This window comes from Mauremys reevesii, linkage group 7, assembly GCF_016161935.1.
Source record: "Mauremys reevesii isolate NIE-2019 linkage group 7, ASM1616193v1, whole genome shotgun sequence".
Lineage (NCBI taxonomy): Eukaryota > Metazoa > Chordata > Testudines > Geoemydidae > Mauremys > Mauremys reevesii.
In genome coordinates, this window is record NC_052629.1 from 121,050,066 (window position 1) to 121,338,423 (window position 288,358).

The following is a 288,358-nucleotide window of genomic DNA, read 5'->3' on the forward strand; positions in this document are numbered from 1 at the left end:
ATTTACTTTCTCCACACTAGTCATGATTTTATAGATCTCTATCATATCCCCTTCCTTAGTCGTCTCCTTTCCAAGCTGAAAAGTCCCAGTTTTATTAATCTCTCCTCATACGGAAGCCGTTCCATACCCCATATCATTTTTGTTGCCATTTTCTGAGCCTTTTCCAATTCCAATATATCTTTTTTGAGATGAGGCAACCACATCTGCACGCAGTATTCAAGGTGTGGGCGTACCGTGGATTTATATAGAGTCAATATGGTATTTTCTGTCTTCTTATCTATCCCTTTCTTAATGATTCCTAACGTTCTGTTCACTTTTTTGACTGGTTGCACACTGAGTGGATGTTTTCAGAGAACTCTCCATAATGACTCCAAGATCTTTCTTGAGTGGTAACAGACAATTTAGATCCCATCATTTTACAATATAGTTGGGATGATGTTTTCCAATGTGCATTACTTTGCATTTATCAACATTGAATTTCATCTGCCATTTTGTTGCCCAGTCACCCAGTTTTGTGAGATCCTTTTGTAGCTCTTCGCAGTCTGCCTGGGACTTAACTATCTTGAGCAATTTTGTATCATCTGCAAATTTTGCCACCTCACTGTTTACCCCTTTTTCCAGATCATTTATGAATATGTTGAATAGGACTGGGCCCAGTACAGACCCCTGGAGGACACCACTACTTACCTCTCTTCATTCTGAAAACTGACCATTTGTTTCCTGTCTTTTAACCAGTTACTGATCCAGGAGAGGACCTTCCCTCTTATCCCATGACAGATTACTTTGCTTAAGAGCCTTTGGTGAGTGACCTTCTCAAAGGATTTCTGAAAATCTAAGTACAGTTAGTCCAAAACACAAGTTGATTATGTTATTCATTTAGACCCAAATTCTACACTGGGATTTGCGAATGCAGACCCTGACAGTGCTGTCAACCTGCAATTTTATCATGAGTCATAAAAGCCCCAGCTTCTGGTGTGCTGTGCTTATGGGAGAAACTCAGCTTGTATTTAGAAAAGTAAGTTTCTAACCCTCATGGTTTTGGAGAAAAGCTTGAAAACATGATGAGTGCCCCCAAAAGGCTCAGAAAAGAGAAGGCAAATAGAAATAACCTCTCTCTCTCTATATATATATATTTTAAGCCAATCTCATCATTTTGGGATCCTGACCCATGATTTTTGAATGCTTGGAGCTGGCATCCTGGTGGAGTCCCATTGTGGTTCACAGGCTGCAAGGTTCCTGGATGCTGGGTTGGGACCTGGTACTGTGGAGGAAAAAAAATGGCCATTTAAAAGAAGAATGCTTTAAATTTAAGACAGGTCAGGACAGAAAGTCACAAGTCCCTAGAGAAAGTCTCTCCCTCAGTTCAAGAAACAGGGAGGCACCAAACGAAAGGGGCAAAGCTGGAAGATAAGGATCCCCTGCCCGCTGCAGTTCTTTGTTTTGTTCTGGACAATTAAACAACACAATATTGATGTATTAATGCTTGGAGAGAGAGAGACAAACACACAGAAATTGGACTGCATACATTAAAATTGGGTATTTTTATCTTGTGACACTGACTTACCTACCAGAAATGAATCACGTCTCCAAATATATGTCTGTACAATCCTTGTAAAAATCTTGGAAAATACTCAAAATGAGGATTATAAGGTCAAAACATAGTTGTTAAAATATTATCAACTTTTTGGTTTAGCGCAGGCTTATTTTACACTGTTATAATATCACCATACTCTTCAAATGTACATTGTATGCAATAACTTTATTAGGGTCAAATAGATATCACAATATAGATCCATCCACTGAGTAGCCATAAATTGGTTACAACAATCATATAAGACTATGCTGTTTTATGCTAAGATGCTTTTAACATTACAGCTCATACAATATTATAGACGGATACACTTTTATTTAGAAATGCAGATGATCAGTTTCAGTTATGATGCTGTGTTTCAGGCTTCAAACTGAGTAAGAAAAGAGAGTTTAAGGTGACCCTTTTGGCTACACAGAATCCCATGTACGGTAAGAAGCAAAGTCCAAATCCTCAGTGAAGCGATGCCAATTTACACCCGCTAGGAATCTGGCCTTTATATATTTTAAGATGAGTTTTTTTAGATTTTGCCATCTTCCTAACATTTACTGATAGCACCAAAACCGTTATTCAAAACCAGCATTCACCATAATGATGGACCAGAACTGTCATTTAATGATTTTCAAATAGCATAGATGGAAATATTTCCATCTGGAATAAAGGAATAATTACGCTTTATAATGTTGACTAACAACGGTCTATGTCGTTGCCATGTTTTGTTAAAATTACGCGTGCTACACGTGGCATATTTTTCACATGGTTTTGGTTACTGATATCTGCACCTCTGTTATCCTAATTAAATAAATACCTTTGTAAACATATAACACAGTAACTTGGTCCGTAGTTTTCACAGCTCACATTAAAAGTTTCACAAAACATCAATAGAAATAGTGATTTATAGAATGAATACTTAGCTTAGTTAACGAGAATAAAGATTGGTCAGGTACCGTTTATGCTACTGAATGCTCTTTCAAGGAAAAACATTTTAGTTACAAAGCATTCAGAACTTGGGTAAGCCATATACCCAACTCTGCAAAATATAGAAAATATACATACATTTTCTTAAACATACATTTAACAAAAAAAAAGTAGTGGCAGAAATTGAAAAATTCCATATACAGGGTCCAAAACATTCTGTTGGTGTGAAACTGCTTATTCATGCACTAAGTCACACGGGAATTGGTTAATCAAAATAATAATTTAAAAAATCCTCTGAAAAAAATATACTAAAAACAAATGCTCTAAAGCGTCACAAACAGGCAGTCTTGAAAATTTGGGAACAATGTTACATGCATCGTAATATACTGAATAATCTTTAGAAATCAGAATAAAACACTTCTGTTTTTCACCAAAATGCAGAAGAAAAATTCCATTCTACTTCATTATGTTATGCATATTACATACTACAGACTTGAGGCTACAAAATGCTTCTACCATTTTAGTACACATACAAACTACCATAAAGTTATCTATACAATACATACAACAATACTTACTCCAGTTCACCACCTGTGATGAATACATCATCATCAGTTGTCTAGTGACAAAAATAACAAACTAGCCACCACCATCTGCTTCAATAAGTATCATTAGATCTTTGATTTACATGACATACTCTCATGGAGTATTACTTTATTTAAACTTTCTTTACAAATCTGGTGCCACTGAAATCTAGTGTTGTTACACTGTTTACATATAAGGGATATAAGAATGCAAACTCTGTGAATGCTAAATTTGATTGGCAAATGAGGTGGGCCCACTCTGACTATAGCTCTGTTGCTGGCCATATTCACCCACCTGGCCATAGTTAGCTTGCTGGCCAAAGCCTGCAGGTTGGTTATATCCTCCAGTTGGGCCATAGTTGTCTTGATTATAACCACCTTGGTTATAGCTGCTTGATTGTTTCTCCATGGTGTCTGGAGGGTGCCTCTGGCCTGAGGAATGCCACCCAGTCTCCTTAAAAACAAACCAAATATTTCCTGCCCAGAGAATAAAGTTCAAGAATCCAAAGACCTAAACAAGAACCAAAGCAATTCATCAGTACAAAGGCCTGATTTTTGTGGCCTAATATATATATGTATGTTCAGCTTTATCCAATACACTTCTTTTAATTAAATGAGCCTAGGCTATTTAAAGACAACCCTTCCCAAAAGGCTCAGGAAGCTACATGCTCAGCTGTGAAACAAGGGTTCGTGTCTAGCCCAAAATAGTCAGGGACAGTGGCTGCAAAGCCCATCTTTTTGCCCAAGTAGCTAAACCAGTTGGGGTTTGAAGGGGATGGTTGTTTATAGGGGACGGGAGTTGCCAGAGAAAGCCTTGACTATTTTGTTGTGTTGGCGGTTGAAGGTTTTGCTGTTGTCTTTGTAACATTAATTAGTGTTAGAGGCACTCATGATTTGCTGAAACTTAAACTTTTCATGGGAACAGGCCAGTTTGACAACTTTCAATTCTTTTTTAATTTGTCAAAATGTTTCCCCCCCACCATTTTCTAAATGAACAGTTCTGCTTCTCGCTTTGAAATTCCTTGGCTTAGAAATTCAGAGTAAAAATTAAGTCAAAATTGAAACAAAATTTCAGTTGACCCAACCTGAATATGTTTGGATTATCTGTTCATGAACCTTGAGATTTCAACTTTTCAGCTCGATGTGGAGTGAGAAGAAAATGTCGAAATCTTGAACATTTTTTGTCAGGTCAGGAAGACTGTTTTCCTCCCAGCTCTACTTAAGACAAACACAGAGTGTTTATTTTTCAACACGTGATGGTAGATTCAAGCTGAAAGCAAACATAACCTTTGCTGCACCCAGGAAGTGCAGTGCGAGCGTGCACAATACTAATTCTGGTTTTTGTGTGTCTCATTCTGATGCTGCCGCTGCGACCACCTTTGTTGGGCTGTGGTGTTCCACCTGCAGAGCTCATTGCCGCTGAAGAAAATACATTTGGAGGAGACGGCGATATACAAGTAGAATACCGAATTATAGGTGGGGTGTATGGGAGGGTGCTCTTATGGGCAGTCTGGCTTAGATCCTGCATGGATGGGGATGAGCATCCAGATGGAAAGATAAGCAAAGGTGGAGTGTCAAAGGAAGGGAAATGGCTTGTTGGCGGCTCAGAGTTTAGCTAAGCATTGGAACCTTGGTCTGTAAGATCTTTGGTGCAGGGACCAAAGGCAAAGGCATAAATATTCCGCACATTAAAGAACCATACCTATGGGAGATACATTTGTAAAATCACACTTGTTTTATAGGTGTGTCCTCAATGTTCACTTTGAAAGTGAACTGACTGTTGAATGAAACTACCCGTGAGTCAGTCTATAATTTCTCTCCATGGTAACTATCTCCGTGAGGCAGCATTTTCAGTCAAATCATTGGCAACGTTTTAGGAACTTCCAGAGAAGTTGGTGGACCTACATTGATTTACAGCAGCTGAGGATGTGGCGCAATCGGCATGTTCAGAGAGCTGAAAATAGGTGCACACACTTTCATTGCCTTACAGAAAAAAAAATTAACAGATCTACTTACAACCGAAGTGTTTAAGCTTGACATAACGGGGCTGCGCACAGGCATGCATTTGTTAGACTGCTGTTTGCAAGCCGACATCAGTAATAGCACTTCGTCTGGATCAGTAGCAATCTTTACATCAGACAGTCCCTTTGCCCAAGCAGACGAACCCACCAGCCACAAGAAGGAGAAGACCACTGTCACGATGAAGTCCTGTAAAACCAGATGAGACAAAAGCATTAGATGGATGTGTCTACTGGGCAGCGAAGCATCAGAGGAAATGTATCAAAAAATCAAACTTCATACTATAAGACAGAAAGAGAGCTTTGTATTGCCTGGCAATAATCTGATGGTCTTAAGCCACAGCCAGAATTTTCAAAAGTGCTCAGTGCCCCCCGTTAGGTAGAGACTTTCAAATGAGCACAGATCCGATTTAAGTTTCTAAGTAAGTGGCCAGATTTTCAGAAGAGTCCATCCAGCCTGCTGGATGCTGAACTGTCTTGAAAAATCTGTCCCTCAGTGTCACAAAGCAGGCTGCTGGGAGGTGAGTGAATTTGTAAATCTGGCCCTTATTTAGATGTCTAGGTAGGAGCTGAACTCTTGACTGTCTGGCCATGCAAGCAGTTCCACACATGCTTAATTTTAGCTCAGTTACCATTTGCTGTGTGCTCAGCAGCTCCTTTGCAAAATGCTGTCACTGCACATCAATATTTCAGCTGAGCGCCATCTGAAACTGACTAGGCCTTCACTACCACCAGCAGAAACCAACCAACCAAAAACATTCCAAGGGCTTGGTTCTGCAAGGTACCACACACTATTACCTACTACTTCCTACCAATGTGAAGCCCCGAGAGAACGAACTTCAGGGCTTTATGAGTCTAATGAACAACCGAAACTGCGTTGCCCATTCTCTGTTACAGACATGCCTACACACACCTCTCACTTTTTACAGGAACAAGTGACCAAACTCTATTGCTACTGTGTGGGTCTTGGGAGGAAAAAAAGTGTTATTTTTCAAGCTTTTTATGTCCTGCTAAAACTAAGGAGCCATTCTACTGTCACTCTTCATCCCATCTGTCAGTCTGCAGCAGATGGTTGACGTGTTGCAAGTCTAACGCGCCACTCATTACACGATTGTGTCTTGGTATCCCACCATCTCCCGTGCAGGCTGCTTTCCCTCTCTTGCCCTCACCCCCGTCACACACACTTTAACATATAAGGGAGGTATGATTGGAAGTGAAAGAATGCAGTACAAAGTGCAGTATGGTGGGTTGACATGCAAAGCATAAGTGATATTTTAAATTTAGAGGAGGGTCATCGCCTCAGTCTCCCCCCTCCTTTTGATGCTGGAAGCCACTTAAATCCATAAGCCACCCTTACAAGAAATAAAGAAGAAGTGATTTCTTTACCCTCACAAACAGGATTAAATTTACTGCACCTCAATAGAATGCCAAAAGCTCGCGACTCTCTTTAATGGCAAACCTCCCTGACACACAGGTCTGCAGCAGCTAAATGGCCATGCTACGATGCTTTGATTTACACTGACCTCGCTTCTTGCTACCTAGAGGGATTCTCTTGAAGCTTGTGTTACGGAATTGATGACAAATATATCAACACCCAAGGGCTTCATGGTGGGTAAAAATGCTAGGCCTGAGTGCAATTCATTTAGTCTCAAGGACACCTCCAATGAAAAGATGTTATTCTTTGAAGCCTTAGCAGTAAAAAAACTCCAAATCCTAGCTCCTACGGGTATGGTTTAATGGCAAATATCTTCCTGAAAAATCATACCTGGGGCTGAAACTGCTGAGATAATTGCTACATTGACATTTAGCACAATTCACATTTTATTTACTGAGGTCCACTCTTACAGGGCCTGGCATGTAATCTAATTGCACATCACCATTGCACATCAAATGTCACATGGGTTCCAATCCAAGCCTTTTTTATTAAGCATAATTTGTTTTTCTTAATTCTGCCAGAATTTTAATACCTTGGAAATTAAATCAAGCTGAGGAAGTCAAGACTTTTTTTTTTAATAACACTGGGTAGAAATTTGAGGTGGGTAGAAGCAAATTGAGTGAAACTAACTTGATAATGAAGATTAAGCTTGCTAAGAAAGGAAAGCTTAACAACTGACAAAGCACTTCATGCAGTTGCCTCCAGCCGGAGACTTTTCAGAGCTAATGTAGTGTTCACTATGCATCAGGTGTGTTGGCTAATCCCTTTCCTTTCTCTAGTGTCATTTGGAACAAGAGCGGACAACGCAGTCAGCTGAAATGTGCTGGATTCCTGGGCTTCAGTTTGTCGAATCCTGTGTGATTGTTCTGCAGCTGCCCTGATGCTTTGGCCCTGTTTACAGTTGGGATGGGAATGTATTAACACCAACAGGTTTCAAGCTGGTGCAGGCTAAGCGTGGTTTGGTCAAACGTCACTCTAGAGCAGGGGTACAAATGGCAAGGCAGTCCAAGGTTGTAAAATGAGACCCCGATCTAGGGAGAGGGATACAGAAAAATGCCACTCCAAACTGGGGCACAGAGCATGGGGAGAAAACGTACAGGAGAGCAGGCACAACACGTGTGTCCAGCCAGAAGGGAAATGTCAGAAGGTGGGCCTCTGGGAACCAGGATACTGAGTCAAAACCCTTGCCCCATTCTAAATACCAGAGAAGGTGGATCATGCCAGAAGCCAAACAGTTGTCCACATTGCAGGCCAAAAGAGGGTAATACAATATGTGTTTTAATTGGCACCTTTAGCAGGCCACAGAAGAGAGGCAGGTCCCAGCGTCCCTGAAGACCAGGATGCAAGGTCCCAAGATTCTGAAGCCATGACTAGCTGGGTAGAAGGGAACAACCGTGTGAGTAGAACAAGCTTATGTCTACCAAAGGTTTGTCAGTCTGGGCTGACCTGTGTGGCTTTGGCTAGAATTTGAACCCGCTTTGATTTCAAGTGGGTTTGGGCTTCTGGCTGAATGTTCCCACAGCTCTGGGAGGAGCAGAGCTACAAGATAACAACGTGCTGAAAATAAAAGAGAATTTCAAGCTAAGTTATTCTGGGGTTTAATTCTTAGCATGAGGATTTCTCCTTGGTAGTGAAAGCCTGAGTTTCTGTATTCTAAAACAAATCTTACATTTTGAATGTTTAATATCCCCTGAGCAATTTTTTTCTTTCGAACAAAATCAGCATTTTTAGTAGCTATCCCTCAACAATGTCTACGGATCACTTCAACGTGTATTGTTGCATGGTTACTGCTCACTTCTCACTGCGAAGTTTCTCTCTCAAATCTCAGCTCACACACTCTGCTCTTTTCCTAGAGGTGCCATTGGAAAAGAGGCAAGGGCTGCACGTTCAGGGAAAGCACATATCTAGATTTGAAATATACTGTGCAGATCCAAGAGGGTAATGTTAAGAATTGTATTTAATATTCATAGCAAAATAGTTTGTTGTCTGTTTTTTGAGTTTGGCAAAAAAATTCCTCATTAGAGCACTTTTATGACATTTTATTTTTTTTCCAATGAAATTTTACATGATTTTTCTTTTCTATTATGATTGAGAAACATTTTGTTGGTGTCAAACTCGTGCCGCATTACTGTTTTTCAAATTTCAAGCTGCACTCGTTGTTGTGATGAGTGTTGCCACCTTCCACACTTCAGTGTTGTGGGAGGTCACTAAGTCAGATGGCATCAAGGGATACTTTGATGAACAGTAGCAAAATTTGTACCTATGTATGTTAAGATAGGCACAATCACATGGCAGACTTTAGAACATATGCATAAGAACGGCCATACTGGGTCAGACCAAAGGTCCATCTAGCCCAGTATCCTGTCTACTGACAGAGGCCAATACAAAGTGCCCCAGAGGGAATGAACAGAAGAGGTAATCATCAAGTGATCCATCCGTCTTTGCCCATTCCCAGCTTTTGGCAAACAGAGGCTAGGGACACCATCCCTGCCCATCCCAGCTAATAACCATCAATGGACCTATCCTTCATGAATTTATCTAGTTCTTTTTTGAACCATGTTATAGTCTTGGCCTTCACAACATCCTTTGGCAGAGCACAGCAGGGCTCAGGAAACAATCTCTTCCCCTTCAGCTGCATTAAAAAATGGCAACAAGCATTATAGAGATTCCTCTGGTATTTCTATAAGGTATTTGCTACCACTGGAGGCAAGTTCCTAATTTTTGTAACCCAGCAGTGTGACTGGGTATGGACAACTCTACATTTGGAGAAGGTTCAGGTCCAGATATGTGGCTGTTTTTCCAATCCAATCCTCCCAGTATTTGAAGGGACCCATCAGAACATTTTAGATTAAAAAATGCTACAGTTTTCATGGATATATAATTGTGAATTTTTAATTACGTACCAAATTAATGTTAATGAGCCACAAACCATCAATTCCCCATTTCTTTGTAACATCTCTCAGGTGACTGATTGAACAAAGACATTAAACGCTTGCTCTGCCTCCTTCAAAAGAACAGCCAATCATTTCCAGAATATGCACTTTCCTTCAGCCATACAAAATGCTCCTTGTCTGAAGACAAAGTCATCTCTATATTAGCATGTTCCAGTTTGGGGTGTAAAAGTTCTCCTTTGGTACAATGGGGATATAGTATTAGCCTTCTCCCAGCCTATGTCTTGTGTATTTAGACTAAATTCTTCAAGGCACAGGCAATTTCTTATGAAATAAAAGTGTAGCACATAGCACAAAGGGGCCCTGATCTTGGTATCATGGTTGAGGCCCTCTGGGCACCACTATAATTCAAATGAATGAAAAATAATAATGCCTACCAGCATTTCCCTTTGAGATGCTCCTCTTTACAAAAGATTTCACTCAGCTCTAAATTATAGCGAAACAATTAGAATGGACGTTCCACATTCTCTCTCATTGTTCTTAGATTCTATAAGGAAGCACAATTTCAGCCTCTGCTGAAAGGTTTGCAATGTGCTACGTAACTCGACCAATTTTTCAGACTACTTTTTGAAAAATGTTAACAAACCATTCAGAAAAGAAATGTACAGCCCCCTAATGCATGTGATCACATTCCTCAATGCCAAAAGTCACAGCTATACGTGTCTTCACCTTCCCTTTTGTTAACCTTTAAGAGAAGGAGGTAAGCCTATTTTTTTTTAAATTTCAGGTAGTACATTGGCTACCTGTTTTGCCTCCTGTCGTATAATACTGTTCTGAAAATACTTCCTGGATTGATGAATTCCCCCCACATAAATCTGACCATGCTGGAGAGACATCACTTCTAGATCTGGCATAAGGTTTTGTACAAGATTTAGATGCCTAGTGATAAGCAAAGGCTTGGAGCGGATTTGACAGAGTCTGAAAAATGATTCCCCCCGCCAGTCCGAATTGATGCCTGTCTGTTTATCAGCAAATTCTAGGGATGAGGAAGCCCCTGAACCAGAATATAAAGTTAAAGGAAAAGAAGTCCAGGGAGCTGGCTGTATCCTTATTGCCTTTTCACTGAAGGAGCTTGCTAGCAGGCTGCCATATTCAGGTATGGAAACTCACAAAGTGCTGAGGGATCAGCTAAGAGGAAAATGAAGGATTTCCAGACTCTGCCTTTTGCATGCAAGATGGGCATTTCTCTTGCCCCTGCCCAAAGTAAACCTGCATTTTACTTGTTTTAAGCTATGGCTAACTGAAGCTTGGACAAGAATGTAACATCTTTGAATAGTAAAATAAAATACCGGTAATCCTTCAGGTGTGATGGTTTAGCTTTATGATGATAAATCAGGTTAGTCTGGAGCATTAAGATTGTGACAGATACAGTTGGAACCTTCTTGGTTCAAAGAGACAATGCACATTCTATTCTAATAAAGCATGAAGTAAAACAGTCTTGTGTTTTAAAAAGGAAATCATAGAATCTCAGGGCTGGAAGGGACCTCAGGAGGTCATCTAGTCCAACCCCCTGCTCAACGCAGGAGCAATCCCCAACTAAATCATCCCAGCCAGGGCTTTGTCAAGCCTGACCTTAAAAACCTCTAAGGAAGGAGATTCTGACAAATGTGGATTGAAAATGTCACTTTGAAATGCACAGAATCCTTAAGATTATTGGTAGCTTTCATTTTTCTTTTAATTGTAAAGAGGCAGTCATTGTTCTGTGTATTTGTTCTCTGGATTTTTATGAAAATTCTTATTGTTTTCTAAAATACAGCAGGAGGACAAAATTTAAAAATATGCAGCAGAGGATATCTTGTGAAGAAGAGAAAAATAGACACGATTGTTTTAAATGTACATATTTGTAATTGTTACATACTATATGTAGAATACCAAATAACCTCCTGTTTGTTTTAATTATTCACTGAATTCCAGATGCTAAGGAAAGACTTCATCCTTTTACATGCGTATTTTCAATGAGATGTATCCACTGATCACTTTGCAAGTGAGAAGTCTCTCTTCAATTTTGTAGTCATCAGTATCAGTTTTCTAATGCTCTTATTAATTTGTGTCGTTATTGAACTGATTTGAATATTAAAGTTACATTCAATAGTAATTAAATGTATGTGATTTTTCAAGATGACCTATAAATCTCCCCCAGAAAACAGTAAAAGCAGATGAAGGCACAATGTATTATAGCTGTCACATTACATATTCTAAGTGGGGTACACATGGAGAAGCTTGTAAAGAAAAACAAGACGATGGATGATATGTACTGACTGACGCCGATTATGAATGTTCTCCCAAACAGTTTCCCATTCAGAACATGATGGAAATATCCCATTGCCTGCCCCACATTCCCAAAAGCTTTGTATGGCTTAATTGGATTGGTTACTATCTGCTTGCCAATGACGGAGACTATATAGCTTTTCAGTACGTTATTGAAATAGATGAGGCTGGAATGCATTAAGGTTATCCAGTCTGATTCTGATCTCAGACCAGTGTAAATCAGGAGCGACTCCCCAGGAGATAATGGAGTTACTCCAGTGTAATGTGCTCAGAAACAGGGCCATCGGCCTCAGATTAAATACCTGCCCTGAGTAATGGATGTCTCAGAAAATGACTCTCTTTTTGGTAAACCTCAGAATTAGACTCTATGCCCATTAGAGTCTAGGTCACCTGTGTAATTAATTCCTTTAAAAATATTCCTGTCTGTTGAATACTGATCCATCACTTGAATAGTTTTTCATTTACATTTGTTCCCCTACTTTTTCATTCCTCGAGATGGACCCAGATTTATATTTAGAATGTGCATGTTGTTTAGGATTTTGAAATAAAACAAAGTTCAGCTGCAGAGTCAAATGTGACTGATGCTTAGAATTATTATTAACAGACAGCTCAGTACATACTGTACATACATATTACATAAAAAAAACAACTATGTTAAAAGAACATTATGGTTGCAGAGGGAAGCACCCAAAAGTCGGGAAATGCCAGAATTAAGATTGCTCTTGTCCCCGCTTCCCCGTCTTTTGCTCCCTCTGCTCCTGTCCCCAAGTCCTGGCTCTCCTTCCAATCCCCACTCCCTCCTACAATCAGCTCTCTCTCCCATTCCTCTTTTTCTCCCATCTGCATTTGAGTCAGGTAGCTCCTGCCTTCTCTGCCACACTGCCTGGGTGGGGGCCTGCAGTGAGAGAAAGGAGAGAGGCTCCCTGCTCTCAGTTCCTGTGACGGCTATCACAGAGGCCAGCAGTCAGAGGGAACAATTACAAGGAAAGTCTCGAGCCTGCTCAATGGCTCTGTGAGGATAAGCCCAAGCACCGGGTGGTCAGTATGCAGGAGCAGACGGGGGATGGAGCATACTTAGTGCAGAAGGAATCTATATAAGATTCCAGGACTGTCATTGGGTGTCGCTCTGAAGCCCAGAATGCCTGTTGAGTCAGTGTGAAGAGATGAAAAGCACTGCAAGCTTGGCCGAGAACAATTTTGTCCAGGGTATCACCCGGATTATCATCCCCGGGACTTGCAGTCTGTTACTCTCCCATTTTAAGTTATCAGACATTTTGCCTTTTCAAATTACACGTGTACATGGTACAGCTACAGTAAGGTATGTATCTATTCTATGCCACGAGTCTTAGATCACTCAGAGATAACTCAGCCATTCACACCCTTAATCTACAGCTAATATGCAAGCAACAATTTCATTGGCTGTATGAAGGAAACTGCACAGATGGTGGATTACTTTGTGCCTCTGCCACACCTGTGTGTGACAGCCCAGGTTTTCAGATACTAGCCTTCAGACAATTTAGCTGTCAAGCGCTAACAAGTCTCTACTGAGTAGGTGCAAACAGAGATTTTTCAGAGGTTTATAACTTGGTCCAATGTGGGCATATTTTCAAAGGCGTGACCAAGCACAACCCTGACCCCAGGCAGTGCTAGAATATCTCAATAAAATGGTGATATGGATTTTTTTAACATGGAAAAACAATGTATTTTTCCATAACATCGTTTTCAGAAGGAATTGAACCATTAGCGCTGACACTTTTCAAAAAAGTTCAACCTTAGGCAGATGGAAAATTTCAGCGTGAATGGTTAAAATTTGGTAGAGTAATAAGTAACTGAAAACAGGGTCTTATAATGGAAACTTTACTGATAGGCATCACTACCTGCACTGTCTTTAGCATTATCATCAGACTGGCGGCAGAGGGAACTGAAATCTTTCGTTATTGGAAATATTTAATCACAATAATGTTTGATTTCTTACTGTTCTCTCCTTCTCAAGAAAATATAAGTAATATATATTACTTATATATATATATATATATTAGTAATAAATAAATAATAAATAAATTAGTAATAAATATTGCTTTTTCATACTATTTAAAACCTTTAATTACCAAAATGTATGTTATATGATTTTCTTGTCCCTGCAAGGAATTAAAATGTTGAATTTGTTCTATTGATACTATACTTCACATTAAATTAGGCTCAATGCGATTTGATTCATTGGCAGTGCTCCTGTTGTCTATTTCAGGGTTTCTGTCCTTTTTTTAAATTTCAGGTGACACAGCTTTTCCCCCATTTTTCCTGTAGAATTTATTTTAAAAATCCTGAAAAAAGCAAAAAGCAGCTCCCTGAAGCGTGAAGTTTAAAGGCGGGAGTAATCACAGAATGAACAAATGTTAATTCCAGAGTGAGAGTGAAGTTTAAAAGGGGTGGGGTTTTTTGTTCAAGGTCAGCTTGGGATCAAGGACAAGAACAAAGTGAAAACTGAAATTGTGATCATCTTCTACCTAATGATTCACTGAGAAGCAGGAAAAAATGCACTACAGAAATGGCACTAGGAGTGCCCATCCCCAGTGATTAGAGGAAATAACTGACAATTGGTCTATGTATCTCTAGTGCTGTGAACAGGAGGCCTCTTAGATTGCTTCAGCGCTGCCCAGAACATTCTAGAGTTGTAGAATAACTTTCTTCGGGAGGATCAGCATCTCAGGGATCAAAGATAGGTGTGTTACAGGCTTTTCACTGCCAATATTTCACCGTTACATGGGCTACATGGGCTTGTGCCATACAGGATGCTGGTTTGCACTTCTAATTTTCAGATTGGGAAGTAAACTCAGGTGATATGGGCCCTTGAATGAGGTCTGGCTGCACCTTCTTTTTCTTCCTTTGTAGATGGGGTGAAGGCCTGAAGGTGAAAAGAACGGAGACTGACAGGCCACTTGATTGCCGATGTTTTCTGCTTCTTTGTGCCTCACCGCTACACTAACTCTTTCAGGTAGAGACATTTTAAATTACTGGGTCTCATAATCACTTCTCTTTTCCACTGGGCTTAGTGACTGAGGCATTACTCTCATTTTCTCCCTCTCACTTGGAGAAGTGGTAGATTCTCCACAATTGACGAGGAGACGTGTTTCTGGCTGAAATGGGAGGGGCAGGGCTACTCGGTGTCGATTTGTGCCACCCATGTTATCTCTGCAATAGAGATTGGTCTCTTCAACCTGAAGAGAAGATTAAGTTTGTTTTCTTTGAAGAAACCGCTTCAAGAACTCTCTATTGCCAGCACCCAAATGCTCCCAATGAATCTCACTGCATGTACAAATTATTAATTTTATTATTTATTTATATTATGGCAGTGCCTAGGAGCCCTAGTCTTGGACCAGAGCCCACTGTGCTAGGCGCAGCACAAACACAGAACATAAAGACGGTCTGTGCCCCAAGGAGCTGGACAGATGGATACAGACAGACACGGGAGTACAAGTACTCAATGAGATAATAATTGTCAGAATAAATTGTAATGGTCACTATGCTCCCAACCATGCTGTGTAAATGGATAGGCCAGTTAAAAGTCTCACTGAATGATATTTCAACAGAAAAAAATCTCAGCAAGTTACTAGAAATTTTCTGAAATTTACATGGGTTTTCATTACTAAGACACCCAGCAAGATGTCATGCTACAGTGAAACTTCATAACCATAGTCAGCACCAACAGCTGGTTACATCTTTAAAACACTGTGCAAATAGACGGCTTAATATTTAGAACACCCTTATGAGTAATGTAAATGATCCTTGTTTTACAGACGGAAAAACTGAGAACAACATTAGCCACAGAAGCCTATTAAATGTAACCCCTGGACTCCATTACAATTGGTTAAAGAGAACACAGTGAATTAATACTACGCTGTTACCTGTGACGACTGCACCGTGGATTTTGAATGAATTTTGGAAGCAATATGGCAGTAATATTCTTAACAGTAAAATATCATGTAATAACAAACTACATGGTATTCTGAGATTTTAGTATCATTTTTCCACTCTCCTTATTGTAAGTTATTTTCTGTAGTGATTGCAGTTGGTCAAAAAAAAAACAACTGAATTATTTTCCACAAAACAATTGAAACCAAAATTTTTCATTTTGTTCGGCTTTTTTCCTGTGGAATATTCAGATTTTCTGATTAAGCAACTTGAAATAAAAATTTACTTCATTCAAATTAAATCAAATGGAATCAAAGCAAAAAAATTGTGTATTTCACTTTTTTTAGGGATTTCCCCTCTTTCTCCCTCACCTTTTCCAGTAAATGTTTTTCCCTCCAGTGTGAAAAGGGAAAAAAGGAGACAAAAACCCCAAACCCAAAACATTTTCATTTTTATTTCATTAGATGGGAACTGAACCTATTTTTTTTTATTTTAAATCAATTTGTCATGTTGGAAATTCTGAATGTTGCAAAAAAGTTGAATAGCTCAAAATAGACATTTTTTTAAAGAAAAACTTTTCACCCAGCACTAAAAAGATATTTATGCAACCTTCCCTTTTACTCTAGACATTTCCTTCAATAGGTACATCCCTTCTATATTGGCAATTTATAGTATTTTGCTTTTATTTACCTTGTGTTTTTATTATGCATGTAAAACTACAAGTCATTGTAGAGACAGTTCTGAACCAAATAGACTGGATCGCCCCCCTTCCCCCCTCCCCTTAATGAACTCTGGGGTATTTGAAATCCAGAGCTGAATTTTTTTTTCCCTTAAGCCCTTCTCTAATTGAATTGTTCTCCTCAGCCGTATGTTTCGCAACTCACCCCAGTGTATCCTTTTTCTCCTCTACAATCTTTGGAAGGAAGAATTCAATATGTGAATAAGGAGACAAGACATAAGTGGGTTCCTGTAAACACGTGCACATTCAGAGAACCAATTAAATCCAAGGGTAGCATGAGACTCAAACATGCCGAGATTATCTGAATAAACAGACCACAGGGCATCTCACGATTCATGATGCATTCAAGTGGGAATGGAACCCAGGAAGAAAAGGACCCTAAAAGACTGATTTATAATAAAGTGGCTATTTAATAGCCATTGATTTTTATTCTGACCTTGCAAGAATCAATCTTTGTAGAGAAACAACCACAGCTACAGTGCACTGAAGCAGGAGCTGCACAATGCTGTTACCTCAAATAGTGGGATAAACTAATACCCAGTGTGGAACTGTGCACCCACGGGGAACTCAGCACGGAGGACAGTGTGATGCTGCAGAACCAGCCCCAGAAACATTCCACAAATAATGTGACAAAACCCCATCTCAGGGAGCAAAATATTCCTAGCTGACTACACAGTAGCGTAGGTCCCTGTGGCATTCTCAACAAATCTACAGCAGATAATGATGTGGATGTAGCTGCTAAATCAACAAACAAGCTGTCTTCAGGGTTAAGCTTGGGCTCCAAGGCATCATTTTAGTGGCCTGTTAGGGTCACTCTAAGATCTGTATTGCTCCTAGAGATTTCTCTTCTCCCCCTGCTTTTCCACCTGCCTACTTCTTCCCGGCCTCAGCAATCTCTCCTTCCCAGACCATCCATTCACCACTTTCCCACATTCCACCAGTAGCTTCACCAGTAAGGACCCAATCCTGAAAACACTTACAACACAATTGAAAAGTCTCATTGAAGTCAATGGGCATAATGTACCACACGTACTCACAGGATTGAGACCAAATTATATTTATACGGGCCATGTGGTTTCCATCATCCCTCTTCTCATGGTCCTAACTGATTAAATCAACATTAAGCATGGAAGTATCAGAGTCAAGAGTGGGACACTCATCAATTCTCCAACAAGACAACAAACACAAGCACCAAAAATCCAATAGGAAAAAGACACAAAAGACACTGAAAATTCCCACTTACAATTAAAGGCCCCCTGTTGTTTTCACGATATTTGTTCTGGAAGAAAATGTAAACAACGGTGGCTGCCAAGGAATAGAGGAAGGCAAAGACCGCGATAGTGACGAAGAATTCCGCAGAAGAAGAGAAGTCCCCTATTAGCGAGAGCTTTTCTCGTCGTTTGCCTTCGCAGGTGGGAGCATCAAAATTCACCTGATGCAACCTAAAAAATCCAAGACAGGAGAGGTGAGTTGAAAAGGCCTAGGGATTTGTTACCTACTAGTGACATGGCTACATCTGAGCTGTGTTCTCATTGCTTTAAATGCTGACATATGTAGGTCTCAATCCTATAAACCCTTGTGTGTATGAGCAGTTCCACTGACTGAGTTCAGTGGAGCTTGTCACATGCTTAAGGTTACTCATATGTGCAAGTGTTTGCAGGATTGGGAACGTAATAACCTAAATTAAAGCCTTTAAATCAACTGCATCATAAACAAATATTAGCTTTAAGTAAGACCATTTCAACATTTTTGCACAAACATCTGAGATAATGGTGAAGTCCTGTAGGGAAAAGTAAAAATTACTCTTGTTCATCTAAGCAAAAAACCTCAGATTTTTCACTTTTACAATAATTAAGGAGAGGAAACATTATAAAACCGGGTGACTCTTGATTTCTTGAGAACAATTAATTCAGCACAAAATTGCTTGCAATCTAATCCAGAATGACAGACAAAGACCGTGCAATTTGCTGGTTTAATAAATCATTAAAGCAAGCTCAGGTCTTGCGTAAATTGCATAGTGCCTGGCTTCCAGTAGATCTTTAACTCATGACTGTGTGGTATGTGGCACTTTAACATAAAAGGCTTTCGAAATGTGGTTGCAGCAGAAAATCCGTGTGTGTGTGAGAGAGAGTGCACGAACCAGTCACTGCTGACTCAGCTCTAAATTGCACCAGCATTTCCCATGCAGAGGTTGTCCCCTCTGTTCAACCAACACCAACTTCCCTGAATCATGCTATGGAAAGATGTTTGCAAGCCCAGGAAGAAGCACATTGTGAGCCAACACCGCCCCCTCTCCCGGTTTGATGCACTGGGTTCTGTTAGCCACCACTAGCATGAACAGAGGTTAAGATCGGGACTGTGTGTGGGGGCGTTATTTTTAATATTAAAACTTCCCAACAAATGCCAGTTAAAAGATCGCCCAATGGTTTGGGCAGCCAATCAATCTCTCCTCGCCATTCTGCTCCAATATTATCTGTGTCATAGCTGATCCGGAACGCTGAAAAGTGTCAACTGGCACTCAACTCCGAATACGTATGTAGCTGAAGCATCACCGCCCTGTGGCAAGGACTCGGGTACCAAGTATCTGAAGAGATTCCATTAAGCAGAAAATCCAAGCATCGATGCCTCCATTGGCCTGGAGTGGCGAACTGTGGCCAGTGGGAGCTGTGATCAGCCGAACCTGTGGATGCGGCAGGTAAACAAACCGGCCCGGCCCGCCAGGGGGCTTACCCTGGTGAGCTGCGTGCCAAAGGTTGCCGACCCCTAGTCTAGACAGAGACCTAATCCCGTTAACTCAGTGTTTGATAGTAACTTGGAAATCAAACAGCATTAGAATGCAGGAACAGAGCACCAGGCAGAAGTGGTGCTGCACGATGAGCGGGCACAACCATGTCTGTAGGCTCTAGTCTTTTACATTTATAAATATCAAGAACAAAGGGGGTTCTGGGGTGATAGATATTGGGCAGTTAGAAAAGCAAATCTAATGAACACAATCGAGGAGCAGATTAAGGAGGGCATGACAGAGGTGCAGTTACAATGCTGAGGGACTAGGGAAGGTGGAGGTGACAGAGCTATTGGAGAGGTAGCAGCGATTTCCAAAAGCGGTTATGATCTGAAGCTAAGAAAGGGCTGAGCCTTATGGGAGACATTCCTTAGCACAGAGGGTAATTAATGTGTGGAACTGAGTGCCAAAGGTAACAGCAGTCATGAATATATTTCTAACTAAAGAGAATTAGGCCCTTAGAGGAAAACAAGATATCCACAGTATAAATCTCACAAGGTAGAGTAATGGACATTGGTGGATTGCATGCTTTTTCTTCTTCTAAGCCAAACAGAACCTAACTAAATGCACAGAAGGAACTCTCTCATTGGCCGATGCATAAAGATATTTATTTGCTGCAGACATATTCTTCAATGAGCTCCTGCTGCTATATCCTTGGTATGGCTAAAATAATTCATTTGTCTCCTTAGATTTCAGCATTCTGTAGATGTACAGTAACAGACGCTCTTGTCTCCCATCAGCCAACAAAGTCTGATTAAAACTGAACATATGAGAGAGATACTGAACATATATTCAGACAGTTATCTGACTTGGTTTTAAAGCTTCCTGTCTCTATTATGCATACATTTTTCATCAAGGCTTATTGTCTTCCCATGGAAAAAGAAAATATCTCCTTTGCTTATGTACCGTACCGTACCTATCCAGAAATAAGGACTTGATTCAAAGCCCATTCGAATCAACAGGAAACTTTGCATTGATCTCAGTGGGCTCTGGATGAGTTATTAAGCATGACCATCCTCTGATTCCACAAGCAGGTTAATTACATTTGTTAAAAGTGCTAGGCTGACATTCTTAGAGGGGAAATCCTTTATTTATCCATGGAACAGGGACTGCACAGTTAGCTGCTCTCCAAGCTTCCTTGATGGTATTTTGCCAATGTATCTTAATTCTGATCTATCCGGGGGGAACCACCACTAGGAATAGTTCACTCTCCAATGCCCATTTGGTCCTCAGCCCCTCTGAACCTGACAGCAAAGTTGCCAGTTATTTATCTAAGCTCAGTTTCCTGAATGCTTCTCTAGGAATTTATGGGTCTGAAATACTGCAGGAAATATTGTTATATCTCAAATATGACTCTGAGGCAACTGTGGTGATGTTTTAATGGCAACCACCGTGGGAGTTTGATGCATACATTTACCAGCTGGGCAGAGCGAAGGCTTTGTCCTCTAATGGGGAAGAATGAAGTTATTAAGAGACTGGCTTTGCTCTGAGGATCAGAGCCATCTGGGCAGTTTTTATGCTAACACCTGTTAAACAGACTTGCAAAGACACAAGACCATGACTTGTAAATTTCACTTCAGGCCCAGCATTAGCTTTTTAAGAATGATGGAACTGTGCTTAGTTAAACCATAAAAGCAACGAGGTAGAAAAAGAAAGAATAAAGAGGTAATATTAGGAGCCTGCCCACATTTTATCATTTTAAAATCTGTTTCTAGCCCTTTCTTTTCCTCTTGCAGTCCTGAAATAACATTTTGAGGCAATTAATGTGAGTAGCAAACAGCTGACCAAAGGTAAAGTAACTAAAGGACATGATTCTCATCACACTTAAGGGGCAGTCTGCAAAGTTTTCTCCAATGCATCTCAAGCTGGGTGCCTGATCCTCAGCTGGTGCAAACTGACTTCACATCACTGAAGTCTGACGATCTGGCCCTGAGTCTCTCAAAATGGTTTTCGCAAGCCTGATGGGATATTTGAAAACTAATTGATATAGTTTCTCTTTTCTACCCTCCATTCACCCTTACTGTGTCTTTTGCTCTGACCCATGATAGGCCTGAAGTTTTGGTTTTAAATTTCTAACCCCTGGATCTCTCTGGCAGTACCTTCCTGGCCAAGTGTCTTACAGGGATACTGGATACACTGTGATTACACCGGCCTTCTTTTATTACATTATTTTTACTCATGAGCGTCTATGTTTAGATTTTTCCAGCCCTTAAGGAAGGCTGCAGTAATTGGTGCCACTTGTGGCCACCTCACCTCAGCCCAAACAATCTATGGATCAGCTGTGCAGAAGGGCTCAAAAATAGGCCATGACTCAGCCCTAGCAGGAGGAAGATAGATGATCCTCACATACAGGTGGTTAGGCAGGATTACTACCATTGCAGGATTTGTTCTGGACGTTCAAAATCAAAAAAGAGTCCTACGAAAAATGGAAAGTAGGTCAAATTACAAAGTATGAATATAAACAATTAACACGAGTATGTAGGGACAAAATTAGAAAGGCCAAGGCACAAAACGAGATTAAACTAGGTAAAGACCTAAAGGGTAACAAGAAAACATTCTACAAATACATTAGAAGCAAGAGGAAGACCAAGGACAGGGAAGGCCCGTTACTCAATAAGGGGGGGAACTAATAACAGAAAATGTAGAAATGGCAGAGGTGCTTAATGACGTCTTTGTTTCGGTTTTCACCAAGAAGGTTGGTAGCGAATGGAGTCTAATGTAGTGAATGCCAGTGAAAATGAGGTAGGATCAGAAGAGGCTAAAATAGGGAAAGAACAAGTTAAAAATTACTTGGACAAGTTAGATGTCTTCAAGTCACCAGGGCCTGATGAAATGCATCCTAGAATACTCAAGGAGCTGACTGAGGAGATATCTCTGAGCCATTAGTGATTATCTTTGAAAAGTCATGGAAGACAGGAGAGATTCCAGAAGACTGGAAAAGGGCAAATATAGTGTCAATCTATAAAAAGAGAAATAAGGACAACCCAGGGAATTACAGACCAGTCAGCTTAACTTCTGTTCCTGGAAAGATAATGGAGCAAATAATTAAGCAATCAATTTGCAAAGATCTAGACGATAATAAAGTGATAAGTAACAGTCAGCATGGATTTGTCAAAAACAAATTGTGTCAAACCAACCTGATAGCTTTCTTTGACAGGATAACAAGCCTTGTGGATGGGGGGAAGTGGTAGACGTGGTATATCTTGATTTTAGTAAAGCTTTTGATATTGTCCCACATGACCTTCTCATAAATAAACTAGGGAAATGCAATCTAGATGGAGCTACTATAAGGTGGTTGTATAATTGGCTGGAAAACTGTTCCCAGAGAGTAGTTATCAGTGGTTCACAGTCATGCTGGAAGGGTATAATGAGTGGGATCCTGCAGGGATCAGTTCTGAGTCCAGTTCTGTTCAATATCTTCATAAATGATTTAGATAATGGCATATAGAGTACACTTATAAAATTTGCAAAGCACTTGAAACCTCTCCAAGCTGGAAGGGGTTGCAAGTGCTTTGGAGGATAGGATTAAAATTCAAAATGATCTGGACAAACTGGAGAAATGGTCTGAAGTAAATAGGATGAAATTCAATAAGGACAAATGCAAAGAACTCCATTTAGGAAAGAACAATCAGTTGCACACATACAAAATGGGAAATGACTGCCTAGAAGGAGTACTGCAGAAAGGGACCTGGAGGTCATAGTGGACCACTAGCTAAATATGAGTCAACAATGTAACGCTGTTGCAAAAAAAAAAAGCGAACATCATTCTGGGACGTATTAGCAGGAGTGTTGTAAGGAAGGCACGAGAAGTAATTCTTCTGTTCTGTTCCAGTCTGATTAGGCCTCAGCTGGAGTATTGTGTCCAGTTCTGAGCACCACATTTCAGGAATAATGTGGACAAATTCGAGAGAGTCCAGAGAAGAGCAACAAAGATGATTAAAGGTCTAGAAAACATGACCTATGAGGGGAGATTGAAAAAATTGGGTTTGTTTAATCTGGAAAAGAGAAGACTGAGAGGGGACAGTTTTCAGGTATGTCAAAGATGATTACAAAGAGGAGGGAGAAAAAATGTTTTTCTTAAACTCTGAGGATAGGACAAGAAGCAATGGGCTTAATTTGCAGCAAGGGAGGTTTGGGTTGAACATTAGGAAAAACTTCCTAACTGTCAGAGTGATTAAGCACTGGAATAAATTGCCTAGGGAGGTTGTGGAATCTCCATCATTGGAGATTTTTAAGAGCAGGTTGGACAAACACCTGTCGGGAATGGTCTAGATAATTAGTCCTCCCACGAGTGCAGGACACTGGACTAGATGACCTCTTGAGGTCTGTAGTGAGGCAGACTGTCCCACTCCCTGTGAGAGTGGGCTGCGGCAGGCCAGGGCACCTGAGCAGACAGGGAGCCAATCAGAAAAGGGCTTATTGTGAGCCAATCAGGGCCCAGTTTGGAGATAGCCAATCAGGGCCAGGCTAAGACGTATATAAAGGCTGCCCAGAGCAGGAGCAGTCAGTCTGTCCCAGGCCTTTGAGAGGGGAAGGTCAGTCTCCAAGGGTGGAGACTAGCACCATGGACAGCGCAGTGCTGGCCAGGACTTGCGGAGGCTAGAGAGCTTGAGCCCATAGCCGCCAGGCTGCAGGCCCTGAAGGGAAGGGCCTAGCGGGTGCAAGGGGCCGTAGCGGAAGCGGCCCAGGGAAACAGACAGCGGAAGGGGAGAGAAGGACAGCGAGGCTGCCACCAGAGGGTCCCTGGGCCGGGACCCAGAGTAGTGGGTGGGCCTGTGTCCCCCACTTCACTCCTTGCAGTACACCCAGCCAATGGCCATAGGGAGCGGCCATATTGCTATGCCAAATCCCTGACAAGAAGGGATTGGACTCAGAGGGCAGTTGGATATAGTGGCTGGGGTGTGGGACTGCTGATCACCTACCCCTGGAAGGGGGTGCAGATGGACTAAGGGGCACTGCCAGAGGGCAGTGGCCTCGAAGAGGATGCCGCTGAGCAGGCAGCAACGTGGGTCCAGAGACAGCAACAGAGGGCAGAACGATGGACGAGACACCACCAGGAGGAGGCGCTCCACTGGACAGAGCTAATTCCCGGAGTCACCAGCAGGAGGCGCCAGGTGGTGAGTCCCACCCCGTTACAAGGTCCCTTCCAGTTCTATGATTCTATAATTCTATGTTTGTTAAATTGGGACAGGTCCCAGGTGAAAAATGAAGAATTGGGGTTATCAACTAGGATCACCTTTAATGACATTTTCTTGTGTTAGGCTGGGAGCTCCAAACTCTTCTCTAATGTCCTACCACTGCTGGATGCCTGATTCTGCTTTTCTGGGGATAACATTGCTTGTTAGTGACTCACAAAGACATTTTCTCCATCTCTTCCTTTCGCTTTTGCTGCATCTCTGCCACCCCTTCTGTTTTCTATTCATCCCCCATTGCTTCTGATCTCCGGTCTCCCTACCCAGCCCACCTCTCCCTCTTTTCATTGGTCTTCTCTCTCAGTTCTTCCTCCACTCAACTGCCCCTTTCTGCTTTTAACAACAAGCTCTTGCACCTTACCCTCTCTTGTAACTCATCTCCTAAGTACAAGGAGCAGCTCGCTAGCAGCACCGGCAACATTCAGTGCTACCTGTCCTAGTAAGTCAATGAACCAAGGCCACAAAGTCAAGTTCAACCTGGCATGAATTTTACTTGCAGACATTAGTATAAGCAGCTGTGAACAGCCCTCTATTTTTCTATGACATATTTGTGTTTGTTGACTGCTGGTAAATAGATGTCCAACAGGGAAAACTTCACTGCACATGAATTGTCGCTCATACACCTATAGAATAACACTGGATGGGAAAAGGAGATGCTAAGAGAGGCTATAGGGAAAAAGAATAGCACAGCAACATTCCTCCTCTTCTATTTCTATCCTCTGAGTCCTTAATTTCTGTAATTCATTTTTTCTTTCTGCTCCGGCAGTGCTAGCAAAGTCCAATGAAATACCAACACTCCACATACATCAAACTCAATAAAAGTAGAGATGCTGATAAGACACATCCCCAGTTCTGTCTTGCAAAGTCCCAGCAACCTCCCAATAAATTCCTTCCACCCAATGTTGCAAATTCACGTGAGCAATTGTTTTTAGGCAGAGGATGGGTCTGAACTGAATCCCCGGGTCCAAACGCCCCTAAACATTGGTGAAGTGCCGATTCGTACCTGGACTTAGCATCCAGGCTTCATTTCTGAAAGCCCAGCTCCAACCACTCCAGAAACTTTGAGGCTTGGACCCATCTTTCTTTCCAGCGGATGCTAAGTGTCCTCCCCTGCAGTCCCTATGCAGGAAAATCTCCAGCTGTCTTCAATAGTTTTGCCCAGAGGATCAGGCCCTTAAGTGTTCCATGTGGAGTAAGAACCAGAAAAAACCCAGGTTCAAAGCCTGCCTATGATGAAGCAATGACAAATTTCAGCCTGTTGATCCTGACACCACACTGACCTGGCTCTTTCACTGTTTAATCACTCTGTCACTGTTCAGCGCCACAGTCCATCTTTTATTTCGTTTGAAACTTCATGACAATTTGAGGTTCATCTCTCGTGCACATGGGCTCGTTCTCTCCCTTTCACACAGAGCTCTCCAGCACAGGAGGGACAGGAGGAGACTGCAATTTGAAAGTATTCACGGCCCCGATAACTATTCTTTGCAGTGTCTTGCTCTTTCATTAAAGTCAGCACTGAATAAAATCGGGTATGCTGCACTGCTCATTGAGTTTGTCAGCCCACTGACAGCAATACAGGTACACTGGTTTAAAACTTGTGTGAGATCAGACACTCAGATCCTACATTTTATATCCTTTTTTCCCCTACAGCTTTGCAAACTATGTTGTCATGAGAAATGTGATGACAAGACAGCTATATTGTCAAGCTTGACAATATCATAAAAGGGCCCCTTGAGTTTTTTGAATTCTGCCTTGTGCTGCAATACTAAAGCACTGCTGTCTTTTCAGACACTCACTGTATGTCCCTAGGAAACAAGAGTTTGGAGGTAGGAGCACAGAATAAGGGTTAGTACTGCTGCACATAGTTTGTGGGAAGATCTTTCCATTTGAAGACCTCCTTTCAAGCTGCCTTTGCATTGTGAGGTTTCAAGACACCTTCAGTGGGGAAAGTGGCAGCATCAAAGGGACCCCATTCCTTATCTAATTGCAGGCTGTGTTAAGGTGAGTTGTCCCCTGCTCATGAATGAGCATCTCTTTGGCATTCACTGTTACTGATCTCCTCTTATAACTGATACACACATGGGAGCTGATTCAGGAAACATCCCTGTTCAGCTAAGCATCTAACCATGGGCTTAACTTTGATGTTGAAGGCACTGCAGCATGTGCTTAATGTTAAGCATGTGTTTAGGGTTTTTTTGCTGAATACAGAAGAATCTTAAGTGCTTTCCTGAGTCAGGGCAATGATCTGTTCCTGGTAAAAAGAAAAAAATGTGAACCTTTTTCTGCATGGGAAATTCTGAAGGAGGGGTATTTCTCCATTTCATACTGGAAATGAGCAGAAAAGCAGACACTTCAATACAAACATCTTGATGCCACTATATACTTTGGTAAGTTGTCCTATTTTATTAAAATAACAGCGTACAAACTGGTGAACACAGGACACATGACATCCACACACACAATGTGACACCCTGTCAAAGGGAGTGCCTGCTCTGTAGCGCCTCCTGGTGAGTCAGTGTGGTGCTGCACATACTTCCTGCCTCAGTGTCCCTTCCCAGGAAGCCAATAATTCCAGCTGAGGTACTCCGGATGCTGGATTCAATAATATCCTCCTTGTTTATTACAAAACCGCCTACAAAAAAGGGGTCATAATGAAGAGTCCCAAATAACAAAAGGTACTTCTGGCTTTCAGGGATCCTCCCATGCCAGCTCTCTAAGCTCTGTGCCCAGTCCCTTTTCTCTGCCTTTAAATCTCTCCTCACGCAGAAGCCCAAGCTCTCCTCCCGGAGCGGGGCGGCAATTTATCAGCCTCTGCTAGCCCCACTTAGTGCTCAGGCTCAGAAAGGTTGCTGCCTTCCGCTGCTGGTGTCTGCTCCCTGCTAACACAGGTGCTACAGGAGCCTTCTTACTCCTGTCAGTGTCTGCAGGCATCGGCCCTGCTATGAAGGAGGAGGCAGCATTTATATCGGATCCTCTTCCTAGCTCATTCCTTATTAGCTGAGTGAGAAGAGAGCCCAGCACCAGCCCTGCTGCAAGGCTCCTGAGCCCCGGCCCTGGTGATTCCTTCTGGATGCCAGGTCTTCCCAGACTCCTTTCCTCTCTCCCCATATTTCCTCAGGCTGTGTGTATCAGACCACCCAAACTCCTGAAGACCATGCCATGTGCAGGACTGACCAGTAAGCTGTACTGCTCTTAAGGGGCAGACTACCCCATCACACACCCACATATTGTTCTTGCTCTGCTCCAAAAATCCCCAGGGAAAAACAATATTAAATTTATTTCCTTGCATTTGTGCTTTATTTCCCCCCATTTTTTGTTTCTATCTGCTACACCCATTGTCAATTTTCTTTGCTATTTTAAACAAAAGCAAGTATTAACAGCAATGCGACCAGAACCACCACCAGAAAAAGAGAGTGTGTCCTGGAAACTCATTATTGCAGTAGCACTTCTTGTAGGAACATGTGGTGAAATGTTTCCTTTAGGCTGGTAATCTCTAAAAAGGGGAGGTACTGTTCTGAAATACAAAAGTCATCTCCTGAAATGAATAGAATCCATACAGCTCCCAGTGCCTGGTGAGATAAGAGACCAAAAAAACCACAACACATTTTTAATGGTCTGTGTTTTTCCAGTGAACAAAGGAACAAAGTAAGGAAACTTCTTTTAGATACATTAGGAAATAATTAAGTTCCCAGCAGTTCCTCCTGAGCATGCTGATTTGTTCTGCAGACAATGGACTTCAGCCATTCTTTCTCTGGGAAATTGTGCATATAGAGGAGCAGTGCATCTTACAAAGGTGCTGAATATTAAATCTTTCATCAACTCCATTTGGAGAACATTTACAGGTGTGGGCACATGCTGACTTTACATCTGTTATCCATTCCTCTAATGGACTAAATCATGTTCCCAGAAGCAGTGTCTTATATATACTACTTTGATGAAGGAAAAATATTTAAAGTGTTCCAGGATCCTTAGCTAGAAGGGCAGATCTGTCTGGGAAGGAATGGTTTCCACTCTTCTGAAATCTCCCAGAATTTATTCTTTTCCATAGCCAACATCTTCTGAAGCACCAACATTCCTCATAGCATGGTTCTCCAAAGGGGAGTAGTTCTTAACCAAGCAGGAAAGTGTGTTCCTCTGGTGCTCAGCGTCTCTGCTTATTTAATGATTAAATCCTTAACATCTGAAAGGCTATCCAATAACAGCAACCCAAGAAACAGGTTCTATTATAGCAATCAGGAGAGCAGATGGAGCTGGCTAGTAGCCACTGATAAGAGGTCAGGTCCATCAGCACTGTGATTTCTTTGACTGCGCTGTATTTATTGCGATTATTATCTGGAGTTTTTATTTACCCTGTTGGTTCCTGCAATTAGCCATATTACGCTCAGGGTTCCTCTTTTGTGGAAGAGTAACATTTGAACAACACCGAAGCTGAAAGCTTTTGTTTGCTATGACTGGAATCCCTAGCATACACCTCACTCCCGTTCTAAAGTTTAGCCTTTGAAGAGGGATTCCTTACAATGGGGGAAATCTTTAATTGCAGAACTGAAGCAGTAATAAGAGCTTCCAGAAGGTACTCTTAAATAATGTGGACACTTGCAAATGGAGCTTTACTACAAAGTGTGGAATATTCCATTGTTCCTACCATTCTATGTCCACTTCCCACCAATTCTAACCTTTATCCAGTGACTTCCACTCACACCACTTACTTCTCAGGATCAAGAAGCTGTCGGGTAGGATCTATTTTCAAAGAAAGATGATATCTTAATACTGCATGTGATCTTCTCAAAGTCTTTCAGAGTTAAAGTTCTCTTTGCCCTTTCAGGGTCAAACATCTACAATTTTTACGCTTTCACAAGTGTCCAAGAAATTCTGGGGAGCTGTGTTGTAGGGGACTCATCTTGAGACATCAGGCCTGATTTTCAGAGATGCCCAGCACTCAGCTCCTTTCTTTGACTTACCCCTTCTTCCGTCTCCACCGCAGGTACAATCCAACAGAGGCTCTCCTGTACATTAGTCTAAGGGAGTCTAACTGAGTGTAAGGGAATCTAACTTAGGGTGGCCAGGTGTCTGGTTTTCAAAAAGGTCGAAAGGGTCAAAAGTGGAGTCTGTGGCGCAGTGGAGCTAAGGCATGGTGCCTCCTGTGGCTCTTGCAGTTCTCCCCCCAAGCGCTGGCTCTGCAGCTCCCATTGGCCGGGAAGCACGGCCAATGGGAGCTGTGGGGGTGGTGCCTGAGGATGGGGCAGTGTGCAGAGCTGCCTGGCCGCGCGTCCGCATAGGAGCCGGAGGGAAAACATGCTGCTGCTTCCGGGAGCTTCTTTAGGTAAGCGGTGCCCAATGCCTTTGGTTCTCCCCACACCCCAGCCCCCTATCCCAGCCCTGATCCCCTCCCGCCCTCTGAATCCCTAGATTCCAGCCTGGAGCACCCTCCTGCTCCCCAGACCTCTCATCCCCAGCCCCACCCCAGAGCCTGCACCCGCAGCCAGAGTGTCACCCTCCCCATGCCCCAACCCCCTCCGGCCTCCAACCCCCCCACTCCCAGCCTGGAGCATCCTCCTGTACCCCAAACCCCTCATTCCCAACCCCACCTCAGAGCCCACACCCCCAGACAGAGCCCTCCCCACAACCTCCAGCACCCCAACCCTTTACCCCAGCCCTGATCCCCCTCCCGCATCCCAAATCCCTCATCCTCAGCCCCACACCAGAGCCCGCACTCCTTCCCATACCCCAACCCCCAGCTCCAGCCCGGTGAAAATGAGCAAGTGAGTGAGGGTGGGGAGAGCGAGCGATGAAGTGAGCGGGGGCAGGGCCTCGTAGAAGGGTTGGGGCCTCAGAGGAGGGGCGGGCAAGGGGTGGGGCAAGGGTGTTTGGATTTGTGTGAGTAGAAAGTTGGCAACCCTTATCTAACTTATGCCATGCACACATCACTGCTAAAACTGGCCCAATGCCTCTTGTGAATACAGGACAAAAATAATAATAATAAAGTGTCACTTAAGATCTAGATACACACAAAAAATCAAGTGTCAGTTGCTACAGATTTGGCCCCTTGTATTTTTTTAAACTGATCGCTGTCCAAGAGATGTTCACTTCTAAAATCCGTTCATAACTTCCACTAAGGTCTTCCACAAGCAGCCCTGCTTCAGACATCAGCTTCACTACATGCACATATGCATCACACCCCTGCTGAAATGTTTGTAGGGCCAGGCCCTAACATCGATCCTAAAAATCTCATTCTTCTTACAGCTGGCTTCAGGGATTTAAAAGGGTTCCACTTCTCTAGAATGCTGTCAGAACGCACCTGAGGGTGTAATTCCACAGCAGACATTATATAAAAAAATGTAATATGCCACTAGCAATTTATCTGGAAAAAAGTTTTACTAAAAGTGTATTCTGTGGTGGGTTGTTTCCAGTCAGAATACTGGAAAATATTTTCCTCTCTCACATGTTTTCAGTTTCCTGACTCATTAGGAGGAATTTTTGTTGAAGTTTTAATGAGACAATCTGTTGTTCACATGTTCTGCGCTGTATATGCTGCTGTGAGATAAAATAAAGTCAATGATTAAGCAGTGGGCAGGCTGGGACTGCTGTTTATGACATGTCATAACTATAAAGGGAAGGGTAACAACTCTCCTGTGTACAATACTATAAAATCCCTCCTGGCCAGAGACACCAAAATCCTTTTACCTGTAAAGGGTTAAGGAGCTCAGGTAACCTGGCTGACACCTGACCCAAAGGACCAATAAGGGGACAAGATACTTGCAAATCTTGGTGGCCAGGGGGCTGGTAAGGCTTTTGTTTGTGCTCTTTGTTTTGGGGGTTGTTTGCTCTTGGGACTAAGAGGGACCGGACATCAATCCACGTTCTCCAAATCTTTCTGCACAAGTCTCTCATACTTACAAGTTTGAAATAACAGCCAGGCAAGGCGTGTTAGTTTTATCTTTGTTTTCTCAACTTGTAAATGTTCCTTTGCTAGAGGGAGGTTTATCCCTGTTTTGCTGTAACTTTGAAACTAAGGCTAGAAGGGGTTTCTCTGGGCTCTTTGAATCTGATTACCCTGTAAAGTTATTTCCATCCTGATTTTACAGAGATGATTTTTATCTTTTTAATAAAATCCTTCTTTTAAGAACCTGACTGACTTTTCCATTGTCCAAAGATCCAGGGATTTGGGTCTTTGATCACTTTGTAACAAATTGGTTAGGACATTTCTCAAGCCTACCCAGTAAAAGGGGTGTAAGGCTTGGGGCGATATTTTGGGGGAAGAGGAACTCCAAGTGGTCCTTTCCCTGTTTCTTGTTAAATCACTTGGTGGTGGCAGAGTACCAGGATTTAACCTAAGCTGGTAGAAATAAGCTTAGGGGGCTTTCATGTGGGTCCCCACATCTGTACCCTAGAGTTCAGAGTGGGGAAGGAATCTTGACAAAGGGTCTGGCCCAAAGTGCCACACCAGTTACCTAGGACTCCAGGAGCAGTGCTAGATTCCATAAAAGAATGTGGCCATATTAGCAAAGATCACACATACACTCCCAGTAATCTGTTAACTGTGAATAGCAATATCGATATATTTCACTAAACCACAGGCAAATCAGTTCAAGCCTGAGCCATGGGTAACAGCAGAACAGACCAAAAGAATCTTGTGAAAGCTTTACAAATGGGTCCGTAGACTCGTCTAGATTTGGAACTGGTATTCTGGAGAAGCATGTGAACAAGTATTTTGAAGGAAGATGGAAAAAAGGGAGAATTTGTTCAATTACTCACTACATTGACACTACATAACCTCAGTGGGAATTCAGTCAAATAGCAACCAAAGTAAAGTAGGTAGGAATGTTTTTTGCATTGGCTGCCTATGTTCTGGCATTGAAGTCAGGGCTTGAAATTTTCAAAAATATTCTAGAAAAGAGTAGCATTACAAAGTGTAAAAAAAATCTGCAAGAGAAGTAACTTTGAAAAAAAGTCTTGCTTTCAGAAAAAAGTCTTCATGACAGGCTTAGATAAAAACACCATGACATGCAGAATGCCACAGAGACCCTGCATGAATATATATTAAAATAGAAACGGGGAAAGAGCTGAATACATTAATAAATCCAAGGATTACTTACACTTTAAGAATCAACTACGTGTAAAGCATTAGTGAAGATTCTTCTGGCTCCAAAACAGGGTAAAGAAGCATAAAATACCACGTCTATTAAGAGAAGGAAGCCAGTGTGGAACAACAGTGTCCCAATTCATCAAAAATGCAATTGCTGTGGATGCCACAATAGAGGAGCCTACAATTTAGTGCTGATTTAAGAATCCAAATGTTCCTTCCTTTGCAACAAAACACTACCTGTAGCATGTTGCTACCACTTTCCTTCCCATTCACTTCAGAGCCAGTTATGCGTCAATGGATTCTCCTGAGCATATATGTGTAACACCAACAGACTCCAGTTGTTGCCAGGAGGGATCGAACCTGGGACCTCTGGAGCTTAGTACATGAACCTCTACTGCAGGAGCTAAAAGCCCTATGGCTGGTGGCCCATCCAGGTTACACGTGGGGACTCATCTGGGATTTCAACTGGGAAGTCTCTGAAGCTTGGGACATGCTTCTTCAGCTAGGGGAAGTATGTAACCCACACACCTCCTGGGTGTGGTGTTCTGTCCCATCTAGCGGCACCGAGACCACTTAGAGAGAGAGAGAGATTAATGAGTTTGCTCTACAGCCTTAGTTAACAAGTAGAGGATCATGTATTAAGTGCCAGAGGTCCCAGGTTCGATCCCACCCGCCAATGAGTGGGGTCTGTCAGTGTTACATATGTAAATCAAGTGATACCCTTCATTAGGCTGCTCTTCAAATTTAGTAGCAAGACAGTTACTGATGAGCCTTAGAGCTCTGTAAAGCATAGACAGCCCTGTACTAAGGCTCCAGTTCAGCAAAGCACTCAACCCACACGCTTAGCTTGAAACTACCCTGATGTTCAAGTACCCCTTAGCCTCCCGTAGTTTAAACATCCTCTTTCCTAAAACTCCAACCTTGTCATTGCACTGAGTTTATGGCTGACCTCTTCAGGGAAACTTGACCGTGAAAGCAAAGAGACACATGAGCTTAGTAAGGGTTCCCCAAAACCAATCACTCTGTACTTTACGTAGCATGAGAAATATGCAGATCTAGACCGAACAATTAGCCAGCCATATATATTTGCCTGCCTCAGTTTCCTCATGCTCTGGAGCGTTCTTTGGGCTGAAGTCAGAGTCCTCTTCTGCACATGGCTTCTCCTCCGAATCATGGAGACTCCCCCTCTCCTGGGCAGCCAGTCTTCTCCCTCTGCACCTGGTCCTGCAGTTCAAAAGGACGCTTCTGCTATGACAGTATGCCTCTCTCTTCCTCCTTCCTGGCCAAGCTTCTTGTGTCTGCGAGTCCCTCAGACCCTCTTTGCTCTAAACCCCTTCTCCTTCCAGCTACTTGGTCCAACTGGTTTTTCTAGGCTTCAGCTATTCATTCTCCTGAGCTGCTTCCACCTGAGCCATCAAGGTTTAATGACGCTCCATTTCCCCTGGTCTGGAAGATACTCTCCAGACTTGACAGCAAATGGTGGTTTCCATACACACTGAGGCATTCAATGATATAGCAACTGCACATCCAACAGAATTTATACTTTGTATATAGACAGATTCCCCAAATCATCAGTCAAAAACAAAGGGCCAGTTTCTCAGCTGGTGGAAATCAGTGTAGCATCATTGAAGTCGATGAATGTTCACATTGACTTCAAGAGAGCTATGTTGATTTACATGAGTTGTGAATCTGACCCCCAGGTTGTTGTTTGGCTGTAGCCACACATGGAAAAACATGTCAGCACTTTTAAATGCCCTATTTAAAAAAATAAAACCTTTCCCTCTTTCCAATAACACCATACAAAACCAAAGTATGTGAATCAGAATTAAATGAAAAGAAGCATAAACTAATACTTATGTGTGAAACCAAGATGCTGAAGACTCAAGTTAGCTTTGTATTATTAGGCCACATTAAAACGAAAAGGGAATTGTTAAAATGTCACAATTAGAGCAGCATGCACCCAGAAGGATTCTCCTCCTGAACTTGGCACAGTGGGATGCCACATTATGGTCTTCGTTCACTTCACTTCCAGTTTGTACTACAGCTATTAAAAAAAGGGCCTGGTTAGGCAAATCTGTCCACAGAGGGCCAAAATTAGGATAAAAGGCATTGCTGAGAGCAGGATACGAAGCAGCATGGTGGATGAAGATAATAAAAGCAGTGACCTATTCCTAAGTGCCTATACTAACTGTATCTAATTACTCAATAGAGCTCAAGATCTCCAGCTTTACTGATCTATTATTGAACACAAAGCCTTAAAGGATTGGAAATTAACCCTGTCAATGAGCATAGTTCAGAAGCGATAGGTAAGGAGGTCACACCTTGGTAAGCAGGTTTAAAGGAGACTTTTACAGATTGATAGAGGCTAGAAGGAACCATTATGATCATCTAGTCTGACCTCCAGCATAGTGCAGGCCAGAGAGCTTCACCCCAAGAAGTTCCTACACCCAGCCCAATAACTTGTGCTTCTGCTACAGCATATCTTTTAGAAAGAGATCCCACATTCATTTAAAGACTTCAAGTGACAGAGCATTTACTAGGTCCATTGGTAAGTTGCTCTAATGGTTAATTACCCTCCCTGTTAAAAAAATGTATTTCTAGTCTGAATTTGTCTTGAGGCTTGCCTAGACTACTAGGACAATGTGCTCTGGTATAACACGACACCTACCATAGACCCACTGCGCCGGTCAACTACTGGGGTAAGCCACACCGATGGAAGCCCCACTGTACACTGGCACTGCTCTCCCAGTGCAAGCCCCTCTAATCTCCCTACCCCCAACACCCCTCAAACACAGGGCCTTAGCACAAAAGGCCCGATTCTCCCCTGCCTTGAACAATCACTTCAACCTGTGCAAAGTGAGTGACAAACATCATCGTTCTGATTTGGTATAATGCCTGCACAAAGTACCGGGCAAATGAGAATGAAACCCGAAGGTAGCAGGAAGAGTGTGAGTCAAAGCAGTGGGTGGCCTACTTGAATGTACACTGCTAGTTTTTCTACTGCTACAACTCTCGCTTATGGTCCTTCATCCTGTAAATTACACTAATTAGACATGTAACTTACACATTCTGTCTTTCACCATTACTAATTGACACTGTACTCACTAGAATACCTGCTTATATCATTACTTACAGAAGGGGGTGCCATCATGATACAAAAAGCAACGTTGATCATGTCCAAAGGAGGTAGAGTTACTGCAGCCTTTAAGTTTGCCAACAGACAGAAAAATACATTTTACAAGCAGAGGCGGATATCACCTTAACAGAAATGTGGTCTATTAAATCCCAGTACAGTGGCTAAATCTAATCCCATATGGATCATACAAGCAAGTTAAAGACGTATGGGCTGTATGAATGGACTATAAGGTGGATAGAAAGCTGGCTAGATTGTCGGGCTCAACGGGTAGTGATCAATGGCTTCATGTCTACTTGGCAGCTGGTATCAAGTAGAGTGCCCCCAGGGTCGGTCCTGGGGCTGGTTTTGTTCAATATCTTCATTCATGATCTGGAGGATGGCGTGGACTGCACCCTCAGCAAGTTTGCAGATGACACTAAACTGGGAGGAGTGGTAGATATGCTGGAGGGTAGGAATAGGATACAGAGGGAACCAGACAAATTAGAGGATTGGGCCAAAAGAAACCTGATGAGGTTCATCAAGGACAAGTGCAGAGTCCCGCACTTAGGACAGAAGAATCCCATGGACTGCTACAGACTAGGGACCGAGTGGCTAGGCAGCAGTTCTGCAGAAAAGGACCTAGGGGTTACAGTGGACGAGAAGCTGGATATGAGTCGATAGTGTGCCCTTGTTGCCAAGAAGGCTAATGGAATTTGGAGCTGTATAAGTAGGGGCATTGCCAGCAGATCGAGGGACATGATCATTCCCTCTATTTGACATTAGTGAGGCCTCATCTGGAGTACTGTGTCCAGTTTTGGGCCCCACACTACAAGAAGGATGTGGAAAAATTGGAAAGAGTCCAGTGGAGGGCAACAAAAATGATTAGAGGGCTAGAGCACATGACTTATGAGGAGAGGCTAAGGGAACTGGGATTGTTTAGTCTGCAGAAGAGAAGAATGAGGGGGGATTTGATAGCTGCTTTCAACTACCTGAAAGGGAGTTCCAAAGAGGATGGAGCTAGACTGTTCTCAGTGGTAGCAGATGACAGAACAAGCAGCAATGGTCTTAAATTGCAGTGGGGGAGGTTTACGTTGGATATTAGGAAAAACGTTTTCACTAGAAGGGTGGTGAAGCACTGGAATGGGTTACCTAGGGAGGTGATGGATTCTCCTTCCTTAGGAAGTTTTAAACTCAGGTTTGACAAAGCCCTGGGTGGAATGATTTAGTTGGGAATTGGTCCTGCTTTGAGCAGGGGGTTGGACTAGATGATCTCCTGAGGTCCCTTCCAACCCTGATATTCTATGATTCTAAAGTATTTGACTAATAAATGGAAGATCTATTTTATAGAGCTGTAGGGGGAAATATTACCCTAACCCCTCTTCTTCTTTCACCATTATCCTGCATGCTTCTTGCTGGTACAATTTAGTCACTTAAAAATCAGCTTCCTCTTTTGCTTATTAATAGATCTAAGCAAATAATTGAATTTAAAAAAAAAAAACCAAACCCATTTTGTTAAAAAAAAATTCAAACTGAAACACTGCAATAGTTTGTTTTCAAAATATCAGAATGAAATGTCTAGACATTTCCAAATTCTTTTTCCTGCTGAAATTATTTGCCAAATTCAGCCCAAATGCACAAATCGTTTGAGTGTGCCCCTCAAAATGGGTTTTTTGATGAATTGACTATTTGCCAAAAATTTCCACCCAACTCTATGTATTAAGTGCCATCTCCCTCATCTCTACCCATGACATTACCATTATGGCTAACAGCTCCTTTACACTGCCCCGTTCTCTAAACCCTGCCACTATCCATCCCTTCCCTTCTCCCTGCCCCCAACCCTAATCCCCAAATCTTCACTGCTCAGCAAAGGGGTTGAAGAAACAGCCATTTCTTGCCGCTCCAGTTACCACTACAAACCACTCCCTCTTTGGAGTCATGGTGGGTGCAGCGTTTGGTTTCCTCAGCCTTTTCATCTGAGTCATCTTATTTCTACCCTCAGCCCTAACTACCACTTTAATGTTGAGGAGGCTCAGCTGTACGTCAGGATATACTTTAACCTCTTCAATAACCGTCCACATTCACCCAAACTGCTCATCCTGGACAACCAAACCTGTGGCTTCATCTGAGATACCTTCAGCTAAATGCCTCAAAGGCAGAACTGCTTCTCATCAGCAAGAGGAACATCTTCAAACACTATTAATTAACCCTGAGGCTGTTCTTATTTGGACACCAAATCCCAGTCAGTCCTAGAAGTGGGGGAGTGAAAAGGTGAGACACAGCCACATTTGCACGTCTGCTCTGGGAACATGCTGAGCAGAGCTGGGCCAGACCCCAGGACTGGTCCCAGTGCGTTAATACCATTGTCTTCTGTCATTTAGACCATGCAGCCCTCACCACTTTGCACTTAATTCTAGAGGACATTTTGGGGCATCCTTTGTGTGAAACATGCTATATAAAATAAGAGCGAATTGTTTAGTCAACAGCTAGTTAGATACTGTAGTTACAGGGTTGGCCAGCTTCCCACAATGAAATACCTTGCAAGATCTTGTTAAAGGGGCAGAAAACAAGCCTGGGAGCTCAAAGTGTAAATTCACGGTCATTCAAAGGAAAGGTTCCAGAGAGCGTGACACTGACGGTATCTGTCCTACCACTAACATACCATTCGCATTACACCTGGCTGACCGGCAAACTGACAGAAATGCCCAAGATCTCCAACTGGCTTCCTAGACTGGCATTGTACTCACCCCGGAATATAATTGGGGCTGAAATGTGAAGAAGAAGGGGAAAAAAAAAAAGCAGACTGAAGATAAAATCAGACATTGGTTGCTCTGAAATTTGGCCCAGAACCATCCCCAGTTGAAGTTAGGGATAGTCTGATATGTTTAGTGTACCATGTGCCCTCGCTATTTGCTATACCACACAAGAGTGCTGCTCTCCTGTCTCGTTGCATGCGCCCTCAAAAGCGAAGATGCTGAGTGTAATGAGCAGGTCCCAGGCAGCAAGCTGAAATAATGAGAACAATTTATTCCTTCATATCCTCCCACCCAGGCTACTTCTGTTCACTGGATAACGCCACTCCTTTAAAGACATAACATCTTAATTAACAGAATGTGCAAGCTACCACATGGGTTGTAAGCTCTTTGGGGGCACAGACAGTTTCTCTAGCACAATGAGGTCCTGGTCCATGATTATGACTCCCAGGGGCTTCAATAATACAAATAATAAATTCTGTTCTGCAGGTCCTTCCTAGACTTTTCTCACAGAGCTGTGAGTTATCAGGTGTGACCTGACAGCCCCACAGTATCTGTATAAAGGTTTTGCACTTGTTTCATTCATTTGTCACGGTTCTAAATTGAGACGGACAAGGTGGGTGAGGTAATATCTTTTATTGGACCAATTTCTGTTGGTGAGAGAGACACACTTTTGAGCTTCGCAGAGCTCTTCAAAGAGACCAGCAGAAGTTGCTCCAATCAAATATATTACCTCATCCTCCTTGTTTTTCTCATATCCTGGGACCAACACGGGTACAACAACACTGCAAACATGCTTCTGAAGTGACATTTCTGCAACTGTTCTCTCGGTGGCCATGATCATACACTCAGAAATAATTCTCTGCAAAGAGAGACACCTCTTAATTTTAAAAATAATAATTTAGTAGGTTAAATGCATCAAGGCCTTTATGCAGGTCTTCTAGATGCCCACAGATTAGCAGGACAAATGATCCCCTAAAAATCTGTCAAATTCAAAAGCATCAATAAAAATGCCAGAGTTGGGACAAAACAATGCTTTCTGGTGAATACTGAAAATAAATTCTGAAAAGGTAAGAAAAAAACTTTTATAAAAGGGATTTGATTTGGAAGAAGAGAAACCTAAAAAAAAGGTTCATTTTGGGACAGAAACAGGGTTTTTGAACAGAAGATTGTTTAAAAATGCATTGGTTTAGCTATGGTTTCCCTAATGATAATCTGTGGCTTCTGATCTGGCAATCAGGCCTGGGTTCAATAGAAATACTAGTCCAGACTTTGTGTGCCGACAAGCTTTAACTTTAAGCAAGCAAACAAGCAAACTTTAAAGGCTGCTCAGCAGGGAATTTTTTATTCAAATGAGAGACTCAGAGAGAATGAATGAAAAAGTCCAGTCAGACAGAGCTGTCTGTTCTTTGACTTCGTAAACTGACACAGGATTATTTGGAGAGGCATTGAATATTTCACTGAAAAGATACTGAAGTGGTGAGGACAAACATTAATGCTTGTTTTGTTCACTGTGGTGATGCGCAGAAACAGTAATGGAAAAAACATCATATTCCCCTTTCATCAACTTCCTGGGCCTTCCACAAGAGTCAGGTGACAATCAACATCTCCATCGCTCTAGTAAGTATGCTTATGCTTTAACCTTGACTTCAGTGGGCTACATGGATCAGTGTTCTCTTTGCACTCCCCGTCAGTACCTGGTCCAGCCCAGGGAAGCAAACGATCCAATCAGCAGACTAAAGCTGGTGATGAATCCTGATCACGTGCCATGTGAGGTATGTTGTGCATATGCTAAGGCGACGACTCGTGTTGAAATTTAAGCACGTGCTCTGCTTTTCAACACCTTGCAGGATCGAATCCATATTGCAACCAGCAGGTGCTAAAATAAATTTCTATACACTATTTAACTCGAGGGTGTCTCTGGATTACAAGGGTTGGGCTACTGCAATCCTACAGCGGAAAACAAAGAGGTTTATAGGTCCAGGATCTGACTCAAGGGTTAACAGGCAGTACCTTTAAGTTATCGTATTGAAACATATCCTCCCTCCTCCTTAGGAAGGAGCACCCCCCACTCTCACAATGATGAGTTGCAATACGTTTCATTGCATAACACATTATACTTCTCTCCTGCTTTTCCTTTGTGCCTTCTGATACAGAGTGTTTTTTTCCTGTTTCAAAGTTTTATTTTAAACACTGACTAGGGAAGGGCAAAAGACTCTTCCTCTATCAGAGCAGCTAATACTGGGGGCTGGAGAGAGCTTTTCAAATAAACAGGATTGAAATTAAAAAAGATTTAGCCCACAGAGCAGCAGCTTCCTCAGAAGAGCGGCAGATGGGGTGAGGGTGGGCTCCTGAGAGGAGCAGAGGTGGGTGTCATAACAGAGAGGTAGGAAGGAGAAGCAGTCCTATTTGTTGTGCACACCGGAATGTGGAGTTTTGGTTCAATAGCCAATCATTTTGCATGGAACAGCTGTGCAGTTATTATGCACAATTCTGCACTCTGATTGGCTAATGACCCTTAGCTAGCCAGAGCACAGAGATTTGCATATTATATATTTATTGAGCTATAACCACAGTCATGATTCAGGTCAGTTCCCCATCAGCCACAGTTCTGGAATTTGAATAACTGAGAGATGATAATACTTTTGTGGGTTATTAACTCCTAGCATCCCTGTACTCTGATTGGCTGAGATAATGCCATTTTAGTGCAATACACATTATTGCATAGCATTTTTGCTATGAGAAAAGTTTTATTGAAATCAACAGCTGAGAAAGCCTGATCATTTCAATGCGACTTTGCCACTTACAAGAAAAACAAGTTAATTACATTTTATGTGGACAGTTATGAAGTAACTGTGTTCAGCACAAAGGCAGCAATTCAGAAATACGTTATGTGGGTGACAATTGGTGTAGCAACTTTGAAGGGGCTTCATCTGTACATCGATCAAATGCACTCTAAAACCAGGAACATCAGCAGTAAATATCTGCCTCTCAGGGCTTTTTATTCATATACCAGATTTCAAAGTGACACTCATGAATAGCAAAATGCATTACAAAATGGCAACCTTGGCAGGTTCTTAGCTGCAGAGAACTAGTGTTTCCAGGCACCAGGATAATTAGATAAATCAAAACTGGAATGATAATCAGCTGCTTAGACTAGTAGAAATAATTCTGAGTAGGTGGTTTGTAAATACCAGGGAAGAGGTCCTGGTAGGGATGTCAGAATGATAAGAATCTGTGCTGAAAAGTGTATGTAGTGTTAGTTATTAGTTTATTGTAATACGTAACATGGTGAACAGAAATCAACTGTGTGTGGATAGGATCAATTCATTACATGGCTCTTAACAGCTACAGCATCTGGCAAGGAGTCCAAGAGAAGTAGTCTTCAGTTACTCCATGGGAGGAGGGGGTTTGGCCAGTGAACTGGGGGCAAAAGATAGAGAAGGAGTTGGAAAGAGTCTAGGGAAATAGTGACAAGGTCTGGGAACAAGCAGACTGTATTTGCTGGACATCGGGTCCCTGGGCTGGCACCCAGAGTAGCGGGTTGGCCTGGGTTCCCCTACCAGCTGCTGGGAAAGTGAGAAAGAAGACTGTCTGGATTGGCATGCAGACAGCTGAGCCATGGAAGGGGAGGACTATAATGACCTGGCTGGAGGGTTGAGTCATGAAGAGGAAGCACTGCGAGTCCTGGAGAGCCAGGAGGAACATGGCATGATCAACCATCAGAAGGGGAGCGTCAGACCTGAATGGAGCTAATCCCCAGATGACAAGCCCTGGGTTTGCAGTAGTTCTGCCTGGGTTCCATACTTACTTCTAAACTTCCTATTCACTGGAGGGGAGTGGTTCAGAGGCAGAAAGGGGAGTTATATGCATAACTTCTGGTGCATTTGGGTACCCAACTCTCTTTTGCGTCTCTGAAAATCTTCTGAACCTACTCTAGTGTGAACATGTTGGGAAAATTTTTCAAAAGCATCTAAGTGGCTTAAGAGCCAAAATCTCATCCAAAGGGCCTAAGGGCCAGACTTTAAAAAGGTATTTTGGCCTCTAAGGATGTAGCTAGGCACCTCATAGGTGGTTTTGAACATCCCACTAGGTGTCTATCTGCATATTTAGGCAGCAAAGGCACAGATTTTTAAGGGTATTTAGCCCTTGCTGCACTAAACATTGAAACACCAGCTGATTTAGGAGACAGTCTCATTTTCAAAAGTGATTTAGGCACTTATTCTAAATGCCATAAATTGACAATGGGATTTTGGCTCCTATGTGCCTAAATCCCTGAAGAAAATGAGATTTAGGCTCCTAAGTCAGCTAGGTGTCATCATGCTGAGCGCACCACCCTTAGTGCCTAAATCACTTCTGAAAATCAGACAGGCTCCTAAATCAATTGGGCATTTTGAAGTTGATAAGAGGATAACATTTCGAAACCACTTCAGTACGTTTACAAAACTTGTTATGCTGCTTACTTTGAAATCTCCTCTTTTCGAATGAGAAGCTGGCCAGCAGACGCTTGCAAAGCCAAATCCTGCTTGCCTTTCTTGGGCAAGGAGTCTCAATTTTTGTTTGTTTAAAGCTGTTCACATTTATCCATTAAAAACTCAATGGTCTAAGCCTGGTTGCTGTAACTTCCAAGAAAAAGAGTGAGAAATCCTGCAGTGCCCATAGCAATAGGAAGGAAAGCATCTGCTGAGCCCTCTGCATGTTTCTATCGCTTCGAGTTAAGTTGCAAGGCAGATTTTTAAAAAGACAGCTCTCCCCTATTCAAATGCTCCAGTGCTCCAGTTGACAGCCATGACAGCTACAAGCATAGCCAGAATCTGTGTGGCTCCTCTGATTTCTGATTTTCACCCACACCTCCTTCAGTTTTCAGCCAATGATCAGAAATCAGAAGTCAGCTTGATAAAACTGCTGTGTGACTATAGACTTACAAACAGTGGGAAATTCACTCTGTTTGCACAAAGGCCACATTCTCTGGGGTGTAGGTTAGGGATCCCAAAGTAAGATCTGAATGGGTGGACACCTACTGAGTCCCACAGAAGTTAGTGGCAGGGGCGGCTCTACGAATTCCACCGCCCCAAGCAGGGTGGTGCGCCGTGCTGCTCACGCTGCCGGGCGCCGGTCCCGCGCCTCCGCGGGACCTCCCGCAGACGTGCCGCTGGTCCCGCGTTTACGATGGAGCTTCTGCAGGCGTGCCTGCGGGAGGTCCACACGAGCCGCGGGACCAGCGCACCCGCCGCAGTCATGTTTGCGGGAGGTCCGGTCGTCCCGCGGCTCCATTGGACCTCCCGCAGGCATGACTGCGGAAGGTCCGCCGGACCCGCCTGCCGCCCTCCCGTTAAAATGCCGCCCCAAGCGCGCGCTTGGCGTGCTGCGGTCTGGAGCCGGCCCTGGTTAGTGGTCAGAGTTCTGCCTATGTAGATCAAACCGTAGAATCAGGTTTGCCAGAGAATGGAAGAAAGAGCCTTGAAAATAAGTGAGAGCTCAGAAAGCAGATTGCTTGCCATTGCTTCAAGAGTTGCATTAGCCAGCCTGTACAAAGGCACCTTATCTCATCGCTTGACATGAGCATTAAAGAGAAAGGAGAAAGGAAACACTTGTGAATAACAGGCATAATAGGAAAGACTAATTAAGTGAAACATAACTGACTTCCAGTAGAAGCATGGGGACAGATTTTCAAAATTAGTTGATGAGACTGTGTGTGTATGTTTCTGAGTACCTAATTTATGCATGCAAATACTTGATCTTTGCACACAAGTGTCTTATTTGCAAAAACACTTTGAGTATCTTCAGTATCTGTCCTAAGATTCTCCTTTGATAATATCTCCCTTCTGATGTGGAACTATACACTTCTAAGTCCTATAATTTAAGTAATTCTGTTAGATTTCCTTGCTACAGTGGCATTGCATTGACAAGTTTTAATAATTGGAGATATACCAATCTCCTAGAGCTGGAAAGGACCTTGAGTCCAGCCCCCTGCCTTCACTAGCAGGACCAAGTATTTATGTCCCTGATCCCTAAGTGGCCCCCTCAAGGATTGAACTCACAACCCTGGGTTTAGCAGGCCAATGCTCAAGCCACTGAGCTATCCCTCCCCCCTTGTTGGCCTTCATATTTGTTAGAAATGTACAATTACGCAGTAGTTATTTGCAAATTTGTTGCCATTTCCTAATGAACAATAATACAGTATACCTGGTTGTTTTCTTCCCAAAGCAATACTCTACGTTCCTCGTACAGTGGCAATCGATACTTAATTACCATTTAGTGTTAACAACTTTTAAAATAAAATAATGTTTTATAATAATTTAAATTAAAAGCTCTTTACTACAGACACTTCTATAATAAATGCTGGTGAAATGACCTATTTGAAAGCAAATCACATTATAAATTCACATAACTCAATTTGCAAAGCCCATCTCATGCATACTAAAGAGATGTTAAAGGCTGTGCAGAATAGTAAAATAAAAAAACGTTTATATAAAGGAAATATGATTCTTTAGAGTAATATAAATATACCATAAACTAACAGCAATTCAAGAAATCACCAGCAGTGTGCATAGTTTGGAAGATGTTATATTTCAGTTAGTGCTGAAAAGGCTAACACATTCTTTCTGGTCTATGCATAATGAAATCATAAGCAAAACAGCAAATGATTTCTAGAAGCAATATAACAATTTCAGATAGGGTCATGGTGTACTTCATTTGAGACTGGGCTACACATTCTTCATTGTTCTTTCATCATCTCAAGATCTCTTGAAGAGTATAGTTGTACAGAAATGCAGTACAGGTTCCTAGAGTGGACCTCATTCATATTTTAAAAGTGATGTTGAGGGTGTCATTTTCACTCAAAGTTGTATAGAATTAGAATCCTTAGCAGCAAATGCATTTTTTCAATTTTAAACTTTTTTTTGCCCCACTATGTCTTTCTTCTGCTTAGAGTTTGCAGTGTTATTGTAGCTGTGTTGGTCCCAGGATATGAGAGAGAGAATGTGGGTGAGATTTTATTGGACCAATTTCTGTTGGTGGCAAAGGCAGAGACAAGCTTTCAAGCTACACAAAGCTCTTCTGCAGCTCAGTGGAGCTCAAAACCTTGTCTCTGTCTCTTCTGGTCCAATAAAAAGATTATCTCACCCACCTTCTTCCTCTTATATTTAGGGCAAGATTTTTAAAAATATCTAAGTGATTAGGGAACCTAAATTATATTTTCAAAAGGGATTTAGGGCCAGATTTTAGGTGCCTAAAGATGCCTAATGGGGTTGTCAGAAGTACCCAAGCACCTAACTTCCATTAGAATAACCTGTTCAAGTGCTTTTGAAAATTGCATTTAGGCACCTAAATACCTTTGAAAATCTGGCCCTTTGGAGCTTAAGCCCCACTGATTTTTCAGTGAGTCTTAGGCTCTTAAGTTGCTTTTGAAAATGGGACTTAGGCTTCTATGTCACTTAAGTGCTTCTGAAAATGCTACCCTTATTGTCCAAAACTTTCTGAAAGAGGTGCCCAATCCAAAGCCCATTGTAATCATAGAATACAAGGGTTGGAAAAGACCTCAGGAGGTCATCTAGTTCAACCCCCTGCTCAAAGCAGGACCAACACCAACTAAATCATCCCAGCCAGGGTTTTGTCAAGCCGGGCCTTAAAAACCTCTAAGGAAGGATATTCCACCACCGCCCTAGGTAACCCATTCCAGTGCTTCACCACCCTCCTAGTGAAAGTGTTTCCTAACATCCAGCCTGGACCTCCCCCACTGCAACTTGAAAGTCTCAATGAGAGTCTTCCCACTGTCAACAGTGGGATTCAGATCAGGCCCCAGGTGAGCTGTATCCCTGAATATGAATGGTCAAGAACCAAAATGGATTACCTGAAAGGATAGGCAAAGGCTATGTCAATGCTGAGGTCGCTCTCTGTCTTGTTTGCACAGTCCACGCTGAGCCGCAGGCCTCCAGAATAACCACCGCATGTTGCAAATGCAAAGATTGCAAAAAGCTGTCAAAAACAAATGACATTTTAATTTTATGTCACTGACAAGAACAAATGTATCTATACAGCAGTTTTCTTGACTGAGTCAGAGGTCGCTGCCCAAGTAACTCCCTCAGATTATCAATAATGCAGAGTGGTCAAGAACAGTTACTACTTCGAGCTGGGTTTTAATACAAACAGACTGGTTATTCTGAATAGTAATAGGATGTGAATTCCATAATTAAGAGGCATAATTATAAGCTTCTCTTGCTCTCAGTGCCAAAAATGACAACCAGGCAATTTAGACCTTAGTTTAGACTAGGAACATATGGAGAAAGAATGAAGATTGACCAAGTACAATGGACCATTTGAAATCTTTAAATGTAAGTAAAATCACTGCAAAATGTTATAAGGAGCCAGTATAGGGATTTCGAAGGAGTGACACAAAGGCAGACACATGGTTCATGTAGATATATTGACACAACATGCAAAATATGTTATCACATTATCCTTCATTAGATTTTAATGAGGCCACATATGACTTTGAATAAAAGACTAACACTGTTCATTAGTTTTTGGAATCATTATTGTAATCTTAGACAGATGAGCAGATGCAATAAATCAATGCTAAAGTCAAAGGAAAGCAAAGCAAGTTACAGAATAAATTCAACCATCCAACTAGGCATGGGCAAAAATAAAGGTGGTTCAAATCCAGGCTCAGCTTCATCTTAATTCCCAAAGACGCGTGAATATTGTATAGCGGAGGTGGTAGTGCTATTGTTTTTCTTTTTTGCTCTAATTCTGTTTTAAACACAGAAGGACAAAGCTGGCATTGGTTTTGCAATTGTCCATTTAAGATGCTTTGCAAAAACAAAACTTGACATGGACATGGGTCAGGCACTTGATTCTATTTTTGTAACTTCTATAAAACAAGTATCAGAGGGGTAGCCGTGTTAGTCTGGATCTGTAAAAGCAACAAAGAATCCTGTGGCACCTTATAGACTAACAGACGTTTTGCAGCATGAGCTTTCGTGGGTGAATACCCACTTCTTTGGATGCAAGAAGTGGGTATTCACCCACGAAAGCTCATGCTGCAAAACGTCTGTTAGTCTATAAGGTGCCACAGGATTCTTTGTTGCTTCTATAAAACAAAAATCACACACTGGGCCAAATTTTGCTCTGACTCGCACCAGTATAAATCTGGAGCAATTCCACTCATTTTAATGGAATTACTTCAGAGCTACACTAGTGTCAATGAAAGTGGAATTTGGCTGTCTAGGTTATGTCATGTTCATATTAACAATGAAATAAATGATGGGTCAGTGAGGGAGGAGGAATACAAGCATAGCACACACTTCAAGTAAAGAAGAGCCTGTCCTGAAGCACTGAAGGGACAGATGTGAGCAGCAACAGGAAAAGTAAATTTGAGGCAGAATGAAAGAACAACTGCTGCATTAAAGACGGAGGAAACAGAAAACTAGAGCATACTGTAACCCCAGCCAAGGCACAAGACCCTAATAAGTGCAGTCAATAACAGCTGTACAACGTCACCCCACCAACCACTCCACTTCATGGCACAATCACAGCCAAACTGGGAGATGCATTATCCTCCTCTGTCTTCAGGTTTCCTTAATATACATATATATTTTTGCCAGCTGTTGCCAGGTTACCTGGCCTGTTCCTGAGCATTTGGAACGGAAAAAGCTTTTTGCTGGCACAAGATGATTTGCTGGGGGTGACCCAGAACAAAGCCAGGCCACAGCGTTTGTACGGGCACTTGAGATTGTATGGGAAGGAAGCACTCAACATGAGAGGAACAGCAAGTGGAGAGGAACAAAGCAGAAGACTGCCTAACTGCAGGCTCCAAGTAGAAGCGGGGGAGGAATGGGTACACTATCAGGGCCCGGTCCAAAGGGGGCAGCTAGCCAGAGGGCCACAAGCCCATCCCATGAGAAAAAAAATTGTGGCCAAATTGTGGCCATTTGAGTTTGTTATTTATATAATTGGAGTATGTTTTCATGGAGGACAGGTCCATCAATGGCTATTAGCCAAGGTGGTCAGGGACACAACCCTGTGCTCTGGGTGTCCCTAGCCTCTGACTGCCAGAAGCTGGGAATGGGCGACAGGGGATGGATCACTTGATGATTCCCTGTTCTGTTCATTCCCTCTGGGGCACCTGGCATTGGCTGCTGTTGGAAGACAGGATACTGGGCTAGATGGACCATTGGTCTGATCCAGCATGGCCGTTCTTATGTTCTATCTGTGTGGGATGGGGGCCCGTGTTATGAGTTTGCCCTGAGCCCAGCATAATGGGTCTAGTCTCCCAACAAACCTAGTGTGAAGGCTTACCACTCTTAAAGTGAGAGCTCTCTGGGGCGGAGACTTTGTATTGTTCATTTGCACAGTACAATGGAGCCCTGATTGTAGTCTTTAGGCGCTATCCCAATAGAAATAATAAATAAGGCATGACTCCCCACATGGCAGCAGCTATACAACACACTCCTACTTAAATCCTAGTGGGATTTCAGTCAGCGATGGGTGGGAGCTGAAAGGAAAATCTATAAGGGGCAATGATAATTAAAATCCAGAGAAAGAGTTTAAAGCCAAATCAAAACATAAAACTCCCCAGCTATAGCAGGTGGCCTTCCAGTAAATTTGCAATGACCACTGTTAGAATGGAGTCCCAATAGTGAAGGGGGATGAGACATTCTCTTCATGCCAGTGTGATGGCCGCCATCTTGGCCACCACAACAGGGACTGAACAAGGGGCCTCCAGAACTAAAACCACAAGCTGCACTAGTTTGAGCTAAAGAGCCAGGGCTTCCTAGCTGGGCTTGTAGCAGGCTCCTATCTTCGACGGGCTGTGCACAGAGGGGAACCCGTAACACTCATTCACAGGTATCCCAGTGCTAGCATACACTATGTTCTTCCCTTTCCGCACAGCGTTATCAAGTACTTGTTAAGTGCCAGCAGTGTCCTTGGCCCTGCTGGTACAAGACACAAAGGACAGACAGGCCCTACTCAGAAAGCTTGAAATCAGTGGGAGTTACATGCCTAGGCACTTTTGAAAATCCCACTAAACATCTACCTACATCTTCAGGTGCTGGAATTTAAAAATCTGGCCCTTGGCTCCTCTGTCTCAGTTCCCCATCCGTAAAAGGGGGATAATGGCATTACCCTGCCTTACAGGGCTGATGTGAAGATAAATATATTAGAAAGATTATGGGACGTTCAGACACTAAGCTAATGGGACCATATAAATGCCGTAGATAAGAAGATAATTTTAAAACAATATTATTAATTCACTTCCTTATGGGCAGAGTCTGTAGAAATTTACCTCTGCTATGATGCCTACAGAACCCTGCCAGCTGACTGCAGATAGGCTAGTGATGAACAACTACTGTTTACTGTACAACATTAGCATACGCTGCCATTACCTTGCCATGCCCCCTGCAGTTCTCTTACCCCCTTCTTATCTCCTGATGCAATATTATAAATGTTTTGGGGAAGGAACAGGTTTTTTTTGTTAAAGTCCTGTAAATAGGGTGACCAGATGTCCCGATTTTATAGGGACAGTCCCAATTTGGGGGCCTTTTTCTTATATAGGTTCCTATTACCCCCCACCCCCTGTCCCAATTTTTCACACTTGCTGTCTGGTCACCCTACCTGTAAAGCACCTAGTCTAATGGAGCCCTGATTCTGGCCTCCAGCTGCCACTGTGTTCTGAATAATGAACAACAGTAATAGAAAGGAGTAATACAACATTTATTCAATGTCAGGCTGGCTAAAAACCTAAGCAGGTAAAAGCTGAGATTTGCTGTGTGTTAGCTTGTTAAATATTTATCCCGAAACTATAAATGTTGCTACCATAACTCGAATAATAGGCCTTGAGAGTAAATGAGGCTCAAACATTTCCTTTGTAAATAGGAGTTATTCTGCACTTGGAACTAATTGAATTCCATACAGAATTGCAATGAAAATTGGTATTAATCATTCTGTTTTAATTTGTAAAGGCAAAGTCAGAAAACAATATATTTAAGGAGAATGGGAAATACTGGAGCTGAGCAGCTTTCTGGCCTAATTAATGGAGTTGCAAATGCCACTATTTTGCAGATATGCAGGGGGCCACAAAGATGAATAGGCCATAACAAATAAAGAGGGAGCTAAAGGCATGCAGGAAGAGATAGCCCTGCTATAAATACACAGTAGCATCTCCTCCATTTCCCTGGCAGCTGGGCTGCTCTGTATTTGGGGCACGGTGTTCAAAGAAATGTACACATTGAAGGTACTTCTGTTTTGCTAAAGCTTTCTAAGACAGTATACACCTCTGCCACTGAAACTCCAGGAGCCCCTTTTAATCCAGGGGTGACTTGATGACAGCCTATAAGTATCTACAGGGGGAGCAAATACTTAATAATGGGCTCTTCAGTCTAACAGACAAAAGGTCTAACACAATCCAGTGGCTGGAAGTTCAAGCTAGACATATTCAGACTGGAAATAAGGTGTACGTTTTTAACAGGGAGAGTAATTAACCATTGGAACACTTTACCAAGGTCACTGACCCTTTTAAAAATCACACTTGGATATTTTTCTAAAGGATCTGCTCTAGAAATCGTTTTGAGGAAGTTCTATAGCCTGTGTTCTACAGGAGGTCAGACTAGATGATCACAGTGGTTCCTTCTGGCCTTGGGACCTATGAAACTATCCATCTCTTCATAAAGAATTTGCCACAGCCACAGTTATTAGCACTCAGGAGGGAGCAGTAACTTTCCTTTTCCTCCACGCTCTCTCTCCTCTCCTGTTTTGACATCTTCTCTTCAGTGGGCGAGTCAGTCTAGGCTACCCCTGAATTTGTGCAGCCTCTTTAAATTCCTCATCCAGCCACGGTCCAATGCCACAGCGTAACAACACTACAAGCCCGTTCCCATGCCTGTTTGTCACACCCAGCAGCCTTCTGGGCTTTTTCAGAAGCCTGGGGAAGGATATGGATGTGGGCTCCTGGCTAGAGGTGAAAAGACGGCTGGAAAGGGCTCTGCACGTCTGACTGTACAGAAGGTTCCGCAAAAGCTGGGGCTTGCCCTGGCACTGCCTATTGCTTTGTCTCTTGCTGTGGGAGGGTCATCGATAGCTAACACTGAACGGATAGAAGCTAACAAAAGCACAGCTGGTCTGGTGGCCGCAGCAGGAAATACACAAACAGCACCTTTTGGGAGAAGCTCTACATGTGACATGGCAGAGGGGAAGAACAGAGGCTGTCAACAATGGATATTTCCCCCTGGGTTTCATGGCAAACTTGTAAGCATTGTTTTCTTTTTGTTCAAGCAATGCTTCTTCGGCCAGGCGCCCTTTTTGCTTTCACTGCTTTATGCTGTCAGTTGAGTATATAATGTATTAAATCAAGATTTACGCATCAGGTTTTGCCTGTGCTGTAATTTTGCAGGGATACTGTATTTTATTGTAGGTAGATTTGTGTAAATTGCAGCTGGAAACCCCGCAATGGGAACTTGATGGGCCAGATTTAATAAAAACTCCATCTGGAAAATAATTTGATTGAACCTGGTCCCTCTGAAATTGAAAAGTTTATTGGCAAAAGTCATGTTTCGTTATGCTCCTATTTACTTCCTACCCATAAATCCACACTTACCGATATCCCCATCTGTGCCATGAATCCACACCATATTTCCTTTTAAAATTAAATAAATCTTCTTCCGACCACATAGCTGCCCTGAGCCACTATGGACTAGACTGTGTCCTTAGGCCCAGCCCTGAGCAAGACTCGATGGGAGAGCAGTACTGCTCCAGGAAGAACTGTGACTTGGAGGGTCACATACCAGGCAATCACTGAGTACAAAGGGGGTGGCTTACTGCTCAGTTTGTGCCCACTCTGTCCAGTGGTTGATGCATGGGAGAGATGAGGCAGAGATGAGGCTCCACCCATTTCTGGCAGCTCCCCACCTCCTCCCCAATTGCTGTGTGTGAAGGAGCCGCTAGAATGCTGCACCACACAGGGCCTGGCCCATGGCCACACCGGTGGGGAGGTCATTGCCTTAAGTTTCCCTTTGCAAAGGCAGCACATCTTTGACGCTCAGCAAGGTGGTGGTTAGAACATGCTTTTATGAGCCTCCCCTTTCCTTTGTTTTGTCACCCCCTCACTCCCTCCACAATCTGAGGCCGTCACCTGTGTAAACCTCATTGTAAAAATCTCCAGGTAGTGACTATCTTATGTTATCCCTGGAAAGTGTTATGACACTACTTAAAAGGAATAAATATCTGGTGCCTAGTGAATAGTCTGTAATGCACAATACACTTCCAGAAGTCATTTTACTCCATCTTTTAAAGATCCATTTGTTACTAATTGCTGTGGGGGAAAAGCCACACAACAGACCATTGACTTCTCACAGTCGTATTAGGCCAAGCATAGGAGATGCCAGGGTTCAACAGCTGATTTACTTGGATCAATTGGAAGCACTTAGAGTTTTCTTCTATTCTGAGATCAGACCATATCTTCAACAGGAGGACAATCCAATCTAATTTTGCTCCTGCAATCCACTGCACTCAGGTTTACATAATACTCAGAAATATTATTTGCCAGTGTAATGACAGATATCAGATGGCGATCAGTCTGATTCAGGGACACAAACATTTGTAGTTGCAAATCAGTTAAACTTTCTGAAAGTTCAGAATTTCAAATATTTGGTTCACAGCAAGAGAGAGCAGATATTGAAAATTTAGGTCTGACGTCCTAGGAGTATGTAAGAAAGTTAGCATTTCTCTATCACGTGACCCCCCCCTCCCCAACCTTCACTCATCCTGCCATCCCATGTTTAAAAAAAAAAGGGGGGTGGGGAAATATATTACCCTGCTTTAAAACAATTTTCTTTGAGGTCTGCTGAATTATATGGGCTTTTTTTCCATTGGCCATTAGAAGATGTAAAAATGTCTGATGTGTCTCAAGTTAAAAGGCTTATGTAGAGCACGTGGCAGCTAAAACATCCTATTATGAAGCTAACTGCCATTTAAAAATTGATGAAACATTTATATAAACCACTGGCTTTTTGCACACATATGTTTATGTTATGCAAGAGTCCATGTGATAGCTCTAACTTTGACGGGTCTTATCAGTTGTGTGAGGTACAACATCTAGTGATGGAGCCCTGCCCACATTAAATGTGAAGAGGAAAGCAGGCCTCTGTATACACCCAAATTCCTCCCAAGTGGAAAGGTAAGATTCCAGCTTTATCTGCTAATCTTGCCTTCCTGCTATTCCAAGAAAGCTAAAACTCTCATATTTGACCTTAAGGTTGTTTAGTTTCATCTAGACTAGAGGAATGGCTCCCTGGCATCTTCATTCAGTGCCTTCTTCATTAGACAGCATGTTCCTAGGCCACCCTTCTTTCCCAACGCTTCAGTCGATCACAGCCTGCCTCTCAAAATGTTTCAGGTTGTGGATTCCTACTATGAGGAGCTCTGCTAACATCAGGGGGTCATAGACTACTGCCTGAGAACTCTAATCTGAACTAGATGAGGTCCATATCTAGCTATGCCGAGAGGTACTTACTTCTTCAGAGTTTGAAATTAAATGAAAAACAGAGATTACAAGCAACACAGTAACAGTCATGAGAACCATCAAGTGCTGTTCCCCCCGCACACACACGCTCTGATCACACTGGTACGGCTTTGGCACCACTTTCACCATAACAAGACTGGCCTTTAAAACTTTGACTTTGTGCTAAAGGAGCAAAAATTGAACGAAACACCTTCCAACGCGATTCCCCTTTCTTAAAACTGAAAAGCAAAAGGGGCCACAGGCAATTTTTAATAGCAACATATTAAATATTTGCACTTTTTAATTAGCGATTTTTATCGATTTAAAGTGTTTTACAACAAACACACTTTCTAGCATGATGATCAAATATTTCCTTTCCCCAATTCTCTATAATAAAGAGATTGCAAAATGTTTGGCAAATTTTATACTGCCTAACACCTTCCAATAGAGCTACATGAGAATAAGACAGAAGAGTATATGGCTCAAAAAGTTGCCTTTTGTACATTGGAAACACTTAGCTCTACCGTACGGCTTTCAGAGGACACAGTAACACAGTGTATCTTGATTATGTTATGATTTGTTTAAAGTAAATATAAAGACAATTCAACTGAAGATAGTAACGTGAAGATTCAAAAGCACTGAACAAATATATGGTGAAACATTTAAAGCAGAACTGACATCCCAAAACGTCCCTGTTGATAGATTAAGGAGTGCCTTCTGATCTAAATCTCTGCCTGTTCCTTTTTTTAAACGCTGGCACTTTTCCCATGCCAATCTGAGATGTGCGCTTCCTGGAATCACTTATCCCACAAGCAGGGCAGATGATCAGATTATTGACTTTGGGATTCCTAATTATATAAACTTGACTGGTTGATAAATTAGAGCTAGCTAACATGATCACATTTGTTCAGTGCTGGAAAGGGGATGATTGGTAAGAATTTTCTTCCTCCCCGTTATCCACATAGATTGCTGAGATAATTTTTATCCTAGTGGGAAATAAAGAGTTACAGCAACTGTCGACTAAACGCCTGGATTTAGCATGCCATCTTTAAACAAACAGCAACATTATGGACAAAAATTGTTTTGGTGATAGCATTGGTCTGAGTAACTCTCAATTAATGGGAATTTTCAATATCAGGGGCTTCACAAATCTAAAACAATTGTTTTATTTCATTATTTCATAATGACCCATTTCAGAGTTACAAGGACCCTCCTCTGAAAATGCTGGCGCTGCCCATTGTTAGAGAGAGAATACTGGACTAGATTGTCCAGTTAGCTCATCCCATCTAGCAATTCTTATATTTATATGATCATTCTATTGCGGGAACTGCATTAAAACCACTATAGTAAACCACTCTAGAACATGTGTTAGGTTAGGTTTAAAATAAAAGGCTAAGACTTTCCAAAAGTGAGACACCCATGCATGAAAAAACCAAACATCCAGAAATGGAGGCACGAGAAATCAGTCATTTTTGAGAATCTTGGCCAATAGCTTTAGAACAGAAGCGCTTTCTATAGAGTAACCCAGTCTCCTGTAGACCTAGGACTCTCAGTAAGTCGTTCTCACATACTAACCCAGGGTGGGATAAGCAAGATCATGTTTCATCAGGGTACATTTAAACAGATTCCAATTCTCACACTAACAAGTTAGAATTCACACATGCTGAGGCCCTCTACACTGCCAGGGCATGTTAAAGTGGCCTTAGGAAAAATGAGACTCAAGTACATAATTCCAAGATAATGATTTGGGGCCAGATCCTGAATGCTGAGTGTCCTCAGCTCCCATAAGATCCCAGTCCCAGGTCATTGGGAAGTGAGTGCGCTCAGAATCTCAAAGGAGATGCTCAAGAACTTACAAAAAGTTCCATACTGGGCTGGATTGTCTCCTATATCTGTTAGCTTGGTGTGGGCGCTACTCTAGGGGAACATCTCCCCAACTCAACTCCTTTCGTGCTCCAAGAGCCGACTCCATTGCACGTTCTTCCCTCTCTGCCTGGGGCCCAACCAAGGTTCCCCACCTGTGAGGGGGCAGCTCTGTGGACAACAAGGATCCGAGCAGGGCAGCAAAACCCTGCCAGCCTACTGAATTCAACACAACTTGGTGCTGTACTAACTAGGCTACATCTACTCTTGGAGCTAGGGGTGGGATTCCCTGCTCGCATGGCCATACTTGCACTAAATAGAGGAGTGCAGCTGCGGTAGCTCGCCAAGACTAGCCATGGCAGGTAGAAGCCTGCCTGGATCCCATGGATACATACTCGGAGTGGCTAGCTCGTGCCATGGCTCGTTGCTGTCTCTACTACTGTGGCTATACTATTTTTAGCGAGCTAGCACAAGTATGTCTACATGGGCTGGGACTCACACCCTAGCTTCAAGTGAACATGTAACCCATGTCCTTGGTCCTCTCCCTAGCTGGGGGACCTAGCTAAAGAAGCCATGGCCTCTAGGGGGCAGTGGAGCTGTGCAACAGGGCAGAGGCCCTTCCTTCTAGGTACCCCACAAGGCTGGGAGAACTTGCCAGCTGCAAACCCTGCTGATGGTCATTGTCAAAGGCCCCTTATGTCTAAACAGTGAGTCATGTTTTCATGCCCAAAAAGGAGAGAAAAGTGCCCACTTATTCATCCATGCAGGCTACCTGTATTGCAGGTGGCAGTATAGGGGATAGTATAATTTCTGCAGGGTTATTTCTCTCCCTCCCATATAGTAAAGCCTTGACCCCTCCCTCCCTCAACACACAGGCCAGCACCACTAAGTCAGCACAGATGTCTTAGGGCTGGTGCAGATTACATCCCCATTGAGGCGAGGGACCATTTTGTGATCTTAATGCACCCCCAGTGCATGGAACTACAATACTATCTCTGAGCTAACGATGTGCTGCCCCTTACTGCACATTTTAAAATAAAAAAAATATTTAATTCAGTTCTTAATGGAAGGATTATGGGACTGAAGTTGGGGATGGTCTAAGTGAGGAAAGATGTTACAATAATTTAGCTTTACTATACTTTAATCCCAAGGAGAGAATTTTCTCTTTTCCTTTGAAGAAAATCATCTTTCCTAATCATCTTTCATTGATTATTCTAAAAAAACCATTTAGCTCCCCCACAGAATGATATACTAGTCCTGTCTCATTACATTTTAATAGAATAAAACCCAGCTGTACACTAGAAGATTAGATACGCAGTCTTTGAGGTAAAGAATATTGTTCCTTCAGATGGCCAGACAGAACTCTCTGTACTGCTTTTCCTATTAAGTTCAAAATGTAATATAAGCTAATGAGATATATTTCATCATTCTGTATTTGATGGGCCAGCCATAAAATTGAATGCTAATGCTAAGGTGGCAGTATACACAGAAGAGTTAATATGCAGACAATAAAGGCACACTTAGAACATATCCTAAGAACAGCTTCTTGGTCTTAGTGAAATTAAAAGTTGTCATAAAACAAACCTAGTTAAATTACACAACATGTATAAAACGATAAGCTGTTTCAGTCCTCTCCATAACATACATAAAATGCTCAGGTTACCTGAAGACTTGTACAAGCGACAAGATTTTCTGTGCTCCATTTCCTTCCCTTTCCTGCATTAGTGGCTTTCTACCCAGACACCAAGACACAGTCTTCCAAAAAACCCAAATCTATTGACACCCACTGTAGATACATTTATGAGTACATGAGATAACTACCATATATACAGTGATTCCATTTGGTAACTATGCTGGGATATTCCACAATGTGTTGGAATTGAAGTGTTCAAAGAATGAAGTTTTTTTTCCCCCAGGACATGAAGCACAGTAGAAGTTACAGCTCTTCCCATGCAATCATTACAAGCACATCCTCGTGTACTGTTCTTTTAAAAAAGATGAAAGCAAGGGTTAAACGTTGGCGATTTGCACAGTTAGCTGCTGAATACCTGAGGTCTTGATGCACACCAGGAGTAGGAATGCTCTGGTGGAGCAGTAAAATTATTCTGTAAGCTGAAAACTTTTCCAAGCACTAGTTCTAGACCAGTGACCCAAAAGAAAAATCTGTGTTAGAGCTAAGTCTAAAATATTGCACCTTCTATCCCACCAAACCTGCTGCAACGGGGCTATTTTGGGGTGGTGTTTTAGTGCAACCCCCAAGTAGCAATATTTGTCCATTTGCAGGACTGCTTTTTATCTTAAGATCGCAACTTACAACAAGATACAGTCCCATGCTGCATGTAATCCAAGTTACTTCTAGTGCATAGTGTTTTCTCCTTCTGGGGTGTTCGTAGGGATCTCACATTATGGCAGAATTGTGAAACTCCATGAGTGCTTTGGAATGAAAAGTACGATAGAAGGGTAAAGGATGATTATTGTGGATGGCTAGCACAATGCTAAGGGCTGAATGAAAACCAAATATATCCATGTCCTTTCTTGCATAAATCCAAACCCCTTGCATGGCAGCTGGATGTGACAGTAGTTTGTAAATATCTGAAAGTTGTAAATGCTGGAGAGGCATAAAGCACTGGTCAGGAAGCCACGAGAAAGATGAGGAGTAATGGTATCCAATTGCTCACAAACCTTATCTGGCAATGTAGAATGGAATAAAATATTTTCTTGTTATTATCTTAAGAATGTGACGACATCTACCAAGAACAATTCTGGAAGCTCCATTACTGGGAATGGCAAAAATAGGCTAACTAAGGCACTTGTTAATCTCCAGGAAGGAGAGTCCTAAATAGTGCAGAGTGGAGTTAGACTCACTACATGCCCTATCAGCTTTTTCCCATATCTAGAGCCATGTTTCCAAAACATGGTTGCAGCAGTTGCACCTGCAGGTGCATGCCAGTTCCATCCACCAAACCCTACATTTTTGTGCACAAACTGGCATCTGCACTTGAAGATAGGGAGTTATGCAGGTAGTTCCCAATTTGGGCATCTGATCTGTGTGGCAGAAATGGGGGGTTGAGGGCACAGCCACTCTACCAAGCTTTGGGAATACAGCAACGGTGTGGGTTTCTTTAGTGTTATACAGCTGCGCTTTTGGAAAGTCTGGTAGGCATTTCCAGCCAGATAATGTCCCCAGGGAATGAAACCTAATGGGTGCTGGAATCACTTCATTATCTGTTTTTCTTTGTTCTCTCCATTAGCTTCTTTTCATCTTGCCCAGCATTATCTTGTAGTTTTGTTAAAATTTTATACCAGCAAATATACAGAGCAGAAATGATGGGCAGTGTTACATTAACTAGAAAATGCAACACTACTAATCTCTGATGACTATAAGACATCGCATGGGTGAAAGAAAGAAAAACACTCCCAGAGTCCCAATGGACTAAAAAATTATGATTCCAGGAAAGGCCACTGTCCTTCAATCACAGTGCATTATTTATGATCTAATTATTGCTTATTGGCAACCTTAAATTATACTTCAGCAAAGATGTTTCTGGATGAGTGAGAGGAAATTAACCTCAATATTGTCCTGTCAGACCACCATGGCAGTGCATATTAGAAGCCACTAATATCTTTCTTTTAGCTGTTAGCATTACTGAGTCAGACAGCTTAGTGGCTTGGTGTTTGCTTTTTTTCCATTTTTTCCCCACTTATCAAGAAATTTATCATTTGACATTTTTTCCATTTATCAAGGAAGCTTACGACAATGTATGTAAATTACACATATGGGGTCAAGGAATCTAGAACTAGATTAAAATGCAGTAGATGACCTCAGTGTAAATAGCTTTGTGTTAATAAAATGGTACTGTGGGTACAGCCCCTTTCATCTGAGGATCTCAAAATGCTCTACAATCATTACAACAATTAGGCTTCCAAACAGCCCTGACATACCTGCCAAGATTCATAGATTTCAAGGTGAGAAGGGACTGTTGTGACCATCTAGTGTGATCCCCTGTATCATACAGGCCAGAAAACGTCCCCAAATTCCTAGAACTTATAGAAAAGCATCCAGCCTCGATTTAAAACCAGTGATGGTCAGTGATGGAAAATCCACCCCGATCTTTGGTCAATTGTTCCTACAGTTAATGACTGCCATGGTTAGACATTTACACTGTGTTACCAGTCAGAATTTGCCAAGTGACACTCACCCTCTAGTGACAGCTCAGTTGCCAACTCTGGCAATGTTTTCATGAGTCTTACGATAGCTGCAGGGATGCCTGAGTAAAGGGATGTGTATTAACAGGGTGTGCTGGGACATTGCTGAAAGAGGGCAGAGTTAAGGCTGCCTGTGCAATCTGAACTTTCATTTCCTGGTTTTCAGAAGTTTGAGTTTTATTCTACAGGAGGATGACATACCACCAAAGCAATCTTAACCCTGCATTCATGGAGTGTTTTGCCATCTTGCCACCCCCTAATTATCCCTCCCCTCCCAGGAAGCATTCACATGTCTAATTACCACTCCCCCAAGGACTTCAGGGGGGTGCAGGGGAATTGGGGTTGTGGGATACTCTGCACCTCTCTCATCTGAGCACCCAATCTCTCCCCTATCACCCATCCCAACTACCTTCCTCACCTCACCGCAGTCTGTAATGGTGTGGCACCCACCTCTCGTGAGTGTCCCCTTCTGGTCGGGTGTGTCTGCACTTCTCTCAGTTTATTGTGACCCATTCTAGCAGTTTCTAGGGACTCAGCCTTCCCGCCGAGTCACTCACAGTCTGTACGGAACGTAATTCAAAACAGACCCCTTTCAGGGTATTAGTCCAACAACGTCTTTAAGTGCCCCTTGCCCTGGTAGGTGGCCATGCGGTAAGGGGCTGTGCCCCCAGGGCTTCCTCCCTAGAAACTCTTTGCCAACTCTGGTCTCTTCTGGCTCCAGCTGGGCCTCTTAACATTTCAGATTCCCTTCCGTAGGTTTATCGCTGTCCAATTGTAGGTCACTTCCCCAGTGGCTTATGGGGATACCCAGGCCTGCCCACGACTCTGGGTCCCAGCCCAGGGACCCTAACAATAGCAGTACATGCTGCCGTGTCCCTTTAACTAACGTGCTTTCGGTTCCCTGGGCCACATCCCTGCAGCCCCAGCCTTCACCAGTGCCTCACCATTACCGCAGGGCTCTTCTGTGTTTCGGCCCAGAAGCTAGCCAGGAGCTCTCGCCCACACCCCTGGAACTTGCCAGCACTGAGCTGTCCATGGTGCTGCAGTTCCCTTTGGCCAGCCAGGAGCACCAACGGCACTCCTTTGGCTTCAGCAAGGTACTGAGTCTGGTCTGCCCTGCAGCTCCCTTTTTTAAGGCCCGGCTTAACAACCCCCTGGCCGGGATGATTTAGTTGGGGTTGGTCCTGCTTTGAGCAGGGGGTTGGACTAGATACCTCCTGAGGTCCCTTCCGACCCTGATATTCTATGATTCCTTTTATATTAACCTGCAGCTCTCTGATTGGTTAGCCCCTTGCAGCCTCCCCAACCCCCCAGATTGGCTGCTTCCTGCGCAGTCTCTCTAGGGCACTTCGAGGACTTAGCTTCACTGCTCCTTTCCTGGGATGGGTCTGGCAGGACCCTGAAGCCTCCAGTAGCAGGTCTCTGGGCCTTGTGCACTGCTCATACAGCCCACATCCCTCTCCCTATGTTCCCCCACCCCGTATTACTCCTCTCTTCCCAGGAAGCATTCACATGACTAGTTTCCCCCCCAAAAAATACTTTGATTATATTCCCCCCACCCAAAGAAACTAAAATTGCCGCCCATAACTCATGAATTGTAGCAACCTCAAGTTACTCAGTTCAAAACACCTTTTGTCTTGTCAGGTGGGATTTATGACTAATTTGCCAATAGGTTATGTCTACACATAAGGTGTTACAGCAGCACAGCACTTGAGTGTAGCCTCACTACAGGGACAGGAGGGGTTCTCCCATTGCCAAAGTTAATCCCCCTCCCCAAGAGGCGGCGGCTAGATCAACAGAAGAATTCTTCCATCAGTCTAGTGCTGTCTACACCAGGGATTAGGCTGGCACAACTATGTCACTAAAGGGTGTGGATTTTGGGTGTAGCTATGCTGATGGATGTTTCCAGCAAAGAACAGCCCTTAGATGTTAATGGGAAGGTGAGTTTACAACAGTCAAGAAGTCTGTGATTCATCCAGTCATTTGTACCTCTCTTTTAATAGTATAACAGCTGGTCTACACTAGAAAATTAGATCAACCTAGCTATGATGCTCAGGGGTGTGAAAAATCCACACCCCTGAGAGACACAGCAATACAGATCTAACTCCTGCCAGTGAGACAGCACTAGTTTACCAAAATAATTCTTCTGTCAACCTAGCTACACCCTCTTGGGGAGGTGGATTAACGACAGCGACGGGAGAACCCTTCTCATTGCTTGCAGTAGGCATCTACATTGACGCACTACAATGGCACAGGTTGCAGCCTTTTAGGGTAGACAGGCTCAGGCAGCAAAAGTAAACTTGGTGGGGTGGGGGACTCTAACGCAGAAAACCCTGGGTGAAATGACCCGTCTTTGGATCACAAACACTACCCCACACCTCCATGACATACTCCAAATTTCAAAGCAATCTGATTAACCGTTCAGATTTTAGAGCACTTAAGAGTCAAGCTTTAGTTTAAAGCATATAAAATGGCGGGAATGGAAACTCTCTCACCATTTTTCTGTATTGGCAAATACACAGTGTAAAAAGGTACATTTTATTAAATGTAGTTTTCAGTTTGGGTCCCCCAAAGATTTAGTGAGTGCCATGCACTCCCTTGGGTAAAACTCAGACTCAGACCAACTTGTCCCACAGTTCATCAGTAGTTTGATCTCTAGCTCAATGAGGGAGGGGAAGACAACTAGAAACTTTTTAAAAAATGGTTATATTTCCAGAACCCTTCAGTCAAATGACTCAAAATTTGGGTCACTAGCCCTACCCTGAGCCCTCTGGAGGAACACCAAATTTCAAAGAACTCCAACTAAGAATGTTGATTTTATTAGAGGACTTATAAAGGTTGACCTTAAACAGATGTCGTGATGCAACCTTAACTATAGAAGCACTCCCACACGACTATAATTAGAGCAGTTCTCTAGCAGATGATTATGATCAGCTGAATTCCACCCTAAGGCTGAATAACATGAGATGCACAAAACTGCCCTGACTGTCTGAAACCAGACTGGAAACAGTCAATGAAGTTATTTCAAGTGTCCAAGGGCAGTGAGGGAGTAACAGAATACTCTTCTTGCTCAAACTGATAGCCAAGTTCATTGCTTCTCAAGGACAATGTGCTGCCATCAATGGATATCCCATTGATGTCAACAGATGTTATATGTGCGGAAAAAGGATATGGTTGTAAATGCATAAACACCCTGAAGCAAACCCCAAGTACAAAGCCAAATAAGCAGATGCCATTATTATTTTGAGGACTTCTATTTTCAAATAAGGGTTAAGGATTTCAAACGGCAGGCCCAAGTGCTCCCCCATACAGTGAACACAATGGGTCTAACTCACTGACTCCTTTTCCAGCACCCTAGATCTTTGTGAGAAGGGTCTCATCACTCCCTGACATTCCTTTAGCTCTCTACAGAAGAACACCTCTCAGAACAAAGTGTTCTTCTCGAATCCGAAATACAGCTTGAAAACATGCCTACTGCGCAGACCACCCTCATGAATGGATCTCCCCATGTGGTTGGTTTGAAAGGCGCTCACTGTAAGATTATCGCCACCATGCCCATTATTAAGCCAGAGAGGTTAAATCTAGAGGGGTGCAAAACATCCAGCATGAACCTTGCATTCACTCAAGATCAGCTTGATTCCAAGTGAGACCTCAGCTCAGCAGTGCACCAGGCCTGGGAGCGTCTCAGCAAAGCTGCATACGTCTTTGTTCTGTCTGCAAATATTCTGAGGCTGGCTGCTCATGGGCAGCAACGTGGCAGAGTCCAGAAAGTTGCCTGAGATATGACCATTTCCCTTAACTCTGGAGAGCTGAGCCTGGCCCCAGGTGCTCTGGGGGCTCACTGGAAGCCATGTGACAGTCTCTGTCACAGAAAGGCTGGGTTTAGCTGATCTCTCTGATCCAATTGAAAATAAGGAAGTGAACAGGTTAAAACAGAATGGGTAAATTATCACACAGACAAGAATGGCTGTGTGTGCTGGTGAAGGACGGAGAGAGAGAGGGAAAGGCCAAAGAGTGAAGTGCTGTTTTGTTTTTTGCCTCTGGCAAAATCTCCACAACCAGCTCACTCAAAACAGAAACAATTTTGCAGGGCACAGGCCATGCATAGAAACTCAGCAGCAGACAGCTTGGCATGTGCGTCTACTTGTGGCCTGGTATTATTAACTCCATCAGTTAGTGAACACACGTATACCACAGAGAGCGCTCTGGTGGTGTCCATGCTGCACCACCGTTCCCATGACATAAGGAGCACCTCTCCGTTCTGAGTCTAGAACATGGCCTTTGTCCTGCCCCTCTGGGTCAGCTGAACTGCAGGGTCAATATCCACAACAGCCCTGTGTTGGGTGTGGGGAAGGACAGAACTAAAACCTGCTAATACAACACAGGAGCGTGAAGCCACTCACAACAACATTAACACGCTATAAAGGCTTGGATGTGATCATTCCCCTCTATTCGACATTGGTGAGGCCTCATCTGGAGTACTGTGTCCAGTTTTGAGCGCCACACTACAAGAAGGATTTGGAAAAATTGGAAAGAGTCCAGCGGAGGGCAACAAAAATGATTAGGGGGCTGGAGCACATGACTTACGAGGAGAGGCTGAGGGAACTGGGATTGTTTAGTCTGCAGAAGAGAAGAATGAGGGGGGATATGATAGTTGCAGTGGGGGAGGTTTAGGTTGGATATTAGGAAAAACTTTTTCACTCAGAGAGTGGTGAAGCACTGGAATGGGTTACTTAAGGAGGTGGTGGAATCTCCTTCCTTAGAGGTTTTTAAGGTCAGGCTTGACAAAGCCCTGGCTGGGATGATTTAGTTGGGAATTGGTCCTGCTTTGAGCAGGGGGTTGGACTAGATGACCTCCTGAGGTCCCTTCCAACCCTGATATTCTATGATTCTCCTCTGTATCCACACTGTGCTTAGCACAGAACAACCTCCTATGCCACGGGAACTCCCTGAGGGCCAGCATCGACCTGAGCCGTGCAAAGTGACAATCTGGGACCAAGTCTTTTAAAACCTTCCTCAAGAGTTTGCCCAAAGTGGGCATCAAATTCCCCCGCTCTCTGCAGCATACAGGACCAAAACCAAGAGCAGGTGGCATAGTCCTGGTGAGAGTCCTGCTGCTCCAACACAGAGAGAGTGACTAGCCCCAAGACAGCTGTCTTCAGTGGTGGGTAGAGGGCACAGGATGAGTATGCTTGGAACACCCCTGTATTCCATCTGCTGCACATCGGTCATGACGCAGAGGTGTCTAGCACAGGGGTAGGCAACCTATGGTACACGTGCCAAAGACGGCATGTGAGCTGATTTTCAGTGGCACTCAGACTGCCCAGGTCCTGGCCACCGGTCCAGGGGGCTCTGCATTTTAATTTAATTTTAAATGAAGCCTCCTAAACATTTTAAAAACCTTAGTTACTTTACATACAACAATAGTTTGTTGTATAGTTTACATACATCACAGGCCATTGAATTTCACTCATTTACTCCAATATTGCGCCCAATAACTTGAGTTTTGGCTAAAGCACATCTTCCAGGAAGGCATCTGCTCTTGATTCAAAGAATCCACCAATTCCCTTGGTAGTTTGTTATGATGGTTAGTAACCCTCACTGTTAAAAATTTGTGCCTTATTTCAAATTTACATTTGTCTGTTTTGTTTTGATTTTGCCACCTTTCAATTTCATTGACTGTCCCCTTGTTCTTGGGTGAAGAGAAAGAGTCTTGAGCTACTTCCTTTAAACCATTCATCATTCTGTATACTTTTATCGCGGCCCCTTCGGGGGGCATGGATCAGCGTTCACAGTGCACTCTTTGTCGGTACCTGGCCCGGCCCAGGGAAGCTAATGATCCAACCTGAGGACCAAATTCGGTGATGAATCCTGGTCATGAGCCACCTGAGGCACGTTGTGCATACGCTAAGACGACGACGACTCTCCCTTCGAATGGGAAGCTCCAATGTAAGGGCCTGTGAATCTGCCCAAAACCCACTGTCATGGCCAATTCCAGACCTGTTTAGAATTGAACCTGCAAGGATTCAGTCAGCTCTATTTATAACACGGCTATAAGAATTTACTTCATGCTTAGTCTTGGCGCACAAATTCAAAACAACATTTTCTGGTATAAATAAAAAAATGAAATAGCTTGGCTTATACAAAGCATTCAAAAAATGATGGCTTCCAAAATAAAAAATAGCTCTTTGTAAGCTTTGGGAATCAGAGAATATGTTTCAAGCAAAGAAAATTTTGCAAAATTAAAACTTTTTCCCTCTTGTATATCTCAGCCCCTCCTTCATCTACTCCCCAAAGAGATCTTCATTCTTTTCACTCTTAATATTGCCTTGTAAAGCTCAAAACTGGCCTAATTTTTAAGCAGAATGATACTAAGAATAATGGGGTTCTTAAAAATTGGAAAAGTTCCTTTTATCCCCTGCTTTTGAGGGATTATATATTGCCTGCTTACATCACCCCTATATCCTCCACGGCTTCATCCTCATGACTCTTCTCCTAACTCATCTTCTTGGTCTCTTTCTCTTTCCACAGATTTTTATTCAGGTTTAATATTTAAAGTCGGGGGAGGAAGAAAAATCCTGCAGCTACTGTAGCTTGTGAACATGGGAAATATGGCAAACCTCCCACCCTTACCTGAATTCTCCCTAATTCTATTATAATTTTTACTTTGTTTTGAAATATTTGCAATCTCAAATTATTCTTACTGCTAACGGTCGTGCATTTTCTTTGCTGCTGCCCGATAGGCTTCAACTCTTGCCAGATACAGGAAAGAGAAAGAACTTGTTTAAAACCAATAATGCATCAATGTGGGCTTGTCTGCAATTGAGCATGCTGTAAATTCAGAAAGAGATAAGAGCTAATTACAGTGGTTCTCAAGAAGAGATGATGATAGCCAGTGAGACACTTATTAGCACTTATTATTTGCCTTATGGTACCATCTAGAGGCCCTGATCAGGGACCCATTGTTCTAGGCACTGTACGTACTAAAAGATATTACTATGAAATGGACCCATTAAGTGAAATGTGCAAATACGTGGTTTTTCCTCCATCAGTTCCTGGTTTGTTAATGCCACAACAGAGGGCTGAGTTATCTATCTAATGCGGAGTAGCTAGCCTGATGGTCCCATGGTCAGGAAGCACAGAGAGAGGGTTAAAGCCACCTAGCTGGACTGGGTGCATAAAAGCCAGAACCCCAGGATCTGTGCACAAAATGTATATACTGACAGCACCATTCAACACTCAGGAGAAACTCCCGCTGATGCCAACAAGGATCTTTCCTACGCACCGACTCTACGCAAGAATCATCTCCTTTTTAATTAAAATACATTTTACCCTAATCTTCCAACTCCCTCAGATGAAATCAGTCAGTTAATGAGTTGTTGGTGCCCAGATGTTAAAGGCTTGAGTCTATTGCAGCGCATCAGCTATTTATGCTAAAGTGCTTGGGAAGGTTATTGACAGTTGAGTTCATTTTAAAATTAACTCACCTGATAAATATACCAAGCTTCCAACAGAAACCCTTAAACGATGTCTCAGGCCTTCGACACTGTCAAAAGGCTGGGGAGAAAGGACAGAGCTCGGCAAAACGCACCACAGAGAAAGCAAACTGTGGAGGAGGGTATGTGCACAATCCGCAACCACCCCTCCCCTCCATCTTGTTTTTGCACAGTGCAGTTTGTCCCATGGCTCTCTTGCAAAACTGGGAAGTTGAACACAATGAAAGGGGAACGCGGAAGGGAGAGGACTTTTGTAGCACCCTGCGGTCTCTGCCTACACTCCCACTTATTGATGTCAGGAGGAGTTCAGGAGGGACTTAAGGACTGAATTACACCCCATGGGATGCGCACTGTCCACCTTTGCAAATGAAGCTCAAGTGGGTGTTAGAAACAAAATTGAAACAAAACATGAAAACAACGCACAAAAATAAGCAAGTACTGACCAGTTCTACTAGTCTAGGTAGGTGTGTGTATATATCATATACACAACACAGGGGAGCTCCTGCAGGGCCAATGCTACTCCACCTCACACCAACATATGGGGCAGGAGATATTTGCCACCGTCTTCCCCAGGCTGTCTATAGCGTGCGTGTCGTGTATGGCCGGGGTGAGAATGCACGTGATGGGGTGTTGCCAAATAAACGTTTTATCTGCATGCATCCGTGACAGCCTCATTACTCAGGAGTAATGGAGCCAGGAGTGAATTATGTTCCTACTCCCATACAGGGACCCATGAACCCTTAATTGCACACAATGTTTCTTATTAGTGTTGTGGAAGCAATTAGAGGGCCCAGCCAGAGATCGGGGGCTCTGTTGTGCTGGGTGCCGAACAAACACACAGTGAGAGACAGTTCCCAACCTGAGGTCCCAAACCAAGGCCTTGATCCTGTAATGAGAACTCCATGTGGGTGCAGGGTCCCTTCATGTGGAATCCATGCAGGATTGGGGCCTCTGGGCCCAATCCTCCAAACACTTAAGCACGTAAATAACTTACCCAATATTTCAATGGGACTAACGCACAAGAGTCACATCACTCACCTACCTAAATGTTTCCAGGATAAGGCCCTGTCTGCTGCGTATGCCTCATACTCTAGGCAACAATTATCTGAGGCATTTTAAAGTTAAATGTTTTGCTATTGGTATTGTTTGCATCTCTCCAGGCTCCTTTAGTTACCACACAGCCGGCTGGACAGGGATCAGAGGAACAGAAAAACCTAACTAAACTTTAGAAGCCTCTACAAATTGCCCAAATACTTCCCCTCCTCCCCCATGCAATGGTACCTCTTCACCTATCAGCAAGAGAGAGAAAGTGTGACTCTTACAATCCCAATGGCATAAAATTCACATTTCTATCCTGGATGGACTGAAATATTGAGCTGTTAAGCTGGCCCTGATCTAGGACTGAATCCTGATCTGCACTTCAGCCCAGGGGAATTTTGGGGGAAAGAAAGTAATATTTTTCCTGGCAGCTGCTAAAAACCACTCAGAAGCTTGAAAAATGAGAAGCATTCACAGCAGGGATAGATTAGCGGGAAGCAGACCCAGCCCCCCAACTGTTTGCCAGTAGATAAAGATGAAGCACTGTCAGAGATTACAGTGGCAAGAATGAAATGTGCTGGGCCACACAGATAAATTAAAGGCTGAGCAACAGGTCACTAGAACTGGATATTATGTATCCAAGAGCGCTGAAGGAAGGGAAGAGCAAAGCGGCTGAGCCGTTAGCAAAACTACACAAATCTCATTAAAATCAGGCACTGTGCTGGAAGAATGGATACACACACATATGGTGAGGTATGCACACCCATCATTATACATGTATGTCTATATCGCCATCTCGCTCTCTATAATTCTACAGATCACCAGAGCGTGTGTGAACGAGTACATGATGGCGTGGAGCGCTGTACAGGTTTTAAAGGATGAATTTGGGATGGTAAAGAATGTGGTGACTGACCAAGCCATGAGCGAGCTGTGCAAGCCGTCCGAAAGCGGGCCAATACCACCTCTATCGGACTCCACTCCATTATTCAGGATATGCCACATATCTTATAGAAACACTCGCTTAGCACGGCTTCACAGACTTCAAAAACACTGCGTTGGACCACTTCTTTTGAACCCCTGCCCTTGGAAAGCCAGGTGGCTTAGTAGCCAGACCCCACTACTGCTGTTCGATGTACAGAGATCCTCAGAGTCCAGGGCTCTCAATCGGGTGTGTTTCATGAGCCTTATGTTCAAAGTAAAGGATAAGCTGAGAACCCCCCTGTGATTAGATATTAGACATTTGATCCTAAGCTCTAGATTTCCTTGCTTCTGAGGGCATTCAAAGTGCCGACCATGTCTGATGTTTCACATCACCAAGACTTTTCCCCCCCAATTGCCACCAAATGTCCTCTTTGAATATTGCCTTTTTGGTTCACCTGGCTTTCTGCAGCTTGTGCTTGATTTGTGCTACTGACCCTTCCCTAGCAGAAGAAACAATGATTCTGAAAAAAGTGACTGGCTATTTATTTTGATATACACCATCTTCTACAACCTTAAGAAATGAGTCTTCTTGTACAGAACGAGTACAGTTATGGGAAAATGGGCAGCAGGTATTAACGTACACAGGATTTATAACAGGCTAAATATTCAAAAGTTACTAAGAATGGTATTTATTGGACCATTTTCAAAAGGAATCAAATCCGATTGGATTTGCCCAGCTTTTGCTTGTATTTTTCAGTGTCCTACACACTACATCATTTCTCTTGTTAAATGTAAAGTAATGTGTCCTTACAGCTGCTTTATTCCAAATCAATGTTACACCAATCAATAAGCAAACCCTACAGCTCTGAGTACAAGTGGCACAGTGGCAACCTTAAGAAATGAATATTGATTTCTGCGTATACAGGGGAAGAAGGGATGAGTAACTAATTCATCCTGAAAAACATTTAAATAGCTTCAAAAACAGATTTTGAGACTGCAAAGCATTTATTGCCTAATTGAATTTCCTTTCTGACAGAGCTCACCTAAGACTAATAGACACAGTATCAAACTTTCACTAGAAATACATAACCTCACCTATGTTTTTCTAACATCCCAACAAACTGTGCTTTCATTTCCATTCCCAGAATCCCACCCATGACTGATATCGTGATAGTAATGAGCTTATACCAGAACTAATATTTTGATATTAAAAGCATGTATTTCTTCATACATGTTCTTATGACAGCAATCAGTCTGTAGCTGTATAACAATTATCAGGACTTTTTAAGACTTCTGAGACACTAAGCATCAAATGAAGAATGACTCATATTTAGCTAATTCTAATATGAAAGAGTCATGGGACCAATGTATGAAATAACTTAATGCTACAAATTCAGAAGTTTACCATGCAACCTCATCAATCCAATAATGGTGAACATTTTTTTGCCTTGCTTAGGTACATGGGTATCATCACTGTTTATACTGCACCATCCAAGTGCATGGCACTTTACAGACAAATAAAAAGACAATGTCTTATTTACAGGTGAACAAAGAGGTATCTGAATAAGACAGAAAGCCAAGGAATGAGGTGATCATTGCTCTACACAAGCAAGCTGGAGCAGGGAAAGCAACAGTATACCAACTTGTGTAATGACCTTACACTCTGCAAGAAGGTGGCTGTCTGGCTATTTCCTTACCTCAGTTTTCATTAATACCTTTGTAAAACCAGCAACACCTCCTTGCTAATCAACAATATTTTTCTTACATCTTCATAAAAGTCCAGTCTGGTATTCACATGCTTCAGTTCGATCAGTATTAAACAGTTTCTAATGGTTTAAAAAAATAAAAACCTCAACCACAGCTGCACTATTTTTTAAAGACTCTCTGATTTGAAATGCCAAAAGTAAAATGATCAATCACAATCTCTTCCCTATTACAACCTCACTCCCTCCACATTATAATGAAGTGCAGAATAAGTTTTCCAACATAGTTTTCCCTACTATGAGAAGCAAAATATAAAATGGAAATATCTTCATGTACATGAATTTCAAGAGAAACACAGCTCAGTGGGGGTCAGAATGTGAATGAAAAGAAAGCACACCTGATATAACTTGAGATTTCAAAATCATCCAACCACCCCCCAAAACAGTACAGTTACACACACACATTTATATAACTTACCGGAGCAAATATCACCATACACATTTACAAAAGGATTTATAATCCAACTTCCCTCTCCTGAAATAAAGCAAAGGTTGTCTCATACTAAAAATAAAGGCTCCCAAAAAGCTTCTCAGCAGAGAGAGCACCAGCTCCTTGTCTCTCTTTTTATGAAGCAAATAAGGAGAGCAAGAAAATCAATGCTGAGAGAAAGTGAGAGGATATACCAATCAGGCAGCAGCCTCAACCTTATTTGCAGAGGGATGGCAAAATGGTCATATTATTAGACAATGACTACGCACAGGCTAAGTAAAGAAATCAAATACTTTCCCCTTGGTGAGAAGAAGAATGCTTTGTTGTGGTGTAGTTACCACTATGATGTGCTATAAAATGTAGCTCATTACTCAACATAGTAAATGCAGGATTGCTTTTTTTTTTTTTTATGAACACTCTATAGGAAAGAAGCCTTCTCTCTTCTCTACTGGGTTTGTGCTAAGCCTAAAGATTGATTCAGATCAATGACATTTTAAAAAGAGCACTTGGTAGGAGTCAAGATGCTGTTAATCGGGCAACGCTCATCTTTGGGTATTTACTGTATGGAGACAGATCTGTATTCTGTTGATCTGCACGGATTCTCGTGTACATTAAATTCATAGAGGAGCCCAGCTGTGAAAGTGCTGAGTGCCTCCAATCCCCCTGGGCTTTAATGGGCCTTGAGGTTGTTCAGTACGTTATAGGATTGATAGAACTTATTTTTTCTTGGTGGCTTTTCCTTGGTATAAGAAAAGTAGGAAAAAGTTCTAGTCAATTCATTATCCAAAACCTGAAATATCAATCCTGTACCTGCGCCAACCAGATAAAGGGGGAAAGATAGCAAGATTGTATATTAATTACATCTGACCAACACAGAGACCAGCTCACAGGTTGGATACATGGGATTTTTAGAGCACTTCCGTGGAATTCTCTTGGAAAGAGGAACACGATGTACATCTACACTGCAATAAAATACCTATGACAGAACTGCAGCTGGCTCGAGCTCGGGCTGTGGAGCTAAAAATTGCAGTCTAGATATTTGGGCTTGGGCAGAAGCTCAGGCTCCAAAACCCTGCAATGAGGGTGGGTCCGAGAGCCCAGGCTCCAGCCACGCCCGAACGTCTACACTGCTATTTTTAGCCCTGCCGCCTGAGCCGTGAACCTGAGTCAACTGACCCGGGCTCTGAGACCTGGTGCCACAGGTTTTTTATTGCAATGTAGACGTACCCATAGTTCCCCATGCCTTGCAGCACAGGGCTCGGTCCCTCCATAGCTTCCCATTCTTTGACCTAAACATCAATTCCTCACATTTGTTCCCTCTCCGCAGTTAAACAAGTGGCAAAAAGAAAATCAGCCCGTATCAGCTGAACTTTCCTACACTGAGCATTTTATTTTGTCCCTTGCTGGTTAACCTTGGACAGGCTAAGTATAAAGCACCCCTGTATCTTGTCTTTTTGGGCAAAGGTCTTGGCTCATTGCTTAGTCTGTGGGGGTGATTCTTCAACCGTTCACCTTGTGCATAGTGGGTGTAAAGCGCTCGCAGATCACAACAGTGGCATTTTGCACCAACTCCAATAGTGAACGGCCCTTTTTGTGTGCTTCTCTCCCATCTCGCACATGGGCCTATCACTTCATACCTGAAGTCTTCACTGCAATAAACATATGCTGACACATGCGCCTGTGACTTTACAGAAATACAAGAAAACAGACAGTTTTATTTGAGGACAAGAGATGTGCTGTTATATTTCACACAGAAATGTCAATGTGTGACGACAAGCCTGCAAAGCTAGACTGAAACCCATTTGCTTTCAAAAGCTGGACAGGCGAAAGTTCCAGCACAGGGGAGGCACTGGGCCAGATTCTGTTGTATTCCACCAGTGCAACTCGATTACTGAAGACACTGAGAGCAGAATCTGAGCTACCGTACTTTGGCCGTTGATTTTACATCAGTATAACCCCACTAACTTCTCAGGGTGGGTTTGGATTTACACTGGTAGGAATGAGAAGAGAAGTGGGCCTTCTCTTTATCGGGACATTCTAGAGGACAAAAATGAAGGAAGTTGCCCTAGCTGGATGATTAGATTTAAGATGCTCCAGCCACACACACTCTCACAGGCCAGATCTTAAGTAAACTCCAAACACAGTGGATACCCAAACGTTTGTTGTAAGGTAGGTATTTTGCCTACCACACTCTTCCATGTAAATGTGAGTGATGCTGCACTCTGTGATGTTGCCCTTTCGGCAAGCCTGGCCCATGAAGCGCTTCCAGGGGGAATAGCATAATTGGCTTCCAGGTTGGCCAATTACATTATTATTTATGGGAAATATCGTGTGCAGAGAGTTCTCTTGCAAGAGACTTTACCATGCAGCTTCAGTGCTTGGTGTATTTAAAAGGTAAGTGAAGTATTTGACCAATGCAATGTAGGGTGGCAATTGGTGTCCCAGGCATCCAGATTAAACAGCAATCTCAACTCCTGTGATCTGCAGCACTTTGGAGCACTCAAATTCCACTGCATCTTCAATCAGCACACTGAACAGCTTTCTAATCTGGAGCAACGCATTACATACTGAGTGAATACAGTTTCTGACAAGGACCTAAACATGCAAACACAGAAAGCGCGTTCTTACTTAACTAGACAAGTGATCATTTTAGGACATGAGAATAGTGGGTGTTGGGGAACAGTTCTTTCCTTTCCCCTCCACCCACAGGAGTTTGGGGCTTTATCACTTCTCTGTGTTTCAGAGACGGCAAGGGGGAAAAGAGAGCGGGAAGGAGAAATTATATATGACCCATTTTGTATGAACGTAACCGCATGGAGGCGTAGTGCCAATGCACTGTATCAACTAACGCACGCACACGGGACAATACATAAATGGCATCGTATGGCATTCGAGATGGACTGAAAATGAAGCAGCTTCCCTGCAATATGAACAGCACAGTAACAAAAGTGCAACACAGGGATATTCAATACGATGTGAAAAGTTGACCCAGGAACCCATAAAACTTACCATCCAAAATCCCCACTGTAACTGAACGGGGACTAATCCATGTCCTTCCATTGCTATTTGTAAGGCTCTCTCCACCACTCCGCCTCATACACAGCTGTTCAAGGCTTTTGGAGGCTACCCAGTCTCTTGGGTTCATTGAGCTCCCAGCGGAGATCTCTTGCTTGTGTACATGTTCTTTTCCACCAAGATCATGAACAACTCAGTTCTCTCGCTAGGGTGAAACCTGGTTGCATTTTAAAATGCTTTGGTGCATATTACAGCTTGACTCCTGTTGCTTCATGGAAAGGTGTAAGAAACCTCATAATGGACAGTTATAGAATGAGCTGTTTCTAGAGAAAGGCCTTCCAGCCCCTGCCAGTTAGTGGCTGGCATTGTATTCCTTCTCAATAGCCCACCGAAGATAACCTCAGCTGGAAATAGTGTGAGAATGCTCCTCTTTACATGACTTCTCCAGACAGAGCCGGGAGGGACCGGGGCAATTGCCCCGGGGTCCCGTGCTTTGGGGGAATGCCGGGGGGAGGCCAGGGTGACCCAGGGGGCTAGCCGGGGGCCTGGTGCCGGCAGCAGGGGTCAGGCCTGTGCCCCGCACTCACCGACCCGGGCATTTATTTCTTTTCTTGCCTGCAGCCCACCGGGCTCGGGCTCAGTTTCTGTGGCAGCAGCAGTGAGCGAACCGGCCCTAGCCCGCTCCCGCTCTGCTGGCTCCTGGTGTTGCAGGATCCTAGTGCGCCCCCGCCCCAATCACTAGTGCCAGGACAGGCTGACCCTGCCCCTCCCCTTCCGCCTCAAATGAACCCTTCCCTTTTCCAGCAGGACTCTCCACCAGCACAGGTGAGTGCCAGCCAGCAGTCTCCATTGTCCCTCACCCATCACCCAACACTGGTGTCCCCCCAGTGCCCCACACCTGCCCCTTCTCCCCTCTCCCAGCATTGGGTGGGGTCCTCCAATGCCACCTCCAGGCCAGAGCCAGCCCTTATCACCCCTCTGCCTCAGGGTCCTCCTTGCCTTGCAGTTCTCTAGCCTTGGGGTCCCTCTCCCCACAGTACCAGGACCTGGGGTACCACAACTCTGCTCTCTCCACCACCCACCAGGACTGGGGTCCTTCATCATCTGCTTTTCCACCTTCTCCCCGCCCCAACCCCCAGAGAAAACAGATCTTAGAGCCCCTCCTCCACGCTGGAGGGTCCTGGGGTCCCCCAGCACTAGGGCACATAGAAGCCCTCCAAGAGCCACCCAGTTCCTGAGACATGGGCTCTCAGTGTTGCAAATGTGTAATTATATTTTTTAAAAATCCACTGAGGGTAGCGAGACCATATGCATCTGGGAAGTGAGTTTGCTGCAAGCAAGTCCAGGAAGGAGGATTTCAGAATGTAAGCGACGCGACACTAATCGTGATTGGTGAGTTGTTTTTTTTAAATTATCTGAACTTCATTATAACTATAAAAAAGAACAATACAATACAATACAATACAACATTATAACGATACAGCTGGGCACTATCAATATTTCACCTGCAGCCAGGAGCTGCCCTTGAAGTTAACCGTAACCAGATTTTACCTGTATAAAAAATGTTAAGGGGGGCCCCCAAAGAGGCTGATTTGCCCCAGGCCCCGCACCCCACCGGTACGAACCTGTCTCCAAATAACATTATGTTCAGGACAGATGCCCCAGAAAACACACACACACACACACACACACACACACACACAGTGTTAAGGAGGCATTTTTCTATGGCTTCCTCTTCCCCAATTTTAAGTTAAACTGGACGGGGGCGGGGGTGAACCCATGAAACTCCATTACATTTGAAACTTCAAGCCTGAAAAAGCTCAAACCCATTCTTGTAACATGATCCCAACTCAGGAACAGTTTCCCCTGGGCTGACAGGTTCCCCTGCTCTAGGTTGTTTCACAAGATACAGATCAGTATTAGCACAGGGAAATTCTTGGGGCAGAAAGTTTATTTGGGCTGTAAGCTCCTTATTTAGGCCACAATCCTTCCAGGGAATCTGCTAGCATGAACCCCAGCACCCAAGCAAAGTCTCACTGAAACTCCCACTTCAGGATGGGGAGCCTTGGATGGTAGGTTCCTTGGGTCAGTTACCATAAACCTAAAAATGCTCCTCTTAAACTCACTGGGAGCTTTGTCACTGGAGATAACACCCCTTGCCTTGTTCCTGGCCTGTGCAGTACCTAGCACACTGTAGGTGCTCGGCTATTACTTCAAAATATTACACGATCTCCTTGACTTTCTGGATCCACTGTGTGAAAGTCTGAGATACCATGACTCAAATATATACAAACACTGAGATATTTTCCTCATAGGGTTAAAAGGAGGTTGCAGTCTGCTAAGAGAATGGGCTGATGTCTCAGCCTCAGCCACTAAAATAATGGGATGAAAGAATTAGTTTACTGAGAATCGCTGGTGCAAATAACTTGTGAGCCTACAGAATATTAAAGCAGATTCTCATCATGGTGGGATGCATTTCCATATTTCCATTTTGATTTTTATTTAAATTTTGCAAAGACGTTAAAATTAATTACGTCTGAGATACAACTGGAAATCATTTGCCTTTCTGTTGGAAATGGGATCTTTCTTAAGGAACATTCCCCCATTCATTTCTATATGCAAATATCACAGAGAGTTGATCAATCGCTAGCTTGTTTCAGAAGTTTGCAGTGCTAATGAGAAAACCAATTTCGACATAGTATGGAAGCTGGAGTCTGCGGTGGAGATTCTTGGCATGCCAGATGTAAACACACACACCCTCCCACATCCACTTTAAAAGCATTTGTAAATGAGCATGTTGCATGAGCATTAGGGGGACCGATTCAGTTGACTTGAGTGGAGTTACTCCTGATTTATACAAGTGAAAGAGAAGAGTCAAGCCCTAGATTCAAAACAGCAGTGCAGGGGCAATCTGAGAAGTGGCCATACTTTCGTTATAGATGGTGCTTGGAGAAGTTTTTGGTGACAATCTAGAGCAGGAGTCGGCAAACTTTGAGAAGTGGTGTGCCAAGTCTTCATTAATTTAAGGTTTTGTGTGCCAGTAATTCATTTTACAGAGGCTCGCGGTGGAACCCCAGACCAGCAGCGCTGCCGGCCTGGGGTTCCATTCATCCAGGCAGGCAGCGGGCTGAGCGGGGCTGGTGGCTGGGACCCTGCTGGCAGCAGAGTGCCACTAAAAATCAGCTCGCATGCCGCCTTTGGCACGTGTGCCGCAGGTTGCCGACCCCAATCTAATGGATCACATACAGTTTTACAGAAGCCTTTAGGGTACTTCTATACTGCAAAAAAACCCAAATCCAAACTAAACCTCAGCAGCGAGCCACAGAGCCTGGATCTACAGTTCTGGGCTTGAGCTATGGTGCTAAAGATAGCCAGGTAGATGTTCCAGCTCAGGCTCTGAAGCCCAGTGTAGGGGGGTGGGTGTCAGAGCCCGAGCTGAAACATCAGCAAGGCTATTTTTAGCAGGGTAGCGCGAGCCCCCACAAGCTCAAGTCTGCAGACTCAAGCGCCGAGACTTGTTGCCACACGTTTGGTTTTGTTGGATTTTTTTTTTTAAACCAGCCTAGACGTCCCCTTAGAGTCTGCCACCAAAAATCCTGCCAAAAGGACTTGGTGGTAGAATGAATTGCTCTGAGGGAATGTGAATGCAGCAGTTCATTGTGGATACAAAGAGGACCCGGGTGGGGGGACATTTATTTTGAGATTTGCCCCTTGATCCAGAGCTAGGGGCAGGAAAGTGAATTAAAATCAAAGTGCATCGAAAAGGACCTACTTGAGTTGAACTGGATTTAATGGAAGCAAAGGGGATTAAAATCAAATCTCTCATTTGCACCATCCAAACCATTTACTGTGGCCAAAAAATGGTATATTCCTGCCAACCAATATAAAAAAGTAGGTGAAATGTGTACCTGCATGTACCCTTCCCTATACCTCTGATTCAAAGCGACTCCAGAGTGACTTGCAGATTTAGGATTAAAACACTGATTTAAAATTGAAACCTGAAGCTTAGGAAATGGAAAAGAATATAAATAACTTGTGCTACATTGTCACACTCATGGATACCATTGAAATTGGGAGAGTGCATCTTGATCAGAATATTGGCTGCATGTGTCAAAGATCCCGTCAGGAACCACTCAAAATGAGACCTGGCAGTTGAACTCACAAGTATCCTATTGCAATGTCAAGTACCAAAAAATCATTCATCACACCTGGTTCTTTTGTGTTATTCAGCAAAGAGGGGGGAAATACTTTCAGCCTCAAGCCAGCCATCTTATCACGAGCTTTAAATCTTGATAGCAAGCCTTCTTCCAGTCCCTTCCCTTTATGCTGCTTAGTGCTTTCAAGTTATAAGCCGTTGAAATGGCACACATTTGCTGGCTCATCAAGTTCTGCTCTAAGTTCCAAACTACGCACCTGTTAAAATAATTCATAGTTTTAATACTGCTACTGGTACAAGAGAGAATTTAATGTCGAGACACAAAATATTAAGAGAGAATCCTTAAGTAACAAGGAGAGCAGCCAAAATTCAGGTGTCACTTGGGACAGAAAAATCACAGGAAGAGGAGACGCCTACATAGACTGCATACTCTTCAATGCAAACACCACAAAATTCAGTCTCTGCAAGAAAGCAGCAGTTGTTTGGGGGGGGGTTATAAAGGCAAAGCAGCAGCCCTGGCGCTATTGCAGATATTTCAGGGTCAAGGAATGACCTGGCATTGAGACTTGACTGGACATAAGGTACGAGGCAATGGTGTGGAGCGTGGCACTTTTGTCTCCTACAAGCAAAGGAAGAGCTCCCATTCCTTTCCCTTGCTGAGGGGAGGTACATTCCCCAACTTCTCCCACACCTGCTTGGATGGTGTGCGGAGAACATCTTCATCTGTGGTTAAAGTAGATGGAGACTGGACCTCCGCTTACAGGGAGCGCCGCCAGGATCAGAGAGAGGCTCATTTATGGTCAAGTTCAACGACACCTGTGCCGCCTGCATCTGCTCATGCTGTTCTGTGTAGACTGCAGTCTCCTGAGCCATCAATCAGGTACCTTTCAACAGCACTAAATTCACTGCCCCTCTAAACAGGAAAAAAATCATCCAGTTCCATTAGTGCACTGAATTTAATTGACATGGGATATTTGCAAGGAAGGGAGCTAACTTGCAGCCTACAAATTCTTGAACAGAGGACAGTCATGCCTGACTAACCTAACTGCCTTCTATAAAGAGATAACTGGCTCTGCAGATATAGGGAAAGCAGTGGATGTGTTATTCCTTGACTTTAGCAAAGCTTTTGATACAGTACTCTTGCCAGCAAGTTAAAGAAGTATGGGCTGGATGAATGGACTATAAGGTGGACAGAAAGCTGGCTAGATCGTCGGGCTCAACGGGTAGTGATCAATGGCTCCATGTCTAGTTGGCAGCCGGTATCAAGCGGAGTGCCCCAAGGGTCGGTCCTGGGGCCGGTTTTGTTCAATATGTTCATTAATGACCCGGAGGATGGCGTGGACTGCACCCTCAGCAAGTTTGCAGATTACACTAAACTTGGAGGAGTGGTAGATACGCTGGAGGGTAGGGACAGGATACAGAGACCTAGACAAATTAGAGGATTGGGCCAAAAGAAACCTGATGAAGTTCAACAAGGACAAGTGCAGAGTCCCACACTTAGGACAGAAGAATCCCCTGCACTGCTACAGACTAGGGACCGAATGGCTGGGCAGCAGTTCTGTAGAAAAGGACCTAGGGGTTACAGTGGACGAGAAGCTGGATATGAGTCAACAATGTGCCCTTGTTGCCAAGAAGGCTAACGGCATTTTGGGCTGTATAAGTAGGGACATTGCCAGCAGATCGAGGGATGTGATCATTCCCCTCTATTTGACTTTGGTGAGGCCTCATCTGGAGTACTGTGTCCAGTTTTGGGCCCCCCACTACAAGAAGGATTTGGAAAAATTGGAAAGAGTCCAGCGGAGGGCAACAAAAATGATTAGGAGGCTGGAGCACATGACTTATGAGGAGAGGCTGGGGGAACTGGGATTGTTTAGTCTGCAGAAGAGAAGAGTGAGGGGGATTTGATAGCTGCTTTCAACTACCTGAAAGGGGGTTCCAAAGAGGATGGATCTACACTGTTCTCAGTGGTACCAGATAACAGAACAAGGAGTAATGGTCTCAAGTTGCAGTGGGGGAGGTCTAGGTTGGATATTAGGAAAAACTTTTTCACTAGGAGGGTGGTGAAGCACTGGAACAGGTTACGTAGGGAAGTGGTGGAATCTCCTTCCTTAGAGGTTTTTAAGGTCAGGCTTGACAAAGCTCTGGGTGGGATGATTTAATTGGGGATTGGTCCTGCTTTGAGCAGGGGGTTGGACTAGATGACCTCCTGAGGTCCCTTCCAACCCTGATATTCTATGATTCTATGACAGACTGTAGGGGGGACTTGTGTGCTAACTCCTGGCCAAAAAAAAAAAAAAAGTGTATTTAGGAGGATTTTTAAAGAGTTCCAGAAAATAACATTTAGGAGCATGGCTTAATTCTCCACTTATTTTAATGGATTTGGAATTATTTTTGTGGCACATACCCATCAAAACCTAGCAGGTAATCAGTGTCAGTAGATTTGAAAACCTATCCATGTCAATCTGAACATCCACTGTATTTCTGAAGTTCAAAGCAGTGCCACTGACACCTCATTATTATTGTTTTGCTCCAAAATTTTGCCTGGCCCGTTCCCATAATTAAGTCCCTTTAAGTCTTAAACATTTGGCATTTTAAAAAACAACCTGGAGCCCAAACATGCAGAGGGCGGATGAAAACCATGTGGAATAAAAATTAATCAGATCCATTTCTATTGTATTTTCCTGAAGGTATTTAAAAGTTAAAAATCTAATTACTGTCAACTGTACTTTAAGTTTTCAGTGATGTAGCCAGCAGAAAGCTGTTATTAAAACTACTGGATAATTGCCTCTTGTACTCTGCTTCCCACATGAGCAGCATTATTTTACTCACAGCTAAAATCTCAGAGTATTGGCTTCATAACAGGGCCTGTCAATCAGATTCCACCAGATGATGACAGAAAAAATAAAACTAGCTAGAAGCTGTGTCTCTTCTCCCCTCTGTGTCTCTGATCCCCCATGCTATTGGGGCTCAGTCTTGCCTTTTATACAGCCACTAGCACCCCAGCTCAGCAATGCACTTACGACTGTGCTGAAGTCCTACGGACTCCAACGGGACTTCATTTTAAGCATGGGCTTTGCTGAATCAGGGCTCACGGGGAAAAAAAAAAGGAGGGTGTTATTCCCCCCCTCCCCCCGATTAGAATAGTATCTCACTTACAAAACCATGCTTAGGCATCTGAATCCAAATAACGGGCCTGAAATCAATGGGAACTGTGTGCGCTCAGCATCACTGGAAAACAGGCCACTGATTAGGTGCCTTTGTGGTGCATTAGCTCTTTACACGTCCCAGTCTGAAAGTTGTGGCCCTTGTTTAGAGTCATGCCTGCTTCTTACCTTTGAAGCCAGCCTTTCTCCCACTGCTAAATCTCAGGCCTACAGCTCTCGTCTAGCAGGAGGAGGTTTGGCTGCTGTAAGCCAGGAAGTCTTACCTCCCAGTGGACAATATTATATCTCCTTCACCCCGACCCTGACCCTTCATTTCTTGCATGCCCAAAACTCACTGCAAAACAGGTGTGACATATTGGGCTGGGCTGTGGCTCTCCAGAGAGATACAACAGCATTCTACCTGAGTGCCCCCCATGTGCAGGAGGCTGTTTTTGGAGTCGTTACTCATTGGAAAATAAGAGTCCTCTCTATTCGCTGGGGTGATAGGAGAACACAGAGGGTCAGAGTCTTGTCTTATAACCAAATCTATGTCTTTCATACGATGCTGCTTTTATCTGCTCTGCCTCTCAGCTATGCCATCAGGTAATCAGACTGAGCCAGCGTTCCAACTGCCTGCATACTGCTTCGATTAAGACAACAACCCTGTAGTGGTGTTGCTCTCTGGTGGCACAGAAGGAAATTACTAACAAATCACCAAGGAGGAAGAGAAGGCAGAATCTCCGGCAGATCGGTGTCACCTGCCATGAAAGCACATCGAGTCACCGAGCAGGGCGGAAGGTCAAAGGCCTGAGCTTGAGAAAGACACTGGCGTGGCCAGTGCACACATTGCTTCATGAATCTGGAAGGCTCATAGCAACAGAGGGAGAACTGGGACATGAGGATTGTCTGATTTATCTGTGGCAAAGACAAAGGGCAGACCTGGCCTGGGACACCAGGCATTTATCCAGTCAGGGTCCCAGGTGAGGGGGCCAGTTTATCAACCCTTGCGTGAGATCAGGATGAGCTGGAAGACAGTAGTTCACTGTGTCAAGCCAACACCCCTCAGATGGGGCAAGTACGAATAATGAGCCCCATGCATCCCTGACCTCCAACGTGGGGAGAGGAGAGGCATATCCCCCGACCCACAGCGGAGGTTCAAAGAAAGGAGATCTGCACTCTTCCACTGGCAGGCCAGGAAAGGAGGAACTTCCCCCTCCCGGCCCATCCCTGTTAAAAGGAGCCCTTGTTCTTTGCGTGGGCGATGGATGGTTGAACGAAAAACGGTCACCCAGCCTGGAGCCTGGCTGCTGCTGTTTTGGAGCCCCCTAGTGGCCGGTGCACTGGAGCAACTGCCCTGCAGAGATCCTCCATCTGGAAGATGGCAGCGCTATGCTGTCAAATGAACAGCTTTGAATGACGCGTGGAACCGGAATAGAGGTTAAGTCACTTTGACTTGGCTTACTCTGAGTGCGGCAGGAGTGACAGAGCCCATCCCCGCAAAGAAATGAGGCATCTTGCATCAATTTGCAGGGGCAACATTTAGAAAAAACTTCAGCCAGCTTGTTAAAAAGTTTAAGCCAAAGCCCCTTATGCTGAGTGACCAGCTCTTGAACGGCCGCACCACAACGGGGTACAGGCCTTGGCAGCATTAAAGGAGCAACTGATTCATGAGTGAGACGGCGCTATTCTACAGGACGCTGGGTTAGGCTCCCACCACGCAAAGCGTTTTCCACACACTTAACTGTGTGCACTGTGAGTTGCCTCAGTGCTGCCAACAGGATGACTCTGGGTGTATAAAGTTAAACACGCACTTGTTTGCACACGCACAAGCCTCTGCAGGCTTGGAGCCCTACTCGCTCTTAGCTTCACTCCCATATTGCACACACGCTCTTTCCAGCTCTTTTTCTTTCACTGAGTTATTTCTTCCCCTTCCCAGTCCCCACAACGTCTTATTTTATCCTTTGCTAAAAGAATTCCGCTCTCCATGTCCACCCGATGTCAGGGGGACAGGCAAAGGGCTGCCCTCAGGTACACCCAGGCAATTCACAATGGCTACAACTGGGACTGCACAGGTGAAATTAGCCTCAATACCATGGACACGTACAGTCAGCAAAGCCTTCCCTCCAGCGGCTAAGCGCCCCGTGCACATGCACGTCACTGAAATGAGGCCTGTGACAGGTATGGCAATTTCCTGCTAGATCCTTGAAACACTTAGCGAATTAAATGTAAATCTCTTTGGAGTCCATTGTATTAAACACAAAGGTTCTGTATACTGGGGGCCTGGATTGCATGTCACTTCTCCGGGGGAGGATGGGATGTGAACCCTGGGAAGCGTTAACCACATCAAAGGACTGTGCTGAACAATGGGCCAGACAAGAATGGAGTTTTGGGACAAACAGTGTCACGTAGTTTGCTTGGGGAATCTTTAGGGGGAGGTGAATGCAAATTACCCACCTCTGGTTACGCAAAAACCCAGCTTTGGAAGCTACGCCCTGAGGAGAGGGTCACTGGCCATCGATTACCTATTCCTGGAGTCTGACGATCAAAGACCCAATTGTATAAAGGAAAGACTGAATATTCATGGGCTGCCAGTTCTGACCTAAGACTGTTGTGAACTGGTCACCACAGCAAAAACATTCTGTGGGATTTCAAGGACTGCCTCCTAGCAGAGCCCTGGTGAAGCTGGGGGTGATCTCTGGCAAAGTTATTAGCACAGGTGTAGTTTCTTGTGTGTTATTTTATGTGTTTTCTCGGTAACGCTTTTACCTTAAGAATAAATGTGCTTGCTTCAGAAGGGCTGCATAGTAGCTTGTGGCTGCTGGCACTCACAGCTGTTCACAGCCTTCAGCGAGAAAGCAAAGTACAGGCAGTTCGGCCTGCTGGGGAATAACAGAGTGTGGACAGGGAACTGCGCAGCCGGGAAAGACCCCGGTGTGGAGGGAGAGAGACACAGATCTCACCCCAACAGAGGTGACAGCTGAGAAGCCTGGCGTGGGTGCCCTCGAGGGAGCACAGAGGAGGAATACCAATGCAGTTGCCCTAACCTGTGACATGGCAGCCCCTGGACAGATGCTCCACCAGCTGAACCAAACAAGAGGAGCCCTCTGATTGCGCCGACAGGGCCTGCAGTCTTGTCTCAGCTGGGGCTATATCTCGCCTAGAGACAGCGAGCCCGCCCACCACCTGTCTCTGAGGAAGGGAGTGATACCTCCTGCCTCCCCCCTGCTCAGGACAGCAGGGTAGGAAGCTGCAATCTCTGGTCTAACAGAACGTCACTCGTGGGCCCGGCCCAAAGCTTTCAGCAGCTAGGATTTTATCACAGACCCTAATGGTGCAGGTTAACTAACCCACAAGTTAAGGCCTAAATATGTCCTTACGCAACTGACAAAGATCCCTACCAGGACAGGCGTTTTCAAACTCCACCCCAAGAAAACCCAACATGGTTTAACCCTTGCAGGCTGCGTTAGGATCAGGATCCTTGTCCCCTCCCCACTCCCTATTTCCAGACACCTGCAGCATTTCAAGCACCAACCTCAGAGATGGTTACTTACAGGGCCCTCAGGAAGGACTGGCTGCTGAGCGTCAGGATGGAGCCGAAACACCCAGCAAGTCTGCAGGAAGAGCACCGCAGGCTTCTCTGCCTGTATGGGTTTTCTGTAAAGGTAAGTTTGGGGGTATTTAAACTTCAGCGCTTCATCACGTAACTAACAAAATGAACATTATCGGATGTGCCCATGGATCCTGCTCACCAGGAGTTCAAAGCCTCACACTTACCTTTCCAAACAACTCAGCCATTGAGCAGCCGGGGCAGGCACGGCCATACCACCTGCCCTCGGCACACTGACACCACGAGGGGGGAGGAAGAAGGAGTGTTGCCACTGAGACAAGCAGCAATCACTGGCTGTGAGACATAGGGACGTTCTTTGGACATTTGTTGAGATCCTTTGATTCTCGCCCAGGTGAGAGTGTCGGGTGGGGGGAAAGGAGGAGGAGAGGATTGTTGGGGAGGAAAGGGAAACCTGGAGCAGCCAGGGTACCTAGACGGCAACAAGAGGATGAATGGGAGTGGCTGGGCTGTAAACACTAGGCAACAAAACCCACATAATGCTTGATGATTTGGACCAGCCTTTTCTAAAGGGGTCGCTGATGCTGCATGCTCTGTTTTTGCCCAAGCTAACCCTCAAGCTGGACACACAACCGTGTCTGTGTCTGTGGCCACTTTGGAAAACGCTGGCCTGAAGGTATGAACTGCATACGCCCTGGGGCTGGAAGTGACAGTTCCTGATTCCTCCCACCTCCCACAGGCCATTGTGTCCAGGCAGATGGCAAACTCATCTTCATGTTCTTCTGGGGAGTACCTAGGGTGCTTGTCTGCTATCTAGGTAAGAAATAAAAGTCCCCGGCTACCCCTTGGTGCTCTTCCTGTTGTGGCATCGTGTGTTTCAGGAACTCCCTGGCATTCAGCAGCAGATCCTTACAGAGGGGCCTGAAAAGGGAAAACACAGTATCTGTAACCACCAGAATAAATCAGAGTCATTCTAACCACAAGCGTCAACTCCGTGGGTGCTCTGGGGCTGAAGCACCAACAGAAAAAGAAATCAGCTCCGCCCCCTCCTCCCCAGAGCCTCCCACCTGCTAGTGATCGGCTGTTCAGCGGCGTGCAGGAGGCACTGGGGGGGGGGGAGGGAAGAGGCGAGGGGGTATCTTGGGGGAAGGGGTGGAATGGGGCAGGCCTGGGGTGGGGGGAGGGGTGAGCCCCCCTGGGGAAATTAGAAAGTCGGCACCTCTGATCCTAATCCTTCAAACTTCTTTGTAAGGGCTTGAGCCTGTATGAAAGTTTGGGTTGCTCTGACTTTACCTATGTCAAGAATTAAGTCTTGCAAAGGAAATGGTGAAAATGTAGAGGCCTATTGAGACGAGGTGGGGGAGGTAATATCTTTTATTGGACCAGCTTCTGTCAGTGAGAGAGACAGAAAAGCTCGTCTCCCCAACAGAAGTTAGTCAAATAAAAGATAATACTTCCCCCACCTCATCTCTCTAATGTCCTGGGACCGACATGGCTACAACAACACTGCATGCCACAGCGTAAGATACTGTTTCAGTTGACATGTTTAATGAAAAACAGTTCACGTTAAGATTAAATCTGGTTCGAGCAGGGAGTATGAACATGAAAGCAAACCATTTATCTTGCCACATGCTTTTCATTCAACCTTTCAGAAGCAATAAAAGAAGCCATCTAAGACAGTGGTTCTCAAAGCCGGTCCACCGCTTGTTCAGGGAAAGCCCCTGGTGGGCCAGGCCGGTTTGTTTACCTACCTCGTCGGCAGGTTCAGCCGATCGTGGCTCCCACTGACAGCGGTTTGCTGCTCCAGGCCAATGGAGGCTGCGGGAAGTGGCGTGGGCCGAGGGACATGCTGGCCGCCCTTCCTGCAGCCCCCATTGGCCTGGAGCGGCAAACCATGGCCAGTGGGAGCCACGATCAGCCGAACCTGCGACTGCAGCAGGTAAACAAACCAGCCTGGCCTGCCAGGGGCTTTCCCTGAACAAGCAGTGGCCCTAGTTTGAGAACCACTGATCTAGGAGACTGTCTTTTCTGGATGGAAGGAATTAGGAATTGTATTTGAAGTTGGGCAGGAAACCTTTGCCATTGAGTACTCTAGAGAAAGTGGGTTCTTGCCTGAAGGAGGAAGGGAAGTAGGAGTGAGGTAATGGCTAGGGCATCCAGCAAAAGGCTCGATCTTTCTAGGAAGCAGAAAGATGGGAGAGTGGCATTGAAAAGCCATGAAAGACCTGAGGTGGATGCAGGACCCGGACACAGCAATGAGTTAGATGTCTATTTCAATGCTATGCATGACATCACTGCCCTATATATTTTATCACGAAATGGAATCCTGTACAGTGCTGACATATGAGAAACCTAACGATCTCCTGAAGACAGAACAATGTGACCTCATCAAAAGAAAAGAAAGGATATACCTGGTCACCAACAGCATAAGCTTCTCAAGTAGTATTAACAGTAGGATCAGATGCAGGAGACCTGTATGTCCCCTGTGACTGAAGGGAAATGACGTTTTTTTTAGGTTTGAGAGTTAGCGGTGGTACAAGTTCTTAAGGGAGAACATTTCCTGGAGCGTCTTTTTCCTACAAAGCAGTGAGTTTGTCCAAGTTCAACCATCGTAGATTTTCTATGGAAATCATTTCATTGGTGTTAGACTTGTGTTAGATGTTGGTAGGTAGAATATTCAAGAGTTTCCTATTATTTCATGAAGATAGGCACCCTGAGAAAATTCACAGTACAGCACTGGGATTATAGGGACCACCACATTCCAAAAATCCCTGAGGAAAGATTTTATACTGTGAAAGGACATACAATATATTAGATCTGAGCAAATCATTTACAGTACAATAACGTAATCAACACATTGTTCTTTTCTGCATGTGACTTGCCAGTGATTTTTGTGATTTCTTATGCAAAACTATATTGCAAATAATTCTTGGCCTAGAGATTACTTGGGAATTGTTTACTCAGATTATACGATAACCAACACCTCATACATTTCAACTATGTTTGATTAGACACCCAGGTTGTACGGTCTTGATTCTATTCCCTGACTGTATAAGCGTAACTGTTAGTCCTGGTCTACACTTAAAAATTAGATTGACCTAGCTACATCACTCAGGGTTGTGAAAGATTTCACACCTTGAGTGTCATAGTTAAGTCAACCCAATCCTCAGTGTAGACGTGGCTAGGTCGATGGAAGAATTTTTCTGCTAAGCTAGCTACCATCTCTCGGAGAAATGGAAAAACCCCTTCTGTCAACGTAGGAAGCATCTAACGGTAGTGCTGTAACTGTGCCAGCATAGCATGGCCTCGGAGTCTGGTTTAGGGTGTGAAATATAAAATTCCCTTTCTGCTCATATTATCTCAGACTCACGCAAAATTCTGTTTCATTGCCAGAAATTTTTATGGAATGTGAAAAGCAACACCAAATGCACCTGAAAACAAACAAAGCAAATTCAAAGTGGTTTTGAAAGGAAGGAAAGGCTTGCATGCACCACATCTATCTGTGCCTCACTTTCCCTCTGGTAAACTAGGGATAACAATCCTTATTCTCACCAACTTTTGCCAGTCTATATTTTGAGGCTGGGACTGTCTCCTACTGTGTGTCTGTGCAATGTCCAGCATGATGGGCCCTTGATTTTGGTAGGGGTCTCTTGGTGCTATTGGAATATGGCCAATAATGTTCTTTAATTGAATGTTTGCAAACAGTTTCGCTCAGCTCCTCAAGATACACAGAATCCGCACAGGTTATTTTTTAGGCTGTATAAACTTTGACAAGATTTTGTGTGGTTCACGTTAAAGCCTATGGTTTGCTTTTCTCCCAAACAAAAGGGTTTGTACATACAGCACTAAAGAGCATCTCTTTGTCCTCTCTTCCCTTCTGCTGTCGGAGGAGCAGCCCAGTACTTCTCCTCAGGCTAGAGCAGAATATGTGGTTTGTTCAGAGACTGCTATTTATACTGCCGGGTGGCTTGACCTAGAGGCATCTACTCATAGTGGAGGACTGTTGAGGTCATCAAAGGCGTCCTCTCCATGTCTGTTATCCACTGGTCCAGAGAACTCCCCTAATGAAGTCTCCTGCGTCTTACTCAGGTACATATTATCACTGCAAACAGGATGGACAAAGTGTTTGGTTTTAATTTTTTAAAGAACTGTATTATTAATGTTATTAACCCAACTGATAAAGTTGCCATTGACAAAATATCCAGAACTAGAAAGAAAATTCTGGGTCTGTTAATGCTTGTTTGAATTGAATATTTAGTTAGAGAAGTGTATCTTGAGTGTTAGCTCCAGGAGGGCTCTGCTGGATTCTGTAAGACTTGGAAAATGAAGTGTTCGTTTCCACACGATGTCTGATTTTAAAGTACTGACCTGCTCTGAAGATTGACAATGTAAACTGCCATCCTTTTACTCAGTAGACTGTTCCCTAGGCATCTTCAGAGTCAGTGGAGTTACTTTACTAAGGGCCCAATCTTACAAACACTTAGGTATGTGAATGACTTTACTTGGGCAAGTAGCACTGTTGAAGTCAGTGCAACTGGTCACCTGAGTAAAGTCAGTCATGTACAAGTTTTCAGAATTAGGCCCTAAAATTAAAGTTTTACTCCCACCAGGACTATAGAAGAGAGACCAGCCTGGATCCTTTTCTGCTTTGTGTGCTATGCACAGAACAGTTAATCAAGTACCAAGTGCAGAATCTTTAATGATGTTGTGCATGAGCCAGAAAGACTGAAGCTGGCCTCTTTCAGATCCCCGGCTGAATGTTCGCAGGGCTGGATATTGGAAGGCTGCTTTTCACTTGTTAACCATGCGTGTGAGATCTGGAAGTCATGAAGACACAATGGTCATGGATCCTCCAATGGATCCTCCAATGCTTATCAAAGCTGAACCCATCTCATATTATCGAAAAACCGTGCAGAAATGGACACCCTTCCATGAGACATCGGATGATAACTAAGGAATACAGTAAAGCAGAAAATATTGCACCAACACCAAAGCATTTTCCCCTACTTTCTCCAATATGCAGCTATTCTTGCAGCTACTCAATAATTACATTGAGCCACTTTTGCAGCTCTTTTTAGCCCACTGTAGCTTTGTTTCACTACAATTTCTTTAGTAAACCAGAGTACCTTCCTTTTCCCCTTAAAGCACTTAGCATGTCGTTCACATTACTCTTTGGATGTAAATCGAGCTATTCCCAACAGCTATTCAAAAAGTACATAATCACTACAATTACTGCTGGCATCTAATTAAAATTCAACTTCCTCTCTACAGCAACTACAGCTGGACAACCCATTTATTTCAGGCTAAAACTAATAGTCTCTATTATTTCTCGCCACACTTAGCAGCCCACCTGTGTCCAACTTAGCATAAAAGTTTTAACTTGGCAAGCGACAAAGACACTGATAGGTTTCAGAGGGGGAGCCGTGTTAGTCTGTCTCAGCAAAAACAATGAGGAGTCCTTGTGGCACCTTAGAGACTAACAGATTTATTTGAGCATAAGCTTTTGTGGGCTAAAACCCACTTCATCAGATGCATGAAGTGAAAATACCAGAGCAGGTAGAAATACAAGAAAGGATGGGGGTTGCCTTACCAAGTGTGAGGTCAGTCTAATGAGATAAATCAATTAACAGCAGGATACCAAGGGAGGAAAAATAACTTCTGAAGTGGTAAGAGAGTGGCCCATTACAGACCGTTGGCAAGAAGGTGTGAGTAACAGTAGGGAGAAATTAGTATTGGGGAAAAACCACTCCCATCTTTATTCAGGCCTAATCTGATGGTATCCAGTTCTGCAGCTTCACACTGGAGTCTGTTTTGTTGAAGAATTGCCACTTTTAGGTCTATTATTGTTAAAGACAATGATGCGGAATGAGTCAACCCCCCCCTTACGTGCTAGAAGATTTCCGAAAGAAACGGATTATACAACAAATGTGAGCACTGATTCCAATTTCCACTAATTATACAGCTGCTTGTTAGATTAGTTCCCTTGACCATGCCTCTGAAAAAGTAAACAGATATGCTTACACTGAATTGCCCACTGCCTTCTTCAATATTCACGGCTTGATTCAGCAGACTGCAAAATACGGCTTTCTGGGCTGCAGAGAGTGCTGAGTCCAGGAGAAAAGGTCAGTCAGGCTGGAAGACAACGGGGGGGAAGGACGGTGGGGGGCGCGAACAGAAGAGCACTGTACTGGGAGTTGCAATGCTGCACATAGAGGGAGATCAGAACGTAAATTCGTATAACTGCTTCACATTCTAAACACACTCAGTTCGCACGGCACGATTGCAGCTGGGCAGGAATTCCTATGGCCCAAATGCTGGAATAACTCCCCCGCACGTCTCTCTAAGGGTACGGCTACACTGCAATTAGACACCCACGGCTGGCTCGTGCCAGCTGAGTCTGGCTCGCAGGGGCTGTTTAATTGCAGTGTAGATGCTCGCCTGAGCTCTGGGACCCTCCTATCTCGCAGGGTCCTAGTGCCTGGGCTCCAGTCTGAGCCTGAATGTCTACACCACAATTACACAGCCCCTTAGCCCGAGCCCCGGGAGCCTGGGTCAGCTGGCACAGGCCAGCTGCAGGTTTTTTAACTGCAGTGTAGACGCACCCTAAGAAAAGATACAGACTGAGCCAGGTCTGGCCCCTGCCTTCGTTTTCATTATACTGAGAACTCCCCTAAATCAATGGGCTCCTGGAGGCAGAGGGACTCCACTAATGGCTGCCTCATTTTTAGAGCAAGCTGGAAGTTCTCTTTCACCGAATAATAACGATGCCCAAAGCACTTGTATGGTCAGTAGCATGTCCACAACCCCTCCCCTGGACTGTAGCAGCAGCGGGCAGGTGAGCTGCCTGGGTCTGAGGTCTTTTTCTTCCAACCACATGTAGCTCTTATGGGCAAGGCCTTTTGAACACAGGCTTTGTTTAGAGGATGAGGATTTTGGTCTTTGGGAGATTGGTGCATACTGAGCTGCAAAGATGGAGACATGAACAAGGACATAGACTGTGCCTGGCTGGTACCCGTATGTAAAATGGACCAGCAAACATTCATTTGTTTTCAGCTTACAAGGTATATCCCTTTTACTAGTGGAAAAGATAGCTCAAAGGATCCACCCGATCAGTGAACTGTTGGGTCCTGCCTGTTTTGACTGCATTAATAAACCCGGTTGGAGGTTAGAGGCCTGTAGCATGATTTGGTAGTATTTCAAGGGTCCCAACTACTCTGATAAGTCGCACAATGTTTAACTGGGGTCAGAGAACAGGCATTACTGTGCTTACGTGGATCATCCAGCTGGTGGAAAGGGAGGTAGGAAGAGGTGACAAACTGGGGAGACACATAGGAGCAAAGTGGGAGAAACAAAACCCAATTCCCTTTCCAGCCTCCGGCTAGAATGTGGCAGCTCTGCATGTGGGATCTACTCATGCTGGGCGAGATGCAGGGCTCCATTGACATTGACGAGGCTATGCCAACATCTACCAACTAAAGATCTGTCCTACTCCACTTGCCTATTTTTAACTGCCATCAAGCACAAGAAACCAGGTCTTCCGTCCCACTCCCAGGTCCAACCCCCATAATGCCACTGATTGCCACGAGCTGATGCGCTTCTTTGAATGGAAAAGGCAGAAGGCCAGTCACCACATCTCCTTGCCGTCTGCACTTGGAATGCCCTTGTGTGCTCTGCTGCAGAACATCCTCCCAACAAAGCGCCTGCCTGGATCCAGAGTGCACGTCATGGGGGTGCAGGGAGAGGAGAGCTGTTGCAGAGTCAAAACTAAATGGTTCTGGCTGATGCTTAAGGACAACAGGACTCACACAACACAACAAATAATGAAGTCACTCTCTCCAAGAGCCAAGCAGGTAGCAATACAACTGCAAAGCCACTTCCTACATCAATTAGCACTCAGTTGGATATGGAAACTCACTACTTCTTAGTCTGTCTCACTCCCATTAACTTGGAACCTTACCGCTCTGACTTTCCAGCTCCAAACAGTGGTAGCTACTATTTTATTCACTGGTTTAGGACAGTGCATTCGGGTCACAAGTCTCATGGCGTTTGTTCACGTTCTTCCACAAGCTCTTATTTACACCATGAAGAATTATTTATGGGGATGAACTAGCACAGTAACTGAAAGGCTGATGTAGACTGCTCATTATTTTCACCTCATAAATGACTCCCTGAGGCATTAAAAAATCTTAGAAAAACCAACAAATACTAGGACTTGTGCACACCCCTAGAGTGGTTACTGGAGTAAAAGGAAAGGACTGTACTCAGGGATCTCCAAGGTTAAAACAGCTTTCACTGGCTGGTCTGTTCATTCCAACAAATATACCAGACTTCTCTGGCTACCCAGTACGAAATTGGGATGCTTCTACTGGGATATTTCTACTAAAGACCATGACCATTTACAACAGGTCAGTACACTGGTCCCCTGCTCTAGTCATCGGGGCAAGAGACTGGATATCAGGCCTCTTGGATTCTAGTCCCAGTCCTGCCTCTAACTCTCAGCGAGATCTTGAGTAAATCACCTAACCTCCCTCTGTGTCTCAGTTTCCTCAAACGTAAAAGGGGTGCACAGTGCAGAATGGTTGACAGGTAATGAGCTTTAAGATAACTGGATGACAAAAGCAATTGTAAAGACCCCTGGAACAGCTCAGCAGCAGTTGCTGAATCTGGACCCTTCAGCATAGACCTGAGTTTTGACTTAGCTTCATTAGCTAGTGGCACTAATGACCACAGGGCTGACCAGCCATTAGAGGTTGATGCCACACACATTGTCAGTATGTTAATACTTTACACGATTGGTTATCAATACTGTGAGTGTACAAGAACAAACGCGGAAGGAATTGACACAGTTACACAGCATCTGGGATACTAAACCTGGTTGTTTTTGATAGTCTGGCAGCTTCACTCTGCACAAGCATCACTCATACAAGCAATAAGTCGAGCTGACAACTCCGCCCAATCTTTGCACATGGGGCAGATTGAATGATTAGGACAGCATATGAGATGAAGATGCTTTTCTTCAACATCAAGCCTCTCTCTTTATTTGTAAAAGCTCGAGGCAGCCCTCATCGTAAGACAGAACATAGAGGCTTGCCTCCTGAGCAGGGTGGGACAACGTGAATCCCAGACCCTTCTGTTGCATGCCACCTGCTGGCTCTGGCTACACACTTGATATGAAGTTCTGTTCAAGGTGCTAAGAGCAATCTTCACAGTCCAGGGCCTCTTTTCCCTTCTGTCCCGTCTCCACCCTCATTACCTGATGGGATATGTTGGTCGTCAGAAGCTGGAGCCCAGCTTTTCTGGGTCAGCTGAAGGGCCATCTAAAAAAATTGCAGGTTCCAGCATTTCCTCCTTCTGTTAGAGCCAGAATCCAGTAAGCTGCAGGTTATGCTCCAAGGCTTCTGACTAATCCAACTTTCTTTGACTAGACCCTTTGAGTAGGCAAGTTGCGATGACGAGTGGAATGCACATTTGTCGTGCTGTGTTTTAACAGGGTTGCACCGTGTTTTATCACTACTGTGGCAGGCTTTACATGAGGTAACAATACAATGCAGTGCTTGTTTCTTTAAAGAGAATTAGTTGTAATTAATCTACGGTAAAAATCACAATTTCAAGTGGAGCCCAAGCTCCCTGTGCTTCCCTGGCGCTGCCCGAGTTTGGGAGCTTGTAAACAGGAGAGTCACAGAACTCAAGGCCAGCAGTCGCTGCTCGGACCCGCAAGACTGCAAATACTCAGGGTGCTGGGGATGGACCAGGGTGCATTTAAAAGATTCTGTTACCAGAAAGGATTACGGCGCAAGAGAAATAGCTAGACAGAAACCCTGATGGTATTCTAAAGATAGCACTAGTTTTAGGAGCAAAAACGTTTGCTGGGTCAGATTACAAAGGAGGCTCGTGTGGTTAAGAACCCTTCCTTTCGGTCACCCTTTGTCTGTCCTGTCTACCTAACTTGCAAGCTGTTCAGGGCTGACACTGTTTTTCCTGGTGTGTCTATACACGTAGCACAACAGAGCCACCGTTATTATTCATTTGTAATACCACAGCACGTAAGAGCTCCAGTCATGGAACAGGACCCCGTCTCACTTAGTGCTTCTAGATACTACTGAAATATAAGGAATTAACACAAACTGCCTCGCTCGGCTACATACATACAATAGGAAGCCCTTTACCTTCCATCACGCCCTTTAAGAAGTTGTCCACATTTGTGCAATTCAGCTAGCCAGAGGCGAAGCAGGAGGGTGTGCTGAACGTGGAGGCTCGAGACGGCTAACCGAGCTGGCACTCCACTGCCTGCGCTTGTAGCTAAACATCTCACCAGCTGCAAAAGTTCATTTCCAAATGGACAAATGTGCCATGTAGATTTCTTCACTTCTAAACAGACACTCAGCACCACGGGGGGCTCCCCTCCCGGGGAGTCCATGGAATTCCCATTAGCTACAATGGAAGTCACATGGGCAGATCTGATGGGATAATGGAATCCTTAAATGACTTGGACTGACTGCAGTTTACAAACCTTGCAGGTTTCTGCTTCTGCTGTTTAGTTCCTCATCTGTCATCATGTACAAAAGCTGGGCTCCCGCTGCTAGAGGGCGTGTAACATTTTTATTGCAACTTCGTAACGTGCTTCTTGTTCAGCATCATTCAGCAGTTGGGGGTCAGATCTGCAGCTAACAGAGCTGTGCTAATCTGGCCTCCTCTCCAGCTTCAAATCCTACTCCTAACATTCAAAACTCCCTTATTGTCTTCCCAGTGCAAACAGTGTGCTTTATCTTATCATTAGTTTATTGTGTAAGTCTGGCTAACGATGAGAAGTAGAGGAAAGACAACTTATGTAGAAAAGTAACTGTCCTAGAATCTATCAAACTCTTTCAGAAACAGCACACTGCACTGTGCAATAAACAGTTGGCCCCACATAGCTTGGTCTGATGGTTCTTTGAGACAATCCCTTCTGAAGAGAGAAAAGAAGATGACTCCAAAGCCTAACTCAGGGCACAGCACATTAGTGGTTTGTGCTAGAATGTTTGAGCAGTGGATTTTCCATGCTGGATAAAAGCTTAGTCAACTTTTTTGCAAACAAATCTCATGCAAGTTTTAGGTTTGCAACTAAAATTGTAAATAAACGAGTGAAATTTTTATAAAGTGTGGCACAAGGGCCCACCCTTCCACACTGGTTGGCGGAACTTTAAGTCTGATGTCGCATTTAGTTCCAAATTAATTTTCTTTGGAGAGAATCAGCTACTGCACTGAGATTAGATTCATGTATTTTACCAGCTGGTAGATTACTCTGACTGCTGTAGCAGCTGTCGAGGTTACATGTCACTTGGGGTTGGGCCATGGTAACAGGCCAATGGAGAAAATTCATAAAAAGTTACACGAAGCCAGCAAAGTCATCTGATCATTTAGAAGAGAACTCATTTAATCACTGGAGCTGGTAAATCTCTGTCACTCTCAAAAAAAAAATCAGTGTTAAGAAAACAATGAGTCTCAGATGATGGAGGGGTGTGTGGGTAAGTAATAAATGTAAAAAATTATCCAAATATGTTATCACCTGCCAAAGATTAATTCTAACCAAAGGAGAAATCATAATGCTAGTATTCCATGTGTAACAATTTAACAAAAATAAAGCCTAAACAGGAAAGAATGTAACAAACCAATGAAAACAGCAGCATTAAATACCAAGTTTTCAGCTGGCCCCAAACTGCCCTCCATATTTGAATTCACAACAACCCAGAAGAACAGGCAAACTCTGCTCTTGCATACTTGGATGAACACATCAGGTAGCCATGTGCCTAAATACTTACTTTGCACATGCAAATTCCCATTAGGAATCACAAATGCAAGATTTGTACGGGAAACTTTTGAGCACGGAGTTTAGAAGCTTCAGCTGAACATTTGCATTTTAAAATTGAGATGGACACTTCATTCTTAAAACTACCCTGTCGGCCCAAGTGCTGAAGCATGTTGCAAGGTGGCATGTAATGCAACTTCAAAATCACCAACCGCCTAAATGCCTATGAAGTCTCCAGGCATAACAAGGGTGCTGGTGGGTGAAGTTAAGACTAGCAAGAATGTGGAGTAGTAAAAAAATAAAAAATAATAACTGAATATGCATAAGGTGCAGATCTAGGACATAAGAAGGTGCCATTTTCAGAGTCCTGTTCTCATTCCTGCACTTCCTGATCTTCCAATATACCGTATATCGCTTTATGTTCTGCAAATGAAATGTCCCATTTCCATAGAGAATGAGAAGTTATTTAGTAACCCCAAATATTTAGTTTTCCAACTAATAAATAAAGGTAAATTCACACCTCAAACATCTTTTATAACAGCTAGAATGGCTTGTTGGTTGGTTTTTGCCAGACAATGGACTTTAAACATGGTCTAGTAAAGACCTTTAACATTTCCAACTTCTTAGGCGTCTGCTGTTACACAATATCCTGCAACTGCCTTGTCATGTTCTCATTTATATCTTTTTCCCTATTTTCATTTTTTATTTGGATTTCAGAGAAAGCTAAAATGAGGCATTAGATCAAAGGAAGTGATTTCAATTGGAGAGGATAGGTTTTGCATAGCTCTCCAAAGTTTTACCGTTGCCTGAAGATATTTTACTGTAGGAAAGAACTTTAAGTTTCTAGGCTGTCAGTTTCACTTACAATTGATAATTACAGTTGTAAGAAGGACTTTCAGGTAAGAACCAGAAATGACTTTTCAGCATAAAACTTAGTTGCATCATCTTAGTGTTGTGCATCAGACAATTCAAGGGATTTTGAGGTATGTTTGGAATCAACCATTGCACTTGGAATAGATGACACTTTCAGTATCAACTACTCTGAACTATTGTGTATATCTGTACAAAATAGTTCTTAGCAAAAAGGACAACAGAAAAATCTTGACAATACTTAACATTTCATTGAGTCATGTAGTTCACATTCATTTGGTCTTTTCTTTAAATGCTCTTATTATTGCTTTTAAGTTCAAATCACTGGCTCAGAACATAACTCAATTACACAAGAAATTTATAACACCACAAAGTTTGATAATATATTATAATGGCAGGAGGTTATTGTGATGGAGCGTCTGCCCCACACTGGGCTCTAAGGGGTTAAGAGAAGCTCCTAGGGAGTGTGCACAAGAGGCAGCCAATCAGAGAAGGGCTGAGAGGAGCAGCCAGTCAGGGCCCAGCAGGCCCATATAAGAATAGCTGCAGAGCAAAGCAGCTGGAGTAGCTGCCTGGAGCTGGAGGAGGGAAGCCTAGGCTCCTAGCAGTAGGAAGGAGTGCCAGCACCCTGGACAGAGCAGTGCTGCCAGCAGAGAGAGCTCCTGGCTAGCTGCTAAAACTGGCAGGCTGAAGCCCTGAGGTAAAAGGATGAAGAAGGTGCTGAGGGCCATGGGGCAGTGGCCCAGGGAAATGAACTGAGGAGTCAGAGGGGACACAGCAAATGGCAGCCATCTACAGGGTCCCTATGCTCGGACTTGGAGTAGTGGGTGGGCCCAGGTCCCCACCCTCCTCCCCGCCACTAAGGAAGTGGCCAGACAATGGGCTGCAGTTGCCACTGAGGGAAGTGACTGGACAGCGGACTGTGGGTCCCCCCAAAATGCAGGGAGAACTGAGCATGACACAGACGGAGGGCTGTGTCCTGAAGATGAGGCCACGGTCCTGGGATGCAGAAGTAACAGCAGTGAGATACCACCAGAAGAGGGCGCACTGGCTAGCAGCGCTAATCCCCAGGACAGCTAGCAGGAGGCGCTGCAGTGGTGAGTCCCTCCCTGTCACAGTTATCAAGCAGCAGTTCTAGATGTGCTCACAAGAGATGGGCCCAAGTGAAAAAAAAACTGGATCCATATTTTGTCTCCTGTAGTAGATTCCCTCCCACCACCACCCTCCCACTCCATTATATAACTAGCAGCTGGTAGTGAAATTCTGATACAGTTCCAGATTCCAAAGGTCATCCCCTTCCCAGTTCAGGGGAGTTTGATTCTAGTTTGTTTTCAGCCATCTCTAGCATTAATAGTTGCATTCCAAATAGTAGGTCAAATTGACTCAGATGCAGAGAACTAAAACAAGGCCTACACACCACTTAAGCCCTAGTGACTTAAATGAATCTTGCTAAACAACAAGGGGTGCAAAGGTCTTTTCTGCCTTCTGCACATAAAGGGTGAAATTCAAAAGTACTGACCATAAAAACCAAGTGTCATATTATGTCTTCATTACAACATACAGCAAGTCTTGGGCAATGAGGGAGAATATACCAGCAATTACGAGACATATGGTAAGAACTGACCAATTAGCAATACACATGATACTATAAAATTAGTTGCAGAAGTTTTTCTACTTAAACATAAAATGGAAACAAAAAGGATATTCAGTGAGTAACATTTTCAACACATGTATAAGAGCTTCAGGCTATTTAATATTGCACAGCAAGTTCACACATTAACACTGCACAGGATGGGGAAAACTGGAGCACAAAATACCAGTTCACATAAAAGCCTGTTAAATGAAGAATTCAGATTCCATCCACAGGCAATATAACACCCTTTGTAATTCTTTAGTCAGTTAGCCTTTCAGAATTCTCGGACTCACTTCTTCCAGTTCCTGTTTTGATTTTCTTTGGAGAGCTGTTATCCTGAAAGGGCAAAGTTCAATTGTAACCAATCCGAGTTCGGACTAGCGTAGTGATGCTTCAGCAAGTTCAGCAAAGACTTTAAAAAATAAGATTCTGTTCTTTCATTTTCAGGTATTAGTCTCAAAGCTCAGAAAGGAAAATAGCTTTAAAACTCTTGTATTCAAGGTTCCCCTCTAGAATTCTGTTTTGGATACATTTTCTGTCGGTCATAGGTCAGGAATCTTCACTTCTGCCAGGAAGGCTCTCTAAACCCAACCAAAGGAAGAGGTAATTCTAACACTTGCACTACTATTTTTTCCATAAACAGAATGGCAGAGTCCTCTTTATCTAGCGAGCTTCATCCAGAATCTCACATTCCAACAGCACAAAATCATAGAAATGTAGGATTGGAAGGGACCTCGACAGGTCATCTAGTGCAGTCCCTCAGAGGCTTTCAAACATTTCAACCCTCCTTTTAAAACTGGAATACCTTTTACCTCTAATGACTCTTCCACACTCCCTGTTATGCTGTAACCTGTACGTTCTAACTTGTTTCACCAGCCGCATCACACGTTGCTCAGGGCATCTTCTTGACATGCCATTATGTTAGCTCTCCCCGGCAACACTGCAAACTTTAGCTCAGAGCTTGAACAATTAAATTGTGTGCAACCTATTTTATCAGGGAGGGATTTCAACCATTTCTCTAATAATCAGCTAGGTCTAGTGTTAGGGATGGGGCACGCTGTGGCCATAGAAGGAACAAAATGGTGCTTTCAGCCTGGCCCGAGTTCTTTGATGAGTGGATTTTTTTTAGATCTGCCTCACTCATCTCCAGCAGTTTCTGTTACAGTATTTTATCATCATTTCTTCACTTGGTATTATAAACACAGAACAAAGCAGGATCTTCTCCAAAGACCTGGCCCACCCTGCAGCCTCATCCTTAACCACCTCACTCACTCTATTTCAGGGGTTAAACAGTTTTAAAATTAACATTACAGCTAGAATTTTCCAAAGTGCCTCAGTGACCTAGGAACTTAAGCCTTATTTTCAAAAGTGACCAAAGGGCATAGGAGCTCATGAAAGTCAATGGGAGTTAGGCTCCTACCTGCCACATCACTTTTAATCATGGGAAGGTGGTGTTTTTTCATAACGTTACCAGAAGGGTGAAATAGACCTCAAGTGATGCCTAATCCTTGTGCTGTTTTTGGTGAAAGAAATCCTGTGACTAGAACAGAGATAAAGGAGTCATAAGCCAGTTAAATGGGGGCGGTAATAGGAGTTACACTCTGCTCTGGCCAATGCAGGAAGGGGGGCCAGAAACACTGGTAGCAGGACACCTGCTGGTCTAGACCAATTTCCATATGAGGACCAAGCTGTAGAGACCACTTTGCTGCTCCTCTGAACAGCAGTTAAGCCCATCACCACTCAGTGCTAGCTACGGAGCACAGCATACATGCTGGGTGAGGGGACAGACTTGTCATCCAATCCACAGGCTGTCCCATCTTGGGGATATGCTGTGCAAGAGGACATTAACCAATCTCTAGGCAGTTTTTTGACTTGCGGCAAGATCCTCCCATACGGCGTGAATATGGGGATGACGTTTCCTGCTACCGCCCCTCCTCTTTGGCACGTCAGCACAGGGAGGAGCATGCACTCAGCCTGTCTATAGGATGCTGGTATGTGGACATACAGCTTTGCTGTCGGAGTTGGAGCTTCCGGTTACTACACATTGGGTTTGATCCTGTACTAATGAAGTCAATGGGAGCTTTGCCACTGACTCAGTAGGAGAGTGAGCGTGCACTCAGTCAGCAGAGCATGCAGAAGGTAATACAAGAAGCCTTTTTTTTTTGCAGTTAACTAATCCTTCAAACAAAATGGAGTCTCAGCTCAGCACCCTATGTCAGTTTGCATGTTAAGACCCAATTCTTATAAAGATGCTGGCTGAGCCGAGTTAATGCATCAAAGAAGCGGAAGGCTCTCTTTCAGTAAAAAGCCAAAATAGTCTGTCTTGAGAAAAATCTGTCACAAGAAGTAGGCATTTTTGCAAGCTCTTTTTCTCAATATTTTTCAGGATTTGGTTTCTCCTTGAACTCAACATGCAAGCATTGACTGTATACAGGTTAAGGAGCACTAGAGGTAAGGCCAATTAAAAGGTTTCTGCTTCCACAGAAAACCAAATGGATTCGTCATGACTCAGCCTTCCAGCTCTTTTGTTGATGTAATTATGTAATGAAAATATTTATGAACTCAGCACAGCCTTCAGTATTATTTTAAATGACCAGGGTTGCTACTCAAACAAACAAAGGCATCATGAGTACAATATGTGGCACTTGCAATAGAGCCTCCCTTCACCTTACTCGGATTTGAAAGGCTCACAGAAGCAGACTCACTGAAATGTCGGGGTGTGTGTTTGTTACTCCTTGCCCGGTTCGACAAAGGATTTTGAGATACGGGGGGATAATGTTTGACAATAAAAATACATAGATAAACTTTTCAGAGCTATATCAGACTTATTCAATACATAGATATATATTCATTACTGCTAATTATTTATATCCTGGCAAGGCCGGGGGTCCTAAACCAAGATCAGGGCTCCATTGTGCTAGGTACTGTTGTGACAATCATATTGCCTTGCTGGAGTAGCTCCCACCTGGGCCGCTCTCAAACAGCCTTATAGCAAGCAAGCCACTCTGATGTGTGTCTGTGTGTAGCTGCAGCCTCTCTCCTTTAGGGAATAATATGCCAGTTTATTGCCTTAAACAGAGTTACCCAGACACTTCAACTGAAACACACTGGATTAGATAAAACAATAAAACAAGTTTATTAACTACAATCTATCTTTGTAAGTGAGTACGTACAATGAGGCTTAAGAGTCACAAATGGCTATAAGAAAATAAAGATAAATGTTTATTAGTATTTACTTAAGAAACTCTCTTAGCTGCAAAGCAAACTCACCACATGCTCCAGCAGATTACTGACCAAACTTTCAGGTCAGGACCCCTCCCCCAGAATCCAAGGGCTGGTTCCTTTAGTCTTCTCAGGTGTGGAGAATGAGGTGGGCAGGGAGAGGAGGAGTGGGGACCCCTTGGTTTGTCCCTCTTCTGAAAAACATTTCCGTCTGAGACTCAGGAGCCGGTCTCTGTAGAAGGATATTCCCTGCTGGGGTTTTTTTCTCCTCACCTGTTTGAACTTCCTTTGTTTTCCTCCCTGCTTGATGACTTTATTTATTGCTTAAATGCAAATTAAGGCAAGCACACATTCCGTCCTTCATTTAGGACTCACCTGACTTCTGCCTGAGCAGGGCAGTGGGGTTTGGAACATGTGTTAAACACATCATAGAGGGAAATCTTATCACTTCACATACAATGCTGCCACACATTACCAGGACAATACTGAAAAAAGCAAAGGATGATTTTTCAAATGATACAAGGCATCTTCTGCAGTGTAGTCATTGCCATATCGGTCCCAGGATATTAGAGAGACCTGGTGAGTGAGGAAATATTGGACCAACTTCTGACCAATAAAAGATATTATCACTTACCTGTAGTCTCAAGGTGTACATTGTTCAAAGATCATTACAATAGCCTGCAGGATGTGAACACAGGAGTGTATTTCCTCACAACTGTAGAGAAAGTCCCTGCCCTAAAGAGCTTACAATCTAAACAGACAAGACAAAGGGTAGAAGAAGAGGAGGAGGATTTATCACCCTCCGTTTTACAGATGGGGAACTGAGGCAAGGAGAGAAGTAGTTACTTGCGCAAGAATTGTACCCAGATGTCCCGAATGCAAGCTCAGTACCTTCACTGCAAAACCATCCTTCCTCTCAAGAGAGGGAGCCGCCGAAGGATAACAGCTCCAGCAAAGGGATTCTGAAGAGAAAATTAAACCCAGCAAGTTTTAAAACTGCTTTCAAATATTTGTGGTATCCACTAATGCATTTTGATGTGAATCTTGCCAGATTTGTTGCCATGCATATTTCATTTTAATAAAGATAAACAAACATCACCTCCTTTCAAGGTCTGCAGAGGTGTGAAGAGTGGTATGGACTTCAACTTCTCAGTAGCTTTGTGCAAACTACAATACCAAATGGCAATTTCATACAGTCTCCCTGAATAGAAAACCAGAATGACGGTTTGGGAACTTTTCAGCAAACTCCTTTGAACAACAAATACATTTTTTGCATTCAAGGATTACAGAGAAATTGGCAGCACGGCTATTACAGATCAAGTTACAGCAATGTCTCACATTTGTGCTATGAAAGCTGAGCGTTCCTTTTCTGTATCATCTGCAAACTCCTATACCAAAGAACTATAGTAACTGTTGCAGTTGTGTTGTTAAGTAGTTATGGTTTTAACTGAAAGTTAAAATGTACTATACATGCACATGATGTATTGTTAATTATGTCCAGGCTTGGCAGAATTTCATTTTTTTAAAATATAATTTCAATGGATATCAGTTTATTTTTAAGCATTTTTTCCTATTTTTATTAATTTAAATTTTCCCAGTTGACCAAAGTCATGGTGGGGCACTTAGACCATAGGAGGCAGACAATCTTGTAATGACAGTAGATGCTGAGATTCAAGAAGTTAAAACTTTATAACCGTTAACACAAATTGTCAGCATCACATGTCAAAATATACAAAGTAAATGTCTTTACATCAAACTCCAATACGTTCAAACAGCATTTTTCTTACTTTGCCTACTAGTAAATTTTGATTATCAGTGGAAATATTTATGTTGATTTGTTTGTGTACAGTGAAATCAAACATTTACTGATCTAATCTTTCCAAGCCTAATGACATCTGTGCACACTATGCAGAAATGTTTAAAACCTTCTATATGTCGAGAACTTCTAATCTGGTCCCATCAGGGTTGTGTTGAAGTGTCAGGTCTGGGGTATGGTAGGATAGGAAAACAACCAGATCCACTCAGGTTTGGATCATCTCTCCTCCTGTCTTTGGGGCCGGCACTAAGACTGTATGCCCTGCTCCTGCCAGCTGCTGCCACCTCTGTGCTGCATGCACACACACCGAGGTGAGTTGCAACACCTGTACTTTGTAGCACACACCGCACAGCAGGGGGCGGCAGATAGCAGGAACAGGGTATGCAGCCACTGCAATGCCAACCATATGGGCAGGAGGAGGCAGTGCTGACTCTGGTCGGGGCTGGGTTGGAAAACAACTGGATCCTCTCAAGCTTGGGTCTGGGTGGGTCAGGTCTAATAAATAGGCCAAGCAGACCTCTATTTTAAGTGAAGATCCTACATGCTTTATAATGATATTAAAATAAACTAAATGGAAACAAATGTTCTCAGTCTTGGCCTACAAGCAAATCTCATGACTCACAAGAAAGCAGAGAAAGCTACTGAGGATCTGATGGACAGAATCAAGCAACTCCTTGGTTGGCCTTATACTTCTCCAAATGAAGGTCAAGAAAATAACACAGAAACCAGAAATCTTTCATTAATTATAAGTCAGGTTGTAAGGAAATACATCACGTACATTGGATTTTTAAAAAATCAAAATTAAAACTACCCCGCTTTTGACAAGAGTACCTACAATAGCTAACAAGACCACGTGTGTACATACATCGTAAAATGCCAGAAACTAAGTGGCAACATTATTGTAGTTTATAATTCTCTGAAGCTCAGTTGTCACTTGAATATTCATAAGTGAATTTTCCAAGCATCAAGTGGGAAATTGCAAGTGTCCTGTTAATGTCAGCTGGATTTCGGGGTAGAACTCCCCAAGGTGCCACTTTGATAACCCACCAGTCAAACGCTGTTAGTACAACAAAACACATTTGATGTGTCTCTTATCAGAAAAACACTCAAAACACAATTTTCGTAGCCTCTAAAACCATTTTATGTTAAGTCAGGAGTTAATAGCTGCCCATATGGCACACAAAATTTTTGATTAAGAAAATGTTGAGACACCTGCATGTACTGCATCTGAAAGGCATCTATGACCTCTGCTGGAATGTGGGAAAACTGCAACTTTAAAATGAAAAAAATATTTCGCCACAATCAATTAAAACACACAGCAGTTACTTTTGAAAGTCATTCCGTCTAGGTTTTTTTCAAATAGTTACAGTGCCAGTGAATGTGAAGTGAAGGTAGATTATCATTTGTGTTATTATAGTGTGAAGGAGCCCAGTCATAGACCAGGATCCTATTGTGCTAGGCACTGCACAAACAAATAACAAAAAGGTCCCGAAGAGCTTACAACTTAAGTATGAGACAAAAGATGGATACTGACAGATGGGGGAGTACAAGGAAACAAGGAATGAGAATGGTAGGCAGTGGACGCTGCACACCAGCAACACATCGCTCCTGGAGTTCTTTTGTAGGCTTCACAGCAAAGGAGCCAAACTAAACACCAACAAACAAAATTCACAACATTACATTCAACATGTGATGTGCTTAGGTGTAAGGGACAAGAATGATATTCCAGCCAGAGAAGTTAAAATAAATTTAGGTAGGGCTGGATGAGAGTTTTCCATCAAATGTCCTTTTATAGAAGCATCGATTTGAGATTTTGCTGGAATGAACTTTCTGCAGAATTTTTTTTAAACACAAAAAACTGAAAATGCTCAAAACAAAATGGTTTGGGCAAAACCCAAACTAGTTTGACTGCGGTGCCTCATGCTTCCATTTTCCTCAAGGGGAGAGAGAGCGCTTTGGCTAGACCATATCTCCTGCATTGTGCCACTCCCTCTCTCTACGAGGTCCACAGAGAATGACAGCTGGAGACATCCCAGGTACTACTCCCAGGATGCACTGCAGCAGCACTTCAGAATCAAAATATTTAGGATTTTGGCCAAAAGAATTGCTTATTTGAATAAGAAATCCACATTTTAAAGACAGCTGTACCCCAAGCTACAGTTCAGTTTGAGACACTTTCTTTAGCGCTGGCTTTAACCCACTGGGAATCCAGCATAAGAACAAAGTAACTCAGAGCACTTGGTAAAAGACCACAGGCACTGACTTCATCTGTTCCCAGGGGATGCTCGACCCCAACTCTGCCCCAGGCCTCACCCCCAACCCCACCCCGCTCCTTCCCCCAACCCCCGACCCTGCCTCTTCCCACCCCCATTCCTCCCAAGGCCCCGCCCCCACTCCACCCCTTCCCCAAGCCCCACCCCACCCTGCATCTTCCCACCCCCTCCACCCAGCACCTCCTGCACACTGTGGAACAGCTGATAATGACAGGTGGGAGAAACTGGGAGGGAGGGGGAGGAGCTGATCAGCAGGGCCTGCCAGTGGGTGGGAGGCACTAGGGTGGAGAGGCAGATGCTGAACTGTGGGGCTGCCATGGGTGCTGAGCACCCACCATTTTTTCCATGGGTGTTCCAGCCCTGGAGCACTCACTGAGTCAGCACCTATGCTAGAGACCCTTCTGGCTTTCAGCAAACCGCGGGAGTGATGAGCCCAAGTGCTAAGGTGGACGTCACTGCAGCAGCTTCTCCTTTGTTTGTGTAGCTGCATCCCAGATCAGCCATGTGCTAGCAGGGAACCTGGACTTTCCTGGTAACCCCTTACACACTGGGACTCAAGCAGTACCTTTACACCTGGTCACACAGCACCCATCAGTTCCACACCATGTACTTCTGTAGAGCCCAGGGTCATGTCAGCTGGGTGCTGGTGGTCGGGTAGCCAGCCGGTTAACCCTTACCAGAGGCAGCCCAGGGCAACGGTTGGATTTCGCGCAGGGGTCAGTAGCTGGCAGATCTATTCCAAGGGGCCAGGTTCAGCGGGTTGGGGAGGCGAGGTGACAAGACAGGGTCAGGTGATGCAGCAGGCGGTCGAGGCAGCAAGCACCGGTATGGTGCTCAGACAGCTTCCTCTTCCTGCTGCAGTCTTGATATCGGCGAGGCACGCAGTGAGAGCACCGTCCGTCCAGTCAGGGGCCTGGGACGTGGCTGCTGTGGGCCCAGAGGCTGTTGGTTAAGGGCAGCAATCTGGTGCAGCACCTGCCGATTTAGCAGGCCTGAGCTCAATACTGGGGTCCTGACACCAGCCTCCTTTCTCACTGCCTAGAGGGGGCAGATCTAAGAGGAGGCCTGCGTTTATTTAACACAATCGACCGAGTGGCTTGTACGTGGTTAGCCGAAAGCCCAGCTCACGCCCTGTGTCATACCCCACAGCTGCGTACACTAGAGCCCCACTTCTATAAGATCGAGGGCAGCTGGTTCTGCAAGATCCCAGCACTCTTCAGCTCACTCCCTCCTTAGTCCAAAATGGCCTTGATTTATTTCCCTTCATGGTACCCTACGAGGCCCATTTGCTGTCTTTGCTGTGAGGGAACGGGAAGGCTCTGGTGGGAGATCTTAAAAACGGTGGGTCATTGTTGGCTGCTGTGGCTAATGAGCAAAGGGTTTTTACAGGAGTGTGTGTGTGTGTGTGTGTGGACTCCTACATAAAATAACTTGGTATATTCCAAAACATTCAGTGAAAACAATTCAAAAGGTGGCTTGCCAGCCAGATGTGCCACCCTGATTTCATCAGCAGCACCTTGGGAAGTAGGCTCTGCATTACAGCTAAGAGATGTAGTTATAATACAACCTTGGGAATACGGGGTGGTTTAAGGAGTCAGAGAGCAAAGAGACTTGCCCTCCAACAGAAAGGATATTCTGCTATAGCAGAAGTGAGACTCCTAAGTGAATCTGGAGTGTACTTAGAATGTCAATGAGAACCGCAGATCAGTCCATGCTTTCATATTCTTTTCATGTTGTATATTAGTCTTCACTTAATTCTTGCACTTCATAATGAAATAATAACCTCTAGCTTGGCTTAGTGACCTAGCTGATGTTGTCATGTGTTTTCTGCTGTTTGGGATAGCCACCCTGAAAGGGAACTTCAAGCTCTAATACATATGGTTGACATGAGGGAGAGGGGATTACAGACGTCACATGCTCAGGATTAGATTTTCACCTACAACTAGGGCCTGATTTTCAGAAGAACTCAGCTGCCCTTTAGGCACCTAAAAGGCAGCCCAATTTCGGAAGCTGCTGAGTGCTGAATTCTTTTGAAAGAGCAAGTAGGGCCACAGAGTCCTTCTGAAAATTCGAACTTCAGCGTCTGGGATCAGCTGATAAGCACCTCGCTGCCAGAGTATAGAAAACAGAGACATCTGACGACCTCCGAGCAGTCTGGCAGCGTGTGTGGCATGATGCAGCGATGGCTATAAACATCAGAGAAGGAATTTAAGGAGCCCTGCTTAAAGCACCTCCATCCAGTCATGTCTTAGGACCAGGAGGGTTTTGGCAGGGACAGACACCTTCAGCAGAGCTGACTGTAAGCAGAGCAAAAAGATAGAGAGCAAAGCTATTGGGAAGTTTCTTACCTTCATATTGTTCTTTTCCGATATATACAACAAGGTTATTCACCAATCCTCCATCCACAGTATGTGTCCTCCCACGTGCCACCACGTGGAAGGACTGACACACCCCTCACATTGTCTATCATGTGATCAACTCTTTATTGTCTATCATGAATTATTCTATATGTCCAGTGACTGATTTGGGTAAACAATCAATTTGACCAACAAATTTCAAGTCTTTCTGTTCACAAACAGGATTGTGACTGTTCTAAATTACTGGCAGAATGATGAGTCCAGCAAGTTATACCTGGCCTGTAATTTGTTCATGAGCATTATGTTGAGGACATATAATATTCCAAATCTGGGCTACTTTGGTTGGACACAAGGTCTCCAGTACATTTCTCTTCCCTAATTTGTTTTCTAAAAGCACAAAATTAAGACTTAACCTTCTGTGGTAACACTCCAAACATATGACACACAACCTACCGCAATATTCCACAAGGAGGACTATCACCTCAGCACAGGTTTTTTTTTTGGGGTGGGGGGGGGTTGGGTTTTTTTTCTTTAAAGTTACCTGGACCAATTGTCTTCTGACAGAGTAGGCCAGGTTCTCTTCCTTTTATTCCTTGAGATTTTCATGTTGAGCCTCATTACACTAATATTCTGTCTGAGTTGCTGAGGTTCCTCAAATGTCTCACATACCTTCGTGGTGTGCAGTTAGGCCTCATCTCTCATGGTGTATTAGTATTATGTTCGCACCCATTGGCTCCCAACAAGATTGGAGTCCCATTGTGCTGGGCGCTGCACAGAGAAAATCCCAGTACTGAAAGGGTTACATCTCAGGTAGGAAAGGTACTTGTTATCAATACTTAGTGATGCAACAGGAAACTGCTCAGAATGGCTTATCCATTTTGGCCACGCTAATTTACCAGCACGGAGAAACTTTTGGGAAGAGTTACAGGGCAAGTTAGCTCCACTGCTCTTCAGAAGAAATGTCTGTTCCTTTACAAGCACTTTGTTTTAGTTTTTTTCTTCCTGGTCTGTTCCTTCAATGCAGCTTGGTGGGGAGTTTGGGGAATAGATGAGTGAGAGAAGGGGGAAAAGAATTGATGGCTCTCTGATGGGTGCTGCAATAGGAAAATGCAGCAGATGTGGGGGTTTCCTCCCTTCTTCACACCTTCAATGTACTCCATGGGCTATGGCGTTGGTACACAGAATGAGATTTGTCCAGTAGCAAAGCCCATTTTTCAGAGACATCTTCACTATAAGCATCACTTGGAACATGCATCTTGCAACGCACTGAAAGAAAGTGGGGTCTTTTTGTACTGTATTAAAAGCCATTAAAACATCAACATTACTTCAGTCTGCAGGAGTATCTCCTAGCCTGCGTACAGGGAAAACCTGAGGTTCTCAGATGCTGCTGTGTGGTAAGCGCAGAGGACGGCAATCTGATTTGTAATGGGGGGCGTTACACTTCACACCACATTGCGTTTCCCCATATTCAAGTTCACTGTAAGTGGGTTTTTATATACTGATTAATGCAAACAAATACTGCTTTGGTTACATACTTGGTCAGCTCTTTTATGATGAGAGGCTCACATTCACAATGCAGTCAATTCATCCCATTGATGACATCAAAATTATTTAGGAAAAAAAACCAAACCACATATTCCAAACTGAGAGACTTACATTATTCATATGTTCCTTCACTGTTTAAAGTGATTGCAAATGAAGCAAGAGCAAACAGAGTGTCAGAGAAACAGATAAATCTCCTAATGGCCGACATCTGTGAAACACCCCTCAAATTAAGACTTTGAGTTTGGATCCATTTACATCATGACAAAGTATGCAATTATGACTTAGTTGATTTCAGCACCAGCCTACAGCACATGGTTTTCAGAAGCAAAGGTTTCTTTCTTTGGAAGCTTTCCAGAGTCCTGATTCACCATTACAGACATCTGTAACGTATTAAACTGTGCATTTGTTATCCCCAAGCAGTGAGAATAATGTCCTCTGTCTAAACAAATCTCACTATTACTTCAAAAAACACTACAGAATAAATATTACATATCCAAACTCCGCATCCGAGCAGCGATAGCACTCCTAAGGGAACTGGATGGGTGAGTTTGCGGAGATATATGGGACCAGATTTTTAAAATATCTCAGCTCCCACTTAGCCCTTCCTCCCCCCAAAAATGGATAGATTTAAAAAAAACTCCAGCACATTGTCACAATGGAAACTGGACTCTTTAAAAATCTGGCCCTGTTTTCTGGGTGCCAAATATTTGAAATTCTGGTCCTTGGAGATTGATTCAGGCCTCAGATTTGTAATATTTTCTCTGGACAACAGTAGACTTTGCATGATGGATGTTTATATCGCAGGTTAGCAGATGCTCTTAGCAGTTTGCAATTGCTTTAAAGCGATGTTGCACAGATAATAATGATAGCTCAGGTATTTTCAGGTAATATATGACAATCTGTTGGCCTGCGTAGCCCAGCCTAAGGAATGCAGATACTTTTTAATGTGGCTAATAACTCAGTTTATGAGTGGATAAACAGAATCCATCATTCACTATAAATGTATCTGCCCTCTGCAGGGCTGGGATCGGAACCTGTGGCTATAGGGGAATGGAGGGGGGCAACTGAATAAAAAATGCAAAACACACTCACCGTGTCAGAGAGCAGCCACGCCATAGCCAAGCTGCATGTTCAAAGCATGCTGCAAGCGGTTCTCCCCTCCACCGGAACTTGGCAGGAAAATACCCAACACCCTTTTCATATTTACTTTGCGTGCATATCTCAATTAATCACTTTACCAGCAGGCGCAATGGTGGAAACAGTGAATATTCACTGAATAGTGTAGATAGCAAGTTTTAAACTCAGAATCGCTAGTATGTGCAGCAGATGCCTGGTCCCTTAGGAGTTGAGCAGCGATTAGCTGCTAGTGTATGCCTGCCCCCAGCTTGCTCCCCAAGCAGCAGATTTCCGAGAAGAAATAACCCATTACCAAGAAAAGCCTGCCACCAAGAGCTGCTGCTCCCCAGTTCTGACCCTATGCTTCCCCAGAACCACAGAGCCCCAAAATCAAAGGATTTGGAGTCATGAGGAGAACATTGCTTCCTCCCTTCCTTTGTTCATGGCAGTGTCTGCCACACATTGGGTCTCTCCCCACCATGTACAGGAGGGGAGCAGGGGGCCTTACAAATGGGCATTATTGGTCATTATTATTATTTGAATTGTGGCAACGCTTGCTGACACCTATCAGGATCAGGCCCTCCTTACACTAGGTGCTGTACAAGCGCAGGAAACTACTTGTGCTGACAAGTTACAATCTAATCCAATTAAGTCTACATTCTATTGTCATTTACATTGACTACGCATTTCATGGACATTACCATTTTAGGAGATTAGCGGGACACTGACAACAAAGAGCCACTTTTACTCATAAGTTACAGGCACTTTAAGCAAGGGGAATGGGAACATCAGCCCATCTCCAAAGTAACAAATGTCCTGTTGCCATTTCCAGCTGCATTCCATTAAAAACCAATTCAGATTGAAACAAGGCACATGGTCAGAATTTTTAACAACAACCCTCGTGTATTTAAAGAAAAAATGCACTACCTGGATTCTGCACCGTAATGCCCTTGAAGTATGCAGTGTGGAAATATACCCTTCCTATGTAAGAAACCATGAACAAAATAAGTCCTCCCCTCAAACCAACACTTTTAGCATCAACTGAGTCCGTTAAACTTGGGGGTTGTCCCAAAGAATCATCTCACTAACCTTCCCCCAAGCTCTAAGGGCAGCTCTGGGATAGTGGATGGACAGGAATTGTTCATACTGGGGTGAATGGTTGATCGGGCAACTTGTTTTTCCACAGGCCTGTTCAAAAGTCCTAAAAAACTGTCCTCATCTGGCTGTGCATTAGGAGAGCAAAAATATTCTACATATAGGCAAGAATTGTGGCAATTATATTCTGCTTTAAAAAAAAAAAGAATCTGTACAAGCAGGATGGGTTTGATTACTGACAGCATAAAAATCCCCAGGACACTCTATCGGAGTACGAATACTAAGACAAGTCAAATTCAAGGCCTACTCTTCTTGACTGTCTCTTTTCACCTCCAGGCAGCTACAAACATCTATAGACTCCCCACTCCCTTCCCAATTTTCTTTCTTTTGTGGCTAGAAAAAATGTAAGCATCTTAAAAAGGTTACATAAGGCAATAAATATTCATTATACAAACATTTGCTTTTGCATGTTTTTTACATAAATACAAAATGTTTGTAGACAGGATTTTCACATTGAATATTCTTAACGACTGAGTGCTAGTCTCATTAGCATAATCCAACTCTGCTGTGCACATGCAATACACATCAATCCACTTTACAGATCAGATTCTGATAGGGTGAATTTCACCTCTGGGCAGTGGACTACCACAAGGCCTATAGACCATTTAAATCCCACTTAAGTCCTACTGGAGGACCTGTGGACCTAAGTGGGACAGGATGGGGCCCCATCTACACAGGGCTGAATTTCATCACAGTGCATGCATGCTGAATGCTAATGGTTATATGCGCCTTGAAAACACAGACTTGATTGTAGGGGGAATCCAATCGTCTGTCAATAGTTTTGAAGTGTCTAGACACCTCAGCAGGCCCTATTACAAGGGTGTGAATAGCACAAAATGAGATTTTGTTTTCAGTTCTTTGTGTGTACTCCCCACAAAAATACGAGCAACTGAATTTTACCAATATGAGCGTCTGTACATCTACAATTAAGCACACACAGATAAATACAGAATGTTAATGTTCTGCCACTAAGTACTTCAATCCAGTATTCTCCATTCATTGGTGGGTGGGTGGGTCCATTATGTGTGTATGAGTTTGTGACAGCCCCACATGAACAGGGTATGTGAGGGTCTGAAGGAAAATGGGAGACATTGGAAACGAACATTCTCCCGGTAAGTAATTTGTTTCGAATTATGCACTCAGCTCTAATCTCTGCATAGGTTGTGTTTTTATAGCCTCGTTATTAAACCCCTCCCTCTTGTGTCTATTTAGGGTGACCAAGTGTGAAAAATCAGGACTTTTTTGGGGGGAAGGGAGATAGTTGTGTCTCTAAGACAAAACCCCTAAGGTTGGGACATCTGGTCACCCTATGTACATAAGCATAGCCAGGGCGGAGGAGGGGGAGTCTCCCATATATTCGAGCCATGGTTTTTTCAAAATCTGACATTAGTGTCTTCATACTGAGATATGAGACTTCAGGGCCCTGTCACTGCTTTTGGTATCAGTTTGCAGAGACACAGCTACAGAGTCTTTGTATTCCAGCACAAGGACGCTCCCTGAGAGGTTAGACATTGACAAGTGTAGCCGATCTTAGGGGATGAGCATGCTATTATTTTTAAGATAGCTAACACCCCAATATCTCCCCCAGTAGAATTCATAATTCACCACTGAGGTAAATATAACTGTGATTTATCTATGCCTCTGGTGTTATCATATCTGAGGTTAGACTCAGCTCTGTGTAATTCTTCCTTTTACAGGAAAAAGACACTCAATGAGCAACTGGAGTGCTCATCTGAATTCAAACAACTAGGAACATGCATGGGCAATCTCAGATACATAATCTTTCCTATGCACACATTATAAATAATCATGCAGAAGTCAATATTCTGTTACTGCTACCTACCATTACCTAGCTCTCAAAACACACCAGGTTTTGCTTCTGCAAAACCCTAGACAGAAATATCATTTACTTCATTTGATCCTCACCAGTAAACAATAATACATTTTGTGGAAGTGAATGCAAAGGGATCCATTAGCAAAACTGGGTCAACCAAAAAGTATACATGTTTTTCTGAAAGATAACTATTACAGGGCATTATATAGTCTTCCACCAGGTGTCACCAAATTCTTGAATAATATAGATCAAGTTTTCTAGTGGTCTTTACAGGAGCCAGGATGTCAGGTTCTTATTTGCCACACATACAAATAGCAAGCAAAAAAAGAAAAAAACTTATCTAATTTAAGAATTGTTGGGGTTTCTTTTAAATAGTTTTCATGATTTGAGTGTCCAGAAAGTTACTTTATTGGCTGTTTATTTTGTTCATGCCCCATTACTCTGATTTTTCACCATTTGTAAAAAGAATAAAAGAACCAATGCATTTGTTTTAGTTACCTCCCGGGGTCGGAGGAAGCTCAGCTAATTGTTGGAACGCACTATGTCACAGGTTCTAAGTGAGCGTAATGGAAAACAGAGCCCCGGTTTCATGGTTCTGACTGGAGTCAGTGTCCCCAAAGTTTCCCCAGGCACTCATTGCCTATTTCAAAGTATTTTTGTTCTTGTCGTCAAGGCATGCCCTCCCCCCCCACCCAAGATGTGAACACTCTAACCTCTTTATTCAACCATACTTTTTATCTGGCTTGCCTGAAAACCCTCCTGTGAGATTGGCAAGAATTATTAACCCTGCTTTATGGGAGAAACTGAGGCAGAGAGGTTACGGTTCAGATTTCCAAAGGGCCTCATTTTGGGTGCCCACTTTTAGAAGATTTTTCAGAGGTGCAGAACACCTACAGCCCCAGTTGTGAAAGTTGGGTCTAAAGCCAGGCATTACACCCTCACCCACAAAGTTAAGGGGCACTTCAGAAAAAAATTGGTGCTAAGTGACCAACTGTCCTCAAATCTACACTGTGTGTGCGGTCATTGCTCCTTCCAGTCCAAACCAAGCTTCAAACCCGAAGAGCCAAGACAGCAACAGATGGGATCGCTGAATACCAGGAAAAGCAACAACAGGAAAAGAGAAAGTATCTTTGGGATATTCTTCTATATTAGTCCACATGTGACCTTTCTAAAAACCAAGCCACAACATCAACTGAGGAGGAGGTATTATTGGCCTTATGGGTAACCTGCAAAGAAGGCAGTGGCAGGAGGTAAAATTTTCCAGTCTGTCCTAGCACGGGGAGAAAAGACGAAGGGGTGTCGTACATGAAAGAGGCACCATGGCACTAACTCTGGGCATGCTGCCATGGCACTAGATGCCTAAAGAGAAAGCCACACGGAGACTATTTTGAAGACGATCAGCAAGGAAACATTTTTGCAGTATCCTGACTCTGTCTTGTCAGATGAAAGATGCTCCCTGTAGGGGCTCCGAACTATTTGTTTGTTAAGTTCCGATCCGAACTGCCATGCATAAAAAAAGTTTATCTGGGACCGTAACTTCTTTCCTGGTCAATAATCCCTATGTTCCCTTGCTGAAGGGAGTGAAATCTTGCAGAACAGTTTGTGCTAGGACAAACCTGAGTCACTGGAATATGCTAATGTTTTCCTCCCAGAAGCAGTTTTTTTCCCCCCTTTGAATAGAAATCCTGTCAGCCCCAAAGAAAATAGGCTTGTCACTCATCTCTTGAGTGAGAGTAAACTTCTAGGCTTAGAAGGATTAGATTTTTATCAGTAAAGGTCAGTAAAACTCAATTTCACTGTAGACAAACAGACAAAATATTTCCACCCATAGAAATTTACTGATAGGCAAAAGAAAAATGCTGCTTGAACTCACTGGAGTTTGATTTATGGATATTGATCTTGTATAATTTTGACATGTGATGTTGACAATTTGTATATTAAGTTATAAGAACTTTAACTTTTTGAATCTCAGCATCTGCTGTCGTTAAATCATTGTCTCACCTCTCCTTCGTTTTAAACCCCACCATCAATTCTGCACCACTGTGACATTTACATTTATAAAAATTAAAAAAAAAAAGCAGCTTCACGCACATAATCCATGAAAATTATAAAATAAAAAATCAAACTCTGCCAAGCCAAGCCATATTCTTTGCTATTGTTTACGCAAAGCACAAAGGTCGGGAGCAGTTCTGCCCACACCGCTTTAGAAGACACACCCACAGACACTGGACATTTTTGCAGACCTCACACAGAGATGGTGAATTACTGAACGAGATATGAAACCACAAATGACCGAACTATGGGTCACTGCCTACAGAAATGCTTCCCTTTTGGGAGGGAAACTTGACCAGCATTCCCAAGCCCTCTGCGACAAGCTTAAACTATGTTCTACACCAAGAGCCTTGAAAATTTCTGCAGTAGCTGCATGTACATATAAAAACTTCTGGAGATTTTTGTTCAATTAAAAATGGAAATGAATAATTCAATCTCTTCAAGCAATAAAAGCTAGCATCGTATTCATTGTGAAGATGTTATGCAGGCTCAAAATGTGAATCATGCTATCGGCATTTGCAATAAAAACGCTGAAGCTGCATTGTAGAAAACGTTGGGTGGGAGCGGGGTACTGGAGGCTCGGGTTCCTGAATGCCAGAGCTTCCGACAGCCAGAAAGCCATAGACGGTGGTGTGTGATTGTAGGAGAAGCGTGTTAGCTGAATGGTAGCAGTGGTATGGATATCAATGTAGTGATCCAGATATCAACGGTTTCGGTTAATCTATCGTTAGTGTTAGAGTGTGCGGTCAGACAAAACCGGGCAGTTACACTTGTTTCAGTCAACCTGCCAACTCGGGAATGTACTTCGGCTACTTTTGCACTTGGAAGATTCTCTCAAACCCACAAAGGGCTAGAAACATTTATTGTAATGAAACGTGAGACTCTGCTGCACCAAGTCTGCAGCAAGATGAGGATTCCACAGCAACCACCACTCCCCTGGTGTCAGGGACTAGCTAGCACCTGACTTTGGCTGTGTCAACATGTGTGGATGATGCGAGAATCTCCCAGATTCTGCCCCAGTCCTGGAACGGTTTGTGTGTGGGAGCACTGCTGGGCCTGTGTGCAAACAATTACAGGATTGGGGCCTTGGTACACACCAAGCATATAAATTGTTAAACAATCTGCTCAGAGCAAATTTCTTCTCCAGATTCACACCTCAGCGTGTTCTACATGCATAAAACAAGGAAATAGGGGTTTCATCTCAACTGGGGCCTCTCAATCCTACTGGAATACAAATATAGATCATAGAAGATTAGGGTTGTAAGAGACCTCAGGAGATCATCTAGTCCAACCCCTTGCTCAACGCAGAACCAACCCCAACTAAATCATCCCAGCCAGGGGTTTGTCAAGCTGGGCCTTAAAAACCTCTAAAGATGGAGATTCCACCACCTCCCTAGGTAACCCATCCCTATCAACTCCTAAATCATATTGTGTTTAGTTGTTTTATTGGTGCTGTGTCATGTCAAGCCAAGCACCGTGATAATATGCCCCTAAATCAAACAGCATTACAATGTTATTGGGTCAATCTAACATATGACAATAAAGCAGCTTTAATATGTTAACAATTTGGAATCAGATTAATGTTGTATTAGACTAATAGTGTTGATTCTGATTAATCCAGATCAATTGCTCAGCTCCATTACTTCAGATTTTTTTTTAAATTTGATCCATAGCTAGTGAGTGGAACATCCCACACTCCAGGCTAGGGACTCACGAACCCTTTCAAATACTCAGGCTTGTGGATAAATTGAGCACAGCTTAACCAGCCTGACTATACAATGCAAACTAAACCCTCTAATCCTGTATGATGAGATTTTTCACGCTGTATTAATATAGGGGACGCCACAAGAAGAGAAGCTGCATCTGTGCGGCAGGGTCCCGAAGCACTTTTCCACGTGTGAAAACGCCGGCAATTCTTAAATGGTTTAACACAGCGAGGAACATTTTTAAACCATGCACCCAAATGACATCTGCAAAATACATGTCAGACTGCACAGGAGGCTGCCATTGGGGATGTTTGCAAAAGTGCATGCTTCCAGCTGGACGAATAACACCTCTTGCCCATTATCTGGTGCCTGCCTTGCCCTGTGATTTTGAACATCTGGCCTTGTGTACCCCACATCAAGAGAGTGCTGTATGGCACGACTTAAACATGCACATCTCCTAACAAAGCTTAAAAATCAGCTCAAAACACAGGGTTGTCCTAATACTGAGGTCTTTGAACTGAGTGATTATAGTTTCTCTTTATCTCCAGCCTCCACAATGTTTCTTCCAGCTGGAAGCTGTAGGCTTACCCTTAAGGGTAGAACACACATGGGAAAACAAAGAATCTTTTATCTTGTTACTGAACGGAGCTGGGACTGAATGTAGCCAGTAGTCAGCAAGGTCCAAGTTGCTCACACTCTACCAAAGTCAGCCTGGCAGCGCTACAACAAATACACAGTGGAGCAATGGCTCTCCAGGGGGCAATTCCATACAGGCTTTGAAACTCAAAGCAGAAATGTTTAAGTTTGGGTGCCTACGCCTGGGCATCTGAAGCCGTGTAAAAAGCCAGTAGGCACTCAGCGTCTCTCAGAGTCAGTCAGTCTGCTTTTACGGATGTGCTTAAATACGGTGTATGCACCCCGGTCTGCAACTACACTGAACAATACCATGGTTTGCAATGTGAAACAGGAGCATTATTGTAAAACTGCAGAAGATATTTGACATAAAGGGCTGGGGCAGTGGGAATATTGCATGCAGGAAGGACTCCAGAGCTTGGAAGAAGAACATGTGGTCCAAGCTCAGAACAGGCTGGATCAGCTTCCATCCCACACCTCTGTAACTGGGGAAAAAACACAGGCCTACGATTAGGGGTGAGGTCTCCAATACCAGATGGCCCACAGCAGAGACTCTGCAATGCAAGTTTCAAAGTCAGCTAAAGGAGTTAAGGGCCTAACTCCCCCAGGCTTTCAGGGAGAGCTGGGCACCAAACTCCCAGAGATGTTTTTGAAAATCCCTCCCTTGGGGTTTGCCATATTCCATCTAACACACCTTTCCCTTCTTGCTTAGGCTGCTAATTTAGATATCTTGGCAACGGTTTGAATTCATAGGTCCTTTTGGCGTCAATGCCGTTGCTTGAGCAAACTGGTTAAGCAACGTGATCTGGATCCCTTCCCCAAAGCAATTCATATCAATGCCAAAAAGCTGCTCTACGTTTTCCAATGGTCTAGGCATCCGAAGTCAGCACCTAAACTGTATTGGTTGGGAAAAGCATTATAACTATGGCCTGAAATGATGCATCTTAGTAACGCATGGGCTATTCACAAAACTTCACTATAAAGGGCAGAGATGCCAGAACATATTAGTGTTTTTGAGCATTACAGATCAAAATGCTGAAGAATTTGCTGCAAATGGCAGCTCTGGAAGTTATTTACCAACCGCAACTCCAACAGGATTTTCTGTTGAAACACTAGACCTTCGGGAATTGTGCTACGTCTGCCTAGTTTAAAAACCAACAACAAGGGGTGTTCCCACTGACACCCCCATTCTGGCCCACCTTTACAGTACAGATCAAGAAAATTGAATTTCAATTGATCCCATCACCATTATTACTAACGTTAGGACAACGGCCTGCCACCACACAAGCTGATTGCTTTCTGCAAAGCTTCTGATTTGTTCTGCTTAAATGTTCACATAGAAAAATGCCAGGGAAGGACCATGAGATCAGGGTTCACTACTTAGAAACACAGGGCGGAATTGTCAAAAGCACTTTTTGATTCCAAGTCACTTGAGCGCATTCAAGTTGAAAGAGATGAGGTAAATCAAACTAAGAATGTCCACACTTTTTGCACCAGACGACGTTAACCTTTTAAGCAAATTTTGAATTCAACTGGTGTAGCTCTGAATATGAACAAAGCCTGCTGTTATTTTCTTAAGCAGGGGCTGCTCTAGGAATTGCTCCGCCCCAAGCAGGGCGGAACCCTGCGGGGGGCGCTCTGGCGGTCGCCGGTCCCATGGCTCCGGTGGACCTCCTGCAGACGTGCCTGCGGATGATCCACCGAAGCCACGGGACCAGCGGACCCTCCGCAGGTATGCCTGCGGGAGGTCCACCGGAGCCGCCTGACGCCCTCCCGCGGCATGCCGCCCCAAGCGCGCGCTTGGCGTGCTGGGGTCTGGAGCCGGCCCAGTTCTTCAGCCAAACCTTCATTCAGCCAGGATGAATAAACCGGTGGTAGTTTGGATTTCCATTTTCTGACTAGTTACATGTTTTGCTACTGATAAGACACCCTGCTACTAAGAAATAGCCATTTATCAGTGTTTGCTGGAATATTTTAATTCATCGCATGCTTTTGGAGACCATGTAGGGGTTCAGAATTCTGAACACCCTAGTCACATGACATTTTGCCATACAGCTGCTATTTATGGTGAACTGTTATCCTCAATACTGCACTGGGCCTTGAGCTAAGAAAGCGTAAAATCCATTTCCACGCTGCTGATGGTGCTGGGGGAACAAAACCTCTGCTCAGAAACATTGCAAGCAAAATGAATTGCCCATGATGAAATGACATGGAGCTGATGGATGTTTAATGCTGCTAGTAACAAAGTTAAATCAAAAAAATTATAAAAATGTTGGATGCTGGTGTCTTTTCAAAGGATGCAGATCAGTAAATAAAAAGTCACATTTATCTGCTTTCTATGTAGACCAAGCTAATTTTTTTTGTGAAGCTTTCAGTAATATATAGATCAGTATTTGAAATGTATACAGCATGTTATGTTAAAGAGAAATTAAATCTCAAGCACTGTACAAGCCCATCTTAACATTAGAGCTGATGGAGTAAAGCACAGAAGAAACAAGCCATAAATCTCTTCATCTCTGCTGGTATTTACAATGGTCAATAGCAACTGACATGAAAACCATGCTCACAGAAACTTACCTTCAAGAGCAGATTCAGTGGCAAAGGTAATAATTGGAGATATACCAATCTCCTAGAACTGGAAGGGACCTTGAAAGGTCATCTAGTCCAGCCCCCTGCCTTCACTAGCAGGACCAATTTTTTTTTTTTTTTTTGCCCCAGATCCCTAAGTGGCCTCCTCAAGGATTGAACTCACAACCCTGGGTTTAGCAGACTAATGCTCAAACCACTAAGCTATCCCTCCGCATTTTATTAACATCGATTTGCTGTATGATTTAAAACCAAACTTGAGACACATAAGTAACAGCTGTGCTGATACAGTGCCGCAACCTATCCATGTTTACATGGATTCTGACAGCTTAAGACAGTGTCCTCTAAGGGCTAAAGTATGATTTTGGCACAGAAACTCTTAGTACATTTCCCGACAGGGGTGCGGGGAAATAAAAGGCATGGAAGAGTCACCTGGGGGAGGGAGGAGGTTGAAAAGCGAGCCTGCCACACATTCCCCACTCCCCTGCACTGAGGGCTCCTGTCCCACGGGGTCATGCCCGGCTCCCTGCTGCAGGTGTAGCAATCTGGAGCACAGGGTCACAGAAGAGGTGTAGACGCACCAAACCTGAGTGGCGCTGTGGACCCATGCACCAAGTTGCAATGCCCCTCAGTTTGGGGGCCTAATCAAATGTGGCTTTTTACAGCCATTTCCAAGATTCCCCTGATTTTATTCTAATTCATGATTTCTGTGACCACTGTGACAGAGTTAAGTATCGGGGGGTAGCCGTGTTAGTCTGTATCCACAAAAAAAACAAGGAGTCCGGTGGCACCTTAAAGACTAACAGATTCATTTGGGCATAAGCTTTCGTGGGTAAAAAATATCTCACTTCTTCAGATGCATGGAGTGAAAATTACCTGTGACAAAATTGTAGCTCTACTAATTGCTACTCATACCACCTGATTTATGAAAATTCAATTACAAAACTAATACTATAGTAGTGCTATATATGGGTGGTTTACTATGAAAGACAGTGGGAAACCTGAGGTGCTATTTATGAGCTGGGAATATTCACTACCTAAAGCGGGATTTTTAAAAGTGTCGACCTAACTCTGCTTCCATTATTATTAATCATGTCTATTACACTAGTGTCTAAGGAACAACCAAGAATAAGGCTCCTTTGTGCTACATGCTATACAAAGGAGTACTGAAGCCAATACCGAAACTCCCTTTGATTGAAACAGGAAAAAGCTAAATGCTAAGCGCTTTTGCAAAGTCACACCCTGAAGCACTGCCAACCCTTCTGAGAACTGTTTGCAAATCCATGTGTGTTCAGAATATGATCACAAGGGTGGTGTCAGGCCCTGAAGTTACAAAAGATTCAGGATCCAGTTAACCCGATTTCCCCAGCACTCATTTTGTGCTAAATTAAAAGCAGTGTTAGCATGAGAGACTGAAATTAAAAATCAGCCCAGACATGTTTCAACCTCTCCTTATTCCGGGCTCAACTTGCGACCCTTTATATTTGGGAACAGTCATGCAGGCTAAGGAAAGGAAAGGTTCCATAGTGGGACACTGCTTCCCATATTTTTCATAGTAATATTAGAGTAATAGAATATCAGGGTTGGAAGGAACCTCAGGAGGTCATCTAGTCCAACCCCCTACTCAAAGCAGGACCAATCCCCAACTAAATCATCCCAGCCAGGGCTTTGTCAAGCCTGACCTTAAAAACCTTTAAGGAAGGAGATTCCATCACCTCTCTAGGTAACCCATTCCAGTGCTTCACCACCCTCCTAGTGAAAAAGTTTTTCCTAATATCCAACCTAAACGACCTCCACTGAAACTTGAGACCATTAGTCCTTGTTCTGTCATCTGGTACCACTGAGAACAGTGTAGATCCATCCTCTTTGGAACCCCCTTTCAGGTAGTTGAAAGCTGCTATCAAATTCCCCTTCATTCTTCTCTTCTGCAGACTAAATAATTCCAGTTCCCTCAGCCTCTCCTCATAAGTCATGTGCTCTAGCCCCCTAATCATTTTTGTTGCGCTCCGCTGGACTCTTTCCAATTTTTCCACATCCTTCTTGTAGTGTGGGGCCCAAAACTGGACACAGTTCTCCAGATGAGGCCTCACCGACGCCGAAAAGAGGGGAATGATCACATCCCTCAATCTGCTGGCAATGCCCCTACTTATACAGCCCAAAATGCCATTAGCCTTCTTGGCAACAAGGGCACACTGTCAACTCATATCCAGCTTCTCGTCCACCGTAACTCCTAGGTCCTTTTCTGCAGAACTGCTGCCTAGCCACTCGGTCCCTAGTCTGTAGCAGTGCATGGGATTCTTCCATCCTAAGTGCAGGACTCTGCACTTGTCCTTGTTGAACCTCATCAGGTTTCTTTTGGCCCAATCCTCTAATTTGTCTAGGTCCCTCTGTATCCTATCCCTACCCTCCAGCGTATCTACCACTCCTCCCAAGTTAGTGTCATCTGCAAACTTGCTGAGGGTACAATCCATGCCATATAATATGATTGTGTCATAATCATAGCATACTTTATGCAAGATAGGTCATGTGAGGTATCATTGGAAAGGTTATGAGTTACTGAACAGGATTATCCCATTTGTAGGCATCTATCATTTTTTTATCTAAAGTTAGAAATATTGACCATACATCTGTACTACAAAAGTGTTTGCACCCAGGGAACGCCCACCAGACAGAACGCAACCAGTCTGGCTGGCGATCTTGGAACAAGTCAATGGACCATTAGGGGGAATAATCGGTCTTTGAAGGTGCTAATCTCCCATATTCCTGGGATGCTTCAAACAACCTCTGACTCACGGATACTTTGACAATGCAGGGTCATGTGGTATTCTATCATGGAGTCCAGTCCCACATATTTTTCCACCAAGGGTCGGGGGGGAACCACCCTGGAAAACATAGGGTTCCCAACATCCGTAAAACCTATTTAAGGCAGGGGAGGGACATAATCAGAGGTCGTTCACTGAATCCCTGCCCAGGATGACTGCTGTGAACATCTAAGAAACCAAGGGTAGGTCTATACTTACCGCGCGGGTCGACGCGGAGAGTTCAACTTCTCGGAGTTCGAACTATCGTGTCTAATCAAGACGCGATAGTTCGAACTCCCCACGCGCTCTGGTCGACTCCGGAACTCTACCACCGCGAACGGCGGTGGCGGAGTCGACCTTGGAGCCGTGGACTTCGATCCCGCGGCGTCAGGACGGGTAAGTCAGTCGAACTAAGGTAGTTCGACTTCAGCTACGCTATTTGCGTAGCTGAAGTCGCGTACCTTAGTTCGACCTCCCCCCCCGTAGTGTAGACCAGGCCTAAGACCAACGGACTGAGCCCAGGCTGGGAAGGTGTCTGTGAAAGAAATAACTGGAGTTTTAAGCTGCAAGCAAGAGATGCTTGCCTTCAAGAACCTCTGCAATCTGCCTAAAGCATCATTTCGGGTGAGAAATTACTACTTGTAACCAGTTTCTGTAGTATTTTAAGATTATATTGCGTTTTTGTTTTATTTGCTGGGTAATCTGCTTTGATCTGTTTGCTAACCCTTATAATCACTTAAAATCTATTTTTGGTAGTTAATAAACTGGCTTTTGTTTTCTCTAAAACCAGTTTGTGGAATTCTTGTGCATATCCATCATAAGAACGGCCATACTGGGTCAGACCAAAGGTCCATCTAGCCCAGTATCCTGTCTACCGACAGTGCCCCAGAGGGAATGAACAGAACAGGTAATCATCAAGTGATCCATCCCCTGTCGCCCATTCCCAGCTTCTGGCAAGCAGAGGCTAGGGACACCATCCCTGTCCATCCTGGCCAATTGCCATCGATGGACCCATCCCTCCATGAACTTATCAAGTTCTTTTTTGAACCCTGTTATAGTCTTGGCCTTCACAACATCCTCTGGCAAGGAGTTCCACAGGCTGACTGTGCATTGTGTGAAAAAAAATACTTCCTTTTGTTTGTTTTAAATTTGTTGCCTATTCCTCCACATTGAGGGAGGGAGCAAATTTTAGGAGCTTACTTTCTGCGGTTCTCTGTGCAGTGCAAGATGATACAATTTTGGGTTTGCACTCCAGAGGGGGTGGGCATTTGAGTGCTGGGCAGTTCCTTAGCTGGGCTTTCCCATGCAGAGCTGATCTCAGCATCTGTGTGAAATTGCAGTTGGGTGTGTCCCTGCCTACGTGTGTGCTGGAAGGGGCTTGAGAGCCTGTCACAGCAGCACAGAGTGGGAGGAACCCAGGCTGGTGGGTCAGGCGAGCTCAGTGGTACCCCAGTTCCAAGTGGCACCCTGGGGGGAACCCATCACACATAGATTCTCTGAACCGTTTTTTGATTTTGTCCTTACGTGGTTCCATAGTTCTTTGCTGTTAAGCAGATCAAGCCATATAATTGTGACAATAGTGTCATCAGCCCATAATCTGTCAATTCCTTCAAACTTCCTTCAAGTTGCTTCTGTAAATTTAGTGCCTCTCTGCAGTCCCTTTTTGTGTAAGACACATGCTATGTTTTGATCAGTCCCCCTCATGCTTAGGGCAAATTTAAACATTCTTATGCTAATTGGATGCAGATGTGGAGAGACAATTTCCTGAGAATTCTACTAAGTGTTACCGCAATGCTAGGCCCTCAAATCCTCCTTCAATCAACCAAATAAGAGGCTGATTGATGGCTGGCTCTGGAAGAATTTTTTTTTTTTTTTTAAACTTCCACAATAGGCTGTAGGGCTGTATTAGGCAATTTCTTTCTCAATATTGTTTAAATAGTGCTGAACAGCCATACCTAGGACACTTAGAATTACTGGACCTGAGAAGTTCTCATTGTTTATTTTTTTGTCTGAGGACATGGCAGACATTTTTTTTTCTTTACAGTCTCTAATCTTGGACAGCATCACCACACGTTGTCTGCAATATTCTGAGACTCTTTTCAGACACCTCACCAATAGCATTCAGTTACAATTCATATTTTGTAATATGGATGCCTCTGGCCACATTCAGGTAATTTCTTATCTTCTTTTAGTTGTTCCTTCAATTTTTCAGCTATTGCTTCACCTGGTCTTCAAACTCAATCTAGTAGTGGATCTGCAACTGTAAATCTATCTGGAGAAGTATGTTGAGGGCAAAAGGGTGTTTTGTTGATTTCTTTACAGTGATCGTGCTGTGCTGCACTGAAAGCAGCGTGGATAGCGCAAGACACATGAAACTAGAGCCCTAATGTCATCAACTTTCAAATGAATGTTAAGTTCATGTAAATATTGTAAAGTTTAAAGAAGATGGAAAAAGTGGTCTGGGTTCCCTCCCCTTTAAAGAAGGAACAAAGGATTCTTCTTCTAAAAACCCTTGCTATTCGACCACGAGGCAGGCTCATGAGCGAATAGAAAACAGATTTCCACCATTGATTTTTTTCCATCCACAGGGAGCACAATTACAATGATGCCTCTCATTCGACTCTACTGGGTAAAGCTTAGTTGCTCCTCCAGATCATAGGGGGAAAGAAAGTTCAGACAGTCAGGGACAAGGAAAATAACATCCAACTTGCTTTTACATTCTCTATTCCAACTAGCCCAGCTCAAACTTGAAATGCACCGCAGCCCCCAGAGTTCTGAGGCGTAGTAAGAATTCAAACAGCTGCCTGCATTCCCACCAGTGCAGCACAAACTCAGACTCTTCCTCTTACATTTATATTTGAACTTTAAGGTTTCATACTTACTCTGAAATACTTACACACATGTTGCTAGCCTCTGTTTAATTCTAGGGGACTGCCATCACAGTAGCACAAGAAAATCTATAACCAAACATTTGTCAGTTCATAGTTCATAGTCCATAGTTCACATCAGGAACCCTAGCTGAAGTCAGAAGACAGGCCTTATTCTCAGCTCTCTCCTACATTAACTGTGTAAGTTAAAATCTCTGTGCCTCAATTTCCTCATTTGTGAAATAGGAATTATAGGGACCTATCACATAGGTGTGCTGTGAAGCTTATTTGATTCACAAAGTGTTTCAAACCTGTTGGATGGAAGGTGCTAAAGGAACTGCAAAATATTAATATTAACCCTTACTGCAGAGTTCTCATCTGCATCTTACTTACAAATGAAGAATTTCCAGCCTGTTTTGATACCTGTACCTTTCGAATGTTGAGAACTGCACAACAACTGCTCTGGCTGTTCTATGGTACCTAATACATGAATACTAAAAATAAATAGGCAAAATAAATAATTTCCTTGCAAGTGCTGCAAGCCTGAGTCAGCACTCTTATAGTTACTGTATAAGATTAACCAAAGCTCTGAATGTCATAGGTTAGCTTCTCAAATGCAACAGTAATGTTTTCTAGGAAACTGCAAGTATGGCCATAAATCTGTACCATATAATTTGATTCATAATCAAATATATGGAGATGGGTTAGCATTATTGACAATTCAATCATTTTGACATATTTGTAATTCACAAATAAATGCAGACATTATAAAATAAATTCAGAGAAAGACCACAGTTAATTGCTCTCACTAATCCCATCCGGAGGCATTACATTGCCTCAAATACAATATTTATCTTCAGGTTTCTAAATTATTCAAGGTTACTACAGTTTTTCTGAAACCCTGGCACAGTATTATTTTCAGAATTAGCAATTTCTTTTCTTAGTTACCTGCAGTTGTCTTCTAGCGCTGATCCTCTTGTACGTTACTGAGAGGAATGGAAGCCAAGGTAGGCAACAGGCACTATTTATTATTTGTATTAAAGGAGCAGCTAGAAGCCCATACTGAGGCTGGGGTCTCATTATGCTGGGCACTATACTGTTACCCACTCAATTTAGGGCCCCCCACCTATACCTTACCAAGGGCTCAAGGTGAGACCCATCAATTTAGGCACCCCCAAGGGCTCAGGGTGTAAGGCACCCATCCTTACCCACGAGGCTCAGGAGGAAACCCTGTCAACTTATGTACCCTGCACTTTTCCTCAGGGCTCTACGGGTCTGCGGAAGCTTTTCCCAGTGAAAGAGCCTTACACAGCTGGGCTCTAAACATCTATTTATTAGCAACACACATGGAATACGGATACCAAGCAAATCTCTTATGCTCACCACTCCCAATATACAGACAAATTTCACCCGCTGGCCAGTCAGGATCCATTCATCAGGGGGTTCCCGGCAATGCCTCTGCACGTCACGGTCATTCAAAGGGGTCAGAGTTCCAGCAGCTTGATGTTGAACTGCAGTCCGGAAATGGTTCCCGGCGAGCATTGTTTTGCATTTACATTAGATGGGTAAAACTAGCTCCCTCCTTCAAATTGACTAAACTGATCACATTATCCCACACTCCTAAATAACAAAAATCTGAACCACTTACACACTGACATCTCTGTGTCTTCCTTCCTGCCCAAGTTCTTTACATTTTATCTTTCATGCCCAAACTATAACTTAATTGTGACCTTCTCTATTTGTGCAGATGGTCAGCATAAAAACACTGGTCAAAGCTTATTTTACCATTTGTTGAGTCTCTTTCTGTATCCCCCCTAATTTCCCCATAACTTTACCACCGGGGTGGTTACAACTCTCATTAGGGACATTCCTGAGGTGGGGGTGCATGATCAGCAGCAGAACATTATTTTTTCAATTTTAGGGGTGAACTCCCGGAGTTTCACCCAAAGCCGATTAATGCAGGGGAAGGGGGGAGGGGACGGGGAGGAGTTGATCAGGTCTCAGGCCTACAACACGAACATATGGTAAGAGACAGCCCCTGTCCTGAATGTCTACGTTGGCAAGACAGAGGGAGGGAAGGGAAACAGAGGTAGAGAGTTGAAGTGACCTTTCCTTGGTTGTCCAGCTGGTCAACAGCAGAGATGGGTATTGTGTTTCCAGTCTCATATCCTATCTCCTGGCCAATGCCACCAACTCACTTCCATGTGCACAGAAGAAAGCTTGATGGGGTGTGTGAATATTCTCCTGACCAAGGCTTGCTGGCAGAAGTGAAACGAAGGGCTTTGTACAGAGCTCTCTCTCTCAAGCATCACAAACAGGTAATCTACTTCCCCTCAGTGGGGATGGGATCTTTGTATGACACATTATTGCAATGGCTCCTCCCCCCTGCCCCCGCTGCATCCACACTGGCTGACAAAGCCAGGTTAGAAAACTGTCTGGAACCATATTTAAGAGCCGACATGCTTGTCTATAAATAGGTCAAAGGCCCAAGGTAGACAGGACTGAAAATCTGGCCAGCATACGAGGGCAAACGTTTACCTTTAAGAAAAGGGCCAGCGTAGGGAATATCCAGAGAGCAGACAGGAACCTTGGTTGCTTTTCCAGCTGAAAGCACCTACGTAGAAAGCTGAATGGTCTTCAATTTATCTGTCTTGGAAGAGAAATGGATGAACTGATGCTACTGAGATCTGAACCAGTTTCTAGGAAGTCAAATTTTCCCATATGCTGTGATTAGCCCACTAAGCCGTCTCAACACATTAATGTAGGTCTGCTATATTTCATTGAGAAAAAACGTGGTCTAATTAGGAAGCGCTCTGTGTTTAATCTCTCTAGCTGGTTGCCACAGATTCTTCTTGTGGTCCACACTATTTGCCTGTACCTTAGCCACTGGTTGAACCTCTTGGACATTATATCCAGTTCTGAACTATTTACCAGCATTCAGGTTCCTCCCCCTTAACTCCTTAGCTGTTAAATAAGGAGTTGGTTGGTAGTTAAATTGCTACAGTAGCAACCTCATCACGTCTTAAAACTCATCAACCCCACTGACTCAGATGCTATTCAAATTTTATTCCTCTTCCAACATAGAAGTATTTTCATTGAATGCTGTGGAATGATCTGGCGGAATCTTTGAACAGCACAACACTAGCCCAGCACTTCCACTGGCGTTGAGAGTTTATTAAAATGTAACCCAATAACTGATGGAAACAGCTAACAGAAAAAGTTAGACGAAGAGCTACCCAGCCTTATAAAAATACCCAGGGTCTGAAGGCAGCTTTAAATCCAGATGAGAACTTGCCCCCAGATTGGGAGAGTTTATATTTTTGCTTTACTCCTGTCACACAAGGTAGATGGGCTGATCAGAGTTGTAGAGACTGCCCCAGGGAAGGTGGTGACCACAGGCAGCCGTGAGATACTACTCTAGGTATCACATTGCTCCCAATTTTGAGAGGTTCCTTAACTGGCAGCTGTCTCCCTGGTCAGAAGTCACAGAGATACCTTTTCTGCAGGGAGGGTGTGACAGAATGTACCTGTGTGTTCACCCTATTGTAATAATTTTTGTATGGAATATGCCTTGTAAGATATCATTTCAGAACTCAATTTGCTGGTCAGTATTGTCTTGGTAAAATGTGTGGCAACTTTGTATGCGATGTTAACACCACACGTTCCAAACCCTACAGCCCAGTCCAAACAGAAGTTGACAAAGGAATATGTGCTCTGCTTATTTTGCATTTAAATGGTAACCAGAGTCATCATGCAAGGAGGGAGGGATAGCTCAGTGGTTTGAGCATTGGCCTGCTAAACCCAGGGTTGTGAGTTCAATCCTTGAGAAGGCCACTTAGGGATCTGGGGCAAAAATTGGTCCTACTAGTGAAGGCAGGGGGCTGGACTCAATGACCTTTCAAGGTCCCTTCCAGTTCTAGGAGATTGGTATATCTCCAATTATTACCTTTAAAGGAAAATAAAGGAAGTTCAAAACAGGTGAAAACAGAGAATATCTTTCCACATGGACTCTCTCTCCTGGGTCTCAGCTGGAAGTGTATTTCAAGAGGGGAACTGACGTTATCAAAAGGAGGGGAAAACACCGTAAGGCACTCAGACTCCCCACCCCTGCCACCCACTGCATTCACTGCACCTGAAGCAGCCACTGGACTCTGGGGAAGGGGTCCTAACCTAAGGAGTGGTCAGTCAGACTGCTGACAGCATATGGTGAGAAAACTTTGCTTTGAATCCAATCTAGTTTGTAAAGTTAGGCAACCATCACCATTTTCATCTCTCTTTTTCTTGCAACTATTTCTGCTTTTTATACCTCACTGCTTGTACTCGCTTAAAATCTCTGTAGTTAATATACTTGTTTTACTGATTGATCTAATGCAGTGTGTTCAGTTTGAAGTGTCTGGGTACTTCCGTTTGGGGTAACAAGTTGTGTGCATATTATTCCTTTAAAGGAATAAGGGACTTATCCTATTTCTACTGTCCAGCAGAGGCTCGGCCGTACAGGGGACATTGTTCTGGGGGAGGAACTGGGACTGGGAGTGTGTTGGGGACACCCTGCAGCATAACCCAGGCTGGTAAGAGCCAAGGTGCGGCTGGCTGGCTGCAGCACGCACACACCTAGCTGGGAGAGACTTACATGCCGGAGGCTGTTTGTGAGCAGTCCTGGCTGGAGGCTACAGCAGCAAGGCACTGTAAAAAGCACCCCAGTTACAGGGCCCGGGTGACACCTACTCACTGCTCTGGATTGCACCCTGGTATGTCTCAGAGGGGTCTTTCAATGGCTCCATCTCTTTCCTGTAAGAGGGAAGTTCTTGGATCTCTTCCCCAGGGTTACAAACATAGGCCCAGATCCTGAGCTGTGTGGTTAAAACATCTTTGTACCCAGGGTGACCAGATAACAAGTGTGAAAAATTGGGGGGGGTAATAGGTGCCTATAGAAGACAAAGCTCTGAATATATCAGGACCATCCCTCGGACATCAGGACATCTGGTGACCCTATTTCAACCTCCCTTTGCTCACCCCAATCTTGGGTCCTCCCAGCAATAGTCCAGCTCAGTGCCAAACCATCAGTGCAATAGTATTTTGGCTCTGCCCAAAGTTTTCCTACATTTCCTCAGAGTACATCTACAGGGAACCATGACTCCACTTGCTAGCGGAATAAGGAGGAGAGTTTTTGCAAAAAAACCCAGACATTTGAATTTGTAATAAGCGGCTGTACCTTTTGCTGTCAAATCTACAGGGAGCATATGGCCATCATGTTTCAATCTATATTCTTTTTTCCCCAGGTGTCCATTTTTATTACTTCATAGCAGTTAAAGAAATACAGGAATTCCAAGTTCAATAAACTTCTACATAACCTTGGCAATGCTGTTAGCCTAAGGAAAGGCGACACTGACTCCCATCTGTGCAATTCATTTCGGCACTGCAGAATCAACGTTCTGTCAACCAATTTTATAATGTATCACAGCATTTGAAACAATCAGTCACACCTACAATCAAAAGAGCAAGGTTTTGCAACAGAGTATTTAGTAAAGATGTCTGTTTTAAGTCAAACTAGCAGCCATATTTTATTTGAAAAGCAAGTAAACAAATCTGGCACATTCATTATAAAAAAACCACAACTGTGTACCTAGCATGTTCATCACATTTAATATATTTCATCTCTCCCCCCCCCATGCTCCATGGAGACAAGTTAATCACAGCTAACCATCTGGTAATCCTCAGAGCAGTCTGCCTCAAAATTCTAGGTAGCAGCTGCAGTCAAAGCTCTGTTTTCCATTCACACTAAATAGGAGGCAGGAACAGCTGCCTGGGCAGCATTTTTCAGTGAGGTCTCTCTCTTTTTAGAATTCCTGGCTTCTCTTTCCCTTCAGCTCTAGATTTTTGTACAAGTTAATGAGATTTCACGTTGTCACTTTTAATCCCGCCCCCCAAAAAAACCCCAACGACAAATAATTAGCGAAGCCAGAAATGCTTCTTCTAATTGCCAGATGTTTATATGGTGTATCTGCTTTGAGCAACCTCTTTGAGGGCAGGGACTGTGTCCATCTCTATCTGTATTGTGTGCCTAGAATAATGGGGCCTCGATCCCTGACTGGGACCTCTAGGAGCAACACAAATATCAGCAAGCATACCTATATGACTGCATTGTCTTCTTACCTGTACGGATCGTAGAATGCCCACTCAGTCTCAGGGACTATAATTGTACAGATTGTGGAGGGATAGCTCAGTGGTTTGAGCATTGGCCTACTAAACCCAGTGTTGTGAGCTCAATCCTTGAGGGGGCCACTTAGGGATCTGGGGCAAAATCAGTGCTTGGTCCTGCTAGTGAAGGCAGGGGGCTGGACTCGATGACCTTTCAGGGTCCCTTCTAGTTCTATGAGATAGGTATATCTCCAAATATTTAAAGCATGTAACTTCACTTTATGGCACACTGGCAGCCATTAAAAAGTCAACGTTTACCAAACATTACTACACCGTTATTACAGGACTGTCTTTAAGACAAGAAGAAAAAACAGTGGCAATCTAAGATACCATTATAGAGTAGATACTATAAAAAGCTAACTTTTAAAAAATGACAACCCCTCCAAGACCTACTCTAGGATCCTGATGTCTAGTAGTGAGTATTAAATTAATCCACATTTTGTATGTGGCCTTTTCCAATATTTAACCGTGAACCTTCTTCAGCTGAAGCGATGCACTACTTTTCTAAGGCTGTTCAGAGTGCTATATGCAACAAAATTCCCAAATGCATCTATCCACATACTGAGTAAAAGAATCTGGCATTTTAAACCTAATAAAATAAATATTATATAGTTATCTCTGCTTTCTTTCTTTGCATATATAATGCCCCTAGAAAAAATTCCCCCACTTTCCACCAAGAAGTGGGTATTCACCCACGAAAGCTCATGCTGCAAAACGTCTGTTAGTCTATAAGGTGCCACAGGATTCTTTGTTGCTTTTACAGATCCAGACTAACACGGCTACCCCTCTGATACTAATCTGGAAGTGTTATATATAGTGGGTGCTGCTGAAACGGACATCAGCCCGCTAACATTGACAACATAAAAGACTCATATTTGACTCCCGAAAGCAAAAAACCCCAAATCAAGCATGATAAAATTATAAAATGTTATAATTATTAATTATATAGTTGTAGGGAGGTAAAGTATTGTCTGTGCAGATCAGTAATTTTTCCCTAACGGAAAGACGAGAATATTTTCAGTACACAACAATGTCAAGAAAGGCTTAAAGAATCCTGCATTTCTAAGCTACCATGAATTTATCATTTAACTTCCAAGTGTTTGCCATGAGCCACAAAAAAATTAGATGACAGGTCAGCATTTAATCTAGCATAGAAGAAAACACAAAATAGGTCAGAGTGGATTTTTTAAAGATTCAAAATGGTATAGAAATGTGGTTAAAAGACCCACTAACAAAACAGCTCTAGGACAATCAGTGTCGTCAAAATGATATAGTTCTTTTCTGCTTTGTATTATGTATATACATGCATAGAAGTATAACATGCTGCATTTAAGACCTTTTAGATGAGGGAGCAATGCAATTTTAATTGCAATCTCTAAATGAATACCAATTTCCCCTGATCCCTGTAACATCCAATGATGACTGGAGAACGTTATTTTTTCATCAGCAAATTAGAGAATAAAATGTGCCTACTTGAATCCATCTTTTGAATACAACATCTGAAATCCCCATGTAGAGAGATGAGCAGACGTACACATCCCCAAGTCAACAACCAGGCAGGAATTTTACCAAGATTGTTCTCATCTTGAAAATGAGAACAGGAGGGAGAGTGTAATTGATATGCCTAGGAAGGAGCACTGCCGAAAGTCAACAGTGTAACACGATTGGAGGGGGAAAAAAAAAAAGGGCGAATATCATTCTAGGATGTATTAGCAGGAGTGTTGTAAGCAAGACATGAGAAGTAATTCTTCTGCTCTACTTTGCGCTGATTAGGCCTCAGCTGGAGTATTGTGTCCAGTTCTGGCCACCACATTTCAGGAAAGATGTGGACAAACTGGAGAGAGTCCAGAGAAGAGCAAAAAAAAAATAATTAAAGATCTAGAAAACATGACCTATGAGGGAAGATTGAAAAAATTGGGTTTGTTTAGTCTGGAAAAGAGAAGACAGAGAGGGGACAGGATAACAGTTTTCAAGTATGTAAAAGGTTGTTACAAAGAGGAAGAAGAAAAAAAAATTCTTAACTTCTGAGGATAGGACAAGAAGCAATGGGCTTAAATTGCAGCAAGGAAAGTTTAGGTTGGACATTAGGAAAAACTTCCTAACAATCAGGGTAGTTAAGCACGGGAATAAATTGCCTAGGGAGGTGGTGGAATCTCCATCATTGGAGATTTTTAAGAGCAGGTTGGACAAACACCTGTCAGGGATGGTCGAGAGGATAATTAGTCCTGCCACAAGTGCAGGGGACAGGACTAGATGACCTCTTGAGGTCCCTTCCAGTTCTGGGATTCTATGAGGGCAAATGAGGCTGAAAGGTGGTAAGCACCGAAAATGCTTTAAAAACAGAATTCTGCCCCCAAAGTAATGAGAGGACAGATTCTGCCACCGTCACACTAATACTTCATTCCCACTGAAGGACAAGGGACTAATTGCAGACTAAGGATACGATTCAGCATCAGTAAGGGACGCACAAACAGGCCCTATATAGGGAGCTTATTCTATCTGCAGTTCAGTACTAGATTCTGCAAAATCTAGTTGAAGCATTCTTTGAGTGCATCGTTTTTTCCTGCGGTCCACCCGCTCAGGATCAAATACTACCCATTAAAAATATACAACACTGAACAACAACAAAAACTTTCAAGGCTCGAGGAGCTAATCAGGTTTTATGCTGCGTTACAAGTAAAAGTAACCCAGTTGATCCTTACATTATATGAATGGCCCTTGGCTCTCAAAACATCTGCCCTTTTCCAAATCTTCAAACCGCCTAAGAACTAGGGTGTTCCACGGTTCAGTGCATAACATCATATAGATTACACCACCATTATATGCCAAAGCTGCACATGAATGATTTTGATCCATGCTACTCTGAGCCAAAAGAATGGCAGAAAACATTTTTATTCTACTGAAGCGAAGAGATTTTTTCCAATCATCCAGCCCCTATAAACTTGTGGGTGAAAAAGCTAAGCCTTAGAGCCAAAACAGTCAAACATTGTCCAGAGAAATAGTTACTGTACTACTCTAGTCACTGGACACTATTTACAGCGGAAATAAAAGACAGACTACAAAGAACAAACTTCTCTGCTACCGTTTCACTACAGCACACCACACAGCCTTGTGCCCGGAGCCAAAAGGACAGTCTCTCTTCTGATAAGGAAATGTTTCCCAGAATCTTTAATTGCGCTCCAACACAAAGATTCAAGTTGTGTTACATTTAAATCATGGACAGTGACCTACAAGACACCGTTATATTTAGCAAAACTTGATTTTCAGTGGCACTCACATTGCCTGGGTCCTGGCCACTGGTCCGGGGGACTCTGCATTTTAAATTTAATTTTAAATAAAGCCTCTTAAACATTTTGAAACCTTGTTTACTTTACATAATAACAATAGTTTAGTTATATATTATAGACTTCTAGAAAGAGCCCTTCTAAAAAGGTTAAAATGTATTACTGGCACACAAAACCTTAAGTTAGAGTGAATAAATGAAGACTCGGCACACTGCTTCTGAAAGGTTGCCGACCCCTGGTGTAGACTAAGATGGATGCACATATCAGGCAGTACGTGGACAGAAGTGAGCACACATCGGCACATGCACTTGTCAAAATGTGAGCCTGGTCTCAAATAAAAAGCAAAATTTCCAATATGCAAACTTATGAGCCCCAAAGCGTGTATGACAAAACCTAAGTAATTAAGATTTCAGCTCTTGTTTTGTCACCAAACACCTAGTCGTTTGGCTAAAAACCTTACCTCCCAAATGCTAGGATGGTAGATATTTATAGTAATGAGTCAAGGGGAGTTTTGCAGAATTTGGCCCAAAATAAGGAGTTCACTTATCTCAAAACGTAATAAATAAGTATCAGCTTAACTTCTATACACATCCCACTGAACAGTAGCGTCAGCCAAAATACCAGATGTGATGCATAGTGAAGTTTTTTGTACCCTAGTTGCTCATTAAGAAACATGCAGAATAAATAACTGCATCAACCTTATTTGACCAAGGAAAGTGAATGTGTTACAAGACTCAAAATGCCATTTGTGACTGGCTTTCATATACATACTTTATCAGTTTTTGAGTCACAAGTCACAATTTGCTTAAAATTACACCTTTTCTACTAATTTGCTATGATTAAGCGAGAATTTGTGCTCTTTATGTACCTTAATGTTGGTCCTATATGATTTTTTTTAGGATTGCATATGGATCTATAATAGAATGTAGAAGATGGTAATCAGCCTTGTTATAACCTAATCTATCTTTTTTCTTTGCCCAATACAAAGTTAAATATCTTGATCAAATGTTTGTGTCCTGGCTTGTAGTCTCTGTACACACCCATGATACGAACTCTCCCTTGCTCTGCAGATTCAAGAAGACAGAATCAGGAGCAGCCCTAGGCATTTTGCCAGCCAGAGCAGAAAGATGTTTTTGGCACCTCCAAGAGCAGGTGAAAAAAATAATTGGCTAAGCTGTACAATGACCCTGGAAGTTGGCGCCAGGGCAACCGCCCTGCTTACCTGGCCCTAGAACGGGTCCTGCACAGGACACTGAAGGATGGATCAGTTTCTGGTTAACCTGAAAGGTTGCATGGGACTGAGGTTGGGAAGAAAGCCCTGGAAAACCCCTACAATCACTCAGTCCATCAGATGCTAAAAAAAATGTCACCGGCAGGAAACTCCTGCTTGCACAATTCCATACAACACCAACAATTCTCTGTCACCCAATGGAGACGTTTCTGTCCTGCTTCTACCTGCCTCTTCCTGAGCATTAAGCTACACAGGGGGCTACTATTCCACTGTAGACATGCTATGCTGGCACCTAGACTAGGAAAAGGTTTAGGCTCCTAAAGTCTCATTAATGAGTTACCCAATTGCTCATTCAAAGGTTAGTTGCTCCTAGCACTGAAGGAGTAAAAACCACAAACATACTCCAACCTCAGGGCCTGATGTTGCAAAACTCCCAAACAGGCACATCCTGCACGTGACCCCATGGCAGTCATCAGCAGAAATCAAACCCAGGACCTCTCTTGCTATGGTCATGAACTACAGGCCTGATGCAAAGCCCATTGAAGGGAAAGGGAGTTTTGCCACTGACTTCCATGGGTCTTGGATCACAGCTGCAGCACACTCATTCACCTGCCAGTGGACCAGTCATTAAAGGGGGATGGCCTCCTCGTGTGCTACCTCTCTGCCACGCATCCCCAAGATGCTACCACGACAAGGGAGCATGTTTGGGGAGGAGTGTGTGTGTCTAGGAGGAAACGGACCCAGCCCTGGCTGCAGCATCTGTTTCTGTAACAGACTTTCTTCTGCTTCCAAGTAGGGTTAAGGCTCCTATTCACCTCATAGCCCTGCAAGCTAAGCAGTGAGGAATGGGGTATACAAACAGGACAACATGGTATATCCCTACCCACCTGCCTGCCTCCTCCCAGTCTGATCTGTGGATTTGGCCAGGTTAGTTAACCAAGAGCATGCCCAGTTCAAGGCTTCAAGCCCTGATCAGCACAGCCCTTAAGCAAGTGAGTCACTTGAATACCACTGAAGTCAGCGAGACCCACTCTCCTGCCTAATCGCATGCTTAAAGTTACACACATGCTTAAGTGCTTCGTTGAACTTGGGCCCTGGAGAGCACGCTTGTGGGACTGTAAGCCAGAAGTCTGCCCCGTATCTTCAGCTGCTGACCTGTGCAAAAAGCATCACACAAGTTCTCCTACAGCCAGATCCACATATTGGTTACATCTAGGAATTGTTACTTGTAAGCAAATTTTCTTTGCTTAACCATTTTTCAAAGTCCTTTCATCAAGCCCATTGTAGGTTGATGTAAAGTAACCAGAACTAGTATAGTATAGATTAGCTATTCGGAAACACTGTATCTGAACTAACTTCCAATAAGCTAGATATTGGAGAAAGCAAGACAACTTAGCAATAATCAAAATGTCTTCTTAAAAGAGGGTAAAACTTCTTGGTATCATCGTGACCCATTATTGTGCAAGGCATGCCATGAAATCCAGATCACAAGTGTCAAGGGATTAAAGCCTTGACAAATAGTCATAATTTTAATTACATTGTTCCATCCACAATCACATTGAAAACAGTATGGGCACTAATTGGATCAATAAACGAATTCCTTTCAAGTGGTATGAGTTGCACATTCAGCAGGACAGGAGTTCTCTGCCCCAGGCAACAGAGAAAGAACTCATTGGCACCGTTTGTTATCAGATCAGGATCACCCTCCAATTGATTCAAGCTTTGGATCATGGTATTGCCAGTCCACTGCTCCCAAAGACTTGCTACAGAGTACAACGCATTTTCAAATAGCTTCCATACCCACCACAGTGGGCTTCATTATATTTAGCATCTGAAGCATAAAATATTTAAGGAGATATTTTAACTCCTAAAGCCAGTCAATTACGTTTGCTGAATTAGATGTTGCAACTGCATTTGCTGGAGCAACTGAGGAATAGTGGTGAACAAAAATCCTGTTTTAAATAGGTCACTCCTACAAAATATTTTATAATTACACACAACAGATATGCTTGCACATCCAATGAGTAATACATGTTACTGGCAATGAGAGCACCTGAATCTGCTTAATCAAAGCTTACTTTATCACAGCAAAGGCTAATTGGCTTCCATAATGCATCATCTAGCAGAAACTAACATTACTGCAGGCTTCACCAACCATTAGTTGGCAGAAAATCCCAATTTATTCTGATAACAGAGGTTTTACCTCAGGGTTTTCTTTGGCCACATAATCAGGTGACTCATCAGTAGCCCATCCCATGCCCTCCAGTTACGGTTGCCATGGATAAGAAGATGGATAGCCAAAGGAGACATGAACGGACCATAATTTGAGGAATGCGTTTTTGGAACTGAATGATACAGAATGAGTTTTATAGGTTGTTTCATTTTTGAGATAAAGTATAAAACAACTAATTAATAAACTACCGTGAATAATGCAATCCGAATAATGCAAAATAATTGATGGAACCAAGCACTACCCCTTAGCTGGCTGTCACTCTGTTTTGCAGAACTCAAGGCTGATTTCCCCATTGTTACCCAAGAGAAGAGCCCTTCCTTATCTGGGCTTCATGTTTTACCTGGTGTGTTTATTATACACTGAGGGGGGGCGCTTTCAGTGAAGGCATGGCCCCACCCTGCAGCTCATAGATGCAATCTGCATCTGCAAAAGTGTGCTGATATTTTTAGGGAATGACACATACAAATGTTAAGGGGTGACAGCATCAGATTTTTGCACCAGTGCTCAAGTAGACATGTATTCATGCAGTGATCTGCGAGCACAAAAAAATTCCAGACACAAACCAGACTTGCAAAGGAACTCTGGCATTTTGAAATGCTCCCTTGAATTCTGTCACTAAGCGGCTGGCCTTAAATTGTACATTTTGGCAGTTGAAAGACCAAAATGTTAGCTTAAAGGCTGGATCCAAAACCCAGTTGAAATCAATAAAAAGACTTCAGTGGGATTTGGATCAGCTCCTTAAATCAGATGTTCGAATTTGAATATCTGAATGTAATTTATATAGAGCAATACAATACAGCAATATATTTACTAATGATCAGCCAGTAATGAGCATAATATTTAAAAAGTTGAGCTCTAACCCAAGTGAATTACAGAGGGTAATTGGTGATATAAGAAATTAATCTAACTGGGCTGGGAGAACCCTGAAAATGAAAAAGCCACAAGTTTTTCCCCGTGTTTCCACAAATCCCCTTCTGTCAATATTCTAACAGAAAAGTGTGGCTAGCTGGAATGTTTATGGAAATGACAGACTATTTGTGGGATGAGAATTTTGAATGGAAGGGCAATGATTTGTGCCGAATCATAGAAAGATGGTGATTCTCAACCTGCGTCATATGGGACGTGAAAACCCCGCCCAGTTTCTTTGGTTCTTCTTCCTGTGAGGAGAGGATGAGTGAACAAACACGTGGCAAATGTCTAGTCACCATGCTTAATGTGCTAAACAAAGGGGCTCAGAGACTACACTGATGAGTGCGGTATATGAACCTATATGAACAAGAATATTGTGCGAGTGGCACTGGGCCACTGGCACCCATGTACTGTGCCTCCCTATATTACATGCGCACAAAGGGACTCGGACCTACGCCTCCAGGTGCTGCACCAAAACAATTAGTTCTGAAGTCAATGCTGCTAGAAGGCCCTGCTTCCGAAAGGTACTTAGGTTCAGGGCTCTCCGGGGAACTGCACGGGGAAAGGAGCAGAACGTGGGGCCACCAGGCGGCCCCATGCCGACAGCTGTACCACCCGCAGCCCTCTCCTCCGGTGCAGCTGGCTGCAGTACAGACCCTGCGTGGAAGGGCTGTGGTGGTGGAAGAGCAGCTGCGCCAGGAGGAGGACAAACAGAGCCCCCCTCCCTCCCCAGGTAAGGGGGGCGGATCAATAGGAGGGGATGGGGAGAGTGTGGGACCCTTGGGCTGGGGGGGGAGTCCTGTGGAGGGTCAAGTGAGGTGGTCATATGGCTCCGGGGGGGACGTACTGGTAAGAAATCGATTCCACTCACACCACTGGATATGCACATGCTTAAAGTTGCACACCAATTTAAGCTTCTCACTGAACTGATGCCTTCAGGACTCAGTGGTGATTGAGTCAGAAGGGCTGGACATCACACTACCATGATATAAAAGTAATTTAACATTTTTCTATGTGCCATACAAATAGACCCACAAATAACTGATTCTGAGCTCACTTATACAGGTGAGAGCCCTGGAAGACCCATGCCCTCTGGTTATCCACAGAAGGTGGTCAATGGCAGTGCAGGTCTCCCCAGATTGGCCTATTTATTGCTCTTTTTGAATGATTTGAATTACAGTAGTGGTATCAGAGTCACACTGAGCTAAAGACCTGCCCCAGAGAGCTTATAAGCTAAACAGACCACACAAACAATGGGAGGGGAAACTGAAGCACAAAGAGGCAAAGTGACTTGCCCAAGGTCACCCAACAGACTGGTGGCAGAGCCAGAAATAGAACCCATCTTCTGCATGTCTGTCCAGTGCTACATCCACTAGACCCACGCCCTTTAAGCCTACATGCAGGGAACTGCCTCCAGAAATCAGCAAAACTCATTGCCAGTTCTTGGAGCCATCTGTAGCCTTCAACATTTGTGGCTCAAGGTTTCCAACTACAAAACCAAGATGAAGTGGTTAAAAATAAATGAAACAGTCTATTTTTGTGCGACAAAAGACCAGCTAAGTAAGAGTCCACTCACTGCCTATAAATCCACGAACGTGCCAGACCTGTGCGATTAAGACCATATGTTTGCTAGATGATAAGCCTTTCATTTTTTCTAGGAGACATTGGAAATAGAGCACAGGAAGATTAATCCTCCTTGGAGAAGTGAGAGACTGGCTAATTTCTCTGCATTTAGAAGTAATAATTGAGCAGACCGATTCTTCCACTTTGTTCCTTACCATTATAATGAAATAATTAAGAAAACTTCAACAAAATATTTTTAAAAAGCTAATTTTGCATTGTTTCATCAAATATGTTCCAGCTGAAACCCAGATACAGTTTTAAGCTGCGAACACATGCACACATACTCACCGTTTTTCATATTTATCTAAGCAATTCATCAAACAGGAACCTCTGGCTGTAAGAAGCTGGCGCTGTTTCCACTTCATCCTCTGCCAATCACAATTTTTAAAAGCAACATACATGAGAAATATTTGCTGGGCCTGGTATATTAATTCCTTTATTATGCTTTCATGTCAGGTGTGCTTCAAAGAGCAATTGTGGAGAGATGAATGCTTCTAAAAGTTAAGAACAACTAAGGCACAATTGTAATTCACGTCACGTTGCACAGGCTTTTAGGCATCCTAAAGGCCATGCATGAAAAATATTTGTTAGATGAGGCGTTATTTCTGTTTAAGAGCCTCCCATTTAGAATTCACGGATGATACTGCAGCAACACAGTACTCAACTCTATTCTAGAGCATTGTGAAAGGACAACCGTGACGTGTGTCCTTTTAGATAGGAAGGCGACCAAAGGTTTCGATAGAAGTGTAAAATTGTACATGAAGGGCCCAGTCCTGTCTCCGGCTCTGCCCAGGCAGGACTGTACTCCCAAGCAGAGTTCCACTGAAGCCAATGAGACTCCTCACAGGTGCAGGGGTCTGCCCAAATGGATCGGATTCCAGAATCAGAGCCTGAATGTAGCCATGTTGGCTGACATACCAGGGATCTCCAGTGCTAAAAGCATGAGCTGCTGCAGCTTGAGCAAAAGAGCCATATCCTCTGGAGATCAGGCACAGAGAGGGACCTGTAACACACACTCACCGGTGGGTTACATATGCATAGAATCGATAGATGTCCATATTGCTCATAATGCAGGGTAACCTCTCAGCAGCCAAAGTATAATATTTAATTGTTTTAAAGGGGTGAATGAAGACACGAAAAATGTGGGCAAAATTATCCCACAGAAAAACCTTTTAGTCATTTAAAATTGAAGAGCATCCCCTAATGGGATTTTATTAACTCTCCAGTTTATCACAAGGCTCTGATCTCTGCAGCATAGGCCAGATTTAAATAATTTTTAGCACTTATGTAGTAAAAGTACCTTTTAAAATATTAATCTTGTATAAACACAGGGAAGCTGTGATGCTCAGACATTTTCATGCGCACTTGCTTTAAGAATTAGAAGATGAATGTAAGTTTCCATCATCCAGCCTCGCTGACCCAAAAGCATAATTTTCTACCTGCTGAGAGGCAAAGGAGATAAGAACCCAAAGCAAAGAGCAAGAAAACATTGCAAAAATTATAAACACTACATATAATCCATTTCTTTAGCCGATTGTTCCATGATTCTGCATTTGTGAGAAACAACTTACAGCACCAGATTCATGAAATATATGGGTGTTTAGGTCTAAAATGAGGCATATCCTTTCTAAAAGGAAGACCATTTGCTACAGATTGCAATCGGTGGAGCACCTGGACACACACAACTAAATTTTAGCCTTCCGTGAATTTCTTTTTCCTTTTACAGAGGAAAATTGGCCCATTACCATTTACTTATTTCTACATAGTCTATTAACTAGTGACATTTAGTAGTCCATATGTTAGATCTCATGGTGTATCTGACAATAGGGACTGACATTTATGATTAAATACTTCAAACTGAAACCTTAGATGTGTCTACCTCTTGGGAGGAACAGACATCTGAGGAATGAATGTCTGTGATCTTCATATTCTCCTTAGAATGAAAGGGATATGGAGTTGGTTTGTAGGAGTCACACACACACACACACTTACTTTTCACTTGCAATATGTTTAAATCCTGAGATTTAGCATTGATCTAAGTCCAGAAAGCATGTGGGCCTCCCATCCTACTAAAAGACTACAGTATACGATGGCCTTTTGATATGAAAAGAGAAAGCACACCCTGCACTTTAAAGGAGTGATAGAAGGGTAACGCCATTCCTCAAAGTTTACTCAGAGAAGTGGAGGATTAGGGAGGGGGAATTCTAGGTACTTATAAAAGGAAATAAGATTTATAAACACCTACCATATCCCCTTATTACATAGCTGCAGGAGTGTGGCAAAGGGAAAATTTAGCAGGTTTACACAAATAGAATATATAGACACCTTCCCCAGGAAAATAAATTATATGTTTCAAGCAACAACACACTAGAGAATTTGTCCTATAAAAACAAATGGTAATCAAAATTAAAATCCTATCTTTTCAGAAATTTAGGACTAGAACTGGGCAAAATTTTCAGACAGATTTTTTTCATTGAAAAGTACCAATTCAGGTTGATGTAAATATTTACTAATTTGTGGCAAATATGCCAAATTGTTACTTGGGGGAGGAGGTCAGAAAAAAAAATTGAGATTTCATTTCATAAGTGTGTGTCAAATTCTAGATCAATTTTTAAAAAGGTTAAAACAAAAACTAAACATATTGGATTCAACAAAGCTTCTTGATCAACCCCCAATTCCTTTAATGATTCAGTTGACCTAGCTACCAGAGTCAGTTATTGGCACAGCTCTATTCAGGACCAACTTAAAACTCCTAACAGGATTATGCATTTTAACAAGAACAAGCAATTCGAAAAGATGCTGTCAAGGTTGTTGGGCCATAGACTTAATCCATCTTGACAGCAGCCACTGTCTGGACTGTAACCTTGTGTTTCTTGCAACCAAACCATTCCAAAGTTTATTAGCAAGCCTGTGTGTCAGCTTAACAAACAAAAGCCTGCACATGTGTTATGGCCAACAATTGGCCAACACAGAAGGGACTGTATGAAGGACCCCCAGTGCCAAAAGTACAGGTTGCTACAGCCTGAGCTAGAGTGCCAGGCACTGTAGCTGGTCTCCAACATCCTCTGTGGATCAGGCAAAGTAATTCTCGGTGGATTGCTAACCAGTGGGTTAGTCAGGTACCCACCCACATTCACTCTTCTTTCATCAACTACCAAACACGTCCTGGCGATTTATTGTTGATGGGCCGTAGCACTCTCCCATGGTTGTAGATAAGGAACAAAATTGCATTGGGACAGCAGTTACCCCTCTCTGTACAACTGCACGTAACACCTCCTCAGAGCTTACCTGCTTCCTACCCCTCCATACCTCGAACTCAACACGGCCACTCTGTAACACAAAGGGTGCCCGGGATGCCTTGAGCACTGGAGGGGGGGGATAGCAGTCACTAAGCAGCATGCTCCCTTCCCATATCTTAAGACATACTGCAAAAACTAGGCAGAATTTCTTTTCTATATGGATGAAAAATATACCTGCAAGAGAGAGGTGCATGAGATTATTGAAGAGGTGCTGGTGGAAGGAAAGAAGGAAGTGGTTTAGCTTTCTAGGTATCTGCTCTGTAAAATTTTTGCTCGTTTCTTCTTGTGTGCAGGCAAGGATGGGGACTGGACCAGTGCCATCCTGGCACGAGAAGCAGTCTTGCCATTGCTGGTATGGGTGCTGGAAAGAAGCATGGATGGGCTTACTGTCCTTCTGGATCCGCCTTGTAAACACAAAAGGGAAAGTTTCTTTGATTATTTTCTGCCTTTGATTTCAAAAGGCAAATTAAGGGTGATTGATCAGTTATGAGCTCCCTAGATTATAAGGCCCTGATCCAGCTACTTTTAAGTCAGTGGGGGCTGGATGGACCCCTGGAGTGCCTAGAATTGCCCATGAAAGTGACTTGGGTTTGAAAGCACAGAGGACAGACCTGTAGCTCCAGAAGCCTCCAGACTGAGCTGACCTAAGTTGGCAGAGAGCACTGCAGCAGCACCCTTAGCCAGCGCTGAATTGGATTATTTTAGTTCATTTTCCCATTCAGCCAAGTTACATAATAAAAAGGTCCTTTGAAAGCCTCTTTCCACAGTCCAGTATTTATTTCCTTCAGCACCGCACTTCAACACGAGGCCCATCAGCAAATAGCATGAGAACAAATTTGCCCTAAACAAAACCTCTCCAGCACCAAAGAAAAAGGAAACACACACTGCATGCTGTTTTCCTTGCAATAACCAAGAGCTATGCAAGATATAAAATGTAAATCAGTTTCCATTTGGATATTCCTATCTGTTTCCCCTCAGCAGCTTTCAAGAGGTAATAAAGGTAATAATTGGAGATATACCAATCTCCTAGAACTGGAAGGGACCTTGAAAGGTCATTGAGTCCAGCCCCCTGCCTTCACTAGCAGGACCAATTTTTGCCCCAGATCTCTAAGTGGCCCCCTCAAGGATTGAACTCACAACCCTGGGTTTAGCAGGCCAATGCTCAAACCACTGAGCTATCCCTCCCCCTAGAGTTGTCTTGAAATTACACTTGTAGGATATTTCTTCCCAGCTTTCAGGGCCGGTGCTACCATTTAGGCCAACTAGGCGGTTGCCTAGGGCGCCAAGATTTGGGGACGCCAAAAAGCGGCGCCCTCAATTTTTTTTTTTTAAGCGTTTCAGCAACTGCTGCGCTGGGAGGGAGAGGGAGTTTGAGCCACCGGCAGCCAGCCCAGAGGTTCGGGCCGCTGGCAGCGCACTGACCCAGGGGAACCGCTGGGCTGCCTGCCAGACTCCCTCTCCCTCCCAGCGCAGCGGCCGCTCCATCCCATGCGATTCTTCTCATTGCCGGCGGTGGCGCTGGTGGCTGGGCAGAGCTCGGCAGCTCTGCTTAGTGCATGTGGCACGAGCCCGGCGACGGGCGCGAGAGCAGGGCTTCTGGAGCAGAGGTGAGCTGGGGTGGGGAGGTGCTGCACGGCTCCCCAGGGGGGAGCTGCCGTGGGGGTGGTGCCTCAGGGCAGGGGGGGGAACTGCCATGGGGGGGTCACCTCAGGGCGGAGCTGCCGCAGGGTGGGGGCGCAAGGTGGAAGTTTCACCTAGGGCACGAAGCTTCCTTGCACTGGCCCTGCCAGCTTTCAATATACTGGCATCATAGAGACCATTAGCAATTTACAGGTTGAAGAGCACCTCCCCTTCACATGCCAGGCTTTGACTCAGGCATTAAGGTTACTTTATGTTGCATTATAAAGTGGCAAATTAAGCATCCATAGACCCGAAAGCAGTAGGAAAAGCTGCTTCAGGGAAGGCACCAAAGTGCTGAATTAGGGGCTTCAGATGGGCTAAGCACTTTGCTTCACCAGCTGCCCTCCAACGGCTGGTCTCTGGGACAAGTGCAGGTGGTGCTGCACCACCAGCCCACAGCTGGGAAGCCTGAGAAATACCAGCACCTGAGAGAGTCCTGCCTTGGGCAGACTCAAGTAGCCAAGAGGCTGCAGTTGACAAACACAAGTGCAGTGAAATCTGTACAAAGCACTTCTGTCTTGAGACCACCTGTAGTGGGTGGGTGGGTAGGAGGGAGGGAGCCTCACCCCACCCCAATTTGGGCAGCTTACAGAGTCCTTCCCCAGTCCTTCCCACAAGGGATTGTCCAAACAAAACCAAACACGTCCCACCGTCCCCCCCTTACCTGGGAGAGGGAGAATCAGAGTAAAAGAGAAAGGGGCAGTCTTTTTGTCACCCCTTCAGGGGTTGGCTTATCTGCAGGCTCTAGTGTCAGAGTTAGGGTCTGCCTCCAGCCCCTCCTTTATACCTGGTCCATACAATCTCATGGGCAGCAGAGTCTGCAAATGTGTCTCTCTCTTCACTGAGCTGTCCCTGGAGCCAGTAGTCTTCCCCTACTCAGGCTTTCCCTTTTTAAGCGCCTCTCTCCAGACAGAGTGATCCTTACAGGTGTGTCTTGTTAGTGCTGGCTGCACCCATGAAAACTCATTGGCCTGTTCTCTACTGTTGTGAGAATGTGCCTCCACATATCTCAACGTGGATAGAGCATATTTCCACTCTGTTATCTTTTGATGTTATTCCTATCAGTGGTCGCTTAACAGAGATTTCACCGTGGGCTTAAGCCAGTTTGCTGTGCAAAGCTCCCAAGTAATGTTAACCACAGACACATCTGGCAACTGGTTTGCATCCACCCTCCCACTCTAAAATCAGAGCTATCAAAGGCTGTCGGTGTGTTTCAATAGCCATTGGTTTCAGAGTTAGTAATAGCTGTCAATGTAGGGTGAATTTAGACAGCCATCCTCCAATCTCCCTTGTCTCTTTCTGACAACACTCTAGTCTAGTCTAGTCTAGTCTCTAAGGGAGGAGCTGCAGGAAATATCTCCCTTGCTTGACTCTCTGCTGGTGTTATGTACCCTGCACACAACCATTGCTTCTGTGGTCAAACTTTCACTACCTTGTTTTCTGGGGGGAAAATGCAACCAATTGAATATGATGTGCTAAAATTCTAGAAAAAGTTTGGTAGCTGTTGATCTAAATGTAACAAAGAGTCAGGAACTAAAGAACTGACGAGATAACAGGCATTTTATCTTTGAGGCCATATGTACTTTTCAGAAACACCATTCCCAAGTAACATATCGGCATGCCAGTGTCTAGCAAATATAGTACCAGAGCAATACTGTAAGTGATGCCTTTAATACTTCTCCTCCGCACATCATCGTATAAATTTGTAACAGTAAATGGAAACTAACATTTATCTAGAACTGGATTGCTATCTGCTATTGAGCCAATATTTATAACATACACACGAGTAACTGCTGGCAAAGTGTGTATAAATGTTAAATAAATGGCACTGTTAGGGAAACAATGACAGATGTAATGATGCTGAAGAGTGTAATCTATTCTAATTTATGATAATTTATTTCCTTCATCTGGAGCACTATTCAGCAGAGAAGGTTGAAAACATCCCAAAGTGCTTGGTGGGATGTGAAAATCGCTAGAATCTCTTTCAAACTAAGCAGAATGCTCTTATGCCCAAAGCAGAACCAATGCTTTAGAGTAGGTGGTTTGGGTTTTTTTCCAGTTGTTTACTTAGAGAATGATGTGTAGGTACAACCACATTTATTTTGCTTGTCTTTAATTTCATCATACTTTTGCTGGTAAAGCCTGTGGAGGCTTTCGGTGACTTTAATGCTCTCTAGGACAGAGCCCTCGTAAGCTAATAAGGCAGCAATTTCCAGAAAAGTAAAGCAAGTGTAAATGGAAGTATTCCTTCTGTGACTGATCTAATTCTGGCATCAGTGCCAACTGATAGAGCAACTGGGAGAACCACCAAGAGAGTTTTTTTGCATGTTCTAAGCCTTAACTTGTTTAAGATCATAAACTCCCTGACCACTTTGAACTTAGATGCTTAACTCTAAGTGTTGATTAACAAAGCCTACATATACAATAAGATCATAGTTACGTTTATGTGCCTAAAGAGAGTCCAACTCCAGCCTTGCCATGGAATCAGCTGTTTTGCACATGAGCAATCTTAGGAAACAGACCAGGAGCCCCTGTGTTAGGTGCTGTACACCCAGTGTAGCAGCTCTGTGCCCCCTCCCTCTCAATCCCTGCTTGGCTCTAGAAGGCCTGGCCGAAGGAGCTCTGCACTCCAGCAACCCCAAGCTAGTGGAACGGCCCTTTGCAGGCTGTTGCAGCCTGCGCAACTTAGAGCAGCCCTCAGGCTACCCCTATGTTGCTAACCAGAGCTGGTCTGGCACATCAAGGACCATTTTCATGTCAGTTCTGATGGCCAGATGTAGGAGTGATGAGAAGGTTCCGTCACAGGCCATCTTCTGTTGTGTAACTAGCTATAACTTACCTACCTTTATCTAACTCCTTCCCAGATCCTAATACACCTCATTGTGATTTGTTGCTACCTTGAGACTATTAGAATATTCTTTTATGTCAAGCAACATACCAATGGACTCTTGCAGCCTGTAGTTCTGCATCCAAATGAGATGAACATGTTATTGGATACCATGCAATATTTTATTGCTGCTAACAGAAAATATCATTTAAAACCATGTAAGGAGCATATATAAAGTCACTGACCTGTGGCCATAAAATAAATTAAATACAATTCACAGTTATATCGCGTATTTTGCTCTACCTGTTGGCAGTGAAGATATATGGTCCTCCTGCCCTACATCAAACTAGCAAGGGCTATCGCACTGGAGAATACGACAATTGAAGTTACACACCTGCTGGACTAGGATATGTTGCTGTCTCTTTAGTTTCATCCCTCATACGGCAGAGCCTCAGAGTTCCGAACACCAGAGTTACAAACTGACTGTCAACCACACACGTCATTTGGAACCAGAAGACTCAATCAAGAAGCAGGAGAGACCAAAATAAATAAATAAATACGCAAATACAGTACAGTACTGTGTTAAATGTAAACTACTAAAAAAATAAAGGGAAATTTTATTGGAGAAAGTTATCAGCCCCTGATAGATCCTGGAAGAAGCCCGAGATGGAAGGAAGTCAAGGGACAGGCCACAACATTCACATTTACACAGATCCGATTAATAGATTTTCACCTTCCTTTGCAGCATGGGGCACGGGTTATTTGCTGGAAGATTCTCTGCACCCTGAAGTCTTTAACCCATGATTTGAGGACTTCAATGACTCAGACACAGGTTTGATACAGGAGTGGGTGGATGAGATTCTGTGGCCTGCATTGTGCAGGAGGTCAGACTAGATGATCATAATGGTCCCTTCTGACTTTAAAGTCTACGATTCTATGATTCATAGATTCTAGGACTGGAAGGAACCTCGAGAGGTCATCGAGTCCAGTCCCTGCCCTCCTGGCAGGACTAAATACTGTCTAGACCATCCCAGATAGCTCCAACACCAGATCCCACCAGTGCATATGGGCGGTAGTTTGACAGAAATGGTAGGAACTGGGGAATGTGTAAATCCTGTTCAACAGCTGTGGGTTGTGGGGGCAGAAAACCTCAGTGTCCCTGCCCCTGCCTCTCCCTTCTCCATCCACAAAGAGCTGGAACACCTGAGTCTCTGTAAGAGGAGTGAATTTCACCCTAAACGCATTTGACTTTTATCTTAATTCTAACATACAGCAGCACTGACTATGGCATGCAGCTTTGGAACAAAAGCGTCAGACTTCCAAGGTTGCCACCTCTCACAATTCTATCATGAGTCACCCAATGGCTGGCGTGTTTCTTAACGCCCCGGCTCTTGGAGGCATATTATGAGGTGAGAATTCCAGCTCTCTTTTACATGCATGCTCTTCCAGCCCTCCTGGCTGAGAAAGAAAGCTTGGAAACGGGACCCAAACCCGAAGGCAAATAAAGAGAATGTAAAATGGATTTTTTGTTTTCAATCTCAAGATTTTAAAGCCAATCTCATGGTTTTTAACAATTGGGGTTGGTCACACTGGACTTCCCCTCCATCTTTGTGCCCTCGTTTGTAAAGCTGGTGACAACTGGGGGACACAGAAGACAGCACGCACAAGAAAGACCCACATGAGACAAATTAACCAGTGGAACAATTTACCAAGGGCCCTGGTGGATTCTCCATCACTGACAATTTTTAAATCAAGATTGGATGTTTTTCTAAAATATCTGCCCTAGGAATTATGTTGGGGAAGTTCTATGATCTATGTTCTACATGATCACAACGGTGTCTTCTGGCCTTGTAATCTATGACTATTGTGTGGGCAGCAGTAGGATATGAGGATTCTCCAGATTCCACTGTCTTGTTTTTTGTAGCTCCACTGAGTGCAGCATGGTTTAAAAAAAAAAATCAACAAATATCCCCTGCAGTTCCCCCCGTGAGGAGTATGCTTGTCCTTAGAACAGACACTAGCAGACTGCGGACAGGGGGCTCATTTACATAACATCTCCTCTCCATTGGAAACTCTGTGACTCTCTCTGAAGCAGCAGGATTCTTGTTATGTGGCCAGCTGAGCCTTCCCTGCATACGCTGGCCCGCCCTGAAGCCAGCATCTATTGTCTCTCAGGGCTAGACCAATATGGAAACACAGATTCTGTGCTGGATCAGGTGCTCTTATTGTAGAGCGACCTGCCGTGAATGAGAGCCTAACACTGGAGCAGTGGGAATGTAGAAAACCCAGTGAACTGAGGCAGCACGCCAAGTAGTGCATAACACAAGCAATTCCCTTCTATTGACTTTGAATTATGCTGGATCCATAATGCTCTGAAAAACACCTGCTCTGACCATGTAAATGTTGGGCACATATTACAGTCAAAGATGTAAAGCATCTGAATGCAATTCAGGAGCCTCATTCTCCCCTATAGGCAGCTGTCCCTAACCAGACTACATCTCCCATGAAGCATCATGGCCAGGGATTCCCAGGATATACCACAGGGATCGGCAACCTTTCGGAAGTGGTGTGCCGAATCTTCATTTATTCACTCTAATTTAAGGTTTCGCGTGCCAGTAATACATTTTAACGTTTTTAGAAGGTCTCTTTCTAGAAATCTATAATATATAACTAAACTATTGTTGTATGTAAAGTAAATAAGGCTTTTAAAATGTTTAAGATGCTTAATTTAAAATTAAATTAAAATGCAGAGCCCCCCGGACTGGTGGCCAGGACCCAGGCAGTGTGAGTGCCACTGAAAATCAGCTTGCGTGCCGCCTTCGGCACCCGTGCCATAGGTTGCCTATCCCTGATATGCCACCTCCCTTTTCCAAAAAAAGGAAGCCATGGTGCATCATGGGAGATGTAGTCCAACCAGGCAGCCCACAGAGAATGGGAGCATGACACACTCCAACTATGAGACCCACCGCAGCCGCATTCCCAAAGTAAAATATTTCAGTTTTGGCTGAAACATTCTATTCCAGTGGAAATATTTTAGTACGCAAAAAAAACTGAAGTTTTCCATGGAAAATCTAGACAAAAATGAATGATTTTTCAGTTTGTTTAAAAATTTCCCTGTGGGTGACAGGAGAGAGAAAACATTTACCAACATCTCGTTTTACTCCAGCTGGAGCCTTCATGCAATTGTGTCTGTTCCCCTAAGAGCTTGTTACAGGCTATATCATCCCCCCTTACCCTACTCCACTCCCAAGAACTTTCTTTCACTTTCCACATTCTCCACTCCCCTGCCTCTCTCAAACCCCAGCCACCTGCATGGAAACGGGGAAGCCCATTATAATACAGTTCTTTGCTATTAAAGTTTAACACATTATTGGATGGCTTATTTCTCTTCCTTTATTTGCACAGCCTGCTCATCAATGGAGCTGAGAGCACTGGGTACCAACTCGTCACTTGGTGAATTTAGCCCTCTTTTGTCCATGTACACATCATCTCCAAAGAGATTGAGGTTTTTACTAATTGGCTCACAATTTGAAGTAGCCAGATTAATTTTTCTGTGCGAACAAATTCCAGACTGTGGAATACCCTCAAACTGTCCACTGAGAGTATTCAATAGACAAGCTGGTCATGAAAGTCACATGGTGTTGTTTCTGTTCCCCAGTTGGATGACCTGAATTTATAGGAAATGAATTTTGTTTCACAAATAAGCCAATCTCGGCTCTGAGCCTGAAATCTTTTCACAAATAATAGTATAAGCAACTTTCAGCAACACTCATACAAAGAGCAGCAAATGTGGTCAAGGCCTTGTCTACAGTTTTGTCAACAAGTCAGCTTTCATCGACAGAACAGTGGAGGTGTACACACTGAAACGCGGAGCCATGAAATTGACAAGAAAGCCGGCTCCCGGCTCCCCAGCCGGGCTGCTGCCGGGTCTCCGCTCCAATCTGGGCTGACACCCAGGTTCCCGGCTTGGGCTGGTGCCCAGACTGCCTGCTCCCCCCTGGGACCCATACAGCCCCCTGGGGTCCTGGCTCTCCACTCCTGGCTGGGAGCATGGCAGCTGACCAGACTCTGGGCACAGATCTCTCTGCCAGAAACAAGAAGCCCTGGACGGCTTCCCCCCAACCCCTCCCCACAACTGCCAGCTGGGAGCAGGAAGGCAGAAGCCGAGGTGTGGGGCAACTGGGCTCCTGGTGGGGAACTGCGTTGAACCGAGGGGACTCTCAGTCCCCCACACTGCCCCTCTTCATTCGGTGGAAGCGCTCCTGGTGAGGACGCCCACCACCAACAGGAGAGTAGTGTGGGCATCGGCCACTGCGGTAATTAATGCAGTGGCTGTAAGTCGACCTAACATAGGTCGATTTAAGACCATAGTGTAGACTAGGGGTCAGCAACCTCTGGCACGCGGCTCACCAGGGTAAGCACCCTGGTGGGCTGGGCCAGTTTCTTTACCTGCTGCGTCAGCAGGTTCGGCCGATCACGGCTCCCACTGGCCGCGGTTCGCTGTCCCAAGCCACTTGCTGAGGCGGGAAGCGGAGGCCAGCACATCCCTCGTCCGCGCTGCTTCCCGCCGCCCCCATTGGCCTGGGACGGTGAATTGCGGCCAGCGGGAGCCGCGGTCGGCCGAACCTGCTGACAGAGCAGGTAAACAAACTGGCCCGGCCCACCAAGGTGCTTACCCTGGCGAGCCGCGTGCCAGAAGTTGCCAACCCCTGGTGCAGATGTAGCTTTAGAAATCTCCAAAATGTTCATGAATAGTTTCTCCGTATGCACCCATCTCTAGTCGTCAGTTTGAAAGGTCATTTTGTGCTACATTCAATGCTTGGCAAAGTGCATCTTCTACACCTTAAGAACCATTCACACTCAAATGCATCCCTGCTTCTTTATGCAAGATTAGCATAAAATACTGTTCTAACACACTAAGTGACACTGCATTTATCAACTCGCTGAGATCAAAGAGACACAGCAGCAAAGAATTTAATTAAAATGTTAAAATTAAGCAGGAAGGCACATATTGTTTAATCTGTTGGCAGGCATCTTATTTGAAACTGGGATCGAAATTCGACTCATATGCTCTTGCCCTCCTTGTAGATGATAATCATGAGGATTTTGCTGGATTGATCAGAAGCTGGATTTAAAAAAAACACACATTTGCCTTTGATTTTGGAGAGATATTCAAATTACAGGCCTCAAATAATGGGTGTAGAAACTGCCCAATTTTCCAACACTTTTCATTCATTAATAAACATTTATATGGTAGCAGCAGCCAAAGCCTCCAAGGAGGATCAAGGCCCCATTGTGAAAGGTGCTGTAGAAACACAGAGGCAGTCCCTGCTGCAGAGCATCTGGAGTCTCAGACATGTGGCTGTGACCCCACTGAATCTAACACTCCCCCACAATCTCAGGTGTAGTTCCCTCAGGATTGCCCCCGTCCCCATCTGTCCTTGATATGAACATCCTCCCCTGGTGCTTCGGTACAGTCCAAACTTCTAACCACATACCACTCTTGCTCTGGGGTGGTTGAATACCTGTTCAGATTCAACACTAGTTCACTGCCTGAGTAAACAAGTGATTTTTTTTTCTTTTAATCTCTACCTAAACACGCAGCTAAATGCAGGAAATGTTATCCCTCAAGGCAGGAGTGAGCCTGGGTCATTTCTCACCTTTTGCCCAACTCAGAAGATGTGTCCTCATCACCGAAGGCCCCATCCTACAAGAATCAAAGGACTCATTGGTTTTGGGGTGAGCCCCATTGTGGGCACCCACTCAGCACTCAAAGAAGTGCTCAGAGCCGTCCACGAACAAGCCCCCAGTACAGACGTGCGTGCGGTCAAGGAAGTTGCTTTTGCTTACAGAGCGTGGGGAGGGGTCATGGAGTGTCAAGGTTCCCTGCACAAGCTGCTCTTGCTTGCACCCCGGGCGTGTTATGCCAGCTGTTGGTGAGGGAAGCAACGCCCTGAGGAAGCATTTCTTCACTTAGAAGTTTGAATAATTGTGATAAAATCACTTTCACACATTACAGCCCTGGCCCGGCACAGCCTTTACTGTCACATCAGAGCCTTATCCAGAATGTTGTCTGTGTTCGAGAGACCACCCTAAGTCCAGTGCAGAGTTTCATTAAAGTGAACAATAAGACAAAGGCAAAAGAACAAACAGCACGAATCAACTGTAACCATTGTGCTGCTGGTGAAGAGAAGAAGAAACGCTGGTGGAGAGTCATGGATTTATGGCAGATGCAAACTACATCTAATGGCTAAAACTGGCTGAAGATGAATTACAAAGCAAAAAAAAAAGTGATTTGTGCTCTTTTTGTGTTTATTTATGATGCAGAGTCCACTAGACACTTCCCTACTCTGCCACCGACCTACTGTCTGATCTTGGGCTAGTCAATTGTGTCTCTATCATTCAGTTTCTCCAGCTGTATAATGGGGACAATAGAGAGATAAGGTGGGGGAGGTAACATCTTTTACTGGACCAACTTCTGTTGATGAGACAAGTTTTCGAGCTTACAAACAGCTCTTCTTCAGACAAGCTCGAAAGCTTGTGTCTCTCACCAACAGAAGTTGGTCTAGTAAAAGATATTACCTCACCCACCTTTGTCTCTCTATTATCCTGGGACCAATACAGCTCCCGCAGCACTGCAGACAATAATGGGATAATGATACCTTCTGCCCTTTGTGAAGCATTTTAAAAACCTAAAGATGAATAAAGCACTATATAAAATAGGGTGACCAGACAGCAAGTGTGAAAAATCGGGATGGGATGGGGGGTAATAGGAGCCTATATAAGAAAACGCCCCAAAAATTGGGACTGTCCCTATAAAATCGGGACATCTGGTCACCCTAATATAAAAGCACTTGTAACCAACAAGTCAAAGTGAGTCACATACCCTTTCAGTGCCCAACACACAGATGTGCGTGTTATAACTCCCATGTACAGAGGCTGCTTCTTAAACTCTAGCTGTAGAAGTTGATGTGTGTTGCTGCAGAGGGCCCTGGGTCAATCCCTGGGCACAGATAACAAGGCATCTGTCACATACAAACCAACTTTTTTATTTTGTAATTTTACTTTCTCCATTTTTTTAATATTCAAAACATCAAAGCTTGATTGCCGTGTTTTATTTTTGCAAGAGGATGCTTTGGCAGGTAGGAGGGACTAGGACAACATAAAGTAACTTCTCCAGACTGACAGGGGAGGTTGAACCCAGCACCTTCAGAACCAGAAGTATGAGCCTCCGCCACTTAAGTTAAAGAACAAACTCCCTGCAGTAGAAGCACTAGCACATGCACAGACCTCTGATGTGAACTAGCCAATAGAGGAGACAGAAAGAAACCCACATTCTGTTAGTGCAACACCACAATATGACACCACAGACTGAAGCCTGAGCCCCAACTATCCCAGTCCTCCTCTGAGAACGGAGAAGTTGTTCAGTCAGACTGTTTGGAGCCCATTGTTTTGAATGTGTATTTTAATTAGAAACCTCATCACCTCCAATTCCCCAACAGTTGGGAGAAAAACTCTCTCTGAAAGATTCAGAATCCCCCAGGCTCATTTTGGGGGCGGAGAGCGCAGTGGCTCCTCCAGTTTCAGTCCAGATAGATAAAACCATCCCACTCCGTTTCTTTTCTTCTTTAGTGAAAACAAGGAAATCGGGACTTAATATTGCAGATAGTTCTAAGGTTAAAAAAAAGGGGGAAATAAACTTTTGAAAAAAACTTTTGAGTCCAACTTTCTGCACTGTAAAGGAGCAGAGAAGGGCATACTAAAGATGTTCATTTGCTGTTCACCTTTCAGCCAAGGAGCTGTAAACCTGTCTCATGCAGGGGAGTAAAAAAGCACAATATTTAGTGCCTGCAGCTAGAACAACTGCTGCTTCTTACCATCCGACTTATTGCACACCCCACATGCAGTTTCACTACCACTGACAAATGTCAGACCGGGAGGGGCTGTGCTTGGAGTCCAGAGTTCCTGGAAACACTAAGTTTGTTGGCCATATAGGAACATCAAGCACAAGACGTTTCCTGGAGTATTACAACTCGGACTCTGAGCACAGTAGCATCATTAGCGGGGCAATAATAGGTGCCATCTGTCAGCCATGAGCCACCTACAGTCACAAGAAAATACCTGCGATGAAGATTGCCTGATTGGTTTTTCAGGAGGCATAACACAAGCTAATTAACTAGTGGATTGGCAAGGAAGCTTAATACACTTCTGTGCTATTTATTTTGAGTTGCAGCAAGCTACATTCTATGGGCCTTGATTCTGTCAGGATGCAGACTCCACAAAGCCCACCTCAAGCCAGGTTACTCACCCCTTCTGTCCCCCCAGGCATTACGAGAGTGCACAACAAAAAGAGATACCTGTATAGATGTCAATAGTTAGGCAATAGATAAGGTGCCAGCAGAAGGCATCAAGAACACCCAGTGAGCAGCTTTTTACATATAGTTGTTAATACCTGGCACAAAGCTGACTGAGCCCAGAAAGGAAAAGACAAGGTGAAGACGTCTGGCAAATCTTCTGATATGGCTTTCCATAGTACAAGGTAATTCCTGCTGCATCCCAGCTCAGAGATGCTGCTCCCATGAACTCTCCTACATCCAGGGTGTGACTCAGGAATCACATGCTTGCTTAACTCCTTATGGCAATAAAAAAGGATGATGGAAACAATCAATATGTAACAAATACATACAGCCAAATACTGGGTCCCATTCAGATATCCAACTGCTGCACAGCAGTATAAGTTCTGAGCTGCATTTTATAATTTCAAACCACAGAAATGGTGGATTTGCATCAGCCAAGGAATTTTACATTAAGGCAAAGCATTAACATTAGCAGAAAAGGAAGCTAAAACGCCCGTACAATATAACCAATATATTTTTTTTTTTAATCAAAACTCCACTGAAGTGCCACTGTAGATCTTCCTACTGGGTATAAAAGATCAAGGATTTTAGACAGGATTCCTCTCTTTGTGGAATTTTGGGGGAATTTTCTCCAATACTGTGCTTTCATGTATTTCTAAATGACTATTCTACTTGAATGTCTGCAGCACTTTCTGGTATTTCTCATGGAATAAAGATCAAGTTGACAGGCCAAAAGTTTCACCAGGCAATCATATCTGATTTATTTCGAACATTGGTTCTGGATGTGTACACATCCTGTCTTCTGAAACTGTGCGTGAACCTAGTGAGAGCTTTGTGTTCCACAGATTTCTGCTCCCACACCTTGGTCTAATGCTCCAGGTTAAACACCATGTCATTCTAGAGATACGGGGCCTGATTCCCCTTTCACATACACTGGACATTACACTGGACATTACACCTGTATACCATAAGCACCTTCTCACTGGTGGACTTGCTATACTTCCATTTGTTTAATATGGACCGCACGGACTCTGAGCAATGTAAGCGTGCAACTATTTAACTCTGTCTTGGAAATCTATGTGCATTAGTGTGCATGAACCTCCAAGCGCATGCTCAAACTGGGCTTTGCACAGGCACCTGTAACCCATGTGCCTAATAGGGAGATATCTCAAGAGACCCATTGTGAGGAGTGAGTTGTGTCTAGGTCATTGGGTTTTTTTTGTTTTTTTTGTTTTTTTACTGTTGTTAGGCAGATTAAGCACTCCAAATCCCGAAGTTTCTGGATTTGGGTGTGGTAGTTTTGGGTCTGCTCCAATAGATTCCCTGCTGCTGGGGTCAGACTCCATGGGGGGAGCAGTCAGGGCAGCTGCTTTGCAGGGGGCCATGTGTCCTGTGTGAGTTGGGAGAAGCTGAGCCCAGGAGCAGGAAGCCAGCGGGTGTCCCTAACTCTGAAGCATTTTGCAGCAGGGTTTTCTTTAAATCTATACACTTAACTGAGTGGTTGGTTAATCAGTTAGGTGACTGGCTAGCAGTGATTTCAGCAGAGGACGAGTCTGCATGGATTCCAGCTGAAGATTCCTACAAGCAAGTGGAGGGAAGATGTTGTTTTAGACTCAGCAAACTGTACAGATTTGGCGATCAAAGACGCTAACTGAGACTTAGATGAACTAAACCGAAGCTTTGGGGAACTCTCAGTTTCTTCTCACTGTGTTTCTGTGGGTACTGAACTGTTCAGATTTTAATTTGTTTTCTTTATGTTTATGTATAACTGTGAAGATAATGTGTGTGGATTATAAAATAGCTATGTTATGCTATGAAAATGAGATTATTTGTTTCTTTATCATAAGATTTTATAAAGTTATTTAATTGAATTCATTTCTTTAGTTCCTTTTGGGACTTGAATGTGGGGAGGTTGACCCTGTGCAATCCTTGCTGAAAATCCTTAGAGACTGAACTCTGAGTCTCCAGCTACTTTCCTATGGGAGTTGGGGTTTTGGGGGCAATGAAGTGAACTCTAGCCCACCCAAAGATTACACACCCAGTTAGGATTAGGAAAGTTATACATGCACACAAATCAGACGCTCAGTTGAATATGCACAGATACCCATGGTCTGCTAATGAAGAAACAGCTTATAGTTCTTTATTTATACTGTGTGGTACTTCTTTGGAAAAACTTCCTTAGTTGAAAGTATCCTATTGCCAAACTTACTACAATACAATATTTTGCATCACAATTAGAGCCACTGAAAAATCCATAATTATGCGCACTATAAGCACCTGCTTAAAGAAGGTGAGCGGGGAAGGTGCCGGTCATTCTGATTAAGAAAGTAAAATCTTCTGAATGTGAAAAAGCTTCTGCTGATGAAATGGTGCCCACAATGGCCATAAGAGTAAATAATGCAGATTAAATGAAGCAACAACTTACAGTTTGCCTATGTTCAGTACTCTTGTTTCTGCCAAATAAAAACATGCCGTCACCTTAGCAACTATGTCACATTTGCGATACATATGCCATTCTTAACAAGACACTTTAGAAGCAGCACATCCACACAGCATGTTGTGGGACCTTTGGTACTTTTTACAGTAATTTTAGACGCTGTCGGAAGATTAAAATATACAAGTTATATGCACCCTTGTTTAGAAGTCATGTGACTGACCAAATAGAAAGGTGGCTGCGCACTATTTTATGTATTGCTTTACTGTCCTGTTATGACATTTAACTGCCTCTAATGCAAAAGGGGAAAGACTGAATTTGCATGTGTGTGGAACTAAATGTTAGGATTCCCACAGTACTGTACCTGGGCCAGTATCACATGCTTTCTGTACTACCACGTGATTGCTTCAGCAAAAAGTGACTGGAGGATTCCTTTCTCTCTGGCAGATGTACATACGGAGGCTGGGGAAATGGATGCCTTCTCCTTGGATTGCTAGGCGACTCGCTGCACAAAACATGTTAACGTAACCAGAGTTACCAGGGCCTTCAAGTCAGGGATCCAGAATTCGGGTTTCAAATCGTAACGGTAGCAGCTTGCTCTTACTTCCCAGCCGTCCTCAGCCCTTTGTGCAGGATCTGCACCCACAGATGTCAATTTGCAAGGCTTTTTACCCAGTGGCTGAAATTATTCAGATGTCAATTTATAGGAAAGAAATGGCTGAAGCATCTCCCTGATACAAATTGGCAAGAATCCTTCTGATACATATTACCGTTGTGTGTCTAATGACACAGTTCTCCGTCCCCAGGCCTCTTCATTGAAAGTCAAATAATTTTTGCTCTTCCCTTCACAGACTCTTGACTTGCATATATAATAAACATTTAGCATTAATCAGCCTCTCTCCTCAGCCCCTATTCTGAATGCTTAGAACGTTCACACACACGGTGATAATACCAGCTTTTCTTCCATCAAAAAGAAGCCTCACCAAAAACAGATCTCACCAGTTTCATTGACAAACTCCTACTGAAACAAACAGGGACCACATAACTCCAAAGAGTTTCCTATTTTGTGCTGCCATGTTTCTTGGCTCTGTGGTTATGGCCCTTACTGAGATGTGGGAGACTCAGATGAGCGTTCTAACCCTCTTCCCCTCGCCCCCAAATATACTTCATCCTGGACCTGAGAAACCTTCCTAATGGAAGATTCATCAAACCTGACATGCCCCCTCAAAAAATTCACAACCAGCTCTCTATATAAAGTTATTAGGAGTCACAAGAGGCATTATTATAGATGGTCTGGCTAGTTCCGTCATTCAAGGCAGGGAGTTAGCTATTCAAAGAAATGCTTATTATCAGCTGTGATGCATTTCTTTTTAGATGCAGAGCATATCACCAGGAAAGGATGATCTTCCCTAGTCTTTATTTGATTGAATATTTCCTTAGGTATGGTTGCTGCCTACAGGTTATAGCCACAAAAGCAAAGAGGAATGTAGCTAAATCTAGCAGACTGTTTGTCTCGGTCCTCTCATTATACGTTTTTCTGTTGACTGTCTGATGAACACTATCAAAAACAGTTCCAAATACTTTGTATCTCAAGACAGAGAGACATACAGTAAACAACTATGTTCTCTATTGGTGAAAGCACTTTAAGTTCTCATCTCAAGACAGATGAAATAATATAGCAAATACTGAAGGGAAAAGGCATTTGTACCCAGACATTTTTAATTTTAAAGTTACTGAAGGAATTAAATCAATACTGATCCCACTGTCTCTTGTCAACCGTAATTTTTTAATTAAACACTAAACACAAGACAACCATTCAGACCAGAAATCACATGCCTCCAATTTATGTTCAAATCATCATCAAAAAAAAAAACCCTTTGAAATCCATAAAACCTATTTTGTCCATGCTCACTTTAGAATTTTAAAAAGGGCTGATTTCTCTGTGACTCACCCTGTGACCTTTGTCAAGTCATTTAAGCACACTATGAGAGAACCCTTAATGCTTTACAGTCAACATGACATTATGCCTTGCTGCCTATAAGAAATCAACCAGTTAATGATGCTTAGAGGTCACAGCGACTCATGTGACACTTACCTAAGTCTATTAAAACACTGTACATGGTTTCATATTCACTTTTAAAACTGCACATTGTAACACTGGCAAACGAGGTGCCAGCTTATGCCAAGGTCCCCATGCCTCACGTGGATACTGACAAACACATAGCTGGAAAGAGTCTGGCTCACCCGCGTATAAGTATTGTTAAAACAGGTATTAGAATTATAAAAACGTGCTCATTGTTTAGACTCGACTGAATGCTTTGTAAGTTGCTGCCTGCATTAATCTCACTTATGACATCTGTATCCCATGTTACAAGGTAATAGCTGAGCATTTGCATTGTAAGCCTCTGTAGCCGTGTAAATCACCAGACCGGAAAGGGGCATGAATTAGTGTGAAATGCTGGCTTCCAACAGAAGGCATTAGGTCCTGCCCAACACTGAAGACCCATTGCTGAACATCAGAGGACAAAAGGCATTGTTGATTGCTCTCCCCCCTGGGTGCCCCCAGCCCCATGAAGAGGAGAAGTGCAAGTGAATTCTTCCCATCAGCTAAGTTTGCAACATGAAACTGAAGCGGGGAAGGAATAAAAAGCCCCTGAATAGTATTGTGACTTTTGGTGAAAGGGACCAGCTCTCAGAGAGACAAGCTTACCTGGGTAGCAAAATAGACCGGAGTACCCAGGCGACTGTCTGTGACCACTTTATAGTGTGTTATAGTGTGTGAGGGATTTACACTTGATAATTGGTTGGTGAAATCTAAGTGTAGAACTCACCACCAGTTTAATGTTTATGCCCTGCTTTTTAACAGTCTACCCTGAGGTTGGTACGCCTGCTTCTGAGCCACTAATGGACAACTTGACACATGTTTATTCCATCTCTCTCCCTGCTCCTGCCTGTGTCAGATCTGTGGGGCAGGGGCCACAGCTTCACAACCTTTAGTCAGGGCCTAATTCCTAATGGAGTATCTGGCTGCTAGCATAGCGTAAGTATCACCAGGCAACGTTAAAACCACTGCTCTAAATGCATGAGGGTCAAATATCCCTCTTCTGGGATAGAATTAGGGGCAGACGACTGCCTGGGTGCCAGACTTGAGGGGTGCTGGGCTCCGACTGCTATTTTTGTTGTTGGCGACAAAAGGGAAAATGGAATGTTGGAAGTAACAGGTTTCCAGTATTCCGTATGCGGATTCGTTTGTCACCAACCTCCTAGAATGTTCTGGGGCTTTGCAGAATCTTGTAAAACCTTCCAGACTTTGAGAACTACATTTTCCTTGAGCCTGCTAGGATGTTGTCAGCCAAGCCCTCCCAGGTATATAAGGCAAAGGGCATCACCAGTCAGTCAGTGAGATATAAGAACGAAGCGACGTGAGAACCCAGCTGATATATTATGAACCTTGTTTTATTGTGTAATTGTGAAAGTGTACTTGTGTTTTAAGACTTGAAGAGTGTGAGTAGCTGCTAATAAAGGACATATTTAATGAGACACCAGAGATATCTATAGAACCCCTATCTATGGAACACTATAAAAGAAATACCATTACTTCTTGGCATGAATAAATACAGATTAACAGATCCTAGCATGCAAATGTATGGTCTTATATGACAGGGATAAATCATGCATTTAAATCATGCAAAGTCGTGAAATGGGCTACAAATGCAATAAAAAAATAAGGTATTCAGAAGTTTAACATATGGAGCAGGGGGTGCTGATGATGCTCCTTGCTTGGGATGCCATTGGGTCTAGGGTCGGCCCTGGCCCCAATCTTGCACTTGGATCAACCCTGGCAAATCCATGTGTAGCCCTGCTGAACTCAACAATGCTGTGCTGTGGGCCGTCTGACACAGTTTCCATTACAGGCCCTCCATTTGTAAGTTCCCCTTTTGCACAGATCAGGTGGTTGGATATCTGCCTTATTGGAGGGCAGAAATCAAACTCGCACAGGGAAATGTAAAGGATGGCTTGAGGCTGCTTGAAAAATGATGGGTCTGTAATACAGTCTGTAGAATAACTTGCTATCTAGAAATATCTTAATTAAAGCGGATGCTAACCTTCACCATCACGACCCAAAGTATCCAGGGTGACATGTTTTTCTAGGCCCATCTCTCCTGATGGTTTTTCAGGACACACTGGGTAGCATTCAGCTCCGATGTCCTTTCATATATCAAGCAAAACAATTTGACTAAAGCACTCTATGGGTCAACTGACGAACAGCATTGAGCAGGGCTTAAATTCTCAGAGTATTTCCCGGGGGCCCCCACAATCCCCCTGCCCCCAGCATTCTATAAAAGCTCCACGGGGGTTGAAAATATTTACTGGCACTCCGCTCTGGACAGCTCCATCTGAATTTATGCCCTGTCACTGAGGCAAAAGCAAGGCTGTTGCTACCAGTCCGTCAAGAGCTTTGACTTCGTATCATAGATCTATGTAATGTTTGCAAGGCATAGTTAAAAGACTACAAAGTCAAGGCAAATGTGACTCGTGACAGACTGATAGAAGCGGCCTTGCCCCGGCCCTGCAGGCTGACCAGTCAGCTGACCTATGGAGTGCTGATGATGACTTGGGAAGTGGAATGCACAATTCCCACTAGAAATTGGGCAGACTGGATGCCCAATTGCCCTTTGCAGCTTTGGAAATCTCAGCCACATATAATAAAGATGCTCATATATAATGTTTATCTGAACTCATAAATCCTGTACTTTATTTTAGGTTCACTAAGCATTTTAATGTCCAAATGCCCATTGTCTCGTCCAAAACACCTAGTGATCATTTTTCAGAACATTACAGTGCGGGCAGATTAAAGTCACAAATACATACCCATTCTGATTTACATTGCAGGGTTTTCTGTCACTAATTAACATGCTGTAAAAATACCGATTAATTCACCATTGATGGAACCCCATCAGTGACAATGTTGAGAGGTGAACTTACATGCTGAGCACTTTTGAAAATCTGGCCTTATGATTTATGTAAATGACATAGTCACTCCCTGGTAAAAACAGCACCTGCTTACACTAGGGGAGTATCTACACTAGGCTTTTTTTTTTTTTTGCAAAAATGGCCCCACTGTTGTCACCATATGAGTGTAGAATGGGCTCCAAGTAGCCAGGTGCTGTCTATATCCTGTTCACATCAGGAAGGTACTTAGCACCTTCTCTACACTAGGGCTCTTAGGGTACATCTACACTACGCACCAGATTGGCGGGTAGCAACGGATCTATCGGGGATCGATTTATCGCGTGTAGTGTAGACGTGATAAATCGATGCCCAATCACTCTCCCGCCGACTGCTGAACTCCAGCAGTGCGAGAGGCGGAAGCAAAGTCGACGGGGGAGCGGCAGCTGTCGATCCAGCGCCGCGAGGACGCAAAATAAGTGATTCCGATCTAAGATACATCGACTTCAGCTACGCTATTCTCGTAGCTGAAGTTGCGTATCTTAGCTTAATCTCCTCCGTCCCCCCCAGTGTAGACCAGGCCTTGCTGGGGAAGCTGAACTGGTGGGAAAACTCAGAAACATGCCTAGTGTAGACAAGGCCACCATGACACTTGATTCTCCAGACTTGAGTTTACTATATAGGCTTTAAAAACAACAAAAACAATATACACGTGATGACCAAGGCAACCATAGCACCCTGGGCTCCTAAACCTGCAGCAATTTCACTGTTTGGGTGTAGATATTAAAAATGATACTTCGATTCATACTTTTTTTTATAGATAGAACTATGAAAATGTCAAGAAGTTACGTCACATTTGAGGGTGAACTTTTGCATGTGCTGTAGCAAAAAGCAGAGAAAAGCAGAAATCCATCAAGACTTGGCTAACATTAAGAAGCACTTTAAAAAAAAACTTGTATTTACAAATAATTCTGTCTACAATAATGCCATATATTTGTGTGTATATACACATGCCCCATATATAGGGGTGTGAGCAAATGTGTCTATATCTATATCTAGAGAGAATTCTGCTTTCCCTTGCCTCCTAACTTGTTTGTTATTGGCAGAAACACAGGTATGATAGCCATTTCTCAACTGAAGTTGCAATGCTCTGTTTCTGACATCACAACTGGCTGCTGAGGCTTGCAATGAGAGAAATAAGCAGCAGAAACGGATGAATCCTTTAAGAAACAAATATCCTCTTTTCATGCAAATGTTTCTAACAACAACAAAGGGAAAAAAGAATAGCAGACAGAACTGCTTTTAGATAAGTCTTTCCAACATTTTGACACTGACTCAAAAAAAAATGAAATATATAAAATCCAGACAGTGAAACTCTAATTATCTTACTACACAAAGAATTATAGATCTGTAAATGTTATCTGTTATAATGTTAGTGTTCTGTATTTGCAGTAATAGCCACCTCCATTGCTTAAAGACTCTTGCAAACCTCTTTTCTCATCTTTGTTTTATTGGACCTAAATCAATTTAGTCTCTAAATCCCTTGAATCCATAATTTTGCTTGAAATGAGATTACAAAGCAGCACTGATGATGCACATGAGAAACATAAATAAAAATATATTACACACAGACCTGCATGGTTACCCAGAGAAATCAGCCCTTTTTAAAATGCTTCCTTTTACAGCATTCTCTCTTTACATGTTTGGTGGTGATCAAAAGATGATACTGGAAAACAGAGAGAAGCCATGCATCAGTACACTTTGGGTACGTTTCTCCTGCATCCGTCTGCTAACGCCCTGCTTTTCAAGATCTGTGTCCTCTCCTTAGAAAAGACTGGCATGTAAGCTAAATTTTGCCCAGCTGTGTGGTGTTTTTTTGATGTGGACATAGTTTCACGGTTGTGACTCTAAACCCATTCCACCGATGACCTAGATTTACAAATATCTGTGCTTACTTCTCCAGTGGCAATGGGTCTGTCGGCTTGCTAGCCCTTCCAAAAGCTCTGTTGCAATCAGTATTTATAATAAATACAGTTACTGATTATCATGAGTTAGCCTATGAGCCATTCTCTCTAGGGCAGGGGTATCAAACACGCGGCTGGAGTTATTTCCTGCGGCCGCCAAGCTCCTCTCCCCCTCCAGTGTGCTGCATCCCTGCTCCTCTACCTACCTCCAGGCGCTTCCCGCCACCAAACAGCTGTTTGGCAGCACTTAGCACTTTCCAGGAGGGAGGGGGAGGAGTGGGGAGCCGCGCACTCAGGGGAGGAGGCGGAGAAGAGGCGGGGCAGGGATTTGGGGAAGGGGTAGGAATAGGGGCAGGGAAGGAGTGGAGTTGGGGTGGGGACTTTGGGGAAGGGGTTGGAATGGGGGCAGGGAAGAGGTGGGAAGAGGTGGGGTAGGGGCGGGTCCTCATGGAAGGGGTGGAGTGGGGCGGAGCCAGGAGTGGGGGAGGGGGCTTTTGTACCTTTATATGAAAAGGTGTCAGTGATGCGGCCCTTGGGCCAATGTTCTGGTCCTCATGTGGCCCTCCTGGTGATTGGAGTTTGAGATCCCTGATCTAGGGGCTTAACTGACAGATATGAAAATGTGTGACTGCAAACTGTGAGACTGCACCATGTTTAAAATTTGCTCATCTGAACTTTTGACTGCCATCCCTCACATGGTAAAACAGAGAGGCTGGTTTCTAAACATCAAGTGTGTTTAATTCCCTCTTCCTGCCGTAAGCTCAAGACAAAGTCATCCCAGTAAATAAACATAACACCTGGTGTTCCTATAGCACTGTCCATGCTGAAGGATTCCCAAAGCTCTTTATGAACAGATAGACTGGACTGACTTCCTCTTTCAGTACGTTATTCATGTCTTTATCATCTTTGCTGTAATAATCCAACCCTTTCCCCAGAATGCAGATGCTTCTGAGATGAAACATGGCAGCTGCTTAATATTCCACAGTAACACCACACAGCCACTCAGAGCAGGAAGTGAAGAACACCATTTCTGCTAAGAAAAATCATATGCACAAATGCAATTTCTGACTCGAGTGGGACATATTTAGGAGGAAATGGGGGAGAAAGGGAGTTTGGTTTTTTTGCTTCTTTATGATGTATAAAGAACTCTTCCCCATCTCGGTATTTTTCTACTACTTTTTCACGTTGTCTCTCCTGGAACACTCCTTGTGACTAGAAAACTAGTGGGATGATGACATCACAAAAGAGGAACAAATGACAAGGGGAGTGATTTGCCAGTCAGACTGCTTAAAATTCTATTTTCAGAATATTTCTTTAAATAAAAACACACCTACTTGACTAGTCTGAGCAACATTTTGGGAGAAAAGGATGTTTGTGGCTAAGATTCCAAGTGCCCGTTCAGTTCAATGGTGAGAAAGCGCAGCACACGCTTTTGAGACATCTGATTTAGCAAAACCAGGAAAGAACAGACTTAACATTTCCTAACATTGCTAAGGTTAAAAAAAAAAACACAATCAGGAAAAAAACGGCGTTTTGTGGTTGCTGAGAAAAAGTTTAGGCCTACTTTATACGTCATAAAGGAGCAGAAAGAAGGCACCAGAAAATTATTTAAATTTTCTTTTAAAATCTTAAAAAAAAAAAAAACTTTCAAGTTCAATTTATTGCCTTACAATTCTACTATCAAATCTCCAACACACAACACTGGATAGGCCTCCTTACAGGTTCTGACTATAAAGATCGGAAAAACTCATCACTACCAATGTGAGCCGCTTTGATGAATTCCTCTGTGGTCAGCATTTTTTGCATAAAACAAAAATCACTCACACGCCATTTAACACCCAAAATGAAACAGCTGTAAATCCAGCAATTAGCGCTGTAATTTGACTGTTCTGATCAAGTGCACCAAAGGCTGCTTAGCCGCTGTGGAATTTGAGAGCTGCCACAGAATCTGCAGGAGTGCTTGGTTTTTTTTAAAATTTAAGTGCTGAACAAATGAACATTCAGAAAAGAGGGAGAAAAAAAGAGAATGCAGATGTACTAGGAGAGCAGGGAGAAAGGACTGCAAGGGGAGATGAAGAGAGGAGGGAAAAGATTGGGGGAGAAAAAAGGCAAACTGGGAAAAGCAGAAAAATGGGTCATCTGAAAGGTTTTTTAAATCTTCCACACTCTTTTAGACATCAGGTACCGAACAGCACTTTTAGTTTCACAAACATCTATTTAGAATGAACGGTTATTTCCCAGCCCCTCTAACATGCTAGCAAAATAGTTAGTTTGCCCACTCTCTCTCAAAGCATAAAGCTCCTGTAATCCAATGGGGTCAAGAGATGTCTCTCTAGAACACTCAGAGGCTGGCAAGTATACAGGGTACGAGGCAAAGAGCTCCACACCCTTGTTTTGCATGTCACCCACAACCACAGGAGCTTGCTGTGATATGTTAGTGCTGGCTGGTTTGCGCTACAGAATGAAGTCCACTATTTAGTCACGGCACAAATACAGCACTGAAAGCAGCAGGGCAGGCTTCCGCTCACTGTCCAAAGAACCTCATGGACTGAGGAACCACCTCGCGATGCTGGGAGGCCCATTTTCTAGGCCGCGTTGGTCCTTGCTTGGGATCTTTACTGAGACAGCCAAGAAAGGGGGGCAGGTTTAGGAGCCCAGGGTGCTATGGTTGCCTTGGTCATCACGTGTATATTGTCCAGAAGGAAATGGACTAAGACCCCCAACTCATTTCCCACAGGCCCTAGACAGTCATGTAGGGTGACCAGATATCCCATTTTTAAAGGGACAGACCCATTTTTGGGGACTTTTTCTTATATAGGCGCCCATTACCCCCCACCCCCATCCCGTTTTTTCACAGTTGCTATCTGGTCACCCTAGAGCCATCAGAGGAGGGACATTTTGGTCAATATCACTAGGGAATCTATAAGTTTGACAAATAGCTTAGCTACTAATGTTTCCAGTTCACAACTACAATAAGCTTTTAAAATAGGTCGTAATAGTTGAAAGCACCAAAAGCTTTCCATTGTTTATCCCCTGGCTGGCCTAAATTATCCATATAAAAAACGGGGCCAGGAGTGACATTATAACAGGGACACACAACTGCCCATTACATTTAATATCCATTCGGCAAGAGAAAACACCCTCGCCTTAAAAATTTCACAGGTGCCCAGACCCTGCTAACAAACTGACCCTGACCCTGCCATACAAAATCTGATGTTCAAAGTGCCCCAGAATTGCAGGAGCACTAATGCCCAGCATGGCTGTTACAGACACAAACATACAAGAGCACAGTGCCTCTGGAGAATCGTCGCAGAGAATGCCTCCAAGCAGCACAGAGCAATCTGAATACATATTCTTACAGCACATTCAAATGCTGGGCTCAGAAACACTACATCGAATTTTCAATTTGAATATAAAAATGCACGAAACAGCAAAATATACCTCTTCAAACGAGATCAATATGTCCCACTACGTGTTAATCTACACACACATGTATAAACACACAAACATATATGTATCTGACATCATTTACCAGCCACTCAGCTTTAGGAGAATGTGATTAATCCTACATGACATGCTCTGAACTTTCCCTTCAGACAGTCTCTCCTCCTCCTTCAGACCTACTGGCAATGGGTGTCATTTGACCTGCAGATTTCACTCTGAATAAGGATCAGAGAAACCGTGGCCGCTAACCCATGATTTGCCTCCTTTGCACTGCAGCTCAGCCAGAGACAAATTTGCTAAATGCATAATAAGGATTTTTTTAATGGAGAATGGAAAAAAACAACACAATTCTCCCTCCTCTCCTATCTGCGCGCAAGGATCTGAGGGGGGTTGGGGGGAACCAGCCAAAGAGGGGAGCCAACCAAACGGGAGGGAGCTAGAAATCCAAAGAACTTTGCAGCTAGGGTGGCAGGGGGAAGCTGGCTGGGATGGTGGGCGCTACCCCAGCCCAGCCCCTATTTCCTTCCCCCCGCCTTGCTGTCTCCCCCATTTCCAGGTCTCCTTCCCATCTTCCCTGGTCCATTGCTACCCATTTCTTTAGCTTGCTGCGAGCGGGACCATGTGCCCCCAGCCGCCTGTTCTGTGTTTACACTTTGGGGAAGTCTCTGCCGCCACCCTCCGACTCCAGCGTGGCTGGGGGAGGCGATCCAGGCTGTGCCCCCCACCCCCCCAAAGACAGAAGGGCTTCGGCGCATACAGCCAGACCACGGCGCCTTCAACATGGCCCGGAGCCCACCGGGACCTGGAAGAACCCAGCAGCACTCGGCGCGCCAGGATCGCAGCTAGCTGATGAGCACCAAGCCCACCAGCAGGGCACGTCTCTCCCTCCCCAAGCCCCGGGGAAACGGGGGGACTGCGCCCGCGGCAGGGGCTTCTCCAGCAAACGCCTGGCCCGCTCCAGACCTCTCGGTGCACTTGGGAGCCAGCGGCAGCCCCCAGCCCGGCGCAGCCAGCCCCGGCCGGCTCCTCCAACTTACCCATTCCAGCGCCCGCAGGAAAGCCAGCGGCTCCTTCACCGCCCGGAAAGTGCCCGTGGAGGCGAGCTAGGGGGAAAGCAAACACGAGACGGGATCATGGAGCAGAGCGAGACCCAGCCCGGCCCGGGCCCCTGCCCCAAGCCCCCTCTCCCCGTACCTGGTTCACCGCCTCCATCGCTGCTCCGCCGCCTCCGCCCCCGACCCCCAAAGTTCACCGCCCTGCCCGGCTAGCGCGTCAAAGCGCCCAGGCGCCGCTGCGCGCAGAGGCCGCTTGGAGATGCGGTGCCTGCGCCGCTGCGCGCCCGGAGAAGCCACCCAGGAGCCGGGGCTGGAGCTGGGCGCTGCGCTCCCTCCACACAGACACGCCGGGCTGTGGCACACGCCAGCCGAGAGCGCTGGGCGGAGGCAAGGGAGGGGCTGGCCGGGCGCCTCTGCTCCGCCTTCCCGGGCATGTGCGCGCTGCCCGCGCCCCTGGGCGCACAGCGCCGGACAGGCCCTAGCGCGCCCCGGGGCCAGCGCGGGGAGCTGGGGGGGAGGCGAGCAGCTGGAGGGGGGGCGCTGAACGGGAGGGGACCCGGGAGCTGCGGTGGGGGGTGAGGAGCAGAGAGAAGCAGGGGGACCCAGAACGTGAAATGGGGGGTCAGGAGTGAGGAGCAGAGATTGGGGAAGCAGGGGGACCCGGGAGCTGAGATGGGGGGGTAAGAAGCAGGGGGAGCCAGGAGGTGAAATGGGGGGTCAGGGAGTGAGGAGCAGAGATTGGGGGAGCAGGGGGACCCAGGAGCTGAGATGGGGGGGTAAGAAGCAGGGAGACCCAGGAGGTGAACTGGGGGGGTCAGGGAGTGAGGAGCAGAGATTGGGGGAGCAGGGGCAAGGAGGTCAAGGAGTGAAGAACTGACCTTGGGAGGACCAGGGGCAGCCAGGACATGAGATGTGGGGTGTCAGTGGACATGGGGCTCAGAGGGTGAAGGAGATGAGCTGAGGAGCAAGGAAGCCGGGGTGGGGATGAGAGTTTGGGATGGGAAGGTGTTGGGTTATATAGCCTGCTGCAGGGTGGAGGGAAAGGCCCCCGCAGGGCTGAGAGTGGCTAAGGGGAGCATGAGGGGATGAGGTGCCGGGGACCAGCTGCCATTCAGAGGTGACAGGCTTGTATAATTTTTGGTGGTGCCCAGAACGGGTCAATGCTCCCCCCCCCCACACACACACACACCTGCCTAAGGCTCTAGGAGGAAGTTTGGGTGCAGAAGGAGTGCAGGCTCTGGGAAGGAGTTTGGGTGCAGGCTTTGGGCTGGGGCAGGTTGTTGGGGTGTGGGCTCTGGGAGGGAGTTTGCGTGCAGGAGGGGGCTTCTTCAATTGTTTTTCCTCCTCCTTCAGTCCCCCCCCCCATCACTGGACATGCATTTTTACTTGCAAAAGGAGAAAAGGTGAAGGAAGGGGAAAGTAAAAGGAGGAGGGGGAGGTAGGGGAAAAGGAGAGGAAAAGCAAAGTGAAAACAACCACTCTCCGTGAGTTTTGCCAGAAAGTCTGAAAATTATTTCCTTGCGTGGAAAAATTTCAAGAAAAAATGTTTCCAGATCTTAGCATCGTTCCACTATTTCTATCCATCGGTGTTAAAAATCTGCAACCAACCTGCTCCCGTAACGCACAATCTGACATTTAAAAAGTAAGACAAGATAATTCCCCACCCCTTAACACATTCTGCATTAGACCCTGTGAAACATAAATGTAGGTGGCAACAGAATTGTTATGCCATCCTACCAGTTTCAGAGACCCATATTGGCATTTTTGTAACATTTCCTTGGCAGCAGAACAATGGGTTTGGCATCATTTCCTGACATATTCTTAATACTATATCATTGCCATAGCCTCGCCTTGAGAGCATTTCCCGTTTGTCTTTCCTCATTTACATCATCCTCTCACACTGACAGAGTTTCATTTTCTTTTGACATGAAAACATCACAATGGGAACTTTGTGATGGAATTATGTCCTGCTGAAGTGAAGGATGAAGAGAAGATGGGGCAGGGGTGGGGGCGAAGCATCCTGTTACATAACAACTGCACATGCTCTGCAGCTAGAATTTCCAGGTTTAGGCCCCAATCCAGCGAACATTTATGCACATGCTTTATTTTACTACCACAAATTGTCCCAGTACAAATGATAGAGTTAAGCACATTCAGTGTTTGCTCCATCTGGGCCTTAAGTACATTTCCAAACATTTTCATTTTTTTAAATACCTGAAGCTGTTACTCCACATAAGGAACGAATCATATACAAAAGTTTAAATCAGTAATTTGGTTAGCCTTTTTCAGCCTAGAGCTGTAAAAAGAAAATACAGAAACTGCATTTAAAATATGATTTTGGAAAGTCTACGAATCAAGAACAGTTTAGGGGGAACTGAATTGGTCAGAGCTTAATGGTAATTTTACACACAGTCTTTCATCCAAAGGTCTTCAATTTATATCTGATCCAGATCAACAGAGGTGGAAAAATTAATTCACCAAAACTTTTTTTTTCAAATGCAAAATAACTTTTATCCAAATAAAACTTTTAAAGAAACACACACACACACAAAAAGGGGGATAGAGCGCATGAGTGTGAGAGGTTAAAAACTGAAAAAGATTTTAGTTTTCTTTTAATAACAAAACTGAAAAATCCACTGAATTTTTTTTCCATTCAAAAATTTTAATGAAAAATATATAGCATTTTTGACTGGCTCTAGTGATCAGACATCATATGAGGGCTGTTTGGTGGCATAGGTGAAATGAATTAGTGGTCTTAAGCCAAAACACACCATCACCACATGATATTATGGGGGGAGGGATAGCTCAGTGGTTTGAGCATTGGCCTGCTAAACCCAGGGTTGTGAGTTCAATCTTTGAGGAGGCTACTTAGGGATCTGGGGCAAAAATTGGTTCTGCTAGTGAAGGCAGGGGGCTGGACTCAATGACCTTTCAAGGTCCCTTCCAGTCCTAGGAGATTGGTATATCTCCAATTATTACCTTATTATTCATTGTTGGTAGTCTCAGTATAGCTGCAAAGGAATGAATGCACAAAGAGATGCAAGTTATCCTCTGACTCCTAGCCATTGTCTCTCCAGGCCAGTGTGGAGGTGCTTTGGCAGATTAACAAGAGGAGCCTTGCCACAGACCTGACAAAGAAATAGGGGCTGGGCCACTGTATGTAAAGAGCTAGCATGTTGTCCTTCTTCCTTCAGAGGTTTCCAATTCCATCCTGGGACCGTAGCCTAGATAATACCTCAGATGTCATCTGAAGATTTGTACTTAGTTTGCACTAATATAAATGACTGCCAGACTGCTAGTTCTTAGATTTCCATTCTAATTACTTAGTCTTTAGAGTAGCTTTCATGGTACCTTTCCTTTAATAGAGTAGTTTTAATAGAGAGTAGTTTTTAAATTGGAGATTTGTTGAATCGATATAGGTTTATGTAATTCCAAAAATGAAGGATAAAAATAATACTGAAATGTTTAACAGAGAGACGGTTGAAAATCAGGATAAACCTATGATGGATACGGAAAGATTTCTCACAATCACAATTTGACCTGGGTTATTTAGGCTGGGATTTTCAAAGGAGGGAGTTAAGTGGCCAACTCCCATTGACCATCAGTGGGATTCAGACACCTACCTTCCTTAGCCTCTTGCAGATCCCACCCTTAACAGACACTCCTGTAAATTATTAGCAGTACACTTGGCTACAGTTTTCAGAGATTGTACAAGGCACATTGAAAAAAAAGCTGGGCCATCTTGAAGAAACAAAGGATTATTTTGCTTCCTGCTTTTTAAGTTTTTATGCTTGCGTTTTGATTTACATATGCAAGTGCCTTTGTCTTTTTCTTTTTTTAATTTTCTTCCCTTATGACCTAATGGCATTTGTGGTTCGTGATCATTTGATGCTATTTCAACACGGAGCCTGTTCATGGTCAGATCTCTCTTTGAATGGAAATGCTCAGATGAACATGGCACCAATGGACCAGTTTGGTTTTGGATCAGTATCTGCTCTATCCTTTATTGAGTCTTCCAGACGGATGTTGGCATGTTCTGTCATATTGAAACACAAATGCTTTTTTTGGCTTTCACAGCTGCTCTCTTTGCACACAAAACCTTAGACAAAATCTTAGCAGTAGAAATGTCTCACTGGTTTTGAAGCTCCCAATCTAAATCTTACTCTACTAATGACATCTCAAATTCAAGAAACAAAGACCCAAGTCTTTTGATACTACATAAAAAAATTCTCAAACCTGTGTTCAAACAAGCAAATGTGCTAGGTCTGCAATTGGAAACTCTGAAGGGGAGAGTAAGAATCTAGAGACTAAAATTAGGTGCTAAATTATATTCCACTGTGTCTTCACACCTGTATGACTGTGCTTGGTAAGCATTGCCCAAAAGAAATGCAGAAAAGGTGCAATTATAAATCTTTGTGATGAATGGTAGAGAGACTAAAAAGGTTAAAATAATGTTTCAGAGGGTTGAAACCTCTTTCACCGGGTCATCAACACCATCTCCGAGATTACATTCACAATACAGGGACAAAAATTCTCCTGCTCCACCTTTCTCATCCAACCAATACACTTGTTTGCTCCTTCACAGGACAGGGTAGTAAGAAAAGTGTCAATGCCAGCTTGCAGTTATCCTAGGTGTGAAAAATCACAATCGGGTCATTATTGTTTTCTTATCTCTGTTCTTTCTTTGACTAAGAAATCAAGGCTAAATTAAAATGGCAGAATTGCTAATATTAGAGGTTTGAGAGTTAAACATACCAACTTAAGAACCACGAGACGCCATTTGTCTCGATATTGTAGGGTTGCTAGGCATTCGGTTGGCGTGGGGCCGGCAGGCTCCCTATCTGGCTCCACACAACTCCCCAGAAGTGGCAACATCTCCCTCTGGGTCCTAGGCACAGGGAAGGCCAAGGGAGCTCTGCGTGCTGCCCCTGCCATGAGTGCCGGCTCTGCAGCTCTCATTGGCTGGGAACCATGGCCAATGGGAGCTGTAGGGCGGCGCCTGTGGGCAAGGCAGCACACAGAGCTGCCTGGCCATGCCTCTGCCTTGGACCCAGAGGGAGATGTTGCCACTTCTGGGGAGCTGCCAGAGCCCGCACCCCCTCCCACATCCCCATCCTCCCACCCCAACCCTGATCCCCCTCCCACACAAACTCCCTCCCAGAGTCAGCACCCCAACCTGCCTCCTGCACCCCAACCCCTGCTGCAGCCCTGAGACATCCCCCTTGCAGCAGGGGCCAGAGCCAGGGCCTTGCACCCCCGACCCATGGCATTGGGCCAGAGCTGAGGCCGTGCATCCCCGATCCATGGCTCCAGTGGCGGCTGTGAGCCTGTGACTGGCCCCCTCCCTCCATGTGTCCCAATATTTTACTCTTGGGATCTGGTCATCCAATTCTTGACCCCGGTGCAATGAAGTGCAGAAAGCAGATCAGACAGGCCACCTAAGCAGTTATCAGTGTGTGATGGTATTGCAAGGATTAGTTGGGGCTTGAGACAGAATGGTCCTTCACTGAGAGGGTTAACCAATTGGCCGGCATTTAGTGGGAGCTTGATTAGAAGCCTGCTAAAGTCTTTCAGAGCTGGGTCTGGGTTGGGACCCAAACTTTGGCAGAAGCCTGCGCCAGCTTTAGAAGACTTAGCCTGGAACTGAAGTTAGCTTCAGACCTTGGCCTAGGCAGAGGCCTCTTCCAAGCTTAAAAGGTTGTATTCAGCCTGGACGCAGGGCAGAGAACTACATCAGCCAGGAAAGATTTTCTTTAACCTGGACAAAGACTTATTCTAACTTACTTTACTGGGGACACTATATTGTTTTGAAGTTCCAAAGGGAATTTGGGTAACATTAAAACACTGTTTTTGGACCTAACATTAAAAGTAGCGAATGTATATTTTTCCTCTATGCTTTACATGATCCTGAGGTCTTTTCTGCCCCCCCCCTTTTTTTTGTGCCTTTCCAGTATTCTTGTATTTTTGTATTTCCAGTGTTGAATCTATGACTTGATTGCTATGTGACAAGGCAAATACATCAACGATCACCACTGGAAGACCAGATGGTTTGTAGCAAGTTTAAGCTGACTGGTGGATGTAACGTCAGTGTTGTGTTGGGGGCAGTTGTGTGTGGGTCTGAGGTCTTACACGCACATTAGGGGAACCACATGGTGCTTAGCACACCAGATGGTTCTAGTGTAGACTAGGATTAAGTCTCACACTCTCCCTTGTCACTCTTTTCAGGATCCATACTGATGTGCCCTTTGTGGGCCTCAGTTATCAAATTTGTTCACCATATATTACTTCTTGGCAGATGCCAAAGAGGGAAAGGAGGTGGGTTTTTTTGTTTTGTTTTTTAAAGCTATATATCTAGTCGCTATCAGAAGTGATTAGATGAAAATATTTCTCTGTGGCATGTTCTGCCTCAGCAATGGGCATGTCCGATCTTTCATCTCATGCCCCAGCAACAAACATACATTTGGACCCTGTTTGAGCCACCGGAGTTAGAGACTGATTCATAGATTGCAAAGCCAGCAGGGAACGTTGTAATTGTCTAGTCCAGTGGTTCTCAAGCTTTCGTACTGGTGACCTCTTTCACATAGCAAGCCTCTGTGTGCGACCCCCATATACATTAAAAAACACTTTTTTATGTATTTAACACCATTATAAATGCTGGAGGCAAAGCAGGGTTTGGGGTGGAGGCTGACAGCTCACAACCCTCCATGTAATAACCTCGCAACCCCTTGAGGGGTCCTGACCCCCAGTTGGAGAACCCCTGATCTAGTCTGACCCCCTGTATGATACAGGGCATAAAACTTTCCCCAACTAATTCCCAGGAAAAGGCCTGTTAGCTCACTCACCCATCTCACTGTCTTTGTGGATTGTTTGTATGGCTTTGTTTTGTCTGAATGACAAGTCCAGTCCCAAAGCTACCTGCAGCCCCACACAAACATTCGCTTTTGGGGCAAAAGGAATTCCATCTCCAGGAGCCAAACAGAGCACTTGGCGTGCTGCACAAGAGGTTGAGTAGAAACTTCGGTAGCCTCTGCTCTGGTGCTCTCCTGCCACCTCCACACCACCCTGGGTGATTCTAGCCTTCTCACTGCAATCCAAGAAAAAGTCATTGAAGAGACTTTGTCCTGGTGGGAGCTGGTTATATCATGGAAGTGGCACTCATAGCGGGTGGAGGTTCTACTCTGCAGCCTTTCTTCATGAATGACCCTCTTAATGCTGTGTGAGGAAAGGTAACAGGGTACAGTTGCCCATAGTATGAATATACGCTCTAGCTCAACCAGAAGTTATTGGGCTTGCCGGCTGAGTCTTTAACCTGTGTTAGGCAGGTCAGATTTAATGACCATAATGTCTCTCCTGGGCTTAACACCTATGACCATACGAAGTAGGAATAGCTGCTCCAGTATTTGTTTAAAGCGTCTTCCAGTAGAAATACAATGACTCCAGAACAGCTTCAGAGAGTTTTCTCTTGATGCCACGATTGCTAAGGCCAAATACAAGACCCTCCTTTACAAAATTGGATGTGCTTTTGGCAACAACTCTTGGTCATTCTAAGTAACTTTTTGGAAAATTATGTGAGGAGCTGTCAATAGTTATACATTTTTATTCAATATGTGTAACACAGCAAATACCTGTGTAAAATAGAAGGTGTCTAACTATCACAGAGACAATCTGCAATACAAAATTTTCTAATACCTACAGACATCCTGCAAATACTGAACTAGGAAGATGCAGATTTGCCAACATACCTCTACCAAAAACAAAAACAAACCAAAAAACAACGCCAAAAGACCACCAGCAATACAGATCTGGTGGCAAACCATTGTTCATTCCTCAGACATAGTCACGTATCTCTGAATTTAAATAATTCTCAGTAAAGTGTTGTTTTCCAATAAAATGCTTTATGCATATAAAATGGGGTCAAGTGGAGACATTAACTGCCTTCAAGTGGAAAGGTGTCCAGTGAAGTAAGAAACCCCAAAGGATTGCAACATAACAGCTACAACTTAGAACTAAAAACAGTTGGAATACAGAGATAAATGTTGGCTTTGGAGTAAAACATCTTGAAAAAAGGACAAACAGTTATTTAATGAATCAGTGGTTAGAATTCAAATGGGTTAAATGATAATTGTTTTGCAGCAGACAAGGAAAAGTCATCTTTAGCGTATGGCATTTGCCATTCTGGCACCTCTGGCAGAAACGAAAGCATTTAATTTTCATCACTATAATCAGTATAGCTTCTTTTAAGTAACACTACAAGGCAGGCAGATTTCACATGATGTCTCTTTATTCCGTTTCATGATGTGTTTACCGGCAAACATCATTGTTACAAGAGTCTCAGAGGATACCCAAAGCATTTGTAAAATTGGAGTCAGATGCCGTTGCTTGCTATTAGCCTTAAGGACACCAAGGTATTTGGGTTAACAAGGAGTTGACTGTAAGCTCTTTGGGGCAGGGAGTGTCTTTTTGTTCTGTGTTTATACAGCACCTAGCAGTGCTGCTCCATGACTGGGGCTCTAGGCACCACAATATTATAAATAGAAAAATCAGCATTTGAACCATACCCGAGTGCACAAGTTCAGAGCAAACATTTTCAAAAAAGTTAAACAACAAAACATACATATTTCCTTATAGCATGGAAAACAGACATTGCAAGTGAGATTAATGCATGCAGCAATTTACCAGCATTTCATAGAGTGTAAACCCTAAATATACTCTTATAAGACTAATACCTATTTTGAGCAACACTAACATACAGGTGAACTGGTCTGGTCTCCAGCTAGAAGTGTGTCTGTTCTTAGCTAATGCCTGCAGCCTGGGCAAGAGCTGGCCTTTGGCCTGCCAGTGTCACAAATAATCTCAAGATTTTTTTCTTCTTCCAGCTGCGTAAGAAAACCTAGAATAGCCATATCGTTTTTTCTTTGGTAACTCAATATACAGTTCAGGTGAAATTAAGTGGAAAGTGACCCAATAAATCATTTTTCAAAATCCAAAGAAGGCTTCCTTGAAGTTCAGTTTTGGACAAAGATTGAGGTCAGTTTTATTTTTTTAATTCAATCTATTTCCTCTTCCCTATTAAAAATCCAATCCCTTGTCTAGATCAATCACATCTTTTTAGATATTAGCTTCCAGATTATATTATTCCAGTACTTTAAACAAGAGCATTCTGTAATTAGTAAATTTCAGCGAATTTAGCTGAAGAAATATCCCTCTGCTACTGCAGAGCAAAAATTAATTCTTTTGGGGCTAAATTTCAAAATACGCAATCACAATACCACTGTATAATTATCAATACCACTGTATAATTAGTAAAACCAGATGCCGCAAACACAATGTATTACTGCTAATCAAATGCCTTCATTAAAGGCACTAGAATATAATTGACCACCAGCCATATTTAAGTTGTGTTAGGTTTTTCATATCAGAATACAAAAAAACAAGAGCAGTGTGTTTGGTCAAGCAATCCATGAACGTAAACTCCAGTAACACAGACAGTCATATTCTCTTTCATTCCAGAATGTTTCTCTGAATTCTCAAAGCGACTCAGTCAAGGTTGGTAGCCTCAAATGTGACCTACTTTTTTTGTTTAATCTCTTAGTGAAAGCAAAAGTTTAAATGCTATGTTTTCTTTAAAGAAAGAAAATGAGTTGCAGCAGACTAGCAGCAGATCTGCTTGTGCATGCAAGGGAGCAAAGAATTGTGCCTAGTCCTGTGCAAATGAACAAGAGGATGGAGAGTGCAAAGAACTTTGCTTCCCTTGTAGTCATGCAGGGGCCAAGCATTTCCCCTCAGTCCTTGCTCGCTGAAAACAAAACGCAGCCTTGAGCAGGAAGCCAGCATACGGCCTTTGCATTACTTTAGCACTGAAGCTGTGATCCTGCAGAGAGTTCTGCATGGTGTGAGCTGCACTCATATGTCATCAACAGATCTCTTCATGGGATTTGGGTTTAGGTGGTGGTGGTCCTTTGCACAGGGCTGAATTTAACCTCGGGAGTAGGACTGACTAACACTGGAGCAGCGCCATAGCCTCACCCTTTGCTCCCAGCTCTATCAAAGGGCAGAGCAACAGCCACTGCTGTGGACTTGTTCAAAGAATCAGACGCAGATAAAGCTGCACACCCTCCCCATAGCACCTCAAGAGGATATGTCTGGTGTCCCAAGCTGTGACCAGGGTAATCCGCCTCTGCCACCCCTCCCGTCTGTGGTTCAAAGCCAAGATCTATCCCCAAGATCCAGACTAGGGTACTTTTAAACCTTCCAGTTGTAGCAACGGAGTGAGAAGAGTCACAAATCGCTTGGAGGCCTTTTTGTTAAACTATTTTCCAAACCGCTGCTTATTCTATGGAGTGCAGCATGGAGAGCACACAGAACCTAGCAAGGAGTTATTGCATAGGAAGCTGATCTACACTCTTCACACGGGCAGACACCTGTGGTCAACATTCAGCTCTCTGTTACACTCATGCAACCCTGAGTCCAGTGTGATTCCACTGGTGTAATAGCAAAATTGATGGCCTAGTGCTTAGCCTGGCACTTGGGAAACCCGATTTCATTCCTTGCTCCTCAACAGATTTCCTGCATTACCTTGAGCAAGTTACTAAGGCTCAGATCATCAAAGGTGTTTAGGCTCCTAACATCCATTATTTCACTGGAGTTAGGAGCCTAAGTGCTTTCAGGATTTGGGCCTTCATGCCTCAGTTCCACATCTGCAAAATGTGGGTATTTCCCTACCTGTTGTGAAGGTAGCTGGTGAGGTGCTTGGATACTACAGTAATGAAGGCCAGAGCAGTATTTAAGATAGGCAGGTAGAAAGAATTTGGCTGTTGTTGCTGAGTTCTGTTGTCCTCAGTAATTCTCAAATACAGCAATTAGCTTCTTTTCAAGTGGCACAGGGCAGCACAGAAAATGGACTGCAAAAGGGAAAAATCATGGATTTGGAGAAGTAAGGTTTCAAAAAACTTGACAGGCATGGTAGGCACCCCACCACTGCTGCCTTAACTGTACGCAATTACTTTGTTATGAGACAATGCTTCTATTTCTCATACATCAGCTACAGTTTCCCCGCTGCATTCACAACTAAGCCTTTGGTTTCATGGTGCAACTAGCTGCTGTATGTCTTCAGGTATTGGTAAGTAGCTCTGCTTGATTTAACTTCAGATTCTGCTCACAAGCTGAACTATTTGCCAATTCATCTAGAGGTCAGATGATCAGCAGTGCCTCAGAATTGAAGACTTATTATCTATCATGGGGGAAATTACTTAACCAATGGACGGCTGCTAAAAAAATAACACAAGAGACATCCCTTTTCATATGAATTAACGTGACATTTCATTCTCTCTGAACTGCTCATCCCTTCACTGTGGCTAACGCTATAATCCACTCAGCTACAGGAGACAGGAACACACTTCATTTATTTACATTGTGCTTTTTTTAAACTGGAGTTTGGCAAAAAAAATAACAGAGGAAGGAGGGTCTTGTGGATAAGGTACTGGAATGGCACTCTGCGTTCAGGGTCCTGGATTTGCTACTGACTGTGTGACCATTGATAAATCACTTTGCCTGTCCCTGCCTTTCCCCATTGGTAAAAATAGCGATAACCCTACTTTGTCTCATCACATAATCTGTCTTGCTTTAGCTTGTAGACTCTCTGGGGCAGACACTGTCTCTTATAATATTTGCACAGAGCTTAGCACACAGGGGCCTCACCTCAGCTACTGTAGGTGCTACTGGAATTCAGATAAATAATACCTTTGAAAGGCATGCACATGGGATTGTCATTTGTATAATGGGTAGCAATATTTTTCGGAAGGAAAGAACCATCAGCTCTGAGAATTTCTGTAGAAAAGCAGTAGCAAGATATGGCAAGAGGTAGCACACATGAAAACTAGTCCATGGCAGCAGGGAAGACAGACAGCTTGCATTATCTGTGCACATCATTTTAAGAGCATGAGGGTGAACAAGGAATCCTCAATTGCCCGACAAAACATTTTTGAAAACTCTGGAAAAAGGGGTAGAAAACTAGCATGATTTGCTATGTTAGTGGTTTTAAATGAAGGTGAGGCTCTTAAGATATAAAAAAGATGTAAACAAAGGAAGATTGATCTAATATAGATCTAGTTAGTGCTCTTAGCACAAACATCAGAGGGCTGATGGAGGGAGAGGAGGGGTCAAACTTTGCCTCACGCCTACTTAATGATCTAACTTCAGCCTAAGCTAGATGCTTGAGGACTGCCTGCAGTAAGATGTGTTTGCGATATTGTGATCCAACACTGCCCTGAACCAGTATTTGTGCTTTGCCACAGCAACATTAAAGCCTTGCAACTGGTGCACGGGTTCACAAATCCTTCCCAAACTCAGCATGCCCAGTCGTTGTTCCACATGGTGCCACTGTCGTAACTAAGGAAACGAGAATGGAATGTAAGTTGGGAAAACATTGAGGTGTGAAAGAGTGAGGGGCAATGCCTGAATTACTCTACGAAGGGGATTCGGGGCACACCGGCTCAGCAAGCCTTGAAAGAGAAAGGGCCAAACAGTCCCCTCCAATGTATCTACTTACAAAGGGGCCAAAAGAAGAGGGAAACCTCTGTACCTTTCACCCAAGCTTTATCAAAGGGAGGAAATTTGAGCCACCATCACTTCTTTCAACTTACAGGAAGTTCTTTGTGCCAGCAGTGGGGCTCCAGCATGTGTGTGTGGGGGGGAGGGGAAAGCAGCTGAGAGCCCATCATCTTCCACCAAACCTGCCCCTGTCAGCATTATTATTTCTGTTATGGTGGTGTAGACGTGCGGACTCCCCCTGTGGCGCGTCCTGCTAGTGACTTCTGGGAATTAGCTCGATTCAGCTCCGGAGCGCCCTCTGCAATCTGGTGATCCGCCTGTCCTCTGGCCCCCGTGTCCCTCCCTGGACCCTGGTGCCCTGTTACCTGGGGCGCTGCCCCCTGGCAGTAACCCATCAGTCTTAGGGTCTCCCCTCCCCGAGAACCCCCACCCACTATTCTCACCTTGCCTCAGGATATGGCTACTGCCAGTCATTGTCTAGTCCCCTGGGGCAGACTGCAGTGTCAGCTACTCATCACTGGCAAGGAGGGTTTGGACCTGCTGCCTTGGCCTACCCCGGGCTGCCCTCTGCAACCCCCAGTACCTGTTAGCCCAATGCTAGGCCGCAGCCTGGGGCTTTCCAGGCTGGAGCTCCCCAGCTCCTCTGCCTGTCCCCAGCCCTGCTCCACTCAGGTACCCTGTGTCTAGCTCCCTGCAGCCAGGCCCTTCTCCCTCTACAGGCAGAGGGAGACTCTGAGCTCCTGGCTCCCAGCCTCTTTATACAGGCCAGCTGTGGCCTGACAGGGGCATGGCCCAGCTGCAGCCACTTCCCAATCAGCCCGGCTTAGTAGCTCCCAGCCACAACCTTCCCCCAGGCCTGTTTTAAGCCCTTCAGGGCAGGAGCAGGGTAAGCACCCTGCTACAGGTGGCAACTAGAGGTGCTAGGTGTTGTACATTCACAGCAAGACAACCCCTCCCCTTCAGAGTTCATAAGTGAAATAGACAATACAAAAAGTGGGGAAATGGAATCATTATCACTCCTATTTCACACAGGGCAGAGGCAGGAAATGAACCCAGCTCTCTCATGTCCCAAGCCAACTCCTGGCCCCACAAAGCTGTCTTTCCTCTCTGAAACAGGCACCTGTATGAGAAAGGCCTTACTCAGAATTAGTTTCTTGATTCCATTAAGCTAAGTCAGTAAAGCTTTGAGGCTGGATGCTCATAGACATTTAAAAAAAACATAAGGAGAACAAACCAATTTATCACTTTTACTTGTCAAATTATAGCCCGATATTTGTAGCAGGTTCATTGAGAGGGTGATTAATTAATCAATCAATCAAGCATACACCACAAGATTGTCATACAAAACACCCCAGCTGGAATTCAGCTAGATGGAAAATTCAGCTACATGGCTCAAAACAGTTTCCAAAAGCCATTTCCTATTGGTGGGAGCTCATCAGTGGACAGTCATTTGTTTAACCAGATTGAAAATGGCTTCTATGATTTATTTTGAATGGCCTCATTCCCTGACATTGAAGAAAAAAGGATCTTACCTGGGATCCCATCTAGCTGCTGGAGGGGAGCCAGGGTGGTTGTTTAGAGTAGAGGCTGGGGCGTGTGCAGAAATTTAACTTTGATACCTTTTGGGTGGGGGGGGGGGCGTGTTCTGTGCCTCCCACTCCAGTCCCAGCAGGAGTTCACTCTTCCCTCCCTACCGCCAGTTGCAGCAAGAGAACGCTCCCCCCTCCGTTCTGTGCCCCTGATTAAATGAAGTTAAATGAAGCAAGAGATAATAGTACAAGGTCTAAAGGTGAGAGGAGAGACAAGTGAAGTGAAAACAAGGAGGCAAACGGATCAGAGACGAGGAAGATACCAGTAGAGGGAGGGGAGACTGGAATCAGGAGGAAGGCCCAGCCTAGGGATTGTAGATACAGCCACCACTAAAAGATACAGAAGAGCTTCAAAATGGAGGATGGAGTTTTATAAAGGAAGCTCCACCCACAGGCAGGGTCATGCCAATTAGGGGCTGAGTTAGGGACTCTATATATAGATCTCTGGGGAGGGCAGCCTTTGGTTTGGCATGGCATGGCGGAGAATGGGGAATTACTGGGTGGGCTTGGAGAAGCTAGTTTTCAGAACAGTACCCTGAATCCACATAGCTGTCATTTTGGAGCGGGCTGTTTCATGGTCTGCTGGTTGTGTATTGATTACTTAGGACTTCCCATTCAACACTCTCAGGTTTAATAGGTTATTTTTCCAAGATCATGCCCAGTCTTATTAGAATTTCTGTTCAGTTGGGAACCCCAATATGCATAACTGAAACACTCACACTCAGGAAAAGCCTTCTGCCTTTGCAATAGTTTTATTGACACAATAAAGTTAAGAACATTCCAACCCAGCAACGTTAAGCGACAGTATGGAATGTGTGTCTGAGGAGCCATATACTCACATCATACCTTCCAAAAGAACTGGAACTGTTAGTCATCTTCACCATTATCACCAGTGGTCACCATCCAGGTATCTTCCCAAGGAACACTGGTTTGGATATAAAGTTACTAGGCCTTTTATCTTACCTTATTAGCCTATATGTCAATTAGTTACCATGGTACTCTTGTGGCCAGGTATCTGCTGATCTTCCTAACTTAAAATATCTCAAGCTAATATAAACTAGCATCCTGTAGTTACCTGTCAGCTGCAGTTATTACAGCATTATATCTTGTGATATCTTATGATTTAGGCTTACCTCTGGTTAGCTGCTTATGCTAATGGTTTTGGGCCTTATGCCTAGTTTAGCTAAACTATTGTCTTACAGGCCTTGTAGGCTCATTATCTTCCCGCCTTAACTTACCCCCAGGCCTCACCTAGCAAATACTTATACCTATAGGCTGCAGGTCAAAGAGGTGAAGACACAATGGACCAAATCAAAATACATCTGGACCTCTCAAGTGTCTCTCATTTTAGTCCCAGTGACACCCATTTCTCACAAATTTGGTATCACTAGAAATCATTTACCTCAGAAATAAAGAATCACAAAACTGAGGCTCTAGAAAGAGTTAACTTATACTATTAGAGGGAACCCCACAGCATTTTTGCATGAATTTTTTTTTTGGTCTTATTCTGAGTCTGTGTCACCCATTGCCTCCCATGTCCGGGCCTCGCTTTGTTGGGAGGAATGAAAAATGCCTCACCTTCTCTAGATCTGGATGGAGTCTGGCGGAAGGGAATTCCGATTCTAAAAACCCATGAAATCTTGCAAAAACTCCTCAGGATTTTCAGGCTGGTGGCTAATGCTGTTATCACAGTATCTCAGTCAGGAGGTGGGGAAGATCTAGCTTAGACACCAGCATTTAGTGGGCCTGAGGGGACAAGAGAAAGGAAGGTCAGGGAGAGAAGTATTCCCTTCCTTGACCCTTGTCAGCAAGATGCAACACAACACTCCAAATCCTTGCAGGAGGTAGAACCTTCTAGGGCAGCCTGCTCTTTATGGATAAGAGGTCATTTCGGCTAGTCTATATGCAGGAGCCTCACAGCAGATATAGAGAACTGTAGGACAGCCCTGTAGTTGACGCTGATATCAAGAGTTACAAAGGGAATGCCACATTTTGACACAGAACTTCTGGCTACATTCTGCTCCCGGGATTTCCACACTCCTGCTTTTCTCTTTAGTTGAGGCCTCCAGCTGCACAGTGTGGAGGATTAAAATAAGACCACCACACTCACCTGTATGAACAGCCTAAGTCCTGAACCAATATCTCCCAAGAGGAGAGGCTAGAGCAAAAAGATGCAGTGCTACCAAGTACCTGCTGCTGGTGACAAGCCATTGAAAGAAACAATTTGTCCATATGAGACCACTGTTCTCAGTGGTAGCAGATGACTGAGCAAGGAGTAATGCTCTCAAGTTGCAGTGGGGGAGGTTTAGGTTGGATATTAGGAAACACTATTTCACTAGGAGAGTAGTGAAGCACTGGAATGGGTTACCTAGGGAGGTGGTGGAATCTTCTTTCTTAGAGGTTTTTAAGGTCAGGCTTGACAAAGCTCTGGCTGGGATGATTTAGTTGGTGTTGGTCCTGCTTTGAGCAGGGTGTTAGACTAGATGACCTCCTGAGGTCCCTTCCAACCTTGATATTATATGATTCTATGAATTCAGCTACAAATTGGTGTAAATGTCAGCCTTTTTATGGGCTTGAACCTTTTTTTCTACTTGCTAAGAAAGGGAATCTCAGTTCTTTAACAAAAGACAGTCTACTATTGGCAGCTACAGGACTCTGAGACACTTGAGGATTCCCCTACAAAGGCTGTTTCCTTTTCATGTTTCAAAGAGTGAAGTTCATTTTGAAATTGTGTCTTTTAAGCAGACTGCTAGAATCATGGCTACATTTCGCAGGAAAGGTCTGGGGCTTTGTTTCAAAATGTAGAAATGTTAGCTTTGTTCTGCTTTGTTTCCACTTGTAGACAAATGGAGCTTCTCCACTTCCCCAGTATATTCTATCTTTAGAACAGTGTGTTAGTATCATGGTAAAGTCTTCTAGGAAGAATCTGGATTTGGGACTCTTTCAATATGTAGAGTTTTTTATTTTTTCCAACATGGATTTTTACATGAATCTCCTCCTCTCTGTCCAGCAGCCTGCTATAGTTATTGTGAGCTAGTCATGCAAAATAGTCACACTTGAATGAAAACTTGCCTGATTTGAGGTTTTGTTACAAACGTGAAGCTCAGTCCAGGTTAAAGGAAATTGAAGTGAGATGAGTGACCTCAGGACAACTTATAGTTTCATCAAGTTGAAATTATATGATGAAATGTAGAATGTTTCATGATTTCACCACAAGGAGGTTTAGACTGTGTTTTACTGAGTTATTAGTGTTTAAACCCAAAGCATCTTTCATGGACAGAAACTCTGTATGTACAATCTGTTGTGTATTTGGTTTTTGTGTTTTGTATGTTAACTGAGTTAGACTTAGACTATAGCAGGATATAGCTCAGTTTCTGAGAGTGAGCTCTCTCTCTGTCTCTGTAAAAAAAAATTTTTTTTGGTTGTGTCTGCTCTCTGGCCTCAAGTGATTTCTTCCTAAACCGGTTGCCCCAAGGATATAACACAATCTACAAGGGTGTGTGTGTCAACTTCTGGCTACCGGTGGCAATCCTGAGTATTATTAATATAACAGTGTCACAAACATTGGACACTATATCATCATGTTAGAGGGTCCTATATTTCCTGACCTGATGGCTCTATATTCCCTTAATATGGCCCTGATTAGCACAAAGCACTTTTATGGTGTTTAGATGTTGCTTGAAATTATTAGAACTGGGAGCGCGGGCTGTTGGGAGTCTGAAAGGACAGGAAACAGGAAGGAGGGGGGAGGAGTTGAGGAGGCTGAGTGAGAGTTACAGAGGGTGCAGCAGCAGCTTGGTAAAGAGGTTTCCACTTTAAAAATAAAGTCCTCGTGAAGTTTGATAGTACCTTGTCTGGTTGATACAACAACTTTGTACTTCTGAATCCAAAATTATGTATGGGAAAATATATAGGGCCAGGTCTAGGATTCTCATTCCACCCCCTTTGTAGCACTCCGGCTGTGCAAAAGATTCATATGGTCAGAGATTTTAGAGTCAGAAAGGACCACTGCAAACATACTAATCTATCTGCATTGTGTAACTGAACAAAATGGAAAAAGTTAAATGAGCGTAAATTAGATTTTAAAAATTCTTTGTTTTAACAAACTAAGGTATTAACAGCAACAAAAGTAAGGAAATGGATGCATATATGTACATAATAGATGGAACAATGACAAGTAAAATGTTACTTTAAGTCCATAAGGAAAGATAAATAAATACTGACCTCTGCCATAGTCACAGAGCAGAGAAAGGACTCGTACAAATGAGTTTTCATCTCCCACTCCATGTTACTCTTCATTCTCAGGGCTTTTAAACTTCCGCACATATAGACTCTTGGACCACAGGATTTATTTCAGCTCCAGAGCTTAGAGTTCATGGTAACTGACATGAAAAAGTTGACACAAAGAGCACGTTTGGTATGATTTATTGGTTTAAATGCATAGCAATATGTGCTGCTTATCCGAGAACAGAGGGGAATCCTGTATAGTAGCTGTATTAAATGTTCTATTGATTTAAACAATTGGATTCATTTAGAAAGATATTGCTAAGGCAATTAAAAGCACTTTTAAAAATTATTTCAAAACATCTTAATTTTCCTTTATCTGAAATAACAGAGGACAGCTTGCTTTGTTTTAATAAACTCTCTGTCTTTGAGAATTATCATGCACTTTAATAAGCTATTAAGTGAGGAGATTTTATTTTTCTTCAATATTTCTAAAGGGTATATTGTTTCTTTGGTTAAACTCGTTAACAATAATGGAAATTACATGCATGCAGTGAGAGAAAAATCAAGACATTTAAGGAGCATTTTCAGAACATTCTACTCAGACTAAGATGAAAATCCTGTTTGTGGTATCAATAGGAACATATTATGGATTTTTTTCTTGTTTGAATACCTTGTGGATCTAATTCTCCCAGATCAGCTAAACCAATGTCGAAGAGGACCATGATTTTATTAACTGATTAAAAAAGAAAAACATTGTGGAATGCAAAACAAACAAACCACTTTATCCAAGAGATGTGCTCTTTTTAGAAAAAAAAATAGTGTTACTGGAGACTGTAAGAGCTGTATTTAAGATATTTATATTTCAGATATTAATCCATGTGTCTTCAGAGGGTGGTTTTTTTTTGCAACACAAATTTGGTCTATTTCCATAATCAAAACATAAGGTTTTAATATCTTGCGCTTACAACAAATCAATACCCAGGACATTCTGAGTTGCTTTCTTCTGTCTGTGCCTTGTAACAATAATCCAAAATGAAGACGAAATGCTAATTCCATTTTAGCAATCAGCTATTGTGGCTGAGTCTTGTTTATGCTAAAGTCCCCTTACACCACCCTGGCAGGGGGCCTTTACTAGAACAGTGTAAAGGGAACTTAGTATATCAGCCCTTATAGCAAAGCGTAGCAGTAAGAAAAAACACTACTTGTTCCCCGGTGATGAGAGTCATTTTTGCATATAATTGCCTGATTATATGCATATTTACATGTTAATCTGGGCTGGCAAAACTATCCAGTGTGCACAGTGAAAATCAGGGACGCCTAAGCATTTATAAATATTCATTTGCTGTTTGGAACTGGTATAATTTGTCATGGCGGCTATTTTTAGTTGAACTTCCTCTAAATTGACATCACATTGACTTGACAAGCCTGGCAACAAATAATCATTATCGGTCTTGTTTCTCTGTTGCTCAGTAAAACACTGCAGGGTTGGAGAGATGCACTTTTCACCTTTAGTTTCTAATGGTCTGTGTGTTGTGGGGGACGACACATGTATCAGAGAGGAAATTAGGAAATACCGTCTCTTAACGCTGGAGATAATGAAATCTGGGGCCGAAGGGCTGTCACACAGGGATCACTTTGCAGCAGTGTCCTCTGAGAAGATATGATATTGCTTCGCAAACACTGTTTTTAGGCTAATTTAGGCAATTTGCTATCACATTTCCCAGAGGGCACTTTTGGTTCTAGTCACTGCTAGGGTAGATGAAGGCACCCAGGGATCTGGATGCAAACACATTTCAGGCCTTTCCAGATACACTTCTGTCACTATCATGTCAATTTCACCAGTAACCACCGCCCCCATTGCCTTCACCTATTCAAATCAGGGCCGGCTCCAGGCACCAGCTTATCAAGCAGGTGCTTGGGGCGGCATCTCGGGAGTGGGGCGGCACTTTCAGGGATTCGGCAGCAATTCGGTGGAGGGTCCCTCACTCCCGCTCGGAGCGAAGGACCTCCCGCTGAATTGCCGCAGATCGCGATCGCGGCTTTTTATTTTTGGCTGCTTGGGGCGGCAAAACCCCTGGAGCCGGCCCTGATTCAAATGCACCAGGGGCCTGATCCAAAGGCACTGAAACCAATGAAGTGACTCCCATTGACTTCAGCATGCTTTGTATCAGACGCTGTATGACCCCCGCCCCAGACCTTTAATTCATATTGTTAAAATCACAAAATTCATCAGGGTAAGGTATTAGACTTTGAGCAATTAGGGTCAGGGACTGCCTCTTCCAGCACATTTGGACACCACTGAGCACAATGGGGTCCTGACCTTGGTTTGGGGCCTCTAAGTGCATCTGGATGACAAATAATAGACACCCCCCTCCCCCCACAAACACACACATTTTGAAAATAAACAGCTGTTTCCCTCCTGGCCCCTGATTGGGGCTGTTAGTAATTTGTGACGTGTAAGAAAATCGCCTCCATCCCAAGCTCCACGCCCCCTTGTTATCCTCATCAAAACCAAGAGTTTATGCCCTTCTGCTATGTGGCTGTGATGTGCGAGCAGGATGTCAGACTTTGGCTCTCCCTTGAGGATTCATAGTCTTAAGGAGACTCCAGTCAATAGCACATTGAATCCTGCTTTCTCCTGGGGAGAGTCTGCTCGTGTCAGCATTCTCTCATTGCCGCTGTGCTGACAGGTGCAGAACCATAACCCCAAGCAGAAGAGGCAAATGCAGCAAGGCCTGATTCTGATCCCACAAGGCTATAAATCAGGAGCATTTCCACTGAGATTAACAGAATTTCACTGGCATAACAGCAGTGCAAGTGAAAGCAGATTGTCCCAGGCCTGATGACTTTTTCTCTAACAGGCAGTGGCTCCGTTATTAGAGGATGCTGCTGCCTGTGGGCAGTGCAGACTTCTCTGTCCTCACCGGCCTGCTGCAAAAGCCTGGGCTTTGGAAGGAGTTCCCATTCTGATCCTTGCAGGGCCATCTGCTGTGACTAGTAGCCTTGTAATTTTGTATTCCAGTTTCAGTATTGCCCACCCAAAGTATTCAAGAACAATGAGTTGCAAAAATAAAAATAAACCGGGGATTCTTTTAATTTGCCTTCTGGCTTGGAAGCATTTAGGATGCACTGGAGGTCAGGTTTTCAAGGTTTTCTTTGGATCCCTTGAGGCTAGAAACTGAAAGTGGAGATTCTCATTGAAATCACTTGACTCCAGCATCCGGGGCTTTCAGAAAACATCAAATATCACGAGAGTTGTGATAAAAGGGTGAAAACGGAGTTCACAGAATGTTCTTGCCTGTGGTGACGGACAGCCCTCATGAGCACCTCCTGTTGGTTGGGTGTGAGCCTGCACTCTCTTTCTCCTTCCTTGTGGTGTCCAATGTCACCCTCGTTAGGCAGGTCTTCAGCCCTCTGTCTAAGAGACACACCCAAACGCATGAACGAACAAACCCTTTCCTGGGTAAAAAGTCCAACAGGGCCTGTCCCTGTGCCCTTGGTACCATCTGCAGCCCTGTCTCTAGGCTCAGTTCTCAGCCCCCTCTGGGCTAGCTCTAAGTCCGTGTCTGCCCTGGTATAGAGCAGTGCCCCCAGGGCATTTTCCCTGGAGACTCTAAGTCCTTTAGCCATTCTCTGGTGTCCCTTTAAGATCTGGCCTCCACTTGGGCCTCTAAACAAGCCTTATCCCCTTCTTGGGGCTTTGGCCACCCTGCCAGTGGGGGGACCTGGGCCTGCCCACTACTCTGGGTCCTGACCCAGGGACCTATAAAAAACCATCACGTGCTGCTTCCTGGAATAGGTGCTGCAGCTACTCCCTGGGCCACTTCCCACGTAGCCCCTTCCTCTTCTTGGGTTCTCTGTCTGTTCCCTGTTTGATCAGGGTCTCTTCCAGGTCTCCTTGCCTGGAGAGTTACTTAGCCTCTGTCCTGATTTCTCAGCGTCTTCTCTCAGGCCTCTTTGCCTGCAGAGCTTGTAACAGTCCTGTCCCTGCTTGAGCAGGGTTTCTCCCAATCTCTTTACCTGTGGAGTTTCACAGCCCCTTATTCCTTCATCACTCTTCCGGTCCCAGCCAGCAAATGAACTGCTCATGCCCTGCAGCTCCTTTTAACTGAGCCTGTTGCATTCTGATTGGCTGCTTCCCTGCAGCCTTTCTAGGCAGGCCTGGAGGACCCACCTTCACTGCTCCTTTTCTGGAGTGGGGTGTGGCAGGACCACAATGCTTCTAGCAGGGGGTCTCCAAGGGCCTGGTGGTACACCCCATTACACTACCTCATTGAATTGCAATCTAAGTATTTATTGGATGTCTGGCTGATTTTACCTTTAATTTTTCCTTGTCACATTCCCTTCATGTAATGATGCTAAGACAGACTGATAAAACAGCAGTATGTGAACCTCTGGCACAAGTACACTTGTTTCTTCAGGAATATGCTCATGTGTGAATGAATTCCTGCATCCGCACAAGTGAAAGCTCCTCTCTAAACATTTGTACCAACAAAAAACGGTCGCACACATTTTTGTGGAAAAGCGAGTTTGAACATGGCTCGATCGGATCACAGTTTGGGTTTCACAAATTTGTATGTGCACTTAATTTCCTCACAATTCACCCAGTTCTAGCTACAAGTCAGCAACCTAGCCTTTGGATTTTTATCCTATGAAGATTCTGAAGAGCAAAATAAGTCATATATCAACTGAATTTATATCTGATGAGAGAGGGGAAAGTATAACAAATGCTGTCTGGATGAAGAACTCATGATTTTTCTTTATACAAAGCATGAACGATTTTCTTCAGACAATGCTCACAATCATACCGTTCATAGAGTCATGCTTTTCTAATATAGAATTACACATTGTATAGTTAAGATCTTTTTGGAATTGTGTTTATAAAGACCACCCACTTCGCCTGTGTCCATTAATACAAAGAAGATGACTGTAAATATCTGATACATACCTCAGCCATATACCATAATCCAAAATCATGAATTTACATTGTCTAACCATAGTAATTCTGCACAATCTGTTGCACAACTGTTAATTCCTGATGTTTTCAATTACTGTAAATATGAGTGAATTAAAACACTACATTTGGTAGGATTGACTTTGTTGCAGGATAATGCCTTTTGCTTGGTAAAATGTCAAGGCAAAACTGGAGAGGTTTATTTTTAAAGCAGGAGACAATGCCAGAGAATCAGTGCTCTATGCCAAAGATTTTACTTCTGTTATACCAAGGCAGGCTGTTGTGAACAGTACAATGGCATTTTAAAGTGAAAGAGATAGGACAGTACTGGGTGCTTCAGTCACATGAGAAAGGAAGATCTTGTGGTGAAGGCACTGGACTGGGATTCAGGAGATATCATTTTAGTTCCTAGCTCTGTCACAGACTTCCTGTGTGATCTTGAGCAAGTCACTTAATCTTTCTGTTCCTCAGCTCCCTAACAGGGAAAATACTCCTTTTCTCCCACCTTTGGTCTGTTGTGTCTATTGAAACAACCTCTTTGGGACATGGGATGAAGAGGACGATGAGCTATCTCATCCTATGTGTCTGTATAGTGCCTAGCATAATGGGATGTCTTCTAGGCACGGCTGTAGAAGTATTTGTTATGGCAGGAGTGTGAGAGAGATCATGAAATATTCCTGTCCTTGTCATTGCTTTTATTTCATCTGGAAGTGATTTTTTCCCCCTCCCAACTTTTTTGCTTATCATCATGGTCTCATGGCACTTGCTCTCATGACTGGGCATTTTGACTACGCTTATTGCTCAGGAGCTTAATTACGTCTAAGGATAAACCAAGCTCTTCGAAGGAGGATTTTCCTATTTCAAACTCCAACAATCCAGCCTGAAAGACGGGTGAGGAACTGCTTCAATTTCCTACCCTAGATCTAATTCACCATAGAACTTATGTCTGTAACAGCATCCATCAGAAGATAGAGATTGCGGCTAATTCTGTTCATAGGAAACGAGACACGAGATACCTTGTCAAGGATAAATTACTGTGACTGAGCGATAGTAAATCCTTGGCATCTGAGGTGGATGAACTGGACAATAAACCTTGAATTTGGTCTCTGTTTGTCTGGCTGGAGTCCCTGAAGCAGCAGAAGCAGTGAACTGAGAACTATATTTTGTTAACCCATCAGGGAAGATCAGTGCAGCTGAACCTTGCCAGAACACGTTTGCATTTGTTCTTTTGCTGGCTATAAGAAAAGTTCAATCCTTTATCCCACTGTGCATTTTTAGAGACTTGATACCTACTAGGCTGAGGAGTCTTGGGGTCCAATCCTGCTGCCATTGATCTCCCCACTCCTTAATGGGCCCTCAGTCTCAAAAGGCACCAGGGCTGCTACCGATTTGGGATAGAGATTGAAAGGTGGGCCCAGATTACAGGCCTGCAGTGCTGGCTGAGAGGTAGAGCTGAGGGGGGAGCCTTATGTTTGTCAGGTCTAGGGTTAAATTCCCTTTGCTATATCCTGCTCTCCATAACCTAAAAGGCACTGGAGAGTCCTACTCTGTTCTATAGCGCATCCCATCTTTGAGCCTCACCAAAGAAGGTTCAGGCATTTGGAGAGAGAAATCTGCTGCTGGTGGGTCAGCACAAAGTGTCGGGACTGCACGAGGTTGTGGGGTCAGATGACTGAATGGTCACACAGGGCAGTTACGTTGGTGTGGGAGGGATGACCGGGAGGCAGGGCAGGGGAGAGATGAAGGATTTCAGTTTACGTGCCTCCAGTGGCCAACATTGCCCTGTACAGCTGGCATGGAGGGGCAGCAGCTACTGTCCTAGCCCACAGGCAGCAGCTGGAGGGTGGATCAACCTCCCAGCACAGGGCTTTGAGTTCTGATTTTTCACCTGGCTGACTGGCCAGTCTGGTCTCACATGTATGTCCAGGCCATGAAAGATCATAGAAACAGCTACTTAACAAAGAGCTAATTAACAATACATGGACCCTGCCAATCCTGGTTAATAGCCATTGATGGACTTATCCTCCATGAATTTATCTAGCTCTTTTTTGAACTCTGTTATAGTCTTGGCCTTCACAACATCCTCTGGCAAGGAGTTCCACAGGTTCACCGTGCATTGTATGAAGAAATACTTCCCTTTGTTTGTTTTAAATCTGCTGCCTATTAATTTCATTTGGTGACCCCTAGTTCTTGTGTTATGAGAAGGCGTAAATAACACTTCATTTATTTTCTCCACACCAGTCATGATTTTGTAGACCTTTATCATATTCCCCCTTAGTCATCTCTTTTCCAAGCTGAAAAGTCCCAGTCTTATTAATCTCTCCTCATACAGAAGCTGTTCTATACCCCTAATCATTTTTGTTGCCTTTTTCTGAAGCTTTTCCAATTCCAATATATCTTTTTTGAGATGGGGCAACCACATCTGCACGCAGTATTCAAGATGTGGGCGTACCATGGATTTATATAGAAGCAATATAATACTTGTCCCCAGGATGGCAACTTTTCCTTTCGAGTAGGATAGGGTCTGTTTTGGATTGCATCAGTGCAAAGGAATTCCCAGGCCTACAGGCCAGTATCTTCTCTGGGAGTTTGCCCAGTTTGCAGAAATTGTCATTTGCCTGTGGATTTCCTAGACAAATTGTTACTATGACTGTCATGTAGAGAAGACTCCCATTAACAGCAATGAGCTTTGGAGCAGGTTTGCTTTCCCTGAATTGTCTTTTCAGAATTACGTGAGCCATATTTTGGGATATTCTCGCCTCTGCTGAGATTTGCCCAGTATGGTGTTCGTGGAACATTATCATCACCTATTGTAACTGGCCATTTGAGAGCTCAGGACCTGAGTTTTGCTTGTGCAGATGGAGTAATTGCATTCGCAGATGACACCTGCACTTCTGCACCTTGAACTGGGTTTCAGTTTGTAACGAGCTGGCAGTGCGTGCGTGCGCCACTCTGCACCGTCAGCAGGGGCTGATATTACTGGGGAATGTTAGGTGGGCTCTGCTGGCTCAGGCAGATGGCGCCATCTTTATCCAACCTCAATATAAAGGAGGTGCAAGTAGCTCTCCAAGGTGTGGGCTGAGCAGTCACGAGTGGGGAGCTCTAGGAGGAACCAAGCCTGGGGAGAAAGCCGTCCGTGTTTTTGTTAGTGACTGTTAGCAAAGCTAAGTGCCAAGAAGGGTGGGGTGCTGATTTTACACAGGAAAAGTACCTGCCTGGAATGCCCTTATGAGAGAGCAAGGGATGATGGTCTAGTGCCGGGGGTCTTTTTCTTTCTGAGCCCCCCCCCAAACATACTATAAAAACTCCAGGGCCCAGCGGAGGGGCCTCAGGGCTCCTGGCTTCAGTGGGGGGGGCTCACTCCGGGCTTTAGCCCTGTGGGACTCCAGGCTTCAGCGGTGGAGGTGGGAGAGGCTCGGAGCTCCAGAATTCAGCCACTGGGTGGAGGGCAGGGCCTCAGGACTTCTGACCTATGGGGGCACTGGGGCTCCAGGCTTCAGACCTGCGGGGGCCCCAGGGCTCAGGGCTTCAGTCCAGCGGGGGGAACCAGGGCTTGGAGTGCCAGACGTTAGCCCTGTGGGGAGCACTGAGGCTTGGGGCTCTCCACAGCTCCGCCTCTTGGTTTCAGCCCTATGGTGGTACTGGGCTTGAGCAGAGAGGCCCCACAGCCCTCTGAAACCGGCTCGTGGCCCCCTGAGGGCCATGGACCCCTGATTGAGAACCACTGGGCTAGTGGTTAGGGCACGAGCCTGGGCCTTAAGAGGCCTGGGTTTAATCCTCTTGCTCTGCCACAGTCTTCCTGTACAACCTTGGACAAGTCACTTAGTCCCTCAATTCCCCCTGTGTACGATGGGGTAATAGCACTGCCCTACCTCACAGGGGGGTCATGAATTTAAATACATTAAAGATTCTGAGGTGCTAATGAGGGGCCAGATAAGTACCTTGGACAGGTACGATTCTGTATTTCCGAAGGTTTATTTGTAGCTACATTATGTAATGTTGTGAGCTTTAATATAACCCATAAAGATTAATAAAACCACAACATTCTGCCTATTCAAACCCCTACTTTAAGGAAGGATGCCTGTGTGCATCTTAGAGGGCACAAATCAATGCCATTTTAAAACATATGAATGAGTTGATTTATATTTCTGTATTTTTTGCATCTCTGATGGGATATTTAAACACCACTATCCTGGCCTCTGGGAACCAAATTGCTTGTGATTTTTTTGATTTTTCAAAAAAAAAATCATCAGAATATTCTGAAATTTTAAAATTCCAAAGAAATTTAAAGTGTCACATTTGGGGGTGAAATTTTTAATATTTTTTTCAAGCAGCTATAGCTCTGGTGGCAATTTTTTGGATTTACAAAAAAAAATGGAAATTTTTCCAAACTAAAAAAACAAGTAAAATATTGTGGGGAAAAAATATTGGAATTTTTAAAACTTTTTTTTATCAGTCCCACTGAGCCTATGTACAAAACATCAAACAATCCACACCGTTTATTAATCCAATCAGTGAGCTATTTACACTGCTTACTACCATGTTCCTCAGTCAAAAGCATATCCAGCCTGGTCTTATTAACCAGACAAATACAGGGTAGTGGCTTCAACTAGTGTAAGATAACATAGCTCCACTGACTTCAATATATACAGAAGAGTCTATGTTATACTTTATTATCCCTGTTGTAATTGGATGCAACTCCACTGACTTCAATGTATGCAGATACCTTCGGTGTACTGACTTTATTAGTGACTAAAGTTTTGCCCACCACAATAAAAAAAACTTTTGAGTAAACTATACTCAGCCAAAAAGCAATACAAATATTTAGTTTGGTATAATAATAAGATAGTACATGTTTTACTGAGCCACTGTCACATTATCCCAGGGGGGAAATGGCTCAGTGTTTAATATTTAAGAAGTTATAAGTTATAAGTTATAAGCCTCTTTGTGAAAGGTTTGAAAGTAGCTTTTCACAAGCAAAACACTTTTGTTCCCTTGGGATAACATTTGGTAATCAAGTGTTTTGACTGTAGCTCTTAGCACTGTTTCCAAAATGGACTGCATAATTAAATTATCTGAAGTCTACTGTAATCAGGAGAGTGCATTTAATGACTATTCAAGCCCTTCTCATTGTTAGGAATGAGACAGAAAGATCTTTTGTTGGGATTTTCTTTTTAATTGTCTGAAGACTCATCCAGAAGATGGTGCCACAATTCTGTCTGTAACATAAATATCAGATCAAAAAAGGAATCTTTGTTGTAGAAAATATCAGAAAATTAATATTAAATAGAAATTAAGAGTAAACGTGTTTCCAAGGGCAGCTCAAAGCCCAAATGCTAACATTTAGTCAGTGTGAAGGCTCATTCCAAACTAGGGCAATGTATCATTATTGCCTTTGCTCTATATGGCTCCAGGCAAGGTCAGCCAACACGACAAGAAAGATGAAAAATACTGCTGCTATCCTCCATCCAGAAATACAGACAACTCTTGCAGTGTTTATTAAACTCCCAGTGCTGAGCAGCATCAAATCACCAAACACTATCAATAAGATAAGCATGATGTAAAGCCCTTCTTTGGTGCTTTCTGAGCCTACAGTGGAAGTAGGACGTTGCAGTTCAAAATAGAACATGTAGTTGTTTTCCTGTGGTTAAGGATGGGTGACATTTTTAAGGCTTTGTCTCACTGAAGGACCCATCCTCTGAATCTATAGATCCCAGTAACCAGAATAAATAACTCGATTTCCATTTCACAACTCTTTGCATCAAAGCCCGGCAAAATAATTAATGAAAAGTAGCTACCGAACAAAAATCTTTCACTCCGACCAAAATCATACATGTAATTTTTTTCTTCTGTTATAATTTTCTGTTTGTCTGAGGTCTCTGCTATGTAGTTCAAGCAATTTGTCATCCAATTAGCCTGATGAAGCATACAGAAGTCATTTGAACTATAAATTTTCTGCAGGCAAAATAAAATGCAAACAAGAAGAGCTTCCTGTGCCTGCCAAAGTGATGATACTTGGAATACAAATAAGGAAAAGCCATGCTGACAGCAAAAGCTATTTTTATATTCTGTCGCTGGCTCCCAGGCATAGCAGTTGGAACAGGACTGCATCTGTATTCTCGAACCCAAATACACAGTGTAGCCATAAGTGAAGTGCATGTTTTACAGAATAGCTCTTTAATCACAATGAAAGGATGCGTTGCATGAAAGATGGATGCTGATGCGGTTCACACTCAAACTGTATGTTTACAGTTCGGCTCAACCTTGACTGAGAAGCTAAACAATAAAAAACTCCCAACATTTAAGAACAATGGAGGGGAGTGTTTCTGCCTTTGACATTAAAAGATCTCTCTCTGCCTTGTAGGGAGAACCTGTGGGAAGTCCTCGCTTGCTGCAGCAAATCAGTGTACTCTACAACATCACGATCCACTCATGGACTCTCTTGGGAAGGAAGGGGCCTCCGGAGAATCTGAATACAGCCCTCTGAAGTGGGCAGATGAGCTAGAACGGTAACTTTATGGGTATCTGCCTTTCCTTTACATTAGATCTTGTAACATCACTAGCTCGCCCATTAACTGTATCCTCACTAATTCATTTAATAAAAAGATGCCTTTACTTCCTGAATTTCTCTGGAAATAAACGTAGTACACAACAGGAAAACATTCTAGACAATCACTTAAGCAACACAGTCATTTAACAGCCAAGTATTATTGTGTACTCCTTGTTCACCACCAGCAATGTGCACAACCCAGTCTGCAGCTAGTAAAAGGCAAACTTATTATTAATTCTTTGTATTACCGTAGTGTCTCAGAGCCCCAGTCATGGTTGCCAACATCAATTCACACCAACATAGTCACTGCGCTAGGCTTGCGCACAGCACCAGGTGAGCCAGTGAATCAGATTAAGGCCTTGAGCCTGCAAACACAGACTCCCCTGAGTAGTCCTGCTGAGTCATGGAGGACGAGCTACTGGAGAGGTGGCTGGATTGGAGCCTAGGTTTGCAATTATTCTATGATGGAGGCATGGGATTGAACTGGCTCCCTAACTGCCGTTCCCATAAGGTAGCTGTGTGGCTCAAGGTGGCTGACGCAGCGTGGATTTTGCAGGATTACATCATTCAAGAAAGGGGGACTGATTGTGCCCGGCTATTCCAGGAGTGGAAATAAAAGTTCAGAGAAAGGTCACAAGAAGCTCCTACCCCACAGCTCTCCATGCAGCAGCTGCACTATGATGGCTGAATGTTGTGAGTCCCCAGAAGGAAGTGGGGCCAGACGTACAGGCAATAGAAAGCAGCACCCAGCCCTGTGTGCCGGGGAGCTCAGAGGGGATCCTGCCACCGATGGCACAGCCCCTTCTGAGCTCCCTATTGATACGGTGCAGAGCTGCGCCAGCCCCTAGCCAGGTCAGCATACGAGTGCGACCTGACCGGAAGCCTGCTAGAAGAAGGTGTGACAACCCTTGCCAATGCACTGGGCATGATTCTCTAGAAATCATATGCACAAAAGCAAATGATTAGAAACTCTCAGCAGGGGTGGGTTTCTTTAAAAATCCCCCCCCCCATCACCAATTTGGTAAATGACATTTCCTTGGATCTCATCAACAGCTCACTGTGGCTTGGATCATCAATTTCCATGAGCTGCTCGTTCCTTCCCAAGGAAGATCTTTGTGTCTTTATCATTGCTGCTTGCATGTTACACCTTGCTAACTCCTTGGTGTTCGGTGAGGATGCTTTCACACCAACATCTGCCTCAATTTCCACCACCTTCCCCAGTCAGCTCCAAAGCCCTGCTGCAGTGACGTTACATGGCATTGCTCTTTCTTGTCTGGGTAACCACTCTTCGCTGGGCATAGGTGCGTTATGATCAATGTCTCGTTGTAAGCTGTTGTTGTGAGTGGTCATGTACATGATGCAGTGTTTTGCCACACACGCAGTTTGATTAATGTGAAAGGATGAAAAATAAAAGAAAGGCAAAATGATTCACATCATTAAAGACATTCAGAGCTAGAAGAAGATAGACTGGGAAAGCACTTTTCATTTGAGACACGATGGTGTGGTGCCACCTTGATAGCCTGGCCCACTAAGGGCTCAAACATCAGAATGCAAATCAAAAGGACCCCAACATTTATTCTTTGGCTTAAAAATCGTGAGTTTTTTTTTAAATCTCATGATTTTTGGAGGTCTGACTCACAATTTTTGAAAACACGGGGCAGGCCGTACTGCACTGGTGATCTTGCCAGACCCTTGTACTCTAAATAAAAGGCAAGCTCAGAACACTTTAGTTGTTGTGCCAAGATTTCTCTGGCTCACAGGGTGGTAACTGTCCACATCTCCAGGGCCACCCGGGGGGGAGGGGGCAATTTGCCCCAGGCCCCGCAGGGGCCCCGCGAGCCTTTGCCCGGTGGCAGTCGGGGTCTTCAGCAGCATTTCAGCGGCGGGGGCCCTTCAGTGCTGCCGAAGATGCAGAGCGACTGACGGGCCCCCCGCCGTCGAGATGCCGCTGAAGACCCGGACCGCCGCCAGGTGAGTACAAGCGCCGCAGCTCCCCCGCTTTGCCCCAGGCCCCCTGAATCCTCTGGGCAGCCCTGCACACCTCCACCACTCACTTGCAGTGACTTCTTTGCTCTGCATCAAGCTCTGATGTGAGCCTTTCTTTCTGGGTAAGGACTACGAGCTAGACCTCAGCATTCTGCCTGGCCCCTCCACATGGCAAAGCAATTTGGAACTGGCTCTAGCGCCTGGTGTCTTCTGGAAGAGTTTCCCCAGGATTTAGGGGAATTTGACCTCTCTGCCCACCAGCACGCTGCTCTGGACAGGCACACGAGGATATCACATACACTAAGAAACGGCAAGGGCGAGGAAGCACAAACGTTACAGAACCAGGACTGAGCCCCTCAGAAGCAGGTGCTTGTGGAGCACAGCTGGGGAAAAGAGGGCGAGGTCAGAGCAGCCCTGTATCTTGGGTTGTTGGCTGCTGTATTGGCTCCTTGAGGCTGTGGGTTGCTGTTGCAAGTTAGAGCAGCCTTAAAGTTTCTCTAAGTTATGTCATGGGACTTGACTGGCACACGCCCTGCCCAGGATCCAAAGGAGCTCAAAAGTGCCTGAAAGCCATCTTTGGGAGTCCCTTGCTGAGCTCCAGTCAAGCATCTGGGCTATCCAAGACAACAGGAGAGTCTTAAACACACCCAATTCTCCTGCCTCCGTTTCATACCAGATTAACTCAATTGACATCAGTGTAGGTACTCCTGATTTACACCAACGAAGGTGCGACCAGAATCAGTCCCTGTATTATTGAACTAAATAATACTAATGGCTCGGATGAGTGTGTCAATCTATATGCAAATGGAAACAGAAAATCAAAATGTTTTCCTGGGACAATATGGTCTGGCTAGTGGAGACATTCATATTTAAGAACTTTTTATAGATGTCTCTGGTGCTGTTGTAATGTGCTCGTCAGGAGAAGCAAGTCTGCTGTAAACTAATTGTTAGGAAAATGTCATAGTAAGCCTAAGAAATGTAATTATTTTGGTTGCAAAAGGAGCAGCTACATGTGCAGTTCTGAAAAGTAGTTCTCCAAAAATCTGAGTTGTTTATGTTCCTCATAAGCCAGGACGTATTTTATTATTCATGCACAGTAAATTGACCGCTATTTAATAGATGACAATATTTTGTTACTGGTTAAAGTTGATGTTAACTAGCATTTTTAATTCGCACCTCCTGGATTAGGAGACAATAGATGGCTAGCCTGGTATACACTGCCATAGAGTTTGAAATGCCATTGGGCTGCGATCATCTCTGGTTTTGTACATTTGCTCATGGTTGAAGTGCTTAAAGAAATTGTCTCTCTTTGTCTCAGCAACTCCTCTCATAACCACGCGAACTTTTTCCCATATGGTTTGCGTGGTGAATGCCATTAACAAGCCACATTTACCAGCCCCCAGTCAGTGGTAGAAACTACAAGGCCCAATCACGCCCCTCAGATCCATATACTGAGCACACTGCGTGGGTCTCCCGTTCCCTTGCGGAAGGGGCTCAGGGCTCCTGTGGAGGCTGTTCTGCCAATCAAGTAATCAGGATGAGGGGACGGGGTGGGTCCAGGGAGGAATGGCCAGGCAATAGGCTGAATCACTTTTCTGTACCCTCCCCTTACAGTAGTGGGACTCCAGGGACAGGTACAAATCAGGACAGTCCATGCTGCCAAGTACGGTCACAACTGCTGTGGAGGCACAGAGTCTCTGTGTGGATAATCCATCAATGTCCCCCTGCTGATCTCTATGGTTGTCAGACCTGGGGTGGTGCGTGGGCACGTCCCACAGTCTTCTGGGGCAGGGAGGGGCAAACCACACACACAATGAGTGGGGGGATATTTCAGAGATTTCCTCCCTCTTGGCCCCCTCCTATGGATTTTCCCACAGGAAGGGGCAATTGGGTTGCTGTTCTCCACTCATGGGAAATCTGAGACACGGCCATTATGTGGTAACTGCTTGCCATGGTTGATGTTTCAGAAGCGACCGCTGTATGATTTAAGCGTCACCCATGAGTGCCTGATATGCTTTGGTTTGATATGGTCTCTGAATAATCTGCTTCCCCCAAAAGCCACATCCAGCCCCACAATCCCGAGTCACTCTTAATTTCAGAAGGCACCAAAGGCCTGAGTTTTCAGAGGTGATGAACACTGCAGGTTCTGCTGATTTCACTTAGTTGTGGGTGCCCAGCCGTTCTGAAACCCTGACCCCACCGTGTTAATGTCTAATGTCCTCAGCACTCAGTAGCTCCCACTAACAACTGATGTATCTCATGCTACCATGCTGGGGTTTCGTCCCCCTCTAGCGATTTATGCCTCTGTTCCGCCCAGGAGCTATTCCTTTAGCTCATGCTGTGAGCTCTGGAGGTCCTGGGTTCTACTTCTGCAGACACAAGTGCCATTGAAATCAGTGGGGAAGCCAATGGAAGCTGAGCTCTTCTGACCCTACATTTTGCAATTAGCTGCTGCACAGATTAAATGTAGACTCATCTGCATATTGGTTTTTTGTTTAACTATTGTAGCTCATGCACTTCTTACATTTGATACATTGTAAAAACCACATAGTAATATAAGCAAACTAGGAAATATTGTTCGGAGGAGGTGTTAAATGACGGAAGAACAAGAAGCTATTATCTGAGCTGTTGAATAGGTCAGATGGCTCATGGTAGAGTGCCAAGTTTCTCCTTTGTAACCATGGTTCAGTTCCCATCATTGGCAGCGTGAGCTGCGCGCACATGTGTCCAAATCCAAAATGTGCCATGCACGATGCACCGTGCGTGGCCTCCTGCTGGGCTGATGTGGGAAATTAATTAGCTGCCTGGGGTGCGGAAGGCTTGGCAGCATTTGGCATCCATTTGATATAGTCAGTCATGGGGCTCTTGCGGTTCTGAGAGCTTATCTTTCAAAGGAGGTGTCTGCTCAAGCGGAATTGTTTAGGGATTATCTCCTTATTTAATGAAGAATGTTATTAAAGCCATTTTTAATGACTCTAGAGGCAATACAGGGCAAGCCTGATGTCTCAGAGGCAGCATCCTGAATCTTACTGGAGATCAGGTCAGATTGCTGGACTCTTGCACATGGAGTGGGCGAAGGTCATTGGCGATGGGCGTGCTCAGATCACAAGATTTTGTGTGTCTCAGCAGGAATGAAGGAGAAGCATCATCAGTCTCTGCAAGGTGTACTGGTCTCAGCCAGATCAGTGTGTGAATAACCGTCCAGGACTGAGGGGTGGAAAGTGGAGGAAACTGTCCTTAGGGCTTTGGGCAATTATCTGGAAAATCACCTCCCCTGACTTGGGGATAAAATGCAAAACAAGAATGCATGGCGGTTGTGGGTGTTATGATGACACTTTCAGAAGGCTCAGAAAGTAAAAGATCTCCAGGTGGACACCAAAGCCTATGTTCCGTCCCGTGTCATTCTGGGACATACGGGCAATGGGTGTTAGCCACACAGCCGGTGTAGAAAGCAAGTCAACCCACTTTGTAACATCACCCCCACCCCCAATGAAAAGAACAACAACAAAACCAATCTGCCTGCATGGTAGGGAATGGTGAAGCTGCTTGAGAGGCTGTGTAAATAACTAGTCTAGCAAAGGGCTTTGTACCTAGCGCCTGGGCATTTTCCATAGAAAATAGATTGGCTACAGCAAATTCCCTTCTGAGCTTCAGGGAGTCTTTGTTTCTTCTCCCTCATTGGTTTGTAGAAAGCACTGCTTGGACTAGGGTCTCCTTTTGGGTGTCAGGGGTCGGGGAGAAAGGGCCGATGGTGTGAATGTCATTCTGGTTATGGTGGAAGAGATTCATCACAGTGAAAGGTTTTGCAGAATTTCTTAAAGGTGATCAGGCTCCCGGACTCCTGTGCTTTGCAACCCTCTGTCCTCAGTCATCTCCCTGTCCTGGGGTGGGAGCTGATCTGCCAGAGGGCTGGGCTTATCCTCGTGCATAACCTAAGTAGGGGAGGTAGCCAGGTCCCAGACAGTCCATTTTCGCTGCCTTTTTTTAAACCCCGTGTGGTGGTGCGGGAGCAAAGGATGCTGTCTCTGGAGAGGGGTGCTGGGGAGTGGCTTCTGACAGCGATGACCCTGAGATGCCTTCATTGCTGTAGAAAGTGCAGTTCCTCTAGCTGGGGAAGAGGTTCCATTCTCCCTTGCAGCTCTTGGTTTGGGGAATTGGGAGGGCAAACTCTCAGTAACAGAGCTGTTTGCTGAGAGACTTCAATTTCACAAATGTTGACCCTTTAAAATTGTTTTCTGGACAGCTGGCAGAGAAGACCCAGCCCTGTGAGTTAAGTCCAGTGGAGACAGGCTGCCAGGGAGTGGGGGATAGCCTCAGGAAGTCCTTGGACTTGGTGTGGAAGCACATGATTTCCATGTGACCCTATGAGATTTGTGAGCGCCCAACTCCAACAGAAGACTTTGAAGGGAATTCTGGGCCCCCTCTCTCCAGACTTGGACTTTAAAAAAAAATATTATTATTAATTCATAAGAAACCGAACCCCACTAGAACTCATCTAGTTAAAAGGAAAAACAAACTGAATTTAGGGCAATGATATTAAAACCCACTCTTCATCTTATTACCAAATCGGGTCAGGAATAAAATATTCTAGTAAAAAAAACTCACGTCATTTTTCTCATAATCCAGTCTCTGTTGTGGCAAAGTACCTGCTTCTCCTCAGCAGGCTCAGTCCCTTTTTGCCTCAGAGACACAGGCTTGGGCAAAGCAACATCCTTCCAGCTCGCACAGGGTCTGGCTGATCCTTCCCTCAGTCAGACCCTTGTGCTGGTTTTCTCCCCTTCTGGGGACAGAGCGCAGCCTTCCTGGCTGGAAGAATTCAGAGACTTGCTGCACCTACTCACTGGCTGCGCAGCGCTGCGCTGCGCTGCTTCCTCTCTTCCCCCCCCCTTCCCTGCCAGGGAGGGTTTAAAAAGGTCTCCAGCAATTGGGGCCAGCTGAACCTAATTACTTCCCTGGTAACCCCTGTTCCAGCTGAACCTTATTTCTCCACGGCTATCTCTCCTCAATGGATAGGGAGAGGCCTTTTAACCCCCTGGGACTAATTACTACCCCTCCCTTTGTAACCATTTGTCCTGGGTTTGCCACACTGTATACAAAAACGTTCAACTTTTTTTTTCCTTACCTAACACTTGTTTTGCTGGCTGCTTGGCATCTGTTTATACCATGTGGTATTCTGGCAAATGTAGGACAATCAGTCAAACAGAGACTGACTAGGGAAAGCGACCATATCCTATATTTTAGCTTTATCTACAGTGCTGGTAGCAGATAACTTTCCCCTTGAGTGAGGCAGGAACCAGAGAAGAGAATTGTGACTCAGGATAGAATGCAAAGTGACCATCTAGCCCTAAATGTTGCAAGGAAACTGATGGGGTTAAGCAGTATTGCATCGGAGCTCTGGACTATAAATCGCTTCTATTTCTGAAATGCACCTTGCACAGGTTTGAGTGGAAGGGGAAAAAATCCACATCCAAAGTATTAGCAGTGACTTTTCCTTTATCACTAGGATTTTACCCTGAAGGAGAAAAGAAGGAAGGAGGCAGAGTTAACGTCATGGATAAAATTCAAGCCCAAACCTAATTTTCATGCTCTACTTATTGTGGTGGATCAGAAGTCTTGCCTGAAATCCTTAGGAATGTGAAGAATAGCAGTGAACATATTAAAGCAGAGAAGCAGTTGCATATTTTCCCTTGTCTAAATGTTAAGCACACATAGTATGCTCCTTTTAGACTGAAATTGGTTTATTGGTTCAGCATCTGATCATGAAAGACGTGTATGTTTTACCTGAGTTGTGACTAGCGTTTTAGGAGCAGAGGTCACCTGCTACACAGCAAATGAAATGGAGGACTGGTTCTCCGGCAATGTCAGCCGGTGTAGCCCATTACCAGAGCATGCCTAAAACATTATGGGCTAGATCCTCAGCTGGTGTCAGGAAACATAGCTCCATCGGCCTGCATAGAAATATATAGCTCCCTCCGCTCCCCAACACAGTTAGGGGGATGATTTTCACCAATATATCACACCAGTACAAACCCTAGTGTGGTTGAGTGACACCAGTTTAAAGGTGCCGTATACTGGCCTAACTTATTCCCCTTTCCATATAGAAATGAGTTATACTAGTGTAAGCAGATTTATACCAGCATCACAGCATCCCCACTAGGGGGTGTTGCACTGCTTTACTAATGGAGCATATACTTAGAGAGCTGGGTGTAGGGGACCAAAGCGGGTGAACTACTCCCTAAGGAGCATGGCGCGTTCCTCCGACAGGGGCACTACCCCTTCCTAATCCCCCCATACAGTGCAGGGGTCCTAATATCTCTCTTGTATGGTTAACATAACATAAGAACATAAGAAAGGCCGTACCGGGTCAGACCAAAGGTCCATCTAGCCCAGTATCTGTCTACCGACAGTGGCCAATGCCAGGTGCCCCTGAGGGAGTGAACCTAACAGGCAATGATCAAATGATCTCTCTCCTGCCATCCATCTCCATCCTCTGACGAACAGAGGCTAGGGACACCATTCTTACCCATCCTGGCTAATAGCCATTTATGGACTTAGCCACCATGAATTTATCCAGTCCCCTTTTAAACATTGTTATAGTCCTAGCCTTCACAACCTCCTCAGGTAAGGAGTTCCACAAGTTGACTGTGCGCTGCGTGAAGAAGAACTTCCTTTTATTTGTTTTAAACCTGCTGCCTATTAATTTCATTTGGTGACCCCTAGTTCTTATATTATGTGAATAAGTAAATAACTTTTCCTTATCCACTTTCTCAACATCACTCATGATTTTATAGACCTCTATCATGTCCCCCCTTAGTCTTCTCTTTTCCAAACTGAAGAGTCCTAGCCTCTTTAATCTTTCCTCATATGGGACCTTCTCTAAACCCCTAATCATTTTAGTTGCTCTTTTCTGAACCTTTTCTAGTGCTAGAATATCTTTTTTGAGGTGAGGAGACCACATCTGTACACAGTATTCGAGATGTGGGCGTACCATGGATTTATATAAGGGCAATAATATATTCTCAGTCTTATTCTCTATCCCCTTTTTAATGATTCCTAACATCCTGTTTGCTTTTTTGACCGCCTCTGCACACTGCGTGGACATCTTCAGAGAACTATCCACGATAACTCCAAGATCTTTTTCCTGACTCGTTGTAGCTAAATTAGCCCCCATCATGTTGTATGTATAGTTGGGGTTATTTTTTCCAATGTGCATTACTTTACATTTATCCACATTAAATTTCATTTGCCATTTTGTTGCCCAATCACTTAGTTTTGTGAGATCTTTTTGAAGTTCTTCACAATCTGCTTTGGTCTTAACTATCTTGAGCAGTTTAGTATCATCTGCAAACTTTGCCACCTCACTGTTTACCCCTTTCTCCAGATCATTTATGAATAAATTGAATAGGATTGGTTCTGAGACATGGACTCTTTATAGCCGGCGCATTAAACAGCTTGAGCAGTTTCACATGCGCTCCCTCTGCTCACTAATGAGCTTTCACTGGCAGGACAGAGTGGCCAATATTAAGGTCCTTGAGAGAGCAAACACAACCAGCATCGAGGAAATGCTACTGAGAGCGTAACTTAGGTGGATCGGACATGTCAGCAGAATGGAAGACCACCGCCTCCCAAAGCAGATCCTGTATGGAGAGCTGAGGCAGGGCAAAAGGAAGAAGGGTTGTCCGAAGAGCACCTCAAAAATAATCTGAAGAGCAGTCGCCAGTGGGCTGGCATCAATCTCAGGCAAACGGCTCAGAACAGGACTTAGTGTTGCTCTCTGACAAGATCAGCACACGACAGGTTTGAGCAGGACTGACAAAATCGTCTGCAGGCTGCACGTGAAAGGTGCCACAGAGCGGCATCGTCAGACATCATGGATATGGACTTCCCCTGACCTTGGTGCGGCCAACTCTGTGCATCAGGGATTGGACTTCGGAGTCCTATGCGCAGCCATAGATGAGAATTGCAACAATATCTTAATCGCCAGCGATGGACAACTGCTGCTACATACTTAAAGCAGTACAATGTTGGGGGTGTCCACACTCCACTCTAGAGGTGTGACTGAAGCAGGTGTTGACATACCCCAGCGAGTGCTAATTTAGATCCAAGCTAGCACAGATATGTCTACATCTGCTGCCGTCAGCCCCCACCAACTGGAGTGTAGACAGACCCCTAAAAATCACTGCTTCCCTGGCACCTTTCAATGTTTGCAATTGCGTGGGGCAGAGCACGTGCTTCCATCTCCGGAGAAGGAGCAGTAGGAGGTCATCACAGAGCAGCGTTGGGCAGTTGCTTCCTAAGAGAGAGAACTGTTTGCAGGAGGGAAAGGTCTGTGGATCCAGAGCCTTCCTGGGCTATACACCTGAAGATGCAATTTTCTGCTGGACAGATCCCAGAGGCTGAAATTCATCCTTGTAGAGGGGAGTCCACCCAAGGCCTATGCACCGTTTAACTCCAACTTAAGTCCCACCATGGGCCTCAAAATAGGATGTAAGTGGCACTATTGGCCTTGGGCTGAAGCCCTGCACTGGATGATGGGGCAAAAAAGAAAAAAATATGTAATTCTTTACATTTTTAACAAAGGAGTGATTTGCCCCAAAGCCAGTGAACATGAATACACAGATTGGCAATGTCTTGGGATGATCCTTCTAATGTTAGTCTGATTCATTTCCACTTTCCGACATCCAGCTGGGTGGCCCCAGGGAAATGAAAACTTCTATATATCAAAAATGAACTAAAAAATAGTGATAGTGCCTGAGCTCCTAGCCTGAGGTTTGTCTTTCAGGGAAAAGGGCCTCACTTGGTAAGTTAATTGTTGGAGCATGCAAACTCGTCGCCAATAAAGGTATCCTCGGCTTGCTCTCCGCTGTACACTGAATGTACTCCTTAGAGTGGGGCGGCTGCCCCACTCCATGAGAAAAAGGGCTGGAACGGGCCAGAGAGGCTGTGCAGACCAGCAGCCAATCAGAAAAGACCTGTGGAGAGCCAATCAGGGCAAAGAAAGAGGCAGCCAATCAAGGCCGGGCTGGGCCCTATATGAAGGCTGCCTAGCAAAGGAGAGGGCAGTCTCCCCTGACTAGTAAGGGAGGAGGACCGGTGCCTGAGGTAAAGAGGTAGCACCTTGGACAGAGCAGTGCTGGGCAGGCTCGTGGGAGCAGAGGAGAGCTCCAGCCCAGTGACCTGCCAGGCTGTGACCCCTGCTAAAAAGGGTTGAGGAGGTGCATGGGGCCAAAGGGAAGATAGGCAGACAGGAGGGGAGAGAAGGAGGGCAGAGAGAGGCTGCTGCTAGAGTGTCCCTGAGTCGGGACCCAGAGTAGCGGGTGGGCCTGAGTCCCTGCCTGGCGCTGCACCTGGCCACAGAGGAGTGTGCCCGAGACTGACTGCAACTTGTCCCTGAGGTGAGAGGCTAGACCCTGAGATTGTGGTTGGCCACTGAGGCAGGTGCAAGCTGAAGGACTGTTGTTACCCCTCCCCCCAGAAGGAGGTGAGAATGGAGTATTGGGCGCTGCTGGACAGCAGTGTCCTGAAGCAGACACCGCTGAGCAGGGAGCAATGTGGTTCCCAAATCAGAGAGCAGACAACAGGTGAGACACCACGCGCAGAGGGCGCTCCACAGCTGACAAGATAATTCCCAGAGCAACCAGCAGGAGGCGCCAGCAGTGGTGAGTCGAGATGCCGGTACACTCCTCATTCAGTGAGCCTCTAGCACATTATTGGAGGTGAGCTGAGTTTCCTACGGGGGCTAGCGGTCCTCCATCAACTGCAAAGCTGCCTTTTGTTTTGTGACTCTGGTTGGCATTCCAGGTGGTGAGCATTGCAGACATTGTGTGAAATGGGGCCACATTTACAGGTGGGCAATTCCTGTGATCACCTTGTTCAGTGTGTTCCCCAGAGTGGGGCTCAGGACAGAAGTCACCATGCAGAGCTGGAGAGAATAAAGAGGCCCCCATAGTCTGGATTCGAGAAACAGAAGACTTGACTTTCTGCAGCAGAACTGATTTTTTCCTCTGGGCTGTCTCATGCCAAGGCAGGAGCAAATCAGCTGTGTGTCAGCTGATCTTCTTTTCTTTGGGCTGCTGCATTCATTTGCATGGGAGAGGTAATTTTTAGACTGAAATTGAATGTAACAGAAGGTGCAGAGGAGAGAGAATAATTACCTGATTCAATCAGCTAGCCAGAGTTGCCTCTGAAGCAACCTTTTGAAAGCTACTTGCCAGCGAAAATCCCTAACTGAGAGTAAGGTTTTGATCATACTGTTAATCGTAAATAGATTCACATTGGTTCAGTCTAAATACAGCCCCCAGGATTGCTTGAGCCATGATGTGTTAAGTTACGTTGTGTCAGAGCCATATTTCCTTCCCTCAGAAAAATCCACAGAAAAGGGAAACTCCACTTCAAATCCTCTCACATCATTTTCCCTGCATCCTTCCTTCCACCGAGAGGGGTTGAAACCTTGCATTGAGGGGAGAGGCTGAGCCCCTAGGAGGAGAGAACCGGCAGATCTTGGGCAGTTTAGTAGAGTGGACTGAATTTATAAACCAGTGTCATCCTCTTCCCCAGGAGTTTTATACAGGGTCCCCTAGGCACCACGTAAGCTCTCACAATGCGGCTAAGTAAGAGTGAAGAGGTTCATAGGCCTTGTGCTGGCCCTCTGCATGGGGGTGCGTTTCACCTGGCGTGCTCCTGTCTTAACGTGCCTTTTGCTTGCTTTTATTGTGACTGGAATCATCCCTGCTAGGTACCATTCCAAACGGTGTGTAAGGGGGTGGTGTGGTTGAGAGGACAGAGCCCTGGACTGGGAGGTAACAGACCTGGGCACTAGTGCAATTAACAGACCTGTGCAACTGTCCAGCTGTTTAACTGTGGGCTAGTTATGTCCCCGTTATCTTGTCTCTTTCCTCTCGTGAACTCTTCAGGGCAGGAGCAGTCTGATGCTGCATGTTTGTGTAGTGCCAGCACAGCGGTGTCCTGCCCTTGGTTGGTTCTAGGCATCATCATCATATAAATAATATATGTGTGAAATGAAGCCCTGGACAAGAGAAATATTTAATCTTCCCATGTTATACAGCCCACCTCCTATAAACAATGGTACACAGAGCAGCAAACTTACACTGACTCCTCTTCGATTCCTGCTGACTCAGTTTCACTATGTGAAAAGTGACTACTTCCTGTCAAGTATCAGAGGGATAGCTGTGTTAGTCTGGATCTGTAAAAGCAGCAAAGAATCCTGTGGCACCTTATAGACTAACAGACGTTTTGCAGCATGAGCTTTCGTGGGTGAATACCCATTTCGTCGGATGCAAATAGTGGAAATTTGTCCATTTATCCTTTTCCTTAGAGACTGTCCAGTTTGGCCGATGTACATAGCAGAGGGGCATTGCTGGCCCTCTGCATGGGAGTGCGTTTCACCTGGCGTGCTCCTGTCTTAACGTGCCTTTTGCTTGCTTTTATTGTGACTGGAATCATCCCTGCTAGGTACCATTCCAAACGGTGTGTAAGGGGATGGTGTGGTTGAGAGGACACAAATCAAACATTAGGAATGGCAATATACAAAAACCTGTAGGAGAACACTTCAACTTCCCTGGCCACACAATAGCAGATCTTAAAGTGGCCATCCTGCAGCAAAAAAACTTCAGGACCAGACTTCAAAGAGAAACTGCTGAGCTTCAGTTCAACTGCAAATTTGACACCATCAGCTCAGGATTAAACAAAGACTGTGAATGGCTTGCCAACTACAAAACCAGTTTCTCCTCCCTTGCTGTTCACACCTCAACTGCTAGAACAGGGCCTCATCCTCCCTGATTGAACTAACCTCGTTATCTCTAGCTTGCTTCTTGCTTGCATATATATACCTGCCCCTGGAAATTTCCACTACTTGCATCCGAAGAAGTGGGTATTCACCCACGAAAGCTCATGCTGCAAAACATCTGTTAGTCTATAAGGTGCCACAAGATTCTTTGCTGCTTTTACTTCCTGTCAGACCTTTTTGTTTTAGAGATATTATGTGTAACATTCAGAGGCATTTTTTGGAAGCCAAAGGCAATCCTCCTATTGTTAAAGTGCTGTGTGTAATATAAGGAAATTAAATACATGATTATTTAAATATCCCTCTTGTCTCTTTCAATGTAAGATCACTGCTAATCTGGTTGTCTTTTCCCTTGCAATTTACTCAACTACCACTTGATGGGGCCGAGTGTCCTACTTTCCCTTTATGAGAGAGAAGGTTACTGTGACGCTCAATGAAGGAAATGTACCTTTTAGATTTACGTTATTTCACGTGCTGCCTTGCAGAATAAGATAGAAGAGAAATCAGATTTGTCCTACAGGGGATTTTGAAAACAAATGAGTTTAGGGATCCTCAAATTCAAAGGACTACAATCCCTGCAATGTATACTCATTCTGCATTCATGCACAGGGAGCACAGGTATAAATTAGGCCATTTGTATTTTAACTGAGAGCTGTTTAAAGTGAAACCCCTTTTAAGGCCAGATGAAGGCAGGCACTATGGGCCCATGCCTAGGGCCTCAGCTCTCTGAGTCATGTGATCACATCTGGAACTCAAGGTTTTATTTAAAGTTAAAATTAACGAAGACTCCAGCCCTTGAGGTTGTGAAGTAGAGCTTGAAAATGGGACCCAAGCAGGTCACATTGATGCAGTGATATTAATTATTATTGTGTTACCCTCATGTTGGAAATAATTTCACCATGACCCCTAGAAAGTGTCACTTTGTAGACACTAATAACCAAGTGATAATGTTGTTGGTTACTGGAGCTTTGCTAAAGCCAGCTGAAGCAGTGTAGGGCTGCACTCTGCTCTCTAAGGTTTTCTTCATAGCCCATTTTTCCCAACTATTGGACTAAGCATTTATTTACTGCACCTGGTGCCCAATTAACCATGTTTTCTTTATTGGTGTTGCTTAGCCTGAACCTTAAATAAGATAACACTGGTATTTCCAGGGTCACTCTAAGTTTAACACAGACAATTCCTCCTTCTCATGATCTCATTCTTTTTGGTCACATGCTTCAGGCCTCTCACTCATCTTCAAATTCAGTTTAAAATCATAGTTCACCCATATTACTACACCGAGCACCTGGGAGACTGAGTCACAGACCGAGACCCCCTTGTGTTAGGTGCTGTACAAAGTCAGGTAAAAAAGACAAGTTTTCAGGGACAGAGACTGTCTTCATTGCAGCATTAGCTCATTGTAGAACCTGAATGGTGACCCTAACCCAACACACACAAATCTCTAGCTGTTCCCACACACAAATCTCTAGCTTGAGTCAGGTGGTGCTTTGAACTCAAGTCAGCTGGCCTGGTGGGTCAGAGAGATGTGGAATCCCCACAGCTCCTGGCACTGGAGCTAGTGATATAGCAGGGACACAGCTACTCTCCGTTGCTAATCCAGTCTCTGCTGCTGGGGTGTTCTGCAGGGTGGCGGCTCTCACCTGAGCTAGGCTGATTTGAGAGGAGTTAATGTGAGTGTAGATAATTCACGCTTACTCTGCAGTGAAGACTTAGTCTGCACAGAGCCCGGACACAGGTCTTGGGGGAGGAGGGAAATGGTTGCAAGTGAAACCCACTGCTCTGTGCATGGCAGGAGAGGAAAAATCAGTGGGCTCGGCCCACACAAGCAGATACACACATTCCTGGGCTACAGACTGGCTACGTACCCCACTGCCATTCCCTGCCTTTTTGGGGCAAGAGGGTAGCTGGGCTGTCTCCAGTGAGAGAGGGGAGTCTGTGATGGGGCACTCAACTCATGGCAGGTGGCACCCCGTCCTGGCCATTATGGGGATTAGCTCTGTGTGACCGAAGCCCCTTCCCGCGGTTGCACTCTGCAGGGCCGCCCAGAGGATTCAGGGGGCCTGGGGTCTTCGGCGGCGGGGGCCCCCCGCCACTGAATTGCCGCCAAAGACCAGGCACTTCGGCGGCGGGTCCCGGGGCAGAAGGATCCCCCACCGCTGAATTGCCACCGAAGACCCGGAGCGGAAGAAGCTTGGGGGGCCCGGGCCCCGCGAAAGTTTTCCGGGGCCCCCGGAGTGAGTGAAGGACCCCGCTCCAGGGCCCCCGAAAAACTCTCGTGGGGGTCCCGCAAGGGCCCGGGGCAAATTGCCCCACTTGCCCACCCCGGGCGGCCCTGGCACTCTGCCATGCTCTGTCTCCTTCACTATCTGTGGCCCGTCTTGCTCCAGGATCTGCTGCCTCCTCTTTGTGACCCAGCCCTCCAGCCAGGTCACTCAGCACATACCCCCCTTCTGGAGTGCCAAAGTCCTTCCACAGGACTGGTCTCAGGCAGTCTTCTCCGGCACTGTCCTGACGGTGTCACTTCCCCAGTGGCCAGTAGGGGAACCTGGCCCTGCCCACTATTCTGAGGTCCGGTCCAGTCCAGGGTTGCCCTGGACTCCTTCCTATGGCTTCTGGTTCCTCCCTGCCCCCATCCCCCACCAGGTGTACCAGCTCCAACTCCCTCCTCGCAGGGAGTAACTGCAGACTACCGAACCTTGTAGCCAGCTTCCTGGCTTTATCAGCCCAGCTCCTCCCAAGCTGGACTTCACAGGCAATGAAAACAGGCCGTGTTTTGTCTGAATTAACCAAAGAACAATTCTGGGTTAGATCCCAGTTGGGGTAAATCAATGGAGCACCAGCTGAGGAGCTGGTTTCTTTAGCTCTTCAAAGCAGGGGTCACTTCTGTGTTTGTACAGTACCTGGCACAATAGGGCCTCATTCCTGACTGGGGCCTTGTGTCAGCACCAGAATATAAATATTCCATCATAATAATGGTCCAAGATCAGTCGCTGTAGTTTGACATTTCAGTTCCAATTGCCAACAAATCAGGAGGCGCAAAGGAGAAGGAAAATAGGCTTTAAACAAAGGTGTCTAAACTTGAAGGTTCAGCTTTGGCTGGAAAGGGTTGGAGGAAAGGTAAAGATAAAAGATCAGTTCATTTGTTAGCCAAAAAAATGTCCTTACTGAATATTTTACTCTAATTCTGGACCCATCCTCTTTCGTTTTTATCTTCTTCTTACATCATGACAATCCCACACACTATGTTGGAATCTGGACTATGATGACCCTGTCTGAGCTAATCTGAAACACTGTTTTGATGGCCAGAGAATGCAGAAATACACATTCCCCCTCCCTTAAGCAATGTATGGGAATTTGCTTTCCATAGGCCCCAGTTTAGCAAATTGAGAGCATTTAAATACTGTGATACATGGAGGCAGCCTGCTGATTTGGGCCAGATATAGTCGAGCTGAGTGAATTGTTAAATACACATAATTTAGTCAATGAATTTTGCCCCCCTTTCTGCTGCTAGAATCACAGAAAAGTAGGGCTGGAAGGGCGCTCAAGAGATCCTCTAGGCCAACCCCCCTTGTCAAGGCAGTCCCAAGTAAACCTAGGTCAACCTTGACAGGTTTTTGGTCCGACCTGTATTTAAAAACCTCCAGTGACTGGGATTCCACAGCCTCCCTTGGAAACCTGTGCCAGTGCTTAACTACTCTTATAATGAGAAAGCTTTTCCTAATCTCTAACCTACACCTCTCTTGCTGCAGACTAAGGGTAGGTCTACACTTACCTGCCGGGTCGACGGGCGGCGATCGACTTCTCAGAGTTCGAACTATCGCGTCTAATCTAGATACGATAGTTCGAACTCCGGACGCGCTCCCGTCGACTCCGGAACTCCACTGGAGCGAGTGGCGGTGGCGGAGTCACCGGGGGAGCCGCCGACTTCGTTCCCGCGGCGTCTGGACGGGTGAGTAGCCCGAACTAAGGTACTTCGGCTTCAGCTACGCTATTCGCGTAGCTGAAGTGAAGTTGCGTACCTTTGTTCGACCCCCCCACCCTTAGTGTAGACCAGGCCTAAGATGATTACTTCTTGCCCTACCTTCAAAGGACATAGAGAACAATTGTTCACTATGCTCATTATAACAAGCCTTAACATATTTGAAGACTATCAGGTTCCCCCTCAGTCTTCTTTTCTCAAGACTAAACATGCCCAGTTTTTTTCACCTTTCCTCATAGGTCAGGTTTTCTAAACCTTTGATAGTTGTTGTTCTCCTCTGGACTCTCCAGTTTGTCCACATTTTTCCTAGAACTGGACACAGCTCTTGAGCTGAGGCCTCAACACTGCCAGGTAGAGTGAGACAATTAGCTCCTGGGTCTTACGTACCCTAATCTTGTTAACAATCCCAGAATGATTGTAGCCTTTTTTCAACTGCATCATATTATCTCATATTCAGTTTGTGATCTACTATAACCCTCAGACTATTTTCAGCAGCACTACCGCCTCGCCAGTTATTCCTCATTTTGTGGCTGTGCATTTGATTGTTTTTCTTCCTAAATGCAGTACTTCGCACTTGTCTTCACTGAATTTCAGCTTGTTGATTTCAGGCCAATTCTCCAATTTGTCAAGGTCATTTTTAATTTTAATCCTACCCTGCAAAGTGCTTGCAACCCCTCCCAGCTTGGTATCCTCTGCAGATTTTTATAAGCATACTCTCCATTATATTATCCAAGTCATTAATGAAAACGTTGAATAGTATTGGACCTACGACTGACCCCTGCGGGAACCCCTCCGAGTATGACAGTGAACCATTGAGAACTGTTCTCTGAATATGGTCTTACAACCAGTCACTCAACCGCCTTATAAGTAATTGCATCTAGACAACATTTCTCTACATTTCATGTATCATATACAAGGATGTCACAATTTCCCTGATTGCGTTCATTGTTCCACATTATTCCATTATTTTTCTCTCTCTGGATTGACCACAAGTAGAACTCGTGCTGAGAAATGATAATTAGAAAAATCACATTCTCAACCATTTCTCAACCCTGATTGTAAAATTCGTATTTGCACTTGTGACTTTGAAATGTGCTTCCCATGAACATTCATGCCAGTAAAACTCAATCACTCAAATGCTCTCGCTCATTAGCGTGTTTATGTAGCTGCCAGTCTCAGCAGAGCATTCCATTATAGGCTCTGAAGTGCTGGTATCAGGAAGATTTGAGTTATTCTCCCTCCCCCAATTCAAAGACAGCTTGACTACTTACAGTCCTTTGTTTTCTACTCGAGGAAAAAGTAACAGCATTTGGAAATAATTCTGTTTGACCGTGTGAAGAGCTCTCTGAGCCTCAGAGGTACTCAATAAAAAGCTAATATTTCCTTAGGTAGTGTTCTAACCTACAGTCTCCTTGGTTGAACTAGCAAGTGTACAAAAGTTATATGATACATTAATGAATGGGTAGCTATGGCAAGGCCTCAAGAGAAAGGCATTTGGAAAAGCAAGCATGATACTTGGGAGTTGTGGTTAAAGGGGATTCATTTTGCACGAGATTATTTCAGAACAGTCATTTGTCCTGAATTCAAGTATCAGAGGGGTAGCCGTGTTAGTCTAGATCTGTAAAAAGCAACAGTGGATATTCACCCACGAAAGCTCATGCTCCAATACATCTGTTAGTCTTAAAGGTGCCACAGGACTCTCTGTTGCTTTGTCCTGAATTGTGACTCTTTGATATACGGCCTGGTGTAGCGCTCCTCACTCTCGGGGCCAGGCTGCCCTCTTCTGGTAATGTCAGGAAGTTGATATTCCCACCGGAAGCTCATTGGCAGTGTGACTTGCGGCCGCACAATTGCCCAAATAACAGTTCAGATCTCCAGGGGGACTGCTCAGCACACCACCAATAAGATGGTAGCCCGGCCTTCTGGCTGGGGTGAACATCAATAGTCTTTTGATTCCGGCCCTCTCGGTAGGTCGGAGCAGCTAGGCAATCTGTAGCCTTCAACCTCTTGGCTGGGACAAGCAACAACAGTTTCGGATTCCAGCCCTCTGGGTGGGTGGACCAATTAGACAGTCTTTAGCCCTCAGCCTTCTGACTGGGGCACACAACAATGGTCTATGGGTTCAGGCCCTCTAGCCTAAGGTGAACATGCAGCCAGCCCCATGTGTAGGGGGCCGGTGGCAGGGGAGCCGGGCCCACCCTGCTCCAATGGGACCTAGCCCAAGACCCTAGCAGTGGTGGGTGATCCTGCCACAGAGTCAGCAGGGAAATGTAAGGTCACTGCCTCATGTCCCAACAGCACAACTGGACCAATGCTGGGTTTCCCTGGACTACTTCCTACATGTTCTTGTTGCTGCTCCATCATCACCGGGCCCTGGCTCCCAGGCTCATGGTCAGGCTGTTAGACCCACAGCAGGAGTCTCCCTATGGGATGGGGAGCAGGCACATGCCGGACACAATGTTGGTATATAATACTCTTAATTCTCTTTAGCGCTTACAATAAAAAGTATTTATAAACCTCCCTCACTCCACATTCATACTCCAAGCATATGACACCAGAGTCTGAAGGTCAGAATGAAGTCCCGATGGCCAGTCAAGGTTCAGGGAGCCAGCATTACCACACCTTGATTCAAACAGGGCTCTGGATCCACGAATGACTCCAAACTGCAAGTGTATTGAACATCTTTTTATAATCCACTGTCACGTCAACAGCTGTTTGGGCCCTTCACCCACAATTTCAAAGAGACAGTTCTGGGCAAATTGCCATAGCCCAAGATGTTTACAAACAGTTCCAGGCCAAATCATTAATATGACTAATATAACGATAGGATGCAGCCTTACATTGAGAAGAGCTGTACCACTGGGAGACCATCCTTTAAAAACATCATTCCAAAATTCCCTCTGATTCAAATCACTTGCCATTAAAGATTCAGCTGTAATATGTCTGGTGACCTCCACCCTGAGGTTAGTCACCGGTTGTATTTCTCCAGCCAATAACCCCAACGTTAGTCTCCTTAACAAGTAATCCCAGGCTTTATGTAATCTGCACTGGAGAGCACCTTGACCTCTCTCTTTCCCTAACAACGTCATAAACCGCGGTATCAGCCAGTGTACTTCTGGCTGCCTGCCCAAAGCATTTTTCACTCCATCTACTGCCTGTCTAATCTCTCCAGTGGTAGCTGCTCTGATTCACTCATATTTAAATTCTCTGTTCTCCTAAGTCTGCCCACCACACTAGCCATGTAACTAGACTTTTTCATATTCACTGGGCCTAATGACTTTGCCATCCTCTGTAAGTCTGACGAACGTTTTTCACAGATGTGAATTTGGTAGGGCCCTAGCATTCTGTATCTTAAAAGCAGCTGGTACAGCACATTCAAGGATCGGAAAGCAAGACCCTTCAGATTCTGCTGAGCTTCTTCCCTCCCTATCACTTCTCACACAATTGTGACTGCCTCTTATCTGATAGAAGAGGGTTCTGTGAGCAGCTGGGGCGAGGGGAACCACAATGTGAGGGTGAATTGTTCTGCCATGAGAGCGGAAGATGCTCTTATCAGCACCCGGCAGCCCCATCCATCCATATTCATTTCATTCCAAATCATTTTGATTTGCTGAGTGTCAGGAGAGCTAACAAAGGACTCCTCTTTGAAGAAAGCGACAATCATTTCCCTCTTTTCTCGTCCTTAAGAAATTTCAGAAACAAGGGAATCTCTCCCTTCCCTCTCCCCCGGCTTTCTTATTTTCTAGCCGGAGATGATGAACGAAGCTAATCGGAGGAGTGAATGTACCTGGCAATGTTATTCTCGGAAGTGGCTGAACATGTCAAAGATCCCAAAGGGGTTCATAATGATTTGGAGAGTGTGTATCCAGGCTGAAAGCTACGCCTGCTAGGGAGGCTTTAATAATAAAATCCATCGGGAGATACCAAAGTGCTTCACAAGCATTAGTGAGAGAGGCAAGTTATTATCCCTGTTTCAATCAGGTGCACACGGAAGCACAGAAATGTTTGTTTTCCAACCAGCAACTTTGTGCTTTCTCCCAGGGTCTGCCACATGCAGGGGAGGAGCTGCCCGTAGGCACCTGCGAAGCCACCTCATGTCCTCCTTCAAACGCTCCTTTTGCCTTAATGCCTACGTGTATCTTGACAGTGGTTAGGCAGCTGGTGTGTTGAGAACACACCTGTACTGTCTCATTGTTCCCTTGTGCTCTGTCTGCAGCATCCACCTGTTGTCTACACACCCACGCTTAGCTTGCAGGTTCTTTGCACCCAGCACAACAGGGCCCTAGCTTGTAGCTGCTCTGGTAACACAAACAATAAATAACAAGGCCACACAGGAAGTCTGTGATAGTACCGGAGGTATAGCTCAGCGCCCTTGACTATCAGGCCTGAGCCTTAATGACAAAACAGCCTCAGTAGCAAGCCATTCCTGCTTTTTAGTGGGTTACGGCCCTGCTCCGGCAAACACTTATGCATGTGCTTAACTTTCAGCACGAGTAGCCCCACTGAAGTTAGTGGGACTGTCCACATTCATAAGTGTTTGCAGGTACAGCGACTTACTCTGTTCCTCAGCATTCCGAGTCCTTTGTTTCTGCCTGAAGGTTACTACAGTATCAGTAGATGGGAGAGGGGGCCAGAAAAATAGTTTTGGGGCAGAAAGAATCTAAGGGGTCATTTACATGACCCAAATGTGTTCAAGGTTTGCCCTTTGGGCCTGTTTTTCGCTGCCCCAAGCTTCTCACTAAGCAGCTGCCCAACTCACATCCACGTACAAATCCTTGAAACCGAGCTGACCTACCTCATTGTCAGTTGGCCTAGTGCACTGCTGGTTTACAGGTCTGCATAATGTAAAGCCCCGAGGATCTGACACTCAATAGGCTGCTTTCTAAAAGTCCAGTTCCAAAAACCAAGGCATCACTTTATTGTACACACTGAACAATGCTAGCGTATGGGGACAAAATAATGCACCACCAAATTTGCCACACAATTTTTCTCCCTGTTAAAATTGTTCTACTTTCAAATAAAATACCGACCAAGCTGCAAACTTCACACAGACAGCAAGTCAGTTGTCTTAGATCATCAACTGAAGACACAACACCTGCCATCACATCAAGCCTCCTTCATGTTATGGAAGAAAAAAGTGACCACATTTGCAGGACTCTCCAGATTGTCCATGCATGCTTTGCAGCAGTTTTTTCATATTTATAAAATGTTGCTCGATATAGGGCCAACTTGCAACATAATGACCCCAAACATATGGATTTTTCTGTTAAGTATCAGTTGTATACCCATTGCAACTAAATTATCTTCTAAGCCAAGTTTGTTCGGTTTTTTCATAGTGTAATAAGATACATCATATATTGCTATTCCCCCATATGAGTACTTGGAGAAAGGCTGAACAGCTGAGAAATTTTGAGAAATGAAATTTTAGAGGAAAATTACTTTGCAGCAGTGCAGTCAAATAAAAGGAGAGTTGCACCCACAAATCTCCTGATGATCCAAAGGACCGTGATTAATGTGAGGCACTCGGACCTTCTCTGTTCTTCATACCCCTAAAATTCAATGTTCTACAAAGGAAAAAAACCAACCATCTTCCAGATATGAACCAAGCACCATGTTGTTCAGCTCCTCCCCAGGTGAAGAAAATGGCAGCATGGGAAGGCAAACCTTCAAAATGACTCGCAAGATGTGTAACTCAGCCTGCACAGAGTTGGCGTCACTGTCAAGGAGAAAATAATTGTGATCAGAGTCACTGGGACACACATTTGCCTGTGCCAAACGATGGGAAAGGCATCATGCCAAACCTTTGCAGACCAGCAGCGTAAGCCTGGTGCCAATTACTGAATAACTGTCAGCTTGATAATGGGATCTTCTTTGACTGTCTCTATGCTAATGATTTGATCATGATGAATGTCTTTTAAGACATGTTTATCATGATAAGGATAGCTGTTGTGTATTTTAGAAAGTTTTCTGTTTATAATGTTGTATTCCCACTGACTCAATGGGAGAAGACTTGGGCCCATACTTTATATTACAGTATATTATAACTTTATTATATCCATGCTTCCCACTAATTCTGTATTAGTTATTCTATTAAAATATCTGCATCTGACAAAGTATTTGCAGTAACCAGTGTATGAGCAATACAGTTGATTAGGGTATTCACATAGTGTATCAACATTCCAGGCTTCAGACTCCAGTAGCAAACCCTTTGTAGCCTAGCAGATGAAGGATCAGCCTTACATTTTAAAAGGAACTGGGTGGGATTTTAAAAAACGGTCATCATGGGCTGAAGTCTGCTCCCATTGAAAGCTATGGCAAAGCTCCCATTGGAAATCAGTGGGAGAAGATTTATGCCGGCACTGAGTGCTTTTGAAAATCTCATTCGCTTCATTCAAGATCTGGTCCAAAACCCAGGGAAATCAGTAAGTGTCTTTGCATTACCGTCAGTTGGCTTTGGATCAGGCCCTGAAATCCCACTTGGAACGTAATGGATGGTGAGAGCGCTGGGCTGGGAATCAGCAGCTGTGGATTCTAAGCTTAGCTCTGCCATGGCCCCCTTGGACAGGTTATTGAGCAGCAAACAACCACCAGTGGCCAGCCAGGTTACTCACACTGGGCACTGAACAGAAAATTTTCCCTTTGTCAAGGTGCCTGCATTTTTCTCCATTTACCTTCCTGATAGATGGGCTGTGAGGCAGAATTCATTGGGAGCTGGGTGAACACTGCCCAAAGTACCCAGGAATTGTCATTATGAAATTTAAATGAATTTGCTCTGATTGTGTTCGTGCTCCTTTTGTGGGAGCTTTCCATGGACATTATAAGTGAATGAGGTGACTGGCAGGGATGTCCTTAAAAATCCCAGCCCTCACTCATGTTAGAATGACTGAGATATGCAGGACTGGAAGCCATTAAAAATATCATCGCGTGAGTCCACCACCATGTCTGTGGGTTAAATAAAAGGCTCTGAATTATTGACACGGATTTTTTATAGTGTGGCTCTGAAGGAACAGTTTCTGAGACAGGGGTTGGGAAAGTGAGCCACCAGCGACCTCCCTAACTTTAAGCATGTGAATTAATCCATTGAAGTAAATGGGGTTACGCAGGTGCGTAAGTACTTGCTGAACGGAGGCCTGAGGGATAGATTTCACCCCAAGGATTGACAATGGCATTTAGGCCCCCAAGTCAGCAAAGCATTTGCTTAAGACCCACTGAAGTCACTAGGTCTTAAGTATGTGCTTAAAGTTAGGCACATACTTAAGCGCTTTTCTGAATCAGGGCAGTGGCCCACATAGAACTGCTAGAGGCATATCAAAATGCAACCTGTTTTCTCACTGCTCAGCTGGAATTCTGTGGAGCACATTCCTCCAACCGCCTTCAGCCCCAGGAAGCGCTTATCCCAAATGGAATCTTGCACCATGAGGGGGAATCACCCTATGAAACTATACAAGCCAATGCTGAGGATAGTGCGGTCTCAGGAAGTAGCCCTGTGGAGAGTGTTCAGACCGTTTGGCTTCACTAGAGAGTGAATTAAACAAATTGTAACGAAGAAGGAGAATTGTGTAGCGGCCAGCTGTGTGCTACAGGCCAATTCTGTGCCAGTGAAGCCAATGGGAGTTTTGTCACTGATTTCAGTGGAAGCAGGAGCAGGCCTAAAATTTGCAATTTCCATTTGTCAGTGAGCTCTTGAAATCTTTGGATGAGTGGGAAATCACGAGCTCTGTGTAATTAGCCTCCTTCCCAATGCAGAGCCTTAGAGCACTGCTTTCAGCTCTGCTGCACTCCTCCAGAACATCAGTGACGGGGCTGAAGCAAAGAGGCCTCGAACTGGGGAACTGGCTGAGACTGAAATATAACAGTTCAATAATGGAGCTGCAGTGTGGGGTTTGCCAGGGATTTGTACTCAGGACAGCAAGTCTTCTGTATCTGGGAGCATCGCATATGAGCTTTTCCCTCTTAGACTCACATCTCTTACAGAGACTGCTGCTTTTGGACAGTCTCTATTGACTGCCACACCCAAAGCATTGGCGGAAACCAGTGTGAACTGTCTTTGATCAGTTGCTACAGCGAAATAGGAAATGTTAGATTTTTGGAAAATTGTCTGTTTACAAACTGAAAGTAGAGGTGAGGGTCTGTGGCTGCAAAGGACAAGAGAACTGCCCTGAATTTAAACACACTGAAACAAAAACCTGAAGCTAAGAGGGGAGATAATCTGCTTGATTTTAAATGTTAGCCAACCTGGGTGGTGTATTTCTGCTGGCAGAGGAATGGCAATAGGAATTTTAGACTTGGTCAGTTATGCTCTGTGGCTACAGCACTGAAGCAGGATCCAGGTATAATTTAGTGTAACAACATGCCGCATGTGATCTGAAAGTTCTCCTTTGGCTAAGAAGCTCAGAGAGCTAATTAAAAAACAACTACACCTTTTTGCTTAGAAGATTTTTTTGCCTTTTCTTATCTAATAAGACCCCCGCCCCCATTAGACCAATATTGTGCAGATGCATCATTTGACTCCCTTGCAGAACATGAGGGATCATTGCTGCCATAAATGCTGGTGGAGACGATTCAGAGCTGTGTTGTGGAAGTTAGGAGCCATCAGAAAAGTCTGTACATTACTGATTTCAAAAGGGGATGAGGGGAGAGAGGGAGAGTACAGGTCTGCCCAGGGTCCCAGCAGAAGTGGGAGTGTCCCAACCTCAGGACTTTTCTCCTGCTGCCCAGCTAGAGTAGTCTAGTACTCTGCCAGCCAGCACATCCATGTGAGCACACAAGGCACTAGCACCCTGGGCTAGCCATCCCTGGGCATATTTACTGGGTTTCTGCACACAAATACAGGCTTGTGAGGTGCTCAGGCAGAAGCAGCTGCAAATATTGTGTGTAGAACTGAGCGAAAACCTGATTTTTTTTCAGTTCAGAGGCAAGACACTGGGTACACTCACCACTAGGGGCGCCTCCTGCTGGCCATCCTAGGGATTAGCTCTGCCAGGCATTGTGCTCCCCCTCCGATGGTGTCTTGCCTCTGTGACCCCTCTCCCAGATGTGAATTTGGTAGGGCCCTAGCATTCTGTATCTTAAAAGCAGCTGGTACAGCACATTCAAGGATCGGAGAGCTCTCCCAGCGCTGTCCGTACTCCACCCCCCTGTGGGGAATAACGTACAGCGCTGGGAGCCGTGCTCCCAGCGCTGGGGCTTTGACAACACTGGCGCTTTGCAGCGCTGGAGAGGGTGTGTTTTCACACCCTGCTGCAGTGCTGCAAATTTGCAAGTGTAGCCATGGTACCATCCTACCCCTGCTGCTGTTTCCCTGGGCTTCTTCCTACTTATCTGGCTCCCCCCTGCTCTGGGTTTGCCGTTCTCCCAACTCCCTCCACTCAGGGAGTGGCTGCAGCCTACTTCCCTGCCTTCCTGAAGCCTCCTGTCTGTACCCAGCTTCCTGGCTCCTCTTCCAGGTGTAGTCTGGGGAGTTAATTGGCCTGCCTGGCCATTTTAACCCCTTCCAATCCTGTGTGGGGTGGACACCCTGTCACAGGCCCAAATATATATATATTTTATTTTGGGTCAACCCAAAGCAGAACATTTTTGGATTTTCTCTAAAGATTCTTGTTTTGGGTCATATGAAATGTTTCATTGAACCCCAAATGGTTTTGTGAGGGGGAAGGAGGTCATTTCATTTAGTTCTTTAAAAAAAAAAAATTAGCTAAATTTCAAAATGAAATGTCATTTTGAAATGCAAAGTTGAAATGTTTGGTTTCAACCTTAATTTTTTTTCTGATATGATTTGCCAAATTTGACCTGAATTTGTGAATAGTTTTGGTCGATCCAAAACTGTGTTTTTCAACGGATAAACTATTCATCCACAAATCTTCCCTCTCTAATCGTGCATGCATTTTTAGAAACCTACTAGAAATTTAGCTTTCTGTCTCCAAATTCCCTTTGGCTAATTCAAATCCCTCTAGTCCAAGTACTATAACTTGAGATTTTTGATGGAACTCTTTGCTAAAACACAACCATTCAACTATTTCAAAAATACCAAAGCAACATCTTGAGAAATTCTGAATTTCTATGGATTTTCTCTGATCTAGTTTTATACATTTGAGGTCCACTTTAAGTAGCACTAACTATCTGATCTCCATTGAAACACTGGTACTCTTTAACATGAGGTGTAATTTGGACTAGAATACAGTCAGAATGTTTAGTTCAGCCATTAGATTTGTTTTTTTCTTTTCACCATCAGACCTCTGAATACCATATCACTGTCACCACTGTACACCCTCTCATCTAATCCCAAAATAATTTGAGATTTAACAGACTTCTAATTTCTGAAATGAAAGGAATGATTTCTTGTTCAGAAGGCTGCCTTTGAGAAGTGGATGGTTTTGTGGCTTAAAACTGCAAGGTTACAGGGGTCACCAAGATGAATCCCAATTAAAAACCCCTCTCCAGGGAAGAATTAGCACTCTCATATAACCCAGACAATCAAGTTATGGGCCTCTTAGCCTCAGGCACACATTACAGAAGGAAATCGATGGAGAGCAGGAAGATATTTAAGTAAATTCCAGGTGGGCTTGTGCTGAAATCTTAAAATGCTAAAGTAATTTTACTGATCTTCACATGAAAACAAGGATCTGAGTGGGGACTGACTAAATGTAATGCTACTTGCTAGGGAATTGATTGAGGTCGACTAGCGAAGCAACACAGTTCCAGCAACTGGCTGGCTGGAAGGAAAAACGGACAGTGAATTAGTGCCTTTTGGGGTCTTAAGGTGGCAAACAGCGGACAAAGAAAGCCTTCGGGTTCTGCACACTGACACTTGGATGCTGTCACTCCCACTCCAAGCTGGAGTTGAATGGGAATTGAAATCTTAAAAATTCCTCGCATCTCAGCCCAAGTCAGTCCAAAGGAGGAGACTGTGTGACCTGCCAGACAGCTGCCGGAGCTGTTTTTGTGCATTGAGCATGTGCTATACCACCATCTGCTGATCACCTAAATAACAAGAAAACCTGGCTGTACCTGGTGTACAGAGCAGAGGTCGCCTGAGATCCAGGAGGCTGGCACAACAGAAGAATGAAAGAAGGACACGTTTTCAATGTAGCCACTGTCCCATTAATTGGCTGCATCATTTCAGAAGAGGCTAATATGATGGGCCAGTCCCACAATCCACACTCAGACAAAATCTCCACTGTCAGCTTTGCCCATGTATTTCTGTGAGATGGTGGTTACCCATAAGTACTTCTGTGTAGTCATTGGATTTCCTGTCGTGCACATCATGGAAATAACTTGCCCCCGCCTCCCATAGACAGATCAATGGAATGAGCTAACTAAGCTATCATCCCCGGTGATAAGCCTTGTGCTGTCAAAGCAATATCTCAAACTCCACTGGCCAGAGTCTTCCACTGAGACAACTAATTAAATGAGATGCACTAATTAAATCTCACGCTCACATTCTCCTGTACAGACCGGATTCCTTGTCAGACTACATCTTCTGCGACACACCTTGGTCTCCTCTCTCGATGAGGGCAGGTGGTATGTCACAGCAGACTCCTGGCTCTGGTGCATCATGGAACATGAAGTCCAGCTGAGGAACCTATTGAGATGAATGGGAGCACGAAGCACCCAGACTACAAGTAGCATAATGAATCACAGCGGCATTTCAGAATTGAAATAGTTCCAATTTTTTTCAGCTTTCTTTTGGTTTTTGACCCAAAACTGAGAAATTCCAATTTTCAGCTAAATTAAAAAAAAAACGTCTATAGAAAACTGACACTTTTTGAGGGGAAAAAAATCATTTAATCAAACCGCAGCATTTTGGGGGTTAGGGCAGTACCCTAATATGTGTATAAAATTCCTATCATGTTGATGTCTAGATTCTATCACAGTACAAATTAATAATACCCTTCTAGCACCAAGCATAACACTGGCTGGAAATCCCTAGAATAGCAAGGCTAAATGGGGTGAGTTACAGGCAGAGAATCAGTTTTAACTTGGAATTTCTTTGCCTTTCTGATTTCTGTCAGACCCTGAATGTGCTCTGAACAGCAGCTACTTTCCTGGTGTCATGCAGTTTCCCTGAGTGCATAAAAGGGTATAATCACACTCCCTGTCTTAATGGTTATCACAGCTGGTTAGTACGCTCTTTGAGACCTCTTTAGCATGTCAATGTCACTGCAAGATATTGAGACAGTATCACAATGAAAACATTTTTTAGAAAAAAAGGTTAATAAAACGATACATACTAGACAGAAGAAAGTGCAATGGAGAAATATCATGTGTGTGTGAGAGAGAAGTTTTTGCATACAATATTGAAAGGGAGCACAGTTCCTTATAAGCCACCTCCGTGCAGGAGGCGAAAGGCCCATGCCTTCAGTATCACCTCCGCCTGATTAAGTCTGGCCACACCTGATACTTCAGGGCCTATTACTCTGGTAATAAAGCAAGTGACAAGCTGCTTCAGCAGCAAAGAATCCTGTGGCACCTTATAGACTAACAGACGTTTTGCAGCATGAGCTTTCGTGGGTGAATACCCACTTCGTCGGATGCAAGCTGCTTCAGTGGGTTCTGCTCCATTTCAAGGAATAATGGAGTCTCCTGATCGGGGCTTGTCATAAACAGTTAGTTAAGGGTTAAGGTTTGTTTTTACCTGTAAAGGGTTAACAAGCAGTACCTGTGAACACCTGACCAGAGGACCAATCAGAGACAAGATAATTTAAAATCCCTGTGGAGGGAAGTTTTTTTTCCTGTGTCCTTTGTTTGAGTGACTCACTAGTTGGAATTAAAGGAGTCCAGACGTCTTAATCAAGTCCTCTCAGAGTTCTGCAATAATTTCTTCTATTCAAGCTAGTGAGTATTAGAAAGGGAACTAGTATTTTGATATTGTTATTTCTGTATTTGCAATTGTGTGTTTTGCTATAGAATTTCTTTAATTCTGTACTGTTATTGCTTTTACTGAGAAAGAAAGGAGGGGGGATTCTCTCCAGAGATTGATAAGTTTAGACCCCGTGTATTGTTCCATCTTGGTATTACAGAGACAGTTACTTTCTTTTTATTCTTTAATAAATCTTTTCTGTTAAGGACTTGGTTGATCTTTCCTTGGGTGAATTCTCAGGGAAAGGGGAGGAGGGAGGAGGAAGGCATCCCTCTGTAGTTGAATCCCGGTATCTCTCCTAGGAAAAGGGACGGGGGAGGAAGCAGGGGGGAATGGTTTATTTCTCCTAGGTGTAAGAACTCCATGGATTTGGGGCTCTTGGGATCCCCAAGGATTTTGGGGAAGGACTGTGTCCCAATACACGTACATTATTGGGTGGTGGCAGCTTTTACCAGATCTAAACTAGGATTTTAGTTTAGAGGAGTCCATGCAGGTTCCCATTTTGGAACCGAACAGCTCCAAGTGGGGGAGAGACCTATGACAGGGCTGCTTGTTTATCTGTAGGCAGGGTTGATGCTCTAGAGTGAGAACAACATGCTCCAAGGTCAGTTTAATTGCAGATCGTTTCTACAGAAAGAAGGGGGAAGAGGGAGGGAGAGAGAGAGAGAGAGAGAGAGACGAACATACTGTATAGTTGTAAAACTGCTTATTAAACTCCTGTACCCAAACTTGATTCAGGTTTTAAATGTATTCTCCGTTATTTATGGATTTTTTTTGTCTTCACTGAATTATTTAATGTTTATAATACAAATAGCGCACCATAGAATCCAGAGCCCATTAGGCCAGGCGCTGTACAGACACAAAGAAAGCCAATCCCTGCCCTGACAAGCTTGCAAACTAAGGCCCAATCCTGTTGTGCACCAGCAGACCCTTCCCTTCGGTGGAGCTCCATTTTGGTCACTGAAGGAAGAAGCTAGCCTTTAACGATTACCTGTGTTAACAGCCCTGGAGGTTAGAGCCGGCTGTTGTGGCTTGTTAAGCTGCTGACAGATGTCTCTTAATAGTGGGAAGCCATAAAAAGAAACACAGGGGTGTCACATCTCCACCCAAGGGCCAAAGCAGGATCCTAGTTAGGGGAAAGGCAGAATTGGAGAGTTATTCCCCTGGCTTGCACTGAGGAGGCCTAGGGATTGTGACCACAGTTTTGTTTGTGTACTCCAGCTAGACTCTTGGCTGAAGGAAACAGAGTCTTTCATTTTGTAGACTCCTAGACTCGGTGGAAGTAAACTGACCGGTGTGATGCTGGCAGACCAGGTATCAGCTCATGCCAAGGTCCCTAGGCCTCACTGAACACTGACAAATGCAGAGCTGGGAATCAGTCTGGCTCATCTGTATATTAGCATTTTTGTTAAATAGGCATTAGAGTTATAAAAGTGTTTCGACTTGTGAGTTGCATCAGTCTCACTTATAATACCTTTGTCCCATACTATCAGGTTAATATTAAGTGATTGCTCTGTAACAATAAAAATGGTTTTTTTGATGGGGGAGAGGGGTGTTCCAGTTTTAGATCAGCACAAACACCTGTCCCATCATCTTGAGTTTTGGGGGAAAGGAATAATAATCCCTGTCAAGAAGAAATTGTTATCCCTGTGCTACTTGGACTTCAGGGAGAGGGCAACACTTCTAAGCACAAGCAAGGGATCCCCAGCTGTTTCGCTTGCGTTAGCTCTAACGGACATACAGTGCTTGCACATTAGCAGCTTCTATTACTTTTCGCAACCTAAGACCATAACTCATTTGTGAGTGTATGTTTACCTGCTTTAATCTTGTAAATAACATTTCTTTTTCCTAGTTAATAAATCTTTAGTCAGTTTATTATAGTGTAACCCCCAAGGAGATGACCTAGATTCCTGGGGCTGTGTCTGGGCAGCTCAGGGAGAGGCACTGTCCCTGGTAGTGTCAGGATGTCAGAGTCTGCCCAGCAACCAACAGGGAGTGAGATGCCTCTCCCAGGGTGCTCAGGAAGGGGAGAAGCCATTTTCTGAGGCAGTTTGGAGCCAGCCAGGGCAAGGGCAGGACTAGCTGTGTGGGGAGCTGGTGAGTCCCAGGCCTGCATGCAGGGTTCCCCCAAGAACTGGCCTTTAGGGACCTGAAAGCAAGATCCTCAGCTGGGCTTTTCCTTCTCCACTGATGACTCCCAGTTTGTAGAATTTTGCTGGGAACTTCCCTAGCCAGGCTGAGTTCTCCTCTGAGCTCCCTAGGTGAGACCAATCACCACCTGGTCAGCTCTGCCCTGGCTGCTAGTCCAGGGCTGCTGCCTGCTGGGGGTGTGTCTGGACGCTGGGCTAGGAGACGACAGTTTGGATGTTAGGGTAGTTGTGTAACCTGCACCTTGAGCCCTGCACCCCTTTGTGGTGAGGGGAAATCCTGGGACCGACGCAGCCTGATTCCTGCCTGAAGAGGATCTTGGCCAGCAGAGACCAGCCCCTCTGCAGTGACCGAGGAGTCCAGAGTCATCTCTGAACCTGAGGATCATTCATGGAGTTTGTGAGTGCACATCTTTTAGTCAGGGAAATTGTTTTGGGGACCCCCTACTCCCTGAACTGTGTCCTCAAGCCAGGGATTAAGGGTTTGGGGATTTTATAACCTGCTGCGTATTAAACCTGTGGAGGGACTTACCACCTCCTCCCACTTGTGAGTCCTTGGGGCTGTACTGAACCCAGCCAGCCACACTGCTAAACCACCGTGGTCATAGGTCATCAAGGGCCCCGGCAAAGTACGTGTACTGACAGGACACTGATCTTACATTTGCTACATCAGGTCACGTGACTGGGGAAAGTCCTGGGTATTATCAGCGTGGGCACCGATGGGCCTAAGAATAGTGTTTTATCCTGTTGTTATATTTGTCTCTGTTTAATATAATTACTGTGTTTGTGTTATTTCTTGGGAGTCTCCAACTATCTGGCAAGTCAGTGGGGGTTATCCTGTGGTTAGACTTTTCCTCCCAAGCTGCCCTGGTGACCTTGCCAGGAAGGAGTGAGAGGGGTGGAGGCAAGATACACCCTGCTGAGCGGGTGGCGGGATCCAGAAGAACCCAGACCTGTCCATCAAAACCTGTAAGAAGACTGGCATTAAAGAAGGTAATGGGTGAAGAGGGGGCACTACAAGAGAATTGGCTACAAGCGCTGTCTTTAGTGTGAGACCTGAGGTGCAACTGACCTGGGGTAAGTGACTGGTCTTTTGGGACTGGGAGTGGCCTGAATATTGTTGTGATGTTTGGTGTAAGGGACCATCTGTCACAATGGCAAGCTTGTCTGGGTGGCAAGATAGACTGGAGCACCCGAGTGGACTGTCTGACTCCATGGTAAGGCTGTTACAGTGCTTGAGGAGCTCACACTTGATGATTGGTTGATGAAATCTAAGTGTAGAACTCACAACCAATTGGGGGCTTGTGCACAGCTTCTTAACAGTCTGTCCTGAGGTTGGGACTTGTGATCATGAGCCACTCCAGATAGCATGACACCCTGTATTGGTTTTGTTTATTTGGACCTGTGGCCAAAGAAGGCTGCCCCATGATGCTTCAGTTTCTTTCTAGCTGACACTAGAATTCCCACACCACCCCACCTCTTTGGGACCTATTGTACCACCCAATCGGTGTAGTTTTCAACAACGCAAATTCTATACGAAGAAAACTTGGCACGTGCAGTCCGAGATTAGTGAGAACAAGAAATCTTAGGAGTAACAGTGAGTGACAGTAGCAGAAGGAAATACAGGGATTCAGGAAGAGAAATGAGTAGAGAATTACACATGAAACACAGTCAGCACCAGCCGTGCAAGACATGACAGCAGGAGGAGACTATTGAGAGGAAGAAGCTAAGGAAGATGTATTGAAAGACAATGAGAAAACCAAAGGAGAAAATTCAAAGACACTAGGGATGGAACGAGGGTGGCCAGAGTGGTAGAGTGAATGTCCAAGAAAGTGGTAAATATCCTGAAAGGTGGAAAAAAAGAGGATACAGCCAGAAGGATGCCTACAACAGTCAGCAACTGTTAAGCATGCTAGGCAATTGCAAGATTTGTCGCCCAGACTGTGCCAAGATAAATTGAGTTTCTGCACAGTTACCAGTTTATCATCTAGGGAACAAATCCACATGGAGTAAGAGTGGAAACATACAGCCGAGGGGAAGAGTGGCAGGTAGCTTGCATTTGTGCCTTCCTCCTTATTGCATGATTGTGTTCGCTGTTGCATAGAGATTGGCAGCATCATGTGTGAAATGGGAAGGAGCCTTGCTGAGGACACTCAGGAAAAAGCGTCTAATGAAATGAGTGCAGATAAATGATATTGGAGCAGTGAAGAAAGCAGGAAGTAGAACACAGGCATGATGATGACAAAGAATAGTTTGTTTCTCATTATGTAATTTTAGTATGTTCTGCTTCACAGCAAGTTTTAAAAGGTTCCTGTCTTTAAAAGCTCAATTCACATCAACCAAATGAAGGGGAGGACAGTTCAGACACAAACAGCGGGTGAGTTTCCTGGTAAGGCGAAGCACATCAGAGAGAAATGTGTTTAAGAAGGATAGTAAAAAAGGGGCCTGGTGGCTAATGGAAACTGGGAGGATGGTCCCAGGGTAACTCTGGTGTGGGATAAGAAAGCGTGGAGCTGGGAGTGTGTGAAGAAGACTAAGGGAGCACTTAGAAGATCAAGAACCTAGAGATTAAGAGCAGGTATAAAATGACATAAAAGCAAAGATGTAAAAGAAACCAGAGTGCTGAGGCCAGGCCTTTAAAGGAAACGTACAATGGCCTCCAGCAATGATCATGTTGTAGAGAAACAAAGGATTGGTGCTCCCTCACCCACCCATCAGCAAGATGGTGGCAATTGTCCAGTGGTAGCTCCTGTGGTGATGGGCAGTCATCCCTAGTGGTCAGAGCAAAGGGTCAAAACCAAAGACAGCATCAGATACCAAGCTGAAGGTCACAGCCAGAGAAAGGGTCAGGTGCCAGGCTGGGGGGTGGGGTCAGGCTGGGAAGCAGGAACTGGGAGCAGGAGGGAATACAGGGCTCAGGAATCAGGTAAGCAGGAGGGGTCTGAAGTCACAGCCAGACAAAGATTCCTCTGGGTGCTCAGACAGCTTCTGGTTGGTACTTCCTGGTTTATATAGTACTCCTTAGCCAATCGGGGGGCTGGACATTTCCCCCAGTTGGGAGCTTTGGGAGCAAGGCCCTCTGCGAGCTAGCCCTTCCCTGGACCCTTCGCTAGATAGTCTGCTGAGCTGCTGTGTGGCAAGTTATGGCCTGAGCACTGCCTGGGGACCCATGGGCCCGGGTTCAAGGGCTGTGATACCATGTCTCCCTAATGAAGGGGATCAATGACATTGCCTTTAGCCCCAGGTCCGAGCAGGCCACCTGGCTGGCCATGCTACTTGAAAGACCCAGTCACGTTAAGGGAACTTGCTCTGGGATTCTGTGCCCCTGCTCCTCCTGCCTGGGGGCCCTGCCTCCCAGAATGGCCTGCAGGGGCCTCCAGGGACATAGACCTGGTATTAGCCATGCTGATTCCCAGTGTCAATGAATGGGGATTCAGGTGATGCTGTGTTGTCTCTAACGTCACAGCATCCAGCAGGGGCTCCCTGGCTCTTCAGTACAAGAAATCGACTGCTGCCCCACTTGCAACCTGCTGGGCTTCTGAAGACACCCTTGTGGTGAAGGATTTCTGCACGTACACTTCCAGGAAGTTGTGGCTCTGTTAGCCTGTACCTGGGGTGATGCCCTCCAGCACACCGCCTTATGGCCCTGCAGGTACGTTGTACTCAGCACCCCACGGGTTCTTTCCATCGGTTATCTAGATTGAGGCGGGTTCAGAACATGTCTCCTGTTTGTGGAGTCTGATTTCTTAAGTTCTACAAAGCGTAACTTGCTTCATGAGTCACCCCAGTTCACCCTGGCCTGAGTCCATGTAAGAGTCCTGGCCAGCTCTGTACTATATAGGCTATGTAATATGTAGAATGTATACAATAGATGTTGGGACATGTGAAAAGATGCCTGTTTGTCTGGCAGGGAGGGAAAACTGCCAGGTGAAAAGCTAAGCCAGCAACCTGGACCGATGAACATCTTGGTCAACAGTCCATCAAGTAAACAACTGAGTTAGCAAAGTAATCATAGCATTAGGCAGAAAAGTGTTTATACAATATATAATGAATAACTTTGAGCACCTGAATGCAGGTGCGCACTTGCATTTAACTCTATGTTGTACCCTATTTTGGTGGACCAATCACTCACAGAAGCATGACATACTTCTTCTGCTCAGGAGTCTGTCTGTGAACCTGTGCTTTCTGGGTAGTGGGGAAAAGAACCAGTCAACACAAACAAACAGCGAGTCTGTCTGGTCATTCAAACACAACAATGGAGAAGTCTGAGCTTTTTATTTAATTCATAAACTAGTGAAAAATAGGCCTTCCAGCTGCAAACATACAGGATGTACTGAGATTCAAAGATCCACACAGTGTAACTGAGATAGCTGAGATTTGGCTAAGCAAGTACTGATTGTGGCTGTAAGTTAGCATGATGGGAGGTCTGCAACATCTGCCAGCAGCAAACAATCCACAACCTCATTAGTGATGGAGCATCTAGGCTACTCTGTATTACTGATACCAGCTGGATGACTCTGTGAGCCCTGTGCTAGCGCACCTTTCCACCTACATCACAGACTCCAACAGGACAAGAAGGCAAGAGGCACTGCACTCATCTTCTTTGCAAATATCAAATGCAGAAGAGATGCCTCCAGCAGAATGAGTTCATTAGAATTAATTCATTGGACAACAGAAACCAGATCTGAAGCTAGCATCGATTTTATGCTCATTTTCTGACCATCCTGGACTAAAGGATTCATAAAGGAAACCAATGATACCTTGTCAACTATGGGGGTGACGTACCTCAGACTTGTTGTTATTGGAGGTTTCAACATGCATGTGCAAAAGCTCCAAAACTCATCTCCTCACTTGCCTCCATAGGACTTTCACAGGATATTTCTGGTCCAACCCATGCAGTCGATCACACCCTAGACCTCATCTTCAGCCCAGATGTCAAGACAGAGGCCATCACAACCCAGCCACTGCCTTGGACAGACCATCAACTCATCAAGGTGGTGGTGAGAGCTCTTCCTGCTCCCAGCAGCAAGAGACTTCCATAATCCTGATCTGACCATGAGGGCTCATGGACTCCACCAAATTGCAAGGCATGCTAAAGAGCTGCAGCTCTCCATCCACAGGGTAAGCGTCAAGGACCTGGTGAATCGTTATCCTCCTGTGCTAGCTTTGACCATCAACAAACTGGCACCCAAATCATCCCTCCTTCCCCATTGCTCCACAGAGATCTTCTTTGTTTTGTGACATCTTGCAGCAGAGGTATAGGAGGAAGTGTGGGATGGTGGAAACGCCGGAGCTGATGGAAGAGAGCAAAGGCTGATACATACAGGATGAAACATAATGAATTTTGCCAAGCCTATGCTAAGGCTGCATTACAGGCCATGAGAGTCTTCCTTTCAGCCTGCACTGAAGCAGCCAAATTCCATCCCCATGGAGCAATCCAGAGTGGTAAACCGCTTCATGGCTCCTGAGTGCCTACAGCCTGCTTCCCAAAGTATGTTCACGAAGGCTTCCCAAACAACCTGGATCCAGCCCATCTACATTCCCAAAGTTCAGAGTTCATTCATCAAGGAGTTCTGGACACCCTGAAGGAGCCTTGAGCCAAGACTTGTGAATTAATCAGTTCAGTCCATAATTTAGAAGTGCTCCTCAGTTCCTCACGGACACTAAGCAAATCACATAGCAGCCTCCAAGAGAAACACTTTCTGCTATCTCTGGCTGGCTGGCGGACGCTGTTTCATCTTGACAAATGACCACCTGGCCTCAGTTATTCACATCTTTGTCACCTCGCAGCTGGACTACAGCAACACAATATACCCAGTCATGAAGTATTCAGCACTTAAATTCCAACTAGTGCAGAACATTGCAGCCCATCTCCTCAGCACCACAGGCTACAGAGGAACATAAAACCAGTCCTCTGCTCCCTAACCAGTTCAAGGTTTCAGTCCTTATCTGCAAGGTTGCTCCATGACCTGGATCCAGGGTGTTTTTAATGATCATCTAAGGCTCTAGGATGAAGACTCTGGTCAACAATTTCACTCAGTCATAATGAAACTTCCTACAATGAGATGAAAGATCATCTGTGCAGGAGACAGCTTTCTCTGGGGCCAGTTTGAGACTGTGGAATGAACTCTCCCAGAACTATCACAAACCTTCCACTCAAATACCAGGACCAGGTACACTTCTTTGACCTGCCTTCTCTAACAGAAACTTATAGCAACTTATGTGTAATACATATATTAAAAAAAAAATCCAAATTACATTAGTCACACTGCTTAACACAAGACTGGAAAGCGCTCAGACTACGGTGATAAGTACAGGATAAGGCCTTATATAGCACAGAACAGAGGTATGGAAAGAGGATGCATGCACACTAGTATCTGGAAGGTAGGAGTCTAGTGTCCAAAGAGTTGCCTGGATGGCTATTGAAATACACTGAGAGCTACAGCGTCATAGAGACAATCTGAACTGAACTCAGTTTGATTCGTGCTAAAATAAATGGTACAAAGTGCTCAGGAAGGATGATAACAACTTTGCCTAACAGGAAGAGTAGGCAGGAAAGGTAGGCAGCTAAAGGATTCTTGTAAAAGGACACTGGTGATTGAGGAGTTCAATCATCTTTTCAGTTATGTGAATATGAACTCTTAATTGAGTGAAGATGGCTGCATGTTTCTGGGAACAGTACTGAGCCATCAGTGGGAAGAGATGAAGTCGCTGAGGTTCAGCAAAGAACGAAAGATTAAAAAGTCTGTTCTGTTTTAACAATTGTATGGGTATTCTGATAAAACCTGAGTCAGGGCAGTTACAGAAACAAGTAAAGCAAATGAGACGTGAGCAGATAAAGTAACTTTCATAATCAAACAGATATAGTGCTATAAAATACAGCAATTCATTCCCAAAGAATTGACCAGTATAGCCAGAGTAGCACCCCTAAAATGAACATCTGTTCTGAAAAGTGACTACAGATAATAGCATTGCGGGGTTCCATGTTTCGTGTGTCTCAATTTCCATATCCTATTTTCTCACTTACAAGTAAAGATGTGCTTTCCCTCTTCCCCCACAATTCAGCCTTGAACCCCAAAGTCAAGCTTGATTTGCCCCTTAATCCCCAGTAATAAAGGGCCTATGCACCAATCAAACCAGTAGTCAGTGTGTGCTGTCCTCAATCCACAGAGGATGCAAGGCTATTCCAGGCCCAGTTGCAGACCCTGGCTCTGTAGTTCAAGCTGTAGAGACTCTCACTTTCAGTCTCTGTTCAGTCCCCAGAGTACTAGCCAAGTTGGAGGCTGTCTCTAAGCCCCATTCAACTTTGCTGAAGGAAAGAGCATCTTCTTCACTGAGGTTACCCCTTTTTGGTTCTCCTCCCTCTTCGTAAAGTTCTGTGGGTAAAAAATGAAAGAAACTGTATAAACATAAGATACTGGTGCCTCATACATCCATAATCAGAATCCAGATCTTCTCTCAGGAGGTGCAGGACATAACCAGAAGTGTTTTAGTAGGAAGTCCTTTGTTGACAAATATAAAACATTTTCTGCATGGGCTGCACAGAGGAATTTATCACCAGTGTAAATAACTGTCCCAGATATTTTAGACTATTTGCTGTATCTCAAGAAATTGGGATTGTTACTAAACTCAGAGCTTATCCATCAACTGAAGCTATATTTCACATTCTAGTCGAGGGGGTGGGGGGCCAGGGGGGGCAGCCACGCAGGCCGCCGCCTCACGCGCGGCTCCCGGGTTCTGGGGGGTTGGGGTGGGCCCGGGGCTGAAGGCAGGGTCAGGCAGAGACAGCAAGGCACACACTGCTAGGAGTCCAGCCCTCAGTCAGGGGCCAGACAGGCAGAGGAGGGTAGGTGCTCAGGTCCTAGCCTGAGAGCAGAGCCTGCAGAGAGCAGCAGCCCCAGCCCAAGCCCCAGGCAGCACAGACCAGGGCACCAGGATCTCAGATCCCAGCTACAGGGCAGCAGTCAGCCTCCGTCTGTAAAGCCCAAGCCTAAGCGGCAGCGGGGCAGCAGCACAGTTCAGCACTCAGCTCAGACCCTGGGGCCAGGCACTCAACACACAAAGTCAGTAAGCCTAGCCCAAGCCCAGGGTCAGGGCGGGCAGCAACAGGCAGTTTCAGCTCTCACTCAGGGGGCAGGGGGGCACACAACACTAGTTTTAGGCCAAGCCCCTCAGTCAGGGCGGGCAGCAAACACACAGTTCTAGCCTCAGCTCCTCAAGCAGGGCTGAGCAACAATGGTGTCAGCCCCAGCCCTAGGTCAGGTGGAGCAACAAAACAATAGTCCCAGGGGCTCAGGGCATAAAAAATAGTCTCTTAGGAGCCCAGCCCCAATCAGGGGGGGGGCAATACACACAAGTCAAGGCCCTTGTAGCAGGCAGGAAGCAAGCGGCATCAGTCTCAGGAGGCCCAGGGCCTTTAGTCAGGCAGGGCAACAAACAATAGCTCAAGGCCTTGTAACAGGAACTGAGCTGTGGCAGCAGTTCAAGAAGCCCAGCAGGGCAGGGCTCTCTCTGCCTGAGAGGAGCTAGGAGGCCCACGTGAGTGGGGGTGGTGGGGGGGGGGAGGCCCACCCACTCCTCTGTGTCCCCAGCCGGGCCCTAACAGCGGCGTGGATCGGGGGATCCACTCCTGGGCAACACACGGCACGTCACGTGCCCTCAGCGGACAGGGTTCGGCAGCCCCCCGGCCCCCCCCCCTCCTCTCCTCCTCGGGCTCCTGCTCGGCGCTGGCTCCTGCCGGCGGTCCCATCCCATGGCCGGGGCTCTCGCTGTCGGCGTCGCTCTCGGCTGGCTCTCTGCTGCTGGTCAGAGGGCCGGGCAGCTCTCGGGCAGCTCGGCGGGGGGCGGGGGGGGGCCAGTCCCTCTCCCGGCCCTGGGAGGAGGGAGGCTCTGGCGTGTCGCGTCCGGGGTACTTGAGAGAGGGAGTGTCGTCGTCCGGGTCCCTCCCCCCTGGGCAGGCTGGGCAGGCAGGAGCAGGCCAGACAGAACAGTCCGTCCCTCTCCTCGCCGGCTCTGGCTGAGAACTGAGGGAGGAGGCCTTTTTTTCCTCCTGTCTGTCCCGCCCCTCCGGGGGGCGGGGGGAGCAGGGGGCTCCGCCCCACTGAGAGGCCGCCCGCCCACTGAGGTGGCTGTTCTGGTTCCTCTCTCTCAGGGGCCGTCGGGAGCCAGGCCGCCTCACTACAGGGGGTCTTTTCTGTATGCTCTACAGACAAGATGTTGCTATATTTTATCTATAAATTTAAATATTACTCTTACAGGACCACTCATTTAATAGTTTGCTTGCAGTGTTGTTGTAGCTGTGTTGGTCCCAGGATATGAGAGAGACAAGGTAGGAGAGTGAGGTAATATCTGTTATTGGCCCAACTGCTGTTGGTGGAAGGGACAACTTTCAAGCTTCATAGAGTTCACGAGGAATAGAGGGAGAGATTTTCACAGATTATTTTAATAGATTATAAAGACAGAAGAGACCATTATGATCATCTAGTCTAATCTCCTGCATAAACCATAGAATTTCACGGACTAGTTCCTGTATCAAGCTAATAATGTCTACATCTTCTATGAAGTCGAAACCCTTTCTCATCTGTACACTGCTTATACAAGTAAGGAAGGCAGAATTTGTCCCAAAATTCTCATCTACCCATGGGTTGTGGGACCTCAAGAGTTCTCGTGAGTCATTCCCTATATCCTTAGTCAGAAGCCTCCTCAATCTATTTGTTTTCATTAGACACCATCCAATTTTAGATGTGAAAATTCTATATCCAAAGAGGTAGGCGACAGCTATGCAAATTCCACAATTCTACAGCGGAGGCAATTGATACGCGATGATACCTGCAATAAATATTGCAAAAAGCAAGCCTGGTATTCACAGTTCTGTATCATCCCAGATGAAGCTGATATGAAAATGGTAGTTATATCTTTTCAAGTGTTTGTCAGAGGAGGCTGACTGCCACTCCTTGAAGCTGAATGTGGGTAAGCATGACTTGAGAGACAGTGCATTATGGAAAGCATTTAAAGTTTAGTTTGGAATTTTTTGAGATGTGTTGCTAAGTCTCCCAGTGGAGCAGTTCTTCCATTAGAAAACAATAATAATGTATTTTTAGGAATGTTGTTGTATTTTGCACTTGTTGTTATTCCTTGAAGCTATTTTGGATGGCACAGTTTGCTGCTGGTGTGAACAGAACCTTCTACTGAATTTTTAAAAATGTTTCAGGGGTAGACAGCCGTGACATTCTGGGGTTCACACAGACCAATAAGGGGTTCTGTCACAGTCTGCCCTGTAACCTTGGGGTGCTTTATGTTGTGCTGCTATGGCTCAGATCCCTGATACCGGTAGCCAGCCCATGAGTGCAATGTCCTCACCCTGGCTTCCACCAGCCTAGTTCCTGTAGCAGGGTGACACCAACAGCCCTTCCAGTCCCAAGTTTCCCCAAATCCATCCTCTCCAAATTCTTAACTGCCAGACACTCGGACTGTTCCCCTCTGGCCTGTCCTCCCTGAAGGCCTGAAACCAGCCCCCAGTTATCGGTTCATTTTGGCATGCACACTCCACACAGTTTGCACAGCAGAGACCTGCTTGGGTAAAAATAAACAAGGTTTATTTAATAGACAAAGCACAGATCCCATGATTAAACAGTAAGGGAACAAACATATACAGGTTACACAGAAAACAAACAGAGACACAACCTCAGACTTTACACTTCCATATTACATAAAATCCCATTTCTAATACAAGTTACCTATTGCCTTTGAACCATTTCCCATCATGACCCCTACCTGTAGAGGGGGATCCAGTGTTTCAGGGACAGCTTCCTGCCTAGAGGCGGTCCCTCCGTTTCCCTCTGCCTTTCATCCAAACCTCTTCCATTTTAACAGGGCTTTTGTATCGAAAGTGGGGAAATCCCCAGTAGTCTCAGCAAAAACAACGAGGAGTCCTTGTGGCACCTTAGAGACTAACAAATTGATTTGGGCATAAGCTTTCGTGGGCTAGAACCCACTTCATCAGATGCATGGAGTGGAAAATACAATAGGCAGGTATATATACACAGTACATGAAAAGCTGGGAGTTGCCTTACCAAGTGGGGGGTCAGTGCTAATGAGACAATTCAATTAAAGTGGAAGTGGGCTAGTCTCAACAGTAGAATACCAAGGGAGGAAAAATCACTTTTGTAGTGGTGATGAGGCCAATGTAATCAGGGTTGCTCATCAGTGGCTTTCCATTAACTTTAATGGCCCATCGTTGTCTTTTCCTGAGTTGTACAAGGGATCCTTACTTCAGTCTGGTTTTGTGGAAACACTTGGCTTGGGAGGTGCCCCTCCCTGTCTGATCGCTGGCTGTTCTGCTGTGAGGTGGAGCTGAAGTTTGAGCACAGTTTTCTGTATACACAAAGACACAGATTCATAACCACATAGCTCATGATGCTTATTAAATGTAGAGCATTACAACATTCATGAAAGACCTTACACAAGATTTCAGAGCAAAACATTGAACACAGTTAATTCAAACTGTTTATTCTTTGGGGTTCGAGGCCCGTGTTGTTCCCTTGGGGTGGTTGGACCCTGCTTGTCAAACAGTATTTTAAGAATTCTGCTTTACTGTCATTTTTAAAAAAAGGCAGTTTCCTTTCCTCATGGCTGCTGAGTTCCACTCTCAAGCAATCAGTGAGGGAGCAGAAGTGGTCTGCGATGTTTATAGCAGCATTATGTAACCTCTTTGAAATGTAGTAGGTGAAAATGACTGAGTTACATCTGAAAGGCTTAGAATCCCTACAACTGCATCCGCCTTGATGGCAATGCATGTGCTAATGAATGTCTTACACTCATTTGCAAGATGTGAAATCCAATATTAGCAGTGTTACAGATAACAGAATACAGCAGGTGGCTCAGAATCCTAGCTGAGCCCCCTAATGACTGCTGGAAAAGGCTGCATTAGCTAAAGGAGAACTTCATGTCTCCTTCACGACAAATTAAACAATAAGCAGGATATACTTTTTAAGGTGTGGAAAGGTTCCCCTCAGTGCTTCAAAAACATACTCTGTACTCATTAAAATAATTAATTAATTAAAGGTGACCTGCAAAGATTTTTATAATGGCTTTGTGCTCTTCCTTTTGATGGATAAAGAAGGCCTGGATAGATTTCCTCCCCCACACCAATTTTTCTGCTTGTTTATTTCATTAGGAATATCACGTCAAGTCTGCCTTGGCTTTGCTGGAGGATCCCTGGGCGGTCCCTGATGTTTACTGTGAACTCCATCACCTTAACTGGAGATGCACATAGGAATTGTCAAACTCAATCAGGCTCATGGTTCAGTACCCTGTCTCCGACACTGGCCAGCATCAGATATGTCAATGGAAGTTGCTAGAAGTCCCACAGTAGACAGATGTAAGATAACCTCCCCTCTATGCAAGGGTCATCCTAATCCCTAATCGGTACAGTTGGTATCGTTCCTGAAGCATGAGGGTTTGTATACTATGTCTATAGTAACTTTTAATCCTGGATAATCTGGCTATCCATAAAATTGTCCAATCCCTCTTCGAACCTTGCCACCTTCCAGTTCATTGAATGTTTCACTGGTTTGTTACAAGACATGGAGAAGAGTCCTGACCGCCATTCTCTGGACCATTAATTACTTTGTCGAGTTCACCCCATTGCCTCACATTCACCTTTCTAAAGTGAGCAATCCCCGTCTCTCTTCATTTGAGATTCCCCGCCCCCATCCCCGGCCTCCTACACAATCTTTTCACCCTTCTTTGAACCCCTTCTGATTCTGCACTAGCCTTCTTGAGATGAGGTGACCAGTGCACACAGTATTTCAGATCAGAGTGAACCATAGATCTATCTGATGGCATTGTGATACTTCCTGTGTTCTCCACCCCAATCTTTAGCTATCCCAATCTCGTTTGCTTTAAGCACAGCTGCTCACTGAGCAGAGGTCTTAATTGAGCCATCACTGGTGCTGCCCAGATCCTTTTCCTAAATGGACACTGTTAATCTAGAACTCTGTAAATTGTTGGAGTAATTCAATGTTTTCCCTCCAAGGTGCATAACTCTGCATTTATCAAGATTATACTCAATCTGCCATCAGTCATGCCCATTCCCCCTAGCCTGGCGAGGGCCTTCTGCAATTGGCCAGTCTTCTCTGGGCTTCACTGACAAATAATTTCACCCTGTGCAAATCTTGCCACATCACTGCTCACCTTCTATTCCAGATCATGAGTAAATATATTTAAAACAACAACAACATGATTCTAATTGTCACAGTTGCCAGGTGAACTGCGCCTCTGGCCCCTTCTGGTCTCTCCAAGTGCACCCCCTCTAAGTCTCAGGCCTCTTGCTCTCACTTGTCCCTCAGGGTGAAACCTCATGATTCTCCCACTCTCAGACAGGGCCCTGGCTTGTAGGCCCTTGGTACTAACCCAAATTTACCTCAACAGGTCTGACTTATGGCCAGTGCTGTTCCTGCCGTGGCAATGAATAATATTTTGCTTTTAGGAGGCCATTTGGTCATTTTATTTAGACCAAAAGCATTTCAGAAAAAACATGTCTAAAAACAATCAAAGAGACTGCACACATAGCTAGCTCTTCCCTAAGGCTTTCCGGTCCCTGGATCTGGGAGGGCCCCATTACTTTAGACTCCCTGCTCTAAACCTCACTCTCTGCATCAGCCTGTGTCCCTAGACAGTGTGTGACAAGTAACACCTCCCTCTTCTTCTCAGAGGACTTCTGACGGTTTAGTATCCTTTGAGCTCCATGTTTCCAGCCTCACAGAACAAGTTTGCATCTTCTTTTATTTTATAATTGGAGATACACCAATCTCCTAGAACTGGAAGGGACCTTGAAAGGTCATTGAGTCTAGCCCCCTGCCTTCACTAGCAGGACCAAGTACTGATTTTGCCCCAGATCCCTAAGTGGCCCCCTCAAGGATTGAACTCACAACCCTGGGTTTAGCAGGCCAATGCTCAAACCACTGAGCTATCCCTCCCCCCTTGAAGACAGGAAGCAAGGTCCTTGTAGTGAATTGTTTTGCTTGTTGTCTTTCAAACGGGTGTTTGGGTGTTCTCACCTGGGAAGTGTAACCAGGGCCATTCACCACTTGAGTGCCCCCTGGCAGCTGGGTGTGGGAGTGCAATCTTTTTCCAGCTCCTGGTGCCCTCTATAGGTTTCAGACTTCGTTAGGTGGGTCTTCAGTGGCTCAGCCCTTTGGCCAACTCGCAGTCAAAAATGGACCCCTTCCAGGGTAGCAAAGAGTTCAACAAACTGCCCTCACCACGGTCTTCAGCCCTGTCTTCGGGCCCTTTAAATCCAGCCCTTTTCTTGGACTTACAAACAAGCCTTTTCCCCTTCTCCGGGCTTAGGCTACTTCATCAGTGAGGAAACCTGGGCCTGTCCACCACTCCAGATCCCAACCCAGGGACCTTATTGACGGCAGCCATGTCTGGGTCCTTTAATTAGTTGTTGCTGCTTCTCTAGGCCTCTTCCCACGTGGTCCCTTTACCTCCACCCATTACTTTAGGGTTACAATTCTGAGGTCCCTTCTACCCCAGGTCCACTAAATGCAGCCAGTTGTGGAGTGAAGTGCCCCACCATTCTGGTCCCAGCCAGGGACTGACCTGCTCAGGCCTTACAGCTCCTTTTACATGAGCCTGCTGAGCTCTGATTGGCTGCTTCAATGAGGCCTCTCTAGGCAAGTCTGGAGGAACCACTTTCGCTGCTCCTTTCTGGGGTGAGGTGTAGTAAGGCCTCCAGCAGGGGGCCACAAAGAGCCAGGTACCTTGCATCACAGAAAGCCATTGTGTTGCTTCCTTGTTGGTTTTCCCCACAGCCTACAAAATAAGATAGATCAATACAGTCACACAGGAAATCTTATAACCCAATATCCAGTAACTTTCCCTCACTGGCTAGTCATATAAACATTCATAAAATTGTTACACATTAGTATTCATAATGTTATTACAGATCAGCTCCATTTCTGTCATACTAGTATAGAACCAGGAAGCACCCTGCCACTGGGTCTTTAACAAAGGTTAACCTTTAGCCAAAGTGTCAATTAGTCATTGATGCTGAAACCTGGGGGCTGCTCTAGGTTATGCCACAGGACCACCAGGCTACTGATGATTCAAAGCCACTATGCTGCAAAATGTCCTTCCTGGCTGTAATTGAGGATCTGTGCACTGAAATGTATCATATCCTTGATGGGAAAGAAATGAGTGGTTGCAACCATGGATGCAGCATTTCTAGTGTAATTTGTTGCGGGTTATGCGCACATGCGACCCAGGCTATTTCTGATTAAAAGCAGGCTGCAGCTTACAACTTAAAGCGGCGGCCACACTTTTAGCACTCCAGCAAAACAGCACTGTCTAATTTCCAGTGAGACTTCTTTTCATTGGCTGCTGCTTCTTCCAAGCCACTGATACCAGCTGCCACGTGTCTCTGTGCCTTAGGGAACGTTGACACTGCCCGGCAGTTCAGACTACAGGAGTCTGAAAAGTAGTGCTCACCCAGTCAGTTTTATTGCATGTGAACCAAATGTCGTCAGACAATAAAGGCCTGCTCCAAAGCCCACAGAAGTCAATATAAAAATTCCCATTATTTTCAATGATCTTTGAGGCCACATGGCAGTGCAATGTCCCCATTCAAATTTTCTTTGCATAGTGAATCAGTTGGCCCAACCTGTTACTGCCTTAGGAAACCTGCAGTGGCCTCTAACCCCTCCTGTGGCGAGATGGGAGGCATATCAAATGCTGTATAGCCTGTGTCCACAAACTGAATCGCCCTTTAATCGGGGAAATAACTATGGGCTTGCAGAGAAGATGAGCCGACCGGGAATTTTCCATCCATGGGCTTGCATGATCTGAGCTTCAGCACAAATAAGCTGCTGTCTGTGCACTAGAGCAGTAAACAACAACAGCAGCATTCTCTTCAATTGTACACACAGGTGCATCTGTCTGAACAAAGGATGCCTTGGTAACATACTACATTAAAATGAAAATCTTTTCATTCTCCTGCTTAGGTTTGTTTAACAGCTGGATTTTAGCTTATTTTTAGACATGTAGAGAAAGAGGTACAGTAGCAGTATATAGATTTGGTCCTAGATTGAAAGCATCGGTGTTTATATATTTATAGTTTGCACATTATTTAAATCTTTCATCTAAAGAACTAATCTGCGCTGACCTATATACACATGGACCAAGATGGAATCCATTCAATGCACAAAATCACTCCTTTGCATATGCAAATTGTGCAAAACTACAGAAGTCTGCTCAAAGGCTAGATTAAGCTCTCTGCAAATGAGCCCATTTAGTAGAGTTTTTACTTATTTAATATCTTTTCTGATCTAATTGATATGGTTCTTGGCTTTCAGAAGTGTCTTCATATTTTATTTTGCAAACTGTAGCATTGGGATTTTGTGCCTGCTCTCAATTTCTACAGTGGTCAGTTTTTGCTCAACTTTTCAGAGGAAAATCTTTCAAAACATTCAGTACCTTTTTTTACATTTTACTTTTTATGAAGACATTCATGCTGCAATTATGTTCTGGTACATTGTGTAAGGTGAGCTTAACAATTATCTCTTTTTTTGGTTGTTTCCATAAAAGTGCCATAAGGTCATTCATTGCCAATCTTTGGTAACTGAACATTTTCCTAATTGAGAATTGCCATGTCCTTTCTTGTGATGTGCTGTCTTCAGTCTGGATCAATTTGTTCATTGGTTTTATCTTTAAAGTAAATTATCTGATGAACACTTGTGGTAACTGAACTCAGTGTCCTGATAGTATTTCTTGGCAGCACCGAAGATAAAAGTATACTTTTATCTGACATACTGTAGATAAAACCACCAGCTTGCTAGAAAACTCCTTCTCATATCTGTCAATATTGTGTCGGCTACAGCTGTCTGTGCCTGCCCTGTGCTAGGTGGGTGGAGTTCCTATCCTTCCCTGAACAGAATCCATCACGCTGCATTTACACCCAATTCACCACCTTCCTGGGGACTGGCTTTACTGGCCACTCAGATGACTATAAAAATATAAACCTCAGACTACGCTTTCCTCCCTAAACTGGGCTTTTCCTAAGGGTTCCTGTAATGTCCTCTCTGCTGTGGACTCTAGCTCCCCCTTCCCAAAGAGCTTTTGCTACTTTCTCTATATAAAAGGTGGAGTCACATCAGTGAACTAGTCAGCATCTTGCTGCCGGATTGCAGTATCTGCTAATAGAACCCCCTGCCCTGCTCTTGCATCTGCACTATAGCTATGCAGCCTGTGTCCATCAACAACAGATTACTTGGTGGGTTGCAAAGGGACATTTTGTGACATGTTTGAGCATTCAGTTGTTGAGGGTACAAAAATTATGACCCTGGCACCATAGGCCCCAAACAGTGATCACCGTCCCTTGCTCTAGGTGGTGGTGTAAAGAGAGAAGTAGAGACAGCCCATCCGCTAAAGGGCCTGCAGTCTAGGTTGAATGACAGACACAGTTCAGGTCCAGTTATGTTTCAATATGTCATAGAAGTATCACTCCTTTGATTTCTTCCAAGTTCTGTTTAATATGCAATTGGGCACCAACATTTTTCACTGTTTAGAAAGAGTCTACTTTTCCGAGCAGATTTAGGCTTTGTCTTCACGGGGAAAAGGGTGGGGGTGTTTACAGCAGGATAACTAATGTGCATTCGCTCAGTGGTTCTCAACCACAGGAGTCTGAAGCCTAGGTCCTGCTGCCCGGAGCGGAAGCATGTAAATTAGCTTGGCGCAACCCCCTATGGCATGGAGCCCCACACAGCTGCCCTGCTTGCCACCCCCTAATGCCAGCCCTGCACTTTCGACCCTCCTAAACCCATCCTCCCCCAGGTTTGAGAAACACTGATCTAGATGAGCTGATGTACCCCTTGGAAGACCTCTCCGTACCCCCAGGGGTTCACCTACCCCTCATTTAGAATTACTCCATTAGCTGTCCCATTGTAAAATCCTGTTGGAGAAAAGTCATCTGCAGTTTTTACCATGAAGCAGCTGGGTGAGGTTAGCATTATACCCTCTCTCCTGGTTGATCTCACCTAGCAGCCTTGAGGTATAACTACAGGTGCACATTGTAAAAAAAGACACTTTTTTGGGAGGAGACCACAAAACCATGATTCATAGAATCATAGAAGATTGGGGTTGGAAGAGACCTCAGGATGTCATCTAGTCCAACCCCCCATTGAATAGGGAGGGAATATTGCTGAAAGTAGAATTTTTCAGATGGTAGGACAAAGTGCTCTCTTTCAAAAACATGTTCTGCAGGAGGCAATGGAATGTACTCTACATTTTAGGAGGGTCTGTGAGAAACAAGAAGGAATTTTGTGTGTATAAAATTTCAAAATGTACCTCACCACCTCAGAGCATTTTCAAAGGTTTAATTTATGTACTAAACATTTCTAAATGTTCTCCTTAAAATTCTACATAGTCTATGTAAGATTGCACAGAATTTTACTGCAGAAAATTGGGCTGTAGATACATACTGGCCTTGCTTCATTCCCACTAGATCTAATGATCTCACCATGGCTCTCTATATAATATAAAGCTGCAATGTTAAGGAAAGACAGGAATTGCTGTATCATATGCTAAACAGTAAATAGGAGTATAGGATGAAAAATAGGCAAAAAGTTTTACACTTTAGAAACAGTAGGGGGCGCCCAAAGTCTAGTAAATATTTTGGAAATCAGTCTGCACTGTCACCTGGCTTCATATACTGTAATGAAAATTCTTTCCACATTCAAATATAAAACCAATGAAATCTTTGAAGGATTATAAGAAATTGAAATAGTTCTTCAAGGAACTTTATATGGCATTTAGAAGAATTGAAAATATTTCCTGGAGTCATTAAGCACTGAAACAGATAGCTAACAAAATTGCAGTTTCCATTAGACAGCATATTACCCACAAATTTAATTTTTTGTTTTTAAAAATGATGATTTGTATGCAGCTTCCCAATATTGGATGTATATGGCTGAAACCACAACGGACAATAGTCAGCGTACCAAATCAAAGTCACAGCAATCTATCTTTTTTCCAGGCACTTGCTGTGTTATGAACAATTCAGACTTTTTCTATAGTTCCCTTCAGTTATTAAATTTCACCTTGAGGTGGAAGAATACTGGGGGACAAGGTTTGGTAAATCACGGGCCAGTGTGCAAGTTTACATGCAAGCATATGATCCTAAACACTTGATTAATTGATAATATAATCAAAAGAGGAGGGATCGTTATAGAAATGCTGGTTCATTTACCAACGGCAGAATATTCATGGCAAAGAAGAGCATCTGAGCTTACATTCTTTCTGGTTGAGGAGTTAACTTACACCTTCAACGTTCTGGCAGGACTTGCAATATGGGACTGATGATTGTTTCTCTGCATTCCTGTAGCATCTAGAGACCCCAGTGGAGATCAGGGCTCTATTGTGCTGCTAACATTGTACATACAGTAACTGACACACCTTGCCTCGGAGGCTTGCATTGCATGCCACTCTTCTGACATTATGGGCAATATACCTTGCTGGCATAACCCTATTCACCTCAGTGGAGTTACACCAGCAAAGACTATGGCCAGTGGGAGTTAAGTGTTTAAATACCTTTCAGGGTCTGGGCCTAAGCAACTTGCTAATGTCAGACAGGAAGTCTGTGGTGGAGCAGGGAATCAAACCCAGGTCTCCCTACTTCCAAGGTAGCACCCTAAAATCTGGGCCATCTTTCTTTTAAGGAGACGCTCCCCCCTACTTTTGCTTTCCTCTTATGTTTATTAAGCTCATTATTTTGGTTTAAATATTTAAATCAGGGGAGCTGCTTCCTCTCCCTGCCACGCAGGCTGAGCCCTGGGTATGTATTTAGCCTGTTACTCTCTGTACTGGGTTTATAACTAGGCTGCTCGCTGGTCTTGCTCCATGGGGGGTTGGGAGTTTTAGTCCCACCTCAGTATTGCCGGGGTGACGTTGACTTTTGTCTCTCCCCCCAGCCCCTCAGTGGCTGATGTCACATACCTGCTTTTGTAAAGGAGCCCAACTCTGGCCAAGCCTCTCTTTCCGCACTGAAGCTGCCTAGAGAATTTATGAGGGTTCTATGAAACTTTTTAATGCATTTTCTGATTAAAAAGTGATTTATGTGACAATTAAAAACCAAATCACCCCTGAATGAACTAAGAGAGTGTTATCTAAATCAGAGTTATTAAAGCCTGAACTTGTCAAGCAGCAATTCAGAGCCTGATCCTGCCAAATGGCTGTGGAAAAACGCGTCCCCTGAGTCTTACATTATGGGGCTAGCACCATTCGTCATCAGCCTACGGTCTGTAGACGCGTTGATGGTCTCTTGCAGCACCCAGGCATGGGGAGTATGGTCAGTGATTGCATGCAGTGTGGATCTACCGGCCATTCCTCTGAGCTGTCCCTTCCCCACAAGACCCTCCACCCCCCAGTGGTCTGACAGACTAAGCTGTGTAACATGCAGGATGGGGCATAGCCCCACTCCCTCCCCATTTCCACTCCCTCACTTTTTCTTGGTTGTAATCTTCCTGCTGCTTGATGTACGAGATGGTCCCTAACCGGTTACTTCTTATCATCAACAGATGCCTTCTTAATGACCAACTATGACTGTGAAGCACAGATGTGCCCTGTTACACCTCGTCACTTCTGCAGTGCTTTTCTCTCTCACTTGATGTTATGAACTAATAATTAAAGGTTCATATTTTTAGCAGCTTGATGCAATTTAAGGACAATTTGTTATGACATTCCTTAATGTTAGCTTCACCTTGCAGCAATTAACCCAGGCTGATGACTAGCCAATTAGTGGTGGTTTTATTCTTAATCTTAAAATGACAATTAGATTAAAAATGTATAGATGGAAAAATTAACTTCCTTATTTGTGTTACAGATACCAGTACCTCCTAGATTATTATGAATGAACAAACTGAAAAGCTCTTACTCTTCACTACTGATGCTGTTTTTCTCTTAGTCAAAACAAAGAAAGTAGCTAAGTCAGTTTTTATTTTACGGTCAGTAGCGAGTCAGTTTCACTTTCTGGTTCTCATGCACTAAAAAAAATACGGTAATAATTGGAGATATACCAATCTCCTAGAACTGGAAGGGACCTCAAAAGGTCATCGAGTCCAATCCCTTGTCTTCACTAGCAGGACCAATTTTTGCCCCAGATCCCTAAGTGGCTTCTTCAAGGATTGAATTCATAACCTGGGGTTTAGCAGGCCAATGCTCAAACCACTGAGCTATCCCTCCCACTAACATTAACTATTGACAGAATCATCTGTAGTTTGGTAGCACTTAGCTTCTGTCATGGACCAGGAACCTATTGTGCTAGGTGCTGTAGAAACACAGGACAAAAAGACAGTCCCTGCCTCAAGGAATTTACAGTCGGTTGCAATGGGGGCTTTGCAAAAAAATACACGGAATGGTGGTGTCATTATTTTACAGAAATTATCTCCAGAAGTCCTTTCTATTGCTTTTAGGTCTTGGTCTGGGGTCAAATTTGACTGTCAGATTCTCTGTAAAATAAGAATTCTAAAGAGCAATTATAGGGGCTTATTCTGCTCTTATTTCCTGTCATGTAAATCAGGAGTAACTTCAGGGCAGTCGAAGGAATGTTATCAGTGTGAAATGGCATTGGGGAAAAAGGTACCAAACAGTCCCCAAAAGTTACTTCATCTGATTGTTGTTATGACTTCCAGCTGTAAACTGCAGGAATGGATTATCTCATTGTTGGGGGAGAAGTCGATTGGCACAGAGACAACATGCAGGTGTATGCTTGGACGGGAAGGTCAGATGGCAAAAATAAAAAGCCGACGATAGCCCTCTAAACTCCAAAAAAGAATCTGAGTCAAATCTTCAGAAAGACCATGCGCTTGCGCCCATTCCCATCAACTGCAGTGGTGTAGGATTGCATCCTCTCTATCTCCATTTCTTCTAACGCTGTTCCGCATTCTGCACGGCTCCAGTCCAGCAAAACACTTCAATAGTCCCATTAATTCAGTGTGGCTACCCACATGCCTAAAGTTAAGCATGTGCTTAAGTGCTTTGCTGGACTGGTGCCTATGCCGGGGGTTGTGAAATCTCTCACCAATCCCACAGCCTTAGTTGCTTTGCAACAGAAAAGGAAGCCCAACTTCCTAAACAGCAAGGCCAAATTCAATAGACAGGATTCCTATTTACTCACTGCCTATTTCAGGGGTGAAGTTGATCCAGGAACTCAAGTGTCTGCTGTTAACAGCCCATGAAGTTGAATCTGATTCTGCAGTAGCTGTTTGAGTTCTGTCTCAGATATTTATTTCAATAAAGTTATTAGTTGGATGTTTTTACTTACTTGGTCATATTTTTTACTTAGATCTCCAAAGTATGAACAACACGCTGCAAAACATGTGAAGGAAAAAGAGGGATCGTGCCCCAGGGAATCCACAGTCTGAAATTCAATGCATATTGACTGGCAGAAGGCACAAGGCCAATATTGGGACGGAGGACAGCCCAGGAAGGCTCTGCCTTGTGGGTTTTAAGGAAGGGCCTGAAGGAGGCGAGGGAGGGCACAGAAATAGCAGATCTTGTGGTTCCGGTCCTGGTTTCTCTTGAGGAGGAAATCCTGATGACACTTTGGTATTAGATTCACGGCTTGTTTAGGGTTAGGAAGCTGGCTGCTGTTGCACCTGTTGAATGGCTTATGATCTATCCCTCATCATGAGCAAGTAAAGCAAGCTCACCGCCATCCACTGCATTCAAAGGGAAGGATTTATGGTTCTACTTTGAAAGGTCGATTAAAGCAGATCACAAAGTTGCATCACCGCTAATCCATGCACTGTGTCCAGACCAGCATCTTGAATTTCCCTTCCCTACAACTGAGGTCTGGCAGAACCCATCTCTTCCTGTGCCTGTAATGCATGGAACGCTATGCTGGAGCTGTTTTATTCTGCACATCTCTCTCCCTATGGACTTACTCTTCTGTGAGGATAAACACCTTTGGCAGGTCTGAAGAAATGTTGTTCACAAGTTAAAAAAAAAAGAAGCTCTAGACAACTGTCAATGACACAGCAATTACGCACAGCACATCATTGTTTTGTAACCTACAGTTGCTTGTGGCTCTCTTGGGAGATCTGTGTCCGGGATTGTGTGTAGCTCCCCAGAGTTATCACACAGTCAAGGACTCTCTTTCGCTCACAGCAAACGCTTGCAGAACTGCACAAGTGAAACACCAGCACCAAAAAGTTTAACTTGTTTGTGCAAAATGTTTTCACTAATTCCTTAGGAGCTTTGTTTGTCCTGCAATTGTTTAACTTGTTAGTATCGGGATTAGCTATCATCAGCATTGCTTCATTTCCAGGGGGAAATTCTCCCTCCTACAATAGACCTAAGCCAAGATTTTAAAGATATTTAGATTTTACTGCACTCAGCATTACAATGCCTAACTGAATTAAAATCCTGCATTTCATTTTCAAAAGGGATTTAGGCACCCAGGAACCAAAATTGCATTGTCAATCACCAGGGCCAGATTTAGGGGCAGGTGATCCAGGCGACAGGGTGCTGAGCTTTGGGGGGTACCAGACTAGGGATGCTGTTTCTGTTAGTAACAAAAGGCAAAATAGAATGTTCAAAGTAAAATGTTCCAGGTATTCCATATGTGGATTCATTTTCATTAACCTCCTAGAATGTTCTGGATCTTTGTAGAAGGGCAACAAAATTGATTAGGGCAGGGGTTCCCAAACTTAGTTCACAGCTTGTTCAAGGTAAGCCCCTGGCGGGCCGCGAGACGCCTGGTTTACCTGAGTGTCTGCAGCTCCGGCCACTCGCAGCTCCCAGCCCATGAATGAAGGTCCTATTTGTGTGAGGAAGGGTATTGCAAATTAGCCTATTGCTTTCTTTTTTTAAAGCATTATTTATTTGTATCATCATAGCACTTAGGAACTGCAATCACAGACCAGTAAATATGGAAGTGTTATTTACCCCTTCACGTAACACAAGCACCAGGATTCACCCAATGAAATTTATAGATGGCAGTTTAACACACACACAAGGAATTACTTCTTCACACAATGCATAATCAACTGGTGGAACTTACAGGGGATGTTTTGAAGCCCAAAGTATAACCGGGTTCAAAAAAGAACGGGATAAACTCATGGAGGATAGGGCTCTCTATGGCTATTAGCCAAGATGGTCAGGGATACAACCCCATGCTCTGGGTGTCCCTAAACCTCTGACTGCCAGGAGCTGGGGCTGGATGACAGGACATGACTCTCTTGCTAATTACCCTGTTCTGTTCATTCCCTCTGAAGCATCTGGCATCAGATGTTGGAAGAGAGGATACTGGGCTAGATGGACCCTTGGTCTGACCCAGTATGGCTGTTCGTACATTCTTATGTTCTCTTCTTCCCCCCTCCCCCATATTTGCACAGCATGTGTTTTGAGAGTCCCTACTGTCCTCATTGCATTCCCTAGCAGTCTCATTACACGATAGAGGAATTAGTGGTGTGACATTTGATCTTCTCCGATGAGAGGCTGGCTCAGATTATGGGACAAAGCTATATGTGTGTGAGAGAGAATTTTACAAAGAGAAAACTAGGAATGGTATTTTCAAGAAGGCTCAGTGTTGGTTTGTCTTTCTCTTCAGAGTCAATGGGGAATTTTACCATTGACTTCAATGGGAAGAGCGTGAACAGTGATCCCTGTTGAAAATCCTTTGTGGGGTTTGTGTAACAGATATATCTCTGTGTGTGTAATTAGCAACTAGATCTGTTATAGCTGTTACCAGCTGCTACCCCCGTGCTACTAATAAGAAGTTGGGTAAGCTGTTCTGGCCCGTTCCCTTGAACATGCAGGTCAGGCATTCGGTACTTAAGCAAATGTGTCTAAAAGTCTGAGATTGGTTCAAGTCTGTTAATGTTTAATATGACATCCACAGCAAAGAGAAATACAGCAGTCGGAAAAGGGGATCCTGCGAACAGCTCCCAGACTGCCATCTTTTTATGCTGAACTCTGTAAAGCATTTCCTACGTAAAGCAATACCTTTAAACTCTTGGTATTTGGCTAGTTTCTCAAATGGACTGGTGGACTGTGTGTGGTGGTTTGATCTCCGAGGTTTGGGCCATAAATTGGGTGATTGCCCTAGAACAGGAGTTGGCACCCTTTCAGAAGTGCTGTGCCGAGTCTTCATTCATTCACTCTGATTTAAGGTTTTGCGTGCCAGTAATACATTTTAACCTTTTTAGAAGGGCTCTTTCTATAAGTCTATAATATATAACTAAACTATTGTTGTATGTAAAGTAAATAAGGTTTTTTAAAATGTTTAAGAAGCTTCATTTAAAATTAAATTAAAATGCAGAGCCCCCCGGACCGGTGGCCAGGACCCGGGCAGTGTGAGTGCCACTGAAAATCAGCTTCGGCACACATGCCATAGGTTGCCTACCCCTGCCCTAGACATTCCAATCAATGCCAAGACAGGTGTGTTACTCTAGGCCAATGCAGACCAAAGCCCTGGTTGAAGCACCAGAGAGCTGCGGACAAAGTACTCTAGGTTGAGGGCATCCAGCTATGGAACAAACTTTCCAATCAGAGTAGGGAAATTCAGAGTCTGCGTTTGGAAACGCTGCAGAATCTTTGTCTGGGAAAAAGCCTTGTGACCGCAGCAAGAATGACACTCACCGCATTGATACCCTCATCTTCCCACTGCTATCGCCAGCCAAAACCACCTCTCAAACAAATTATCTAGAAGGGAGAAGAACCAGAGACTCCACTGGGGACTTTGCTAGTGAAAGACATATAGATCCCATCATGGTTGTATCTGAAAGACAAACAGGAAATATGACTATTCTAAAGAGTGAACCAACTCGGTCATACGAGCTGAAAGCTTACAGCAGCATCCCAAACGATACATGCTTAACACGAACAATAGCGAGAGTGTCCCTTAGAGGATGCTGCCTAGCTCCGGGCCCTTTGTTTCGGTCAAAATTATTAGTCTTTTGCCACCGACAAACATTTCTAATGCTGCAGCAGTTACTTGTATGTGCATTGTAGTTTTTTGTGGGTTTTTTTTTTTAACAATTCCCCAGCTGCTTCAGTGACCTACTTTGGGTTTAAAATACCCTTGTTAGCAACATAATAATGCTATTTGGCCTTTTTACAGCATGATTTGTCTTCAAGGCACTTTACAAGCATCAACTAATTTTCACAGTAGACCTGAGATGCAGGTAATTAACCAGAGCAGGTTGGAAAATGTTGTCTAAAAATGTCTGTGGTTCTTCCCTGTATTATCCAGCCAGTTTGGGCACTTTAGTATTATCTCCATTTTGTAGACGGGGAAGCAGAGGCAGGGAAGTTAAGATGGAGTAAATGTCTCAGTGCTGTGCTCAGATCACATCTGCTCCCAAGAAACGGCATTTGTGCAACTCAGCCTTCAGAGTTGAGCACCGGGGATTGGGTGCAGGCCCCACCCGGGCCCTGAATGGCTTCATGGGAGCCTAAGAAGCCAGTTAACATATCTGGCAGCACTTGCAAGAGAGAGAGAGAAAGCCAGGCTCAATTGTTGATGAGGGCTGGTGTGGATGGGTTAGGTGGGGATTACAAAGGCAGGAAGCTGAGAGCAGAAGGGACCACCAGGGAAGATTCTGCAGTCACTCTGTGTGAACAGAGAAGTGGCGAGGAGGAAGCCTTGGGGAAGAATAAATCCTGGAATCCTAACCTGGCAAGCAGCTGACATAAAGGTTGAAGCAGGCTCTAGTGTGGCACCTGAGAGAGAACCAAGATTTGGATTGCTGAGGGGAGAGCCCCAGAAGGGGTGCACTAAACTCTGACCTGGCCAGAGGGCCATGTTCCAGGAAGAGAGACCACTGCAGTGACAGAGTCACTCTCAGCAGGAGGCACCATGTGGGGAGAGAGTTGCTATGCCACACCTTGCCATAGGCTGGTGCTCCAGTAGTGACTGCACCTCTCCACATCACCTATCGCTAGGATACTACCACCACGGAGGCTGTTCTTTTTGTTTTGATTCTGCCTTAACCATTCCTGGTGATCTGATTTAGGTCAGCAGCCCTCTTCACAATGGGGTGTAATGAAATACACGTCATTGTATGGTTCAGAAGAATGTAAAGAAAACTGGCCAATGTAACACAATCCTAGGTTCTGCCCCTGCAGCTGGATCCACACACCGCCTCATTGAAGTTCAAGGGGCTCCATGAAGGTGTGAGGTACCAGCTGTATGCTCTGGGCCATGACAATTAGATCCTCCTTGTTGTAGGTGGGGCCAGTCCTGCAAAACCTCACTCAATAGGTAGTCCTATTAAAGTCAGCTGTATGACTCAGGTGAGCACTGGCTGATTGTGCTGTATAATTTTAAGTATCAGGTAATCAGAACATGGAAAATAGACCTTTATTCTTATATAGCAGGGAAATGTCTCCTCTCTGGTCTGTGCATTTTTCTGACAGGCTGCCTGAGGAGATGGTTTGACCTTGGAACAGACTCACATTTCCAGTAGTCGCTCTTCAAAAATTTCATTGGTCATGGTTTTGGTGCAATGAGCCAGCTTGACTTCCCAGCACTCATTGGGAAAAGATAGGGCCTGAATTCCATTTGAATTTCCTGGAGTCAAAGTTAGCCTGGAGATGATGTGCTTCCTGGCTTTCTGCTGCCTTGCGACTCCCTGCAGGTTGTGGAGAAAATGACTTTAAGAAAAGCACTGAACAGCACTGTATTCCCCTTCAAACAGCCAGTAAGTAGAGCACTTCCCATAGGAGCACCTCCTCTACCTGAATTAGTTGCGGCTGAAAGGACAAGCCGAACATTTTCATTTGCCTCTGCAGAGAGGCTGTAATGACCCCTTTATGATAAATGAAAATGCTCACTACACCTGTAAATGTTTTTGAGGGAGGCTGGTGTGTTTATCATGTGAATGATTACATGCACTTTCTGCTGTTGCTGAAGAAGTCCTGAGGCAGCAGGGGAAAGAGGTGGACTTCAAATAGAGTAATGGGGCGCCATCTCTTCTTCCAGTGAGAGTACAGAACAGAATTGCCTATACTAGTAGCGATCACAAATGGAGGTGTTCGGAAGGAAATTGGTGGTTGAAGTGGTTACCTTTGTCTTGTTAACCTTAACTGGAGATTGAGTAGGTGGACAGACAGGATGGGGAACCTTACATGGTCTTCTGGAACCTGCTAGTCGCATATGTAACTCCATAATTGTCTGCAGGGCTTTTGCTGTGAACTGAAATAATTAAACTAGAATGGGAAGTTACTCACCTTGTCATTCTGCTTTTTTGAACATACCCATCATCACATGACTCCCACTGCCTCAAGCCAGAACTCCCAAAGCTTTGAAAAGATTTGAAGGATCGCTCCTACCCCTCCCCCTCTCACATCAATGGCTATTAGACCAGATGGGCAAGGATGCAAAACCATGCTTTGAAGTGTCCCTAGCTTCTGTTTGCTGGGAATGGGCGACAGAGGATGGATCACTTGATGGTTACCTGTTCTGTTCATTCCCCCTGGGGCACCTGGCACCAGCCCCTGTCGGAAGACAGGATACTAGGCTAGATGGACCAGTAGTCTGACGCAGTACGTCCGTTCTTATCAGCAGATGGAACATTGCATCCAATGTGAGTGATGTAATGCCCCCTTCAACTCCTGACTCCTTTTTCGAGGGAAAGGGTCAATATGTATTAGCAGCTCCCCAGCATGACCCTGTGAGAGAACTGCAGAGAAGAATTACTACTCTGGATTTATACCAGTGCACTTGAGAGCACAATATGGCCGGTTACTTTATTCCCTATGAACTTGTTCGTTTTAAAGGCCAGGGGAACTGCTTAAAAATGTTAGAAACAGCTGACAATCTACACTGTGCAAACCACTAGTCTTAATATCCTTGTTATCTTCTTCTACCTCCCATACCCTACTCATTTGAGTCAGCCACCCATTGTGTCTTGTCAGTAACCTAGACTGTTAACTCTTTGCGGCAAGGACTATATTTTTATGTGGTTAGAGCATCAAGTGCAGTGGCAGACATGAAAGCACGGTTCTCTTTTTAGCAGCAATGCTCAAGGAACTAGTGACCAAAGAAACGAAATGTTAGAGGGGCCTCAAAGGCCTTTAGTCTGCTCTTGGCAAAGAACCCAAGGAAACTTTAACATCAGGTTTGGGGAAAAGGACCTCGCTGAGACCAGTAGATAGCTCCAGTGGGACTGTAGTGCTAATTAAACAGAAAATGTGGAATAAGGTAGATTGTCAGCCAGTCTAGTGTGAAGACCATTCACCATGTCACGAGGAAATTCTCACCCACTAATGAGGACAAACAGAGGGGCTCTCAGGGCAGGAGAGGACCATTATTCAGATCACTTTACAAGCACGCACCACAGAGGGCTTATTAGTAGGGAAACCGCATAGAAACAGCCATCCACTTTTGGGGTGACAACATAAACAGGCATAGCTAGCTGGAGAATGAACGACCTCCTGCATGGCGACAAGCGGCTCAGGAGCACCAAAGCAGTCTCCTTGCATTGCTTGGATTTCATGTGGGTTAGACTGACAGGAGAGAGCTAATGATGCTGATGTCTATCAGAGACAAACTTCTGGGCTAGACAAGGAGGCATGGGGCTCTTCTGTGAGCAGGCAGAGATTCTTGGAGATGGAGGTGCAACTCTCACCTGGGGCTTGCTCACTCAGCGCTGCCTGTGGATCAACAGGTCTCCACACACACGCCACCTGTCAATTGTGCAGTGTGTGTCTCTTTCTCTCATATGCCTCTTTCTTTGGAGGGATTGCTAGGTCAGGCCACTCCCCCGTCCAAAGAGGGGAGAGCTTCTGGAGATGGTAGCTGGTCTGATAGTCTGTCCTCTTCCCCGCCAGCCCTCTGAGGCATTAACTTGTGACTCTATTAGATCCCTACTGCTAGCACTTCCTTCTGGGACTATGAATCTGATAAGACCTTGGGCAGTTCCTGGGCAAGCTGAGGTTTGAAATTAATGCAGTGGGCATTATTGGATGGAACTGCCAGAAGGCATCACACATTCACACAGCGCACAGTCAACCTGTGGCACTCCTTGCCTGAGGAGGTTGTGACGGCTGGGACTATAACAGGGTTTAAAAGAGAACTGGATAAATTCATGGAGGTTAAGTCCATTAATGGCTATTAGCCAGGATGGGTAAGGAATTGTGTTCCTAGCCTCTGTTTGTCAGAGGGTGGAGATGGATGGCAGGAGAGAGATCACTTGATCATTACCTGGTAGGTTCACTCCCTCTGGGAGACCTGGCATCAGTCACTGTCATTAGACAGGATACTAGGCTGGATGGACCTTTGGTCTGACCCAGAATGGCCATTCTTATGTTCTTATTCCTTCCTAAGTGAGGCCAACAGTGTCTGGGGGCTGGACAGCCAGTGGGGAGAGATCCAGGCTAAATAAATGAATAAACAGAGAGAAGGTAGGAACACACTCTATCCTCCTGAATGGGGAAAAAAAGTGAAAAAGAAATAAGAGGAGGAAAACCTGTGCTTGCAAAACAGGCTTCTCCTTTACCCTGGGTCTCATGAGAGCCCAACCCCAAGATGTTAGCTAGCTAGGGATGAAACAGACCCATTGCAATGCTTAAATAATCAACAAGTGCATAACGTCCAGTGGAAGACATGGTGTCATCCTAACCCCCAGGTACACCAGCGAGGTGAAGCTAGGTCAATAGATAAACAAAAGTGCCAGTTAAAATACCATCTTTTTCATGATAAGTATAGCAATAATTAAACTATCTGCTTTAATAAATATATAATGTAGGAGAGGACCAAATACCTGTTGGTAGATCTCAAGCCTTCTAGAATGTGTAAACACATTTCACCGATGCAAACAAGCATATTTGCACTTAATCAGAGCAGTATTTGAATATATAAATTAAAAACCCACAACCCTAAGTTGGATCCATTAGGAATTATCATAGATCATTGTTAAAGGCCTGAAAGCTCACATGGCACATCCTGAAGTATGAAAAATGATGGCTGCCTAGTAATACTAACTGCTTAGCAAACATAATGGAAATGAGCAGAGAGTGTTGAATGCTTAATACTGCTCCTTTGTAAGTGTTAAAGGCTGCTTAAAATTATGTGGGTAGGCAGATGAAGGTTTGCCAGCTTCTTTGGGAAGAAGGTAAGAAATAGGATGCTCATTTATGCATATCAGGGTCTGGAGAAGCCGGTTAACCGCTTCCAGAGGGGACAGGTAACTGCTGAAAATCCACATTTGCCTACTCCCACCTGTAAGCCAGCAAAATATATCGTCACCCCAGTATTTTGCTCTACGGAAACACAGGTTTATCGCGTTTTCTTCTTGCGATTTCCCATTGGAAGGCAATTAAATGAAGAGCTCTGGAGGAGGACAGCAGTATTCCTCTCCTTGATTAAAACGCCCATCTAGAGCTGGCAGCAAACTAGCCTTCTATTGGCAGGGATTATTTAGCCCATCATTGTTCCCACTGCAAGGGCTGGGTTTAGTGTCTGCATTTACTGTATTGTCTTGGGGCAGGAATCCTTGTGGATGTAATTTTGGAGAGAATTTCAAACTGGTTCCAGTTGTCACTTGAGTGTGAGTGAAAATGCAGTGCTCCCAAATGGTGGTAGATGTCAGCGCTGGAGAACGATACTCCCATAGGAGTATAACAGGTATTATACAGCACAGACAGCAGCAGCAGAAACGTCCTCACTTCGCCACCCTAGGTAGCCCAGCTCCAAGCCCAGAGATATGTTAGTTTATATGAACCCTCCATTCCTTGGCCCTTCTGCCCAGACTGCCAGCAAGTGGCTTGTTTAGGATCTGAACCAAAGCCCATTGAAGCTGATGGAAGGACTCTCTTTGCTGTTGGGAGCATCTGTCTTGTAACCACTTGGCCAATGGGAGCTGGGCAGAGAGAACCAAACTCATAACGTCACTAAGCAACCAGCAAACGGTAACAATCTTCCGTCAGCTCTAGCCTAGGCTGGATTTGCCCAGAGTTAAAAGGTTTGAGGCCAGATTTTCTGCTGCATCCCACCTTTGCTGGATGTAACCCAGAGGGGGACCCCCTAGTTATGGTTCCCCAGTTCTCTAGCCATCCCTGGGTGCAGGTTAGGGTTGCCTGAGGGCTGATCTGTTTTCATTTGGCTATGGTCCCCTAGGGGCCACATAGCAGCTGGGGGTTGCTGAAGAACTTCACACTCTGGCCAACCCTCTGCCTGTCCCTTCCTCACCCCGAACTGTCCTCTGTGCCAGGGACTGCAGGAAGCAAGACACTGTGCTGATTCTCTGAGGGCTGGCGATTCCCCAGTCCTGTGGGTTATGCCAGCTGGGGATTCGCCAATGCCGGGAGTATCCCCAGTGAGGAATATCTGCTCCCTTTCCGCGGCCTGAGCAATGCAAAGGAAACAAAGCAGGGTGGAGTCTTAAACATACCTTCCATTTACCTCCTTTCTAGGCCTATTCCTAAACTGGTGCCGGTTGATCACTGATAAAGTACAAATAAGAGGTGAACAGAAATCAGCAGCAGTGCTGTGAAGCTGCCATTTTCTGTGCTAATTCCAGCACAGCCATGCTTGAAAGACTGTAAGGCAGGCAGGCAGGTGCCATGGCATGTTAGGGATAGTCGTAGACAGGATTACTCAGCTCCGATTAATGGAGGGAGCTGCAGTGGGGGTGGGGGGCGGTGAGCTGCATGGGTGGAGAGAGAGAAGAAAATGACAGACAGACAAAGAAGTCCTGAAGTTGAGACCTCTGGAGCAACCCGGGGATTTCTCCTCCTGCTACATCCCCTGGCAGATTGGCTTTCAGTAAGCCCAGTGCTGCTGTTGCTACTTTCCATGACAGCCATGTTTCTCTGAGATGCCCTGTTCTTATGAGTAAAACAGCTCTTGCTATCCCAGCTCTTCCTGCTTCAGCTAGGGTTGCCTGTTCCCTTGCCTCACATGGCAGTGAGTTGCCAGCAGCTACAAACCTGACTGGTTCTCTCTCCCTAGGTTCTTCTGACTCCTCGTCCAGTCACTGTAGAACCTGGGCAGCTCACATGTGAATGGCTTTATTGTCACAAGATGCCTGTGAGGTAAGGAAGTACTACCCCCATTTTAGAGATGGAGGACTGAGTCACAGAGAGGCCACGCACAGGGATGCCCACAGAGCCTGTGGCAAAAAATTGATCCCAGAGCTCTTAAATCCCAGTCCTGAGACTTAACCACAAAACCATTCTTTCCTCTCCCATCTGACTGCTACTACCATTGATTTAGCGTGTCGCACATCTGTACTGCTTCCACCGCACTTTGCTTTGGCATCATATACTGATCCCCGAGATTGTGGGGGGTTTCGAGCATTGAGAACAGCAACTAAAACCCGAGACATGCTTTCCGACAGGGACTGTCACAACCAGGGTCTCTCTGCCACCCACTCAGAAAATGTGCAGGAGTGTTCCCTCTGCCTACTCTGGCTGGTCCTATTGCATGCCTGGAACAAAGTGAACGTTCTTGGACGGCAATTTCTATAGCTAGTCTGTTCCCCAGACATATGACCCAAGGGGTCACTTCAGTAGCATGACAACATATCACAGTTAATGGAGGTGTCTTAAAGGCCATTGGTGGGCAGTGTTATGCACCCCTCTCGGAAGAGGAAACTGTTTATGAGCATTAGGCATAGTGGATGCAGTCACACTCCATGTTCTCCTGTTAATATTGATTCCACTTTTTATAGCCTGCTGCCAGGCCCACTTGAGATAGAGTTCAAAGGAAAACTAATACCAAGAGCAGGCTCTTTAGAAGCTGAAATGCTTTTTTAATGAGCAAGCCACCAAGCAACTAAAAAAAGAAATTGCCCGCTTCATTGCTGAGCTTTAAATGCATTTTTCTTCAGCTCTTTTCATGGCTGAAGGCAGAATTCCACAGCCCCGTGCAGCACATGCAACCAGGGTGTAGTAGCCTTTCTTAAACGCAGCCAACTGGTTTACAGAACTGTGGAAAAGAAACTGAGGCCCTGTGGTAGGTTGAAGGGGGGTACCTCGCCGGCTGAGTCCGGGGAGGGCCAGTCCACTTCACTCGGTCTCTGGACTTTGCTTGCTGTGGGGGAGAATCAGCGAGGCCTTTCAAAGTATGGCTCAAGCCTGCACTCAGTGGGAGCTGCAAGTAGTCAATCAGCCCAGGCTCTGGTTCAGAGCTGGGTGGGAAACAAAGTCACTCAGTCTGGGCCTGCAACCAAAGTCAGTTACCTCAGGCTTTCATTCGGCTAGCCTGAGAGAGTTGGGGGTGGGGGAGACTGTCACCCACAGCTTGGGTGGCAGGGGTGACGCAGGCCATCCCACTCCACTGCGTCCCGGCCCAAGGCTCTAAGGGTAGCAGAGGGGTCTGCCACCGCGTCAGCGGGGATCCAGGCTGCAACACGCTGACTCACCCTCTGCCAGTGTTGCAGCCAAACAGGGGTCTACTACCCCGGGCCACTTCCGCACTCCCCCTCCACTGGTACCTGCGAGGTACGGTGATCGGCAGGGGCCTCAGTTGCCAGCAGCAGCTCTGGCCTGGCTGTGCCAGCTGGCGGTCCAGGCCAGTCGTCTGTCTCCTGCAGGGTTGGGTCGTCCCAGGGTCCAGGTAGTCCTGGGCAGTCATCTGCTTCCCCTGTGGTCAGGTCAGTCCAGGGTCCAGGCCAGTGGTCTGCACTCTGCGGGCCTGCTGCCATCTCCCAGCATGAGAGCTCAGGGGAAGCATCTGTCCCCTCCAGTGGCTGGGCTCCGACTGAGCGTCTGGGTCCTGCCTTTATACTTCTGGTCCTACCCCTTGGATTCCGGGGGTGGGGCTAGTATGGCTCCGCCCATGAGGGGGTAGAGCCACCCTCTTCCTCTGTCTCTGGGGAGGGCCTGTCCACCTCACTACAGGCCCGTAACCACAAGCAGACTTCTGGAAGGGGTGTACTGCCTTTTACTGACACATTACAGGCTATGTAGAAGCAGCAAAGAATCCTGTGGCACCTTATAGACTAACAGATGTTTTGTAGCATGAGCTTTCGTGGGTGAACACCCACTTCTTCGGATTACAGGCTATTTGTCCCATTGCCAGGGCTTTGCCGACTCCTCCCAGGTCTGCAGCCAGTACAGTGCCCTCCAAGGATAAGGTAAAGACTGTGGTGTATGCGAAACTGTTAGAATGACAATCTGACAGCTTAATTTGTAAGGGGTTTCCTGGTTCGGCATTCTCTATAGAAAAGCATGCAATCAGAGTCAGTCTGCAAAGGGCCGGCCTAGAGCGAGGTAGGGTGGGTTGTGCCTCTCTGCCTTAGGGAGCAACCTGCTTTCTCTCTCGCTTTTTGGGTCTCATGAGTTAAGGTTCTGGATTTAAAGACATGAAGTAGTTACATTGCAACCTTCCAGCAAAGGTATCTTATGTTTTTGATCTAATTCTCTATTATAGGCTGTGAACATAACAAAGGCTGGTGGAAAAACTCATCTTCAAGGCAGCATCAAAAGCCAGAGTAGTTGCTGAATAAACCCACTGTTTGGGCACACGTTATCATAACGTTATCATATTGACTGTGAATGGCTTGCCAACTACAGAACCAGTTCCTCCCTCCTTTTTTCCACCTCTCAACTGCTAGAACAGGCCTCCATCCTCCTGATGATTCTAACCTCTTATCTTCTTGCTTGCTTCTTGCTATATATATACTGCCTAAATTTCCACTTCTTGCATCTTGAAGAAGAGGTATTTATTCACCAGCTCATGCTGCAAAACGTTTGTTAGTCTATAAGGCGCCACAGGATTCTTTGCTGCTTTTACAGATCCAGACTAACACGGCTACCTCTCTGATACTCGTTATCATAACCAAATCCAGCCTTGGCGTAAAGGGACGTAATCTGCATTGATGTCACTGGATTTGCATCCTGGGCTGTATTTGGTCCTAAAACTTCTTAGGCCAAATATTGCTTCTGTGGTCAGTGTGGTTGCTCTCACTGCTTAAATTCAGTCAGAGCTGTCTGGAGCAGAGCTGTGGTAAATATTTTCACACCTGCAGGGCAGAATCCCCAAGTCTCAGTGTTCCCCCCTCCCCATGGGGCAGAAGCCCCAAGTCCTGGTGCCCTCCTCCCACAGGCCTAGAGCCCAAGACCCCCCCCTCCCCATAGCTGAAGCCTGGAACCCTGCCACCCTGCAGGACAGAGACCCCTCGCCCCACCACCTCACTGCAGGGCAGAAGCTCCGAGCCCCCACAAGCACCTGCTGGGCTCTGGAGTTTTTATAGCATGTTAGGGATGGGGGCTCCAGGAATTAATCGAGGAGAATTTAATTCCTGGTTGCACTGGTGTAACCGAGCAGAATCCGTTCCTGTGTATTTTAGTACAGTAAACATTGTACCACTGTGCTTATGACTCTATGGTCTGTATGTGACAGTCCGTAGAGCTTTTCCCCCCAATAGCTAGTTAAGCAGTTTATAATAGCTGGCATTAGGGGAAATTGAACACCTCAAGAACACAGTAGCCTGAATTTTTGAACTGTCTTCCCTTATCAGTTTAAAGGCAGTTAAAGCTAGTCCTAAACTGGTTTTTGCTGAGCAGATTGCAGGGGTGCAGGGTTTTCTAACTACCAATCAAATGCTAACACGACCGAAGCCTGTGTGTAAGTGTATATAAAAAATCTTGTTTTTTGTATAAAGTTAAAGTTTCTGTATCCTAGTACAAAGCTCTCCTTTCTTCTGCAGAATAAAGCAACCTTTCCTTATCCCTGTCTGGCTGTCATTGGCTCTCAGCTAGGCGGACCCGACATTTCGGTAACAGTTTCAGCTGTTGAATGCATGAAGAAACCTGGATATTTTCATGAGGGAAAATATGTAATCACTGTTCACATTAAAACAACATTCGATGAAAGTGAAATGAAAGGGATTCTGATAGTCACCTTCCACACGGCCTCACACATTCAGATGCCGAACCACTTCCTTTGTCACAAAGTGGATCAGCTCACCCACTTGTTGGCTGCATCCTGCATTTACTAGTAACTTTCTATTATATTCATAAAGATTGGAGGAAAGCATTACTGGTGTTTTGATGGCTGTGTGTATATATTTCTTCTACAGTTAGATGAGGCTGTTCCACTCCAGTTCCACCACCCAAAATGGTGCCAAGTGAAAGTCACCCCAGTGCAGAATGCCAACTCACAGCCATCACTTAAGCCTTTTCTTTGAGTGCTTAAGTGGTGTATTGGCTTGGTGCTGAAGTGAATTTCACCTGTAGATTAACGCTTCACAACACAGGTAGCTGATGTAAGAAAGAGTGGAAGTATTAGGCTACTGCTTATTAATCAAAATTACATTTTTCCTTGAAACCAACACAGCCATGCTACAGTACTCTGGTAATTCTCTCAACCTTTCACATGCTTACATCAGTTTTTATTTCCATTTCTCTTTAGTTTTAGGGATTGAGCTCTTTCTTACTGACAGTTGACCCTGTTTTCACCCTTCAGACGAATCTGTCACCGTTTATTAATAGACATCAAGGGACAGAGATAACAGCAGAAAAGATGCATATTACAAAGGCATGTGGTACCCTTTATGGACCAGCTGCTCTGCTGGTGTAATTGCACTGATTTCAGTGGGACTGTGCCCATTTACAGCAGCTCAGGATTTGACCCTATAAACTCATTTTTCCCTTTCGTGCAATCTGCTTCCCAAGAAAATAGGTCTGTCAAGGATCTGATCCTTACACAGCGCCCCCTTGGGGTGTTGACCGGTTGGTACATTCACTTGGGTCCAGTGGGGGGTGCGTGACAGCATTCTGGCAGTGATGAGTTCTCCGCCCTCAACGTTCTGGGTACTTCCCCTGTTTTGGAGGCCCAGACAACAAACTAACAATGCAGCAGAAGAAAATAAAGGAGAAAGAAACATATGGATAGTCCCAACCAGGACACTGGCCTCTTTTCCTTCCTTCCTGGGCAGGACACAGTTCAACTCAAAGTCTGCTGATTGTCCAGAAAAGGTATAGAATATGGCCCCCTTTTGACTCAGGAGAGTTGGATTATTTTTTAGGCACAGGCGCAGGCTCTCCTCACCGCCCCGCCCCCCCGGCCTCTTCCCGATAGCTGGGAACTCAGCACTCTGCTGCCTGAGCAGAGTGTCCTCCTTTCAAAGTTCTCCATTGCTGGCATGAGCTTGTAGATGCATCAGAGTGGGACTGCTCCAGCCCAGCTCCTTAATCCCTTCCAGGCTTAAATCATGCCAAACTAAGGATGAAAATGGAGTATGTCATTTGTACTTGAAAGGTGAAAAAAGTTAATGAAACCTAAGAACTGATTACTAGTATGGCATTATCATGGGCAATAACAATAGCTTAACTGAGTATAGTAATGATTTAATGAAATTAAAAAGCACTGGCCACTCTCAATTTTAATTACTATAATGGCTATGTCTAAAATGCAGTACGGTTTCCTCAACTAAATTTTTATATTTTGTGAAGTAATAGTGCTGGAAAGATGTTTCAAGATACAAAGACTGCTTACACAGTATATATGATTTAAACATGGAAAATTGTTCAAGTCTTGGCTACAAAGAAATGAACAAGTTGATTTCAGAAAATACTGGCCAAGTAATTTCTTTTGATTAAAAGAAAGGAAAGTCCTCTCTTAGCTCAGGCATAGATCCAGCAAAGCACTTAAGCACATGTAAACTTTAAGCCAATGAGGAGCCCGTCTGAGGTCACATGGGGTTACTCCCGTAGAAGTTTCTTTTCCTGCTTGATGTGGTTGACGCTCTAGTGCAGTGAGGTATTGTGTATTACCAGTAACTCATTCATTCCATTTGTTTTTAAATTGGAAACTAAAATCCCAACAACTCTCCGATGGCCCATTTTTTAAAACGAGCTGTGTATCCCCAGCTCAATTTAAAACATGCTTGACATTTAATCATTGAATAGTTCTGTCTCTTCAGTACTTCTTTAATTGTGCTGTGCATAAAGCATGTGGAGTCATGGGAAAGATGCAGGACACAGTAAACCAATGAATAATTCTGAAAAACGTGACTTTCTTCTGTAGGTCAATGGATCCCAGAGGGCAGCTCCTGCTTTAGAATGGAAGCCAAGGCCCCAGTCCTGTAAGCTGCTCTATATAGACTGATCCCTGTACCTGCCCCCTGAAATCTTGCAGGATCAGGGCCTAATTGAGATTCGATGGCTAATTCTGTGTCTTGCCTGGCAAAAGTAATACTTGGTACAAAAGGAAGATTAAAGATTAGAGCTGGTCAGAAAATGGAATGTCTGTTCCATGGAAAACAGACAGTTTGAAATTTGTTTTAATACTGAATCAGAGTGAAATTTCAAAAATTTTCCACAGAAGAGAAAAAAACAAATTTTTATTCCAAAACTTGGAAAGGTTTCATTTTGATAATGTCAAAAGATAATAAAATATTAAATAGAATACACATCATGCTAAATGTAATATTTATATCTGTTAAGTCAAAAATGAAATGAATGGAAATGATAAAGGTAAAATGAGACATTTTTACCCTATTGAAATGAAACCTCTGACACTTTATCAATATCATCATGTTCCTGCAAAAATGTTTCAATTTTGATAAAATGGCGTTTCCCCGTGGAAAACTGTTCTGTCTAATTTTCTGACCAGCTCTAAAAGGAAATTCATCGCCTCCTCTGAAGGTGAAGCTCTGAATTTTTGTTCTGTTCCTCAGTCACTCCTGAGTATGACAAAATAATCCCCAACTAAGTTAATAGACCATTATTAGGGTAACACAGGGGCCTTAGTAAAGAGAAGAGGAAGCCCCTTCCAGTCTTAATGTTGCAGTCTCAATGGACTGAATAAATGTTTACAAAATTTATCAGCCTCTGCTTTCTGAGCAGTGGTCTATAGTGCAGATGAGATGCCTAGCATGACGTCCTTACGCAAACTTAAATGCAAATACTGAGGTGAACCTAAAACTTTTTAAAGGTTCAGATCAGTTAAAAAAAGGTAAACTCTTTTGCCCTGGCCCTCCTGTTACTTCATGTCCAGATCAATCACTGAAGTCTGAGCAGCTCTGACAATCATTATATACATTTTGCTACCATAGTGCATAATAATTACAACAATCAATACAGTTCAATAGTGTAATTTACTTTATTGTAGATCACACGGCCCTCCTTACACTTTAATATCCAACTTGTTACTGTCCAGCAATCTATTAGAGTATGTATTGATTTTTCAGTTTTATTCTGTTGCAAAACAATGTTGAGATGAAACCACAGAGCTTCTTAGAATTGGCCTCTTTGCTTTTACTTCTGTGGGCATTAAGATTTGGGAGAGCAAAGGAAATAACCGCATTAGAAAATACTGACAAAATTCATTCATTCACAGTCTTAAATGTGGGAGGCTGTACAAATTTCTCCAGCTGTCCTATCAATTATCTCAAAGCTGACTTGAGCATACCTCTCTCTTGAGGAGGTGAGGGCAACTCAGGCTCTCTGGTAACTCATTTCTGGATCTTGCTGTGAGCTGGGAGCACAGGCTGTAGTCATTAGTATGTGGGAGTTTCATGAGGAAGATAACTACAGGACAGTACAGGCTATAAGGTAAGACTACCAAATATCTCATTTAAAGTTCTAAAAAAACAGCCTCAATATGGAGGCCCATAAGTGAAATGGAAGAGTTTCTTTTTTATTCCCCTTTATCCAAGTAGAACCTATTTTTTCTTTCTAGATTGTTTTTGTTATAAACCAACCGGTGAACAAGGAGAACCATAATGGGTTTGTTTAAACAAGGGACATTAAAGGGAAGGAAAAAATACTGAAGTAAAGATTATTTGGACTAGAGCTATGCAAATAACAGATTTTTCAAATTAACTATCAATTCCAAAATAAATAAATAAATAAATAAAGTCAGTTGAACCAAAAATGAATTTTGAAATTTGTGATAAGTCAAAAATATATCATTTCAAGTCAAACAAAATATTCACTATGACCCTGTAACAGGGTCACACTCCCCTCTTGCAAGCACTCCCAGCCAAGTGTGTATGCCTGCACGTTCTTTCTTTGTGGTGGGTCTTCAGTGACTCAGCCCTCCGGCCAAGTCTGTGAGATAAAAGCAATGCAAACCCCTTTCGGGGTACAAGTCCAACAGGGGCCTCTCTCAGTGCCCTCTGTGATGTCTCTCTCTCTGTTGGTCCCTGCTCTGGACAAGAGCCGTGTGCCAAGGCTCCTTCCCTAGAGGCAATGTCTTTGCCCTCTCAGGGCCTCTCTGGCCCCAGCTCTTCAGCTGGGCCACTACATTTCAGCCCCTTTCTGGGGTGTCTCCAAGTCTAGGCCACTTTTCCAGTGTCTGGGAGGGGCGGGGGGACCACCCAGACCCAGGTCCGCCCTCTACTCTAGGTCCCAGCCCAGGGACTCTATAAGTAGCAGCCAGTCACAATGTCCCTTTAAATAAACTTCATTGCTGCTATAATTCCCTGGGCTCCAGCACATTCTTCACCCTTATCTCAGGGCCTTGTCGTCATATAGTCGCAGAAGCCAGCCTGGAGCACCATCCACTCTCCTCCAGCTCTAGCAAGGGACTGAACTCAGCTGGCCCTGCAGCTCTTCTTATATTGACCTGCTGGGCCCTGACTGGCTGCTTCCCACACAGCCACTCTAGGCAGCTCTCTACTGCCCTTTTCTGGGGCAGGGTGTGGCAGGGCCAGAAGGCCTCCAGCAGGGGGCCTCAGGGCCTAGTCCACCCCATCACAGACCCCAAAATATTTTTGTTTCAATTTCAAGTATTCTATTATGGTTTTCAATTTTTTTTTAATGGAATCATTTTGAAGTCGAGGGGAGAGGGGCGGAACTGGGATTTGACATGAACAATTCAATAAACTAACGTGAATTTGAGTGTCACCAAATCTGCTTCCCAGCTGCTCCCCCACCCCAAAGAGTTTCAGATGAAAACTTTTGCCCTGCTCTAGTTTGTATGCAATTAAAAATCCACTTCTGCACCCCCAGACAATCCACATCCTACTAATGTTAGCCCTGTACAAGCTCTTATGACTGACCAAATTAAATGGATAGTTCTGAATTGCCTGCTATGTTAAATGGAGAATGCTGCAGCTAAGTCTGACAATGGAGTGATAACTGAAGTAGCAGCTTCAGGTTTCTTTGAAAGTAACAGATGCTAACTGTGGCTTTCAGGGTACATAAGAACATAAGAAAGGCCGTACCGGGTCAGACCAAAGGTCCATCTAGCCCAGTATCTGTCTACCGACAGTGGCCAATGCCAGGTGCTACCTGGAGTTTTTGGCTAGCCGTTCTTCAAACTCCTCTTTTCCTTTCAAAACATGTTCTAACCTGACAAGTCATGTGCTCGCGCAGCTCAGCTTAAAAAACAAGCCCCCGTTAAGACAGACATGTGAAGGCTCCCTTTATTCTTTCCATGGCATGGAAGAGAAAGGTACATTTCAAGAATACATATAGGTTAGGGCCTAAAGGAGTGAGTCAACCAGCTCCCACTGGACGTTGATTTTGTAATATGTAATGACTGTCAGAAAATATGTATGTAAAATAGGAAGTCAATGGAATGACCCCAGATCTGAAGCTGATCAGTGGTTCAGTTATGACTTGAGGAGACTATTAGAGAGACGGGGGTGGAGAGGTAATATCTTTTATTGGGCCAACTTCAGTTGGTGAGAGAGACTGGGTTTTGAGCCACATAGGGCTCTTTGCCCCGAAGAGGAGATCAATGTGGCTCGAAGGCTTGTCTCTCTCACCAGCAGAAGTTGGTCCTATAAAAGTTGGTTGGTCTCACACACACACACACACACACACACACACACACCCGTCTCCCTAATAGCCTGGGACCAACACAGCTACAACTACACTGTCCCATGGGGAAATTATGTTTAAAAGGTCAGATTGGCAGGGACATTGGGGTATTTTTGCCTTCCTCTGCAGCACGGGGAGAGGATCACCTGCTAGGATGATCTGGGCATATCCCATCTAATCAATTTCCTGACATCACAGGGCACCACTCTCTTTCCTGTTCTCTGCCTGCAGCACACAACAGTTTAGTCTCTTGAGGGCTGAAAAGCTTTAGTCTAACCCAAGTTATTGGACTCATCATAGCGGTATGTGGGCGAAATCAATGGCCTATGCTCTCAAAGAGGTCAGATGAGATGATCTAACAGTCCTTTCTGGCCTTCTTAAAATTTATGGAACTATGAAACTTAACATAAAAATATAATGATGGAGACAGTATTTTTCATAAAGCCCCATCTAGGGAGTGTAAATACATTCTAACACAATGACTTAGCAGCTGTAATTTTGGGGTCTGCTTTTAATGGAAGTCAGTGAGAGTTGGGATCCCAGTTCTATTTGGCTGTTTTGGAGGTCCGAAGCATAAATCCTAGCAGAGCAGGAAGGAACTCCAGTTTGCTGTATGGTACTGTCTTACTCCCTTTATGAGACGAACTGTCGGCTTGTAGAATGGACAATTTGAATTGTTATTTATTATTTGTGTTATTGTAGCACTTCAGAGCCCTATTCATGGGCCAGGACCTCAGGGTGCCAGGCGCACCAGAACAAAAACGCAGTCCCTGCCCCAAGGAGCTTGAAATCTAAGCGTTAGACAATAGATAACGGACGGATAGAGACAGTACAGTACAGAGTACACAGAAACAGGGTGCCATGGCTTACAATGAACAAGCAGGGCCAGATCAGGTCTGAGGCTGGGTGGCAGGTGGGCATTGTTGATGGTCATGGTTGGAGACCAGCCTGGGCCTCACCGAGAGATCAGGGCAGGGTTTTTGCCTGAAGGGAAAACCAGGTTTTTTAGTCCAGGGTGCAGCCAAGTTAGCAGCTGGGATATCAGTCCATTGGAGGATGGCAGTTGGTAAACAAGCAAGGGGCAGGCTGGTCAATGTCGGTTGCAGGCAGATCCAGGGATGAAGGTACAGGCAGGTCAGAAGACTGGCTTGGGAAGCAGGTGTTTGGTCTCAAAGGGGTCTGGGCAGCAACAGGCATAAGAGACTAGTTGCTCAGACAAGAGGCCCAGGAAGCTTTATATTAAATTGTGTCCAATCACCTGATCCTGCTGATTTATGGATCTGGGGGGAAAATTCCCTGGGTGACGTTCACAGGTGAACAGAGGGCCAGTAAAAGACCTACAGACTGTTAATCCCACTTGAGCTCTAGGCTTTACAAAATATTACTTCTGAATTTTGAAAGAATCTGAGTTCTTGAGCACAGCTTTGGGATCATCTTCAGTTACTTCTACTGCCTTACCAGTGCACAGTTTGTACCATTCTTCGTTACTTCTGAATTTGATTCACTGGGTTGCACGCATCTAACTGAAGACAGCATTTGAGCCATGGCCTTGTGTTGGTCAGTTTGGCAACCAGTCAGAGGGCAAGATTCCCAATGGCAATTTTGTAATGTCTAATGACTGCCCGAAAATAAATGGGAGAGACATTGTATGTAAAATATGAAGTCAATGGAATTACACCAGGAATGAATCCGGTATGTGGACAGCAGAGATTCAGTTGTGACTGAAGGAGCTATAATTCATGTTAAATTATATCTATGAAGCTGTTATTTTTCATAAAGCCCCATTTTGGGAGTGCAGTTATATTACAACACAATGATTTAGGAGCTGTAATTTTGGGGAGTGTTTTTAATATGCTATGCTAGCTCATCCTCGTTAATTATTAAAACTGCCCTCAAATTGAAGACACCCTGGAACTGAAACACAATTAAAAATTAAAGCTTTTTTTAACCACAGCATCAGTTCAAAGCAGAATGAAATTACATTTTTTTAAAATACGCAGTCTGTAAAGTCTCAGGGCCATGGTGATATATTCTCCAAGATAGAGCATGCAATGTACTTTTACTCTTCCTTCTCCTTCTCACCCCCGCAAATATAAATAGACATTTAAAATATTATCACAATCTCTAATGAACAACAGTGTAAGTATAACGACCCCCATCAACAGGTCATGGAGAATGAATCCTGGACCTCCAGCGTTAAAAGCATACACCTTCATTATTTGAGTAAAAAGAGTAACATCAGTGACTGATAGCTCAAGAAGGCTATTATGAGAACCAGCCACTAGAGGGAGACATGTAACATATACTCAACCAGTGGGTAACCTGTTGTTTTCTGGGAATTGTTAACGGCATAAAATGCTTCAGGTGGCAAATCTTTTTCCAGAGATCATTTTACCTCAACAAACCTTGAAAGGCATGAAACTCGAAGATGATCTAGAGAGGTGACTGCTGGCTATTTGAGGAAAAGATGGCTGTTTGGCATTGAAGTCAATGAGACAATTACCCTAGCCCTTTGGTTTGTGTTGAACGTGTGTTTGGTTTGTTAAATTTTGCCTGTAACTGGTACCGTTTTGTGGATAATCTGACTTGCCTGCAATATTTTAGGCTGGATTCTTGGTACTTGGACCTGATAGATAAGGAAGAGAGGGAGGTGGTGTTTCTAAATTACAGTGAGGGATATGCCCGGAGTAAGGACTAAGTAAGGCAGCAGAACAGTGACCAGATCCTGCACCTTCCTTACAGCCGTTGTTTGTCTCTTGAGCTGCTCCCAGCAGTGGAGTCACTTGACTTGCCCAGGTTTTTTGCAAAGCTGCTAGACTCCAGCTGTCTCTGTTCCCTGTATACTAATTCTTGCCTTTCTCATGGTAGCCTGGAGTCCTGGGGCTCCCTGACAATCCTGTACCCCAGAGAGCCAGTATACCGTCTCATATCTTGCATTGTTCAAAAGCTGTTGAGCTCCACTCCAGAGGTAACTGAAGTGTGTGTGGGGGGGTGTATGTGTTACACGATATAGAGTTATATGTCAATAACATGCATGTGTAGTACGTATATCTCTACATAGCCAAATTCTTCTTTTGGATACGCAAATGTAACTTCTCTTGTCTCTAATGGAAACTTTATATGCAAATCCAAGGGAAAGATTAGGCCAACACTGTAATTTGCTATGTAAACTTAAGATGTTGTTTGCCTAGTTGTGTGAAATGAGTCTAGAGCTGCGAGACATTTTCTAGCTCCCCAAGAGGGTTTACACTATAAATTACACCATTATGTCATAATCCCCAGGCCACTTGGAATGCTTTGTGTATCAGGATTCTTCAGCGCTCACCATTTAATTTGACTCCTGGGAAACCGCCGAGGAATACGTAATGAGAAGATATACACCTGCCTATTTACACAACTACTTTTTAAAATGTAAACATTTAAATACAGAGCACAAATCCCAACTCAATTTGACTTGTTCAGCTGAACCAGCCAGTTGTTAGAAATAGACTCTGACCGTGCAAGCAATGTGAACCAGGTTCAAATTCTTGGTGAACTTCAGCTCCTGGGCTATGTTTGAGAATCTTCAAGGGTTTATTATTATTAATTATTATTATTATTATTTATTTTATTGCTGTAGCAGTAAGGGATTGCAGTCTGGGATCAGGGACCTCTCATGCTAGATGCTGTAGCTGACAAGCATGGATGATAGCATACGAAGCTGCCTTGGCAGAAAAAATTCACAGCAGATGATTTTTCTGCACTGTCTCCTCATCAACAGTAAAAAACAAAACATAAAACAAAGGAAAGTTCATCCCACCTCCCAGCCCCTCTTATGGAAACATAATGCTACCAATAAACTTTAATCTCAGTGCTGATTGCCCCGAAGAGAGCAACAATAACAACTCTTTCCAAAGCCATTAAAAAGCCAGGCGAAACAACAAAACTTTCCAAAGGTTTTGCCATCTATTTCAAACTTGCCACCACATCAGTCAGCAAAAATGGCCCCTCAGAACTGCTTCTTCTACTGACCAACCTATTTCTACTAATACATTCATTAGAAATGAAATGGTTTGATGTGACAATCCCTTGCTATAGGCTCTGAACAGGGATTGACCTCAAGATCTCTCCATCCAGCGGTATGAGCAGCTATTGTTTGAGCTAGAGGCTCAATCCAGGAGCTGTTCAAAAAATGCCAAGTAACTTTCATGGGAATTTTCTGAAAAAAAAGATTCCCCCAAATTTGAAGTCAAATATTTGTTTTTCAATTAAATATTGAACCTGAAAATGTTACGTTTTTCATCAAAAAACTGATTTAAAAAATTTGGGTTTTTCATTTTTAAGAATGACTTTTGGTCAAAGGAAACATTTTTGTCAACATTTTTTGACCAGCTCTCAGAAAGTCCCCTGGGTGGCAGACTCCTTAACTCCTTCTGTGGACCAGCCACTACAGGGGGATACACTGCAGTAATGTGGGTTGCATAGATGTTATTTCAAATATTATCATTAGAATTTCCAGTTGGTGTCTTCTCTCTGAATTACCTCTAAGAGGTGCATTAGCCTCCAGAGATACTCCATAATCACAGCATTCTTTCCTTGAATTGTCCCTTCCACCCATTTGCTTTCAACTTGGCATAGATTGAAAAGATCTTCAAGGCAGGGAGCCCATCTTTATCTGCATTATAAACCACTGGGCACTTTTATGATACTGCAAAAATAATACTATCCTCATTAAGTCTGGTCAAAAAAATTTCATTGCATTTCTTCAATGGAAAACTGGATTTTGGACAAATCAAAATTGTACACAAAAAAGTGTCTGCTTTTTTTGAAAAAAAAATATGTATGTATACGTCAAACACAAAAACCAAAACAGTTTTTCAACAAAAAGTTGAAATTAAATTTTGATAAAAAGGAAAAAATATTTTTGTCAAAATTTTGAACAGGTAAAAATCCCATTTTCTGACCAGCTCTCATAATTCATTACAATAATAAAATAATTTGATGATATCATCTTTAGATATAAGAATTTATCGAACACATCACCCAGAGCCAAGTGAGTAACTCGACATTTTCTATTAATATTTCCTCAACTAAAACAATGAACTTGCTTCTGCTGTGTTCTCCTTTCTTTTGCGAAAATATTTGCAGACATGGAAGTGCAGCTTTCTTATGCCATCAAAATCGGGCCTATGAGGGACTGACGTGGCACACAGAGTTTGTGCCAATACTCTGTAAATAATCTGGAGTAACAAGTAAATTTGAGAAAATTGTTATCTCCTCAGGGGAAAACTCAGGATCAGTGAAAGAGGCAAAACTCGCTGAATAAATGATTCTCTGTTCATTCATCTCTAACCTCGGCTCCACTTTGGCATTTACTCAGCCTCAAAATGTTTATTGCTCTATATGTTCTGATATCATGAATGTTTATTAATAAACTGGAATGGATTTCCTGCTCAGGATGAATGAGTAGGATGAACAAAAACTTAGGAAAGCCAGGACAGAAGGCAAGACGTCTCTAGCTAATGCAAAATAATTTCTCCTAGATACGTTGAGGCACTCATCCTTGATCTACCTCCAGTCATGGTGAACTGCAAGCCCATGGTCTGTTATCATTGGCTATAGCAGCGACCCATGCAATATCTTCTCTTACGCTGTGATGTTGCTTTGCAGTGCCACCTTGTTATGTGATGAGTCTGTGACAGTGTTGCCATCATGCAGCATTCTTGTGCAGTGATGTTGTGTTGGAGCCTCATAGATTTTGTTTGAGTCCATGATGCGGCTGAACGGTCCAGTGATGATCTATTCCAGAGTCCTGACCAGGTATTTGGAACAACCCAAGAGGAGACCAAAGAATCTCAGGTTTACCCTGAGCCCAGTGCACACCTTTGCTATTCATGCAAGTAAAAAGTAACCCCAGGACTAAGAATTTGCAGGAACAGGTCTTTATCATTCTCTGTGAAGGTGTTTGTAGAATCATAGAATATCAGGGTTGGAAGGGACCTCAGGAGGTCATCTAGTCCAACCCCCTGCTCAAAGCAGGACCAACCCCAACTAAATTATCCCAGGCAGGGCTTTGTCAAGAAGAGCTAGACCTTAATATCTGTTCTCAGTGCTTTGATTCAAGAACTTCTTCTTCTCTGCCAAGCCAGTTTGCAGCAGCTTCATCAGTGAAGAGCAGAGCCCCCAGCCACCATTGGATCCAGTCAGAGGGCAGTCATCAGTGATGTGCAGCTGAGGCAGTTGACACAACAACTGCATCACATGATGACATCATTACATATTAACCACTTATCTGTTCTTCATTTCTATGACTTTATATGCCAATCATATGGCCCCACTTTCACTTAGTTTTATATAAGGCCTCAATTCAGCAAGTACTTAGGCATGTGCTTTACTTTAAGCATATGTTTAAAGCCTATATTAACTCCAGTGGGATTTAAACATACGCTTAAGTGCTTTGCTGGATCGAGGCATAAACAAGCTCTGAAGCAAGAAACTTATCAAAGAATTTTCTCTTCAACACCCATGTGCATAAAATATTTACCAAAGTTGGAAAATTTGTTGTTGTCAATCACTCAGACCATGGACAGATTATTATTTTCACAGTGTATATGGCTTGTTGCACAACCCAGGCTCCCGGTACCTACCACATAACACTTTTTAGACTCACTATACTAACAGTCACAGCAAGTTCAACTTTTATGTTTTATAACACAGCTGCTTTGATGGATGCAACAGAGTAAATATTTAGTTTAGTGCCTGGAAAATTAGTATACAATTCCCGTTCATAATAACAATAATAATTTCCCTGAATGAGTCTAGTAAAATAACAGGGAGAAACTATAATAATTAATCTGTCTGTTGATCCAGACTCTAGCCAGTATCAAAAAAATAAGTCCATTAAATTACAAAATCTTTTGAAATGCACAAGCTAGTAACAATAAATCACCGTATCTGTTTTTCAGTCCAGCTGTGTTATAGGTACATTAGAGTGGCACCTACCAGCTTTGCTGTGGCAAAGTCTTTGTCAGCATTACCATTATTAAATCCAGTTTTCAGAGGGTTTATAACTTGACTGCGAAAATTTACTCCAGGCTCAAACTTGACATCTAAAGTGTCAGCTAAGAAGAGATTAATTTTTTCACATTCATTTTGAAGTCCATGTGACTGGTGTTAAGTCCTGTGAAAACAAACTGAAGAGAGGTTTGACAGGTTGGGATGCTTTCAGAAATCAAAAAAATGTTCAGGCTCTCTGGTTGCTTTTTAAAAAATAAGGCTTCTGAGCTCCCTTATTCTGGTGTAAATCAAACCAACTCCTTTCATTTCAATGGAGTTACTCTGGATTTACACTGGTGTAAATCAGGAGTAGTAGCTGAGATTTTAAACTGCTTGGCTACAGCTGTGAAGGGTTTGGGTTTGCATCTCACACTGAAAGGCCCTCTCTAGTTCCCCTAGCTGCACAATAGATCCATAGGGTTAGGGCAGGCAAAGGTGATTGGACGTTATGCTGGTCACATCACTCCCTTGTGTACCAGTGACGTGTTAACTATGTCAGCCCAAGGAGGCATTGGGTCAGGAGAACTTGACTTTAAAATGAGGTTAGAGTCAGAATATATATATAATATAATTTCTATTCTAAATTGTCTAGCTTCAATTTCCAATCATGATATATATTTATAATACGAGTGACAGAGCTACCAGGCCACTGGATGCGTCCTTCCTATTTAGCAGGGTTGAGAATTGAGAGACCTGAGTTCACTCCCTCGCTGTCTCACAGACATTCTCTGAAAAACAGGTAGGCCCAGAAACTGGAGGGTATAAAGGCACCTAACTTTCATTATTTTCAATGGGAACTACTCACACAAATACCTTTGTTGATATGGTCTTTAGTCTCGGTGCCTCAGTTCCCATCTGTACAGTGGGGATAATAGCACTTATCCTCACACACCCCTGTGAGAGGGGGAAATACATTAAAGATTGCAAGGTGCTCAGACACTAAACGGGAACCACTGTAGTATCTATGATAGATAGAGTCAGCAAGATCTTTACGCACATGAGCAGTCCCAGGGACTTTGACGGGAGTATGCAAGTGTTTAAGTAGTTTGCTGAAGTGGTTTTTAGTCCAAAGCCCCACATTACTAAGGGCCCAGACCACTTCCCACAGGGAGTTTTGCCCCTTACGTTGATGACGCAGAATCAAGCATTGATTGAAATGGAAAGGCCTCGCTTGTTTCAGTGGGAGTTGGATGAGGCTTGTAAAGAGTGACAAGATATGAGTTTTTATAGAGCTAAGCAATATTTTTTGTCCAAAACATGTTTTAGACGAAAAATGCAGATTCAGGCCTGACAAAACATTTAGTGAATTCATGTCAAATTTACTGAATTTTTTTAAGGTCAGGGAAAACAAGAAAACCCAAAAACTTAAAGCATTTTATCCCCACATTTTTTAAATGAAACGTTTTGATTTTTCAATTTGAAATGACATTGCATTTTGAAAGCTACTTCTATTTGTTTTTTAAATGTTTAAAATGTTCTGTTCTTGTATGTAGCATAGGGGGTGAAAAGGGAGAATAAATTCCAACCTTTGGAACTCCATGTCACCAAGTAAACTGGAAACATCGTGAATGCCAACGCCCCAGCCTTATTCTTTCTGTGAGGTCTTTGCTTTATTAATGCTGTGATAGCTTGAGTTACCAAGGGAGTTTCCAGACCAGAGCCTCAGGAGGCATCTAGAAGAAAGAAGCAATGACTATAAAAGGAGAGACGAGAGAGGCAGACAGACACAGGAATATATGACAATAATAAAGATCAGGAAGAGGTGAGGTTCCATTTGTCAAATTTGATTACTTTGTTGCATACTGACTCTTAGTTTATTTTTACTGATAAAACCTCCTTGTGTTGTAATCTGGACAGAGCTATTAAATAAGGACCCTCCGGGTGACATATATACCTGATTACTTTCTCCACAGCCTGTGGAGGACAGCCTCCTAACCTGGATGGGCTTGAGGGGCTCGTGCTAGTGCTCTAAAAATAGCTGTGTACACACCGCTTTGAAAGTGCAGCTCAGGCGCTGAACCCCAGCCCTTCGCCCTAGGTTTCAGAGCCTGAGCTGCAACTTCAAGGTGCTGTCTACACAGCTATTTTTGGAGCACTGCTGTGAGCCCTGCTATCCCAAGTCTGCTGACCCGGGCTAGGAGGCTCGCTTCCCTGGACTGTGCAGAGATACCCATAATGGCCCCTAAACATGAAACCACACCCTGTGGATGGAGCAACATCTTGGCCACATTGAAGTTAATGGCAAAGCTCCCACTGCAGCATAGCCAGGGTCTGACCCCCTGTTTGTATGTCTACACACACTTCATCTTCTGTCTCCTGTTACACAAATTTACAATATCGTGACAACCTAGATTCTGACAAGCTTCTCTTTCCTTAATACGTGGTGCCACAAAATGGGCTTGCCTACAACTGCGTGTTTCCTTTTAAAAAAAAAATTATCCTTCTAACCAAAATTCTTGTTCCTCAAGGATGTTCCCTAATTTAAATTCCTAAACTTAATACAGCTACTACTTGTAAGCAGCCTGGGGCGATATGAAGGCTGCATGTATTTTACTCCCTGTCCTTGTTCGTGAATGATCTCATTTAGCCAAAGCAAATATAGATGACAAGCTACGTTTTTCTCTACTGAGCGTTTAAACTTTTTAAGATGCAGAATGATAGGAAGGATCATTCAGAGCAAAAGCATCTGTCAGGCATTGCGTTTGTCACTGCAGAGACAAGGCACATCAATCTGTCTGAGTGGCTGTGCCTACCTCAAATACTTGGCAATAATCAGTCAGTGGAAAAATCA

The 288,358-nt window shown here is 44.3% G+C and overlaps 1 protein-coding gene and 2 long non-coding RNA genes across 3 annotated transcripts; 1 reads left to right on the top strand and 2 right to left on the bottom strand.

Moving 5' to 3' along the window:
- Positions 1 to 1,740: 1,740 nt before the first annotated feature.
- On the bottom strand, positions 1,741 to 175,025 carry SYNPR (synaptoporin). The gene is made up of 6 exons (XM_039546049.1): positions 174,901 to 175,025; positions 173,146 to 173,211; positions 46,185 to 46,309; positions 17,654 to 17,852; positions 5,107 to 5,298; positions 1,741 to 3,601 (listed from the first exon to the last, which is right to left on the bottom strand). Exons 1-6 carry the CDS (start codon positions 174,934 to 174,936, stop codon positions 3,317 to 3,319), a joined length of 903 nt encoding a protein of 300 aa, XP_039401983.1. The 5' UTR covers positions 174,937 to 175,025; the 3' UTR covers positions 1,741 to 3,316.
- Positions 8,640 to 10,879, bottom strand: LOC120408898. The gene is made up of 3 exons (XR_005600997.1): positions 10,784 to 10,879; positions 9,872 to 9,981; positions 8,640 to 8,803 (listed from the first exon to the last, which is right to left on the bottom strand). It is a non-coding gene; the product is annotated as an uncharacterized LOC120408898 (long non-coding RNA).
- Positions 29,040 to 71,202, top strand: LOC120408897. The gene is made up of 3 exons (XR_005600996.1): positions 29,040 to 29,114; positions 39,860 to 39,952; positions 70,896 to 71,202. It is a non-coding gene; the product is annotated as an uncharacterized LOC120408897 (long non-coding RNA).
- Positions 175,026 to 288,358: the final 113,333 nt, after the last annotated feature.

Excerpts from the sequence above, each read along its gene's own strand:
- SYNPR (XM_039546049.1), bottom strand. The coding sequence starts at position 174,936 with ATGTTACAAAAATGCCAATATGGGTCTCTGAAACTG. Across the intron at positions 5,299-17,653 it reads ACAACAGGGGGCCTTTAATT|GACTTCATCGTGACAGTGGT; the intron begins GTAAGTGGGAAT and ends CTGGTTTTACAG. Across the intron at positions 3,602-5,106 it reads CAAGCTTAAACACTTCGGTT|GTCTTTGGATTCTTGAACTT; the intron begins GTAAGTAGATCT and ends GTTCTTGTTTAG.